General features: G+C 42.4%; 1 protein-coding gene, 1 long non-coding RNA gene and 1 pseudogene across 3 annotated transcripts; 1 reads left to right on the forward strand and 2 right to left on the reverse strand.

Annotated features, from left to right (window-relative positions):
• Nucleotides 1-14,980: 14,980 nt before the first annotated feature.
• On the reverse strand, nt 14,981-160,986 carry USP28 (ubiquitin specific peptidase 28). 2 transcript variants are annotated; one of them, XM_073603101.1, is made up of 26 exons: nt 160,842-160,986; nt 129,132-129,209; nt 121,775-121,895; nt 113,211-113,316; nt 109,312-109,474; nt 100,207-100,293; nt 98,324-98,461; nt 94,906-94,979; nt 88,391-88,467; nt 86,057-86,205; nt 85,748-85,875; nt 82,551-82,646; nt 75,826-76,002; nt 70,787-70,998; nt 67,663-67,733; nt 58,450-58,678; nt 55,768-55,953; nt 48,921-49,060; nt 46,827-46,994; nt 45,576-45,671; nt 32,637-32,815; nt 31,411-31,489; nt 30,545-30,624; nt 28,922-29,045; nt 28,310-28,505; nt 14,981-19,477 (listed from the first exon to the last, which is right to left on the reverse strand). In XM_073603101.1, exons 1-26 carry the CDS (start codon nt 160,938-160,940, stop codon nt 19,302-19,304), a joined length of 3,429 nt encoding a protein of 1,142 aa, XP_073459202.1. In that variant the 5' UTR covers nt 160,941-160,986; the 3' UTR covers nt 14,981-19,301. The 2 variants fall into 2 exon arrangements, with proteins under 2 accessions (XP_073459202.1, XP_073459201.1); XM_073603100.1 differs by lacking the exons at nt 45,576-45,671; nt 46,827-46,994.
• LOC141111505 (U2 spliceosomal RNA) lies at nt 38,250-38,354 on the reverse strand (annotated as a pseudogene).
• Nucleotides 160,987-188,454: 27,468 nt separating the features above from the next.
• LOC141110100 (uncharacterized) lies at nt 188,455-228,941 on the forward strand. Its single transcript, XR_012236241.1, has 2 exons — nt 188,455-188,498; nt 228,208-228,941. It is a non-coding gene; the product is annotated as an uncharacterized lncRNA (long non-coding RNA).
• Nucleotides 228,942-280,134: the final 51,193 nt, after the last annotated feature.

Consider the following 280,134-nt stretch of genomic DNA (forward strand, 5'->3'; position numbering starts at 1 on the left):
TACAAAGTCCTCTCTCAGAAATGCAATGTTCAATGATCCTTCAATTAACCCACATTTCTTCAATATCCTCCAAAACTGCAGAGGTGGACTACAAAATGTTGACAAGGTGGCACTATAACCCTGTGGTGCTTTACAACGTCTTTCTGTCCATATCAGTGCTATGTTGGCAAGGATGTGGAGAACAGGCGACACATGCTCACATCTGGAGATTCTGCCCACGCATCCGCGCTATTGGTCTACTATATTTTATTGGATCAAAGAGATTTAGGGCTATGCAGTCCCAAATGACCCATGGGTGATACTGTTTAATTGTACAGGCAAATCAGTAGGACTGTATAAAAATTAGAGTTACGTACCGGTAACGTCTTTTCCAGTAGTCTTTCAGGACAGCCACCATGAGAGATAGTCTCCTCCTCTTCCTCTAGGAAACACTGCGCCAGCCCATAAATTCTTACTTCCCCCTGCCAGACCTCAGTATATTCCAAGATTACCTCCGGTCAGCTGGGGAGACACAAGAACACATTAATAACATACTATCCCATATCATTATCATGCTGCATTCTGGTCTTTTATAAGACACCCAAAAATCTCGGGTGGGTAACTAGGGCTGTCCTGAAAGACTACTGGAAAAGACGTTACCAGTACGTAACTCTAATTTTCCCCCTTCGTCTTTTAGGACAGCCACCATGAGAGGATGAACGAGCACTTACCAGTTAGGGTGGGACTACAGCTTGCAATACCTTTCGCCCAAAGGCTTACTCACTAGCCGACACCAGGTCCACTCTGTAGTGCTTTACGAAAGTGGAATAGCTGGACCATGTTGCAGCCCTGCATATTTGCTCTGGCGTTGCTCCAGCCTTTTCTGCCTGAGAAGCTGCCATAGCTCTGGTAGAGTGTGCCCTTATACCCATTGGGATTTCTTTCCCTGCTAATGTATAGGCCTGGCCAATGGTTACTCTGAGCCATCTGGCAATAGTGCGTCGAGACGCTTTGCATCCTTTTCTGGCCCCAGAAAACAAAACAAATAAAGAGTCTGACTTTCTAAACCTCTTGGTCAGCTCTAGATACTTAAGGATACATCTCCTTACGTCCAAAGAATGAAATTTTAATTCCCTTTCCCCCGAGGGGTTGGGACAAAATGAGGGTAGAACTACCTCCTGACTTCTGTGGAAACCAGAAGCCACCTTAGGTAAAAATGCTGGATCAGTCTTGAAGATGATCCGATCTGAAAAAATAACGCAAAAAGGAGGTCTAACTGATAAGGCCTCAATCTCACTGACTCTCCTGGCAGTAGTCACTGCTACCAAAAAAACAGTTTTTAACGTAAGATCCTTTAGTAGACATTCCTCTAAAGGTTCAAAAGGGGGTTCCCGTCAGGCCCTGTAACACTAAAGATAGGTCCCACTTGGGAAAGGGAGGGCCCTGAACCGGTCTTTGTCTAGACAGAGCCTTAAAGAATCTGACCACCCAAGGGTTGGTGGCCAGATGCTTTTCTAAATAAGCACTGAGTGCTGACACCTGACCTTTAAGGGTACTTATGGATAAACCCCTATCTGCCCCGCACTGAAGGAATTCCAACACCGTTGTTGGACTGTGTACCGCAAAGGAGCCTTCTGCACACCATTTATTGAAACGTACCCAGACCTTTTTATAAATCTGGCGTGTTTCCTTTTTCCTGCTGTTGAGGAGGGTGGAGATTAATTTCTCAGAAAAACCTCTAGCTCTTAGCATACCCTCCTCAGTAGCCAGGCCGCTAACTGCCATTGGTGAACCTGTGGACAGAGGACTGGGCCCTGTGAGAGGAGATCCTCTCGAGGTGGCAGGAATAAGGGAGGTTCGACCGCTAGCTGCTTGAGTACTGAGAACCAAGCCCTCTTTGGCCAATGTGGTGCTACTAGAATCAGGGACGTGTTTTCCATCTGGAACTTCCTGAGAACTGCCGGTAATAACGCTGGGGGCGGGAAGGCATAGCAGATTCTGAAATGCCAGTTCTGGATCAATGCGTCGACCCCTCGCGCTCCCTCCCCTCTGTTTAGGGAGAAAAAACAAGGGGCTTTCGCGTTGCTTCTTGACGCGAACAGATCTACTTCTGGAGGACCCCATTTCTCTTAAATGAGATTGAAAACCTCCTGGTTGAGGATCCAATCGCCCTCTCTCAGTTTGGTTCGGCTGAGAAAATCTGCTATCACATTCTTTTCTCCTCTCAGGAAGACTGCTGAGAGTGAGAGAGTGTGAGTCTCGGCCCAGTTCAGAATGCCTGATGCTAAGGCCGACAGGACTCCGCTTCTTGTGCCGCCCTGTTTGTTTACATAGGCCACGGCGGACGAGTTGTCCGACCGCACCTGCACATGGTGGCCCTGTAGCTCCTCTTTGAAGAACCTGAGTGCTAGCCCGATTGCCCTCAGCTCCTTCCAATTGGACGACCTTCTTAGTTCGTCGCCCTCCTAGGTGCCCTGTGCTAAAAGGGAACCCAGATGCGCCCCCCAACCCTTGCCGCTTGCGTCTGTGGTTACCACCTGAGAAACTGGGATGAACCACAGACGACCCTGCGACAAGTTTGAGACCCTCCTCCACCACCAGAGGGATCTCTTTACTTGGGGTGGAACCTGTACCAAGGTGTCCAGATCTTTCTGACTGTGATCCCACACCCTTAGGACAAAGGACTGTAAGGGACGAAAGTGCAGACCTGCCCATTGCACTGCTGGGAGGGTAGCGGTTAATAGTCCTAGGACCGACATCAGAATTCTTATGGAGACCTGACTGCTGCACTGGAGAACAGCCACTGCCCTGTCCAGTTTTTGTACTCTTTCTGCTGGAAGAAACACTCTCAGTAGCGTTGAGTCCAACAGATAGCCTAAGTTCCTTAATGCGCTGAGAAGGAATCAAACTGGATTTCTCCAAGTTCATTAGCCACCCTAGACCTGTAAGAACCCTCTTTGTTAGTTCTAGATCTCTTACTAACTGCAGTGGACACGCTGCAAATAGGAGCAGGTCGTCCAGGTATGCTATCACTGATATACCCTGGAGCCGAAGAAAAGCCATCACCTCCGCCAAGACCTGAAAATGCGGGGCGAGGAGGATAGCCCCGAAAGGCAGCGCCTGAAACTGTAGATGTACCGTTGTTCCACCTACATCTACCGCTAGCCGAAGAAACCTCTGCGAGGCTTCTGTTATAGGAACGTGTAAATACGCGTCCTTTAGGTCCAGAGATACCATAAAGCAGTTGCGGGGCAACAGGGCTCTGACTGTGAAAATTGTTTCCATACGGAATCTCCTGTATGTCACTGACCTGTTCAGGGGCTTTAGATTCAGAATCAGTCTGAATTTCCCTGTGGGTTTCTTCACTACGAAAATGTGTGAATAGAAACCCTCTCCCTCCTCGGCCTTTGGAACTCTGAGAACCACATTTTGATCTACCAGATCTCTTAATGCTTCCAACAGAGCCTCGGCTTTTGCCGTACACCTGGGTAGGTGCGTGACAAGAAATCTCCGTGGAGGAGGATTTGTGAATTCGATATGGTACCCCCTTCTTATAATCCCTAGGATAAAGCGATTGGGGGATATTGCCTCCCACTGTGGGAGGAAGGCCCCCAGTCTTCCCCCCACCCTGGTTGGGGAGTCATTGACTTTTACGGGGCTGTTCAGGAGGGCGAAAAATCGCCCCTCCCCTGCCCTTGCCTTTCTGACCCCAAAATTTCTTTTGCCCTTCCGGCTTTGGAGTTTCTTTACGCTTTTGCGGACGAAACCCCTTCTTTGTATGTGCAGGATTTTTCCGCTTAACCGGGAAGGATTTCTTCCTGTCTGCTGTGCGGTCCAAGACGGTCTCTAACCCTGGGCCAAAGAGAAGGTCTCCCGTTAACGGTATGCCGCACAATTTGACTTTAGAGGCGCTATCGCCCGGCCAAGTTTTTAGCCAGAGGGCTCTCCTGGCCGAATTGGCCAGAGCCGCTGATCTGGCCGACATACGTACTGACTCTGCCGAGGCATCAGCTATGTAGGCGATACCTCGCAGAATCGTAGGGAAAGAAGACAGAATGGTTTCTTTTGCCGTTCCAGCTTCAATATGCTCTTAAATCTTAGAGAGCCAGTGCTCCAGATTGCGAGCCACCACTGTGACAGCCAACTCAGGTTTTAAGTTACCAATTGTTGAATCCCAAGTCTTTTTGAGGAGAGAGTCTATTCTCTTATCCATGACATCCACCAGGGCCCCCATGTCCTCAAATGCCAGGTCTGTGTGTCTGGAAACCTGGGAGAAGGCGGCATCTAACTTGGGATTTTTATTCCAGATAGATGTAGGATCATCCGAGAACGGAAATCTCCTCTTTAAGGATCTAGAAAAAAAGGGTTTCCTTTCGGGATCCTGCCACTCCTTTTTAATAGTTTCAACCAGTACCTCATGTACTGGAAAAACTTTCCTCCTTTGTTCCCCCAAGCCTTTGTACATTTGGTCATGAAGGGTCAGGGGTTTCCTGTCCTCCTGAATACCGAGGGTTGTATAAATAGCCCCTAAGAGGTCCTCTACCTCTTCCAGGGATAATTTATATCTGGAGGATTTCCTGGACTCCCCGTCCTGGTCCTCCCCCTCAGAACCATCCTGGGAATCGGAGGAGGAACTGTCTGGTTGTCTTTGTTCCACTCCGGAGGGCCCTGGAGCTTCCTCTGCCCTAACTGAAGTTGCAGGTTGGGCAGGAGCAGAGCCCTGAGCCTGAGGCGGGGTTGTATCCTGGGGAGCTGGACTAATGGGAGGCTGAAACCTTTCAAATAAGGCTTTAAATGAAGAAAAGGTGGACGAAAGCTCCTTAACCGAGGCTGCAAGTCCTGACTCCTGTTCAGAGTCCCTCTCCTTAACAAGGGAGTCAATGCACTCCCTACACAAGACCTTTGTCCATGCTTCCCCTAATGTGTCTTTGCAAGAGGCACACCTCTTCTTAGAGCTATGTGTAGACCTAGACTTCTCTGTAGCTTTCTGAAATACATGAAAGAAAAAAACATTTTGTCACTTTTTTTTTTTTTTTTTTTAAAAAACAAGGATACAACCCTGGGAGTGCACTAGACCCTCCTTAATATGTGGGGATCTGAGCCTCCCTCCCCCTGACCACCCAGGGTGTCTGCCCCCCCATGACAGGAACTATACATGGAGGGACAATCCTAGATAAAGAGTACTCTTCCCCAGGGCACTCTTACCTTAGGAAGGCTGGAGGTAGTGTCCGTTGGCTGAGCATCTGCTTCCGACATGACTTTGCAGGTGGTTGCTACTACCGAGTCCTACGCTGCCTGTGCGCGTCCCAGACTCGTCTCCAGCCTGTGCCTGGCTTCCCTATCAGCGCCGCGACCCGGAACCGGAAGCCGCGGGTCAAAGACAAGCATTCGCCCTTCCGCCGGAAATGACGTCGCCCGTCGTCCGGCCCGCCTAGTTCCAAAAAGAAAAAAAGAGAGCGGTCTGTATAGTACACAGGAAAGGCGAACGCCTGCATGCTGCAGCCCTGTGGCCGCGATAGGGAGCCCCCACAGCCTGAAGCCGCGCTCGGCTAGGAAGTGGTGGCAACAGAACGAGGGGTAAGTCCCCCCTCAAGCCCCTATGAAGCCCCTGCTTCCATTATAGGCTCCAAAAAAATAAAAACAGCCATAGTCACCCTGACTGAGTGGCCAGGTTCCTTGCACAGTGTCTCCCCACCGGAGGAAACACTAATACAGAGGTCTGGCAGGGGGAAGTAAGAATTTATGGGCTGGCGCAGTGTTTCCTAGAGGAAGAGGAGGAGACTATCTCTCATGGTGGCTGTCCTGAAAGACGAAGGGGGAAAAATCCATAACACCCCACCTCTTGAATGTGATCAAGGTGCTTATTCCAAGATTTTGGAAACAACAGATCATCCCTACATTACGCCAATGGCTAATGGAGATAAGTCACAAATACCATATGGACGATATCATTTACTCCCTTAGAAATAAATCCAAACTATCCAAGAAGATATGGTCCTGTTGGTTTGCCTTTAAATTTTCTGCCACATATGCGGAAATCATATCTCAAACGGTGTAAGCTGACGACTAGTTAATTACTGTACAAGTTGGTGTCTTACTGAGGCAGGGTAACCTTCCCCCCTCCTTCCCCCTCTCATCTACCTCACTTTTTCTTAATATCTCTTCCTACTTCCGCTTTCTGTTATATACAGTTTTCTATATTGCTATCCTCATAATGTGGTACGTTATGCCCGTATATGGCAATTGTTTTCGCATTTTGTACTCTACCAAACCAATGAGTAGCGCTGGCCTATGTTTAATGACTGGCCATTAGTTTCCATTGTCGCCAAGTATACACATACTGCTCCCTCGTGTTATTTCTAATCAATGTAGAGATCTGTGTTTATGGAATTTGCCTACTGGGGAAACGTACCCGTATTTCATTGTAAACGGTTTCATATCTTTCAATAAAAATGTATTATACAAAAAAAATAATCACAACAGAAACTACCCAAATTACCCTGATCAAAAGTTTACATACCCTGGTGATTTTGGCCTGATAACATGCACACAGGTTGACACAAAGGCGTTTGAATGGCTATTAAAGGTAACCATCCTCACCTGTGATCTGTTTGCTTGTAATTAGTGTGTGTGTGTATATATATATAAAAGGTCAGTGAGTTTCTGGACTCCTGACAGACCCTTTCATCCAGTATCTTTCATCCAGTGCTGCACTGATGTTTCTGGATTCTGAGTCATGGGGAAAGCAAAAGAATTGTCAAAGGATCTGCGGGAAAGGGTAGTTGAACTGTATAAAACAGGAAAGGGATATAAATAGATATCCAAGGAATTGAGAATGTCAATCAGCTGTGTTCAAACTCTAATCGAGAAGTGGAAAATGAGGGGTTCTGTTGAAACCAAACCACGGTCAGGTAGACCAACTACAATTTCATCCATAACTGCCAGGAAAATTGTTCGGGATGGAAAGAAAAACCCACAAATAACTTCAGGTGAAATACAGGACTCTCAGAAAACATGTGGTGTGGATGTTTCAAGATGCACAATAAGGAGGCATTTGAAGAAAGATGGGCTGCATGGTCGAGTTGCCAGAAGTAAGCCATTACTACGCAAATGCCACAAAGTATCCCGCTTACAATACGCCAAACAGCACAGAGACAAGCCTCAAACCTTCTGGCACAAAGTCATTTGGAGTGATGAGACCAAAATTGATCTTTTTGGCCACAACCATAAACGCTCAATTTGGAGAGGAGTCAACAAGGCCTATGATGAAAGGTACACCGTTCCTACTGTGAAACACAGAGGTGGATCGCTGATGTTTTGGGGATGTGTGAGCTACAAAGGCACAGGAAATTTGGTTAAAATTGATGGCAAGATGAATGCAGTATGTTATCAAAAAATACTGGAGGAACATTTGCATTCATCAGCCAGGAAGCTGCGCATGGGACGTACTTGGACATTTCAACATGACAATGATCCAAAACACAAGGCCAAGTCGACCTGTCATTGGCTACAGCAGAAAAAAGTGAAGGTTTCCATCACTCTGGGGAGATCTCAAATGCGCAGTTCATGCAAGACAGCCCAAGAATTTACAGGAACTGGAGGCTTTTTGCCAAGAGGAATGGACAGCTTTACCATCTGAAGAGATAAAGAGCCTCATCCACAAATACCACAAAAGACTTCAAGTTGTCATTGATGCTAAAGGGGGACATACACGGTATTAAGAATTGGGGTATGTAAACTTTTGATCAGGGTCATTTGGGAAGTTTCTGTTGTGATTATGATTTAAAAAGAGAAAACACAGTTGATTGATAATAAATGGCTTCAGCCAAACACTAACCATGAGTGAAAGAAATGTTTTGTGTTATCATTCATATTCTCTATAAAATGGCCAAGAAATCATAAATTCTGCCAGGGTATGTAAACTTATGAGCACAACTGTATGTAGAGTATGAGCGGGGTAATCTGAACTTGGGAGTTACACTATTGAATGCTGAATTAAGTACAGTGTTTATGGGCCTGTGGTATCAGGGGACAGAAGAGGTCTGACATAAGAAAGGGTCATACCTCTGCTCTCCTCTTGCCTGGAATTATAGAGCCCAATTTAAGCAGTGGTGACCAATCTGTTATAGGATCTACTATTTTGGGATCTGTCACTTGTTAAAGTGTTTGCCTCTGCTCTCGGGGGTTACTCGTCTTGAGGAGCCCCCTGAAAGCAGCCACACAATACCATTGAGTTCTATTGCTCCTGATTTCAGTCCTTATTACATGGTGAGTTTACTGGAGATATACTGTATTTGCCAATTGTTCAGAAATACTGCTGTTGTTGTTCCCATTCTAAAAAAAAGTCTCAGTTAAAGACTATTTCTGTGTTTTACTATAGCGTGTGTCTTTTATTGGTGGTGTTTGCACTAACATTATTGCCAGGTGTGCCAGAGGGGCTGAGACTGTTCTTGGTGTTGAGAGGCAGAGTACAGAACCAAATATACTTAAGTGGCTCCTCCGGGGGTAGCGCTACACATGTTCCACCCTAAATAAGGGTGGAACATGTAACATGTTGCAAAAGGTACACTTATCTTTAAAAAAAAGGGCACATGTGTCTTTTCCCCTTTATAAGTTGGGATCAGCTATCATGGTAAACAGCAAACAAAAGAACTAATAGTGCTCTCTGCTAAACCATACTCACAGTGTAGTTAAAACACCTCAAAAGGAGCTCTGCCCTACGTGTTACACTGATATTCCAACTTCTTTAAAGTGGTCCAGAACTCAATGAATTAATCATTTAAATAAACTCCCCATCAGCCTGCCCAGAGAAATGAAACTGCAATCCATGCTGCTGTCTCTATGACAGCATTTATACAAAAATGGGCTGTGCAGTAGATTACTATAGAACAGAGAGGCTAGGCTGCTGGAGATCAAAAGCACACTAGTGATCTGGGACACATTATAAATCTATATAAAATCTAGAAAAGTCTATAAATTCTGGCCCCCTTAAAGGTTAAGTCAAACATAGACATAACATGTAGGGCAAAGCTCCTTTTGAGGCATTAGGACAGAGCAGAGGAGAGAGGTTCCCCCTAGCCACAGCTTCGATCCATCTGAGCACCTGAGTTGTCAGTCGGCTACAGCAAAGAGCGGTGAGCCGCAGGAATCAAACTCGCTCTGTATAACGACATTTCTGTGTTACATAATTACATAGTTGGTAAGGTTAAATAAAGACAGCAGTCCATCCAGTTCCACCTTTGTAGGTGTGTGTGTGTGTGTGTGTGTGTGTGTGTGTGTGTGTGTGTGTGGAGAAAGAAAAAGAAAAAAAATGTCCCATATTCCCGTATATATTGTTTTTGCTAAGATACCCATCCAAGAGTTTTTTAAAACTATCCATACTTCCTGCCGACACCACCGATTGTGGAAGAGAGTTCCACATCCTCACCGCCCTGACAGTGAAAAACCCCCTATGCAGCTTTAGGTTAAACCGCTTCTCTTCCAGTCTCATCGTGTGGCCCGTGTCCTCTTACAATCCCTGGGACTGAAAAGTTTCCTACTTACGTTGGGATCACCGTTGAGATATTTGTATATCGCCATCATATCTCCTCTCAAGCGTCTCTTCTCCAGGGAGAATAATTTTAGCGCTTGTAGTCATTCTCCATAATTGAGGTCCTCCAGCCCCCATATTAATTTAGTTGCCCTTTTCTGGACTCTCTCCAGCTCCAGCACGTCCCTTCTGAGGACTGGTGACCAGAACTGGACGGAATACTCCAGATGCGGCCGAACCATATTTTTTTTAAAGTGGCAGAATAATTAATTTATCTCTGGAATAAATTCCGTTTTTAATGCATGCTAAAATTCTTTTGGCTTTGGTAGCCGCAGCTTGACACTGCATGCTATTGTTCAGTCTGTCATCTACTAGGACCCCTAGATCCTTCTCCATCCTGGAAGCTCTTAGGGCAGTGATGGCGAACCTTGGCACCCCAGATGTTTTGGAACTACATTTCCCATGATGATCATGCACTCTGCAGTGTAGTTGAGCATCATAGGAAATGTAGTTCCCAAACATCTGGGGTGCCAAGATTTTCCATCACTGTCCTAGGGGTTTCCCCCTAAGGAGTAACTAGCATTTATATTTTTAGCCCTAAATGCATTACTTTACATTTTTCAATGTTAAACTTCATTTGCCATACTGAAGCCCACTCCATTAATTTATTCAGGTCCTCTTGCAAGTATTCTATATCCTGCTGTGTTGTTATTGCCCTGCATATTTTTGTGTCGTCAGCAAACACTGAGATTGAGCTATTTATTCCATCCTCTATATCATTTATAAATAAATTAAACAGAATTGGTCCCAGGACAGAGCCCTGGGGTACCCCACTAACCACTTCAGACCATTCTGAGTACACAGTATTTATCACAACCCTTTGGACATGACCCCATAGCCAGTTATAAATCCAAAAATAAACTTCCGCTTGTAGATTAAGCATTTGTGGGGGACTACATCAAATCCTTTTGCAAAATCTAGGTACACCACATCCACTGTCACAGTCAAACCAAGTTTCTGTTATCCCCATGAAGTCCACATCTTCCTCGTGTAATAGCAGCTCCAGTTCCTCCATTATACTGGTTAGGCTCCTGGCATCTGTGAACATTCCCCTGAGTTTAGTATTGTGCATATTTTTTTCCCATATGATTTCTCAGGCTCTGTTTTTGATTAGGTAACTCATTAACCCCGGAATGTTATGGATATGTTATCACCCTAATCTCCTGCTGCCTCTCTGGTGTGGCTTGAGGCACAGGTAGTATTTCAGAGAAAACCACCTTGGAGGTCCTTTTCCTCAGTCTATTCTCTAAATCCCTGAAATCATCTTTAGGACTCTCCACCTTCCTAACACTTTGTCATTGTCAATCAACGGGTCCGGCGGCCGCAATGGCCGTCGGCCACCTGCAAACATTTGTAGGAGAGGCAGAACAGCGATCTGCAAATGTAAACAGGACAGACTGTCGTTCTGTCAAAGAGGAAGATAGAGATCTGTGATACCTGCTAATCAGGAACACAGATGTCTCTCTTCCCCCAGACAGTCCATCCCCCACACAGTTAGAAAGCATTACCTAGGAGCACACTAAAGCACACAAAATTAGATTTTTTACATATTTTTATTGGATATGTATTATAGCAGAAAGTAAAAAATAGTTTTTTTTTCAAAATTGTCGGTCTTTTTTGTTTGTAGCACAAAAAATAAAAACCGCAGAGGTGATCAAATACCACCAAAAGTAAGCTCTATTTGTGATAAAAAAGGAGGACATCAATTATATTTGGGTACAGCATCGCATGACCGAGCAATTGTCAGTTAAACTAGCACAGTGCCATATCGCAAATAATGGCCTGGTCATTAAGGGCGTAAAAGCTTCCGAGGCTGAAGTGGTTAAAAGGGGAAAAGGCGCACGTGACTTTTTTTTTTTTTTTTTTTTAAAGGTCCTTATTGGAAGGGGAGTATACATCTGCAGCCTTTTAGTGGTGGAATTTATCTTCTTTCAAACCGTAGGATTCACCAAACATTGATTGAAGATCTCTGTTTGAGACACTGATGCACATATGACTGAACTTTAATTTCTTTTGTTTTTTTTTGGTTTATCACAGAAAGCTTTCATTGAGCATATCTTTCTTTTGGGTGGCTATAAAGTCACTATAACTTGTGATATATTTTGTAGACTAAACACCACAGCTAAACACCATTATCCCCTAAGGTAGTCATGAGACTCTGACGCAATGCGTTGGGAGGAGCCTATGATGTCACACCACATACCGGAAGTCTATCGGCTGCCATTTTCTGTAAGCCAATTCCTATACACTTGCTTGTATCCAGATATGCAACAGTATAGTGCATCAAAAAAGTTGAGTTTTTACCTTTTTGGGTTTTATTTTATTAAAAATTATTTTATATATATATATATATATATATATATATATAGGAAGAGCGCTATATGTATTATCCTTCTTTGAGCTTTCCATACATTTACACTGGGGGATCCCAGAGGATGGAGATGGATTGAAGTATACATGTAGGAGTGGAGGTGTACAGCATTCCTGGCATACCTGACCTGGGTTAAAGCGAAAGCACGTTACACCTGATGTTCATTGGGTCTAACTAGGTGAGAGCATGGGCTCATTGGTGACAGGTTTTACATGAGAAGTATTAAATTGACACATACATATATCCACAGAAAGAATACAGTAAATTTTCATCATAAGCAGCTGGAAAACTAACAGACACATTATTTGATATACATTTGGATGGATTTTTATTTGTCTTATATAAATATTTTTGGACGTACATGATCGATGCCCCTCTATAAACATGAATTTTGGAAGAAGGTTTTTAAATTGAGATTTGCACTGATATTGAAGATGTATGTTTTGTATTAACTTTTAATTTTTGCATTTAGTAATTGTCATATAGCACATCACTGCTGAATATATTACTACTTGTTGATCACGTAGGAACAGAGTGTCTGCAGCAGTATTTGAGTGATTAATCACATATACACTATAACCACTATAGTTTTTGGGAGTTTGTCACTGTGACAGAGGCTTTTGGAGGGGACTAGGGGCTAGACTTCTACCCACTGATTGTGGCCCATGGAGGAAACTGGGGATTTGGTCTGCTTCTCACAGTCAGAGCATGGTGAAGAGCTCACTTCAGTCATTGATCCCATGAAGAGAGCAGATCATTCACTAATGATAGACAACAACGTGATGAACGCCAAGAGCTAGGCTTGGATTAATTCACTGAATAAAAATACAATAAAGCTTCCTTTGTGGAGTGGATGGAAAGGTGTAATATTAATCTTGTACAGGTTAATGGCTTGGAGAAGCCCCTTCACTTGGGACAGAAATATTTATCAATATCCCTCAAGAAACCTAAGATAAATTAATTCCACTTTTTCAGACTGCTAAAAAATTGTGAGTTTTGTCTTTTCTGGTGGACAGATTACACAAGTTAAAGCCAAACACCTGAAGACAGCACGTGTGATGTACTTTGTGTATTCAGAGTTGTAAACTGTTGCTGGACTGTCTGGGATCCCGGATTAATCAGTGCATTGTCTGGGTGGGCACCAAGTCACCTAGGCATGTCTAGGTGGCTAGCTAGCTTACTGTTTAATTAGATCACTGTTAGCTGTTCCTTAGATGTGCTAATGAGACTATTGTTTACAGTTTGCATTGTTAGGGTAATGTGATCAGGCTCTTACCTGATTTTGTGTGCTGTATATTCTGTGTGAATTTACAATAAAAGGAGTTCCAGTTTGCACCTAAGCTAGTGTTGCCTAGTTCTTGGGCGCTCAGCTATAATACCTGGTTCCAGACTGGAGGAAGCTATATCTTGGCAGAAGCACCCAGAATGGGTGCAGGCATTCTGTTACGAAGCAGCAATTTGTTTGCAGTCAAACTCATGCTACTTCATTAGGTTGGCATTTGATGCTACAAATCACTCAACTTTCTGTAGCTTAGCCATAGGGACAATTGTTGCAGGTGAACTGGTCACTGCAAAAACTCAATCCCTAAGCAATTTAGCAAATTGGTGATTCCATAAATAACAAATGTTATACAGAAAAAATCTTTAAAAAAAAAAAAAAGCCATTTGACATGGCACCTAGGTATAAAAGTGTTCCTGATGATACTGGTTATGGAGAAATGCGTTCGGCAGGGCCACACCCGTGATGCCATGCCACATGCCAGGAGTGAGTACCGGCGGTATCAGCTCCACATTGTATCCGATTATAACACTTACACCTGAAGCCTGATATGAGTGCATTTGCTTGCTTACGTTAAAAACAAAAAAAAAAAAGTTGCCATACATACTGCACCATGAAAGTTCCTTTTATATTTTAACCCTTTTTTACACAGCATGTACTGTATATCCAGGAGTGGAGAGATAGCTGTTTCTAAGGAGACCAGAGTAGCAGTGGCTGCAGAGCAGCAAAGTGTTGAATGATCCCTGTTTGGGATCTGGTAAGGGGCTTAATCACTATTTCTGGTGGAGCGGTCCTATGGTACATATTTCATCTGTTGATACTTCTCTTTCCATATCGCCACCCTGAAGCCAACTATTGCTTAGGGGCTTTACCTTTTGAATTTTGGAAGTTGTTTTTCACCTTTTGGGACTTTTCCACTTACATGTTTGGTTATTGCAGGACTGTTTGCATGATATAATGAAATTAATTAGAATTTAATGTATTTTTGTAAGGAATTAGTTGCCATTTTATTAATTTATGAATTGTCGAGTATTTAATGGTTTGTACTTCTGACTCAATCATTTAAAGGAATGTTTTTAATAAAAGTAGCAGTGATTGATTTTGGTGTAGTGGTGTAGCTTACAACATATAAAGCTATTATGTGTTCCACCGATGTAGTGATCGAAAGTTACTCCTAGGGATTAATCACTTGCCATTTCAGTAGCATGAAAGAGCTACTAAAAATTACCTGTAAAGACCTAGCCTTAGCTCTATGCACTGCAGATTGAATAATTTCAAGTTGTATCACAAACTAATTTCACTCTCATAAAACAACATTTTTACAAGATTTGACGGTGTCTGTGGAACTTGTGCCCAGGTCAGCCAAATGGGCATTTGTGAGTACAAGTACTGATTTTGGTTGGACAAGAAGACCTGACTCACAGTTGGCGTTCTGGTTCATCCCAAAAGGTGTCCAGTAGGGCTTTTTGAAGGCCACTTGCGTTCAGCCACACTAAACTCCTCAAACCATGTCTTTATGGAGCTGACTTTGTGTACAGAGACACAGTTATAATGAAACAGAAATTAGCCCTCCCCAAACTTTTGCCACAAAGTTGGTAGCACACAATTGTCTAAAATCTCTATGGTACCCTTCACTGGAGACACCTAAACTCAAAAATATTGAGGAGGAGTGTCCACTCCATTTTGGTCATATAGTGTAAAAGCCCGTATCATATAGACCACATGTCAATCTGTCTTTTAACACAGCACACAAAGAAAAAAGTGACATATAAAAACATAAATATTTTATTGCACAAAAAAACACATTTATAAGATTGAACATATTATCAATTGTAACAATGTCACACAGCTCAATTGTCACCCGTATTTGGCGTTAGAAAGGAAGAGCTCGATAAAACTGACACGTGTGCATTTTAAGCTGTTGACAATAGGTTTTGGCACAGCCGGTATCAACATTGGCAAAAATACATGGGCATTTTTAAGGCACAGCAATAGTGGTTTAGAGATTACATGTAAAATAAACCCACGTCTCTAAAAACAGAAATGGAAGTAATTACAAGGGAATAAGGAGTAATTAAAAAAAAAAAAAAAAAAAAAAAAAAAAAAAGGGGGTTCTAGTTTTTTCCATTCCCAATAATGGATGAACATTGTTTAAATGCCAGTCTAAAATTTCCCTGATATGCTCTTGTTCTCAGTTTCCAAAATAGGAGAGCCAAGAGCCATTACTTGCCAAATCCCAATGGTGTTTGGCTTCTTAAAATGGTCTTTCCCTTCACGCGCTCTTTCCTGCTGAAATGGAATCATGCAGCTGCTTGTCTGATTGTTGAGAAAAGCCCACACCCACAGGCTAAAAATTCTCCATTACCCAGTTAGCTTCTGTCACTTGCTTGGCAAGAGATATGGATGTTAGAATTTTTTTAAAACAGAGCAATCTAAAAAGGTGCATTGGCTTGATTGCTCTCTTTATCTGTGGAAGGCTGAGATGTTTTGCTTTTTAGCTTTACAGCAAAGAAATGTTTTGGCAGTTCAAAATGAGAGGTGTACGCTATTTGTATAGGGGTTCATTCACACCAGATGCATTGGCACCTTTTTTTCCCCAACACGTGACAACGCAAGAACCTGTGAAAACTAAGCTATGTGTATTGGAGAAGTTCACCCAGGTGTGCTGCATTGGCATGTGCTGATCTGCAGTGGAAATTAAATAAAGGCCTACTTTTTTCCAATGCAAAGCAACGCAATGGCAGTAAACGCACATACAAAACAGCAGGCCACCACAAGTTTGGTTGGCCTGCCATTGACCCTTGTACCAGGAAACAAGGCGAAAGTGTTCTGGAAGTTGCTAGAGAAGGGGTGCTAGAAATGGGTGATGGACAGGAGAATTAACCATGGTTGGCAGACAGTGGCACTCTGGTGCATGACAACCTAGAGCTGTAGGGCACCAAGAATTGCTTTTACATGGAAAGCCAAAGAAAGGGCCAGAGATCTGGGAGGAAAAACTTGCCTAGCTATATTCAGACTGGCAGAACATGGACAAGAAACAGAAAACGGCCACTGGTGAGTAGATGTTGCAACACTCGCTGTGGTTTAGGGAACAGCTGCCTATATTCTACTAACCCAAATGGCAAAAATAAGATCAAAAATACAACTTGGGATAAATATTTTTAATTAACAATAGATGTGGATCATATATGCAAAATACCCCATTCACATCTAGCTTTTGGAAGTTATCCCCCTTGCTCACTCACCTCTAGGCACTAATCGGCAGCTCTCCGTGGCCTGCAGTAAAGTCTCCTGAGGTGAACCCTCTTGAATTTATCCCAATGTGTAAGTCAAACACAGCAGATTATTATTAAGACCTTTGTGAACAATTAGAATGCTCATCTGGCCTAATAAATATCTGTGGTTTAGCTTTATTTTATTTTTTAAAATTTGAATAGAACTGTCACTGTTTGGTTTGAACGTGTGTAAATGGAACGTGAATAGTGATGGGCATACTCACCTGTGTTCTGTTCGCTTGGACATTCAGCAAAACCAGCCAGGTGGTTTGATGTCCAGCTGTCTCCTAGCAAACAATGACACTGTCCAATTGCATAGTGTAGTTGGTTTCTAGGCGAGAGGTGGACCCGCAGTGTCAGTGGTTGTGAAGGTGCACATGCAAGTGTCCTTTAGTAACGAAGATACGGTGGGACCATATTGGGAAGGGTGGCAGATATTGGCAAGCGTATTGCCAGAGGGAACACTGAACATGGTTACCTGGTCACTGAGCATGCATGTTTCTATCAGGACCTTGCATGGCCACTATCATCTCATCTCTAAAAAGATCAAGCAATACATTCTTTCAATTATATGTTGGAGCTATATGTCCACAATCTTGCTGGTAAAACAAAACCTAAGGTCATTCCACCAGAGAGACGAAGAAAAACTAGCCACGACCATGGTTAGGTAGAAAAAAAAATAAAAAAAAAAAAGGTGGTGCACAAAAAAACTTCTAGAAAAAAGTGTAACCACCAAACATTCAGTGAATCACACAGTCTTCCTGTAATTTATGTCCTGCATTTGAAGGTCAGGATTCAGGTTTTTCAGGAGATGGTAAAAGCAAGCAAAAATAGAAGAGAACACAACACACACACACAAACCCTAAACATCGAATGACATGTGCTACACCTAAATACAATAGCAATTACAATAATCACCTTGCCTTTCAAGTGACCTCCTGGTATATTAAAAAAAAAAATTGCCTCAATAAAAACACAGGTCACGGTACAGAATCCAGAACTGACCCTTCTTTTCTCTTTAGGTCCAGAGTAGCTTGACCCCAAAATCCACATCTCTGCCAACCCCATCTTCCTAGAATGTCAATGACCATTGTGATGATTAAGCCAGTAAGAGGAGACAGTGCTCAAAAATGCACAAGTTTCTGCACAGAAATTCAACTTGGCAAAGAAAAACCCCTACAAGCAGGATGTGACCTCACAGAAAATGCTGAAAATGTTAGTGAAAGTTTAATTTAATAATAATAAAAAAAAAATATGGCTGCATCAATCCACATATGTTTACCTGCGCTCAATGCACAAGTTGTGGTGTGAATGGACCCTAAACGTTCATACCAAGATTTTCAGTATGGATTTATTTAATATATATTACAAGGGAAACTTGATTGATTTTTTTAACACTTGATCTATGGATAACGACCCCGTGGAGTTGATTTAATTTGATTTAAAGAGGTTTCTAATATGCACGCGCAGCACAAACCACCTACGAGTACCACTCAGACTTCAAGTAGAAGTATATGCGAACCATAAAGCTACTGAAACTGAACTGGTATGGACCTCTGCCTGAAAACGTGGAGTGCTGCTCCGTGACGTATGAACTTTAGGCAAGAACGCATTATTAGTCCCCGAGCATGAATCTGTCAAGCTCTGCCTTAAAATTTTAAGGCCATGATATGTCTGCATGTCAAAGTTGAATGCATCTGTTATACAGCCATCTTTTCATTTGTAAAATTATGGCTTTATTGATTTTAAGAAGAACTCTGTATAAGATATTTTAGGTGAAATGGGATGAGATCTACAGCCAAATGCTACGGCACAAACCTTTTACAAGATTCCAGGTGTGAAAATACATCCTCTGAATCCAGCTCAGAGGAAGTTCACCTAAGTACAGTAATAATACATAGAGGCTCATGTTTGCCTAACATGATACAGGGATGCTGAAAGCTGTCCAAGTCCCAATACAGTCTTATGGCCCATTGTAAGGGGAAATAGGGAAGCTGCCCATACAATACTAATGGTGCTGGGATGTAGGGAGCTGCTCATGTTTAATACAGCCCTATGCCTGAGGTGCTGGAAGCTTCCTCTATCCAATATAGCCATATGTACACTGCCTGCATTCAATGAATCTCCACCACAGACCAGCTGTAAATATTATCACTGCTTTCTTATGCCAACAGTGATCCCTGCGCTTTCTGCTTCCATATTTCTCTATGCATTTCAAACAGACAATCTTCTAAATGATACATAGCACAGGCATGGAGATTTGGGAAAGGAGAGTGTGGGTAATGCGTGATGATGAAAGTTCCAATACACCAAAAATACTTTGAGTTCTCCTTAAAATACATAAAATGATGGCATGTATAACATTGCATAAGAATAAAATAAATATAGTAAACTCATTGCAGTCAAATCAAACACAATGAAAAAGTAAAATCACATACAAAGAAAAGTAGCATACACATAAAACAATACACAGAATTGTCACTACATAGGTCCTTCTGGGTCTAGGGGAAGCATTCAAAGCTGGACACCAACAATTCCATCTCCAGTGTGTACTTATCGTGGTTACTCGTCTACACAAACCACAACGCAGTCCAGACAGCTCTAACAGCCCAGTGTTAACGTCTTAACCTAGGTCCTTCTCTCCAATCATTAACCTGCATGAGGAATCAGTAGCTTCTTCTTGTTCATATGGCTTTGAAAAAACAGAAATACTTAAAACTCTGCTGTGTTGGACTCGGAGGAGGTGAATTCGTCTATCAGTCTGTAGTGGTTCATATTTGGTGATCTAGAAAGAAAACCTCATTGATTCTATTTCACCCCAACTGTTGAAGTTCCATGAATGGACTCCATTATGGCTGTGAAACGATTGCACAGATCATATGGGGAGTGAGGCCGGATTTTGGGGGGCTCCTTTAATGAAATGTCTTCGCTAGAACAGTCCAAGAGTCTTGGGAGAAACTGGCCGAGTTTCAGCTGTAAATTTTCTGTAAAACAGAGAGGGAATGCATTTACAAATTTATAGATGGAAAGTTATTATTATTTAAGCTATTATTAAACACATCATTAATCCCAGCAATTTATTTTATAGATCTTTTTTCCAATATACTTGGCCAGTTTTCTAAATCAATAACACAGCAGAGTCAAGGCTCCTATTGAACTATGTAGCTTTTCTTGTGCATACAGTTTGTTTTATTTGAAAAGCATGGTAACAGGTCCATAAATCCCAACTAAAACCTCAGTGAAAAAGCAGAAAATGCTAAGTGCTTAAAAAGAGTAAGTAAACTCAACATTTAAAATTCCTAGTATGTGGCTGCTGTACCATGTACGAAAAAGTATTCTGTTCTGTTTGTATTGCTTCCTTTGTGTGAAATCTCTGGTGTTTCTGCCAGCCTCTCTGTTTTCCTATTAAAAACTGACCACACTAAGCAGGAGAACACACCGTGGTCAGTACTGTAGCTGTTCTGGGAACTCAGCCTGCTCTCTAGCACACAGGAACAGAGCTGAGGCTGTCAATTACAGGCTGTGCCCTCCAGTCCCCATTGTTTTCTTGGCGTCGGGAAAACTCGTCAGAAGAGACTCATACAGATAGCAGCGGAACGAGGCAGGGGACAGAAATTACAGTTAATGCCCTTGATTGAGACAAGTACACACTATACAGAATAGAAAATTGTTGACATGACTCAGAATGTGGCACCACATCCAAATATGAATACAGAGAGAAAGAACCAGAGGTGTATATGGACTTTAAATTGGAAGCCACCAGTAGACCCAAATGAAAGACAGCACTCAATAGCATAAACATTTTAATTTATTATATAATCATATTAAAACCATTATGTGCAAACAAGTATTCCAATGTATATACATGGTATTATCCCAACTGAATGTGTCCTATATAAATCACGAGAGAACCTGTGGGTACACCCATATATATGATGGACTCTGTGATGGGTCTATAGAGAAGGTCCTACAAATTAGGGCCCCGCAGAAAATCAGGGTACCAAGGGATCGCTACGTGTTTCATTTTGCAGCTTCCTCAGGAACTCCTATTGGTAATAAGAAATACAATATACATTACAATATGCCAATACATATTCAAAGGTAATTCATACACCAACATCAAAAATGAAGTATATTGTATCGGTTACTCATGGGACAGAATATATATTGTCCCATGAGTAACAGATACAATATACTTCATTTTTGATGTTGGTGTATGAATTACCTTTGAATATGTATACTGTACATGTATTGGCATATTGTAATGTACATTGTATTTCTTAGTACCAATAGGATCTCCTGAGGAAGCAGCAAAGCGAAACACGTAGCGATCTCTGGGTACCCCGATTTCCTGCGGGGCACAGATACGTAGGACCTTCTCTTTAGACTCACCACAGAGTCCATATCTATGTGTATACCCCAGCTTCTCTTGTGTTATAAAGGACACATTAATTTGGGACTATACCATGTATATTACATTGGAATACTTGTTTTCTAGGTTTGTTTTTACATAATGGTTTTAATATGATTATATAATACATTTTAATATTCCATTGAGTGCCCTCTTTCATTTGGGTCGACTGGTGGCCTCCAATTTAAAGTCCATATCCACCTCTGGTTCTCTCTGTACACACTATACAGGAATATGCTTTGTTCATATTGCATGTCTGAGGTTTACAACCACTTTAACAAAACTCTGTCCTCGGCCCTTTTGGACACCTTTTGGGATTAAATGGAATGCTGGCTGCAAGCCACCATCAGGACCTGGAAAACCTTCCCAGAAGAGTAGAGGATATCACAGTTGCAGGGGAGGGCAACTCTTTAAGAATGCCAATGTAGTTGAAATGGGATATCAAAAAAGTTAAGCAAGGTGCAATGGTCAGGTGCTCACAAACTTCAGGTCATAGGGTGCTCTTTTCTTTGCCGTCTGTGACCTGGTTTGAAAGCTACCATCATTTCTTGTGACATGGACTTAACATAAAGCATTGGAAATCTCCATACAGAAATCACAGAGAAAAATATAAACCTGTTGGCGAACTAACCTTTCTCCACTCTATCCTAAATCAGAAAAGAAAAAAAAAAAAAAGAAGTGCTTTGGGCTTTAATAGTATCCATAGCCAGTTTCTGGCAGTTACTGAATGTATTTACTACCTCTCATTTCATAGCCATTTTCATTTTTCCAAATAAGTAATTTTGCTCTTGCTGTTCGCTCTTACAAAAGCTTTACAAATCACTATTAAAAGATGAGAAGTGAAGAAAATTCATTGTTAAGCAATAATCATGCTGTTCTACCTGTGCGTCTCATGTAGGGATGCTGTGAATGTGCCTGGCATCGTACCACAATAAAATACATATGAATTCTTCACTGTCTAATAAGTACTGCTCAGTGCTAATTTGTATCCTACCCAGCGTGCCTGAGACTCTTATGTCTGGAATTCATTGCCGGCAGAGACAGATTTCTGACAGCCCATTAATCTCGCTTCGCACGAGCTTGGAGGGACAATGTGTATTCTAATGTGCCATAAACTGAAATCGTTATGCTTTAATCTTCCTTAGGAAAAGAGGAGTGGGGGCCGTCAGTCAATAAATATGCAGGGATGTTAAAAGTGACACGGGTTATTACTGCGTCAACTGCTCGTGCAATTCCAAAAAAAAAAAAAAAAAAAAAAAAAAAAAGGGGGGGGGGTGGATGTCGGAGGGGGATGAAGCTGCGTGAAAGTCAAATAAGCAAAAGGTCAAAGTTGGGATTCTGCAGCTTTGTTATTCCCTGTGCTGTTTGACAGAAATCACAACTCAAAGCTGTACAGAAATACAGTACAGTGCAATGCTGGAAACATCCCTGTTATTACGCTTTTAAAGGGCCGCCATATACAACATTACATAATGCTCAGAAACTGGCTGATGTACAAGTGTTAATAACAGAGACCAGGGAGGGAGTCAAGGAAAACGCTGCTCACTTCCTGTCCAGTAATCCCATATTAGGAAACCATAAGATGTCACTATCGTTTCTGATGGTGACTGATAACGGTTTAGGCTTTACAGCAAACCAATATATCAGTGCCACGGATCTCAATTTCTCTAGAAATGTAGTTACTTTTATAGGACATAGGAATAGCACAGTCTAAAAGTAACCTCAAAAAAAGCCAAAAAGGCTGAAACAGCTGAATGAGGTTTGGAATCAGTGGCGGCCCATCCATTAGAGGCGCACAGGCGCCACCCCCCATTCATGTGTACACCCCCCTAAGCTACATTCAGGGAGCTGGATGCATGGATTTCAATTGGGGTGGGGTTTTCTAGCACGTGATTAGAGCCAGAGGCTTTAATAGGCTTCAGAATAGGGTGGGCTCGGGAGGCAGAGCGCTGCGCTCGGAGCCCACCCAGTTGTGTGAGAATAGCGAATGAATATTCGCTATTCTCACACTGATCTTCCTCCAGGCCAATCAGGAAGCGGGTCGTGAGACCCGTCACCCGATTGGCTGAAAGGACAAGCAATCCTACTGGACGCGGAGGAGGAGGAATGAGACACACGGCGGAAGCCACTATGATCCAGGAGGAGGAGGAGACGCCCGCCCGCTGCCCATCACAGCGCTGCCCACCCGGAACCTAGTCGGGGTAAATGCTGAGTGAAAAAAAAAAAAAACACCATCCGCCACTGTTTGGAATGAACATGCTATATTGTTAGGTGTTAAGTTAGGTGTTAGTGTGAGTCTGTGCCAGTAGATCAGCAGATCTGGATGCAAAGTTGGCCCAAGGTCACAGAGATTATCTACAAGACTCCACCCACCATCCCAAAATATGGACCAATCTCATTTTTTGCATTAGGGTTATATTAAGGACTTCCAACATGCCACATTTAAATAGAAAAAGGGGAGGTCGGAAAAGGGTATATACCCCTTCTGCCACCACACATTTATGGACTTTATTTGCACATCATGAGATACTCAATTAAAATTGAACAGGTTTATCACAATTCAAATAAAACCCATACATAAACCACCTAAAATACCAGGAACAGAAACAGAATCCCCAAAAATTAAAACAATTCTCTTATACACATGTAGCATTAATTATAAGTGGACCGTGTCATAACAAAATCGTCCAAATCCAGATGTCAATGCATTTCATGACGGAATTGCTTCATCAAGACCAATGGGTATGAAGATACTGTAGTAGCCGGGTAAATAAACAAGCCATCATAAACAATTATTAAATGTTACAAAATTTAAATCTATTCCTCTTAGTTGTGAATAATACTTATGCTTACATCGCGTTATGACCGTACACAGTGCACCGCCTAAACAGAGACATCACCTACTTATAAGTGGTACATACATCATAAAACCAAAAGTATTGTGACGCCTGTCTTTACACTCACATGAACCTCAATATCATCCCATTCTTAGTCTGTAGGGTTCAATATTGACTTGGCCCACCCTTGCAGCTATAACAGTTTCAACTCTTCTAGGAAGGCTGTCCACAAGGTTTAGGAGTGTGTCTATGGGAATATTTGACCATTCTTCCAGAAGTGCATTTGTGAGGTCAGGCACTGATGTTGGACAAGAGGGCCTGGCTCACAGTCTCCACTCTAATTCATCCCAAAGTTTTTCTATCAGGTTGAGGTCAGGACTCTGTGCAGGCCAGTCAAGTTCCTCCACCCCAAACTCCCTCATCCATGTCTTTATGGACCTTGCTTTGTGCACTGGTCCAAATCATTTGGTGGAGGGGGGATTATGGTGTGGGGTTGTTTTTCAGGGGTTGGGCTTAGTGCTTCGCTCCAGTGAAGGGAACTCTTCAGGTGTTAGCATACCAAGACATTTTGGACAATTTCATGCTCTCAACTTTGTGGGAACAGTTTAGGGATGGCCCCTTCGTGTTCCAACATGACTGCGCACCAGTGCATATATTGTTTTTCTGTTCCCAGTATTTTAGGCTGTTTGTGTGGTTTTATGTGAATCATAATAAACTTGTTAAATTTTAATTGAGTATCTTGTGGTGTGTCAAAGTCCGTATATACCCTTTTCAGCTTCCCTCTTTTTTCTATTTTTTGGATAAGTAATGGAAGTAAGACACCATCTGTTTTAACAAAAAAGCTATGCTGTGGTTTGCACCGATTTAATTGAGGACTCTATGGTTCCTTTTAGACCATCTCACCATAACCTGTCTGGGCATACACAGAAATGTGAATGGTGTCTATAATGTCATTTTCACAGGGCTCTTTCAATAGCTGCCAATGGGATTAGTTATGCAGTTCCTTTTGGCAACTGTATCTGAACTATAGGTGGATCCTTTGCACATTACCTAGCAACTCATACAGTCCATACAACTTCAATGTCATGGATTTTACATAAATTGTGTTAAACTGACACTGCTTGTTTTGGACAGCACAAAAGATAAAATTGACTTGGTAGTGCATGCACATTTCATAAGACCCAAGTCTTTCACCAATGCAGACAGTTAAGCTGGCCGTACCCACCTAGATTTCACTTGGTGGGCTGAATGAGAGAAATCATTTGATTCTTCTCCCCCCCACCCCATACAAGCCAAACAGCATGGAGGAACTCCCCTGCCAGCTATTGTATTCTGAAAGCCAGCACTTCAGACAGTGACTTCAGCTGATTGGATGCACTTGTTGTTCAGCTACCAATATTCCCTCAATTCTTCAATCGACATTTGCTGAGCTGAGCAGTTATAGCAGGGCAACCCACTGTTAAAATTACGTCCAACAGCACAGTGGCTAAGTGGTTAGGTTGTCAGTTCGAATCCCAACCACAGCACTACCTGCTTGGAGTCTGTATGTTCTCCCTGTTCCTGCGTGAGTTTCCTCCAGGTTCTCCTGTTCCCTCCCACATTCCAAAGACATGCTGGTAGGTTAATTAGATTCTGTCTAATCCAATTAACCTACCAGCGTTATTATGTGTATGCATGAAAGCAAGTTAGGGACCTTAGATTGTAAGCTCCCTGAGGAAAGGGACTGATTATTATATGATTATACAGGACTTATATAGCGCCAACAATTTGGGCAGCTCTTCAAAACATGAGGGCAGACAGTAGTTGTTAGAGCTTACAATCTAAAAGATGTGAACGTGCAATATACATAGGTAAAACGCTGCATAAATTGATGGTGCTATACAAGTACCTGTAATAAATAAATAAAAAATAAATCCACTGGAACTGGCTGAAATTCTATCAGTGGATGGCCAGTTTTAGTTTCCATGCAGATGGGGTTACACATGAGTAGAGAACTAGAAGCACTAGGAATGCGGTGGAGGTATACATTCTTTAAGATGTGGGACAAAATGTTATCCATGTCTGGGTAGCAGACTAATATGTAAAGGCAGAACTAAATTCTCACTTTTAAAACCACAAAGAGCTAGAGATTTTTTATTAGCCCAAGAGACATGCGGAGAAGAGAAAAAAAAAAAAAAAAAAAAAAACTTTCCCTGAACACCTAGCAGTTTTGCTTTTTGTGGCACATGCACTGCACAGTGTACATCTTAGCATGCCGATAATACAGCTAGGTGATGGGGAAGCTGCAGCTTTCAAGCGAGAATATACATCATCATTGGCTGTCCAATGGCCGAAGAGGAGCAAAGCGGGACTCGTAAAAAGCAGTGGATTCATTGGTGCCATCGGATGGATAAGCAATAGGATCCTGGAGCTGTCACCACTGGGGAGTGGGCATACTAATGCCCCGTACACACGGGCGGATTTCCCGACGGAAAATGTTCAATGGGAGCTTTTTGTTGGAAATTCCGACTGTGCGTAGGCTCCATCGGACATTTTCCATTGGAATTTCCGTCGCACAAAATTTGAGATCTGGTTCTCAAATTTTCCAACGTCAAAATCCGTTGTCAGAAATTCCGATCGTGTGTACACAATTCCGACGCACAAAGTTCCACGCATGCTCGGAATCAAGCAGAAGAGCCGCACTGGCTATTGAACTTCATTTTTCTCGGCTCGCCGTACGTGTTGTACGTCACCGCGTTCTTGACGTTTGCAATTTCTGACCAACTTTGTGTGACCGTGTGTATGGAAGACAAGTTTGAGCCAACATCCGTCGGAAAAAATCCTTGAATTTTGTTGTCGGAATGTCCGATCATGTGTACGGGGCATAAGAGCTAAGTGTGCTACATTGTGCAAGTAGCTTTGCCTTCTTGAACATTATGAGAGTCTGCTTCCCCATGGAATTTAGTTTTGCTTCACGGACATCTTGGATCATGAAAATTGGAGCTAACTAAACTAAACCAAGCAACCCGCATTGGAAAATTATGACATCATGATGGTTGGAGATTGCATGCTTCCTCCCACCTCCTATGCATTCCTACTGGCCTATCATTAAGATGGACAGACTCAATGGCCCATACAAATTTCAGAGGGTAGAAAAAAAAAATCAATCTTCGCTACCAAAAAGTGACAAAGCTTTATCTGCCAAAATGGCAAGGCACTGGTCATAACAGCAAGATTTGGAGGCTGTTTCCACTATGTGTTGGTATCTTTGGATGGCAGTCCTTTATACTCAACAGATTTTTTTTCTTTTTTTGTATAGTGAAAGTGTCACTTTAATCAATAAAACTACTGGTTACATAGGGGTTGAGATAGGAAATGTTTAATTTTAACCCTTCTGTCACTGGGTTTGTTTTGTGACCAGACAGATCCTGGTTAGAAGGTTTAAACCAGTCTGCATTTTTTTCCCTACTACAAAGTGCTTGGCTTGGTATGATAAAGCAGTGTTAAGACATTACTACTTTATCGGGTAATCACTGAAAATAGTCTGTGATCATCAGATAGTAATTAATGTATTCAGTTTAGAGCCACATTGCTGTGACCATGGTAGTTGCAAACACCCTGGTCAGAGAAAATGTACAAAACACATCCCCTTGCGTGCCCCTGCAGCAGTGCCTGCTTCCATGACTTTATATACCCACGAGGTTATAGCTAGGTACATGCATAGTAACGGCACTTACTACACTTAATCCAAGATGTAAATCTACTGCTAATAGATTTTAGGGGATTAATGACTAAAGACTGGCGAAAGGGAATATGGAACTGGTTCCCATAACAACCAGATTCCATTTTTTTATCTAACATGGATTAAAGAATAAAATACCATGACTGACAGGTTGCTGTTGGCACTTTCAGACTAAAGCTGGATATAGATGGTTCAAAGCTTGGCTGGTTCAAACTAACTGGCCATGATTCAAACCATGTATGGGCAGGCTGAATGTACCCAAGTCAATCGATCAACTAGGGTACAACCAGCCTGACAAATTTTACATGAGATTATTAGAAGAGGCTGTTATAGCCGCTAGCAATAATCACAGTCTTATCCCAGCAGGGACAGCTTCCCCAGTGCCTCTGCCGGCTGAACACAACGGCTCGGTGGGAGGGATTCCCCTGTCAACACTGTTTGTGCTGATGGGGGAATTGAGTGAATTTCTTTCCTGCAGCCAATCAGTCTATGGCTGACCTTACTTTTGCTTTTTCAGACAATACACTGTGGGAAACCTTTTTACTACAATAAACAAATGGTGATAGATTAGTAAAGCAACAACATGCACAAATCAGAGATGTTGATCAGTCTCATTACAATAAAATCTGATCAGTTGGGATGAGCTTATTCCTATTGTTGAACTAAAGGGAAAGCTAAAATAAAAAACGGTTCCTTAAACTAGACATGTCTCCACGTGATTCTCCAAAAACACGTTCATCTTACGCTGCTTACCACAATAAGGCTGTTGGTGTATTTTACACTTTTAAGCTTGGAACTCTGCCAGTGTCATTAGGGCACAATCTCTGTAAAAAGCTGCCTGACTCACCATTTATATCCTGACCAAGGTATGAGCACCAACGACTCCTCATGTCTTCAATGGCCTCCAGATCTTCCTCTGAGATCTTGTTGTCAGCGATGAGGTGCATGCATGGGATGATTAGATCGTTCATTATGCTGATCCCTTCAGACACCTGCTCTTCTACCTGAGTTTCAAACATTTTGGCAGCCATATCGTTTAGTTCCTGTGAAAAAGGGAAAACATGGATTGGCATAAGCAAGACCACAATTTATGAATTTGTAATAGTGAATAACCACTCGGCTCCATTTCACATTTCAGCTATAGGCTTATGAATTCATCAACAACTTTGCTATTACTTATGATATGGAAATATGCATAAATAAAGTGAATTTTCTGAACTCTGAAATTTTACTGGAAAACATTAGCAGTATGCAGAAGGACTGTGCTTGCTGCTTGGAATCACTATTACATTTAAGCTACCATGTACTTGGGCTCATATGTTTCAGTACGTAGTCCAACAATGTTTCTGCAAAGAAAGCTGGTGATTTATTTGTAAACCTCCTGTACAGCTAAGCCCTTAAGCTACCAAGACACAGAAATATAAATACAGATACACAGATATCCAGAAAGAATACATACCAGAAGACATTTCCTCCTGTACAGCTCAATGAGCTTCCCATCTACTCCACGGTTTGCTCCAATACTCGACAAAGCGCTGTTACTTTGATAAGCATGCACAAGGTAGGTGAGGGCCTCCTGGCATCTAACAAAAGAAAAGAGTCACAGAAAATAATATGTATTATTTTGGATCAGTTACAGGACAAAAATGCATGTGCGTTAACAAAAGGGGTATTTGGTTATCTATTTGGGGCAGCACAGTTGTTAAGTGGTTAGCACTTCCACATGCCAGCACTAGGGTTGTGAGTTTGATTCCCAACCGTGGCACTACCTACCTGGAGTTTGGCTGTTCTTCCTGTGCCTGCGTGGGTTTTCTTCAGGTGCTCCGGTTTCTTCCCACTCTCCGAAGACATGCTGTTAGGTTAATTGGCTTCTGTCTAAATTGGCCCCAATATATGTACATTTGACTGAGTTAGGGATCTTCGATTGTAAGCTCCTTGAGGGCAGGGACTGATGTGAATGTATAATATATATGTAAAGCGCTGTGTAAGTTGTTGGTGCTAATTGAGTTCTAGAAAACCAAAAACTGAGCTTCGCACTGGAAAATATGTGTAAAACAATAAATGTGCACCTCAGAGCAAAAAGGAAAAGAGCAGCACTCACAGGATACCCCAAATACTCAGATATCAAACCAATATAAATGCTTAATATGTTGCGCTGTTAATTACATGTAAACCATACAAAATTATACAAATAGTCCTCAAATATTAAGTAGTAAAACTTGTGAATACAACCACTTGTGACATCCAATGTTAAAAAAAGTCTCCTTCACCAACCACTCTAATACCATCACCAATAAAACTTGCTGGTAATGATTAAGCACAAGTACGTGACCACAGTTTGGTGTCTTTGGTGTTATCTTTGTGAAACAAAATAAAAGGCAATCTGAAGTTCTGGATGTGCAGCCATTTCTTTCTTCTTTCCAAGTTTTCCACGGAGGCGGGCCGGGGCTAGCACTCTGCAAGATACGCTAATCAGCCTTATCTTTATACACCTGGAGCAGCTGTTCTTTTTCTTGTAATAAAGCTTGCTTACCAGAGCCCAAGACCCCCCATTACAGAAGTCCAACACTGCTTGCAATATAACCATCAAATCTCATGGCTCAATATAATCATCAATTCTCATGGATTCTCAAAACAATCATCCAGCAGTATGCAGATGGATCTCAGACAAGAGGAAGAAGAGGAGACCTAATGGTGTAGTATATTATATTCTCACAGGAGTAGAAGTAGTAACATAAATCACAAACAGCTTTGCTGGATCACGCCAGTGTAATGACGTCATCACTAGGTACTGCGTTGACGCGTTTTGTTCCACAGAACTTTCTTTGGCATGGTCCGGCAAAGCTGTTTTCTGTTATTACTTCTACTCCTGTGAGAATATGACATACATTTTATTAAAGTGGTCTTAATATACTATACTATGAGGTCACCTCCTCTCCTTACTCTTGTCTAGGATCAATCTGCATACTGCTGAATGATCCATTACCCTACATGCTGGGACAGCGCAACACATTAAAAAGGTGCAACATAAGTACCTAAAAAAAGAAATTAAAAAAATAATAATTTAAAAACAGCTACTTACTTCCCCTTCTGGTACAGCTCTAGTCCTGTTAGAAGATAGACGGACACCTTACGAAACTGGCTGTAATCTTCGTGCCACTTCTGTACAAAAGGAAGACAGACTATTAAATTTCACACGAGACTTCACATATTGAGAGCTGAAGCTTTGTACGCAAAGACCACTGAGCTCAAGTACATAAGAACCCTAACTTGCTGACATTTAGTTGCTAAAGCGCTGTGTATTATAAATAATTGCTGCCTGCATTTTTTTCTTTTTATAAAAGCACAGTTTCCCCCTTTTTATTATCCTTTGTATCTCTGCGCTGCTCAGTTCCTGCAGCCACTTTCTGTCTACATACATTGACTCCAGTGATGGCTGCATGGCATTTTTCACAGATGAATTCTTGATGACAACAGTGGATCCCACCTCTATGAAGGAGTTCAAAAAAACACTTGTAGTCTCCATAAGAAGCCCTGCCTGGCATGGAAGGGGCCTGATCTTTCTTAGCTACAGTTTTACTTTACTTTTCCCGTCTCCAGCAAAGTGAAAGCGGAAGCAGCACACTGATAATCTCATCTGTCAGTCTGCTGTGTCCCATCAGTATGTCACTTGCACTACAGTATACCCAATTGGCTCCCTGTGCTGCTTCTCCCACCCAGTGTGAGCTCTGCAGTACAGAAGTCTACCAGAGGCTAATAAGCCAAATTCAGGTACTGCACTGCTTTCAATAAAAAAAATAAATGTAATGTATTAATCATTACAGAGGCGCATTCATTTGTGTTTAATATCTGCTCAGGGTTTCATAAATCAACTGCAATAGGTATACATGGCACACACAAATCAACAAAAGAAGAAAGCAATAAAGACAATATGCATAAAAACTTAACCTGGTACAGTTTCATATCCATGTCACTTGGACCAATCTCTTTTAGCTTCGCTTGAGCTACCTTCATAATGCTTATGGATCTGAAAAAGGAAATCAAGAGATTAATAAACAATGAATTGAAATAATTTATTACTTATTGTTGTGGCTTTTTGACACAGAAAGGGCTTTATGTTACAGGACCTATATGCAAAGTGCATATAGGTCATGTATTGTATCAACTGGAAGTGATGTCAGGTCATCACTTCGGGATTACCACCGCAGAGAGCTGATCAAAGCCAATCCGGGCTTTGTTCGCAGGCATCATCCCTGTTTAAACACTCGAAGGCTAGCTGGTCTGGAAGTGGATATATCAGGCATTTGGCTAAAAAAAAAAAAAAAATCCACTTACAAGGTCACATTAGATTGCCCCAGGAGCAAAGCATTGCCTGTGCTACTGCACACGGACCTAAATACTACAGAGGCCATCAAAGTCATAAGGAGGGCTGTAAAGAGAAAACATATTGGTCCCGTTGACAGAACCCATACCTCGGAGAATTTTTTCGAATCCTTTATTTAAAAGACAGACCAGACCCCATTTAACTTTGTAGCACAGATTAACGGGCATGGTGGAATGCTGAATCTATGAAAATCTAAAGCCGACCAACCGACCATAGATGCAGGGACCAGCCGAGAGTCCAACCATCTATGGGCAGGCCAATTGTACCCAAGTCAATCCATCAATCAGCTTATGTACAGCCAGCATGTTGGATTGCCACCATGTGATTGCCAGCCGGCTATAGTCGCTAGTAATAATCATTGTGTTCTCCCAGCAGGGAAGGCTCCTCGTGTTCCCCCACCAGGAAAACACAATAGCTCCGCGGGAGGAATTCCCTCATCAACACTGACTGCGTTGATGGGGGAAACCATTTTCTTTAATGCAACCCATGGTTGCAGGAAAGAAATCTGCATCATCTATGTGGCTTGCCATAGAGTAATGTCTAAATGAAAACAGACATAAGTGAGGAGTCATCCAAACAAAAAAGACAAATGTATAATGGCTGGGCAATAGTTGAAGGCAGCCCAAACTATATATGCATTTATGTGAGGGGGGCCATTTGTAGATTGTCACTGGAAAGCATCTATAAATCGGAAAGTAACCATTGTAAAGCAAGACATATTAGCACTTCAACAACGGAAGCATAAAAAAAAAAAAAAAAAAAAAAAAAAGTCTAGACTTGTTCTACTCACCGCTCGTCATAGCTGAGATTCTTATCTGCAAACTGTTCCAGCAATGTGCGCTCAATCACACGTTGTGGGGCCTTATTCTGAAAGAAGTAGACCAGCACATGCTGCAAGCGAGGGTCACTGGATGGAGAGGGCTGCTCCTCGGCAAGTTTGCAGAGTCGGGAATATTCTTCATGGAATGCCTGCAAAGAACTCCAGCTGTTAAAAGAGCTTCTTAATACCATTCAAATGTAAATGCATTTTAGTCACTGGATATCTAGCTTTAAGTGTATGGAAGCTGCTATTGGGTCACAGTGCGGTTGCTGAATTTGCATATTTTAACATCTAATAAAATTCTACAGAATCAAATGGCACCAAAACTGTATTAAAAGCCTAAAATCTATATATTAATTTGCAACATCTCAAACATAAAAACCAGGCACACACATCTGTGTTATGTGATTTATATATCACAACAGGAGAAAGAGATGTAATATAGCGAGCAGCATGTGTACCAAGAATAGCTTTACAAATAAGATCATGCTTCATAGCCCGAGATTATATAAGGTTAGATCTCCAAGTATCACACAGCACTCATTACTATATGCACAATAACCAATCTGAAAGGAAATGTGATCCCTAAATAAATGACATTTAGTTTGCTAGAACCCCAGGTATTAAAGTGGTTGTAAACCTCAGACATGAAAAACGAACAAAGCATATCCCTCTATAGTGTGCACTTGTCTCAACCCAGACTCCAAGAAAAAAAAAGTGACAGGGGAGGGACCTACAGCTGATTGGCTCTGTTTCTGTGCACTGTATTACTGGGGTGTGTCCTTTCCCTTCAATCAGCTCTCAGAGCTCCCCTCACTGAGCAGTGTGTAATTTCAGCTCTCCACCCCATTTTCTGACAGCTCAGACAAATTTTATGAATTCTGGACTATGAAAGATGTAGAGAAGAGAAGACAGCAGATAAACAGGTACAACTTGGGTAGAAGGATTTGTTTAATATCTGTTATCACGTGAGGCCAGTCACTTCACTGGGTAAATGTAAGGGCTTGCAACCACTTTAATGAAGTGTGGGATAGCAAAAGACAAACATTTATATCTCGCCTACATCTACAGTGCCTCGAAAAAGTATTCATACCCCTTGAAATTTTCCACATTTTGTCATGTTCCTAAAAAAAAAACAAATGTATTTTATTGGGATTTTATGTGATAGACCAACACAAAGTGGCACAAAATTGTAAAGTGGAAGGAAAATGATTAATGGTTTTCAAAATGTTTTACAAATAAATATGTGAAAAGTGTGGCGTGCATTTGTATTTGTATTCAAGTATTGTCAATACTTTGTAGAACCACCTTTCGCTGCAATTACAGCTGTAAGTCTTTTTGGGCATGTCTTTGCCAGCTTTGCACATCTAGAGAATGACATTTTTGCCCATTCTTTGCAAAATAGCTCAAGCTCTGTCAAATTGGATGGAGAGTGTCTGTGAATAGCAATTTTCAAGTCTTGCCACAGATTCTCAATTGGATTTAGGTCTGGACTTTGACTGGGCCATTCCAACACATGAATATGCTTTGTGTCTAAACCAGTGATGGCGAACCTTGGCACCCCAGATGTTTTGGAACTACATTTCCCATGATGCCCATGCACTCTGCAGTGTAGTGGAGCATCATGGGAAATGTAGTTCCAAAACATCTGGGGTGCCAAGGTTCGCCATCACTGGTCTAAACCATTCCATTGTAGCTCTGGCTGTATGTTTAGGGTTGTTTTCCTGTTGGAAGGTGAACCTCCGTCCCAGTCTCAAGTCTTTTGCAGACTAACAGGTTTTCTTCTAAGATTGCCCTGTGTTTGACTCCATCCATCTTCTCATCAACTTTAACCAGCTTCCCTGTCCCTGCTGAAGGAAAGCATCCCCACAACATGATGCTTCCACCCCCATGTTTCACGGTGTGTTCAGGGTGATGTGCAGTGTTAGTTTTCTGCCACACAATGCGTTTTGCTTTTAGGCCAAAAAGTAAAATTTTGGTCCCATTCAACCAGAGAACCTTCTACCATGTTTGCTGTGTCCCCCACATTGCTTCTCACAAATTGAACGCATCGCTTTTTTTTGAACAATGGCTTTCTTCTTGCCACTGTTCCATAAAGGCCAGATTTGTGGAGTACACGACTAAGGCTGGGTTCACATATGAGCATGCAGCAGCTCACAGCAGGAGTCCGGTGCGTCCTCGTTCACCGTTTCAGGTCCAATTTCAGCCCGAATTTTTGGCTGAATTCGGACAAAAAAGTCGCACAGGGCTCCTGTGCAAATCACACCGGAACTGCTGTGGAGACATGAGAGCCGGTCACAATCTCCTACTGTGTAAACCCAGCCTTATAGTTGTCCTTTGGACAGATTCTCCCACCTGAGCTGTGGATCTCTGCAGCTCCTCCAGAGTTACCATGGGCCTCTTGGCTGCTTCTCTGATTAATGCTCTCCTTGCCCGGTCTGTCAGTTTAGGTGGACGGGCCATGTCTTGGTAGGTTTGCAGTTGTGCCATACTCTTTCCATTTTCAGATGGTGGATTGAACAGTGCTCCGTGAAATGTTCAAAACTTTGGGATATATTTTTTTTAATAACCTAACCCTTCTTTAAAAGTATCCACAACTTTATCCTTGACCTGTCTGGTGTATTCCCTGGCCTTCATGATGCTGTTTGTTCACTAAGGCTGGCCATACACTATACAATTTTCTTGTTTAATTTTCTTTAATTTACCTTCAACTTTGTAGTGCAAGGGCCTGCCTGACTGCATACACATTGAAAGTGTTTAGGTTTGACCTCATATTATATGGTTTTGGTAAATCTTAAGGAAAATTTAATAAGAAAATTGTATAATGTATGGCCAGCTTAAGGTTTTCTAACAAACCTCTGAGGGCTTCACAGAACAGCTGTATTTATACGGAGAATAAATTACACACAGGTGGACTCTATCTACTAGTTAGGTGACATCTGAAGGCAATTGGTTCCAGTAGATTTTAGTCAGGGGTATCAGAGTAAAGGGGGATGAATACAAATGCACGCCACACTTTTCAGATATTTGTAAAACATTTTGAAAACCATTTATCATTTTCCTTCCACTTCACAATTATGTGCCACTCTGTGTTGGTCCATCACATAAAATCCCAATAAAATACATTTATGTTTTTGGTTGTAACATGACAAAACATGGAAAATTTCAAGGGGTATGAATACTTTTTCAAGGCACTGTATATGGCTGCAGCATCAGTCTGATGCCGCAGCTGTCCCTGCTCAGTGAAAACTAAGAACTGAGCAATCAGCAGGCACGTGATCACTCAGTCCTCACTGAGACGAGAGAGCGGTGACTGTTAGTCACCAGCCCTCTGCTCTGACCCTCCAGTGCTCACTGGAGCAGAGTTGAAGAGGAGGCAGGAGCGGCTGATTCAGGCTCTCAGCAGTGCACTGAGAGGCTGAGCCAGCTGCCTGTCAGGCTTCTGGATGGATCCTGACATTATTGCCAGGATCCCTACAGAGCCTGGACTGGCTCTAATGTCAGCTGACAGCAAGCTTTAGCCCATTGACAGCTGAATCTGGGTCACAGGAGTTCAGAAATAAGTGCACTCCTGTGACCCCAAAAAAAGAAGTTTGGCCAAAAAAGCTCTGACCATACTTCTCTTTAAAAGGACTGGCATTTTTTTTTTTTTTTTAAATACTTGTCTTCAACTTTGTTGCATCCCAGTGCATCCACTTCCTGTCTACATGCATGTATTTCAGTGATCTCTCCATGAATGGGTTTTCCAATGGTGACAACAGTGGACCATGCCTGTATAACATGTTGGAACGGCCACATGCCTTCATCAGAAAACCATATCACAGGGTGACAATGCAGGAGACAGGAACAGAGGGTTGTCAAATAGTAAATAAAATGGTGAAAAGAAACCTGGAAGCTGATTGGTTCCTTTGAAGAGCTGCACCAGATTTTGCACCATGCAGTTTTAGTAAATAACCCCCCCCCCAAGTGTTTGAACAAGGACATTTATGATAGGCACATCATTTAGTACTTTTAATGAAAGCAGCAGACTTCTCAATCTTAAAAACCACTGTAGAAATGCAATTACCACCTTAAAGCTCAAATGAGATTTTCGAGATTGGGTTTATTAAAAACTAATTTTAAGTTGAACGCCGGCATTGAAAAATCAAGTCATAGTTTGAAAGCTCTCAGTTTAGTTCCTGTTGATGAAATATTAAACTGGATGCTCTCCATTTACATTAAAGGTGTTTTGTACTAAACAGAAGATTAAAAAGAAACTGGAGCATATACAATATATTTGTAATTAGAACGGGGACTTTCAGTGCTATGAGTGCAAAGAACTCATTAGTATACAAGTATGTCTTCTGATTAAATCTTTTGCTTTGCTAAACTTTCATTTTACTTTAGAATTATTTGGTTAATATCGGTATCGGTTTGCTTTCCTTAAAGTGGAGCTACACTGCAAATGGAGCACCAAAATCCCTTTTTTTTTTTGAAAGCCTATGGCGTGCAAAACACACCCAAAAACTTCACCCGGTGCATAAAAAATGTGCACACACATAAAGAGTGCTCACAAAAAAGTGCAACGGGTACACAAGACGTGCCAATTCCCTGATCCCCCGGGGCGTTAGGCTCCTGCGAAGACAAAGGTACTTACAATGGTCTATCTGGCCGAAACCAGACAGACCCCATTCTCTGGAGGGCCTGCAGAAACAGGACCCACCCAAGTACTAGGTGGGGCTCCCCCGAAGGGAGACCCCATGAGAGAGGGCGAACTAAGCCAAAAGGCCATGTCCACCCCTTCCCAAGACTTTCAGGGCTGGCCCGAGGACCCGCATCCTTACTCGTCACACAGTGGGACAAACGTGACAAAAACAAGACGTGAGACTACACAGGTTTCAATCAAAAATAAATAAAAAGTGGGGGAAGGGATAGTGGAGAGGAGAGTGAAAAGAAGTGGCCATTGTGTAACACAATGACCAGGCCCTCCGGCCAGGAATAAAAAATTCCTCTGGTCCTAGCCAAAAGGCCCGGCCCAAGAGGCAGGTGCAAAAAAAGCTGTGTTATGGTGCAGTGACCGTGGTGCCCAAAATCAATGTGACTCCCACTCACAGTGATCTTAAGGCACCCCTGGACTGCCACTCCAGGGGCACTACTCCATAGGCTTTCAAGACCTACCCTGGCCCACAGCCTAGACCACGACAGCCCCCACCGCAGACAGGAAAGGCATGAGGTTCAGGAAGCTTGGTGAGAGTCCCTGCCCCGTAGGCTCCACCGCACTCCCATCACCCCTTCCAGTTTCACATTCGGGTAAATGGATACTAGCCACTCCCCCCTTCCGTACAAAAGGGGAGTAAGCGTTCTCCTACCCAAATAACTGTCAGCAGCTAACTACCCAAATAACTGTCAGCAGCTAGAGCTACCACAATCCAGGCCAGAAGGCCAGGGACCCGACCCTTCAGCCAGACCAAAATGCAGCACCCATCCCCACCAGGAGCACCCTTCCAGACGGCTCAGACTCAACCATTGGCCGGTCCCAAGTATACTTTCGGGCAACACGGCGTAGTCCCTGCTGAGTATCGCCTTTCCAGGTACTATGACACCATTGGATTTGCTGGCCCTCCCCAACGAGAGTGACACAGCGCCTCCTCTGGAAACTGATAAGAACAGATACTACACTTGATCTTAGCCAAAAGGCCGAGAAGCACCAAAATCACTATTTAATTTGATTTTAATATTCAAAGCAAACTCACCCTTCCATGGTTTTCTGCAGCTAAGCACGCCCTCCTACCTGCCTTCCTAAGTTAGGGGCAGAGGGATTCCAGGAAGTAAAACCTCAGGAAATAAGAAACCCCTGTTCTTAACGCATATTGTTAGACAGGTCAATTTGGTTGGTCGCTGGTTGGTTGGCAAGTTTGAGCTAGGATATCGCCTTGTATTTGATATACATCGCCCTGCCAGTGCTCCTTGCTGCAATAGACCAGTTAAAGGTGGTGGAAGTGGACACTTGTTTGTATTTTTATTATATTGGTCAAACAACGCACTGACATCTGTGCTGGGTGTTCAGTGTGCCCCTGTACCTTTAAGGAGGGGTGGGCTCCTTCCAGGCCACCTGTCCTCACATGCATAAAAATGCATGTGCTCCAATCGTGAAGATCCAGAAGTCAGGGACTACAGAAAACAGGGTGACTTGACTGGGCCTGTAGATTACACATGTATTTGCAAATGTGCGCAGGCTTAAAGTGGATGTAAACCCGAAATTTTTTTTTTGATATTATACTGTAGAGTATAAGATTTCCTATCATTTGAGCCCAGTCTTGCCACACAGAGTTAATCCATCTCTGAGCAATCCTCTTTTATTGTTCAGTGAGATAAAACTTGACAAACTGAGAAAAACTTTGTCAAATCCTCCCCCTTGCTGTGAGTGACAGCCTAAGACATGCAGTATTTTTTAATTCCCTCCCCCACTCCTTTCTTCAGCAGCTCTGCAAGGATTGGCTGTTCCACACCTCACCATGATTTGGCATGCTGAAGTCATGTGGTTACTTTCCTGTCTTTTCACTGGATGTTAGAGATCATAGCAGAAGTTCAGTGTAAGAAATACACAGGAGAAAATACATATTGACAAGGGAAGTGTAGAGGTGGGCCGAGAGTCTACTGACTTCACGACTCCACCCACCGAGCTCCAGACAACAGACCCGCCCACAGAATCTGCAGTTTTTCGGGTCTAATAACAGACAGAGGGGAGACATTTGACAGGTAAAGATACATGCAGGAGACATGTATATCCTTATAGATAACCCCTATGGCAGTAGTTTAGAAAGGATGACATTGGGTTTACATCCACTTTAACCCCTGTTCTTAGCGTATTTTTTCGGTCTCTGGCTGGTTGGTAAGTTTGAGCTTGGAAATCGCCTTGTATTTGTTTGAAACACATGAATCATCTGCCCTTACTCAAGATGGCCATGTCCGGAAATGCTAAGGGGGGGTGGTCTTTCAAAGTAATTTCTCAGCAAAATAACACATGAAGACATGGATGGATGGATGGATGGATGGATGGGGGAAGTTTGCCTTGAAAATAAAAAGCGAATTAAAATAGTAGTTTTGGCTTGTGGTGCTCAGATGTAATGTCGTTCCACTTTAATCGTATACTATTCTAGTGACCGTATGTTTTGTAGTGAAGGTGGCTTCAGCATATGGTATGATCTGTAATGAAACAGTTAAAGCGGTTATATACCCTCAGCAAAACAAACAAAAAAAAAAAAAAAACAACCCTGTAAGGCAAAGGCATAATGAGCTAGTATGCACCGCATACTAGCTCATTATGAAATACTTACCTTAGAACGAGGTCCCCATATCGCAGGCCAGTCCACGCCGAGGGAGCTGACATTTTGCCCTTGGCGTGTCTTTCGGGTTCGCAGATCCGGCTATGTGAGTGGCCAGAGCCGCGATGACGTCATTCCCGCGCAAGCGTCTTCTTCCCGGCAAGGTCCAGCAGCGTCTGCCGGACCTTCAGCAGGGCACTCACAGCGCATGCACCGCTGACGCCAGCGGCTGCATACAAAGTGAAATATCTCCTAAACCATACAGGTTTAGGAGATATTAATTTTACCTACAGGTAAGTCTTATTATAGGCTTACCTGTAGGTAAAAAAATTTTAAAAAGTGAGTATACAACCACTTTAAACTCGGTGACTAAGATGAAGAAATAGCATGATACTAGAATGAAAACGCTACTGTGTAGGCGGACGGAGAATAAAAATGTAAAAACAAAAAAAGAAGGCAAAGAAGTAAAAAGATGAAACGATAAAAGCAAGAAACCAGGGGAGATCGGAACAGTCATATTCAGCCAGTCCAGCTTAAGAAAGAAAAAAAAAAAAAAAAAAAAGATACAAAAGATACACTGAATACACTCAAAATCTCCCCATCATTTTCTATCTTGCTTTGCCAACATGGAAAGAATCAGCCTGGATGGTAGAGGTAAAACTGCCTTGTGACACACAAATGAACTTTAATGTCATCCCAGTCTTAGTCTATAGGGTTCAATATTGAGTTGGCCCACCCTTTGCAGCTATAACAGCTTCAACCCGGCTGTCCACAAGGTTTAGGAGTGTGTCTATGGGAATGTTTGATCATTCATCCAGAAGCACATTTGTGAGGTCAGGCACCGATGTTGGACGAGAAGGCCTAGCTCACAGTCTACCCGCTAATTCATCCCAAAGGTGTTCTATTGGGTTGAGGTCAGGACTCTGTGCAGGCCAGTCAAGTTCCTCCATCCCAAACTCTCTCATCTGTTTTTATCCAAATAAAACAGCAAGCAGGTTTCCAGAAAATATACAGAGAACAGGAGCCGAAACAAATCGCACACACAATAAAAACTTACATTTAAATGGGAGTCACACAGTTAAACAATTACTTTTGTAAATCAGTATTTTCAAGTTATCTCAATAAAATGCTGCTCACTGCTACTGACGGAAGGTGTACAGTGAGCAAAAACCGGATCCAAGGACTGCAGTCTCTCTAGCTTCAAGGTGTAGCTACTTAATTACCAAGACAGGGGAATGAATATGTCTGTTTGAAAACGGATTTTGAGCCTCAAAGTGAAAGCTTCTTTGAAAAAAAGCTATAGACATCATCTGCTACCTTTTCAGGGCTGAAAACCAATTTACGTCAAGCGCGGGATGATTCTGCATGGCACAGCCTAAAATTATCTTGTTGGAACCCAAGCAGCTCTCTGCATATGCATGTGGTGACAAAAATAGATGTTCCACAAGCTCCAAAACAAATTTGCATGTTTTTGCAGATGGAACAATAGTGGCGCTGACAGTGCTTTTCACAGAACAAGAGCAGCTAAAAATTCCAAGCAAATGTAAACGCTTAAAGGTGGCAGAAAGCCCACACATGTGCCAGCGCACAAAACCAAGCTTTTTTTTTACCACCCCATGTATGCTGAACGGCTTACAAACTGGCCCCCTCTGAATGCCTGAGCAAGGCCCGGCTTCTGCTGTCAGAGATAGGCTTTTCAAGGTGGCTTTGCATCTGTTACCATATTATGCCAAGGAGCCTTTGTGTAACTTTGCTTTAAATGGCAATATATTTTTATACATTTTCAGTTAAAAAAAAAATTGTCACTTGAAATAAAAAAAAAAAAAAAAAAAATCTACTTACTGGTTAAGAGATACAGAACTATAAAATATAATTCAAGTGTTCTTTAACCTCCTGCTAATAATTTCAAGATAGCCTCTGATTTCCATTTAAAAGAAAAGCATGGGGTTTAAAAAAAAAAAAAAAAACCTACATTCTCACCTAGGTGGATGCAGGATCGATCTGATGCTGCGTCTGTCCCCCGCCGGCTCTAAGACCGAGAACTGAGCGATCAAAGACCATTGATTGCCCAGTTCTCAGTCTTTAGCGAGACTGTCAGTCATTGGCTCTCTGCTCCTCCAACGCTCACTGGAGTGCCGTGCTGTGGATGGGGTGGGTGCGACAGGCTCAGGCCCTCAGTGGAGAGCCTGAGCCAGCTGCCAGTCAGACATCTGGGTGGATTGCGACATTAAAGTCGGGATCTCTCCAGAGTCTGAACTGGCTGGGAGTGACATCAGCAGACAGTGGACTTTAGCCCGCCGGTAGCTGAAAATGGGTCACAAGAGTTCAGAACAAAGTGCACTCCTGTGACCTACAGGAGAAATATGGCCAAAAAAGATCTTCGGTCCTACTTCTCCTTTACCATTAGAGATTAAAGTGTTACTAAACCCAGGACCCTGCATTCACTGTATCTGGTTTCCCATAGAACATGGAAATGCAATTGTTTTAGTAAATATAAACTGATAAATACATCAGAGCAGTCTTGTGACTTCTATCAGTGTCTGGATAAAGCTTCTAGGATAATTTTTCATTCTCCTATGATTGTCCTACGAGGCTGCAGGATCCCTGACCATCTGTCTGGACAGTGCTGATCACATGCACTCTCCTCCCCAAAAAAAAAAAAAAAAAAAAAAAAGGTTTTAGCAATACACAAACTGAGCATGTGAAGTTTTTCCCCTAGCATCTGTACTATCAGGAGATAGAGTAGGGGACTCTGGAAGAAGGGGAGGATCAGAGAAGTCAGGATCAAACAGCCTTTTTTACACAATGCAGAGGATGAACTCCTTAGGTTGCATGCTTTAAGGGCACTAGAAAAGGTACTGTATCTTGATTTTAGTAGCAACTTCACTACAAAATTCCTTGTTGCTGTTAAAGCTGAATTTCAGGTATGGATTTTTTTTTTTTTTTACAGTGGTCTAGCTTTGACCAATGAAAGCATGCATGTGCAATATCTGGCCGATCCCTGGGGAAGCTGGCAATCCCTGTAGTAAGCACTCCTTCTACAGTATCTGCCGCTAGCTTCTGGGTTTCATGCCGGTATATATATATGCTAATTATTTCAATGACCGTGAATAGACTAAAGTGATACTAAACACACATTGTTTATTTTACATTGTCCCTTCTAAGTGCTTACTCCAATTCCATGAGAGAGGTCTTTGCCTTTCTGATCCGTACCCTGGTTATCCACTGCGAGGACCCACCTGGCGACCCCCGGAGATCCACGCAGAGTCCAGCATGGACGGTTCGAGTGTCGGGACATCCTTCCTTATGCCCTGGGTGGCACACTGCTCATCTGATTCCCTGTCGCTAACAAGGGAATCCACAGGATCTGGTAAGAGTTTTCTACAGACCACCCTTCCCATGATTTCTTCATCTGGTTGATGTGTTTTTTCTCTGCGGATCTAACCTTCTGCCAACTATCAGAACACCACCTCTGGATTATATCCATATTTTTGTAGTGGGACATTACATTTGTCACCTATTCACTTATCCATTGACTTTCCATTCACCAATACTTTGATTGAAGCACAATTGAGGAACATTCTTTGTACTTTGATCACACACACATTTATTATGCGCTACATTTTTTCTATCATGTATGTATCGTCTTCGTCACATTGTATGTAGCTGCCCCCCCCCCCCCCCCCTTTTGTTTATTTTGTTAGCGCAGTGTTTTTCCATACACCTTTACGGTGTCATGCCCCTCCAGCCTGTGTCCTAGAATAAGAGGGAGGTGAAGCCTCCATTAATCTACATGTAATATCCCACCCCCATTGTGTTTAGCTTGTTCGTGGGCATGGAGGAGGAGAGAAGGAGTAAGCTGTCATTTACCACTGTGTATTACACCTACATATGTGACTCTATAGTCACATGGGCTGCTCAGATGTGATAGGGAGAAAATACTCAGCATAGAAACTCACTGAAAACTGAGCATGTGCAGAGCTGCCATCACAGCTGCAAAATCTCTAGCCGAATTAGGGCCATGAACAGATGAGACAGAAAACGTATCTCATATTGACTGAGTATGAACAGCATGTAATACACCATTTATTAAAAGTTTTTTATGATGTGGGTTTAGTGACACTAATTATAACCTGCTATGTCCTTCACATCTGTACACTGGACAACAAATTGAACTCGACTTTCCAAAAAAAAATTCTAAGGTAATACCATCTTTTTGGTACCTGCAAGTACATGTATTAGTCTAAAAGTTGCGCCTCCTAAAAAGCCATCTGGTCCTCCATATTAGGCCCTCAACCGTTCCTATGTTGAGACTGAACCTTATACTTTTTTGATGCTATGCGCATCCCTCATCACTGAAATATTAAATGGCAGAACCTCAGTGGGCAGTAGAAGCCCTGGCAATTGTTCGCTAAGTAACAGGTGCAGCTTGGAAGATGTGGGCAGAAGTTAAGACCACATAGTGTAAGATCCAACAGGCTCCATAGGTGATAGATCTGACAACCAACACAAGGGCTTGCGGGCAACACAAGCTGCCAGTAATTCAGAACAAAAAATGTTTTAAGCCATGCCATGTTCGCCTTAATAGTACTCATATATCAGTGTTTTCCAACCTCAGTCCTCAAATATCCCCCAACAGGTCATGTATGTTTTCTTCACCTTGCACAGGTGTTCTAAATTAATGTCAATGGTATGGTATTTAAAGAAGATCTGCACTCTGCTCACATAATTTGTAATAAAACATCTTTGCCATTCTAAGCTTCACTCCAACCACTTTGCATATTTTATATATACTGTGATTCTGCAGAAATCTCCCTCCACTGGCTGCATCCATTTTAACTGTGGGCAGCTGAAGCTACTGCCTGTTCACTTACTGGATTTACACAGAGGCACACCTCCAGCTCTGCAGCTATCATTGGCCCTCTTATGACTCATCCCCCAACCCTTCCTGGCAAACTCTCAGGAGAGTGAGAGAGATCTGTGCATGATGTCATAAGCCTAGGCTAATGAACAGACAAGAAACAGGAAGTGGGCTGTAAAAGGTATTTACTGGCAGAAAAAAAATGTTTTACTATCCAAAGTTAAAACAACAAGGGCAGAAGATTTAATAAATGGAAAGTTGAAAAGATGTCTGAAGGTCCGCTTTAAGACAACTATTTCATCTAAGGGTAATTTTGAAGCCATGACTTGTAGGCACTTGAGGACTGAAATTGGGAACCACTACCCTAGATCATTAAAGAACAAATGCTATAGATGGCACATTTGTGATTATTAATACTACGATTCTACATCAGTAACATTTTGAATTCTAAGTATTTATCATTTTGTAAGAAAAATTGAATATAGTATCTTCCAGGCTTTGAAGCATCACGGGCCATCCTAAGACCCTTATGCATATACAGACCGCCAACCACTTGGTTAGATACACCAATTCAACCACAAGATGTCCCTTCAAATTATTAGTTAAAAACTATGCACTCTTCAAACATGGGCTTAACTAACAGATGTTAGGTTCACTTTCTTTAACAACAGCACACACGTTAGAATGCACAGCAAAATCTGGAAAGGGATTAGTCTTCTGAGTGTTAGGACAATTTAAAAATACCTTAACAAGCCCTGCTTCTGGCCCATCACGATCAAAGATCTGGCGGGCTTTGAGTATTGCCAGGATAACACCTTGCATGGCAGGACACAGCATCGTCTAACACGAATGAATGAGAATAAAACACACCAATCAGAAGATATAAAATAAAGCAGACCATGACTAAGCCACTGAGCAGACAGGCTCGCACAATAGGATTTTTTTTTTTTTAAAGATTCTACAAAATAAATACAAATTATATATGTATAACATCAAAAAAGAGCCCTAACTTTCATCCCATTAGGTCGAGCCTTGCGCCCATCATCTCCCAAGCCTCACAATTGGTCATTAGGACTGTCCTCCAAAAACAGGGCTCAATAGCAAGGAGGAGGAAGCATTCTGGTGTGAAGTCGGTATTTGCATAACAGCATCCTGAGATTTGGGACTTCCGCAGAAGTCTAAACATTTCAACAAACTGATGTACTCTTCTCTTCTGCTGCAGTTTTACCGAGTGACCACCTTGAGATCAAAGATTAAGCCCCAGTTCCTGTTGAAATCTGTCCCTGGGCTGCTACAATTGCCTTTACATAGTACCCTAGTATCGCATAGGCAGAGGCTTTACAGATATGATAGACTGCATATGCTATGCTACAATACTCTGCTGCCTGCATGCATGAAAAAATGGCCTCCACACATGAAAATATATGACCTTGGTGGTAAGGACACAATGTCTCCTGCGCCTAAGTCTGATAACCTGGAACAGGTGTAAAAGATGAAAACACGTTGCTGGGGAATGCTAAAAGCCTTGCTGCCCTCAAAAAAAACAAAAAAAAACAAAAGAGGGCGCACCAGCCTAGTGCATTATCCCACCGCATTGTTTTTAAGATCAAAAAGAACAATACTCACAAACATGTGAATTTAAATCGCTCATCTATAGCCCAGTGGTCCTAGACTTTCAACACTCCAGAGTGCAGAAGACCTCAATGGGATCCTGAACTCTGGAGTGTGTTAAATCTAGGACTATAGATGAGTAGCTCGATGAGCGATTAGAATTCACGTTTGTGAGTATTATTCTTGTTGATCATAAATAAATGTGGTGCGGTAATGCACTAGGCTGGTGCACCCTCTTTTGTTTTTTTGTAATGACCTTGGTGTGCCCTGGCCCCATGACTACCCTTATTTAACAAACATTTCATACCCCAGCCAATTTAAAGGTGTAGCCTGGAACCACAACAACTCAAGCATTAGTGGGGTTGGGGCAGATAAGCTCTGTACCTCCTCATTATATCCATCAGCATCAGATCTAACGAGTATCTTCCCCACACTGGGAATCTCCACCTCGGACAGTTGGGAGCTGGGCTGCTGTTCCTTCTCCACTGACTTATCAGGGGGGCTGGGTTCAGACTGACTGGCCTCCTCTGGCTCTGGTTGAAATGGCTGTGGCTTCAGCAAAGGAAAGCAAGAAAAGGACAGGTAGGAAAGACGGTGAAGTAACTCGAAGAAATGTACACAAAGTATTATATGACCAGACTGCTGAGCTACAGCTCAATGTACCCATGCAAGGGCTTGCCAACAGTACCAAACATTAAATAAATGTGGGTGTGGCAAAGGGTTATACCAGGACGCACAGGAAGAAGAAGAAAGGACCAAAAGGGAGAAATAAAACTTGTCCTCATAATAAGGGACATTTCCCTTTACTTTCAGTCAATTTTATAGATGTCAGAACAATAAGTGAAAGAAAAAATTTGCCAACGGGACACAGATGGCAATAAAAACAAATTCTCATTTGTGTTCCCACTGGAGAGATTTCTTCTTGCCTCCTGTCTAGGTGACAGATGTAATCTTAGTGGGAAGTTCTAACCTTTTCCCACCCTATCCACTGGTTGGAGTTGCACCATTTTATGTTAAACAATGTACTGGAATAGATGTCAAAAATATCTACTAGGGAATTAGTAATTCATTTTGCATAGTCACTAAGCACAGAATGCACATGTTGAACAATAGCTTACTCTGGACATGTAATAAATAACAGTGCAAATTCTAATAATCTGCCACATCAGGAATTCAATTCACTTTGTGATATATTGAGCCACTATTAGTGTATACAAAGACTTTCTTCCCATGGTTCCTTGCATCATGATGATGGCACCGTCCTCTAGGTATTCCCTACAGTGCAATGAAAGTCATTTCTGCCTTACTATGCTCACCCACTTATGGTGACATTAATACTGTTGTCTATTTAAGTGTAACTAAAAGTCAAAACTTGTTTTTTTTTTTTTTCATTTTGGATAGAGTGGAGTGGGGTTAGAACACCTGTCAGTTTTTGTTGCTTTCTTTGTCCCTGTTATGGAGATTCACTGCATTTGTTCGGTTTACCATTATCACTAAAAGAAAAAGAAAATCCCAAATTTTAGAGGGGAAATGTTCCAATGTGGTTACCATTTCTGGTGACCTGGGGGTTCCCAAGAAATAGCCTTAGAGAGGTATAGTCAAAGCTTGTTTGGCTGTACTCCCCTGTGGATCACAGAGGGGTAGGTCATTCTGCACTCCTGTGACCTGTATTCAGCAGACAACGGGCTGAAGCCCTCTGTCAGATGACATCACAGAGCCGTCCCAGGCTCGGGAAGGATTGCGACCATATGGTCAGGATCCTCCCACATGCCTGGACCAGCACCCGGCTCAGCCCCTCAGCGAGCAGCCTACTCCCGCCTCCCTCACAGCCCAGCTCTCCAGTGAGCGAGAGAGGGGGCAGAGCAGAGAGCCGGTGACTAACAGTCATGGCTCTCTGTGAGAACTGATCGGTGGTGTTAGATTGCTCGGTTCTTCGTGTTCGAGCCGGTGGGGGACCGATGCTGCATCCACCAAGGTAATTACGATTCAACAAAAATAAAAAATTCCCATACATCTCCTAATTTGCAGGAACTTCTTCATCTCACTTTCTGTTTGGCTATGAGACAGGAAGTAAAACAAAATCTTCACAGAGGGACACAGATGGCGAAAAAAAAAAAAATACCTGAAAGGCATTATTAACCCTCCCTTGCTCTATTCAAAATAAAAAAAAAAAAGTTTTGCTTATAGTTCTAGTTTAGGATCCAATAGTATAAAAGCATTCTGGGTCTGGCTCCTATGTTTCCTGGAAGTGATGTAGGCAGAAAAGATCATTGTCTCCAATGGACTAGCAGTGTATTAAGAGAGTCGCAGGGCTATGAATCATGAAATTAGGTAGGAGAACTACCAATCCTACCTTCTAATGAAAGCAGAATTATTATTAGCATCGGATGTTCTCTGAAAAGTTAATACTCTAAACTGATAAAAGACCACAGCAACAATAAATGAGAGAAATCATAAATATATAATAAAATGTGTCACCTCCTTCAGTGCAGCCTCCACACCATTTCTTTCATATGCCTCAGCTGTTTTAGTAATAGCAAGAGCAGTCTGTTCTTTGGCAATCATTGCATGTTCAGAGGATAAAGACCTTGTAGAATCCTCACTAGCCAAAGGGGAGCCTGCAAAATGGAAGACCCACATCACATAAAAGACATACAAGTATTTCTCTTTATATCTTTAACCCTAAAAACTCCTGAGTGTACATAGCTGTATCAAACAGACCCTTGTAATGTGGAGGATTGTAACTTATTTTGTATGGTTATTGCACTCTCATATAAACAAAAATAAATAAATAAATAAAAAGGAACCAATGGTTTTACATGAAATATATGGTCACATTCTTTTTATAACCTCAGCATTATAATATCAATATAAAACAATTGTTTATTTCACAATCCAATATCAGCTTACATGAAAAATCTCCTTTCATGTTTGTTAGTTCTGCCTGTCTGCTGGTCATCTCTTTCCACAACCTCCTGGATTCCATGTACATTTTGCAGCTTCTTGTCTGCGGTTTTCTTTCAATTCCTAGAAAAGGTTTCCACCATAAACAAGACCTAGCGCCCTGTCGCTAACATCCCTAGGATATAGAAATAGCACAAAGTATCCCCCCATTAGAGACAGGACTTTGTAGGCGACATGAACACCAAATAGAATTTAAAAAGATACATTTTATTTCTTTTGTAATAAAATGTATCTTTTTAAATTTAATTTGGTGTTCACGTCGCCTCCAAAACCCCGTCTCTAATGGGGGATACTTTGTGCTATTTCTTTCAATTTTTAAGGACTACATATCCCATAGTACCTCACTGCCTCCAGGCAGAGATTTCCCGTACTGCCTCTGCCTCCTAAAAGTCCTCTCAGCACCTCTGTAGTTCAGAAGGCAGGCTCTGAACTGTGTGACATAGCAGTGTCTACTCACAGGCCATAGTGAATACATGTCACAGAATTCAAGAACTATAATGTGTGGGGATGTTCACAAAGTAGGTTTAAGGGGCTGTAAACCCTCTTTTTTTCTTTTTAAATAAAAACAACAAACATGCCTATACTTATCTGCTCTGTGCAATCCATTGACACAGACAGCGGGACTCAGCCCTGCCCCCCACTCCTGTTGTCACTGGTTTTATTGACAGCAGCGGGAGCCAATAGCTCCCACTGCAATCAATCTGTCCAATGAGGAGGAAGACAGCGGCTGGAGCTGATGCGCTCTTGCACATCACTGGTTTGGATCGGACTCGGGTAAAAGGGGGGGGGGGGGGGAAGAGGCATTCTACCTTGAGGTTTTACAACCACTTCACAAACTTCAAGGTTGTTTAAATTAATAGGAGTAGGCTAGAAATAGCTGAAATACAATGTGGAAATGAAAATAGGATTTTACCACAAGCAGTACATGGCAATCTGAAAGTTGAAAGATTTTATTACTACTACAGGTACTTTTACAGCGCCAACAATTTACGCAGTAGACTATATGTATATATATGTATGTATGCGTGTATATATATATATATATATATATATATATATATATATAATATAAACATTTTTCAGTTCGAATCCCAAACACAGCACTACCTGCCTGGAGTTTGCATGCTCTCCCTGTGCCTGTGTGGGTTTCCTCCATGTACTACGATTCCTTCCACACTCCAAAGACATGTTGGTAGATTAATTGGCTCCTGTCCAAACTGGCCCTCGTATGTGTATGTATGAATGTGAGTTAGGGACCTTAGATTGTAAGCTCCTTGAGGGCAGGGACTGATGTGAATGTACATGTAGCACTAACTCTCGGTGGAGCTGCTGGTTTAAGTGGGCTGTTACCTTCACTCTCGATACCTGTTTCACTGACACCGGGTCTAGGGTTCCGTTGAGTTTACCTCTGGATGATATAAGCACCAACACTTGAGTACGTTTTCAATGCTTTATTGAACCAAGTAACGAAGGAAGTAGCAGGAAACAGGAGGAAAACTGCAGGGAAGCTCAAATACCTTTCTTTAGGTTTCTTTAGGACATCCTTTAAAGTTGAATACTGTAATTGAATGCAATCCCCTTTTTTGGGACACGATCTTTGCTCGCCTGGATAGGCCTCTCTCACTTGCCTAGCAGCCAGTACGTAGCACGAACAAAAGTCTCTGCCACAGACTTGCTTGAAATAAACCCGTACGATCCTCTGCCACAGGATGTATTGGTTCACGATGAATGTCAGACACAGTACTTGAACCTTTAAGCCAACCCGGCAGTACAATGCAAAAAGGCTACTTCAGAATACGTCCTCCAACCAAGTCACCAGGCCCCTCTCCAGACCAGCACTCTGCATGATCCTTCCATGACGGGTCCTCCCCTGGGATCTTCTCGGTTGTCCAGCTTCTTCACTCGGGATAGACAGCTCAGGACCCTTCCTCGGCTGCTGTGGAAGGCCCCAGACAGGCTTCTGGGCCCACCCACGCGGGCCTCCGGAACGGAGGACCACGAGGTGGTACTCTAACACATACCTGTCGGCTAGGAGGGCCAGCAGGTGGCTGAAAACGAACCCCTAAACATGGCGTCTGTCCCATAAATACCCGCTCCCAGAATGCAATTCGGAGGACCACCTCCACCGAGTTGTCTCCAGGACAGAGGAGCACTCATACGCTTTAACACGTTGCTTTTCCAACACCCACCGATGGTGACAACGACACCCACCGGCACAATGTGGAACTGCATGCAACGTCAGCCAAGCTGGAACAGAGGCAAATCTAACTTCCTATAACGAGCAATTCACTAAATTTACCTATCAGATGGTAGATCATAAATCTACTACATACAATTTATACACTATACTGAAATTTAATGGCATCCCATTCTTAGTTCGTAGGGTTCAACATTGAGTTGGACCACCCTCTGCAGCTATAACAGCTTCAACTCTTCTGGGAAGGCTGTAAACAAAGGTTTAGGAGTGTCAATGGGAATGTTTGACTATTCTTCCAAAAGCGCATTTGTGAGGTCAGGCATTGATGCGGACGAGAAGGCCTGGCTTGCAGTCTCCGCTATAATTCATCCCAAAAGGTGTTTTATCGGGTTGAGGTCAGAACACTGTGCAGGCCAGTCAAGTTCCTCCACCCCATTCATGTCTTTTTGGACCTTGCTTTGTGCACTGGTGGGCAGACATGTTGGAAGGAACAGGAAGGAACCATCCCCAAACTGTTCCCAGCTGGGAGCATGAAATTGTCCAAAATGTTTTGGTATGCTGATGCCTTAAGAGTTGCTTTACTGGAAGAAAGGGGCCAAGCCTAACCTCTGAAAAACAATCCCACACCATAATCACCCTTCCACCAAGTGATTTGGACCAGTGCACAAAGCAATGTCCAGCAAGACATGGATGAGAGAGTTTGGGGTGGAGGAACTTGACTGGCCTGCAAGAAGTCCTGACCTCAACCCGAGCCTGACTGCGAGCCAGGCCTTCTGTCCAACATCAGTGCCTGTTCTCACAAATGCGCTTGTGGACAGCCTTCCCAGAAGAGTTGAAGCTGTTGTAGCTGCAAATGGTGGGCCAACTCAATAAGGAACCCTACGGACTAAGACTGGGATGCCATTAAAATTCATGTGCGTGTAAAGGGAGGCATCCCAATACTTTTGCAACATCTCCCTGCCCCTTTGGTCTCATCCGAAGACACTCTACCATTTGGGCTCAAGTTTCACCGACACAATGTAATGATTTCTGCAGATTAGGTTACACAAGACATCACAAAGCAGTTAGTTTAGAACAGGGGTAGGCAACCTTTTCAGCACAGCGTGCCGAAAAAGGTTTTCAAAGAAATTGAGCGTTCCGATGTTATAACAAGAAAAAAAAGTCAACTTCACACTCAATCATGAAAAGGATTTTTTAAAAAGTAAATGCTGTAAACTACTAGTAGTGAGAAATTAACATCCTGCACTCTCACGCCTCAGATCAGCCTCAATTCATGCACCTTTACACCTCAGATCACTTTCCCTTCTGCTCATCTGCCCCACCACTGTAACACCCTGCTCATCTGCCCCATCACTGTACCACCCTGCTCATCTGCCCCACCAATGTACCCCCTTTCTCATCTGCCCCACCAATGTAACCCCTTTCTGCACATCTGCTCCACCGCCGTACCCCCATGCTCTTCTGTCTCACCGCTGAACCATCTTCTCATCTGTCCCAACACTGAACTTATCTGTTCATCTGCCCCACCACTGTAAACCCTTTTCTAACCTTCCCCATCACTGTACCCCCTGCTCTTCTACCCCACCCCTGTACATCCTGCACATCTGTCCCACAACTGTACCCCCTGCTCATGTTTTCCACTGATGTACCTCCTTTCTCCTCTGCACATGTGCCCCATTGCCGTAACCCCCTGCTCATTTGTCCCACCAATGTACCTCCTTTCTCCTTTGACCCAACACTGAACCCCCCTGCTCATCTGGCCCAACACTGAAACCCCCCCCTCATCTGCCCCATCACTGTAACCCCCTGCTCATCTGCCCCATCACTGTAACCCCCTGCTCATCTGCCCCATCACTGTACCCCGCTGCTTTTCTGTCCCACCGCTGAACACCCTTCTCATCCCCCCTACCATTGTTCCCCAGGTGCTCTTCTGTCCCACCACTGTAACGCCCCTGCTCATCTGCCCCATCAATGTACCCCCTTTTCTCATTTGCCCCACCACTGTACCTCCCTGCACATCTGCTCCACCGCCGTATCCCCATGCTCTTCTGTCTCACTACTGAATCACCTTCTCATCTGTCCTAACACTGAACCCATCTGCTCATCTGTCCCACCACTGTAAACCTCCTGGAAACAGGGACCACCCCTCTAGCAGAACTGCACCCAATCTCTTACCCATTACAAAAGCTGACGATCACAGCAAAGTTAGAGAACCAAACAATGTTTCCCATCTTTTACAATGTGTGGGGACAGAGTGCGTCCCCCTCAGTGCAGGTGCGGCGTAGGGAACTCTGAAATTGGAATGCATTAGTGTCTCACTGACATTTTCATGCGCTGCTCTGCTGAAGGGGAGGGAGTCGAGTGCCGGCAAAAAAGCTGTGTGTGCCGCTTGCGGCACCAGTCCCAGGGGTTGCCTAGCTACAGTTTAGAAGATTGGAGACTTGCATGCGGGAGTGGGGGCGATAACAAGAAATGTGGAGCCAGACTGATAGAGTCTTCATAAGAGGCAAGCCTAGGAATTGCTGCTGCAATAAAGAAAAAGAAATACCCCATAGTAATTTTCTTAGCAGAATCCCAGAGGTGAAAGGATGCCCCTTCTAAAACCGCACAGTTGACAATTTTGTCTCTTAAAGCAGAACTTTACTCATAACTTAAAAGAAATACCGTTCTTTAGCAAGGAACATACATTCAACAATAAGAATTATGCTACCAAAATTAGCATGTGCTGTAAATTGCCTTCAGCAATACTTGCGTTTCTTCTTGCTGGAGTCTGACATTTTTCTGAAGCCTATAGCCCCTGAGCAGCAGAGTAGAACAGCATCTAGTGGCTCTGATTTTTGGCACAATGCCAAAAATGAAGAGTAACTGAGCATGTGTAAAGCAGGGAGAGACTGGATTTAAAACAATATAGGCACTTATTTTTCCACTTTGAGGGAACACAGTTAACATATTTCCTAAATAGCACCAGAAATTCACAGACTAAAATGTCACTTCTTGCTTGGAGCTGCTCAAATAAATATATATATATTTTCATGTTTAAAATGACTAAAACATTTTTTCCACAAAAACCTTTATGAACACTTCTTTCCTAAATAAAGATCCTCTATTCACATCTATTCATTTTAGATGCACCATGGGAGCAACGTGTAGGAAAATATCCAAACTGCTACATTTTTGGCACGATTTCCAGCAAAATGTGCATTACTATGGGATGAATGGTAATGTGGACAATATCCCCCTAAGATATGCAGCACACCAATTGTCATAGGTGTAAATGGAGCCAAAAAAAATGTACAACTTTCTGTAAACCACATGTTCCTGTAAACACCTATTACTCTGAATCTTCAGCAAGATAACAGGCATTGCTCTAAATACATTTCCCAGCTGACATTCAGATTAAGAATATCCTGGACACAGCAAGACACTTACTGATACTGCTTGCTGTGTAGGCTTAAATATCCAGCAATCTCCATTAAAACTGTTATACTGAAAGACTTGCAGGGGAGGCAAATAAGCAGGGCTAAACATATGCCGCACACCAATACTGTCTAGCTGTGAGCAGGGCAGAGTTATGAAGAAGGGAGAGGAGTGCTTTAAAGGTGTTGTAAAGGCTGAAGGTTTTATACCTTCATGAATTCATTCATGAAGGTAAAAATACCTTCTGTGTGCAGCAGCCCCCCCAAATGCTTTCCTGAGCCCCATTTCGATCCATGGATGTGTATGAGAGCAGCAGCTCTCCCAAGTCTCTTCTTCCTCATTGGCTGAGATGGCAAGTAGGAGCCATAGGCTTCCGCTACTGTCAATCATAGACAGTGAGCCAACGAGAAGGGAGCTTGGCAAGGTCCAGCCATGCTCCATGTGTGAATAGACATAGAGCAGTGGCTCGAGAGCAAGCCTGCTCGGGTGCAGCTATAGCAAGCTGCTTATTATGGGGGCACTCGGCAGGAGGGAGGGGCCAGGAGCACCGGCAGGGGACCCGAGAAGAGGAGGATCGGGGCTGCTCTGTGCAAAACCACTGCACAGAGCATATCTAACAAATTAATTTAAGAAAAAAAAAAAAAAAAAACACTGTCTTTAAGTCTGAGGTCTACATTAAAAAAAAAACAAAAAAAAAAAATGCATAGGATGCTGCTAAAGCACAATTAACCTTAACTTTCAAATTACCGTTGCAAGGGGAAGAGGCCTCTTCTTCTGAGGTTACAACAGGTTCCATCTGGGGCATTTTGCAGGAGTGAGCTTCTTCCCATTCTTCCACTTCATGTTCAAACCCTCGGTTGTCCGCTCTGACGTATTGCACAAAGTGAAGTGGGAGAGTGCCGATTCTATCCTCCAGCTGTCCAGTTTCAGAGTCTGTGCAACAATCAATTATAAAATTACTCCTAAAAGTCACACTTTATATTGCAGCTAATTATGGCAAGTGCTTTTCAGTTTAGTGTCACCCTGTAAAAGCAACAAGCGAAGAGCAGGGTTGACATTCCTGGAGTTGTTTTGTAGCATGGAACGTGATTTGGCATTGCTGGAAGATTGAACTGCACTTTCCAGCTTTGACCAATGTTTCTAAATGCAAACTAATGCACCTATGGAAAAAGAATCCTCGGAGTACAATATTAGGGGTACTGCGTTGGTACCTGTGGAGCCTCTGGATTTTATGCAGGCTGTATTCATCTTTCAATTTAACTGAGCAGCTCATTTTTTGTTCAAAATGTATGTAAACATTTTCAATATTTTTAAATCTGCAGCTTTCAATACACCACCACCTGGTGATCCTGCCATGAAGCTCTGACACTTCCGGTCATAGGGAGACCACACTGTCCTGTAACCGTACCTCTCCATTGTCACCCTGTCACAAACTTCCCATGGAGGCTACAGGTGGCCACTTCAACATACACTATGCAGACATGGGTCCACTGCTGTCACCTCATGAGATTACCAGCACTGACATAACAGCACAAAGAATGATAAAAAAATTAAAAACAATTATTGTATTTAAAAGAGTGAATTCTTTACGATATGCAACTTCAAAAGTTAAAATTCACAGGCTCAACAAATAATTCCAGGCATGGCTACATTATACATAGGTATATTGTTACAGGCAGAGAAACACTTTATTAATTCAAAATCAGACCATAAAAGCAGCTTGATGGTACAAAATAACACACTGGGGAGAGAGAGAGAGACAGGTAACACACGTTTAACACATGCTGTGCTTCTACCAGACTGTATTTTTCATTTGTGCATGTACCACGGCGCGCTGGACTAGCACCCCTTCTGTGTTTGGAAAGTGGATGGTAATTGCCGGCTTGCCTTGAACAGCAGTAGAAGTTGATGTTATTTTGGTACAGCTTGGACCAATGTAACTATGTACATACCATACCTGGCCAATACCTGGAAGCTGGAAATCACTGAAGTAAACTCTACTACTTCAGTGATCTCCACCTTCTTCCAAGTCCCACACCCAGCTGCTGCCCTGCTGCTTGATAAACACAAGAAATTGGCCACTCGGCACAGGTGCCATTCAGAGAACTGAATTAATGCAAAGCATTCTCCGGAGGTGAGGAGGAAAGGCGAGATGGTGATGTCACATCGGGGACGCTGTTAGAAATAATGGGGCTCCGTACAGCGTACCCGATGGACCCTCCTTACCCCCTCGCATTAAAAAGCAAAATGAAAATCATTATTAGTGGTCCCAAACATTCCGTCATACATAAATAAACAAAATTCCATCTTCAAGCCAAATTCTCCCCAAACAATTATGCACATATTCCACTAACTCCCCGTTCCAGCCCCCCCCCCCCCACTCCGTAATCAAAATGTGTGTGTACAGTCCAATGCAATCTACAGTAAGAGTGATCCTGTCTCATATGCACCTCCTCCTGGCTCTTTCCTCTTTGCCTCTTCTTCTCTCACTGCTTCAGTTTTTAGGCTGCCATCTCCTTGCCCTGGTCCTGTGGGTGGGTGGGTGGGGATGGGGGAAGGAGCTCAGCAACCGTTGGCCAGGTACATCCACCGGCCAGCCTGGGGGGCAGAACTGAAATCTGGGTGAACTCAACCCACCCTAGCACACCCTAAATCCAGCCATTTGTGTCTCTCAGCTTTCAGTTGCTGGGTGAAAGGGCATTGTTCTGTCATACTTCGTTCTCTGCTCCACCGATCCTCCTGCTGTCCGCCCCCCCTCTCTCCGAGTACCTGGGCCCCCTACAGGAGGACCGGTGGACCCTCCCTATCAGCGACCCTGCGTCACACTCTTCTCCTTGTCCAATCAGAGAATGCTTTGCACTCTTTCAGAAAATGCAAGGCAAGGAATGCTGAGCAGCCAACCTCCTGTATTCACAATGCATCAGGCCAGCCGCTCGGCATGGAGCCCGGAAGCAAATGGAGATCACGGGAGTAGCAGTGTCTTCTTCAATCATTTCTAAGGGGATTCGGCCAGTAAGGTATATACATAGGTACATGGGTCCAAGCTGGATCTTTGTAACTATGTATAACATAGCCATGCTTGGAAATATTCTTTAAATCTACTCTAGTCCCAGACCCATCATCAGTCTTGGACAGACGTCAAGGTGCTGTATACAGGCTGAGCTTGGAATGTAGGAACTTTGAAGATCATCAAAGTTAAGTGAAAAAAGACCTAAATATCTTGCACTTTAGTAGTATTTACAGTTACAGTTTTCAGCATTTACCTAGTTGCTGATGATGTGCAAAGCTTAGTATTATATAGCAGCCAGTCAAAAATAATTACATATTCTAGGGTCTATAGTAAAGAGAAAGCAGACTGGCTTTCATGAATTGCTATACTTGCAAACTATTAAGGACCTCAGGATCTGTATTTTTTCCAGAGTTTCTTACCTGCAATCAAGTATGGCAGCTTATTATTGATGTACATGAGACAGTAAGCGCTAGCATTTTTCATGCCGCCAAAAGAGTCCCTCTGCAGCTCTTCCCAGGTGGCCTCAGTCACAGAGATATCATTGTACTTGAGCCAGCATTTTCTGGTATGGCTGTATATATAAGCCCAGTAGTGGCCTGCATTAGCCTGGCCTTCGTGAACTAGCACCGCATGGAGTCTGTATGGAACCTGAAACCGAGATAAAAGAAAATCCCTCAACACCTTGCCACATTTCTCAAACCAATAAAAAAAAAAAAAAAATTAAAAAAAAAAAAATTAAATAAAAAAAATTAAATAAAAGAAGAAGGTTTTCAGTTAGGTACAGTATACCACCAACCCTCGTGCTTGCTAACCACTTAACCATTTTAGCTTCATACAGGGAAGAAATCATCATTTCTCATTTAAAATTAAATTGCCACTCCAGTTTTCTTCTAAGTTGATGTTTAGGCATGGACTATTTTGCATAGTTACTTGGTTCCAGCTTGGACTAATGTAAGTATATAAGTGTCTTATGTGGCCGATCCCAGAGAAAGCTTGAAATCACTGTAGTATGAACAGCAGTGATCACCATTAGCCTCTGAATTCCATGCCAAGCAGCTGCCCTAAAGCATAATGAACACAAGAACTCAAATCGATCAGCATGGGCACCATTCAAAAAAACACTTTGCATTTCCTCAATGATTGCAAAGCATTCTCCAATTGTAAGAGGTGGGGCGGTGACATCAGGATCTCAACCTCGTCCAGTCAAAAAAAATCTACATTCACTGAGAAAATGTAAAGTGTTCTCAGAATGACATCCATGTGGAGCAAGCGACCTGCTGTGTTCACTTAGCAGCAGGGCAGCCACATATTACGGTACCTGGAAGATAGTGCCAATCACCGTAGAGGCGGTAGAGCTGTACGATTAAAATCATTAAAAAAAAAAAAAAATCTCGATTCAACCCCCCTCACGATCTTAATCTGTCAATTTCCACAATACATGTAAACAGTGCAGAGCAGTTCTCCTGCTCACAGCTGTCTTAAAAAAAAAAAAAAAAAAAAAGCAGTGGCTGAGAGAGAAAAAGAAACATTGTATTTGTCTGTACTTTTAGCGATTAAAGGGATGACCTTCAAGTCTGTAAATGAGGTCAGTTTAAAGTGGTTGTTAAGCCACTCGAACATCTTAAGGCTCCAGGCACACTGGACTTAAAAAAACGTAGATTCTACAGGCGTTTGACGTTTTTTTCTCCTGCCTCTAGAAGCACTACTATTGTATTCGCACATTATAACTTCTAAAGGCGTTTTCTGTCAAGGACGTTCAGAGCCAGGAAAAAAAACCTTTCTCCATCGCGTTTTCTGGAGATGTTTAGGAGCTGTAAAAACGTCAGTCTCTCCTAAACTCCTCTTATCTCTTCTGAACGTCAAGTTTCAACGTTTTTTAGTAAAAATGCAATGCAGTGTGAAATGCATTCTGGGAGTAAAACTTTTGCAGAGGGGTGTGTAGTGCAAAAAACGCCTATAAACTAAAATGCTTAAACTCTCATAGACTCACCTAAACTTTGTACAATATGCTTTCTATTTGTGTTTTTTATGCCACGTTTTTTAAGCTAAAGACGTTAACGTTTCTTCTGCTCCTAGTGTGCATGGAGCCTTATACTATCAGCACTGTCTCCCTATCCTGTGTGTGTGATTTAAAAAAAAAATACAGTATATACCCTTCAATGACCGGCCGCTGACGTCAGTCGGGAGGGGAGGAGGAGAGAGCCGGCCACGTGAGCGCTGCTCTGAAATGAGGTATATACTGCACTTTTTTTTAATAAAAACACACACAGGATTAGGGGACAGCGATGATAGTATAAATAAGTAGATGTTATTCCAGCAGCAGGAGGGGAAGGGGGGGGGGGGAACGACACTGTCACACGCTGACAGGCAAGGAAGGGAGGAGGAGAGGATGACAGAAGGGAGCTGTGGATGACAGAGGTACATAAACTGAAAACGGAGTCGGGGCCCAGCAGCCATGATATACCGTTGTCAGTTTACAGAGAGGAAGGCATAGCTAGGCATTTCAGGTGATAGAAAGCAGTGGTGCTCAATAATTTTGGGGGGGGCAGCACAAAATAACACCGGAACCCATCCCCCCGCGGGAGACAGGGACAGTGTGGGTCACACTGCAACTGGGCCCGCCACACACCCCTGTAATATCATCACACACTGGACACACAAAAAGCTGTAGCTAGCGGACATGTTGTTTGGAAATCTTACGTCAGCCATGACAGTCTTGGCTAGCAGTTACACATTGCAGTAGAAATCTGAACCCCCTCCCTTCTCCATTATTTCCAGGAATTCATAGGCTTAACGCAGAACACTTCAAAGGAGTTGTTACCTCAACATAGAGGAAGCAAAACCCGAAAACAGCAATGTAGGCCTGGCAGGATGTCCAGGCCTATCGTAAAACTATAACCAAATCCTTAAAGTAGATGTAAATCCAAAATTTTTCTTTTAAATTAAGGCTTACACCTTGTACAGTATAGGATTTCATGTCATCTGTGCCCAGTCTTGCTGCCATGACAGGATCCATTTTTTATTTTATTTTTTGAGTAACAAATGCTTTAATCACTTAAAAGACTGAGCCTTTTTCTGACACTTGTTGCTTGCAAGTTAAAAATCAGTATTTTTTGCTGGAAAATTACTTCGAACCTCCAAATATATATATATATATATAATATAGAGAGAGATATCTCTCTCTCTCTCTCTCTCTCTCTCTCTCTCTCTCTCTCTCTCTCTCTCTCTCTCTCTCTCTCTCTCTCTCTCTCTCTCTCTCTCTCTCTCTCTCTCTCTCTCTCTCTCTCTCTCTCTCTCTCTCTCTCTCTATATATATATATATATATATATATATATATATATATATATATATATATATATATATCTCGCGCGCTCTCTAGATAGATAGATAGAGATATATATATATATATATATATATCTCTATCTATCTATCTACACACACACATACACACACATACACACACATATATATATATATATATATATATATATATATATATATTTTAGCAGAGACCCTAGAGAATAAAATGACAGTCAATGAAATATTTTATGTCACACTGTATTCACGCAGCGGCCTTTGAAATGCAATTTTTTGGGAAAAAAATAAACTTCAATGGATTAAAAAAAAACAAACAGTAAAGTTAACCCAATTTTTTTGTATAATGTGAAAGATGAGTCGAGAATCGTGATCTTTATTCTAAGCAAAACAATTGTGATTCTCATTTTATCCAGAATCGTGCAGCTCCTGGCGTGTGCTATTGCGGCTACTCTCCAGTCCATCGAGACTGCTGCACCATTCTACCAGCCCTGTGTGCAATATACAGTGTTTTTAGATGCAAGTGTTTTCAGAATAAATTGCGGTTTATGCTTGACATACACTGATCTGGCGCCCTCCTTTATTGTTTACATGTCTTGAGGGGACCCCATGCCCATCGAGGAGCTGCCGGTGACTGCACATCTTTTCTCCTATCAAGCTTTCCACCCTCCTGCAAAAGTCTTCTATGGATTTTAAACGACTATTTGTCTGTCAGTGGAGCGCTGACTCACCTGCTAATTTAGTGAGCGTATTGTGTCCCCCCCAACTGGAATGCCAATTCAGTCACAATGAAGCAGTGGACGTTGCATCATCATTTGTTTGCTTACGACAGCTTTGTTCGAAGTGGTGAGTTTATCACAGTAATGCAGCAGCTATTTTGTCAAGAATTTAAAGTGGAGTGTTCCACTCAAAAGTGGAACTTCCGCTTATGCGTCTCCTCCCCCCTCCAGTGCCACATTTGGCACCTTTCGGGGGTGGGGGGACAGTTACCGTTTTTTGATCCCCTCCTCCTTTCTCCACTGCCAGACCAATTAGAAGGCACAGTGCACTTTGTGTATGAGCAGTAGGGAACCGGCTGTGAAGCCGAAAGGCTTCACTGCTGGGTTCCCTTAGAAGGAATGGCGGCAACTGCACCCGACAGTCAATCCGAACATTGGCTGGGGTGGCGACATCGTGGGCTCCCTGGACAGGTAAATGTCCATATATTAAAAGTCAGCAGCTGCAGTATTTGTAGCTGATGACTTTTAATTTTTTCATGGGGGGGGCTGAACCTCCTCTTTAATGTTGATCAACATGAAGCTCATTTTCATTTGAATGGAACAGTAAATAATCAGAACCTTCATTACTGGGCTCCTGAAAATCCTAGGAACACTCAAAAAAAGACCTTTCCACTCTGCGCGTGTTACAGTGTGGTGTGCGGTAACAGGAAAATGGCATAACAGTGACTATTAACTCTGAACATTACAGTGACATGCTGCACAACTTCATATGACCATAACTGTAAAGACGACGAATAAACATGAGAAATGTTTATTTTCAGAAGGATGGTGCCACAAAGCATACTGCAAATGCACCAATGGAAGTTCTTTGAAAAATCTTCCCTGGGCGCCTCATTTCATATTTCTGCGATGTGCCATGACCCCCAAGGTCTCCTGACTTGTCATGTGATTTCTTCCTATGGGGGTACCTGAAGAGCCATGTGTACACTCACAAACCTCATAATTTGAATGAATTGAAGGATGCAATTCAACAAGAAGTGCTCATGATTGAACAACAGCTGTTGGCACGAGTGATAGACAATTTCAAGCAAAGTTTTGAAAGCTGCATTCAAGAGGAAGGTCGTCATTTAATGACATTTTTCATAACTGAATAAGTAACTCAGACGGCATATCTTGACCTCTGTTTTTGTAAAAATAAATCTATGGCGTACTGTTTATTTCAAAACCATCCGACTCCTCTCGGTCACCCTTTACCACATGTAAGTTTTTTGAACAGGCAGGGTGTCCATGGCAATATCACAGGGAAAAGCCACGGTTCTAAAAAATAACAAAACCCAAACCCCCCCCCCCCCCCCCAAAAAAAAAAAAAAAAAAAACCACACTGCTGTGCACCTGAAGTTTGCCAAACTGTAGCGCTACTGATGATGGAACAAGTTGAATTGTTCAGGAACAATACTCAGCACCATGTGTGCCGCAAAAAGTACACAGCTTACCAACATCAAAACATCAACCCAACAGTGAAGTATGGTGGAGGGAACATCATGATTTGGCTTCGCTACCTCAGGGCCTGGACCACTTGCCATCATTGAGGGGAAAATGAATTTTTATGTAGGAGTGCAAACATTCTTATTAGAAAGGTGAAGAGTGTGAGGTCACCACCACACCTCATCTAACCAGAGAACGCTTTGCCTGCACTCAGAGGATGCAAAGCCTGGGTTCACACTGATGCGGTGCAGGAAATGGCATGCGATTTGGACAGGAATTGCTCCACATTCCTGTTCAAATCGCAAGCGATTCTTTGCATGCGATTTGAGTCCATTCATTTTGTATGGGCTCCATTCGCACCACAAAAGGTATCGGTACCTGGTATCAGTGCAACCCTAGCCTGAACAATATCAATGCAGGTATTAATTATTCACAGTTATACAACATCTTTTGCAACAGTGGTCCTTTAACCAGGGAGACACAATAGGCATAAAGAACGCAGATATGGGAGTGGTTCTGCCATGTTACTAGTGAGTCAGCAGCAGTCGAAAAAATATGAGGGGTGTCTAAGAAGCCAATGAAAAGGAATGTTAAATTGAACCTTTGGAATGTTTTATTTCAGGGCGCACAAGCACACAAACATATTAGCAGATGACTCCACTGACTCAGATTTAGCCTTAGTACATCAACACAAACTCCGTTGTTATGCAGGGAAAATTCTCAGCTGTTGACACAAAGCTGGACTTCATTCACACATTACCCTGAAGCCACCCCACCTCTTGAGCTCCTTGGTCAATCAGATGGAGCATGACACAGGATATTTAAGCTCCCGGACACCAGATTTTAAAGCTGATGTCAGATTGCACACTCACAGCTTGCTATTCTTGGAAGATGAAGCACATGGAACACTATATCACACAGAATACCAACAACTGTGTGCGCTGCCTGGTGAGCTACAATAAAAACAGGTACAAAAGTGCCCCAAACTATTAATAGTATGCATCTATAGTGATGTCTACTATTTCAGAGAAGGCTCCAGTGCAGAAATTGCTGGGCAAGTAAGGCAGGATTAAACATAAATTTTCCATGAATTTCTGGGATTCCCTAAGAGACGTGGACAGTCAAAGGAAAATCAGAGCGGACCTTTTGCCGGAGACTGAATTAGGATAAGCAGCATTGTTGGTGATAAATGGATAAAGAGTTAATGATTATGAATGCTACAATAGATAAATAGTGGATAATTGCAGACAATGGCAATTTCAAATGGACGACAACAGTAAATGTGACGTCATCAGCCCACCCCTCCAACTCAGCCAATCAGAGGAAGCTTGGTATTCATTGAGAGAATACAAAGCTGCCTATGAATGGCTTAGCACAGGAAGAAAGGTCTAGTTTCACACCAGGAAAACACTGGTATACTGTATGTAAACTCAGCTAAATACAGCTTATACAGCACGCCAGTGGGTGCACATATTAGAGCAGGAAATAGTTTGGCTTGGCCCAAACAATTTAAAGTGAGTGTAATCCTGGACCTAGGTGGATGCAGCATCGATCCGATACTGCATCTCTCCCCCGCCGCCTCTGCATTGAGAACTGGACAATCAAACACTACTAATCGTTCAGTTCTCCCCTCTGCTCTGAACAGAGAACCAGTGACTCAGTCACCAGCTCTCTGTTCTGGCCTTCCAGCGTTCACTGGTGCACTGGGCTGGAGAGGGGGCGGGAGCGGCTAGCTCAGGCTCTCAGCGGGTCACACTGAGAGACGGAGCAAGCTGCTAGTCCAGGCAACTGGGTGGATTCCAAACATAAAGTGGGGATCAATCCAGCTCCTGGACCGGCTGAGTGACTTTGGCCCACTGTCTGCTGGAAATGGGTAACAGGCTTGCAAAGTCAACTGCACTTTTGTTATCCATAGGAGATGTAGGGCCAAAAAAGCTTTGGCCATACTTTACTCATTTAAAGCTGGATTTCAAAAACAAACCAAAAAAAAAAAAAACCCCAAAAACCCTCAACTGACACAGCTAAGATTTCCCTTTAAAAAAATGACTAAGTGCATTGAAAGCACTATTCAGTAGCTTAGCTTGCACTCACACCTGAGCAGTGTTTATTCCTAGTGATTTTAAACCTTTTCCAGCAATTTTACAGGCTTTGTGGGAGTGTTTTGCATGTGTATCAAGCTTCAGGTGTTTGTTTCCTGCGCTGGGAAAAGGAAAGGGCAGTTATAATACAGGAAATTTTTCAGGCATGAAAACTCATGTGTTGCATATGAAAAATGCTGGAAAAGGGGTTAAATGTGGCATCAGCCTCTTGCAATCTCCTCCACATCTGAGCTTAGACTTTGAGAGGAATCAGCAGCACAAGGAACAAATCAATTGTGCTTCAGCGCTACCATGGAACATGCTGGTATGAGGTGGCAAGAGAGATGAGCTCATCAGTCTGTTGCTTCTCCTTTACCCACTAGTCTCAGGTTGAGGAGAGGAAAAGACCTGACTGTTTAAGGCCTTGTTTACACATCACGGCGCAGCAAAAATTACCCCCATTGTTGGGGTAACTACTGCCCGCTGAACATGATCCAATCAACTGCATGGGGGCATCCCTCAACTGTGTGCGATTCACAGGGTTGTGGCATGCTAGTGGGGGGGTTCAGGGGGTTAAAGCAGACAGTGAGGAGGCAATAACGCCTCCTCACCACCTGCCAAATGTAGATCACTCTTCAGAGGGCAACACTGGTGTAAATGAGGCCTTACCTAACTGTAGCAGAGAAAACAATTAGGTTTTCAGGCTTTCTATGCCATGTGGCAGGGCTGTGTATGGATCTCAGGAAAGAAAATCCTTTGGAAGGAAAAAACAGCTACCATATGCATTGTTACTTATGTTCCTGGTACAGACAAATGTAGCACCCTCTAGTGTGTGCTAGGATTGTTGGTGTAGGGAAATTTAGTTTAGCTCAGGGCTAGGCCTGAGCTGTAAATCTGGGTAAGCGTTCAGTGATTCAGGGCTGGGTGACTCATCCTAGCAGGCTATCTGGCGCCTCCCCCTGTTTTCTGGGACACTGGAGACTGTTCTAGACCTAGTGAGTGGAGGTCAGGGAGCAGCTGTTTGGAATACTTTATGAGGACCTCGGCCAATCCCCAGTAAAGGGCTGGCAGGGGGCAGGCCACCTCATAAATAGGCATTAGTCATGCCAGCAGCGAGTCGGGTGGAAGATGGAGGTGGAGATGGAGTGCTGAGGAGGCTGTCAGTGGCCCTCAAGGGTGCCCCCTAGTCTGGGAGGGTGACCACAGGCCGGGGCTCAGGTGATGGGAAGATCCTGCCAAAACACATGGAGGAAACCCTTCCTGGAGGTACGGGAGCAAGGAGAGGGGACAGCAGGAGCAGGTTAGCACATCTGGGAGATCTCCCGAGAGTCAGCTGGGTGGGTTGATGTGTGTCAGTCTGGAGGACTGTGGTGGAGAAGTTAGCCTGAAAGGCTAGTAAAGGGGCAGCTGCAGTCAGGTAAGGTAAGATGGTGGTGCCCAAAGAGGTGGTGCTGGGATCCGTAGCCACAGAAGGAATGTAAGCTGGACAATGAACTTTTGCTACATAACCGTAGGGCCTTAGGTTCCTGCCTGTAATGGGCTACTGCTTTTAATTTGACTGAGTAACTGTCAGATCTTCACACCAGCTGGGTTCTACAAGTGTGTGCTGGAGGAAGAAGTGGAGCTGTATATAGAGACTGTATATAGGAGGAGTGTCTCTGAAGTTCTGCTAAAGTTAAGTGGGCATTCCATAACCTCCCATCCCTACCCAAGTTATTAACCCTCAAACCACAAAAACAAAGTCATGGACTGTTCCCTGTCTCCTGAATGCCTGTGAAGGTTCAATGTGCCTGGCTGTGCAGAAAGGGGGACCCCAGTTTAATTGCGGCTCCTTAGGGGGTGTGCTAAACGAATATAGGACTGAATACATCCCAAAGAACAAATATACATTGTATTTTGGGATGTTCAAATATGTGGTGATACAAAATAAGGCAAAATTCACATCTTAAAAAGGAAAAATGAATTGACAGTATTAAAAAAAAACAAAAAAAAAAAAAAAAAAAAAACACATGCATGGACAAACGCGATCTTTACCTGCATTAGGTCTGGCTCGTTGTAGATGTCATCAATCATTGCTGTTAAGTTGGCAATAGAAACCTTTAAGTCTGAGGAAATAGGCAGATGACAATTTAATGTCTATTCTAAGGTGGACATGTATTTATTTAATTAAAGAAGATATTTAGACAGCCCAAACAATTTACACAGCATTTTATGTACTGTACAATCACACCAGTCCCTTCCCTCAAGGAGCTTGCAATCTAAGGTCCCCATCACACATGCACATATACACGCACATACTAGGGCCAATTTTTTAAACAAGAGCCAATTAACCTAACGGCACGGTTTTAGAGTGTGGGAAGAAACTGGAGTATCCAGAGGAAACCCACACAAGCACAAGGAGAACATGCAAACTCCATGCAGATAGTGCCCTGGCTGGGATTTTAACAAAAGGACCCACTAAACTGCAGAGCTGCCCATGAGCTTAGCTTCCATTATTTTATGGGCTATTAGATTGAGCCAAATTATGTACGTAACAGAGAAGCATGTTTTTCTACTTTCACTGAGGAAGTGTCTATACTTCTACATTTACCTAGAAGGAATCTGAGACACGTCTGGCACATTTTATTGGTTAGATGCCTAAAAATGACACAACCAGCCATTTAAAAGACCTTTATATCAGATAGTTTAACATACCCATCGAGTTTAACACTGACCATACATGTAATGATAAACAGCTGATTAAACATTAATCCTTGGTTTCAAAGGATCATTTGCCTTAATTCTATTGATGAGCTCAACAAGGGAAACGATTGGTTTAGTCAAATTTCACTGAAATTTTACCTGGGCCTACCGGTCTTTCACTATGAAAGTTGTTCAGTGACCAAACAGCACAATTGATTTCTGAGAGACAATTCTTATACCGAACAATCAGTTTATAACAGGGATATGCAAATAGCGGACCTCCAGCTTTTGCAAAACTACAAGTCCCATCATGCCTCTGCCTCTTGGTGTCATGCTTGTGGCTATCAGAGTCTTGCTATGCCTCATGGGACTTGTAGTTCTGCAACAGCTGGAGGTCCGCTAATTGCTTATCCCTGGTTTATAAGGTGCATGACCAGATGAAAGCAAAGCTTAAACCGTCGATTTAACGGTTTCCCAAAGACATGCCATGAATAATAACTGTCACGGTGACTTGAGCTCTCAACAGAACTGTCAAGCCATCAAAAGATCCAATCCAGTTAAAGTGGAGTTCCACCCACTTTTACAACTCTTCAGCATCCCTCACTAAACTGTGCACTGTAAACAAATTGGATATTTTTTAATTTTTTTCTCAGCACCTACTGTATATCTGCTGTATTCATTTTTCACTTCCTCCTCCCTGGCCGCGGCCCATCGCATCATTTCCTGTTTGCAATGCATTCTGGGAAGGGGCGGCAACTTCCTCTGAAACTGCCGTTGCTATGGAAACCTGACCTGAAACCTATTACACTGCTTGTGCTGCACTGAGCATGTGCGAGATCTGCAAGGATGAGATCCAGGAAGAAATACAGTCTGGCTTCAGATGCCCACACTTAAGATGGCCACGGCCTGCTGTAAGTTTATAAAATAACAAACTACTGCTATAAACTAACAAAACAGAGCTTAGTTTACAGACTAACTTTACTAGAATACATTAAGTCTGTGTATTATAGGGGTATTTTTATTTAAAAAATATAATTTCGGCCGGAACACCACTTTAAATCTGCTAATGCACCGAATACTTCTCTCTCCCCAGATTGACAGTGCTACTGTCCAAATGTGTCCCCGTTGCTCCACAATCCAGTGTGGAGACACCATAAGACAAAGTGTTACTGTCTGAATCATTAGGTGAAAAAAGGAAAAATAAAAAAAGGCTAAAAAAAGAAATGTATGCAGCCACCACAGTAAAAGATAGGCAAATTGTAATATACAGCATTTTTGTTTTTGGGTTTAATACTGCTTTAATATATAGAAACCGCAAGATCCACCCCCCTCTCGCTTTCCTCTTTTACCCCATTATCCTAAACCTTTGCCCTTCTTACCCCCACCTCTTTACCCTCCTCTTCTTTCCTTTTATTTCCGTTTCCTTGCTATTCTTAGAGCCGTTGCACACTGGGGCGGTTTGCAGGCGCTATTGCGCTAATAATAGCGCCTGCAAACCGCCCCGAAAGTGCCGCTGCTGTCATCCCAGTGTGAAAGCCCCGAGGGCTTGCACACTAGAGCGATGCGCTGGCAGGACGGTAAAAAAAGTCCTGCCAGCAGCATCTTCGGAGCGGTGAAGGAGCGGTGTGTATACCGCTCCTTTACCGCTCCTGCCCATTGAAATCAATGGGACGGCGCGGCTATACCGCCAGCAATGCGCCTCTGCAGAGGCGCTTTGCGGTGGTATTTAACCCTTTCTCGGCCGCTAGCGGGGGGTAAAACCACCCCGCTAGCGGCTGCATACCGACGGTAAAACGCCGCTAATAATAGCGGCGTTTTACCGCCGACGCCGCCCCCCGCCCCAGTGTGCAAGGGCTCTTAGTCCTCATCTTGTTGTTCAATAGCCATCATGGTCAATGGACCTTTTTATGTATAGATATGCTACTGTAATATTTACATTTTCCATCATCAGCACACTTATGCCGGTCGTCCACCCCCCCCCCTAATTTTTATATGTATACTAACCTTATGCCGCGCATTATAGAATTTCCAGCAGTTTATTTTTATATTTACCCGCCTTATACTTATGAACTTTGTTCTACGAATGTCATTTCTATGTACCCCGATGGCCGTTTTTGTATTCTATTGTAATTGGTCCCCTAATGATACAATACTACCATTTTTTTTGTACTTTGTTCTTACCCAAATAAATAAATTGAACAAGAGAAAACACAAAATCCAACAACACAGTTGATATTTTCTCTGTAAAAGGAGATTTTTTTTAACCTTGCTACCACAAATTTAATCTGAAGCATGGTGGAATTCCAATGATAATCAACTGATCAATCATTAAATTTACCCCAGACTTCAGAGTTTTACTAGTGTCCTATTCTTTCAGACTGTATGTATCTATTCAACATTTCTTTAATCTGTTCCTTTATTTTTCCCTCTTTGACCCAAGCATGTACACAAGCTAACAAATCGTGTCCCACCTGACCTTCAATGTCTTGCTCCACTTCAGCTCTCCACCTCTGCAAGCACAATTCCACAGAGTGTAGTTCTTCCTTGGTGGCTGAATGGGGAGCTGGGCCTTCAATAGATCCCAGGCAACTTTCATCGAAAGATTGTACAGAAGATGATTCATGCTCCAGGATAGGAAGGCGTGCTTCATCATCGCCCAGGTGCTCACTGTGTCCATTTGGTAAAAGACTAAAACAGAGAAAATGATCAAGATTACTCAAAAGATTTGACAGTTATATTGGAAATCCTCTAAAGACACTCTACATGTGTTCTGCTGAATACGCTTTTTACTCAGTTATTTCCTTTTTTGATTATATGCTGAATTAAGGACTTCAGTTTAATGGTTCAGGCTAGGTTCTGTGGATTGCGGGTGCAATGTTTTAAAGTGGTTGTAAAGCCTCAAGGTTTTTCACCTCAATGCATTCCATGCATTGAGGTGAAAAACCTTCTGTGCTACAGCTACCCCCAGAGACCCTCTTTTCTTACCTCAGCCTGATCCGATCCAGTGATGTGCACGAGTGCAGCGGCTCCAGCTGCTGTCTCTCTCCTCATTGGACAAATTGATAGCAGCAGGAGCCATTGGCTCCCACTGCTGTGTCAATCAAATCCAGTGACACTGGAGTGGGGGGGGGGGCCACTCTGTGTCAATGGATGCAGCAGCGGGACTCGGGAGTGAGCCCGCATGGGTGCTCCCAGGGAAAGCGGCTTTCCGTGGGGCCAGCTGATTAAGAGGAGGGGTCTGGAGTGCCGGAAGAGGAGAATCAGGGCTGCTCTGTGCAAAACGATTGCACAGAATAGGAAAGTATAGGCATGTTTGTTATTAATACAAAAAAGACAAAAAAAAAAAAAAAAAAAAAAAAAAGCAAAACAAAAGGTTTACAAAAAAATAATAAATGCACATTTTTTTTACCTGCAAAAAAAAATGTGACTTTCTTTTGTAAAAAAAAAAAAAAAAAAAAAAAAAAAAAAAAGGTGAAACCTCTTTAAAGTCTATGATCCATACATAGTCTGATCACTCGAAGTCCCAGAATATCGATCGGCAGTCAGGATTTCTCCAGTGTCCAACGACCCTGAGCAGGACCCAGTCCCAGGACACCTCCCCACCCAGACAGACTGGCATTGGTGGTGACCACTGTCCAATACAAGGGGAGAAAGTATGTGCTTGCTGAAATCTCGGAGAGCAAAGCCATCAGACCAGGGACCCCGGTTTTCTGGCTCAGCCAAATCCGATAGCCCAGAGACCTCGGGCACGTTACGCCAGGATCTCACTTAAGAGTTTGTATGGAACTGCGCAAATGGAACCGCCTCGAAGGTAGATACAATCAGGCCCAACACCCACCTGCAGGACCGCAGGGAGGCCCACCTGTGAGACAACAGCAGTTGAAACGCAGCATGCAACTTCTGGAGTTTGTCCAGAGGAAGAAACACTCTAGCCAGAGATGAAACCAGAGTCAGGCCCAGATAGTCCAATTTTTTGGAAGGCGCCAGAGCAGACTTCAAGTAGTATAGAAGCCAACTGAAAACTGACATCTGCATAGCGAGCTATGCCACCCCTCAGGGTAGCCGATGACTCTGCTCGCAGAAGATTGTCCAAGCAAGCCCAGGACAGCAATCCCCCGCTTACGTAACTGTGCCAGAACTGGGGCCACCAACACTTTTGCGAGTACGCGAGGGGAGGAGGTGAGACCAAAAGTCAACACCGCAAGCTGAAAATGCTCTTTTCCCACAGTAAAATGGAGGAAGTGTTGGGCACATATTGGAGTGTGTAAATAAGCATCCGTGATGTCGACAGAAGCCCTAAAGTCCCCATGATGAAGGGACGCCACCACCGTGCGGATGGACTCTATTTTGTACCCACTGGAACTGGGACAAGCACACCCTGCAGCAACAGGGCTTGCACAGCCCCAAGGAGAACTGCCAACAGTCCGGTGACAGACGCCAATTGGAAGGAGAAAACCCTTTTCGGGGTTCAAGGCCAGAACACTAGGACAAAGGTGAGGGCATGCCTTCATGCTTAAGGGGCCTTGTCCGTGGGTCTAGGGAGCCCCGCTCTCGGCTCACCAGACCAGGTCTATTGCGTGCCGAGAAGAAGGACCGCATCCGCTACGAGGCCCTTTTTCCTCATTTTAGACTGTGGAAGACATTTACACTTCCCTCCTGTGAGATTCGTAACAATGTCATCCAGGGTAGCCCCAAACAGACCTTGAAATGGTAACCCAGTCAGAGCCTTTTTAGAAGCCCAGCCTGCAGACCAAACACTTAAGCCCCAATACATTTCTAAGCACCACTGCAGAAACAGAGAGCTTAGCAACCAAGGGAACCGCATCCAAGAGGCAAACAAGATATTTGGGGGGCACACCCTAAAAGATGCATTAAAGATGGTGCAGCCATAAGACCATACAACAGAACAAAATATTACAGCGCACCCATGCAATAAAGACATTTACCTCCAGCAAGGCTAATTTAAAACACCTAGACATTTTCAAAAAACACGGGGTACTTTGTCGCAGTAAGTGGGCTTAAGCACCATATAGCAATATGGTGTGACCAAATCCCCATATTTTTTGATAATGTTTTTTGAAAATGTGCTGGAGGTAAATGTCTTTTTTACATGTGTGCGCTGTAATATTTTGTTCAGCATCCAAGAGGCATCACATACAAACTTCAGCCCCCAGAACAGCTGGTCCACCAACTCAGCGAAAGCAGAAGGAATCTGCTCCCCCCCTCCAGGTATGTCAGCCGGATCCTTAAAAGCCAGGGACTTCTCTACCAGAATCATGGTCGTCTTGCCCAACCTAGAGACAGGGGGATCCACTACTGGTGGAACAGTCCACTCTTTAAGGAGGGACCCCACAAAGGGGTACCTCACAGCGAAGCGTCTTTGGAACCATGAAGGGACGATTTGGACACTCCCAGTCTTTATGAACAAATATTCCAAAATAGGAGGGATACTTTTGCCGTGCAAAACAGTTTATGGGTGCCAAGAGGACCGGCACCTCCACCGCAGCCACAGCTGCATCCTCCATCTTTAAAGTTTCCCGCACAGATGTAATAAGGGAGACAACCAGCACCTTCTTGTGCGCCACTGCAGTTGTGGAGGAACAACCTCACTGACTGACAGAATAGGGAGTGTGGCCACCAACCCCGCAAGGTGGGCCACATCCACGACGGCAGTGCCAGACTTAGGATCAGTCGAGACAGATGAGGCAGGGGAGGGCGCCATTTACTAGCCTATATGCCCAAGCGCCACCTGTGAAAACGCAAAGAACACAGGAGGGCCGCCGACCGAGACCTCCGCCACCTTAGGCCCTGCAGAGGGGGGTCACCGAGGTCCCACACAGGGGACGTCGACCGAGGCCCCGCACCAGGGGCTCTGACCCAAGCTCCTCACAAGGAGCACTGGCCAAGACCCCGAACTGGGGTGCCTACTGATACCCCACACAGGGGGCACCATTGGACCCCTTACAGGGGCTCTGGCTGAGACCCCGCACAGGGGGCACCTACAGATACCACGCACCCGAACTGGGGTGCCTGATACCCCACACAGGGGGGCACTGGCTGAGACCCCGCACAAGGGGTGCCTATGGAAACCCCGCACAGGGGGCACCACTGAACCTCTCACAGGGGTTCCGGCCGAGACCCCACACAGGGGGCGCCTACAGATGCCCCGCACAAAGGACACCACTGGGCCCTTCATAGGGGGCATTGGCTGAGGTCCCTCACGGGGGGGGGGCATCCACCAAGGCCCCTCACAGGGGGAGCCAACGGAGGGCCCACTTAACCCCCTCAAAAGGGGGTCGCCCTCAGAGCCCCCACAGCGCCGTCCCTCTGGAAGAAGGCGTCCGGCGTGGATGTGCGGACTAGTAGGCCACAAAAGCCGTGGCCTAAATTTTCGTCCGCCGGCCACGAGTGCACAAGTGGTGGTGGTGGGGGTGGGGGGGGGGGGGGTGGGGGGCGAGGACTGGACCAGGCTAGCTGAGTAAGGAGGGCGGATGCCCGCAACGGAAAGCGGCGACCTCCACCATCTGCTCTAGGGGCGCCCTGCACGTCGCCCAGTCAGTAGGCCGCGGCCTAAATTTTCGGCCACCCACCACAAGTGCTCGGTAGGCCGCGGCCTAAAATTAGTGGAGAGACGTTGCAGGGGGCGCGGATCTGCGGATGCCTGGTCACCCACCCAACCATCAGGTGCCAAGGTGTACCCCCTATTGTGACAAGCCTGGAGGGGAGGGGGGGTGGACAGAGTTTCCGAAGCAGCTAAGCCAGAGGCCTGTGCCTCACCCGGGGAAGGGGGGTGTGTGGCGGAGAACCCCAGAGGGACCAACCACCCCAGGGAGTACCCGCGCCCCACACCACTCCAAGGAAGGAGAGGAGGAGGCGCCTTACTTACCTCTCCAGCGAGTGCGCGGGTAATGCTCCCAGACAGATCCTCCTCGCCACCGAAATGGGGAGGCTGTCAGCCATGAGGAACGCTGTGACACAGGCCGAGACCGGTATGACTAGGCAGAAAAGAAAAAACCCGAAGGCCTATAGCAGAAAAGGGGGTGTATATCACCCAGGACTGCCCATAGGCATAGCAAAGTCTTTTTTCTGCCTAGTGTCCTACTTCTGTAGGGGGCGATATAACCCTATGGTTCTGAATAATGGAGCGCTGTGTAGGTCAATGAAAGAATAAGAAAAATGTTTTCCAAGAAAAGGATCCGTTAGTAACCTTAAAAGACTTTGTAAAAAACAGAAGTTACCTCCTATGACATTGTTCTAGCATACAATTGTGCAGCATGCTTAACGGCTTAGTAAAAAAAAATTACTGCATTTTTAACACTCTAACTTTAATCTTGGCCTATTAAAGAGCACAGTAAAATAAAAACATAAAACAAACTAGAAAACAAATGAAGATAAGGTTTTGTAATCCGCTGCAAATAGCATCAAGTAAATGGCTTTTGGCTGTGCAGCACTCATTTACAAGGTTAGCTAGAACATCTATTTTATAGGTTTGCATCTTACAATAAATGAAATTACCCATTTTCTTGTGGTTGAGAATCAGGAGAAGTAGTGTCATCTGCTGGAGTCTCGGCGCTCCGTGTCAAATCCACAGCATGGCTTCTTGCAGCAGATTTAGCGTGAGCAAACTCCAGCACATATCGAAGCATATCAGGCAGAGGACAACGGTTGGTGCCAGAGCCATACTTCAGGTATCTGTCCATTAGAGACGAATGTTAAATTCTATAGATAACTAGGTTATTCTTTTACATAGTCAAGTTGCTAACAGGTAAAACCTAACTGACATGCAATATGGGAGACATTGTGTAACTATTCTGCAGTAAATGCAAAATCTGCACAAATCTGATTTTCAGTTCTGGGTGGATGGTGGTAGGGTAAATAAAGGTAAATAACCCCCCTGTGTTCTTATGTCTCTCAGGGAGTCCAGTAAAGAGGTTGCTCAGGCAGATGACCTGCAATCATTGTAGATAGAGCACATCATAGCAAAGGAGTCTTACTTTTACTGCTGTGTTCTCCCCACCTAAAATTCACTTTTTGGTTGTGAAGGTAGAAGGTTTTTAATCTTAATGCATTCTATGCATTAAGATCAAAAGCCTTCTGTGTGCAGCAGCCCCCCTCATCCTCCATCTAGATCTATCAATGTTGCAGAAAAGACTCAGCTGTTCAAGGCTCCCCTCCTCATTGGTTGACACAGCAACGCAGCACCATTGGCTCCCACTGCGGTCAATCAAAGTCAGTAAGCCAATGAGGAGATAAAGGGGGTGGAGCCAGGCCATGGCTCTGTCTCTAAATGAACATCTGGAGCTGCAGCTCAGCTCAGGCGCCCCCAAAGCAAGCTGCTTGCTGTGGGGTCACTCAACAGGAGGGAGGGGCCAGGAGCCCCAAAGAGAGACCCAAGAAGAGGAAGATCTTGGCTGCTCTGTGCAAAACCAGTGCACAGAGCAGGTAAGTAGAACAAGTTTATTTTTAACAAAAAAAAAAAAACACGAGAATTTAGTATTACTTTAAAGTGATACTATACATTGCTTCTTTTATTTCTGTATGTGGAAGACAGCACATTATTAAAAAAAATAAAAAAATAGCTTGGTACCCTTTTCCTATGTGTACAAGCAGGAGGAGCTTCTAGTCCTCTGCTGCTGGTCACGTTAAAATAAAAAAAAAAAAAAAAAAAAAATCAAGTGCTTCATGTACATGTGGTGGTTTTTGAGAACATCTGAACAGAAGGGCTGTCATGCATTGACGTATATGTGTTCTGGAATATGTTTTCGATATCTGTAAAATTGTACTTTTTGTGCATATGGCAAAAAAATTCCTTTAAAGATAAATACATAAATAAATTAAAAAACAGCCTTTGAAGGATGGAGAAAAAAAAAAAAAATTACCAATAAACGGTTTTAAATTGGCATCCAAATATATATCAAATCATTATTTTGTGGAAAAAACATGGTGTGGGCGGATTTATGCCAGTCACAGGCTGTCACACCCCTCCAGCCTGTGTCTTAGAAAAAGAGGGAGGTAAAGCCACTATTAATCTACATGTAATATCCCACCCCCCCATTGTGGTTAGTGGAGAAGAAATAAAGTGACCGCACACTGGAACGAGAAGTTTGCGTGACAGGAATTTTTATTGTCGCATGGCAGACAGATGATACATGACCAAAGTTAACATTTCACACAGATATACCATGCTTGTTGGGTTGTGAACAAGCAAGGTATATCCATGTGAAATGTTAACTTTGGTCCTGTATCATCTGTCTGTCATGCAACAAGAAAGATTCCTGTCAAGCAAACTTCTCGTTCCAGTGTGCAGCTACTTTAATTCTTTTACACAATCCAGTTACTGTGGTGAGCATCTCATTGGCCTGAGCGCTGCATGCTTTGTGTTGTGGACTGTGGATATCCCCATTGTGTTTAGCTGGTTAGTGGGCATGGAGGAGGGAGTGGGCAGTCATTTGCGACTGTGTACACACCCACATGTGTGACTCTATACATGGGCTGCTCAATGTAATAGGGAGGAAATGCTCAGCATAGAACCTCACTAAAAACTGAGCATGTGCAGAGCTGCCAACACAGATGCAAAATCCCTAGCTGAATTGGGGACATGAACAGAAGGGGGAAATAAAGAGCAGCAGGATCAACCATTTTTTTTGCAGAATACAGAAAATGAATCTCATAGTGACCGAGTGCGTATGAACAGCATGTAACACAGCATTTATTGATAGTTTTTTAAGTGTGTTTAGTGACACTTTAAAGTGATCGCCTACTTTTTCTGCTGCAGCTATGGCAAAGTATATTGGCACATGACGTTGGGGCAGGGGGGAGGGCAAGCGTAAATGCTCCCTGCAAGCTCTAATACCTGGTATTTCATTTCAGCTGTCATGGAGGAAAAAGCGGTAGAGGAAGAATTGTGGTGGGTTAGGTGGTGAGCTTGAACCTGCCACTTTGTGGCTCTTGTTGAAGTAAAAGAAAAAAAAAAAAAAAGGGGGATTCGTCTGCAAGAAGAACCTCTAAAGTTGGAGCAGAATTAAAAACTATAGCAGGGCAGGTGTGCATGTGGGAGAGATTAAAGATGGCCACCTGAGCCTGGAGCTCCGCACCTCCCCAGACCAATGGCGCACTACAGTGCCCTCCAGCACCACCCAGGACCGCACACAGCGAGGGGATCGTTCCCCCAAAAGGCCGAACACCCCCGGATGATTAAACTGGCCGTTAGGCGAGATCCGGGGCTGCATTTTGAAGCCTCCACCCGGGACGGGTGTACCAAGATTGCCACTGCAGCAACACAGTCTCATTATCCCAGCATGGAAGGAGCCCCAGAACACAGGCAAGTACCCACCCCAGCCACGTTGAACTACACCCAAGTCATCCATGGGAGCAGCCGGCAAGCCCTGACACCCTCACCCACTTCTACAGAATCCCTCATTGGCCGTTCACTCAGTGATCATGCTTCCTCCCCTGCGGGGCCTACTGCACCTTACTTCACTGACTTTCCCACTCCAGGATCATAGCTTTAATGCAGCTGATCTGTACCACAAATTATCAGCTCTCCTGGAAAGGGTATTGGTGACTACAGCTGCCAATCACAGGGGAGATAAAAATCTGATCTACAAAACATAGGCTCACAGATGGAAGCAATTGAAAACAAACTGGATCAGACCGCGGCGGTATCTAACCAAAACTCTGACCTGATCCAAACCCTCCATAACAAATGGACACTGCCTTATCGCGCATAGATGACCTAGAAAACAGATCCAGAAGGTACAATTTCAGGATCAGGGGCCTACCAGAGACAATCACAGATGTCAGGGCGGCAACCCAAGATCCCCACTGGTGGGTTAGCATGTTGGCTCCCCACCTCACCATTCCCCCCCATTACACCTGTCCATGCCCATTATAAACCTATATAGGGAGTGCCATCACCCCATTATTTATTTTTAGTTGCAAGATCTAATAAAAATCCTGATACCGAAAATCCCGCAACACCGTCTGGAGCTGGACAGAGCCCTGGGACCTCCCAGGAAGGATGTCTCCCCCAGAGACATCATAGCCAAACCTCACTATTACGTAGTAAAAGAGGCGGTCATGAAGCAAGCCTGCACCATGCCCCAGGTGACATGCCAAGGCCAACCAGTGCAGATTTTTTGCGGATCTATCACCTTCCAACATCCAACACAGGCGAACCCTGAAATCATTACTGTCTGCTCTAGCCCAGAAGATCATCAAATACAAATGGTCTTTCCCTTTTGCGGTGAAGTTCTCCTAAAAAGGCCAAAACCAGGCCTTCTCCAACTTCCCAACAGGAGGAAAACTCCTACTGAGCCTAAAAATAATCTCCCAAGAATCGGATATGGAAACGCCCTCCTCCACTTCAGGATCCACCAAGAGACCACCACCCACAAGTCCATTGACCCCCCTCTGGAACAAGACGAAGACGAACAAGACGAAGGCACAAAGATCTATGAACAATGGCCCCCCTTCTCTGAAGAGAAGTATGGGTTTCCTTTTTTTTTGCTTACATCTATATTCTATGTGAGCTGCTGATATCTAAAAATCTTTCCAGCCCTCTCAGAAGTGCCCCCATTCTGTTAAAATCGAGCTAAATATCTGTGGGAGGGTCTACAGACTTTCACACCGACAATAGTCTCGCTCTGGAGTCTGGATCCACCCACTTTCCTGTCATTTTACTTGCTTGATAACGGCTCTCTGCTTGTTTCCGAGACTTCACAAAGTGTAGTTGCCCCCCCCCCTCCCCCTCCTCTGTAGCCTGTTCCGATGGTCAGAAGAATAGGCAGAGATATCAGCACTTCAGTGACTAAGGTAGGAGAAGTCACTGATAGTAATCTGTAGGAGGACATTTACATAAACAGCACTATCTACCAGAGTGAAAACAATATATTTTTAAAGCAGAATATGGATGTGACAGCACACAGGCATTCCATGCACTACTGGTATAGTAAAATGAAAGAAAATTAGAGCTAACATTGTGAATGAATCATTTTATTGACTATCTGGATTTTTATATGAGACAATGAAACCTTCCAGTCACATTTACTTGTATTTTCATACTGAAGCACAGAGCTCCTCAGACATGGACAGAGCTTTGCTCCCCCATAATTGGTGTATTACCTAGTACCCCTATAGTAATAATGTTTCCTTCATTGTAAATAGAGTATTATAGGATCACAAGCCGTACAGCGACATCGCTGAACATGCACGGTTCATCGGATGCCTTATCTGATGGGAGGCATTATTCGACAGGCCAACTACAGTTGGCTACCAATGAGGAGATGGAGGTGGAGCGAGAGCTGCTTGGCAGAGGGAAATGGGGTGACATAGAAAGGACACAGCGCTGCTAATAATCTGTTACCATGGCGCTGTACGGACTGTGATGGTGCTGTATGGCATGTACTGCGAAGAGGTGAGTCACCTTTCTCTGTGTGTGTCTGCAGTCCTTTACCTACCCTACACGGGGGGGCACAGCCGTGTACGCTGGCCTATACCTACCTTCATGGGGGGCACAGCCAGGTACAGAGGAGAGGAGAGTCAGGTACAGAGGAGAGCCATGTACAGAGGAGGGCACTGCTTAAATGGCTGTGCCCTCCTGTGTATATAGGTAGGTATAGGCCTGTGTGCATGGCTCTTCTCACCTCTGTACGTGGCTCTCCTCTCCCCCTGGCTGTGCTCTCTTCTGTACATGGCAGTGCACCTGGCCTCCTGCCCATTCATAGAAGCCTTTGTAGTATGTGAACATGTTGACAAAATAAGAGGGCTTCCCTAAGCAGCAGGGGTGAGAGGCGGGTATAGCAGCTCAGTGAGCCTTTTCCCTCTCTCATAGACCTGAGTGTCTCCAGTATAAATCCCAGCAGAGCAATAAACCTTTCTGATATAAATAAGAGAGAGAAGCCCAGGAGATGTCATGCACCACCTTGGACTTAACTCATACACCGTGTCTTCACTTTTTACAAAGTGGCTGAATTCCTGGAATCCAGCTTTAAAAAAGTGTCCCTAAACCCACATCATAAAAAATATCAATAAATGGTGTATTGCATGCTGTTCATACTTACTCTGTCATCATGAGATTCCTTTTCTGTATTCTGCAAAAAAACTGGTTGATCCTGCTGCTCTATATCTCCACCTTCTGTTCATCTCCCCAAATCAGCTAGGGCTTTTGTAGCTGTTGTGGCAGCTCTGCACATGCTCAGTTTTCAGTGTGTTTCTATGGTGAGCATTTCCTCCTTATCATATCTGAACAGCCCATGTGACAATAGTCACACTTGTGGGCGTATACACAGTAACAAATGACAGCCTCCTCCCTGGGATAGTGCATGGAGATTAATGGTGGCTTCACCTCCCTCTTACTCCAAGACACAGGCTGGAGGAGCATGACACAGACTGAGTGGCAGAAATCTGCCCACACCAGGTTATTTCCAAAAATAATAAAAATTTGATTTCAAATATATATTTCTATGCCAATTTAAAACAGTTTATTGATATTTATTTTTACTCCGTATTTCAAAAGGCTGTTTTTTTTTTTTTTTTATTTATAGATTTTTATTTTGAACATGTGAACAGTAGCAGAGGACTAGAAGCTCCTCCTACTTATGTTTCCCAGCAGACAGGTTGGGAAAGATCTGGGTCATGTGACAGCTGCATATCACATAGGAAAAATGTACTTAGATGTTTTCGTTTTGTATTAAAATAATTACAGTGCCATCATCCACATACAGAAAAAAAAGGGACAATGTAAATTAAACAATGTGTGTTTCGTATCACTTTAACAAAGTGGCTACATTCCTGGAATGCAGCTTTAAGGATTAAAGGTATTTACAAATCTATATATTTAAAAAAAAAAAAAAAGGTTTGGCGTTAACTTATAAAAGTTCACTTTTAGGTTAGAAATCCCCATCACACCCTCGGGAACTGTACCACAGAGGATTAAACAGACTACTACCTGTGTGTAGGGGATACTCCACCTCCCCCATCTTTGACTCAGTGCAGACAACCTGCTCTACCGAAGGATTACGAGCCCCAGAAATAGTAAATACTTCACCAGCCCTGAGCAGACGCATCACAGATTTCTACTACACTTTTTTTTTTTTTTTTTCAGTGCAGAACATAGATAGGGTGCAGTAATGTTCTTTTAAACACTTCTGCATTACCCATGAGATCTTTAAAGGACAAAACCTTTCAGTGGGCTCTTTAACCATGTTTAGCGCAGGAAATAGTTATTAACCTTGCTTTACCTTTCCAGTTTCTGATGGAGGCAGTCGATGTGCCTGTTCAGTTTCCTGACATCCCTCCGCTTCTTCCTAATGAGCTCTTTGTTTCTGTACAGGTACCTGTAAATAAAAGGCTCAATTACTTCACATCCCCAGACACTCAGTGTGAACTCAATGGAAAGAACTACTACCTTACCATATGTATAGTAACAGAAAAAATGACATATTGAAGGAATATTACATTTCAACTCAATATAAAAAATAAGTGAACCTGTAAGTAAACACACAACAGTAGAAGAGGCAGACACGTTATTTATCTCTGTCAGTGCTTAGGTTTCTTTTTTAGGATCTACTGCAGGGGTCTCCAATCTTTCTCAACAAAAGGCCAGTTTACAGTCCTTGAGGCTTTAGGGAGGGCCAAACTGTGGCCAGTAGGTTTAGAAAATGCCTGGCGTTATTGAGCGTAAACAGTGCCCCATCAACGGCATCTCTGAGAGGACTGGTGCCCCGTCACCGGCGTCTATGGGAGGAACGGTGCCCCTTCATAGGTGTCCATGGGAGGAATGGTGCCCCATCATCTATGTAGTGGATGGCATGGTGCCCCAAGGGCCAGATAAAGGCAAAGGGCCACATCTGGCCTGCGGTTTGAAGACCACCGGCCTAGGGGAAAGTCAGAGAACTACCTACCTTATTCCTCAGTTTCACAGCAGCCAGTGCTTTTCTTGCTGCTGCCCTGCAATGTGGGCAGGCTCTCGACAACATCACATACAAGACAGGACTCAGCAGTGTATGTGATGTTGGCAAGAGTGACAATGACCTGACCGGAGAAGAAGAGGAGCAGGGACTGGTTTTCATTATCAGAACCGACAGTAGGAAAGCTTGCTGGGCCATGGATTAGGGTCTGTAATTCCTACTATTATCCCCTTAGAATAAACAAGGATTTGATTCTGCACATAAGGGGTAGGCACGCACCTTTAATATATTTTGGAGCCTTTGAGTTTTAGTGCTGTGTCAGCTGCAGCCCATTCCCTCACCTCTGGGTTGTTCTCTACACCCCTGACAGCCATAATAGAAGAAGGGATGGGCGAATGATATTTGATAGACACGACTATTACCACATACTTGTTCTGGGCCACTGACTCCAGCTGGAGCTAGAAAGCTTGCATGACAGCCAAATGACTAGCATTTGTCTTATGAAAAGTAAGCAATTGCAGTCTTCATATTTCTCAGGAAGGGTTTCCTTTATTCAGAACATTAGTAAAGTGGTACCAAAATTTCTGGAAACCCAACCTTATTAGAAACGTTATAGTAACAGATAATCACAAGATGCGGGCACACAATTTGAATAGGGTGGGGAAAAGCTAGAAAACCCAGGTAATTGTATTGCTTATCAAAAATTCAGGAAAACAAACACCAGACAAGTATTTAAGTCCAGAAAAAATTTATTGTTCTTAGGATTTTTTCAAAAGTCAAGATGTTTCATTGGTTCTAAGGGAACCCGTTCATCAGGGCTACATTATATAGGGAGCGCTGAGAGCTGAAATAAACCAAAAAATTATACCAATCCTCCCAACCCTCTGTAGCACAGTGTAAAATCTAATTCACATTATAATTTTTCAAACTGTATCACTTGCATGGTCTACATTGCTAATGACAATGTAGATCCTGGATAGGATAGAATGATTAAAAGAGAAGGGATTTTTTTTTTCCCAGGATCATACTTACCTAGGTGGATGCAGGTTCAGTCCGATGCTGCATCTGTGCCCCGGCGCCTCTAACACTAAGAAACGAGCGATCGAACACTGCCGATGGCTCGGTTCTCACAGCTCCATGAGCAGAGAGTTGTAGACTGTCAATCAGCAGCACTCCGCTCTGCTCCCTCCTTGCTCACTGGAGAGCTGAGCTGTGGAGGGGCGGGGAGCAGCCGTCTCAGGCTCTCAGGGGCTCAGGGGCTTGCTGAGATGGGTGTCAGTCCAGGCACCTGGCGGATCCAGACTTCCATTGTCAGGATGACGAGATGCCTGGACTGATTTCTGTGACATCAGCAGAAAGCAGACTTTAGGTCACAGGAGTGCAAAACAAATTGCACTCCTGTGATTCAAAGGAGAAGCCCAGCCAAACGAGCTTTGGCTGGGCTTCTCCTTTAACAGCTTCCCACCCGGCCTATAGTCATATGATGTCCTTTAGAACAAGCCGCTCGTGCACACAGTGATCGGTGGTGTGGTGTGTCGCTCGGACGCACCGCATCTCCGATCACGGTAAAGAGCCTATGACAGACTTTTTACCATGTGATCAGCTGCGTACAATCACAGCTGATCACAGTGTAAATAGGAAGTGCCGGTTATCGGCATTCCTCTACTCATGCTAACAGCGCATGAGGAGAGCTGATAAGTGACTTTCCCGACAAAGGGCATCTGCACTGATAATCAGTACATTGATCAGTGCAGTCCCATCAGCGATGTCTGCTAGTGCCCATCAGTGGCGCCAATCAGTGCCCATAAAGACTGCCCAGCAGTGCCACCTATCAGTGCCCAAAAAGGCTGCCCAGCAGTGCCACCTATCAGTGCTCATAAAGGCTGCCCAGCAGTGCCACTTATCAGTGCCCATCAGTGCTGCATATTAGTGCCACCTGATCAGTGCAGCCTCACCAGCGCACATCATTAGAGAAAAATTACTTATTTACAAAATTATGTAACAGAAACAAAGAAAAACTTTTTTTTTTAATTCAAATTTTTGGTCTTTTTTCGTTTGTTTAGCAAAAAATAAACTCAGTGATTAAATACCACTAAAAGAAAGTTCTATCGGTCTCTGAAAAATGATAAAAATTTAGTTTGGGTACAGTATTGCATGACCACACAATTGTCATTCAAAGTGCAACAGCGCTGAAAATTGGTTTGGGCAGGAAGGGGGTGAAAGTGCCCGGTATTGAAAAAAAAAATCACGTAGGCTGCTTTGGATGGTAAGACAGCTACTCCAGAAATGCTAAATAGTCAAGTGACATTATTATTCACTACACTAGGTTGAATTACAAGCATCTCTCCAAGTATGTGGTTATACAGAAAATACAATGCAGTCATACACACGCGAAAAAGGTCAGAATTGTTTTTCCATTTGTAGTATATAGTAATACACTATTTTAGACAATAAACTCTGTGGCAGTCACAGTCATAAGAATTCTATATTAACAAAGTGGCCCACGTCAAATATTAGATATGCCTTACCTGTCCATATAAATAATCTCGGGGAATTCAAGTTTATTATGGATCTTTTCTGGTTGACCCAAAGACTGATTATACTCAAACCGAGAAAGTTCAAAGGTTAGCACCGGGGGAAGTTTTGTAAACCAGCGCTGAAAAGAGAAAAAATAAAAATAAATAGAAACTCAAAAAAAAAAAAATGAAAAATATACAGAGAAAATAAAAACTTAACATTGCTCACTAACAAACAATGCATCGTGTCACCCAATGATCTTGAAGAAGACAGGAAAAAAAATGAATCGTGTATGGCTGATAGAGCAAGACAATACTAACCTCTTGCCTGTATTGCACTGCTTGCCCAGTCCGTGAGAGTTCCAGATCTTTCTCCAACATTGCTGCCTCCAGGCACTCGTTTAGGTTGTTGAAGCCGTTTACCTGCAAGGGGTATTGCCCAAAGGTCTCAATATTGGAGAATGCTTTATCTGTTAAGAAAAATAAAAAACATTTTGTTGATCTAACAAATATGCAGCTTTACACATATATACAGTTGCCCCATGTTCTAATGTTTGACCGTCCAAATGAAACTGCAGTCACAAAACATTTTCATGCAAATGTAAAGCCAAAACTTGACATTTGTTTGACACACGTGGGGTCAGAGGGGGCAGGGTCACCCGTTTACATCACCGGCTGGCACCGCCCTCAGTTATATAAGAGCTGTGACAGAGAAGACGCATCAGTCGGCAGGAGCCTCCCATGGAGGCGGATCAGTTGCGGCTTTTCTTTCTCTTTTTTGGTCCGTCGGCCGCATGATAGAAGATGAATGGACATTTTTATTTTTTAATAAAGGACTTGTCCCAGGCTGTCCCTTGTCTTTTTTACCATTTTTGACACTTTTTTAGTACTCCATTACCAATTCACACAGGGGGGTGTGATCTGGGGGTCCCCTTGTTAATGGGGGCTTCCAGATTCTGATAAACCCCCCGCCTGCATACCCCCACAACCACCGGGCAAAAGTTGTAGAAATGAGGCCCTTGTCCCCATCAACATGGGGACAAGGTGCTTTGGGGTCAGACCCCAAAGCACCCTCCCCATGTTGAGGGCATGTGACCCGGTACGGTGCGCTCTCTGGCCCTCCTCTTTTCCTGCGGCCTGCCAGGTTGCATGCTCAGATAAGAGTATGGTATAGATTTTAGGGGGACCCCACGCAATGTTTTTTTTTATAATTTTGGTTCGGGGTTCCCCTTAATATTCATACCAGACCCAAAGGGCCTGGTAATGGACTGGGGGGGATCCCATGCTCTTTTTTTCAATGAGTTTGAACTATATTGTCGAGACCTGACAATTCATTAGTCGCGATCAGTTTTACATTTTTCCTTTAGAAATGTCATTTTGCTGTGGGACTGTTCTAAACACGGCAAAAATGCGCCATTATACAGGCATACTATAGACACCCCCACAGGCAGGATATTTAAAGGAATATTTCATTTTTATTGTTTCACTTTAAGCATTAAAAAAAAAAATCACTGCTCCCGAAAAAATGGCAGTAAAAAAAAAAAAAAAAAATTGCATTGATCCATGTCCCCTGGGGCAGGACCCAGGTCCCCAAACACTTTTTATGACAATAACTTGCATATAAGCTAGGGTTGCACCGATACTAGTATCAATATCGGTGCCGATTCCGAGTATTTGCACAAGTATCGGTACTCGTGCAAACACCAATACCTGAAACCAATACTTTCAGGCTCGGTTCTTTGAGCTGTCAGTGGGTCTCCCCTGTGTTAAAGAAGTCAGATAATTGGAGCTGTCAAAAAAAAAAGAAAAAAAAAAAAAGCAGCCATGTTTACTACCAACATTGCTCAGCCATGAAACACTAAAATAAAAAAGAAACATTGTTATTTTTTGTATATTTCTGATTCTTCATCTGCAGATCAAAGGGATGAACAAATGTTCCTCTGTTTAACCCCTTAATAACCCTTAATTTACTCTAATCAGCCTTAATTAACTCCCTATGCTCCTCCATTTAATTATTTTCCTGCTTTTTTGCTTTTGTTCACGTCTATTTTATAAACGATAAACAATTAAAACTTTTTGTTTGCGTTGTTAGTGCATATTTTTACACATATATTAACATATATTTACACATTTCACATTGAAAAAGCGCTAAATTAGAAAAAAAATAATTATTTTTTCATTTGTAAATAACTCTTCAAAGCTTTGTACCATTGCTGACAGCTGAAGTTAAAACAAAACAGTTGCGGTAGGTATCGGTAATTGGTATCGGCGAGTACTGAAAAAAAAAAGTATCAGTACTCATTGTAAAAAAAAATGGTATCGGTGCATCCCTAATATAAGCCTTTAAGATTAACACTTGTTTATTCATGTTCGTGTCCCATAGACTTTAATGGTGTTTGTGTGTTCTGACAAATTTTTTGCCTGTTCACATGTTCTGCTGCGAACCGAACTAGAAGGTGTTTGGCTCTTCCCTAGTTATAACCCCCAATCAGGTTTTTTTTTTTTTTTTTTTTAACATCTTTTTCATCTTGCGTCAGGCAATGTATGAATATAGCACACGTATGGTAAAAATATAGCTCACTGCTCTGTAATAAGAATGTCCACTGTATTCATTCTCACACTGCCCAATTACTGCGAGCAATATGGAGAACATACCTTCCAGATATCCCTCATTAAGAAATGTACCATAGAACAGCTGCACCATTGGGTTTTCAGTCTTATCTCTTGAACACCTAAAGTACAAAATCAAATATATTAAAAAAACTGATTTATAAAAGTTTTTTTCATTTGTCAGTGTCACATTTCCAATTACTTTGTGATAAGTGGAAGAAAAAAAAAAAAAAAAAAAAGAAGGTCCCAGTAATAAAATTGAAACTAAAATCAGAGAAGGGCACAGAATAGGCTTTTCTGACTAATAAATAGTACATTTGGGCATGTTGTGATATTTGCTTTTGGGCAGAGTTTACTTAGGTTTAAAGTGTTACTAAATCCACAACAGTTAAAATCGGTCTGTATATGCAGTAAAGCATGCATGTTATACTCACTGTGTAACCTAAGGGGTTAATCCTCTGCATTGTGTAAAAAGGCTGTTTGATCCTGTCTTCTCTGATCATCTCCTCCTTCCACCGTCCCCTAATAATATCCTGATAACAGAGTCTAATAGAGTCACCCTGCACATGCTCAGTTTGGTGTGTATTGCTAGAGGAGGATTTTTTTTTTCTTGGGGAGGCTGCATGTGATCAGCACAGGGCCAATCAGCACTGTCCAGACAGAGGGTCAGGGGTCCTGTAGTCTCATAGGACAATCATGGGAGAATGAAAAAGCCTCTTACAAGCTTTAACCAGACGCTGATAGAAGTCACAAGACTGCTCTAACTAATGAGAACAAGTATTTAGCAGTTTATATTAACTAAAATAATGACATTTTTATGTTTCCTCTGTGTACTGTGGGAGACCAGATACAGTGAATGCAGGGTCCTGGGTTTAGTAACACTTTAAGGCCCACTTTAAACAAATATGACTTCTCCTATAATGTTCAATGTGTTCATTTACCTAAAAATGTATGTGGGTAAACAGACTCTGAATCTGGCCGTTGCATTTTGCCAAGTCTGTTTCTTTCTCTAATACCAAAGAGAGTAATTGCCCCTTCATTTTCTTTGTGTGTCTGGCTGAACTCCAAAGATCGTCATATATACAGTAGTACTAGGATCAATAATCAGATTGTTGCACCAATCACAAGTGCCATGCTGTGCCCAATGTTGGTTGCTCAGTAAGTGCCGGCTCACACTGGAATCGCACAGGAATCACACAAGAATGTGGATCACATTGCTGTGCGATTCCATGCAATGCAATTTTCAGACCACTTATTTGAATGGGGTGAAATTGCACCAAAAGTAGTGCATGCACTACTTTTAAAAGTACACTGCAACCAGATCACATGGTACTGGGGTACCATGCGATCCAGTACAGGCAAACGCACAGCATTTGTTACCTGGTGTTTGTGGTATCAATAAGATTACATGGACACCTGTAGCAGATAGAACACACAGTGTGTTTTGGATACAGTGCAGGAAACATGGGTTTCCTGTAATGCCTTCTGGTGTGAACGAGCCTTAAAAAGGAGAACTAAACCCAAGGACAAAAATATACTATATTACAGTTTATAGTCCATGGATGTGGTGGCTGCATTCGTTTTGTTTTTTTTTTGTCAGGCCAAGAACATTTTCACCAAATACTGAAAATTCTTGTTTATCTTGCCTAAAATGAAGTGCCCTTGTCACTTCCCGTGATCTACACCAAAGGATAACTTCCTTCCTGGCTATTATCTGTAAACAAATACCCTGCTCCCCATGTAATGGAGATGAAGGGATACAGGCATGTTTGCAGTCCATATCAGAAGAGCAGCCTTGTATTGTTTTCAATGAATACAAGGCTTTCATTGATTGGACAAGGTAGAAAGCATATTATCATTATCCATACTCTCCACTTCTTCCAATCTGAGAATGCCTCTCACTCATTCCAAAAAAAATAAAAACACAAAAGTGCTCTATGAATGGCAGCAGTGCCAAGATGGCGACTGACTGATCAGTTAACATCAATAAGAGCAATTATTAAGGCCTAAGTTATTATTAGTTAAATTGCTCTTATTGATGTTAACTGATCAGTCAGTCATCACCTCTGTTAGATATTTGTGTGGATTTTAGTTATTTATTAGTAAGCGCCACATTACCTCTACCTATCTATTAGTGGGAATGCTTTAGCAGTCCCACCATTGTTATTTGATTTTATTTATTTTTATCATTTCTTTATTATTCTGTACGTTTTTTGGCTCTGCGTAACTTCTGCATACTTTCAGCTATTAAAACCATTCAACTATTAAAATGTCCGTCTCTTTCAGCTGATGATGGGACTTTTTCAACTTTTTTTCTACTATTTATACTTTTTAAAATATTAAGCTTTTTAACACTTTTTTTTTAACATTGAAGTTAATGGGAGCATGCTTCAGATCCTTAAAATCTTCTTCCGCTCCCAAAAGTTTCAGCTCCTTCATACTTTCACCTACAGATGCCAAACAAACGTTTTTGTGAAAAAGCTTTTTGTTTAGAGGTCATTTCAGGAAATTTTAGCCATTAATCAGAGTGTACTGTGTTGCTTTTGTTGCCATGGTTACCAAAGCTTCTGTTATACACAGGGGGGGGAGGTGGCTGGAGCATCTCAGCTCTGATTACAGAGCCCGGGGGAGGGGACAGACACACTATGTACTGATTTATAATAGAGGAATATGATGGGGCAATTATGATGGGGCAATTATGATGGGGCAGTTTTGATGGGGGCAATATGATGGGGCAGTTTTGATGGTGGCAATATGATGGGGCAGTTTTGATGGGGACAGTTTTGATGGGGACAGTTTTGATGGGGACAGTTTTGATGGGGACAGTTTTGATGGGGACAGTTTTGATGGGGACAGTTTTGATGGCAATATAATGTGGGCAGTTTTGATGGTGGCAATATGATGGGGCAGTTTTGATGGGGACAATTTTGATGGGGACAATTTTGATGGGGCGATTCTGATGGGGCGATTCTGATGGGGCAGCATGATGGGGGCAGTTTTGCTGGGGGCCGTTTTAGCAATTCAGCTATTCAGCATTCCCACGCATTTTCCCCAGGAAATGCATTTTCTAGTTTATTAGTGGGACTGCTTTAGCAGTCCCACTGCTTCAGATCCTTAAAATCTTATTCCGCTCCCAAAAGTTTCAGCTCCTTCATACTTACCAAAGCTTCTGTTATACACAGGGGGGGAGGTGGCTGGAGCATCTCAGCTCTGATTACAGAGCCCAGGGGAGGGGACAGACACACCATGTACTGATTTATAATAGAGGAATATGATGGGGCAGTTTTGATGGTGGCAATATGATGGGGCAGTTTTGATGGTGGCAATATGATGGGGCAGTTTTGATGGGGCAATTTTAATGGGGCAGTTTTAATGGGGCAGTTTTAATGGGGCAGTTTTGATGGTGGCAATATGATGGGGGCAGTTTTGATGGTGGCAATATGATGGGGGCAGTTTTGATGGTGGCAATATGATGGGGGCAGTTTTGATGGTGGCAATATGATGGGGGCAGTTTTGATGGTGGCAATCTGATGGGGCAGTTTTGATGGGGCAGTTTTGATGGGGCAATTCTGATGGTGGCAATTCTGATGGTGGCAATTCTGATGGTGGCAATTCTGATGGTGGCAATTCTGATGGTGGCAATTCTGATGGGGCAGTTTTGATGGTGGCAATTCTGATGGGGCAGTTTTGATGGTGGCAATATGATGGGGCAGTTTTGATGGTGGCAATATGATGGGGCAGTTTTGATGGGGCAATTCTGATGGGGCAATTCTGATGGGGCAATTCTGATGGGGCAATTCTGATGGGGCAATTCTGATGGGGCAATTCTGATGGGGCAATTCTGATAGTGGCAATTCTGATGGTGGCAATTCTGATGGTGGCAATTCTGATGGTGGCAATTCTGATGGTGGCAATTCTGATGGTGGCAATTCTGATGGGGCAGTTTTGATGGGGACAATTTTGATGGGGGCCATTTTAGCAAATCAGTTATTCAGCATTCCCACGCATTTTCCCCAGGAAATGCTTTTTTTAGTTATATATGTTTTTAGTGTGATTACTATTTTATGTTGGCAGCTACTTTTATTAGGTTTAGATTATATTATCCTGTTGGTTTGCACATTAGCACTCCCCCTCTTTTTTAGTGCCAAGATGGTGGTGGTCGGTGTGCAGAGGGGGACCCAGAAGATCACATCTATCACTGCAGTAGCACCAACTACTAAAATGATTCTCAAGTGGCCCATCAAATATGACATATTCATACTTATTGTTCGAAGCTGGAATAGACAGTTCCTGGAGTTCAGCTTTAAAGTGGTTTTAAACCAGACATGAAATAAGAACAAAGCATATGCCTCTAAAACCGTGTACTTGTGTACACGTGTTATTTCTGTCTGCTGCCTGTTTCCTTTGCTATCAGCATGAATCACTACTGTCCAGTTTTTCTGACACCAAGAGGAAAATGGTGACAGAGGCGGGACCTCTAGCTGATTGACAGCCTCCTCAGCTCTATTCCTGTGTGCAGGGGGGTGTGTCTCTTCCCTCCAATCAGCAATCAGAGCTCTCCTCACTGATGTAACTTCAGTTTCCCTGTCTCCTGCTTTTCAGAGCCGAAAGATCCTGTGTAAATACTGGACTTTGAACGGACGCAGGAAAAAGACGGCGTAGATAAACCGGTACAACTTACAGTATGTATGATGATTTGCTTCATCTGTATCACCTGAGGCCAGTAATTTCACTGGGTATATGTAAGGATTACAACCACTTTAACCACTTGCCAACCGTCCGCCGCAGTTACACTGCGGCAGAATGGCACAGGCAGGTGGTGAATCGCCGTTGAGGTATGTCGGTACCATAGATGGCCACTAGGGGGGCGCGTGCGCGCCCATGGAGCCGATGCAAGTGCCCAGCAGTCGTTACCACCGCTGGGCTCCCACGATCGCTCGGGGCACACGGAGAACCGGGAGCTGTGTGTGCAAACACACAGTTTCCGGTTCTCTGAGGGGAGAACTGACACTGCCTCTATTTATACAGAGTATGAACAGGCGATCTATTGGTTTCCCTGCACAGTCCACATCCCCCTTCAGTTAGAACACTTCCTAGGACACACATTAACCCCTTCACCGCCCCCTAGTGTTAACCCCTTTTCACTGCCAGTGACATTTTTACAGTAATCAATGCATTTTTAATCGCACTGATCGCTGTATTAATGCTAATGGTCCCAAAAATGTGTCAGTCTGACACACAGCAACTCTGATGGTGGTATGGAGCCTCTGACAGAGGCTTCTTACCACGTGATCAGCTGTGACCAATCAGGAGAGCCGGTAAAACGGCTCTCCTCGGTTTATGCCGACAGGGAGAGCCGATCAATGGCTCTTCCTTTTAGAGGGGGGGGTTTGTGCTGATAATCAGTACATTTATTATCAGCACAGCCTCCATCAAAAGGTGCCCATCAGCTGCCAATCAGTGCCCAACACCTGCCAGCCTGTCCCTATTAAAAAAAAAAAAAAAAAAAAAAAACACCTGTCAGTGCCAATCAGTGCCCCAAAGTGCCCCATCAGTAATGCCCGTCAGTGCCCCAAATCAGGTTTTTTTTTTTTTTAAATTGTCGGGCTTTTTTCGTTTATAGCGCAAAAATCAAAAACTGCAGAGGTGATCAAATACCACCAGAAGAAAGCTCTATTTGTGGGAAGTAAATAATAAAAATTCAGCTTGGGTACAGTGTTGCAAGACTGCGCAATTGTTAAAGAGGAAGTAAGCTTTGAATTCTGTACTGCGCTTTTCATGTACTGTGATATGAAAAAGTATTTACAATCATTGCACAGTCTAATGTATGCAAAAATGCTTCTTACTTATTTTAATAGTATGTATTAAATTTGTTCTCCAGAATATTGAATATTGTTTTCTGTCTCCCTTGTGGACGTCATTTCCACCCTACCTTGTTTCCCCTGCTGAAATCTCACGCATGCGCGATCGTGTGTTATCCAAGCCTCTTTCCCGGCTGTCAGTAATGTTGTAATCTGCAGATGATTGCTGCTATAGGAGTCTCTGGGATGCCCTGGTATACTCCCTGTGTGATGTCACACATTCACAAGGGGAGAACAGGAAGCTGGGAATGAATGCCCAGTCTCACAAGTCTTCTAAGCTGTGCCGCAGACAGTTGAACTCTCATACACGGCATGCTGTTGATGGGAAGACAACACAGAGCCTGCTGTGAATCAGAGGGCGGGAAGCGCATGTGCCGATGACCTAATCGAACATTGTGGGACAGATTACAAGAAGAAGTAGGGACACTTTAACAGGCAGCGGTCAATAGCTTTATTATGAGGATTGCAATGTGCTGGAGTTCGGATGGAGAGTTTACAACCACTTTAAGTCCAGGTGTATGCATGTCCTAAGTCATTGATTCCCTGACCCAACCCTGAGTCTTTCATACCCCACTGCAAACCCAAGAGAAGCACGGTGTCCACAAAAAGATTTTAATAACCCAATTCTGTGGTCATCCTCTCGTGACAGCTGATGTGAATAATAAAACAATTTCAATTATGACATATAAAAGAACTTACTCTCTGCAGACAGCTAGTTGGAAAGCATCCTCTAGCCAATCCAGCAGCTTGTGTGTAAACTCGCAGACATCTTGCTAGCAAGCAGAAATGCAGAATTAGTGTCAAGAACATTAAAACTTGTGGCATTAGAACACTCAACTAAATGCATTCATTTATTTTTCCATCAAGAACAACTGTGAAGTCAAAAGTATTTATTGTCATGTGACACAGATCTCCCAACTGCTGACTCAGAGTTCTCATAGGACGTTAGGAGAAAAACAGATGTCCCCAGGCAGCCTGGAATAACACCATTAAACTCACATGCCTGAGCAAGAGTGCACAATGCTACTGTGAAAGCGGTTTGAGTAACATTGCATTACCAAAGGAAGAAGAAAGAATCTAGGGAAAATCCAAGTACTTTCTAAGTGCCGTCAGTAGACCTAATATACAATAAGACGTCAGTGTTTAGTTCTGGTGTTGTATGAACAGTCCATATCATCGGCGCTAGAGCTACCGCAAAAGTCTACAGCTGGGTTTTCACATGAACCACTCAGAGACCAATAATGGCAACTTTCTGCATAGTTTAGTTTTACCACTAAAGATAATGGTGTGAAGGAGGGGCGGAAGGATGAACAAGGTCATTAAAGTGAACCTCTGGGAACCATAAAACTGGTAGACCTATGATCAGATGTTTGACAACATTAAAGGCATGCATGCCAAGTAATGTACATGAGTAAAGCTGGGTATAACATAGTAAAGCTTTGAAATAATGAATTTTCTTTCTTATTCTTAGGAAAATTCCTACAAAAATTCTCTTACCATTCGAATGTTGATCAAAAAAATGTTGTTTGCTTTTAACATTTGGTTTTGGAATAAATGAACTTTACTGAATAAAAACCACATTCACTGTTCAAACCTCAAAAGAAATTCAAACAATTGAGAAAAATTTCCATCCCGCTTCTTCAAATTTTTCCATCATTGCAATCGAAAACAAAGGTCAATTTAACCCCCACTAATGATTAGAAAAATGAACAAATGTTCAGATGACAAAAAATGTCAAATGAAATTCCAGCAGTGTACACCCAGCTTAACGCTTCCAGGTATTTATCATCTCTCGCGGAGATCACAGCACTTTCCATAGCAATGCTTTCATCTGCTTTTCTCTCTATTGGTTCGTATCTTTTTCCTAGACAGAGCTGACACTCAGATGACAGAATTGTAAATCAGATCTCTCCAAACTGCAACCCTTTGCTAACCTTTATCTGGCCTTTGGAGAACTGTTCTTCCAACTGACACCAACAATGGGGCACAATTCCTCCCACAAACACCAACGATGGGACATTATTCTTCCCCATGATGCCAACAATGGGGCACTATTCCTCCCACTGACACCAATAATAGGGGAACTATTCCTCCAACTAATACCAACGACGAGCAACTATTCCCTTCCACTTATACCAATGATGGAGCACTGTTCCTCCCACAAATACCAATGACCGGGCACTAATCCTCCCACTAATACCAATGATGGGACACTATTCCTCCCACTGACACCAATGATGGGGCACTATTCCTTCAACTAATACCAATGACGAGGGACTATTCATCCCACTGATACCAACAACAGGGCACTATTCCTCCCATTAATACCAACGGGGCACTAGTCCTCCCACTAATACAAATGACCGGGCACTATTCCTCCCACTAACACAGATGACGGGTGACTATTCCTCCCACTAATACCAATGAAAGGACTCTATTCGTCACCCTGATGCCAATGATGGGGCACTATTCCTCCCACTAACGCCAACGATGGGGCACTATTCCTCCCTCTAATAGGAGACACTATTCCTGCCACTGACACCAAAATGGGGGACTATTCCTCCCACTAAAAGCAACAATGGGACATCATTCTTCCCCCTAATGCCAATGATGGGGCACTGATACCAACAATGGGGCACTATTCCTCCCACTAATACCAACGATGGGGTACTATTCCTCCCACTAATACAGATGACTATTCATCCCATTAATACCAATGATGGGGCACTATTCCTCCCACTGACACCAATGATGGGGCACTATTCAACCAACTAATACCAACGACGAGTGACTTTTCCTCCCACTAATACCAATGATGGGGCACTATTCCTCCCACTGATAGGAGACACTATTCCTGATACTGACACCAGGCACTATTCCTCCCACTAACGGCATCAATGGGACACTATTCTTCCCCCTAATGCCAATGATGGGGCACTATTCCTCCCTCTAATAGGAGACACTATTCCTGCCACTGCCACCAAAAATGGGGCATTATTCCTCCCACTAACAGCAACAATGGGACACCATTCTTCCCCCTAATGCCAATGATGGGGCACTATTTCTCCTATTGACACCAACAATGGGGCACTATTCCTCCTATAGATAGCAATGATGGGGCACTATTCCTCCTATCGATAACAATGATGGGGCACTATTACCCCGACTGATAACAATGATGGAGCACTATTCCTCCTATTGATACCAATGATGGAACACTATTCCTTCCACTGATACCAATTATAGGGTACTCTCACTGACCAAGGATGCTATGTAATGTATTTACTCTCACTGTCCACCAAGCCTGAGGCATTGTTTCTTCCCACTAAATCTGGGACATTTTCTATCCCCACTGGCCACAATCCACCCCACCTAAAGTAAACTGACCCTTTGTTTAGAAAGTTTGGAGAGGCCTGTTGTAAATCCTTGTGACTGTGCAGCCTCTCACCTTATGCATTAAGGATCTATAAAGATGAAGTGTTGCAGCGAGTTCAGGATTTCTTTTGATTGAGCAGTTTTTAATGGTTTCTAAAACAAAATCTTCTTTTTGAGTTCAGGTTCATTTAAAATTATAAAAGGAACAGATCTTTGATGGTTTAAACTAACCTATCAGCAATTAGAACATTCCTCCTGCTTGGCTATTTGTTTCTCCATCATACCTGCACCAGTCCCTTTCCCACAATGACTGCAAATGAGTGCAAATTCTAGCAAAAAAGGTTGCTCAGATACTGTGCATTGTATGGTGGGATTAAGGAATGCTTACTCTTCACTGAAAGAACACGGAAACACTGGTCAGTGCTTCGGGCACCACTGGAGGAGCAAATACCAAGGCAGGTTGTATATGTCACAACATCATACTGTCATAATTGAGTCGATTTACTTAATAAACTGGAGAGTGCAAAATCTGGTGTGGCTGTCCATGGTAGCCAATCAGCTTCTAACTTCAGCTTGTTCAATTAACCTTTAGCAGAAAAAAAAAAAGAAAAAATTGCAAACTGATTGTTTTATGTGCAGAGCTACAACAGATTTTGCACGCTCCAGTTTTAGAAAATCAATCCCACTGTTTACTGGAAAAGAAACTGCAGAGCATCTAAAGCAAAAACTGACTATTCTTTACCTGTTGTGCTTCTTCAGACAGAAAAGCATCTTTCAACAGTTCAACAGCAGCAGAAGGATCAACAAACTTTCTGTTGGATCCAACCATGAGAGCAAACAAGCACTGAAGTTCTTGCATAAAAGCAATGTTCCTCTTCTCCTGAAAAACATGCAACATTCAATCTAAGGGTTAGACATAACCAACAACGAATGCTGTGACCACAAATATTCAATACAGAAAAAAAAAACAGCCCCATTCTACATACTTTTTAATGTCTGCATGCACAATCTAATGGTAGCCATACATGTAAAAATCTAATCGAACAATTCTTCACAAAATAAGATAATGTGATTGCAAGTATCATAACAGATGTGGTGGGACTGCATTGGATGGCTATTCCAGCGCAGTCCCACTTCCGGACAAGGTAAAATACCTTACCTCTTTATGTGCCCAGTTCACAACACTGCATTGTGAGCAGTGAAAAAAGTACAGTAGTCTGTACTTTTTATTTATTTTTTCTTCAATTCACTGCCTCACACCGCACTGTGGCCAGTTAAGCTTTACGAGCTGTCTGTGTGACATTTCACGAAAGTTAATTAAAAAAAAAAAAAATGCACTGTGTTGATCCCACTAGACTGCACCTCAGCCACTGGTTGTAACGCAGTAGCCGGTGTGTGGCCCCCGTTCAAATCTGGCGATCTTAGACAGTGGGCAACATTAAATGCATCGCAGGATCACCGAATCACACTGCAATAGAGGCAAAATGCACCATAAGTGTTCAGGGGCCATTCATTTTTAATGGTTTCTCAAACACTGTGCCGTTTTGCTGTGACTTTTCGTCTCCCAAAAGAAGCTCCTGCTGCTTTTTGGGCGGACAAGGTTTGCCGCGATTAAAAATGAAATGGTCATATAGCGCTAAGCCCACTTATGCGACAAAGTACCCCGAATTAGTGGGTCCTACTCTAGTAATAGAATGGAAGATCCTTTGTCTCAACCATGGGAGCTGAACACCACCAGTGTATAGGATGTATCCCCTTCAGTTCTCCCAAATAGAGGAGTTCAGCTCCCATGGTTGAGACAAAGGATCTTCCATTCTATTACTAGGGTAGGACCCACTAATTCGGGGTACTTTGTCGCAGTAAATGGGCTTAGCACTATATGACCATATAGTGTGACCAAACCCCTGTATTTTTTTAATATGTTCAGGTGTTTTTAACTAGCCCTGCAGGAAATGTCATTCTTGTATGTGTGTGCTGTAAAATATTTTGTACTGTTTGTAGGTCTTATAGCAGCACCATCTTGAATTTAAAACGCATTGTATGGTGTGCCCCCCAAATATGTTCTTGTAATTAAATAGCACCCAAACACGTTTGGTGCATTTTTACAGTAGGGAAAATCGTGGTGATTCTGCTCACGATTCCAAATCACAGGATTTGAACGGGGCCTGAATGTATCCTGAATCTATTATTGAAAACACACATAGTGCTTCATCAATTGATTTTGAACAAAAGCGGACTGATTTTCATTGAAAGGATTCTGAATGGCCTGAATAGATCGTAGAAAAGTAGATCGATCAATAAATGTATGGCGCTTTGAATGACCTTTTTATGTGATTCTGGTTATTTAAACAACTGCTCATTTTATTAATTTGCCTGGAGTAGGATAGATTATTTATCCTCATCTGTGTACCCCTAGACTAAATGAGCATTTATGCTTTCACAATGCGAAGTGGCCCCACTGCAAGGGCTGCTTTTGTCACATTTCTGAAGGTCAGCTTTAACCATTCAGATGCAGTGTTTTGCAACCTACTAATGGAACATCAATAGTAAACTTCTCCCACTTCTCCCTAAAGACAAAACGGTCTCTTTTTGTGGTTTATAATACCTCACAAATCAAGTACTTACACTTCTGCTCTGACATCTCTCCAGCATGCTTTGGGAAATACTGTAACTATGGACCAATCTTCGAAACTCAGGCAGGTGGAAGAGAGACTGAAAGGAATGGGAAAAAAAGGTAATTATGATTAAAAGAAAAAAAAAAAAAAAAAAAAAAAGGAAGGGGGAAGAAGAACCACCAAGGATCTCAACTTTAAAATTGAAATATCCCCGTTTTCATTTCAGATCTATTTTCTTCAGATTCAGCAAAGGAAAGAAACATAAGCAGGGATGATAATTAACAACTCAGCAAGAGAATGGAAAATGTAAAGCTGAACTCCATGCAAATACACACATATACAGTATAAGGAAACAGTTTTACATGACATGCTATTTGCATTTATGTCCATTCAGTCCTGAGATTTTATACAGCCCAGCCACATAACACATCCATGCTGATGACACCTCAGTCCCAAGACTGGTGAAAGGGCCAACCAGAAAAAAAATTACGAAAAAAAAAGAAAACCCATCTACTCTAATACCTGGAGGTGTTCCTGGAGCCTCACAGAAGAGTCTTCCAGAATCTACTGACCCTCCCTGGGCCAACCAAGCATGGAGCAAAATAAATGCATCATAGAAGCAGGACCTACTGTATACCCAGGCAAATGATGTACCTTGAAGGCCTCAAAGTATACACTACCCCTGGAAGGGAGCACCTGCAGCAGGAACCCAGTCTGTTTCGTATGCAGACAACCCAGAAAGGAAGCCCTCTATCAAGGATTTTTACCGATCACGCAGGAGATGAGGAGCACCTAGGTGCACAAACATCTCCCTTCGGTGTGGAGATTACCAGATGAAGAGAGCTAGATTCCAATGTACTGTCTTTTGAGGAAATATTGAAGCTGGGAGGTAGTAGTCAGTGTCCTCCAGTGTAGGCATCAGGCTACTTGTCACAGCAAGACTCCCATTCCTTCCTGTCCTGAAGGCTAAGGCACTGCAACACCTAGATGATTGCCCAACCCAGGAAGCTGAAGTAAGGTCCACTGAGGAGGGGAAAATTATTCTGTTTTAAATAGCCAGAGTAAAAAAAGATGGGTTACACCAGGCACTACCTGGTCTATAGAATAATATGGTCATCTCGCTCACAGCCCAAGCTCATAGCAATAGCGAGGAGGGCAAGAAAGACCATCAGCCAACGAGAGGAGGAAGAATATCCAGACAAGGGGTTCCTCAACACACTCCTAACAGAGGGGAAGGGATGAACTCCGTGACTGTCGATAAAGGATCCAATGGCACACAGGGCAAGAGGTCCAAGGTTGCATTCATTTGTACAGTAGCACAAGGGAGATAGTGAGGAGAAACTGAAGGAGGTGCTAAATACAAGGGGTTAGTCTGTGGGCTAAAAGGGGAATCATCTGCACTCAAATGCCAGAGAGACAAACTACCCAAGACCCCTCAGAATGCAAAATCACCCCCACTTTTAGGGTTTAGCTGCTGCCTGCAGGCTAAGGGTGAGTCAGCCTCTAAAGGCTTGTGAAGTAGATGACCCCTCTGCAGACCTCCTATGTTAAGGCAGGAGTACACTCTGGCTGCCCGTAGCATTGCCAATCAGTATCAAAAGCAGGGCCAAAAAGACAATGTTATTGAAGGTTCATTGAGTCAGATACTCCTTGGAGAGAGCATCAATGTCCCAACTAATCAGAATGCCCTGCACATCTACACAGGCACCAAAACCATACGAGACAAGTTTAAATGCTTGCAAAAAGCCATCAGGACAGAAACCACAAGGCTCCAGACATTTGCTCCATCAGATCCAGGGGCCTACCCCGGCAGTGGAGAGAGCCTTTTTGAGGGGGATCAACCCATTATGACAGATTAAAGCGAAGATTTTTTTCTGATACCCAGTAACCCCCCCCAACTGCAACACTGGGGGAGTGTGAGTTGGGTTCATCTGTAGCAGAAGGACTAACCAGGTCACTGTAGGCAGAAAGTGAAAACAGACCAGAGACTGGAGATCCACATGGTGCTTCACAAGTAGGAGCAGCAGCAGGGTGGGTCTCTAAGCTGAATGGCAGTAAAGGGCTTATAATGCATGTGACGCTCCACCCAGCGCATGACATCAGGGCTCAGGCAGTCTTTACAATGGCAAAATTGGTGATGGCGGGAATTTGTTCCTCGTCGTTTACACCAGTGTACCCAATGGTGAGGTAGCTCCCAATATTTTAGCCTTAAAGTGATACTAAACACACTCTGTTTAATTTACATTGTCCCTTCTATTTCTGTATGGGGATGATGGCACTGTATTTTAATAATTAAAAAAAAAAAAAAGTATCATGTACCATTTTCCTAATCAATACCCAGCTGTCACATTAGCCAGATCTTTCCCAGCCTGTCTGCAGGGAAACATAAGCAGGAGGAGCTTCTAGGCATTTGGAATATAGGAGTAAAAATAAAGATTAACAAACCGTTTTAAATCTATATTAAATATATATATATATCTCAAATCTTTATTTTTTTTGGCAATAACATGATGTGGGCAGATTTCTGCCAGTCACCACAGAATGTGTGACGCCCCTCCAGACTGTCTTAGAATAAAAGGGAAGTGAAGCCTTCATCAATCTGCATGTAACATCCCACCCCCATTGTGTTTAGCTGGTTAGTAGGCATTGAGGAGGGGGGAGGGAGTGGGCAGTCATTTACCACTGTGTATACATCCACATGTGTGACTTTATAGTCACATGGGCTGCTCAGATGTAATAGGGAGGAAATGCTCAGCATAGAAACTGAGCTGGAAAAACGGAGCATGTGCAGAGCTGCCAACACTGCTCTGCAGAATCCCTAGACGAATTTGGGGCATGGACAGGAGGGGGAGATAGAGAACAGCAGGATCAACCAGGTTTTTTGCAGAATACAAAAAAATAAATAAAAAAAACCTCATAGTGAACGGCATGTAATACAGCATTTGACCGTTTTTATAATGTGCGTTTAGTAATACTTTTAAAGTGGTTGTAAAGTCAGAAGGTTTTTTATTCTATGCATTAAGATAAAACCCTTCCGTGTGCAGCAGCCTCCCTCAGCCCCCTAATACTTACTTGAGCCCCCTCTAGATCCAGCCATGTCCACGATCCCCTCTTTATTGGCTGAGAAACAGCAGTGGCACCATTGGCTCCCGCTGCTGTCAAAGTCAGATAGCCAATAAGGAGAGAGGTGGTGGGCCGAACCACAGCTCCGTGTCTGAATGGTAACACAAAGCTGTGCCTCGGCTCTGGTGCCCGCATAGCAAGCTGCCTGCTGTGGGGGGGGACTCATAGGGAGGGAGCGGCCAGGAGAGCCGAAAAGGGACCTAAGAAGAGGAGGATCCGGGCTGCCTTGTGCAAATCCAACAGCACAGAGCAGGTAAGTATAACTTTTTTTTTCAATAAAAATAACAAACAAGGAGGAGACATCACAATCACTTTAAAGTTTAAAGCTCCATGTACACATTTTTTCTGCTCCTAGAAGCCAATGGTGTTATCCTATGTGTCCATGCACACTACTTTATGCCAGAAGCATTTTTTTCAAACTTGAGCGTTTAGCAGAAAAAAAAAAATGTTTGGTTTTGTATAGTTTTTTTGCAAGCGTTTTCTGGCAGAAAAAAAAAAGCGCTAAACGCTCCCAACAGCTTTTCTTTTTCTTCGTGTACAGTGAAAACATTAATAAAAAGCTAATGCCCCTAAAAGCAAGTGGAGAGGGATTAGAACTTATGTAAGGTTTTCATTGCTTTCTGTGTCCCCATTAGGGAGATTTATCACCTAAAGTGAAAGACAATGCCCCTTTTTTTTGGGTTCCCTGCAGAACAGTAAGAGAGGAAATCTCCCAGGATTCTCACACTTGAGGGATTTCCTATCACTTCTTGTTTTAGCCATGGGACAAGCAAAGAGAAATCTTTCCACTTGGACACTGATGGCAAAAAAAAAAAAAAAAAAACCTCCCTTACCCTATCCTAAATGAAAAAAATGTCTTTAGTTCTACTTTAACAGCCTTACTCACAAAGTGTACAAAGATAAGTCAGACCTGGGGCTGAGCCACAGCCCTGAACATGATAAGTGTTGTGTACCTAAGACACACATTACACTCAGGTCTGAAAAGTGCTACAACAGAGCCCGGGGTCACATTCCGGCTGAAGGTCACATTCCGTGCACATCAAGTACAGCGGAATCCAGGTACAGCCTCCAAAGCTAGGCTGAGGAAACGCTAATCTGGATAGTTGCTATATAGAGACCAACTCAAGCAGTACAGCAGCAAGAAATCTTGACTGAAGTCAGAGGGAAAAAAAAAAAAAAAAAAAAAAACACACAAAACAGAAATGCTAGCAAAAAGTAGACCAAATTTTCTCAGAGATGAAGAAAGTGTTCAACTATATTGAACACTAGCAAAGCAATGAGGCATGATGGGTAGAAGAGGGTTTATATGAGGACTGCTAACTAAGTGCAGCATTACAAAGAAGAAAAAAGGAGAGCGCAAACGCCAAGTGCATTACCTTCAACACCGTGTTCAATTTAGAACCAAGGAAGGGGACTTGTCTCCTGAAACGCATCAGCTTTCCAACTGCGGATATTGGGTATCCACCATGCTGGAATTGTGATTTGAATGGATTTTATATCTTCTCATGTTTGTATGTTTTTTGGCTTTTTAGTAAATTGAACACGGTGTTGACGGTAATGCACTAGGTGTTTGCGCCCTCTTTTTTCTTCTTTGTAGTGTTTTGGAGTTTTCCCGCTCAAGGAGAGCAGCATCGCTTGAAATATTGCCACACTATTGGATGTGAAACATAGTGAGCGCAGAGGTTTGACTGTGGTTTTAAGTGCAGCATTAGTAAACGTTAATGGTTAAAAGCAATTGGCAACTCACATTAAAATATGTAAAGTGTGCTCATCACAAATGTATGCCAACAGGACTCTCATGCCCGGGGGGAGACAGTGATGTGCCTTAGTCCATGACCGTCAGTTGTGTACAGAGCCACACCAGGAAGTATAGGAAATCTGGGTTGGAACACGGAAGCAAATGTAACGTTGCATAAAGTGGGGGGGGGGGGGACCTGCAGCTGGGGGGGTGGGGTGGTAACACATTTCAGAACATTCTTGCTCCATGCTTTGAAAAGGCTGCACTTAGTTGGCACTCCCTGTCATTTTCTACTTACATTAGAGATTTTTTTCCTATCTCCTGGTGGAGCAGCCTCCTATATAATGCACTGATCTATTATCATGTACTTTTAACTGATGATTTCTAAATTGTTTATTTTGGTATAACACCCCTTTTGATTACTTGGGGCTGAATTATCTTCCTGTTTGCGATAATATAATATAAATATATAAAAATTATTTTTTTTTCCTTTATATGGGGGACTGGCTTATGACTGGCTTATATGTAGTTTCTTTTCAGTACTGCTCAATCTGATGCACAGTCACATAAGACTTGATACCCCATCAGTAGCTTACCCCAAGTAATGTATGGTGCTATACTTTTTTCTTTGGATTCAACGGACATTGCATGCGTTTTTGGCCCGCAGGCACGCTCTGCAGTTTTATTCATCAATGTTGCAGCATGGTTTTTAATTTTGGTTTAGTGTAGTGAGACGGACTGTGTTTAGATACATTGTTTATCTTACCTATATTTGGAATTTTTTGTATATGTTAATACCCCCCCCCACCCCCACCCTTAATAAAGCCTTTTTGCATTTTTGTACCATAAGCCGTTGTTGACCATTCCCTTTTTTGCTTTCTGGGGACTCCCTTGTCCCCTCTTTCTGTTTTTGATAAATATATATTATATTATATTATATTATATTATATTATATTATATTATATTATATTATATTATATATATATATATATATATATATATATATATTTTTTTTTTTTTTCCTTTATATGGGGGCTGATGAGTAGGCACATCTGTGTGAAACGCGTCCACTGAGCATCTTTTTTGGATTGACGTTTGTCATGTTCGTTTGATTCTATGGACTTTCAATAAATTCTTTTGATTTTACTTCCCGATGTGCCGCCATTGTTCTTTGTTTCCATTGGATTCCCCTGGCTGCGGACCAGGCAGCCACCCGGATCTCTTCAGCAGCTCATCAGATCCTCACAGGCGGCTTTGAGCGTTGTGTTCCCAGTTCTTTTTCTCATTACGATTTTTCTGTTTGGTAGTGTCCAAACTTCCTATAGGAAGCAATATAACCCAACTGTTCCTGAATTCTTGTGTCCCTCAATGGATGTGAAAAATAAAATTTATTGATTTACTAATGAGCCCAGACATGAATTCATTTGTGTCTTTTATATCTGCCTGGAGTTCAGCTTTAACTATTAGGTCTTTAACTATAACATGCGATGCACGCATCAGAGTTCACTCGCTGATCAGGCTTTAAGTAAACCTCACCATTTTAAATAAAGAAAACAAGTGTTAGCTTTAATTGGTAGTTTAGGTTTCCACATTATCACAGCTCTGAAAGGAGCTCTGTGGCATACTCAGCTGGGAACCAATCAAAGGGAAGAGGTTATTTCTATCTGTGAGTCATACTAATAAACAGCAAGAAACAGCAGCCCGTATTTCTCTCTATGGCTTATTCTCATCACACACACCCAGGAATCCTAGTAAAATGCTTGATTTTAATTGAGTGCCACTAACACCAACCAACCAGCTGAAGTCAGGCTCTCAAATTAAAAAGGAAACTGGAAAGCTCAGTGCCAATCCCGAGTCATTCAGCACCCACACGCACGCTGGCGCTCGCTCTGTATTCCATTTTGCAATCAAGTAGTGTAAACACAATTGAACAGTCAGAACCGGCCTTGTGTGTTAAAAATCCAATCTCAGAGGGATTAGAAAAATAGCGCTGAACCTAAACTTTAAATGTTCGCTGCTTTTCTTCACTTAATGTCCTGCTCCAACAAAGTAACATAATTAGCAATTAACAGAGTCATACATTTTTAAGGGATCTGTAATGGTTTCAGAACTGTAGACAAGGAGCTGATCTCTTAACAATCAAAGCCATCACACAGCGGAAGGCAGCTGCAGAGATGGTAATGTGATAATACACTACCATATCCATTACAAAACTGATTTATTTCTAAAAGCAAAATCTCAAATATTTCCAGTATTACAAAAAACACAAATTTAGTCCAGTGATTGTAATTTATTCAAAAAAATGTTAAAATCATTTTAAATACTGCTCAAAAATAACCTAGAACAATTTGTATATTAAAATGTCTATTTGTCTGCATGCCAGAAACAACAACAGAGGGGTCTGGTTGAAAGGCTTTCCTAAAAGGACAACTGTACCTTTGGTACCATTGTCATTTAAATACTTGCCTCCAATCTATGGAGTGCTGCTGACCCAGACTAGCACCTACCTTGGCACCTGTTTCAGTCATTCTGCTGCTCTGCCCATACCCTCTTCTTCTGCATGTGCTCCTGGGTCCCATTCACTTCTTTGGGGATAGCGCCACTGGTGGCCACCAAGTAATGCTCCCCAAAGGAATGAATTAGGCTGCCGCATGCATGTGCGTAAAGAAGAGTAGAGACGTTTTACGCAGAAAGTCTGTGCGACTTTGGGCAACCCTGTCGCCATATTGAAGTATAGGGGTCTAAGTACAGGGATTGCAAATTGTGACCCACCCCATGTGGCTCCCCTGTACATCTGGATAGGAGGGGTGGCAGGGGCAGCACAGAGGAACCAATCCCCTCCATTTTTCTCCTGCAGCTGCTTCACCTCCTCTCCCTCCCACAGGCATTCAGCGGCTGCAGGAGGAACATGGAGGGGAATGGTTCCTCGATATGCCACCCCGCCTATCCAGCTTCTTTATTCTGCCCCCAAGTCCCTGGGCTCTCTGCCGCCCCACCCCTCCATCACCCGCAGCTCTGCTGGGGTCCCCGCTGCCCTCTCCAGACAGTTGCTGCGGGGGATACTGTCAGGATGGAAAGTGGTTAGGGGGGCCAGTAAACATGTCATTTACTGGGGGTCCCTTTATGGGTTTCTTGCACCAGGGCCCTAAAAGTTCTAGTTACACCTCCGATTCAAGACCTATTTTTCCTGCTGCCCACGTTGTCGAACTTCACTCTGATGTTATGAAATATTCTAACAAAAACTTCCAAAGTGCTGATCTACTTGGTCGCCCACCGCTCGCACTGGTTACTTCTGCTGACCCCCCCCCATCACTTCTGCATCCTGTAAAAGGTTAGAGATTGACAGGATGACAATTTTCAGTGGAGTTCAGTAGTGGGGGCAGCAGAAAAGGCAGCCATTTATACATTTATAGACTTCTTTTGCAGGCATGCCATCATTTAAAGCCTTGACTACTCAGGAGGAATTCCAGACAAAGGTACATTTTGCATGTTACTGCTCGTGCAATTACCATTTCTAAAATGTTTCCTAAAGTATAGCAAAACCTTCGCTTTTAGAGTGCAGTTCCATTTTAACAGGTGTTTGTTCAATTACTGTCTAAAGTTCAGTTTTAACTATAGACAACAATTTTTGTTCACATTTCCTTTTTATTTTTCTTAAATAAACTAGCTCCCTCGGAGAAGTAGCACCTGCATTAAGATAAAAAAATCTAACACATTTTGTTAGAACAAGCCTTAAACACAAATACATTAATTAAGCTCTGATATTACTTTTAATATACCTAACACTTGGCTTTTAGATGAGTTCACTTATGCTTTAGCCCCGGTTCACATTGGGGCGATTTGACATGTCAAATCGCATGCCAAATCTGCGGCTATTGACGGCAATGGCACCGGCTGACTTTGCAGCGCCGCACCGATTCCCAAAAAAAGTTCCTGTACTACTTTTGGCGACTTTGGAGGGCGGATTTGTATAGACATCTGTGCATGAACCCGCACAGATGTCTCTGAAAACGATCCCAAAGTCGGACTGACATGTATGAAATCGTGAAAGTTCAGCTGAACTCGCACGATTCTTGACTGTGCCAAAGCAACATAAAAGTGCAGAATATACAAAAATAAAAAAAAAAAAAAAAAAAGAATACAATTTGTAATTATTTCTGTAACCTGCCAAGATTATGAAGACCTGCATAGAAAATCAATTCATGCCATCTCCAAGCTATACTTGTATTTTTAGTATTATGTTCTAGAGCGTACCTGAATTACTGCACTAAACCAGCAGGTGTTTCCAATGTTCTTTAACCCAACAGGCCAGTCACCATTCCTTCTCAGATCATTGGGGTCAGGTGAATTCACCCAGACGTCGGAGCGTTTTCTTTTGGCACGGGTCTTATTTTCAGCACAAAGGCAGTCAGGGCATCTGAACACAAATTATAATAGCCATCAGTTCATGAAATAAGTGAGTTTTCCTTCTCCATGTCTTTTATTTACAGAACATTAATATGAACCCTAATAGGTTCACACCAAACAAAACCTGGCATACATTCTACTCCTTCCTCACTCTATCCAAAAAGAAAAAAAAAAAAAAAAAAAAAACACGAAAAAAATACTGTTTCGTAAATGGGCTGCTGAAGTTATATATAAATTAATCCATTCCAATCTCATCAGCCTATGAATTAGTCCTTAAAAATGAAATTTAAAATTTTAACAGTTCATTTGAGCCAAGCTGGCCCAAAACTATTTCCATTACACACTGATGCGGTTGCTGTGTGTGGTGCAATATACTGTACCACCATTAGCTACACACAGTAGGCGGCACTGTGCTTTCCATCTGCTGTCGTAAGTAGAGTCGGGCTGATGTTTTCCCCATAATTCAGGAGGACTTGTATTTTTATCAATGAATACAAGACTCCTATTGATTAGAGGAGGTGGAAATCATGTAATCATACGCTCGCCTCTCCACCACAGTCAGAGGAAGTTTACTACTCATTTTTTTTAAAATGCAAGGCTATTCCTGTATGGCGGGAAGAAGGTCAAGCTGACCTTTTAGTTCTGGCAGCAAACTGGAAGTCACCCATACTGCTGGGGAACACAGCGCCGCTTACTGTATGTAGCTAATGCACTCCACTACATTACAGCGCACTTAATTTAAACTGCCTAAATCTTTGGACTGACTGATCATTTAATATTTAGTTTTTACTGAAGGTATGGTCAGTTTGCAATTTGTCCCTTTTCAGCATATTAAAAAAAAAAAAAAAAAATATATATATATATATATATATATATATATATACATACATACACACACACACACACACATATATATCTATAATGGAATACTTTTGATCTCATTTCCTATGTTTTTTACTTTAATCCTTTGAATTTTTTTCATTATATATATATATATATATATATATATATCTTTTTATTTTGGAGACGAACAGTGCCCTCTTCCAGTATTGTTTTTAAGTCCCCATGCACACAGGATGTTTTCGATCCGACTTGGTGCGTGGTGCGAATTCCGTGGTGCGAACTGTGCTCTGATGAGGATCTTGAAGGGGAACCCCGTGCCAAAATGAAAAAAAAGAAAAAAAAAAACACACAACAGCATAAGGTTCCCCCCCCCAAGATCCGTACCAGGTCTTTTGAGTCTGGTATGGATCTTGAAAGGGACCCACACCTCAAAATAAAAAACAAAAAAACAAAAAAAACGGTGTGGTTCTTCTGCCTTCGCTGTCTTCTTCCTCCAGACGTCTTCTCCCGATGCTAGCTCCCGCTGCTAGCTCCGGCGTCTGCCACTACTTATATAGCTATGGGGCATGGCCATCCAGTGACATTGTCCGGAAACTCTGCCGCGTGACGTCACTGCCCCATTATGCCCCGGGCGGTGATGTCACAAGGTGGCAGGGTCTCCGGAAGACATAAGCGGATGGCCACGCCTCATGGGTATTTAAGTAATGGCAACACGTCAGAGCTAGCGTTGGGAGAAGACATCGCAAGGAAGAACCGGAGGGTGGAGAACCAGAGGAAGATGACAGCAGAGGGAGAAGAACCGGAGGAAGAAGACAGACACCGGAGCTACTTTAATAAAGGACTTTGTCAAAAACATGTGTACAGTTATTTATTTTTGATATTTTTTGGGGTGAACGAGTAGGGGTATAATGTACCCCATACTCATTCATAGGATGGGGCTCAGATTCCAATAAGCCCTCTGCTCACAGACCCCCACAACCACCTCCCAGGGTTGTGAGTAAGAGGCCCTAGTCCCCATCAACATGGGGACAAGGTGCTTTGGGGTGGGGGGGCCCCACTAGCCCCAAAGAACCCCCCCCATGTTGAGGGTGTGTGGCCTGGTATGGTCCAGGATAGGGGGGGGCGCTTGCTCAACCTCCCCCCTTTTTCCTAACCTGCCAGGCTGCATGCCGGATAAGGGTCTGGTACGGTCTTGGGGGGGTTCAGCCAACGCCGTTTTTTTCCCCATTTAGGCATGGGGTTCCCTTTAAAGACTCATACCAGACTCAAAGAGCCTGGTATGGATCTTGGGGGGGACCCCATGCCATTTTTTTTTTTTTTTAATTTAGGCGTGGGGTTTATCTTTAAGATCCTCAGAGCACAAGTCGCACCTCATCATGATCTGACTCGGATGCAACTTCTATTCAAATCAGTGGGCTGAAAGTTGGTTCCCATAGGGAACCACTGATTTTGAATAGAGGCAGAGAAACGCAGCTAAAAGCTAACCTGGCTAAGCGCGCAATAACGCCAATGTGAAAAGCTACTAAAAGCATGTTTGTACAGCCACATTTTCCTGGCATTAGTAGTGGCTTTGCAGCTCGTTTTTTCTAACGCCCTGTGTGCATGAGGCCTAAAAAGTGTATTTAATTCAATAAAATAAAAAAATACAAAAATTACAAAACAAAAATTGTCAACAAAATGATGCTTTCGTACAAGCATTGCAAAAGGTATTTCCAACTGAAATTCAAGCTTTAAAAAGAGATTTGTATTTTGACCTCTATACCACAGAAAAACTGAATAAAATGAAAGTAGGAAAATGCAAAGAGAATATAATAATATATATATATATATATATATATATATATATATATATTTATTTATTTATATTTATTATGTATGAAACAGTAAAATAAAAAAACTGAAAACGGTAAAAAAAAAAAGCGAAGAGCAGAGACAGGAAAGTGTAATTGGTGATAGTGGTACCAGGTGGAGTTAAATGGTAAATAATTGTTTGAAAACAATACTAAACTTTGTTTTCTACATCAGTGTCTTTTCAGCAACAATTCTATACAAAAAAGAAAAACAAAAAAAAACACCAGATCAGCTACATTTAGCTTTGACAATAGCCACAAGTTGTTACAGTACATATTACAGTATTTGTTTACTTTCTAAGAAAGAATCGAAGAACAGCTGTTTCTGCTACCAGAGCCGAAATACAAAAAGCTGGGCCTCAGCTGTCAAAATGATGGCAGGTGCCATCACTCCAGGACATTCCCAGGCCCTTTGGTGTACTTTTATTTTATATATATAAATATATATATATATATATATATATATATATATATATATATATATATATATATATATATATATATATATATATATATTACACATATACATACACATATATACACACACACACCCCTCTCTATCTATGCAATGCCTGCTTGGTGGTAAATCTTTTCTTCCTTAAAACACAATGTCACTTGGAAGCTGCCATAATGAAGACAGAGGTGAAAGGCCGAATGCTAATAAACATTTTACAGATATTCCACAATTTTCCCACTGTATTGTAAATGTTTGGATTGCTTGCTGCTGTCCCTCCACACCGAAATTATATGGTCTAGAAGGGGGGTCTCCAAACTTTCTAAACAAAGGGCCAGTCTCCTGTCCTTTAGACTTTAGGGGGCCAGACAGTGGACATTGGTAGTAGAAAATGTCTTCAGAAGGAAGAATTGTGCCCCATCATTGGTCTCAGTGGGAAGAATTGTGCCCCATTGTGTTTGTCACTGGGGAGGAATTGTGCCTCATCATTGATAAACATTGGGCCCCATTGTTGGTGTCATTGCTAGAAATTGTGCTCCATCGTTAGTGGCATCTTTGGGACTAAAATGTGTTGCTTGCTAAATTCTCAACACACATACCTGTCAATTGACTCGTTCCTCTCTACCTGGTGGATTGTAGATTCCTGCAGGCTGAGGGCTATGGCTGTCTGAAGCTCGTCTTTATCATTCATGAACCTGACCACAGCTGAAAAATAAAAATAAATGGTAACACCTCATAGGCAGGGTTTAAGTCATTTTATAACCGTATGACTTATATGTACCATAAACAGGACTGCTACATGAACTCCATCTCTGGGGGGATTCAACTAAGATTTGCAAAATGTGGTAATACTTCCACTTTAAAAAGGACAATTGAAAAAATGTGTTATATTTCAGTAAAATTTAGAGGATTTTCAGTCTAGTATTGCTACTCTCAGTGGGAAAGGGGGAGGCTTCAATCATTTGGGTTAGATGGCTTCTTTTGAGCTAATGCTATTTGGTCTGCAATACTCTTATACAAAGTATGAAAGTTAAAACTTCAGCAGATCGCCTCAGAGGAAGCCACGCGACAAGTGACGCAACGCGTTGGGTGGAGCAAGTGACATCACTTTCGCTGTCTCCAGTACACAGAAGACAGTGAGGGGGTGATCTGCCAAGGTTTTAATTTTCATGCTCTGTACAAGAGAGATTTTATGGGAGTGTGCATTAAAGTGGATGTACAATGGGAGATTTTTCCTCTTATTGGGACTTTGAGGGGCAGGAGTCTCAAAACAATGTCTCAAAAGTATTATAAACAGTAATTTTATTTATCAAAAGGTTTTAAAAGACATAGCAAATTGGTCAAAAAAGAAAAAGAAAAAAAGATGGATGCCAAAATTTAGATAATGATATTACAACAATTGCACATAACAGTATTTTAAAGATACATATCACCCCACAAAAAACTGTTTCAGCAAGACTGTACAGTAAAGCCCGATGCGTTTCGAGGTTTTATGCGTGTTGAGACCTCTTCTTCAGGGGCTGATGGTGAGGTATATTGTCTGTCCAAGGACATATTTATAAAACAAAAAAAGGAAAAAAGCAAAAGAAGGAAAAATAAGGTAAACAACATCATATAGTACAGGCATAAAAGCATATTTACATAACATAAATATCATAATGTAGTACACAAAAGTATGTTCTAACCGTGTTGTTCCTTAATCAGCATCAAATATCATCCAGTTTAAAAAGTAGAAGGGACGTAGTGGTTTACCGGTAGGGTCCAGAACTACAAGCCACTGCTTTCACCAAAGGACCAATGGCATCCACAAACCAGGACACGACACAAAGGGCGTCCTACCCACCAGCCTATGACGCTGTAATTGTTGGTGATTATAACCTATTGTTGTCCGCTAAGAAAAGAAAATAGAAACAATATAAAAAAATATATATATCCCATGCAAGAGGGGGAAAAAAACAGCGTTGTATCATATTGGACACATTGCTGCTGAAGAAACCAATTAATAGGGCTAGATATGGGTATTTTATATACATACCTCTCAGTGTGCATAGGGTAAATTGCCCCTATGCCGGCTGGATTGAAGGTATCTCATACGGCACTGTCTGGTCTATAGTACCGGGAGATGCACCAATAAAGCTCATGCAAATGGTAGCTACAATAGATAAGAAAAAGATGAATAATGAATATGAGCTTTAAAGTACCATTAGGTTAAAATAAAGAACACAGCAAGAGCAGAGAATGGAGATAACTGAAGTCTGCATGTGGACAATCATCCAAAAGCATATATCAGTGTATTATGCTCTGCATGTGAATACAGACTGAACTACAAACGAAAGTTTGTTGTCCATATAGTCTATAGGGGAGAGCTAAATGGCTTACCTCAGAGAGCTTGAAATGGCTGCACGTCCAGTCCGACACCCACCTCATCATAGAGACAGGCGTCTTCACGTGCAGCCTTAACAGTACTGCTCATTAAGAGCAGACATCTCACAGCTGATTGAAGAACAAGCGTCATCGCTGGTGGGAGGGGCCGCCCTCTGAGTCCCCGGTGCGCAGGCCTACCCCCACACATTAGTGCCGCCCAGGAGAGGAAAGCATCACATCCTAGGATGGATAGACTCATGCTGGGAGGGAGATGACGTCCGTGTCAGGTGCCCGTGGCGCGCTGGTCGCCATGGTGATGGGATAAACATATCCCGACCAACGGCGATCATGGGAACGGAGGCCAGGCACTGCCAAATCGGAACAAAATGGCATTCCTGGCCCCCGTGCGCCGAGTGGGGTGTCCGGATGCAGACCACATGATCCCTTAGATCCGCATAAGCCTGAAGTCCAGGGTCATAGCGGCACCAATATATGCTGCCAAGACTCAGCACAGGGGGAGAAGCACAAATGGAGTTAAGTGCTAACACAGAAGCACATATGACAATGGGAAAACGTAGAGACAGAAGGGGACATAGGTTAAATAATAGTGATAACCTCTACATAGAAGGAGGGGTGCGTAATCACTAAAACATTGCATCATCCTATGCCTAACTCCACTGAATATCTCACCCTAGTCTAGGGGTGTTGGTTAAAATCTGTCAAAAAATAAATCGAGAGAGAAAAAAAAAAAAAAAAAAAAAAGGATTTGAAGGGCCTCTAAATCGCATACGGTACATATGACAATACTGAATCGCACCGACTAGTGGTTTTACCAGAAATGGGGGGTGCTCGCCCCGGGGGTGTGCCATTCGGATCCCCCCCAAGGTGAAACCCTCCAAAAAGGATCTGAAGGAAATGGCATCGTTGAGACCAGGTGCCTTCGTGGCCTGGTGGCGATAAATCCACTTCTGTTCCTTTTGCAGTAAGGTTTTATTCCAATCCCCCCCACGTAGCCCTGGGTGAACACAATCCAGAATCAAGAATGACACTTTGGGAAAAATACCCACGTGGAAAATGGAAACATGTCTACCCAGCGGTAACCTGGGATTGCATGACTTCATTGCAGCTATGTGGCGATATGCTCGCTGCCAGAACTCTTGATTTGTCTTGCCCACATAATAACATGCGCAGTCGCACATTAATAAATATACCACACCGATTGTTTTGCAATTTGCAATGTCTCTATGTCTCTATGTTTTCCCATTGCCATATGTGCTTCTGTGTTAGCACTTAGCTCCATTTGTGCTTCTCCCCCTGTGCTTGGCAGCATATATGGAGTCTTGGTGCCACTATGACCCTGGACTTCAGGCTTATGCGGATCCAAGGGATCATGTGGTCTGCATCCGGACACCCCACTCGGCGCACGGGGGCCAGGAATGCCATTTTGTTCCGATTTGGCAGTGCCTGGCCTCCGTTCCCATGATCGCTGTTGGTCGGGATATGTTTATCCCGTCACCATGGCGACCAGCGCCCCGCGGGCCCCTGAGGCGGACGTCAGCTCCCTCCCAGCATGAGTCTATCCGTCCTAGGATGTGATGCTTTCCTCTCCTGGGCGGCACTAATGTGTGGGGGTAGGCCTGCGCACTGGGGACTCGGAGGGCGGCCCCTCCCACCAGCGATGACGCTTGTTCTTCAATCAGCTGTGAAATGTCTGCTCTTAATGAGCAGTACTATTAAGGCTGCACGTGAAGACGCCTGTCTCTATGATGAGGTGGGTGTCGGACTGGACGTGCAGCCATTTCAAGCTCTCTGAGGTAAGCCATTTAGCTCTCCCCTATAGACTATATGGACAACAAACTTTTGTTCGTAGTTCAGTCTGTATTCACATGCAGAGCATAATACACTGATATATGCTTTTGGACGATTGTCCACATGCAGACTTCAGTTATCTCCATTCTCTGCTCTTGCTGTGTTCTTTATTTTAACCTAATGGTACTTTAAAGCTCATATTCATTATTCATCTTTTTCTTTGCTATTGTAGCTACCATTTGCATGAGCTTTATTGGTGCATCTCCCGGTACTATAGACCAGACAGTGCCGTATGAGATACCTTCAATCCAGCCGGCATAGGGGCAATTTACCCTATGCACACTGAGAGGTATGTATATAAAATACCCATATCTAGCCCTATTAATTAATTTCTTCAGCAGCAATGTGTCCAATATGATACAACGCTGTTTTTTCCCCCCTCTTGCACGGGATAGATATTTTTTTTATATTGTTTCTATTTTCTTTTCTTAGCGGACAACAATAGGTTATAATCACCAACAATTACAGCGTCATAGGCTGGTGGGTAGGACGCCCTTTGTGTCGTGTCCTGGTTTGTGGATGCCATAGGTCCTTTGGTGAAAGCAGTGGCTTGTAGTTCTGGACCCTACCGGTAAACCACTACGTCCCTTCTACTTTTTAAACTGGATGCTATTTGATGCTGATTAAGGAACAACACGGTTAGAACATACTTTTGTGTACTACATTATGATATTTATGTTATGTAAATATGCTTTTATGCCTGTACTATATGATGTTGTTTACCTTATTTTTCCTTCTTTTGCTTTTTTCCTTTTTTTGTTTTATAAATATGTCCTCGGACAGACAATATACCTCACCATCAGCCCCTGAAGAAGAGGTCTCAACACGCATAAAACCTCAAAACGCGTCGGGCTTTACTATACAGTCTTGCTGAAACAGTTTTTTGTGGGGTGATATGTATCTTTAAAATACTGTTATGTGCAATTGTTGTAATATCATTATCTAAATTTTGGCATCCATCTTTTTTCTTTTTCTGACCAATTTGCTATTTCTTTTAAAACCTTTTGATAAATAAAATTACTGTTTATAATACTTTTGAGACATTGTTTTGAGACTCCTGCACCTCAAAGTCCCAATAAGAGGAAAAAGCTCCCATTGTGTATCTATTCAGGGATGTGGGCAAGCTGTCTCTTTCCACTAAGTCCCTGTCACCATTGCATATTTATTAAAGTGGATGTAAACCTGGTGATATTTGAGCTGGGTGTTTTGTTATCCCTCTCCAAAGCACATGTCCCGTAGCTGTCTCTTGCTCCATTCTACTGTTAACTTCTGAGACGTTCTCTGAGATAGGGATCTCTGAGGGAGCTTGAAGTTTGTGTCTGGGAAGAAGCTATAAATAGATTAGCACAAATCTGAACCATTCACAGGCAAGCTCTGCATGTGTGGGGAGGGGGTGTGTGCCTTTCCTCCAATCAGCTGTCTCACAGTGTATAGCAAGAATCCACACCCACAAGTGAATCAGGAAAAGAAAATTCTAACAGGACATGCACTTTCTAAACAGTATATAAAGACAGCAGATATACATGTAAAACTTATGTAGGGAGATTTGCTTCATCCCTGTATATCATCTGAGGCTGTTCACTTCACTGGGTATATGTGAGGGTTTACATCCACTTTAAAAAGTTCTATAAAATACATATTGTGCTATGAGCATATATATATATATATATATATGCAACTGAGCAGAGTTGGATCTGTGAAAGCCCTATAAAAAGGAGACAGTACACTGGAAGCTTTAATCGATTGGATGGATGCCAAGCCTGCAGAGTCTAAATATCACAAAGGTGCATACCTACCTTTAATAGGTGTTTCCATGAGGTGAGCGAGCACGTCACCCACAGGTGATCGGTGGTGGAAAGAGGAAAAATTTCCACCATGGATGATCACTGCAGCACCAGTTTATTTATGTTTTAATGTGGACATTATTTGTGAATAATCACTATAATATTTTTATTATTTTTAAGTGTTTATAAGTTGATTTTTGGGACTTTTCACTAATAACAAACCTCATGGTATTTTAGGATGGTTTGATTTCACCAAAAAGGATTTATATTGTTTTGGTGGATTTATATTGTTTTGGTGCATTTTTTTTCACCCAAAAGGGGTGTGTTATTCACATATTTTGAACAGCGCACTATGTTTAATTATGTTTAACTGCTGGAATAGCTTAGTGCCGGCTCGATGGCACTTTCAAATGTGAGTGTACACTTTGTATTTTTGTGATAATAAATGAGTTTTAAACGCACTGCGCAATGATCGTTGTCCATATATTTTGCATGAGGAATACCAAAGCTCAGGCATAGCAGGTGTGAAACAATACAAAAGGTGGAGTGGTTATCCCTATTAATGAACCGAAGGCTTATTATACAAGAAGTATCTGGTGAGTGGCCGATCTAAACGGTGGTGGTGTGTCACAAAAGTCACAATGAATCACAGATGATACACAGCGGCACCTAAAGGGCTGAAAACACAGCATTTATTAATGAATTTGCACTTTGGCACATGGACTTTATGTTAATCCTTTTTTTATGTCATTAATTTTTATTTATATATTGGTGAATATTGGTGATTCATAAATATGTCCTGATAGTGGGGGGATATATAAGTGGAACACACATATAATTTTAGGGGGGCATGAAGGAGTTTGTATTAATTTATTAATTGTACAATTGTTGATTATTAATAGGAAAGTGATGTACAAACATGAGTGGTGTATGGTAAAAGAGTAGCGCACTCACACACACAGATTATGTTTAATTATCTTTAATTATAAGAAGACAGAGTACACATAAGAGGTGCTGGCAGCTGGTCATTTATTTTGTTTAGTTAATTTATTATTATTTGCATGGTGGTAAAATAGCAGTGCATACGTTTATTACAACGTCACCCATAGGCTCACTGTGGGTCATCCATTGTTGGTGCTTCCTACTTTCCCCTAAAGCTGCTGCTGGAAGCTGGTCACGTGACTGAACCAGGCTGAGAATAGGTAATTATACTGCTCTTTCTTCCACATGTCGGTTAGTATAGGTCAGTGATGGCCAACCTTGGCACTACATTTCCCATGATGCTCAACTACACTGCAGAGTGCATGAGCATCATGGAAAATGTAGTTCCAAAACATCTGGGGTGCCAAGGTTTACCATCACTGGTATAGGTGTTAGAAAGGGGTGGGATAAGCTTTAAAATTAGTGGGCTTTAGCCCGAAATTCTTCTTTAACTCAAAAAAAAGTACCATCTACTGCTCTCAATATCATGCAAAGCTCCAAATTCTTTTTTTGTTTTGCTGTGACCTGATTTCCTGTTAGAGGGTGGCCACGTTCATTCTCCATGGTCCCATTGTATGTAGGAACGTAGCCACTCTATCTTGCTTGCTCCCGAGATGGAGTATGGGATTTGTAGTGTGCATAGAGCAGTGTACATGACAGCAACTAATGCGCAACACTCATTCTAAACAGAAAGTGGGGGGGGATTTTGGAGCTCATGGAGGACATTACAAGGGGGCAGAAAAACACAATTAAAAACAATTCTGTGAAAAAGAGTTTACAGGGCCATTAAAGAGGAGTTCCACCCAGGAGCTCCATTAAAAAAAAAAAAAAAAATTAAAAGTCAGCAGCTACAAATACTGCAGCTGCTGACTTTTAATTGGACACTTACCTGTCCCAGGGTCCAGCGATGCGGGGGATTGAAGCCCCTCTCGTACCCCCCCTACGCTCGTCGGCATTTCAACTGTGGTCGCCGGGCTGTGGCTTCACAGCCTGGCACCCACTGCGCATGCGCGAGCGGCGCCGCGCGCCGTGATTGGCCGCTCAATCACCTGGGACCTGTAATGGGTCCCAGATGATTGACAGGAGGGAGGGAGCAGAGCCGAGCCCTTCCTGTGCCTGGGGGGAAGTGATGTCACCAGCCCAGGCAAAGGAAGAGGCAGACTACGAGGGACCACCTAGCAACAGGCATTTAGAGGTAAGTAAAAAAAAATAATATTCAAATGTTTTGGTTTTTTTTTACAATTTTTCAGGTATTTTTGTTTTTTTGGGTGGAACCCCACTTTAAGTAGTGAATGTTTTGGAAGATCTTTACTCATTAAATGCAGCATTACTTTATATTTCTTTTAAAAACTAATGTAAGTACCTGGACTATACTTGGTATCTGCATCTTGAAATCCCCTATATAGCAGCCCTCAGACTAGGAGAGGGAGGGAAGGACTGGGAGTTGCAAGCAAATTTATTGATGTGGAACATACTGATAGGAGGACAGAGCAGAGTGTGCAGAGTGTTCTGGAAATTTTATAGATCGTTAATAACTACTGTAGTAGGAAACGGACACAATCAGAATCTTTCCAAATAACAGCTCTCTTTATTTGGTGCAATTAAAGTTATTTTTTACACATATGATTAGGTAGGTATCACATTAATATTACAATTGTACTTTTAATGCTAACAAGGAGTGTAACACAGGCTGGCTAATTCTACTCAGAACTCGAAAGAATGTAACATGTAATGAAAACATTATTAGACACCAGACCCAACAATGCAGACAAGCTGAAAGACTCTTTCAAAGCAACCTGCCTCCATTGCGCATTGATGCAGCAATTTATGCAAAAGTAGCTCCGGCCAAGTATTGGGTGCATACTATGCTGTACATGGACATACTTCTCACTATGCCAACATTTTTCTGTTAAAAATATTTTATTTTTATTGGTCTTATGTAATATTCGGATTTTTTGAGATACTGAATTTTGGGTTTTCACTAGCTGTAAGCCCTAATCTTTTATTTTTAAAAGAAAGAAATGCTTGAAATCGCCTTTTCAAATTGAATTACTGAAATAAGTAAACTTTTTGGTGATATTCTAATTTCATGAGATGCACCTGTATTTGGCTGTTTGCCTAGAGTTTAAGTTCCAATAAGGAGGGTAAGGAGGCTTGTCACTTACCAGATTTTGTCTGGTTGACCGTGGCACCACCTTCAGATGGTTCATCAGGGTTTTCCTCTGGCTCTTTGGCACATTCATCAGTTAGAAAACTTACAGCCTGAGTTATATCATTATTACTAGCCTGAATAAAGGAGCAGAGAAAGTAAAAAGTTACATTTATATTCTCTGGGTAAAAACACATTTTAAGGTTGAAAAGTGTAATGCTAAGGCCTTATGTGACTTACCATCTACTATATTATGGGAATGGATACCTACCTGAAGCAACAATGCTAAAGCAGGACAGATGTTTTGTTCCATTTTAGAACACGTTTTGGTAAATTTCAGGCTATTCCTATCTATGCTTACCACTTCCCGGACATGCTATAGCCAGGAGACGGCAATAGCACGGTTGTCCAGTTCTAGGAGGGTGTCTATTGATGTCCTCCGAGAGCCCTGCCCCCCTGCACGCCCTTTGATAACCAGCTCTCCTGTGAAAGGGCACATATACACTGGTAATCAGGTCACTGATCGCCAGTGCCCCGGTCATCGGGGCCGTCCCGCCAGTGCCCCGGTCATCGGGGCCGTCCCGCCAGTGCCCCGGTCATCGGGGCCGTCCCGCCAGTGCTGCCTCGTCAGTGCCCCGATTATCAGGGCCGTCCAGTCAGTGCTGCCTCGTCAGTGCCCCGATTATCAGGGCCGTCCAGTCAGTGCTGCCTCGTCAGTGCCCCGATTATCAGGGCCGTCCAGTCAGTGCTGCCTCGTCAGTGCCCCGATTATCAGGGCCGTCCCGCCAGTGCTGCCTCGTCAGTGCCCCGATTATCAGGGCCGTCCAGTCAGTGCTGCCTCGTCAGTGCCCCGATTATCAGGGCCGTCCAGTCAGTGCTGCCTCGTCAGTGCCCCGATTATCAGGGCCGTCCTGTCAGTGCCCTTCAGTGCTGCCTCATCAGCGCACATCAACGAAGAAAAAAAAATGACTTATTCACAAAACTTTATAACAGAACCATAATAAACGTTTATTTTTTTCCAGTCGTTTTTCATTTGTTTAGCTAAAAAGAAATAACCCCAGTGGTGGTTAAATAGTAACAAAAAACAGCTGTCTCAAAAAAATGATAAAAATGTCATATGGGCACAGTGCTGCATGACTGCGCAATTGTCAAAGTACGACAGCACTATAGGCTAAAAAATGGCCTGGGCAGGCAGGGGGTGAAAGCGCCCAGTAGGCAAGTGGTTAAACCTGCACCCAACTTCTAACTCCTATTCCTACTATCCTGTAGAAGGAAGATGCTTATACTTAGCTATGCTGAGGGCGCTCCAGTCCGGGCACATGATCTTCCCAGCAACCGGCTTCAGGGGAGAGGAGGGAACGCCGACAATGGAATGCCTGGCCGGGGACGTCACCCATTGGCTTGCATCTGTTGTCGCTCTCCCTCCTCTCCCCTGAAGCTGCTGGGCGCTGATCATGTGACCAGACTGGAGTGCCCTCAGAATAGGTAAGTATACATATATATAGTAGAATAGGATTTAGAAGGGGGTTGGTGCAGGTTTAAGCTTAGGCCTGGAATTCCACTTTAACAAATCAGTCTGTCTTTATCTTCTAACCGTTCAAAACAATTGGTTATAGCAAGCACTCATAACAAAACTGAAAAGAGTGGCCACTACAAGGAGGCCATTTACAGTCATGTGAAAAAGTAAGTACCCCAAGGAAACTGTTGACATTTTCAACAGATTTGAACAGGCAGACATTAGATCTTTATTCAAACAGTGCCTACCGATAAAGGAGAAGATATATACTTAAAAAAAAAAAAAATAATAATAATATGACAAATAAAATGGACATGGTGTATTCACCATGTGGCTCAGCCCGGCTCAGGATTTGACTGACAGCAGCGGGAGCCAAATGGCAGCCTGTAAGAGCGGGGAGGAGGGGGGAGAGCTGCTACAGATGGGCACAGCGCTGGGGCTCAGGTAAGTATAACGGGGAGGGAGCAATACTTTTACCTAAACATTTTTTACCTTAATGCAAGGAATGTATTAAGATAAAAAACTAAAATTAAAAAAAAGTTTGGACTTTACAACCACTTTAACCACTTGCCGACCAGCCGCCGTCATACTGCGGGAGGTTGGCTCGTTCCCGCAAATTGCTGTAGCTGTACATCAGTCCCTTTAACAGCTATAGCAGACGGGAGCCCGATGCACGGGTGGAGGACCCGATGCGCATGGCCGGCGATTGCCATAAAAATGCCATAAATCTATTCCCTATTTTGTAGGCGTTATAAGTTTTGCGCAAACCAAGCAATATACGCTTATTGTGATTTTTTTTTTACCAAAAATATGTAGAAGAATATATTGGCCTAAACTGATGAATACATTTGATTTTTTTGGGGCAGGATATTATAGGAAAAAGGTAGAAAAATATTGGGCTTTTTTCAAAATTGACGCTTTTTTGTTTAACCACTTGCTTACTGGGCACTTAAACCCCGCTCCTGCCCAGACCAATTTTCAGCTTTCAGCGCTGACGCACTTTGAATGACAATTGCGCGGTCATACAACACTGTACCCAAATGAAATTTTTATCATTTTTTTCCCACAAATAGAGCTTTCTTTTGGTGGTATTTAATCACAGCTGGGGTTTTTATTTTTTGCTAAACAAACAAAAAAAGATGGAAATTTTTGAAAAAAAAAAAAAAATCATGTTTAATAGTTTATTATAAAATTTTGCAAACAGGTAATTTTTCTCCTTCATTGATATGCGCTGATGAGGCGGCACTGGTGGGCACTGATAGGCTGCACTGATGGGGACAGATAAGGCGGTACTGATGGGCATGATGGATGGCACTGATTGATGGCACTGTGGGCACTGATGGGTGACGCTGGTGGGCACTGGTAGGCGGCACTGCTGCTTATTGCTGTGTCACAGAAGATCGCCGTGATCGGGACTGATGTCCCGATCACGGCCACCGGTGATCGGGTTTTTTTTTCCTCCTCACGCTGTCAGCGCGAGGAGAAAAAATAGCCGATTACCATCTCTGTTTACATCACATGATCGGCTGACAGCTGATCATGTGGTAAGGGGTCGGGACTGACCCCTTACTCTGATCAGGCGAGTCTCATAGACTTGCTGATCACCGAGCGCGCCGCACGCGCCCTGCTGGGGGCGCGCAGGCCGCTCGTGCACGGGACGACATCAATAGACGTCGTCCCGGCAATGTAGATCCGCGCTGTTGCCGTCATTTGGCAATGGCCCGGATATGAAGTGGTTAAAGCGCAAAAAATAAAAAAACACAGAGGTGATCAAATACCACCAAAAGAAAGCTCTATTTGTGGGAAAAAAAGGACGTCAGTTTTGTTTGAATACAGTGTCGCATGACTGAGCAATTGTCCGTTAAAGCGATGCAGTGCCGAATCGCAAAAAATGACCTGGTCATTAAGGGGGCAAATCCTTCCGGTCCTTAAGTGGTTAAACACACCCCTACAATTACCATCAGATTAAATCCATAGGAGCCAGGTGTTCCAGATTAGGTACCAATGATTAGAACCTCCTAGGGACTTTACAGCTGAAAAGTGTCTTCTTTAAGCTTCATATCGACTTAGACTGTACTGTGATGTTACAGGTTTGCCATTTTGCTTTTGGCAATAAAACTTTTCTTGGAAAAAAAAAAAAAAAAAAAAAACCTTCATACCTACAGTCTGGCACTCTTTCTATGGACTAGGGATGAGCTCAGGTGTGTTTGAATCCAAAACAGTTGGTGTCAAACTGCATGCGTCTACAGTCAGAAATAGATTGCACCAACATAACCTGCATGGGAAGTATGCTAGGAAAAAGCCTTTGCTGTTCAAAAAAAAAATTACAGCAAGACTACAGATTGTCATTGAAAATACAGGCAAAGATGATGCCTTCTTGAATAATGTGCAGTGGACTGATGAATCAAAGTTACAGTAGACATGTTTGGCTCAAAAGCAATACAGAATTTCAGAAAAAAAAGCTCATACCAACTGTGAAGCATGTTGGTTAAAAACATTATGGTTTGTTGTTGCTTTTGCTGCTTCAGTGATTGGGCAGCTTGCAATCACTGAGTCAAAACGTCCAAGAGTTGAAGTTGTTTCTGCTAAAGTGGGCAAAGGCAGCATATGAGGCAAAAAGTGTACTTCCTATTCCATGGTACACCATTACATCTATTGAGATTTTTGTTAAACAAATTATTGCAAAGGCAAAATTTCCCAATGTTTTTATTCACATAGTTCCCCTTTATCTAGACGTAAATGTTTGAAAGAAGATTTACCTACTCAAATGTGTTAAGTGTCAGCAATTTTCATTGGGTGTACTTTTTTTTTTTTCTAACAAAACCAAAGCAAAGCAGTTACACGCCTGCTGGATCTCTGTCAAAACTCTGTATTTTTCCTTCTCCTGCTTGTCTCTTTACACACATCAGTAAGACCCGGGAACGTGCTGGATAGTCTTCAGATCATCAATAAAATATTCTACTTAAAGAGGATCTTCACTGCATCTGAGCACCAAAAATACTATTTAATTCATTTTTATTATGCAAAGCAAACTCCCCCATCCGTTCATAGCTCCATGCTTTATTTTGTTGAGAAATCATTTTGCTAAACACCCCTCTAGCATTTCTGGCTTTAGCTATCTTGAGTAAAGGCAAATTATTCATGTAGCATTTGCTTCCTGGAATCCTTCTGCCCTTAGCTCAAGCATGCATGCAGGAGGAGTGTGCTAAGCTTAGAAAACCCCTCCTGAAGATACATTACATAATTTGCCTAGGCAAGAAACCAGGAAGCAACTGAAGAAAGGTAAAATAAAAAAATAAAAAAGTTTAACAATATTATATACTTTCCTATCCATTTATTAGCAGAATGAGGAGTGAAGCTCCACTTTAAAGAAACCAACCAGGGATCCATTTAATATTGCCATTTGCCTTAGCTATGGGTATTGCTATTTGCCTTAGCTAGAGTAAAGCACTCATGATTTCACATCCCTCTTCACCAACAAAACCCAAGATCATATTTTCTCACTTGCCAGTTCAGGAGTAAAAGAGTTAATCACTTAAGTGGAAACCTATCACACAAACCGAAAATGCAGTTTAACCCCTTCCCATCCTGGTGTCCCCTTTAAAAGTTCTTAATGCCCAGGTGGGTGGGAAGGATCAGGATCATGTGATTGGCCGCCACAGGGGTCACATGATCAAAAGCTAGTCCCACCAGCTACAGATGTTTTCTCGGGGCATAGAGCCATTTTCAGCAGCTCGGTCTTTGTACTGGGAGTGTGCGAGGAGCGCGCTCCCGGTACATAAACATTGCCTTCCCAGCGACACACATAGTATGTGCGGTGTGTGGGCCTTCAAGTGGATCTTCACACTCTGTCAACATTGACCATTAATAATCCTTATGCTGCTAGCATTAGTAAATAGATTGGAAGGTATATTATATTTACTTGCCTTTTTTTTTTAATTTCTTCAGTTACATTATTATCATTATTATTATAACAATACAGGATTTATATTGCACATCACTTTACAAGTGTAGGGTAAACCGTACAATTACAATACAATTGAATACAGCAGGAATCAGAGGGCCCTGCTCATTAGAGCTTACAATCTAAAAGGGAGGGTCGAGTGATGGAAAAAGGTAATAACTGTGGGGGATGAGCAGATGGAGAAAATAAAAGTACAGTTGTTAGGTGGAAGAAGGATAGGCTTCTCTTAAAAGCTAAGTTCACTTTTTATTTTTTTTTCTAAATTCCAGCTCCCTTATATACCTATATATTATTCATGTACTTTTTTTTTTTTCAAAAATTTTTTTTTTTTTTTTTTAAATAAAAAAAAATATATATATATTTTTTTTAAATTACTAGCCAATCACTCTATATCCAATCAGGCAGGCCCTTGCACTATAGAATTGATGGCAAATCTAAAGGAGATTGCTCCGTGTAGGGCGGGCCCATTCTGGTGTGTGCGCTGCCCTATGTGTGATGAGTGAAAATGCTCCAAAACACCTCCCCACCTCGCAAAAAAACACATGTGGGAAGTCGAGTTCCTGTTATGCAGAGATGTGAACGGGGCAGTGTTTCTGTCCACTCCCTCCTACGTACTTGTATAAAAATGGCCATACACTAAGCAATCTGATTGTATATTTAGTGAGAAGGGTGATCACTGATTGATTGCATTTCATTTAAAAAACGTGCAGCTGAGAATGGGAGGGTGGATGATGCAGGGGGTGTGCTAATGAGGTCAGCTGGTCAACTCCTTCCTGTGTCATGACCTAAAGTCTGTAAGGACGTAATACAGAAGCAATAGATACGTTTGTAATCATGGATGGAGGACAGCAAGGTATGTGTCTGTAGATTTTATGGAAAGCTTTGATATTTTTGAAAAAAAAATACATGAATGCTATATTGGTATATAGGGGAGCTGGTATAAAAAAGGGTGAACTTAGCCTTTAAGAGAAACGTTTTCAGGGATCACCTATAAGTGGCTAGAGTATGAGATAGTCGGACAGATTAGGGTAGGGAATTCAAAAGGATGTGATCGGTTCGGGAGAAGTTCTGGAGGTGAGCATGGGAGGAGGTGACGAGGTAACTTCCTGGATTCCATGTCTAGGCAAATGATGTCATACATCCCAGGAGACTTTATAGGATGAGGGGTTTTCATAGCCAAGCACAGCTTCCTGCCTGCAAGCCTAAGCTAAGGGCAGATGGATTCCAGAAAGTGCTAAATTAATTATATGCCCTTACTTAAGATGGCCACTGCCAGAAATCCTAGGGGCAGTTTTTTTGCAAAGTGATTTCTCAGCAAAATAAAGCATGCAGACATGGATGGATGGGGGAGTTTGGTTTGATATTAAAAGTGAATTAGATAAATGTTTTGATTTGTGGTGCTCAGATGCGATGTAGTTCCGCTTTAAGCTGCTTTTATTTGCCTCGCGGTCGCATCTAAAATGGCAAGAAACTGCTTCTTTAGTTGCTCTTGCAATCACATCTTATAGGGGAGGAAAGCAGCCCAGATGTCCCATGTACATATACCACGTCTGAACATTATGGGTCACAGACTTTTTGTACAATGCTGCGTCTTTATGAAATAATCCCCAAATATTCCCAATTCATTCTATTAAGGCCTTTTTCATACTTGCGATTTTTGACGTGACTTGAAGCAATGCCTGTGTAATCTTGAGGTCTATGGACCTCAAATCGCATCAAAGTCAGACCAAAGTAGTGCAGGGACCACTTTGAAGTCACACAGATATGAATGGCACTCATTGGAAATCATAGGGTATGACTTGTCATGCGACTTTTCAGTCCCAAGTCGCACAAGTGTGAAAGGGGCCTAAAAACATATTTGTCTCCCATACATGAAATGCCCAACTCGCTAACCTTAAGTGCTTCATTCAGAATAGCTGGATCTTGGATCCCGGTTATCTCTCTCAGTTGATTAACCAGCATTTGAGAGTCCTGAAAATGAAACAGAAATCAGTGTTAAAAAAAAAACAAAAAAAACAAACACACACCACATGTCGATGATCACTGCTATTACTAGTATAAAAAAAATAAACAAAAAAAACAAAAAAATTCCAGTATATATCCCAAAGTTTGTAAACACTAAGTTTTGCGCAAACCAATCAACATGCGCTTATTGGGATTTTCTTTACCAAAAAGGTATAGAAGGAGACATATTGGCTTAATTTTTTTTTTATTGTACATGTTTTATAGCAGAATGTAAAAAATATTGTTTTTTGGCGGTCGTTTTGTTTATAGCGCATATAATAAAAAATGCAGCGGTGATCAAAGAAATCTCTATTTGTGGGGTGGGGATGACAAATTGCATTTGTGTACACCATGCAATTGTCAGTTAAAGTAACGCAGTGCTGTATCGCACAAAATGGCCTGGTCATTAAGGGAGGTAAATCTTCCAGAAGTCAAGTGGTTAGGTAACAAAGGGAGATACAGAATACAAACAAATCTTCACAGCGTGGGTCACGCGTGATCGTCATAGCGCTCTCCTTGACCAGAGCTTGTAGACCAACATGACATGCCAAATGCAGCATTTACTGAATACAAGATTCTTAGCTAATCTGGTAAAAAGCATTCCTGGTTCCTGTTCTCCGGGATAAAATTTAGATCATCCAGAAATATCCAAACAAGTACAAACAACACTATAAAACATTGTCTGAACACAATGTGCACGGATTTCTAAAAGGGTCACAACTTAGAGCTGGATGGGTGCCCTGTAGCAAAAAATCACATTCAAACTTTAAAGCTGAACAGACCCCTAAATACACAGATAAAAAAAAAAAAAAAAAATACACACACACATACATATATATATACATACATATACACATACACATACTGTTTTACCACCCAAATAATTTGTTCCTGTCCATACAGTTCTAAAATTTACAAGCACCACCTCCCTAAAATGGGTTACTGCAGGTTGGGATGTTTGCAGTATACATTTAAGGCTGGGTCATGTGAAAAAGGTACTTCATTTTTTTTCTTTTTAGTAAAATACAGAAATAGAAGGGATAATTTAAATGAAACAGTGTGTTTAGTAGCATGTTAAAGCTGCATCTTAAAACTTTTTTTTTTTTTCATCTTGGATAGAGTAAGGGAGGGTTATAACCCGTCAGGATTTGTTTTTCTCCATCTGTGTCCCATTTCGGAGATTTCCCTTCACTTCCTGTCCCACAGCCAAACAGGAAGTGAGAGGAAATCCCTGCAAATTAAGGGAATTACTTGGGGATCCCCCAGATCACCAGAACTAGTGTCCCCATTTTTCCCCTCATGTTCCCCAGAATTCCCCTCTATTACTTTTCTGGGGACAACCCCAGAAAATCTCCTTAACCACTTCAATACAGGGCATTTTCACCCCCTTCCTGCCCAGGCCAATTTTCACCGCTGTTACATTTTGAATGACAATTGCGCGGTCATGCAACACTGTACCCAAATGAACAAAAGAAGAGTGACAAGTTTGAAAAAAAAAAAAAAAAATACAAAACTTTTTACTTTTCGCTATAATAAATATCCCAATTAAAGGAAAAAAAAAAATCGCAATAAGCGTAAATTGATTGGTGTGCGCAAAAGTTATAGCTTCTACAAAATAGGGGATAGATTTATGGTGTTTTTATTATTTTTACATTTTTTTTTTTTTTTTTTACTAGTAAATGGCAGCAATCTGCAATTTTTATCATGACTGTGACACTGTGGCGGACACATCGGACACTTTTGACACTATTTTGGGATCATTCACATTTATACAGCGATCAGTGCTATAAAAATGCACCGATTACTGTATAAAGGAAAGATAAGGGAAGGAAAAAGATGGAAGCCAACCAGGACTAGGGGAACTCCGTCTCCCCCATTTGGGGTATCCTTGCGAGCATTGGTGTGCTGTCTTTGGGACACACAACATACCTGCTACCCCCTCCTTGGAGCACAGATACAGCCTTTCTAAATCTACCTCCTATGTGCGAGACTGATGGGATTCATTCCTCATTCTACATCTCATGAATTGAGCCATTTAGGCACGGCTGAATAAATACCCTTGGCCTGACGTTTACATCTACTGGTGTGCATGTCTATCAGACTTGAACATATATCTGTAAGTACATATGCCTATATAGGATTTTTCTTATCTATATATACCTTTTTGCAAATTATACATGTGTTATATTACCACTGTGCCCTAACCAATTGTTTTTTGGAGAAATACTTTTTTACAATGCTGACATAATACGCTCCCTTTCTCCCCCCTCTCTTCCCCTTCCTTGAAATAGAATACTGAAAAGTTTGCTACTTTATTAACCTTGAAGAAGGATATATAAATGTCAAAAGCATTTCCTTTTGGCTTCCGAAACATGTCGGTGATATAAGTCTAGCAACTTTCTCCATTGAGATGTATTATTGTTTTTATCTTTTTTGTATTTTCATTGTTATATTTATTCATTTGTAATAAAGTGAACATTTTTTACGTAATTGAGGTGTATCCCTATTTTTCTATTCCTCTGTGTCCGCACTATCCTTGGGGCTCATTCTCTTTTGTTTGATTACTGTATAAATGTCACTGGCAGGGAAGGGGTTAACACTAGGGGCGATCAAGGGGTTAAATGTGTTACCTAGGGAGTGATTCTAACTGTAGGGGGAGGGAGACTCATAAGGGGAGGAGACCGATCAGTGTTCCTCTGTACTGGGAACACACAATCGGTCTCCTCTCCCGACAGGACATGTTTGCATACACAGATCCACGTCCCAGCTCTGTTACCGGCAATTGCGGGTGCCCGGCAAACATCGTGGCCGCCGGGCACGTGCCCCGGCTCCCGAGTGATGTGACGGCGCGCGCCCTCTAGAAGACCGGGAAGCCCAGGATCCCTCCTGCGGACATCATTTGACTATGGGCGGGGTAGGAAGTGGTTAATGGGGGCACAGACAACAATAAAAACTGACAAGCATTCGAATTGCTCTCCACTCTATCCAAAAGAGCGAAAAAAGGTTTTGCCTTTAGTTATACTTTACAGGTTTTTTTTTAGACTTTTCCACGGGAAGCACATTTTGCCTGGTGACATACAGTATGGTTTCCTTATTGACATTTACCTGGTTCTCCTGGCTCCACATATTCCTTTAGGACAGTGAACCAATCTACCACAGTGATGGGCTAATAGGAAAGTGTGAGGAGTTGTCCCCCCAACCCCCATACACTTTCCCAAGCTCCAACACTACCTGGAGGTGTTATAGAACTGCCCATCAAGCGACCAGAGATTCTGCTGGAACAAAAGGCTATTAAAGCCTGCTGCAATTTTTTTTGGAACAGTCTCCTTAAATGTTTAACCAAAGGCCGACTGTGTTTAACGCTGAACCTCACTAAAGAGCTATTTTGCATACTTAGCTTAGCCCAATGTAGCTATGCAAGTATACATATGTGATACCTGATCGGTCTCTGTGGAAGTCATAAATTGCTGTAGCAGCCTGAGATCCTACAGTGATAGACACCATCTCCTGGGTGCTGTGCCAAGCAGCTGGTCTTCTCTATAGCAACCACAGAAGGTCCTTTGCTTGGCACAGACGGCATTTAGAGAACACCTCGTATTTTTTTTCAGTGATTACAAAGTTTCTCTGACTGGATGAGGTGGAGAGTAGGGGTCCCTATCTACAGCTTCCCACAGAGGCCAATCAGGCATTGCATATGCATATTTAAATTGGGCCAAGCTGACCTAATTAAGTCATCCCTGGAAACCAGCTTTAAAACACATGAGTATAATCCAAGTCAGCGTATGCATAGCAATTCATTTACGGTATTTCCAGAATTTTAAACATCACACTGTCCAATCCCGCATGTTCATTCAGAGTGGAGAAAGAAGCTTCTAGCTCAGAAGGTATACTATAGCTAGGTAGATCACCTGTTCACCCATCAATAGTGCACATTGCATTGGCAATCTTCATTTCTGCCATCCACAGATATAATCACCAGGACTGGCCACGCTGAGCATCAATAATCATGTCTATGGGATCTACCAAGCGCTATCCGTTGGCTCCTGAAATCTATATAAAAATGTAGAACAAAAAGGCAAAAGTTTGTTTCCATTTTGGATAGAGTAAGGGAGTTTTGGGGAGTCTCGAGTCCCATTGGGGAAATTTCACTTTACTTTCTGCCCCACAGTCAAAACAAGAAGTGAGAAGAAATCTGTCCAAAATGAGAAAATCTAGTCATCATCCGGGTCACCAGAACTAGTGTGCTCGTTGGAAAAGTCCCCCTCAAATCCTGTTCTAGCGATTTCTCACTTACGCACTCAGTGAGAATGACAAACATGACAAATAGAGAGGATGAATCTCCCTGAGGTTCGGGGACAAACTACAGTTTTTTTTTTTTTCGTGCAATCCAGTGGGTTGCATGAAAATAATCCTGACAGCTCTAGTCGAAGCCACTGTACTTACCATGTGAGGTCAGTCCAGCTGTCTCCCATGCTGAGCTGTTGTGTTCAGACAGGGGGACTGACCACGCAACCCCCCCATTGGCTGAGAGTGCTGATCAGGAGTCGGTCGGCTACTGGTTTTCCCAGCAAGCACGTCCAACAGCAGCCGGTCAGACTGACTGACTTACACACAGGCCAAACAACAGCCGTTTTTTTTTTTTTTTTTCCCCCACCGGCCGTGTGTACAGGGCTTAACGGGGGCACAGACGACAATAAAACCTGACAGGTGTTCCTTCTCCCCCTAGCCAAGACTTTTAAAAAACTGCCATTATGCCAATGTGTGTTCTATGCATGTTTTTATGCATTTTTCTTATTTTCTAAAGGAATCACAGCGCATGAAAAACAAACAAAACAAAAAAAAATAACTAATTTTTACCAACAAAGCACAAAAATGCAAATGGCCTCATTGAATTGAATGTATTTTTATGACACAGATTTTTGTGGGTACCAAAAATAAAGTAAACCTGTCATGTGCGTATACAAAGCAACAAAATCCACAGCTACGTAGCAAGCCCTTTCGAATGCCTTGTCTAACATGTCACGTTGCCTGCCTTAATACTCTGCAGTAGCCTCCATAACTCCTAAACTTGCACGCATTAGGCAAACATGAATGGTCCCTCACCCAACCTAAAATGGAATGGTTACTCTCTGATAAACCTTTGGCCAAGCAGCAACTTTCAAGAAACTAGCACTTGAATAAGAACCTTGAAGATCCGGAATATAACAGAATAGATGGGCAGAAACACCAAAGAAGTGAAACTGCAGGACATCTGTTACATAGATAAGAAGTCACTTTTTCTGGTACGATTACATGACAAAAGGCCTTTAATAGTGTCCAAAAATATTTAAAGTTTCTTACTTTCCACTCCACTTCAAATCTCCACATTACGGGGCGTGGCCTGGACGGGCATGTGAGCGGACGCACTGCACGGAGCTCCCGCCACTGATCCTTATAATATCCTGAACCCGCCACCGATCCGAACCCAGAACTGACCCATCAGTACGCCGCGACCCTACAGGACACATCACAACATTCCCAGAAGGTGCCAGAGGTCCAGAATGACCAGAAAAGGGGAGAAAGAAGCAGCAGCAGCGGCGGCCATGGAAGGCCAAGATGGCGCCGGCTCACCTTTACCACAGCGTGCGGCCCGCAGCACAGACAGGGCGCAGGATCCGAGCGGTAAGACGGCAAAATCTGGTAAACAATGGGGGAAAGAGCAGCCCAGGGACATGGTATACTATGCCCAAAAGATGCAGGGACAGAGCGGTGCTTCCCCCCTGAATCAGCAGTCAATGGCAATGGACACTGAGGGACATGAAGGCGCCATGGCGCTGGATGATACGCTGCCATTAGAGGGCTCCCTGATCCTTAATACTGAAGGCCCTGACCCCGTGCTTGATGAGGGACAGCAGCCCACGCTAAGTGATATTCTGCGGGCGGTACAGTGCTGCACAGCGTCTGTAAACGGACTGAAAGCACAATTTGGGAGCCTTACTGAGACTGTTTCACTATTGCGCCATGACATTCAAAAGATCAGGGAGAGGACCACAGCTGTGGAGGGAAGGATCAGCGAGGTGGAGGATATACTACCCCCCCTCACTAGAGATACTAGAAGTGCATTACAGCAAGTGGCTCAGGCCAATGCCAAAAATGACGACATCGAGAACCGTCTCAGGAGGAATAATGTACGCATAGTGGGGCTCCCAGAGAAGGTGGAGGGGAGGGACCCCACAGCATTTACAGAAATGTGGTTACAAGACATATTCGGCAAAGATGTTTTTACCGCGCTTTTTGCGGTGGAGCGAGCTCACCGTACACCATTGAGACCCCTCCCCCCAGGCAATCCACCTAGATCAATGCTGGCCAGACTTCTGAACTATAAGGACAGAGAAATAATACTTCGATTGGCCAGGGAGAAGGGAGCAGTGCACTATAATGGAACCAAAATCTCCTTTTACCCTGACTTCTCGTCAGAGGTACAGCGCAAAAGGGCCAAATTTGCAGAAGTAAAGAAAAGATTGCAGAAGATCCAAGTCGCATACGCCATGTTATACCCGGCTAAGTTACGTATTACGGCAAGAGGTCAGTCCACATTCTTTGAATCTGCAGCCGAAGCATCCGCCTGGCTGGACCGCAACGAACAGGATCTAAGGAGGAGGAGAGAAGCTGATATGGGAGACTGACTCACACAACGCGAAGCTGGAGAATTGGTCAGTCATTAGACGTTTTATAGTCTACAACATAGTTTGCGGGACAATATCATTAATCTATAAAGTTAACGCGAGACAAGAGCTTTGTTTAAAAGAAAAATACCAAGAAAAGTCAAAAGTCAAGGTGGGACAGTTGTACCCACAGGAAACTCTTTCTTTTTGAACACTCAAGTTTCGGCCCAGTTGCAGGGGCCAGTTAAAATGTGCCCGGTTGGCACCAGTTTGAAGCACAACTCAAGGTGCACAGTCGGAACGGGGGAATCCCCCCCTGACCACTGTGGGAACACTGCTCACACCCACAGGGCGAGATCTACACCGTGGAGCACACTGCTACAGAGGAGAGGGACACTTTTGCATACGAAGACACCACGCACTTTTTTCCACAGATGCCTCGGATCGTCATCGCAAAACAACGCTGAATGCTGTACCGGGACAGTCTGGGTCATCGAGACATGCATTGATACTTTACGGCCAGAAGATGAGGCGAAGAAACAGGTTCACCCAGGACTTTTCAATCTACAATATCAATCATGGCAAACACCCCAGTTGTGACATGGAACGTCCGAGGTGTCCTTGATCCCTTGAAACGTACCATGATAAGCACATGTCTGAAAAAATTTCACCCAGCAATAGTGGGCCTCCAGGAGACTCACCTAACGAAGGAAACAGTCAGTTTTCTGCAGTATTCCTGGGTGGGCAAGGCCTACCATTCTACTCACACTGCATTTTCTCGCGGGGTGAGTGTTTTGGTACATAAATCCTTGGCTTACCAGGAATTAGATGCTGTGATTGATTCCACGGGTAGATTTGTGTTTTTGCATTGCAGGTTGTATACCTTGACATTGATATTGGTGTTTGTGTACGTACCTCCTCCGTTCTCCAGGGAAATTTTACAGCTCCTCTTGACTTACCTGGTTGACAAACCTGATGTCCCAATAATGATCATGGGTGACTTTAATGGCTACTTAGATCCCAGACTAGACAGACACCCCCCGGCACAGCCACCATCGGGAAACAGGGGCACTATTCTGAGTAGACTACTGATAGAGGTGGGTTGGATAGACTTATGGAGAGCTAAATACCCTAACACAAAACAATTTTCCTGCTTCTCCAAAACCCATGGGTCACTTTCCCGTATTGACCTGTGTGTGGGGTCCCCCCAACTCCTAAGTGTGATACACAAGGTAGAATACTTACCCCGAGGGGTCTCGGACCACTCTCCTCTAGTCGCTTATCTTGTTGCTAGACCGGCGACCACACTGCCTAGAGCACCGTGGAAGCTGAACGCTTTTTGGCTAAAGCTCTTCACCTCTCACGACAGAGTAGCAAAACAGATAGAACAATACTTTCTAGACAACCGAAGACAAACTGATCTTTTAGTAAGATGGGATGCCTTTAAAGCATGCCTGAGAGGCACATTTATAGCTGAAATTGCTGACGTAAAACACAATTCCGCAACCGTACTGATACAGGTGGAAGACCGGGTGAAGCAATTGGAGCTCGCTTTTATTTTAGACTCATCAGAGTCCGCGAGGGAGGCATGGATATCGGCCCAGGAGTCCCTGGATCGGTTGAGGTCCTCCGCCGCGGAACGTAAACGGTTCTTTACTAAACAAGCTTTTTACGAAGAGGGTGAAAAAACTGGTAGGTTGTTGGCCAGGATAGCCAGATCTCAACAGTCGTCCCCCGCTATAGGAGCGATACGTAGCTCCTCGGGACGTCTGGTGAATGATCCGGAGAAAATTATAGAGGAGCTAGCATATTTCTACGCAGAGTTATATAAACCGTGTGACAACTATACAGACGAAGAACTGCAGACATACATGAGCACTATAACGCTTCCAGCTCTGACCCACCAGGCTAGGGGGGAGCTGGAGGCACCAATTTCGCTGGATGAACTGAGGGAGGCGGCTGCCTCTTTCCCTATATGCAAGGCCCCCGGGGACGACGGGCTCCCCATGGAGGTGTACACCCAATATGGCGAAACAATCCTACCTAAACTGCTCGAAGTATTAAACGCATCCTTTAAATTGGGAAGGCTACCAATCACTATGACTAGAGCTAACATTATATTATTGTTAAAAATGGGTAAGGACCCCTTAGACCCGGGCTCCTATAGGCCTATATCGCTCCTTCAGAGCGACATTAAAATACTAGCAAAAGTACTGGCCATGCGGGTTAATAAGATTGTTAGAACAATAGTTCACTTAGATCAAGCGGGATTTATGCCTCGAACATCTACGGCAACCAACCTTAGACGCCTATACCTAAACATGCAGACCCCCTCGGAGTCTATGGGCTGTAGAGCCTTGCTGTCTCTTGACGCCAATAAGGCATTTGACAGCGTGTGCTGGAGATATTTGTGGGCGGTTCTGGCCAAGTTTGGGTTTGGGCCCAGGTTCATCGGGTGGGTTAGGCTGCTGTATGATACACCCCGGGCGGCTATACGTGTGGCGGATCGAATGTCCCATGCCTTTGGGCTGGGCAGGGGGACCAGACAGGGATGTCCTCTGTCCCCCCTGCTCTTCGCACTGGCTATAGAGCCCCTGGCGGCACAGGTGAGAGACTGCCCACAGATCAAAGGTTTTCAATATGGTGAATTGCATGAAAAAATCATGCTCTACGCCGATGACATGCTTTTGTTTTTGGAAGACGCAGAGGGATCCCTGGAACAGGCAATGTCACTTATAACTGAATTTGGTCGCTATTCAGGCCTCACTATCAACTGGACTAAATCTGCCTTAATGTTTATAGACGGTTCCCCGACAACCAACATGAGACCCCCGACCCAGATACCGGTGGTTTCTACATTTAAATATTTGGGTATACACATCTCGCCTACACTTACAGACTTTTGTAGTCTAAATGTCTACCCCCTGCTGTCACGGTTTAGAGACAAGATAAATATTTGGAATAAACTTAGGATGTCCCTGGCAGGAAAAGTAAATCTCATAAAAATGATTCTGATGCCACAATTTCTATACATGCTACACAACACGCCTGTAGTTATCACGCTGAAGATATTCAGAGTGGTTAACTCCTTATTCCGGCTGTTGCTGTGGCATACCAAGCCCCCCAGAATCAAGCTGGAACAGCTGCAGCGCTCTAAGGAGAGGGGGGGCCTAGCCCTACCCAACCCATGGATATACTATCTAGCGGCGCAGCTGCAGCAACTTATAGGCGCTATGGCCCCTCGCCCACTGGGCTCATCGGCTAAACTTATGCTGGTGGGCACAGGGGCGGAGTCAATACCTGGGGGACTGGAGGCCCACCTTTTCCAAAAACCCAATAAACAAATGCCTACATATACACTGCTGCAGAAAGTATGGAACAAAGCTAAACAACTACAAAACGTTTTGGGCTTTACTAAGTATAGCCCGATATGGGAAAATAAAACATATGTTGAGCTGGCCAAGATCCAACAAGGGCACAGATGGCGCTGCAAGGGTATCACACATCTGCACCAGATTTTCAGTAATGGAACATTATTATCCTTTAAAGATCTACAAGAAAAATACTCACTGCCTGCCAATATGCTGTTTTACTATCTACAACTGAAGCATGCAATTAAAGCACAAGGGGATGCAACTGACTGGTCCCAATCCCCCACACCGGTTTTTCATATATTGCAGGAGGCATTGGAGACTAAGGGCATGATTTCACAATGCTATAACATGTTATTAGCGTCACTGTTAGAGGGGTATCCCACAAAGGCGGCTGCTCAGTGGGAGGCGGACTTAGGCCCCCTATCAGGGGAGGTATGGGAAGAAGCTCTGCAAGCAGTTAACTCCTGCTCACTAAACGTGGCGCAGAAGGTATCCCAACTTTACATCTTGTTGAGAGTACATTATACACCTGTTAAGCTGTACAGGATGGGCAGGGCGCCTGACCCATTGTGTGGCAGATGCAGGGCGGCGTCTGGGGACTTGATTCACCTCCTCTGGCGGTGCCCCAAACTCCATAGGTACTGGACGGAGGTCCTGGCTACACTAAATCAGGTGTTCCAGGTCACTGTCCCATTAGATCCATTATGTTGCTTACTGGGAGTTCTGGAGGGGGTGATTACGGAGGAGGTGACGAGAGTCGCTTTTGCACGGGCGCTATTTCAGGCTAGAAAGGTAATACTGATGGGATGGAAGTCTGCTGCGCCGCCTAGTAGCAAAACATGGATACTAAATATGGGAAAAACGCTTATAATGGAAAAATATATTTACCAGCACAGGGGCAGTCCTGGAAAGTTTGACAGATTGTGGGACCCATGGCTGGATGTGCCAGGTATAAGCCCCACGGAATTGGTACAGATGAGGTTGCTGAGGGGTGTTTAAAGATACGATAGATAGACACCGTGAGTGAGTATTGGAGAGCGGAGGAGGAGGGTATGGGGACAATGGAGAATATGTTTTTGATTTGATTAGATGGAGCACAGAGTCTGAATGCTGAAAGATCCAAAATGCAAACTATGACACCTTATCGATGGATATGTTAATATGTGGGAAAAAGAAATGCTGATTACGGTGCAAATATCAATGTAATGTAATATATGTTTTTTCATATGAGCAATAAAAACTTTTATGATTTAAAAAAAAAAAAAAAATCTCCACATTACAAAATGAATTTTTTTATGAATAGTTCCACTTTGTTGACTATTCAGAAACGCTTCATCCTACCAGACAATTATCAGATGCCTAATGGGGACGGCTGAGCAGACAGAATGGCTTTCGAGGATGGCAGTGGATGTCAGAGACTGGAAAAGTCCTGAGCTGTTCTATGCACTGGGACATATAAGGAGGCAAGGGAATGTAAATGAGCTTGATGAGCTATTTTAAGGCCAGTTACACATGCCATTTGAGTTTGTCATTCACTCCTTTACAATGATGTGCCAGCCACTCGTCACTGAGAACCAGCAAAGCCTGGGCTACTAGAACACTGATGATGGGAAGCGTATTACTAGAATTTGGTACCTGTTAAAGGAATGCAATTCATCAGCATAGAATATCCTTCACAGAATGTCAATGTTAAACCAAAAATGGAAAGAGCTTTGAAATGAGCTGTTCAAATCTCCATATCCACTTGTCTGCTTTATTTGGAAAATGCAAATTAGCAATTCATCAGCACTCTGTTTCGCAAACCAATGGGCTTAGTCAACAATGCAGTGCAAAGAGCAATGTTGGTTAACCAGATTCACTTTACTCAAGTCGGATTGGTTGTTTTCCATTGATTGTTAGGGATGCTGCGCTTGATCTTTGAACTTGAATATCTGTTAGATTTGCGTTAGTCTTCCTCAAATGAACATTTTTCTTCTTCTTCTGTGTGTGTGTCCCATACATCTGCATTTTCTAGCATATTCTAGTACTGCTGGAAATACCAAAGCCCCCTAACCCAAACTCAGCTCTACAGACGCATCCTCAGCTCAACTTGATGCTTGGTACCGGCTTCTTCATGGCTCATCTCCACCTTAGGAATGTGCATGAACAAAAGCAAAAAGTGCCACACTCCAAACTTTTGGACGTTGTATATGTTACTGCCACACCTGGGGCTAGAAAAACTGATAAGAGCTTATTAGGGTGTACTCACAAAGAGTGTACTGTACATACCCTGCCCAAGCATGTTGGACCCCCAAAGGCTAGCTTGTTTGATTAGTGTGACTGCTCCGTACTATGCCTTGGCCCACTTGAAAGCGGTACACAGTGCAGGTGGACAGCAGCACAGTACACATGTGTGATCGCTAATGGTCCCCAAGCAAAGAACTCTTATGGATTACTAATTACAGAAGAAGGTAGCAGGGAGGCGATGACGTAAGCGTGCTCAGACCCGGAACATTGTAAACGCAAAACAGCAGAGGAGTGGGGACAATCACTCAGGCATGGTACAAGGCAACTTCGCCTAGTTTTGATTACACCATTAGATTCTTGGAATAAGCTTTTATCACATGGAATGCACTAGGCTGGGTTCACATATATGTGGTGCGCGAGACCGCATGGGATTTGGATAAGAATCGCACCATTTGTAGGTCTCAAATCACACCATATCCGCTCAAAAAAGGTGCAGGACCCTTTTTTTTCTGCACTGGAATCAGATTGCATGGGTGTTCACACCTATGTGATCCGATTCTGTCAATCTCATGACTCTTTTTGCGAACCGTTGTGGGGTGTCATTAAATTAACTTGACACCCTCTGTGGTTCGCATGAACGCTGTGTAGTTTCAATGCAGCACAGGATTCGTTGCGTTTCCCGCACAGCATATATGCGAGCAGAGCCTTGGAGGGGAGGATCCTGGGTCATGTCTCTAGCACCAGGTGCAGCAATCTGAACTCATTTGTATTCAACATATTTCTTCATCAACTTATCCCCACACAGGTATTACCTTTTGGACCAATTGCCCCTCCTTATTGCGTTGTAAGCGCTCATGTTCAGGGCTCTACTAACCCTCTTGCCTTGGATTATATTGTAACTGTACGGTCTTCCTCTATATCATAAAGAGCTGTGCAAACTGTTTGTGCTATATCAATCCTGAATAATAATGAGGATGGTGGACCACAAAATATACATGTTCTCCATTCCCAACTTGTCAGTACTGCTGGAAATACCAAAGCCCCCTAACCCAAGCTCAACTCTACAGTGTCCCTGTGTCTATGTCCTTGGTATTGATCCACTTAAAACTGGAGAGTGCAAAATCTGGTGCAGCTATACATGGTAGCCAATCAGCTTATTCAATTAAACTTTAACAAAAAACCTGGAAGCTCATTGGTTTCTATGTAGAGCTGCAACCCCACTGCGCCTTATATCTGCAGTGTGTTGTGCTCTGGGAAACCTCAATCCATTCAACCCCAGACTCAAACTTCCCAAGCAAATGCCATTCTCCACCAGATCCGGATAAGCAGCAGAATGTCCTTGAAATTATTAATCTCCCCTTCCTGGCAGAATGTCACAGAACTGCTTGGTGATTATACAGGATTTCTAGAGCACCAACAGTTTACACAGCGCTTTACAATATAAGGGCAAACAGTGCAGTTACAATACAATTTCCTGGACTTCCACTTCCCGCTAACAGTGAGAACCTGACTTGTGGCATTTATGCTGGTGATACATTGTTAGGACATTGTACAAGGCATTGTATTCCGTCAGTGGCACCGGCTGCTGTCAGAATACACTGATTAGTGGCTGCAGTTGATTGGCTTCTGCAGCCTCTGATCATCTGAAAATTTTCTAACACATACCTTAAACAGAAGCCAATTAAATAATCAACTTCTCTTGATCGGGAGAGACCAAACACTGATTGCAATTCAGTCATTCCCTGCTGGACAGGGATGAATTTTGATCAGTGAATGGCCGGTTTTATTCAACAAACCTTAAAATGTGTAATTAAATCAAATACATTGCTTCACATTTTGTTGTAATAGTAAAACTTTCATTTACATTTCCCACTTTTATGTACATCATTCATGAAGCCAGACATAGATGGATCATATCTTGGCCAGTTCAGCAGGGACCGCCAAGATTCGATCCATGTATGGGGGGGCTGCAGTGATGGCCCGCCCACAGGGGGCACAGGGGCACCGCTCCCCCAAAGCTACTCATCATAAAAAAGAAAAAAAAAGGCCCTTTAAATGTGTGCAGGGCGCAGGACACAGCTATGGGAAGCATGACGTGTTTGCAATCATGTGATTGCGAAGAAGCTCTATTGGCACTGGGCTATGTGCCTCTATTGAATGTAATGCATGGAATGTATTAAAGGAGAAGTTCACTTTTAGAAAAAAAATAATGCACATTTTTTTTGCAGATAAAAAAATTTGCATTTATTATTAAACAAAAAGGTATTACACAGTGCATTCCAATGGGCAAATAAATGTAGAAGAGCATAGGTTAAACCTGAGTGGCTAAATCGTAATGTAAAAAGTCTCATTAAAGAGAAAAAAAAATGTCCTTTAAAAATATAAAGCATAGGGGTCACTGTCAGCATTCCAACACTACAAGGAATGCAATAAGTAGTACAAGAATGAAATCAGGGAGGTAAAAAAAAAAAAAAAAGGGACTACAAGAGACACAGAGGAGAGTAAAGAAAATCCCAAGAATTTTTTTAGATATAATAATATAAATGTAAAAAAAAGCGAGATTAGAGCACATTGTTCACATACAAGGCTATGAAGGGAGGATGACAAATGACGCAAAAAGTTTATAAATAGTCTTCTGCTCCACAATTCAATGTGTTTAGTGAAAAGATGATACTCCAACTTTTCCCACATGCAAATTCAAAAAAACTGTGATGCAGCTGAAATAATCCACAATGGAAAGTGTCACCGCTGTGCTCTATATGTGAGAAATTGTGCGCTTGCTGAATCAAATGATCCCACCAAGAGATCATATGCATGTGAATGGAAGCGCCTCTGAAGACAAGTGTTCAGCCAGCTCCAGGGAATGTATCCAGGCTTATGGTGCTCCTTAATCAGATCATGTGGTTGTAAAAGATAATGGAAGTTGCTTATTAATGCGTGTAAAGCTAGTTTATGTAATAAAAATTGCACTTACATCAAGGACAATGAATTGGAGAGACACTGAATAAAATCTTGCATGGCCACCAATGTGGTCCATGATAGTTGACGTCACTTTGCTAGCTCCAATCCAAAAAGAGTTTGCAGCTAGCAAAGTGACGTCAACTAGCATGGACCGCATTGAAGGCAGACGTGCAAAATTTTATTTCAGGTCGCTCTAATTCATTTGATTCGGTAAGTGGCCAATCTTTCATTTATAGAGCACAGCGGTGACATACTTTCCATTGTGAATTATTTTGGCTGCACCACAGTTTGTTGAATTTGCATGTGGGAAAATTTGGAGTATCATCTTTTCACTAAACACATTGAATTGTGGAACACTGGACTATTTATGAACTTTTTGCACCATTTATGATTTGCCATTTTTTGTGAACAGATCATGGCTATTTAACCAAAAAATTATTTTTGATGCCATACACCGTTCTAGGCAACAAGAGTTTCACTTATCTAGTGACACTTTGCCATTTGAACATTCACTATTGTTTGATTTTGCTTGTTGCATCGGTTACCTAATTATTTTTAGGATAATACCCCAGTAAAAAACAGCACATCTTATTTTACAACATTTTCCTCCGCACTATTCAAGGAGTGTTTGATTGCAGCAGTTTTTTGATTTCACCTATTTGCAGCTGAGTGCACCTTTTTGTTTGTTTAGATGAAGGGGGGATGGTTACAGATGATACCGAGAAGACAACTGTACTAATTGCTTTCTTCCTCTCAGGAAAAGGAGGGATATACCGACCACGACAGTATTGTTAGTAACACATCACAGGCCATACCCTTGTGGCCAACAGAGGCCAGAGTCAAGAAAAGACTAAATAAACTTAAAGAGGAACTGCAGTCTGCTCACGTAATTTGTAATAAAAACATCTTTGCCATTCTGAAGCTTCCTTCCAACCACTTTGCATATTATTTTATATATACTGTGATGCAGTACTTGTCAAATACAGACATCCAAACCTGCAAAAACTAATTTAAGGGAGGCGACGCCCCCCCCCCCCCCCCTGAACCATAGCAGACCGCATGCCCTCAACATGGGGGGGTGGGTGCACCTTGTTCCCATGTTGAGGACAAGGGCCTCTTCTCGACAACCCTGGTCATTGGTTTCGGGGTCTGCGGGCAGGGAGCTTATCGCAATCTGGAAGCCCCCTTTAAACAAGAGGGCCCCCAGGTTCCGGCCCTCCACCCTATGTGAATGAGTATGGGGTACATTACACCCCTACCCATTCACAAAAAAAAAAAAAAAAAGTGTCAAAAATAAAACACATTATACATGTTTTTAAAGTTAATTATTAAGGCAGCCCCGGAGTCTCTTCCGATGTCTTCTCCCTCCTCCGCTGATGTATTCTGTCTCTGCCAGTTCTTCTCCGCTATCTTCTCACTCTTTTGCCGGGTATTCTCCCGATGTTGACTCGACGCTCTCTCCCGATCTAATGCTGAGTGCGTGGTGTGCCACTATTTATACTGACATGGGGCGGGGTCATCCGGAGGCCCCACCCTTTATGACATCACTGCCCCATCATGTCACGGGCAGTGCCGTCATATGGGGATGACCTCACCCGGTGACCCCGCCCCATGCCTATATAAGTAGGGGCACACCGCACACCCGGCATTAGAGCGGAAGAGAGCGTTGAGTCAACATGAGAAGAAGAACAGAGGGAGAAGACAGCTGAGAAGACCCAGCAAAAGAGTGAGATGATAGGGGAGAAGACCTGGCAGAAGACAGCGGAGAGAGCGAGAAGAACCAGAGAGGGCTAGAAGACCCGGAGAGGGGAGAAGAACCGTCAGAGGCAGAATACATCAGCGGAGGAGACAGAGGAGCCGGAGAGGGAAGAAGAGATCAGCAGAGATGCCAGAGCTGCCTCAATAAATTATTTAAAAAACCTGTGTACTGTTATTTTTGACACTATTTTTTAGGTGAATGGGTAGGGGTACAATGTACCTGATACTTTTTCACATAGGTTGGGGGGCTGGGATCCCCCCTTGTTAAAAGGGGCTTCCAGATTCTGATAAGCCCGTCGCCCGCAGACCCCAACAACCAACGGCTAGGGCTGTCAGGAAGAGGCCCTTGTCCCATCAACATGGGCGCAAGGTGCTTTGGGTTGGGGGGGGCGCAGGGCCCCCTGCCCCAAAGCACCCACTCCCCCACGTTGAGGGCATGCAGCCTGGTACAGTTCAGGAGGGGGGGGGGGGCTTACTCGTCCCCACCCCCTTTCCTGACCTGCATGCTCGGATAAGGGTCTGGTATGGATTCTGGGGGGGACCCCACAATTTTTCGACATGAGGGCTCCCCTTAAAATCCATAACAGACCGAAAGACCTGATATGCTCTTGGAGGGGGATTCCAATGCCTTTTTTTTTTACATTTGGCGTGGAGTTCCCCTTTAAGATCAGAGCACAAGCCGCATGCAAAGTTGGATCAGTTAAGACAGCAATCCAACTTTGATCCAACTTCAGTGATATTCAGTGGGCTGAAGTAGGATTAAAGCCGGACCAAAGTAGTGCAGGGAGAATTTTCAAAGTCGGACTGACTTGTGTCAGACCAGTTAAGACGGCTCTCATAGGAAAACATTGCTTTTCACACATCATGCAACATGAGCTCCCAATGCCGGAGTGTTTGTTGTACCCGTGTGAACCCGGCCTTACCCTCACTTCTTGCCCTGCTGACATTTTACAGGACAGGAAATTAAAGGATAACGAATTGAAGAGGGGAAAAGAGGGACTTTTAAGGTGCCAAAAATCCAGATTGTCCCAAAATATAAAACTATATAAAAATTTTATAAACAATTAAAAGAAGAGTAATAAAATTTATCACAGACATGAATTTCATACAACAATGCAGCCACTGTAGAGCCGAAGTGGCTGCATTGTTCTATGAAATGCATGTCTAGGTGATACATTTTATTACCCTTTTAAATGTGTTATAAAATAAAATTGACATATTTTAAATTTTGTAATAATCTGGATTTTTGGCACCTTAAAAAGTCCTGCTTTTTCCCCTCTCCAAATTGTCTTTCAATTGAGATGCAGTGCCTTTTTTTGGCCCTTCACCTCCCAAACCCCAAATCGAAAGGATAATCTCCATGATGAAGATACGACATTTCCCTTGTATCGACACGCGTAGGGGAGGGTACTGGACGGCACAGGAGACAGCTGGTGTGTCTTATGGAGTAGTAGCATACGATCTCATCCACGGCTTGGCGATATTAAAGGCATGTTATAGAGCAGTGCACTAATGCATCAGACCCATGTGAGTACCCTATAATAGGGCTTTATTTGTAGAAAATAAAATCTTTTAAAACGGTATCACACTATGGAGTTTCTTTTTGATATTTATATGTGAGGAGGCTACAACTCTGAGCAGTGTTTGGACCTTGCAACCTGACCTGGAATGCGTTTTTGATGATTCAAAAAGCGTGTATTGTCCAAACTTAATTGCGAGGTCACACGCTCGGAGGTGAGCAGCCATTACCTTGGGGTGGGGAGCACCTGAGTGTAATCAGTGCTGCAGATCGCTAAATTCACAGTCACCTATCAAGTCACATTTATTATCTTTGTATTAAGGACACTGAAAACTGATCCTGGGTATCACGGACTTATATGCACTTGAGCACTTTATGGATCACTTTTGTATCAATATTTATATTTTATGAAATGTGTGTATACTCACACTATATGATGTGGAAAGCTGTATGACGACATCAGTCGTTTATATATTATTATATCCTTGGATTTGATTTTATAGGCACATCACTTTAGTTAACAATTTTGATCTTTAGGTTTTTACTGCAGGTTCAGCAGATCATTAAGGGGATAGCGCAGCACATGATTTATCTAATTATCTAAAGGATAACAAAATTCACTATTTAAAAGCCTTGTATGAGTTTATTGAGATCTCCAACATACAGACTGTCCCACCTAGTTCATGGAAGCCCCAATGTGTGTCACTCCATCCGGCGCTGAATCATAGGGTGAGGATCACAAGCCGAGAACTACCCCTATATCAGGGATCAATTAACCACTTGCCGACTGCCTATCTAGGAATTTACGTCATTACTTTGATGTCAAGATGGCCACTGCTCATCTTTATGCCCTTGGAGGACCGGAACGACATCATGGCGTCACTTACAGTTCTCGGGCCATGTAACTTTATTTTTTTGGTTTTCTCTTTCTTAAAGCAAAAGATTTTTTTTTTCCTTTTTTTTCCCCCTTTTGCTTTTAAGGGTAAAGGAGAGATTTGTGGTCTTTTAGACTGTAGCTGTCTGCAAAAGGACCTGTCATGCTGCATTGCTATAGCAAGGTATGATTACATTCCTTGCGACAGCAATAAAGGTGATCACATTTTTTTTTTTTAAAGGGAAAGTATAAAAAAATAAAAATAAAAAATAATACGTCAAGTGCCCCCGTCCCCGCACACAGTAGTGAACACATACGTAGAGAGATGAGGGCGCCTCCAAGTCCAGTATTAAAAAGATTTCATTTAGAGCACAAGGGGTTAAAACAATAAGGCATGCAATGTGGAGTCTTCATACGAGTTCCTAGTTCTTCCTCTGTCTACAAGTAGAGAGTGGAGAGAGCTGTCCAGCAGATGTCAGAATACTTCGATGACGTGCAGGAGCGAGGAGACAGAGGCGGCCTGGGTTCCGGATTCACTCTGGAACACAAAAGGCCGATGGCGTCAGTTGAGGGCGGTAACGCATTTTGAAACATGTGTGGCTCCTTCGTCAAGCCTACGCCCATGTTTTGACAAGTGGACTTATGAGAGGTGAGGGGGAGGAGTATGGGGTGGAGTAATGGCTTGGTTGATGAGTGACTGATGGTAGTTGGGTTGTATTGTTGGAGACATGCTGTGAGTAGGGCTGGGGGAAAAAAAATCGATTTGAATCTTGAATCGAGTTGAGAGGTCAAATCGATTTTTTAGATTTTTTTTTTCACCAGGACCGAAACCACGCCAGTCCTGAGGAGCTGCAGGCAGGAGTTTAGGCGAGGCCAAGGCTTTGCCTAAAAACTGGCCTTGTGCTAGCCTCAGGGCCCTTCATATGTTACACCAACAAGGTTTTGCAATAGCTTTTTGCCTATAGGGTCGGCAGTGTAATGATTTTCTTAGCAAAGGACTCCCTGTCATCATAGCTGCTATTACATAGTATAGAGGTCAGCCTAAACCGATTTAAATATGTGTGGCCATAGTCCCACTCCAGTTGCAATCCCATTTCTTTTTTTTTTTTTTTTTTTTTTTTTTTAAGTTTTCAATACAGTGTGGAAGTGTAGTATTGCCTTTTTTTTTTAAATCAGTTTCTGTTGGAAGTATAGATTACCCCTCACTTCCTGCCACTGTGACACAGCACAGAAAATGAGGGAATCAGTTGACCTCAAAATCAATAAAAGCCTGTCAGGGGTTCTAAACCTTTCCTGTAATATAATATGTTTTGTTGCTGCCTCTGTTTCCAGTGGAGAGATTACTAGTCACTCTGCCCTTTTGTCACAACAATGGAATGAGGAAAAATCTACATACTGCGGGGCAGAGACAGCAAAAAAAAAAAAAAAAAAAAAAAAAAAAAAAAAAACTTGACTGAAGTTGTATTTTTTTTTTTTTAGTTTGACCGAAGCAATCTGTAGTCAAACTAAAATTCCCTTTATCATTAGTGCCCCCTAGTACGGTGCCATATCGTACCTTTATCATTAGTGCCCCCCTAGTTGCGGTGCCATATCATACCTTTCATTAGGTACATACAGGGATATGTAATGTAATACTGACACATAATCACACACATAGGTTGGACTTGATGGACGTGTGTCTTTTTTCAACCTCACCTACTATGTAACTATTAGTGCCCCCTATTTGCGGTGCCATATCATACCTTCATCATTAGGGCCCTCTAGTTTTGGTGCCATAAGGGCTTTTAGAAATACCCCAGTCCGCGAGGCCGGACGCCGCAGACTAGGCCGAAGCCGCGGCCTCACCTAAAAACTCCTGCCTGCAGCTCCTCAGGACCGGCGCGGTGCCCATCAAAAAAAAAAAAAAAAAAAAAAAAAAAAACACACCACACACTTGATTCGAATCGTGACTAGAGTTTCGCAGATTTTTTTTTTTTTGGAGAAAATCGCCCAGCTCTAGCTGTGAGTGCAGCCTAAGTGGCGATATGAATTGAGAAAAAAAAAAGTGAGAAAAGATTGGTGGTAATAAAAAGATTGTGATCAGGGTATAAAAGCACACAGTATAGTTTATATATATATATATATATATATATATATATATATATATATATATTATACACATACATATATACACACACACAAACTTCTTAAAGGGCCAGGTAAAGAGAGGTGGGTAAGAGCCTATAGTAAAAGATGATGGTATGTACTAGGCTCTGGGATTCCATTAGGGTGTCATGATGCTGGTGGGTCCAGCAGTGGTGTAAGATAGATGCCAAATTAGAATGGAAACGTTGGTAGTAACTTAATTCTTTATGTGTAACGTTGGTATTTATGGTGGTATGTTGTATGCCAAGTCACTGTTAGCTGTGTGACTTATGCATAGTCTTATGTAGGGAGTTGGTTCTCTGGTTGAGGCACGTCAGAGGGGATAATAGTGGCAAGTTCAGCTTGTATAGGATGGTGTAATAGTTTATAGTATATAGTGTTTATTTCTAGTTTTTCGCTGATACCTTGTGGTGAGAGTATGTCTAGGGCAGTGATGGGGAACCTTGGCACCCCAGATTATTTGGAACTACATTTCCCATGATTCTCATGCACTCTGCAGTGTATTTGAGCATCATGGGAAATGTAGTTCCAAAACATCTTGGGTGCCAAGGTTCGCCATCACTTTCCTAGGGCATATATCCAGTAGGTTTCCTTTTGGCAGAGGCACTGGAATCTCTCTGTCTCAGAGAAACCAGCGGGGATGGATTCAATGATCCACACTTTTAAGCCATAGGTGGATATTTGGTGATATTCTGTGAAGTGTAGTGAACGTATAGTTAGGTCACGCCCACATATGTAAACTATGTTTGCACCACGAATGTGTAAGCGAGAGCAATAATTCTAGCACTAAACTTCCTCTGTAACGCTAAACTGATAACCTGTAGACATGTTTAAAGCGTCGCCTATGGAGATTTTTATGTACCGTAGTTTGGCGCCATTCCATGAGCGTGCACAATTTTAAAGCATGGCATGTAGGGGTGCGTATCCTCACTGGTCTCACGATTCGATTATGATTATCCTGTCGACAATTCGATGTGCAGGGGTAAAAACTTAACCAAAAAATTCAAGCAGTCAGATAAACTCAATTTTTCGTCAGAGGCAGGAGATATGGCTGGGGTCAGAGGCAGGAGATATGGCTGGGGTCAGAGGCAGGAGATATGGCTGGGGTCAGAGGCAGGAGATATGGCTGGGGTCAGAGGCAGGAGATATGGCTGGGGTCAGAGGCAGGAGATATGGCTGGGGTCAGAGGCAGAGGGGTGGTGGAATCAGGAAGAGGGGTGGTGGAATCAGTGGCTGAGGGATAATGGTAGTGGGGGATGGGATCAGTGACAATAGCACTCACCTGCTCTCAGTGGCAGTCAATTCCCCCTCCTCCATGCTGCTCAGTGTGTCTTCTCCCTTCCGGTACCTCCAGTGAAGCCTCTTGATGTCGGGTCTCCTTGAGCTCCTCCCCCCTGTACTGTACAGGCTGTCAGCTCATCAGCCGACTTTCTGCTTAAGTGAAGGGGACTTTATCCACCATGCAGGCTCTGCCTGTTTCTCCCGGGGAGGCAGAGCACCGCACCGAGTGATGGATGACGTCACTAGCCATCGAATCGGCGAATTGCAGCATCTTGAATGTCTAAATCGCGATGCACTGATGCTGCGATTATATTCAACACCCCTAAGGACATGTCAGGTATCTATTTACTCGGCGTAACATCATGTTTCTTATAATACAATTGGGGTATCTATTATGTTTTTTTTTTTTTTTTTTTTTTTTTTTATTAAAGTGGAGTTCCACCCAAAAATGGAACTTCCACTTTTTGGATTCCTCCCCCCCTCCGGTGTCACATTTGGCACCTTTCAGGGGGGAGGAGAGAGCAGATACCTGTCTAATACAGGTATTTGCTCCCATTTCCTGGCATAGATCACCGCGGCGCTTGCGGTGACCTACGCCATTTCCAGCACCTACACTCTCCTCCACCACTGTATTCTGTGAGACACAGAACACAGCAGGGACCCGAGAGGCCGCGCAGCGCGACTCGCGCATGCTCAGTAGGGAACCAGGAAGTGAAGCCACACGGCTTCACTTTCTTATTCCCTTAACGAGGATGGCGGCGGCAGCACCCGAGAGCTGAAGGACGGATCGGCTTTGGCTGCCAACATCGCAGGCTCCCTGGACAGGTAAGTGTCCATATATTAAAAGTCAGCAGCTGCAGCATTTGTAGCTGCTTGCTTTTAATATTTTTTTTTCAACGGACCTCCGCTTTAAAGTGTATTTTCAAAAAAAAAAAAAAACTGCATTTGAAAAAGCGCAGTGTGCAAAAACCATGTGACAAAAAAATTGCAACGACCGCCATTTTATTCTCTAGGGTCTGTGACAATATATAAAATGTTTGGGGGTTCAAAGTAATTTTCTAGCAAAGAATACAGATTTTTACTTGTAAACAACAAATGTCAGAAAAGGGCCTGGTCCTTAAGTAGTTAACTCAGAGGTCGGCTCATGAGGTCAGACACTTCACTGATACACAGCTATACAAATCTCACACTCACCACTTCACAAAGATACATTGTTATCTAATGTTTTAGAATATCCCAACTGTTCACAAAAAAATACATTGGATCAAATAAATGTTATTATGATAAAGGTGAAGGCAATTCTTGTATTTGTATCCGAGTGTCAGGGAAAACTACATTCCTAAGCTCCATAGTTACATCAAACAATAGAAAGCCGTCCTTCCACCAGTCTCACTACTATTGCAATCATTATGTTTGTTGTTTTAATAAACAGAAAAAAAAAAAAAAAAAAAACACAATATGATCAACATAGTCAGTTTATTTAGGATCATCTGAAATGTTCACTCCAATACCGAGACGGGACAGGGGACCTTCTAGCAGTACATATTTCATCTAAAGCAACCATAGAGGATTCCATTTTCTTTCCTTCCACCACGGCTGGGCGAAACTAAGTTACCTTACGTCGCTTCGCCTTTTGGCCACTAGGGGGGCGTGTGCCTGCAGCGTGTTCACGGACCTGATGCGAGTACCCAGCGGGCGCGATGACTGCCGGCCTCCCACGATCACCTGTGACAGAGCAAGAAGTGGGATCTGTGTGTGTAAACACACAGATCCCGGTTCTCTCAGGGGAGAGGAGACAGATCATGTGTTCATACCAAGTATGAACACCAATCTCTCCTCCTAGACAGTCCTATCCCCCCTACAGTTAGAACACACCTAGGGAACACAGTTAACCCCTTCCCTGCCAGTGACATTTATATAGTAATCAGTGCATTTTTATAGCACTGATCTCTGTAAAATTGTCAATGGTCCCAAAAATTTATCAAGTGTCCGATGTGTCCACTGCAATATCGCAGATCTCCACTATATATATATATATATATATATATATATATATTTATTAAAAATGCCATAAATCTATCCCCTATTTGTAGACGCTAATTTTTGCGCAAACCAATCAATATACGTTTACTGCATTTTTGTTTACCAAAAATATGTAAAAGAATACATTTCGGCCTAAACTGAGAAAAAAATAAATTTTTGATAATAAATGTGGGATATTTATTATAGCAAAAAGTAAAAAAGATATTGGGGGGTTATTTACGAAAGGCAAATCCACTTTGCACTACAAGTGCAGTCGCTGTAGATCTGAGGGAGCCATGCAAGGAAAAAAAAACAAAAAAAAAACAGCATTTTAGCTTGCATATGATTGGATGATAAAATCAGCAGAGCTCCCCCCCCCCCCCCCATTTCAGATCTACCCCTCAGATTTTCAGCAACTGCACTTTCAATGCACTTGTAGTGCAAAGTAGGATTTGCCTTTCGTAAATAACCCCCATTGTGGTTTTTTTTTTTTTGTTTTTTCAAATGTGTTGCTCTTCTTTTGTTTATAGCGCAAAAAATAAAAACCGCATTATTGCGATTTTTTTTAACCAAAAATACTAAGAATACATATTGGCCTAAACTGAGGAAGAAATTTGTTTTTTTATATTTTTTGGGGGATATTTATTATAGCAAAAATTTAAAAATATTGCGTTTTTTTTCAAAATTGTTCCTATTTTTTTTGTTTATAGCGCAAAAAATAAAAACTGCAGAGGTGATCAAATGCCACCAAAAGAAAGCTCTATATGTGGGGGAAAAAAGGACGTCAATTTTGTTTGGGTGCAGCATCGCACAACCGTGCAATTGTCACTTAAAGCGATGCAGTGCCGTATCACAAAAAATGACCTGGTCATTGAGCAGCCAAATCTTCCGTGGCTGAAGTGGTTAACACACAAACCTCTGCGCAGAGAACCGTGGCACAATTAATTTTAAATGACACCATAATGCACCTAGCCAGCTTTCTACAACACCTAGTAGCATACCACAAACACAAACAGGGACATCTATGTGTTGTGGTGAGCGGCACTGAAGGCTACGTTTTCTTTCATGTCTTGAAGTAAACTGCATTTAGCCCAGGTTCACATTGAGCTGCGGGAATGAAGCTGTGCGAGTTCAGCTGAACTCGCACGATTTTACTCCCGCATGTCAGTCCCGATTTCGGCGGCGATTTCACAGACATCTGTGCGGGTTTCTGCACAGATGTCATTGGAAATTGCACCCCGAAAATCGCAAAAAGTAGTACAGAAACTACTTTTAGAAATTGGTGTGGTGACGCACCGATTAGGACGGTGCCATTGCTGGCAATTGCCGCCGATTTGACATGTCAAATCGCACCAATGTGAACCAGGACTAAAGCATAAAAAAAAAAAAAAGTGCCCGAGACACGGAAAGTACGCTTACGTACGCCCATGTGAATGAGGCCTAACTTTTTCCACACACCTTGGAAAAAAAGTTTAAAAGCCGATTGACTGTTCTCATTGAGACACTTTGTATAAAAAGCTGGATAACTCTGTTTACAACATCCATTTAGAAATCATATTGGTTGCTCTGGTCCGTGCACTGTTCATACATAAGCCCCATAACCCTTTGAAATAATAATAATTAAAAAAAAAAAAAAAAAAAAATTGTACCTCAGCCTTAGCTCTAACACACACACACACACACACACTATATAATCCAATTACCTCAGGCAACTCATTTCATTGTGTAATTAAACTGTTATTGCAGTAATCACTGCCAACGAGGAAACCACCCAATCCCACCAGGTACAACATCTACACAAGACTTCCAAATGTCTTTATATATCTCCACAGCTCTGGGTTTACCTTTTATTTATACAAATGTCAGAAAGTCTCTTAGAGGAGACAGCAATCCTGGAGGAAGAGAACACCAGAGGATCCCAACACCAATGAAGGCCTCATTCACATGAGCACTGAGGCCTGTACAGCGTCATGGAGGCCTTTGTTTCCATGTCTGGAGCTGCATGCTGCCAGCCTATGTAAGACCCTTTTTACACTGCGGCAGTTTTCAGGCGTTTTAGCGCTAGAAAAATAGCGCCTGAAAACTGCCTCCAATTTCTGCCCCAAATGTGAAAGCCCAAGTGCTTTCACACTGGGGTGGTGCGCTTATGCGACATTAGAAAAGGTCCTGTAAGCAGCATCCTTGCAGTGGTTTGGGAGTGCTGTATGCAACGCTCTCAAAACATCCTGCCCATTGAAATGAATGTACAGCGCTTCAGAAGCGACGCAACACGGGCACATTTAACCCCTTCTTCGTCCAATAGTGAGGGGTTAAACGCTGACCTACTAGCATCCAAAAAACAGTGCCTAAAACAAGGGGCGCTTTAGTGCTAACACTCGAGCAGCCCCAATGTGAAAGTAGCCTTAGTGAATGGAGACACAGCGGCTGTATGGACACAACCGCACATCAACTCTGAAAGGCGTGCCAGGTTTGGTGTCCGCGTTTGGGGCCGTAAACCCGCTCCTGCATGCTTGTCAAATTTAGAAATGTGTGGCTGTTTCCGTACAGCTGCTGACTCTTAATTCGCTAATTGGAACCGCATGCATGTGGCTCCAGACGTGTAAACAAATACCTCATTCACACAGTATGGAGCTCAGTGTCCATGTGAATGAAGCCTTCCTGTGCGTTGGGGTCTTCTGGTGTTCACTTCCCTCTTGGAGAAATTTGCTCTGACAATTGTAAAAATAGGAGGACACAGTGATCCTAGAGTGAGGAAAACAGAAGAGGGTCCCGACACAGGGCAAGGCTTCATTCACATGGACACTGAGGTCCATACAGTGTGAATGAGGTGTTTGTTTACATGTCTACAGCCTATGTTAGTGAATGGGGATGCAGCAGCTGTGGACACTAGTGCTAGTGATGCACCGAAATTTCAGCCGCCGAAAATTATCAGCTGAAAATAGGGGTTTTAGCGTTGTGCCTAAAGAAAAGGAAAAAAAGTGCCGATAAAGGCAGCCGTAAACGCCCGCAATTTTGCCTTGCTTATGGTGTTTTTCATAGGTATGCAACTCAAAAAATATGCAACACAGGTGCATTTTTGATGAGTTTTTGCTTCATTTTTAATGCATTTCAATGGGGAGGTGAGTGAGTTCAACAAAATCTCGGGCAGGAAAGCTTGTTCTCACTACACGAAAAAGTGTGCATGGAGTTAAATGAAATCTAGACATCAGCTCTAAAACCCGCAGAACATTAAACCACTTTTAGCAACATAAAATAAAAAAAGATGGTAATTACATTTTTTTTTGACACACTATTTGCACACCTTTTTATCAAATCTATAATTTACTGTAAAAAAAAAAAAAAATAAAAAAAAAAACCACACTAAAAATAAATTCTCTCACACAAAACACTATTTATTCCCCAAATTTTTGTACAAAATAAAAGATATGGTAGTGTTCAATAGGAAGATGGCAAGGCACAAAATGAGAAAAAAAATATATGATATTCAAAATTATTAATAGGGGACATTTACCACTCATCAATTTAGATGAAAATGAAATGTAAATGAAAGACCTAGATGTACTGCTCTCAATCTGGTGTGCTCGGCAATATAATCGCTTGCCAACCGCATAACATACTTATATGGATTGTAAGCTCTAAGGAGCAGGGCCCTCTGATTCCTACTGTATTAAAGTGTATTGTATTTGTACTCTCTACCCTCAAGTTGTAAAGCGCTACGTAAACTGTTGGCGCTATATAAATCCTGAATAATAATAATATGGCAAGCAAAAAAAAAAAAGAAAGTGACCCACTTATACCCAAACATAGCAGAGACATGCCACCATGTATATGAATATTACGAGAAAAAAGAAGGAATGGATATGGGACTTTACATGAGGCACGTTTCTGTTGATAACGTATGAAATACCTAGGTATAAACTGATTGAGTGTCATAATCCCTAAAGTTAGGTTAGTTTTTTAGATAGTTTTCTCCAAGCCACCGGTAAATCCCATTTTGAGAGCTGCTGGGTCATCCTATAGGTAATGTATAAAACTGCCAGATTTTGCTCTCCTCTCTTAGAGAGTATAAGAAACCTTTTGATACTCTATTCATCCATTTATTTAGCCCTGTAGCTTGATTCATGCATCCTACTCCTAACGATTGCCTGTAAATGCCATGAAACGGGTCGAGTCTTCACTCAAGCTTGCCCATAATCCAGAATTTTGTTTGCCTATACCATGCATTGCGTGTACTTATGTTAATTATATGTATTTGATTCATGCATTTATCAGGGCTCAAAATTTCAAGTCCTGAGCTACTAGCCAGGCCTCAAGGGTTACTCGCCACCAGTTGCCCCGCCCCTAATTCCACCCCTAAACACGCCCTCATAAATTATCTCATGAAATTACACTTAAATGTTTTATGCAGAATTAAGGTATAAAAATAAATATTAACAACAACTTTATCCATGCCCAAAAATGCAGCCTGCCCGTGTCCACCAATGCAGGCTGCCCCCACCAGTGCAGCCTACCTGTGCAGGGGAAGAGAGGAGAGGCGCTGCCTGGTTTATCAGAGCGCCGGCAACATAACAGCTTTCATTTCAATAGCTGTGTGTTCCCCGCCGTGCGCCGTCATATACAGCCCCTCCTCTTTGTCCAGGCACTTTGATAGACAGATCACACGTCCCAGGATTAGATGGGTGTTCTGTCTATCAAAGTGCCCAGACAAAGAGGAGGAGCTGTATATGACAGCACACGGCGGGGAACACACAGCTATTGAAATGAAAGCTGTTACGTTTCCCGGCGCTTTGATAAACCAGGCGGTGGCTCTCCTCTCTCTTCCCCTACGATCGCTGGGAGAATGGCTCCCATACAACCCAGGCTACCGGCGGTGCTCGCCCCCCTCCGCTACCATGCAGCCCACACTCACCAGCCCTAAAAATGTGAGCAGGTGAGTGGAATTTGAGGGCTGCGTTTATTATATTCATTGTTATTGCTTTTACCAATCATGTCTATCTATCATTGATAATATGTTATTATATTTATTATGGTTTCTTCGTTTACCCTATGCATTGTATATTATTTAGACTATGCATTATATATCATTAATTAATCAAAATTATTATTGAATTCATTATGGATCGATGGACTCCCCTTTGGGTATGGCGGCACTCAATCAATTTATAACTAGGTATTTCATAAATTATCCTCAACAGAAACATGCCTCATGTAAAGTCCCATATCCATGCCTTCTTTTTTCTCACATACTTATATGGCAGAAGAAGCGGCTCTCCCACACCAGATCACGTACCTGGAATGTGATCCGGCACCTCCGAGTAGGGTGCATGCACCGCGGCGGCTGTGATTAGACACAGTACACACCGATCAGCAGGTGCCGGCCAATAGATGTCCACTGACACCCGCTGATCAGCGAAGAGAGAGGCTGGACAGAGGTTTGCCTATGTAAACAAGGCAGAGCTCTGTCCTGACATGGGGAAGTGATGGAACTGAAGTGAACATCCATCACTTCCCTTAATAAAAGCAGCAGATTAAAGTAGATCAGTTTTATTGCCAGGAAGTGAGTGAATATCTCCCCATGTGAGGGATATGCCCACTTAGACAGTTGTCCATGAAACAAGTATACCCATGGAAGAGTTCCTCACTATTCATGTTCTGGTGGCAGTTCAAATTTACCCACATTTTGAATATCGCTGACAATGATGATCTGCACAATCAAAGAGAGGAATATTTTCCCAACAGGAAGACGTTGGCAGTCGGGGCGTGAGATCCTGGAGACGTTGGTGGTCGGGGTTGTAGGGCCCATTGATCACATTTCATATACATGTTCTGGTGGAAATTCAAAATTTACCCATACTAAACATTGGTGACAATAGTGATCAGGACAATTAGAGAAGAATATCTTCTAACAGGAAGACGCTGGCAGTCGGGGCGCGAGATCCTGGAAACGTTGGCGGTCGAGGGCCCTGGAAACGTCGAGGGTGTGGGGTTCTGGAGATCACATTTCATATTCATGTTCTGGTGGCAGTTCAGATTTACCCACACTTTGAATATCGGTGATAATGATGATCAGGAAAATGAAAAAGGAATATCTTCCCAGCAAGAAGACGTTGGCATTCGGGGTGTGGGATCCTGGAGACGCTGGTGGTCGGGGTTCCTGGAGATCACAGTCATTGGGGTGTAGGGCCCTGGAGATCACAGCAGGCTGTGTGGCCCCTGGAGATCACATCGGGGCCCCTGGAGATCAATCACAGCAGACTGTGAGGCCCCTGGAGATCACAGCAGGCTGTGGGGCCCCTGGAGAGGACAGTGGGGCCCCTGGAGATCAATCACAGCAGGCTGTGGGGCCCCTGGAGATCACAGTAGACTGTGGGGCCCCTGGAGAGGACAGTGGGGCCCCTGGTGATCACAGCAGGCTGTGGGGCCCCTGGTGATCACAGCAGGCTGTGGGGCCCCTGGTGATCACAGCAGGATGTGGGGCCCCTGGAGAGGACAGTGGGGCCCCTGGAGAGGACAGCAGGCCCTGGTTCCTGAAGACAGGCAGTTTATAAATAAAGTGCAGATGGAGGACAGGAAAAGTTTCCATTGTCCCGGGCCTGAGCTGTCCCTGTGCGGGGTGGGTGCCCGGCAGTGTCAGGGGGTGATCGGGGTACACAGCGATGGGTGATCGGGGTACACAGCGATGGGTGATCGGGGTACACAGCGATGGGTGATCGGGGTACACAGCGATTGGCTCTGCCGCACTTCCTCTCCCCTATAACTTCCCCCAACCCATTTCCTTGCTCCCCTCCCCCTCACCGTGCTGTGCGGACTCCTCTCGCCGTCCTCATCCGGTTGCCGGGTCGGTGCCATGTTATTGCCGGTCGTGACACCTCGTGCTCGGGACTCCCCGGACATCTCCGGAGCGCGTCCCAGCGACACGCCCACCCCGCCAGGACAGAACACCCCCCTATACGAGCGGCCCCGCCCACCTCCATTCATTTGTCCCCCGGACCGATCTCTGGCCGGGATCTCGTGACGTCACCGGCGTGCATTGCTCGGTGGAAGAACCATCCATAGTGATACATAGATCTCCTCTGCCCTGTTCTGTGATATAATGGAGCTTATTTATTAAAAGCGTCCTTGTCAGAACTTTTCCTCCTGTCAATAACAACCAATCAGATTCTCACTTATTTCTTGTGGAGTTGAAAGTAAAAGAAGAAGTCTGATTGGTTGATCTGGGCACTGAGGACTGTTATGTTCATCCAATGGTCAGCCTGACTTTTCCTGCTTCTTCTATTTATGGTGGAGATCTTAGAGTACCTCAGGATTTTTATTTGGATTAAAAACATTACACTAAATTTGCTCCTATTATGAAGCCTCATGTACATAAACGCACAAAAACGCCACCTAAACGCACGCCTATGTGCGGAACTTTACTCTAAAAGTCTAGAATACAGGAATCTTCTAGTCTGTCCAATGAGTTTACAGGCATACACTTCTAAACGCCATACGCATGTAAACGCATGTGAATAAATCCAGGATTAGAGGTATTTTTCTGGCACAATAAAGTCATTCGCCTGTGTACATGAGGCCTAAGGCTTCCTTTACACATACAAACACACAACTGTGCCCCCTTAGGCCCCATTCATACCTGCGTGTTCACAGAAACGCACCAAAACACGCATTTGGGAACAGTGTTACATGACCGCGCAATTGTCATTCAAAGTGTGACCGCGCTGAAAGATTGAAAATTGGCCTGGGCAGGAAGGGGGTGAACGTGCCCAGTAGGCAAGGGGTTAATATAGAAATATATGCAAAATTTTTTTTTTTTTCCATTCTGAATAGAGTAAGACCCCTTCTACACTGGAGGCGTTTTTCAGGCACGTTTGGGCTAAAAATAGCTCCTGTAAAGCTTCTGAAAAACGCCTCCCCTGCAGTCCCTGTGTGGGAGCCCCGAGGAGCGTTAGAAAAAGTCCTGCAAGCAGCATCTTTGGGGCGGTGGAGGAGCGCTGTATACAGTCCTCCTAAAACGCCCCTGCCCATTGAAATGAATGGGCAGCACTGGTGAAGTGTCTGGAAAGCGCTTTCGGCAGCGCTGCTTTTCACGTGCTATTAACCCTTTCTTCGGCCACTAGCGGGGGTTAAAAGCACCCTGCTAGCAGCTGAAAAGCGACGCTAAAATGATGGTGAAGTGTGAAAGGGGGTCTAATGGAGGGTTATAACCCCAGTCAGCTTATATTTGCCGTGTCTCATTGAGGAGATTTCTCTTCACTTCCTGTTCATAGATAAAACAGGAAGTGTGAGGAAATCCCTGCAAATGAAGGGAATCACTTGGGGGTCCCCCAGGTCATCAGAACTAGTGTCCCCATTGGAAAATTTCCCCTCTATTACTTTTCTGAAGGCAACCGAAAATGTGGGGTTTTCATTTCATTTTCAATGATAATAGTAAATAGGACAAATAGAGAGAGCGAATCTTACTAATGGGGGCACAGACAACAATAAAAACCTAATAGGTATTCTAATACCTCCCCACCCTATCCAAAACCAAAAAAAAAAAAAAAAGTTTTCCTTTAGTTATACTTAAAGTAAATACAAAGTATCTTTATAAATGTCAAATATTGGAAGAAAATAGTATCAAAAATCGTACACACACACACATATATATATATATATATATATATATATATATATATATATATATATATATATATATATATATATATATATATATATATATATATATACCCTTCTTCCACCAATAAAAAAGACAACATTGTAGAAGAAGGGTATTTATATAGGTGTGTGATGTTTTTATATTATTTCTATTCAATATTTGATATTTATAAAGATATTTTGTATTTACCTAATTGAATTTAGTTGTTTTTTATACACCACGTGTCCTGTAAACATGTATAAAAGACAATTAGCGCCACTACCTAAAGTGTTATGTGCTATAAATAAACTATAACGTTTACCAATTAGTACTTCACAGCTGCTGTACACTTCCAGTGAATTCACCTCACCATATAACATTTAGGCCCTTTTCACACTGGGGCGGTGGGTGCGTCGGCAGTAAAGTGCCGCTATTTTTAGCGGCGCTTTACCGTCAATTTCGCGGCACTATTCGGCCGCTAACAGGGCACTTTTACCCCCCCCGCTAGCGGCCAAGAAAGTGTTAAAACCAGCCGCGAAAGGGTTAAGGCCACCTGCAAAGCGCTGCTGCAGCAGCGCTTTGCTGGCGGTATAGCCAGGCTGCCCATTGATTTCAATGGTTTTGCAGGCGCTATTTTTATTTATTCCATGCCAAATCCATGCCACATCTGTGCCATATCAGTGCTCATCCATTACACATCTGTTCACATCCATGCCACATCAGTGATCATCTGTTCACATCCATGCCACATCAGTGATCTTCTGTTCACATCCATGCCACATCAGTGATCATCTGTTCACATCCATGCCACATCAGTGATCATCTGTTCACATCCATGCCACATCAGTGATCATCTGTGCTGCATCTATGAATGAATGAATGAATGATTTGTAAAACAATGCAAATGCAAACTGAATCGCCTCAAGGCGCTAAATGCGTTTTGTGTTGACAGCTTCTTAAAAGAGGAAAGTCTTGAGTTTTTTCCTGAAGGCCAGATGGTTTTCTTCCATGCGGATGTGAGTCGGAAGAGTATTCCATAGCCGAGGTCCCTGGACTGCGAATCTGCGTTCTCCCCTTGCTTTGTAGAGGTATTTGGGAAGGAGGAGGAGGTTTTGGTTAGATGATCGCAGATTGCGATTGGGTGTGTAGTGTTTTATTTTCTCTTGGAGGTATTGAGGGGCGTTACCTTGTATGCATTTATGGGTGAGGCAGAGGGTCTTGAATGTGATCCGATTCTTTACCGTTAGCGAATGTAGGCTCCTCAGGGATGGGGAGATGGACTCCCAGGGTTTTTTTTCCGGTTAGCAGTCTTGCTGCAGCGTTTTGAATGGCCTGTATGCGCGCAAGCTGATATTGGGGTAATCCTATGTAGAGTGAGTTTTGAGAATTGATGATTGTTCCAACTACTGCTGCTTTGTCCTCTTCTGGGATGAAGGGGATGAGTCTGTGTAGCAGGCGGAGGAGATGGTGAGATCCGCTAACTACTGATCCTATTTGGGCATCCATTGTCATTTCTGAGTTAAAGATAACTCTGAGACTCTTGGCTTTGGTGCTCGGAGAGATGGCCTGTCCAAAGATGGTGGGAGGTGTCCATGGAGTCTTGGTTTTGGGATTTTGGTTAGTGTGTAGGAAGAGAAGTTCTGTTTTTGACCAGTTGAGTTTGCCACATCAGTGATCATCCGTTCCACATCCATGCAACACCAGTGCTCATCCATGCCACATCAGTGTTCATCCGTGCCACATCTATGCCACATCAGTGCTCATCTGTGTCACATCAGTGATCATCTGTGCCATATCCATGCCACATCAATTCTCATCCATGCCACATCAGTTTTCATTCGTGCCACATAAATGCCACATCCATGCCACATCAGTGCTCATCCATGCCACATCAGTTCTCATCCGTGCCACATCCATGCCACATCAGTGCTCATTCGTGCCACATCCATGGCACTACAGTGCCCATTAAGCATGTGCATTTCGTTTCGTTCCGAATCGGAATTTGGACGAATTTTTCATTATTCGGAAATTCGGATGCATCCGAATTTCCGAATTACAAAAGTAAAGAATTTAAACGAATCCGAAAAAAAAACAAACAAATTCAAAAACATATTCGAATCGAATTCGAAAACATATTCGAATTAGAAAAAAATAGAAAACGTTTTTTTACAATAAGATAGAATATAAAATAATAAAGCCATATATATATATATATATATATATATATATATATATATATATATATATATATATATATATTTATATTTATTTATTTATTTATTTTTATTATTCTCTTCTATTGTTTTTTTATGCTTTTCTTTTCTATTATTTTCTATTCTATAATAGTCTTTCAATTCAAATTCAAATTCATTCTATACGAAATTCGAATTTCGGAACATGGCTTCTGAAGTTTGAATTTCGTATAGAATGAATTCGAATTTGAATAGAAAAGATTAGAACAGAAAATATTTTTTTTTTTCTATGCTGGTCTATTGTTTTTCTATTCTTTTCTATTATTTTCTATTTTATTCTAATCTTTTCTATTTGAATGCGAATTAATTCTATACGAAATTTGAATTTCTGAAAATGGTTATACCGAAACAGAATAAAATAGAATTCTAATAGAAAAGACTAGAACAGAAAAACAATAGAACAGAATAGAAATTTTTTTTTTATATTATATATATATAAAACCATCTTCCGAAATTGGAATTTGGTACAGAATGAATTCAAATAGAAAAGATTAGAATAGAACAGAAAATAATATAAAAGAATAGCATAGAAAAACAATAGAACATGTTAGGTTCAACTTTTAAATAAGTTGCTTATAGTTTATATTGCTTTGCCAAATTATTGCTTCATATAGGAATTAAGACACAGAGTCAGGTATGTCTGTATCAAAGTTCTGAGCATCCCCAAAAAAGGACTGCTCCCTTTACTTCTTTTATAGGCAGTTCCAAAAGCAGTAATCTTATCGGCATTACCAAATGAGGTTAAGGTACAAAGAGTTTCTCATCAGCGAACATGTAATGATTATTCAGCAGTTCCAAATTCCATCTAGATACAGATTGATAGAACAATTGATACGTACACAGGTAAGAAAGGAGCACAAACAATTTAAATAGAACAATTGATACGTACACAGGTAAGAAAGGAGCACAAACAATTTAAATAGAACAATTGATACGTACACAGGTAAGAAAAAACAGAAACAATTAAAGTGGAACTCTAAGTCATTATTTCAACCCTATCAATTTCCCCCTTTGACATCATCCTCTCCTTCCCCCTGGGTCCTCATGAATAAGTTCTAGTCAGTTTTTCCCCAGAGTCCTTTCCCTGACCGCGAGTTGTCAGAGGGGTAGAACCCATCCCCCTAGGTATTACCAACATCTTAAAATTCAAGAAGAGGAGTTTTATAGGAGTAGGGTGATGTCAATACACACTTATCAGTATACCCTGTCTATTCTCCTAATTTTCCTATTTATTTTCCTGTATACACATATATTCGTGATTGTAAGTGATATTAATATTAGAATAATAATTACCATTGGACTTAACAACCAGTGAAAGGTATTGGTTGCTGTAGAAGACATTCCACTAAATATATCCCACCAATGTGGTGCAGTATCCTGTTGTATCTGTGAGGAAAGATGTACTAGTCTACCTTTGTCAATAATAATTTGCTACTTTAGGATCATCTATAGCCCATTCGAAAGTTGTTGTTTCCTCTACTTCAAGTACATTAATACCAGGAGTCCATGCATATATTTGTAAAACAACAATCTTCAACAAAAAATCTGTAAGTAGATATTTCATCATGTTGTTTTCTCGGGTTGTTTCTTGCAATGTGATGCGTGTATCCAGGTAGGTTTTCCTTCCAGCTTTACTGAGGTGGCTGTGGTCAAGAGTACTTGGTAAGGACCTTCAAACCTGGGTTCCAATGTCTTTCTGGTGTGTTTCTTCACATATACATAATCCCCTGGTAGCAGAGTATGTGTACCTGTTATTGAATTAGGGTCTGGAAGAGAAGAATACACACTTTTGTGGATCTTAGTTAGACGTTGTTGTAATTGTATCACATATGCAGTCAAACTATCACATTGCAATTGCATACTCTGTGGAAAGTATAAACCCAATCTAGGTGCATTCCCAAAAAGTATCTCATATGGGGATAATCCTGTCCTTCCTGTTGGAGTGTACCTTATAGAGAACAAAGCCAAAGGCAGGCATTCTGGCCAAGGCTTGTTTAACTCTTGCATGGCTTTTTGTATTTTTAACTTTATTGTCCCATTTACTCTCTCCACTGATCCTGAACTCTGTGGGTGGTAAGGGGTGTGAAAACTTTGTTGAACCCCTAACATGGTCATCACATTCTGCATGATTTCTCCTGTAAAGTGTGTCCCCCTATCTGATTCTATGGTTTCAGGAAGACCAAACCTAGGTATTAACTCAGTGATCAGTTTCTTAGCTGTGGCTTTAGCTGTAGCCGATTTTACTGGATAACTTTCGGGCCAACCTGAGAATAAATCGATACACATGAGGACAAATTCAAAAGGGCCGCTCTTAGGCATTTGTATGTAATCAATTTGCAGTCTCTGGAAGGGGTATTGGGCCCGGACCTGGTGTTTTCGTGGGGTTTTTACTCTCTGTCCTGGGTTATTCAGGAGACAGATTTGGCAGGCTGCACAGTAGTTTCTTGCAGTGCTACTGAATCCAGGGGCGAGCCATCCTTGGTTCACAATCCTATACATGGAATTGGAACTGACGTGTGTGGGTAGGTGAACTGCCGCTGCCATTTCTGGGTACAGAGAGGCAGGCAGGCATATTTTGCCTCCTTCCCTCCATACATTGTCAAGGTCTGGTGCTGCTCCCATCCTGACCCACTTATCTTTCTCGCTCTCCCCTGCTTGCTCCTGTAATTTACTCAGCTGCTGCCATGTTGGTTCTGGGATACTCACCTCTACCGCTGCTAAAGGTCTCAGGGCTTCCTTCCCCTAGAGCTGCCTGTTTTGCAGTCAAATCTGCAAATGCATTTCCTTTTGCCTCAATTGTTTTTGCGCTCATGTGTGCCGCTATCTTCATAATCGCTACTCGTTTAACCTTTTGAAGATTGTTCAGGACTCTCTTAATCCCTTCTCCATGTTTTACAGGTGTACCTGCTGCTGTCAGATAACCTCTAGCCCTCCATTTGTGGCCATAATCGTGCGCTACACCATAAGCCTAGGCAGAGTCAGTGTAAATATTCCCTTCTCGTTCTTTTAAGTATTCTAGGGCTTGTTCTAAAGCTTTTAATTCTGCTTCCTGTGCTGACATGTGGGCTGGTAAGGCCTGTGCTTCAATTACCTGCGTATCAGTCACTACAGCATACCCTGTGTGATATTTACCCTTGTCATCAGCAAACCTACTACCATCTATATACAAGGTGTACTCAGCGTTTAAAATTGGTGTATCTGTAACGTGTGGGAATCCCATTGTCTCCTGTTCCATGAGCTGAAAACAATCGTGTTCATCTACTTGTTTAAACAAAAGAGTGTCAGTGTCCTTATTTCTTTTCTCACTAGTACTATTAGTACTATTATTCCCCCTTGCCAAATCTGGTGACTGAAGAGGCAAAAAGGTAGCCAAATTTAAGGTTGTACAGCGCTGAAAAGTGACATTTGGAGGTAAGAGTAAAGTACACTGTAATCTTAATTGCCTAGCCATTGAAATGTGTTTGGGCTGTACCTGAGACAAGATTGCATGTATGTCATGTGTGGTATGCACTACGACTGGATTGTCTAGAACAATCTCTGATGACTTATCTATGATAATTGACACTGCAGCTACCGCCCGTACACAAGACGGTGAACCTCTAGATACTGGATCTAATGCTGCTGAAAAGTAAGCGACTGGTCTTTGTTTTACATGTGCCTGTGTCAGAACACCTGTGGCGTGTCCAGTGATCTCAGCAATGTACAGATTAAATATCTTGGTGTAATCTGGTATACCAATAGCCGGGGCAGAAATCAACAACTTTTTCAAAGTGATAAACGACTCATAAGCTACTTCTGTAAGCACATACGGTACAATTTTCAAACAATCGTATAATGGCTGCATCAAAGCGCTAGCATGTGGTATCCACTGTCTACAATATGACACGATACCTAAAAACATACGCAATTGTTTGAAATTCCGTGGGGGTAACATTCCCTTTATCACTTGAACCCTCTCCTCAGTGAGATGTCTCGTACCCTGTGATATACAATGTCCCAAAAAGATAACTTTTTCCTGACACACTTGTAACTTTTTCTTATTAACCTTGCAACCTTTTTCTGCCAAAAATCGCAACAAATTAAGGGTGGTGGCCAAACAAGTTTCCTTGTCAGGGCAGCATAACAATAAATCATCCACATATTGTAACAATACACAGGAATCTGGTGGTACCCATTCTCCCAACACCGTTTGCAATGCTTGCGAATACAAGGTAGGTGAATGCGCCATACCCTGAGGTAGGCGTGTCCAGGTTAGTTGCCGATTTTTTATTGAAAATGCGAACCAAAGTTGGCATTCTTCAGCAAGCGGGACGGAAAAGAAAGCATTCGCTAAATCTATAACCGTAAAGTACATACTGGTTGATGGTATTTGTTACAGTAATGTATGTGGATTGGGTACTAAAGGTGTCATCGGGGCTAGTATTTTGTTGACCGCTCTAAGGTCTTGGACCATTCTATACTTAACCGGACTACCGGCTACTGATTTCTTTTTAACCGGGTACAAGGGAGTGTTTGCCGGTGATTTTACCTCTTTTAGAACTCCACTTTTTAAGAAGGATTGGACCTGCATTTCTATGGCCATCTCTTGGGGTGCACTAAGTGGATACTGCTTTTGTTGGGGAAGCACTGCTCCTGGAATCAGCTGTAGGGTAACCGGAGGTATGGGCAAAAGTCCAACATCAGCTGGATGTTTTTCCCATAGTTCTCCTGGAAGGGACGACAAAATCTGATCTAAGTCTGAAGGAGGTGTGCCGGACAATTCCGATTCCTCCTCTAGGTATTGTATCAGGTTACACATCTCCATGTGTTCTTGATTATCCCCTATAGCTAAGGTGACAGTGCCATCTGGGTGATAGGTAATGTTAGCTCCTATTTTCTGCAAAATGTCAGCTCCTAACAAATTAGTGGGGGCTCCTCTGGATACCAGAAAGCGTGAAAGGAACATGTGGTTTCCTACTTTAACTTTCAGAGGTTTTGTAAGCGGGGCGTCGGCTAAAATGCCATCATATCCAGTTATTAGTAAAGTGTCAGGTGATTTTTGGCCAGGGAGTAGTTCAGAGTCAGAAAGTAACGAGCGTGAAGCTCCTGTATCGACTAAACAAGAGATTTTCTTATTACCAACCGTTATATTTGTCTTAAGCATTGTTGTTTTGGATTTTTCTAAAACCGGGGTGAGTCATGCTCATGGACCATCTCCCTGCTGCCTGATATGACTTTTTTTGTTGTCCCTGGGCTGGTTCCTTCTCTGATTAACTGGAGAATCAACACCTTCCTCTCCTTCATCCCTTATTCTTTTCTTACAGTTGCGTCTGATGTGACCAATCTTGTTACAGTAGTGACAGGTAAGGGGTTTGCGAAAGGAACCTCTACCTTGCTCTTGGGGACCCCCGAGTGCGTTGATAGCATGAGATTTCCTCCCTTTGGTTTCTGCTAAGTCCGCCTCTATGCCTTGCGCTTTTTGTAACAACGTCCCTCTATCTCTAGTTGCCCTCCACTCTGGTGTGCAGGCTTTCAGTCTCTCACTTATCTGTGGAATTAATCCCTCCATAAATTGTCTATTGAAGGCTCGGATTGTGACTGGCAGGGCCAAGTCCAATCCCTCATCTGCCATCATACTTTCCATAGATAAGTAAAATTCCGATACAGTCTGTCCTGGCATTTGCTTCATGGGTGATATGGACCCCCTCTCCTGTTGTTTTGCCTGACAAAAAGCTTCTAATCTAGCAATAAAAGGGGCCCTTGAGTCTATATGTCTGACATGTCCTGTCTCTAAATTGCCATCCCCATCAACTTGTCCTGCAGGTCTGTGTGGACCTATTTCTGTCATAAACTGGTTAAACAGGGTCAGAGTCATTTTGTGTCTGCATAGATCCTCCCCATCCTGCCAGGTCGCTTCATGTGTATTCATTAACTGTGTCACAAATCTACAAAAAGCAGCTGGCTTTGCTACCGGGTCTGGGGCGCTCTGTATTAATGCCATAAGGGTGTCTGCCGACCATGGTGCCCAAGTCCTTATTTGCATTCTACGAGTGACAGTAGGCGGGGCATTTGGATGGGCTGCTTGTCCAAATTCTGGATTGTTTACCTGAACAATGCGTGTATCAGTGCGTACGGGAGCTACAGTTTCTGGATGAGGTTTTTGTGCCCCACAATGCACACATTCTACTGCCCATTCTGGGTTTTGTGCTCCACAATCCTGACAAACCCATCCTCTCCCCTCAAGTACCGGATATATCTTGTGTGGTTTGCGTTCTACGTCAGTGTATGGGGGTGGGATGGCTGAGCTGGGAGCCTCGACATTTTTTGTTCTTCTATCTTTCATATCCCAACCATCACAATCTGGATTATACTTCCACCCCTCTTCTTTCGCTCTATTTGAGACCTTAATTAAGCATTGAACCTGACGCATCCATTGCTTCTCTAACACATCTCCTTGTCTGTCCCTTTTTATTTCACTCCATACATCCGGGTCTAAGCCCGCTGCTCCTTTCACCTTAAATTTACGAAGGACATCCTTTAAGTCCTGTGCTTCGGTTTTCCCATAAATGTTCTTAATTATCTGTGGCACCGTATAGTGCGCCACAATTCCCTGATGGGGTTTTGTGTTCCTCTGGCCCATTCTAACAGTCCTGCCTAGGTAGCGTGTGGGACACTTAGTGTACAATATAATGCGGCTACAACATATACAAGAATGAATAATTACTTTATATGCTAGCCCAATAGCAAACCAGCTAAGTTACACTAGTTCCTCGTTGCCTTCCTCCTAGGGTGCTAGAATTCTAGAAACCTCTCCGGAATGAGATTTCTGAAACCGAATTACTTTATATGCTAGCCCAATAATAAATAATTACTTTATATGCTAGCCCAATAACAAACCAGAATGCGGCTACAACATATACAAAAATGCGGCTACAACATATACAAGCATTCCTTTAAGTGGCCAGGTATCCGACTAGATCTCGGGACTTTGTTGAGACCTTATTCCCTCCCCGTATCTGGGAATCCCTCTCATACACTCTTATCCCTGCTTTATGGAGCAGACAGGGCTTATACTCTCAACCCGTCTATGGTTTATGAGTTAGATGTGAGGTTAAGCATAAGCGTCAGACCCCCAAGCTCACAAGCCCTCAGGTTCCCAATCGTGTGAGGTAAGGCGCATTCCGTTGCTTAGTTCGGCAATCCCCTTCTAACTCATACCATCCTTGACAAGGCTCATTCACTTTCTCAACAAGACAGACAAGACAGACAAGACAGACAAAACAAACAAATAATTCCAGCAATATAAACTAAAATATCCAGTAATTCTAGACTCACCACTACAGAGGCTGGTGTTTTAAAACCAGGAGAACCGTAACTGACAGAACGGATAGGCACAAATCAGGGGAGCACAGAATATAAGAAAAATAAAGCTTTTTCTTACCTGCGCAGGTTTTTTTTTTTTGATCTGTGGTTCCCGGAATGCCTGTCTTTTTGTTCCGTCAGCGTAGCTCAACCACCTCTTGTAGTATCATCGGTGAGTCCCTGTTCCGAGCGCCAAAATGTTAGGTTCAACTTTTAAACAAGTTGCTTAAGTTTATATTGCTTTGCCAAATTATTGCTTCTCTAAGAATAATGACACGGAGTCAGGTATGTCTGTATCACAGTTCTGAGCATCCCCAAAAAAGGACTGCTCCCTTTACTTCTTTTATAGGCAGTTCCAAAAGCAGTAATCTTATCGGCATTACCAAATGAGGTTAAGGTACAAAGAGTTTCTCATCAGCGAACATGTAATGATTATTCAGCAGTTCCAAATTCCATCTAGATACAGATTGATAGAACAATTGATACGTACACAGGTAAGAAAGGAGCACAAACAATTTAAATAGAACAATTGATACGTACACAGGTAAGAAAGGAGCACAAACAATTTAAATAGAACAATTGATACGTACACAGGTAAGAAAAAACAGAAACAATTAAAGTGGAACTCTAAGTCATTATTTCAACCCTATCAAACAGAATAGAAAAAAATATAAAATATTCTATTCTAATCGAATTCATTCTGTACCAAATTCCAATTTCGGAAGATGGTTTTTTATATATAGATTCTGTTCTACTGTTCTATTGTTTTTCTATTCTATTCTTTTCTATTAGAATTTGATTTCATTCTATTTCTATATAACCATTTTCCGAAATTCGAATTTTGAATGAATTTGAATTTGAATAGAAAAGATTAGAATAGAGTAGAAAGAATAGACTAGAAAAACAATAGAACAGAATAGAATAAGATATAATATATATATTATATTTTATTCTGTTCTGTTCTATTGTTTTTCTAATCTATTCTTTTCTATTATTTTCTATTCAAATTCAAATTCATTCTATACGAAATTCTAATTTTAGAAGCCATCTTCCGAAATTCGAATTTCGCATAGAATTAATTCAGATTCGAATAGAAAAGTTTAGAATAGAATAGAAAAGAATAGCATAGAAAAACAATGGAACAGAATAGAAAAAAAATATAATATATATATAACCATCTTCCGAAATTGGAATTTGGTACAGAATGAATTTGAATTTGAATAGAAAAGATTAGAATACAATATATTATATTTTTTTCTATTCTGTTCTATTGTTTTTCTATGCTATTCTTTTATATTTTCTATTCTATCCTAATCTTTTCTATTGGAATTCGATTTCATTCTATACAAATTTCAAATTTCGCAAAATGGTTATATATAGTTTACTTTTTCAAATTCAGTTAATGTTTTTTTCGAATGTGGTAGAATTTTTTTGAATTTGACAGTTTTTTTCGAATGTGGTAGAATTTTTTCGAATTTGATAGTTTTTTTCGAATACGGTCGAATTTTCTCAAATGCGGTCGAACTTTTTCGAATTCGAATACGAAACGAAACAAATTCCGAAAACGAATGTAACGAATGCAACGAATTTAACTAAACGAATTTAGTTAAATAACGGATCGAAACGAAACTAAACTAAACAAATTTTTTCATCCTGCACATGTCTGTCAGTCCCTCACAAAAGTGTAATAAGTAGACAAATTAGATTTAAAATGTATGTCCCTAGCACACCTGATGGTGCTCCCTGCATGTTGGGCTTCTGTATGTGGCTAGGCTGTGTAAAAGTCTCACACATGTGGTATTGCCATACTCAGGAGGAGTAGCAGAATGTATTTTAGGGTGTCATTTGTGGTATGCATATGCTGTGTGAGAGAAATAACCTGTCAACTGCTTGCCGACCAGCCGCCATCATAGTGCAACAGGTTGGCACGGCTGCGCGAATTGCCGTAAGTGTACATTGGCCGCTTTAAGAGCGATGAGATGCTGGAGCCGATGCTTGTGGCTGGTGGCCGCAATGTCCGCGGGCCACCCGCGATCGCTCCTCAGAGAGCCAGAACAGTGATCTGTCAATGTAAACAGACAGATCCCCGTTCTGACAGGGGAGTAGAGAGAGATCTGCTGTTCCTAGTGATCAGGAACAGTGATCTCTCTCCTCCTCTAGTCAGTACACTGCTCCCACAGTTAGAAACACCTCCCTAGGGAACACTTAACCCCTTGGTCACCCCCTAGTGTTAACCCCTTCCCTGCCAGTGACATTTATACAGTAATAAGTGGCCATTTTTAGCTCTGATCGCTGTATAAATGTCACTAGTCCCAAAAGTGTCAAAAGTGTCCGATCTGTCCGCCACAATGTTGCAGTCCCGCTTAAAATCGCAGATCGCTACTATTACTAGTAAAAAATAAATAAATAATAAATATGCCATAAATCTATTCCCTATTTTGTAGACGCAATAACTTTTGCGCAAACCAACCAATATACGCTTATTGCGATTTTTTTTTTACCAAAAATATGTAGAAGAATATATATTGGCCTAAACTGATGAAGACATTTGTTTTTTTTTTTTTGGATATTTATTATAGCAAAAAGTAAAAAATATTGTTTTGTTTTTTTTTCAAAATTGTCGCTCTTTTTTTGTTTATAGCACAAAAAATAAAAACCACAGAGGTGATCAAACACCACCAGAAGAAAGCTCTATTTGTGGGAAAAAAAGGACATAAATTTTGTTTGGGCACAACATTGCACGACCACGCAATTGTCAGTTAAAGCGATGCAGTGCTGTATCGCAATCAAATGGCCTGGTCATTAAGGGGCAAATCCTTCCAGTCCTTAAGTTGTTAAAGTGACAATTTTGTGAAAAAAAAAAAGAAAAAAAAATCTTAATTTTGCAAAGAATTGTGGGGAAAAATATTACAACTGCAAAATACTCACCATGCCTCTTACTAAATAACCTGGACTGTCTACTTTCTAAAAATGGGTCATTTGGGGGGTATTTGTACTTTCCTGGCTGGTTAGTGTCTCAGGAAATTAGGCTGTCATTAGACCAAATAATTTACACTGGTTTGGGTTATTTTTACCAAAGATATGTAGCAGTAAAAATTTTGGCCAAAATGTATGAAGAAAAATTACTAATTTGCAGAATTTTATAACAGAAACAAAGAAAATGCATTTTTTTTACAAAATTTTTGGTCTTTTTTCATTTACAGCGCAAAAAATTAAAAACCCAGTGGTGATCAAATGCCACCAAAAGAAAGCTCTATTTGTGTGAAAAAAAGGACAACAATTTCATATGGGTGCAGTGTTACATGACTGAGTAATTGTCATTCAAAATGTGAGAGCGCCGAAAGCTGAAACTTGGTCTGGTTAGGAAGGAGGTTTAAGTGCCCAGTGGGCAAGTGGTTAATGAAAGATCTCTGAGATTTTAAGTAAAGTGTTAAATTATTGCAAGTTCTCTCAGCTGAAGGCAATCAAATCCTGGAACACAATTCAAGTAATACTGTACTTCTCAATGCAGTTCTCAAACAAGAGAAATATGCATATCTGCCACTAGGGGCACTGGGGCTCCAGTTTAGTTTGCTTGTGGGCTCCATCTTGTACCCCCTACAGTTGGTTGATTGTTGGGATACAGCAGATGATAGTTTCTGTCCTCTCAGTCCTTACCGTATATACTCGAGTATAAGTCGATCTGAGTATAAGTCGAGGCCCCTAATTTACCACAAAAAACTGGGAAAAACTTATTGACCCGAGTATAAGATGAGGGTGAGAAATGCAGCAGCTACTGCAAGTGGAAAAAAAGGGTCAACAATGCCCATCTGCAGCTGCATGCCTCCCCGTGTCCTGTGCAGCCTACCTGTATCCTGTGCATGTGTCCTGTACATGTGTATGTGTTCTGTGCATGTGTCCTGTACATGTGTATGTGTCCTGTGCATGTGTCCTGTACATGTGTCCTGTACATGTGTATGTGTCCTGTACATGTGTCCTGTACATGTGTATGTGTCCCTGTGTCCTGTGTCCTGTACATGTGTATGTGTCCCCATGTCCTGTACATGTGTCCTGTACATGTGTATGTGTCCCTGTGTCCTGTACATGTGTATGTGTCCCTGTGTCCTGTGCATGTGTCCCTGTGTCCTGTGTCCTGTGCATGTGTCCTGCGTCCTGTACATGTGTCCTGTACATGTGTATGTGTCCTGTGTGCATGTGTCCTGTGTCCCTGTGCAGCCTACCTGTGTCCTGTGCAACCTCCCTGTGGCGATCTCCATCCTCCCTGTGGCGATCTCCATCTTCCGATCGGCGTGTTATAATACACTTCGGCGGCCATTCCACTGTTCAAAAGCCGCGTCTCCTCCTCGTCTGTGATAGGCAGAACACTCAGCAGTCAGCGGTCAGCCTATCATGGACATTCTCTCATTCTCATACCACGGACGAGGATGAGAGAATGTCCGTGATAGGCTGTACACTGACTGCTGAGAAATGGAGTGTTCAGCCTATCACAGACGAGCAGGAGGCGCGGCTTTTGAAAGCTGGAATAGCCTCTGAACTTTATCATCACACGCCGGCCACTGTCTGCCTGCATGACACGCTGATCATGTAGGCAGACGATGGTGACTCAAGTATAAGTCGAGGGGGGCACTTTCAGCCTCAAAAAAAGGGCTGAAAATTTCGACTTATACTCGAGTATATACGGTAATTGACAGGTAAGAGGGTACATTTGTCTGACAAATTAGTTTACATTTTTAACCTTAAAATGATTCCCATTAATCTTCTCTAGCAATCACAGCATAATGTTTACCTATAGTCTGGTCAGTAAATTGTTTTCTCTTTTCCTCCTCTCAGTAAAATGGTGAGACCAACATCTAGAGTTTGGAAACATTTCCACTGCAGAGAGCAAATCTGCAATTTGCAAAGTTTGTGAGAAGAAATATTCTTTTCCAAATGCTACAAAGATAACAAAACACATCCTGGCATACCCGAGGTGCCCTTAAGATATTAAATATACATTATGGAATGAAATGATGAGGACCTTAATGGAAGTGCGAGTAGCTTTTCCCTCCAGAGTTCTCATTCCAGAATCACGCTTTCTGCTGCTTCTGGATCATCACAAAGTGTTTCTTCACCAGCAGTATCTTCAAGCAAGGAAGTGCTGCAAACCACGGCCTTCCAAAAATACACAATCTCTTTATTTGCAGAGAAAATTACACCTGAAAATCAGGAGAATATTGTTTGAGCTCTTCATAGAGCAATATATGCTTCTGGATCAACATTGCCAATAACTGAGAATGCATATTGGCAGGATTCATTATTGCGAAGGAAAGGGTGGGGGGGGGGGGGGGGGGGGTAGGTGAAATGTTCTTAACATATGCAGTCCTTCTTATTCCATTTGTAATAAACAATAATTTTAAACAATAAAAAGCAACTTTAGTTTATTTACTGAATAAGCTGTACTTTTATTTCAAGCATAATACTTTTATATGCACTGCATTTCACCTTCCCAGCGTAACAAAATGACTTTCAATTTGTAAAACTACTCCAAACTGAATTAAAAAAAAAAAATCCTAAAATTTCAATTTTTCCCAGAAAAAAAAATTTTTTCCCTATGGATTAAAAATTTCTGGAAATTGTACATCTCTAATTGAAGCAGTGTGCAGAGCCGCTGATAAGCCAGTACAACTGGCCCTGTTGTATGGGGCCCGGCCAGCAGGGGGGCCCGGCAATCAGAGAATTAAAGAATGCAGAATAAAAATTTAAAAAAGTCCTTCTTCAGCCAGCACCCCCCAACCCCCCCCCCCCCCCACCTCCCCTCTGCTCCGACTTATCTGAGGGTTTTTCTACTTTCTGATTACCACTGTATTGATGTTCTTGTGGGTGTGTGGGAGGGACTATTTTCTCTATTTCGGATGTATGTCACTTCCGCGCCTGCTCCGCATGCTGGCTCAAGTCCCAGCCTGCATATTCCCTTCCCTGGCGGAGTGATTCATCCCCCTCCACTCACGGCAGTGGCAGACATATATGAGACACAGAAGTAGTCATTGCGACTGGGCCCTATGCTGCAGGGGACCCTTGTGCCCCCCCCTCCCCTCATGCCTGAATTGTTAGAGAGCTGGCTGCCCGATACTTAGCTGGTGTGTAAATCGGCAGTGCAGGAGCTCGATGTCACTGTTTACATTGAAAGTGAAAGTGAGGGAGAAGTGTCTTGCAGTGTGTGCTCTCTGCCTCCCCCTACAGCGCAGTACCCGGCATGGAGAGTGAAGCTATAGTACTGCTGTTGCTGCCAATTTTTTAAAAAGCAATCTATATGTTTGTATGCATGTGTTCAAAATCAGGAGGCAGAGAAGAAGAGGCATAACTGACTATAGTGGGTGGTAAATTCTCACAGTAGCCCTCAGGAAAGGAGACCATAGACCCTTCAAATGCACAGATTATGGATTTATAGTAGAAGTGAGGGGCCTATTCTGTCGAGAAAGCATGGCCAGAAATGTGTTTTTTGTCCCCCTGTTCCCAAAAAAAAAAGTTGCCTGCTGCTATGTAAATCTAGCCTCATGCCATGTGCCATGTGTAACTGCAGGTCCCCCCCTTAGCAGACAGCTACCATTTAAAGTGGAGTTCCACCCACTTTTACAACTCTTCAGCATCCCTCACTAAACCGTGCACTGTAAACGAATTGGATATTTTAAAAATGTTTTTCTCAGCACCTACTGTATATCTGCTGTATTCATTTTTCACTTCCTCCTCCCTGGCCGTGGCCCATCGCATCATTTCCTGTTTGCAATGCCTTCTGGGAAGGGGCGGCAACTTCCTCTGACACTGCCATTGCTATGGAAACCTGACCTGAAACCTATTACACTGCTTGTGCTGCATTGAGCATGTGCGAGATCTGCAAGGATGAGATCCAGGAAGAAATACAGTCTGGCTTCAGATGCCCACACTTAAGATGGCCACGGCCTGCTGTAAGTTTATAAAATTACAAACTACTGCTATAAACTAACAAAACAGACCTTAGTTTACAGACTAACTTTACTAGAATACATTAAGCTTGTGTATTATAGGGGTATATTTATTTAAAAAGTATAATTTCGGCCGGAACACCACTTTAAGAGGTGTGTCTGTGTGTGTGTGCATACATGTGTGTTTACATGCGTGTGTGTGTGTATACACACGTTACTTTTAAATCTGACACCCTTTTTCTGTACAATCAGAACTAATTTTTTTAGTTCATCATACCAATGAGAAAATACTATTCCTCTGAAAAGCAGTTCAGGCTCAGATCACTTTTCAGAGGCAGTTGACAGGCAGTGAAGAGGCAATATATTTTGCCATGAAAGGTAAAATGTTGAGAAATACTCATCTAGAGGAACCGATCTCTCCAATTTCCTCCTGCAGCCACTGAAAGCCTGGAAGGGGCTAGGGGTGGGGCTGAAGGAGGGACCAGGAGCAGGATCAGGGGTGGGGCTGAAGGGGGCCCCATCAGGTAGGCTGTACAGGGCCCCATGATTTCTATCAGCGGCCCTGGCAGTGTGTACTCGGTGGTCGGTGTGGGGCAGGAAATGCTCAGCTCAACGATCTATCCCGTGGCTGGCTGTGCAAACAAAAACTGAGTAAAACTCAAGCAGTTGCTCAGAGAAAACATTTGTTTACCTCAGAAAATATTCCTGTCTGGATACTTTAGACACCAATTCCACTTTTGCTTCAGCTTTCTTTGCTTTACTGGTTGCATATCAGCAATGTTCTTTGTTATCAGGGAGTAGGTGGTGGAGACTTACAAGGTCTATTTTTGTAGACCCCCATGCACTGCACTGTATTAGCAGATAAAGCCTCTCACAACATCCTGCCAAGTTATATGTTGGATTTGCAAGGCATGGATTTTTAAAGGACATCATTTCAGGCACAGAGGCTTTCTCCAGCAAACTTTTACTGTACATCTCAGAGGGACATTTCTAGTGTTCACTCTCTACAGCTACAGCAATCATCTGCACCACCTCCTGACCTTCCTGTCCAAGGTGCCTCTATTCTTTTAGGCCTCATGCACAGTGGGCGTTTATCAAGCTCTTCTGAAAACCTTTCTCTTGGCAGGAGAAATAGAAAATTGAGTACTGTCAGTGATACTTTTTCTTACTATTTGCACTAACATACAATTTTTCAGGACAAGCTTTCGGGGTATGTCCCCTTCTTCAAGGTCCAAGCAGTACTGATTCACACATTTTTAAGCAGAATGTAAAAGAAAAAAAAGGAGAGAAAAAAAAAAAAAGCGGAAAAACAAACACATACAAATCAAAGGTAATAAAGATAGCAGCAGAGTTAGTGAGATAAGACAGAGGGAGAGCTATAGACTGGAGGAGGGGGGGGGGGATACTGGTCACAAAGGGGGTTGTAAAACTTTAGCATAGTGTGTAAGGAAACCAATATCTAAACAGGAGAAAAGCAGTGTAAAAACCGTGCCTGAATCTGCGTTTTGTAAATATATTTAGGAGCGTTTAGGCACGTCAAGCATTTTGGTGTTCATTCTGGTCATTGGAATGAATGAACGCTCAAGCAGTAAACGCGTCTAATGTTTAGGCGCATTTAGGTGTGTTTACACACATTTAGGTGTATTGGACAGTTTTTCTGCCGAAATGCTCCTCTCCTGACCATGCAAGTGATCTTTTTTTATTCTGCCTTTTAACTCTTTCGCTGCCAGGTCCATACGCCCTACTGACAGCAGGGGGTTTTACAAACATTGTGTGTAAGTCTGACAAGTAGACTCCTGCCTGTCAGATGGAAGCGATCAGGCGGCTGTGGTGCCGCCCGATTGCTTCCACACACCCCGTCCCCCAGTAACAGCACCCCCCTGCTGCCCCTATCCCCGTTATGTATCTCAGGCTCCGCTTGCCCATCTGAGGGCCCAGGACTAACATAGCTGGTGCCAGACTCATGTCCCCTCTCATCCCCTCCTTGTTGCTGACCCGGTTGGACTGGCCAGCATACCCAGAAAATAATGTATTGCAAAGTGAACTGCATTCCATTCAGTGGAGCACAGAGGAGACATTCAGGGTCTTTTAGACCCTGGATGTCTCATTAAAGAGAACCTGTCATCAACAAATAATCACATGGGGACTTTTTGTCCCCTATGTGATGAAAAAAAAAAAAAAGATAAGTAAAAAACTTGTTTTTTAAATTGTAAAAAATGAGTTACACCCAAGCAAAAAATTCCCCCTCAAAATTATAGGCATGTATAAATGTAAATGCACAACTCAGGGGCTTCTACACTTGAAAACGTTGATTGCGATACACGTTACATATCGCTGCACATGTCGGATTGAAAGCAATATTTCTTGCACCAGACCTCTTCTGTAACACTAAACTGATGAGGAAAATGAAGGGTCTATAATTTTTTTATCATAGCGCAGGTGTATTTTAAATGATAGACAGGATATCAACCAAAAATCCCAAAAAAACATATGATACAAATGTTATAAATTCACTTGCAGTTCAGTGAGTAAAATAAGTATTTGATCCCCAAGCAAAACAAGACGTAGTACTTGGTGGAGAAACCCTTGTTGGCAAGCACAAGAGGTAAGAAGTAGTTGGTGACCAGGTTTGCACACATCTCAGAAGAGATTTTGGTCCACTCTTCTTTACAGATCTTCTCCAAATCCTTAAGGTTTCTTGGCTGTCGCTTGGCAACTCGCAGTTTCAGCTCCCTCCATAAATTTGCTATAGGATTAAGGTCTAGAGACTGGCTAGGCCACTCCATGACCTCAATGTGCTTTTTCTTGAGCCACTCCTTTGATGCCTTGGCAGTATGTTTTTGGTTATTGTCATGCTGAAAGATCCATCCACGACCCATCTTCAGTGTTCTGGCTGAGGGAAGAAGGTTCTCATCCAAGATTTTACAATACATGGTCCTGCCCATTGGCCCCTCATAGCAGCAAAGTCGGCCTGTACCTTTAGCAGAAAAACAGCCCCAAAGCATAATGTTTACACCTCCGTGCTTGACTGTAGGTATTCTTAGGATCATAGTCAACATTTTTCTTCCTCCAAACACGGCCAGTTGAGTTAATGCCAAAGAGCTAAATTTTGGTCTCATCTGACCACATAACTTTCTCCCAATCCTTCTCTGAGTCATTTAGTTGTTCATTGGCAAGCTTCAGACTGCCCTGTACATGTGCCTTCTTGAGGAGGGGGACCTTGGAGGGATCTGCAGGATTTCAATCCATGGCGGCGTATTGTGTTGCCAATAGTTTGTTTGGTGACTATGGTCCCAACTACCTTGAGATCATTCACAAGTTCCTCCCGTGTAGTTCTGGGCTGATCCCTCACTTTTCTCATGATCATCCTTACCCCATGAGGCAAAATCTTGCATGGAGCTCCAGACTGAGGGCAATTGATGGTTATTTTGTATTTCTTCCATTTGCAAATAATCGCTCCAACATTTGTCTCCTTCTCACCAACTTCTTACATCAAGCTTCTTGAAGATGGTCTTGTAGCCCATTCTAGCCTGGTGCAGGTCTACAATCTTGTCCCTGATGTCCTTTGACAGCTCTTTGGTCTTGGTCATGATGGTAAGGTTTGATGATTGGAAGAAAGAGATTCTGTGGACAGTTGTCTTTTATACACATAACGAGGTGAGAACCTTCCTAAATTGACAGGACTAATCTGTACCACATGAGCACATACTGTAGCCAGTCTGTGGGAGTCAGAATTATTGTTGGTTGGTAGGGGATCAAACGCTTATTTTACTCACTGAACTGCAACTCAATTTATAACATTTGTATTGTGTGTTTTTACTGGATTTTTGGTTGATATTCTGTCTCTATCATTTAAAATACACCTATGATAACAATTATAGACCCTTAATTAATCTGTAAGTGGGCAAACTTACAAAATCTATAGGGGATCAAATAATGATTTTTGCCACTGTATAGGGGACTTTTAAAGCATTGTATAATATAGGGTACTGAAGTTTGTCACCATTTCACGGGCGCACGCAGATTTAAGGTTTGACATGTTGGGTATCTATTTATTCAGTGCAACCTCATCTTTTATATTTTACCAAAATATTGGATAATTTATCGCAGTTGTGTGCCCTTAAATTAACTTTAGTGTATATTTTGCATTTACTAGACCTTTGCGGTAATGTCATGTGAAATAAAAATTGGAACTACCACCTGTCAGTTTATTATTTTCTGTCTGTGACCCATTGGGGAGATTTCCCTACACTTTTTGTCTCTGAAATACAACAGGATGCAAAAGAAAATCACTACAAAGTTGGAGGAATTTCCCTTATAGAAAGATGTCACCTAAACAGGTGTCCCCGTTTTAAGATTTATCCTCAGCTGTTCACAGGACAATTGTAAAAATTTAGCTTTTCCATCAGTTTTTGTCTCAATGGCAAAGGTCACAAGGTCCAGGAGAAATAAGGAGGGTGAATTAACCCAGCAGAGATACAGACAGCAATAGAAATATAAAAGGGGTTTTATGCCCTTTTTACTCTAAAACTAAATAAAATTGTCTCTATATACTAGACCAACCTTTCTCAACCAGGATTCCATGAAACCCTTGGGTTCCTCCAAAAATTGCTAGATGTTCATTGAGCGATAAACTTTTTCTGCCTCTCAGATAAGTAACCACTTACACCAATGATCTTTATAGCTATGTGATAAACAAAGACTCACCCAAGCTCTACCACACAAGGAAGAGATAGTGAGCTGAGTACTGGTGCACAGGCTGGAATGTCCCATAAACCTAAAATAAACAAAAAAGCCAGCAACAGGAATGCTTCTTCTTATATTCCTTTATTGAGCACAAACAGCAGGGCTACATCTGAAATATTGAAGCCTTTTCGGCCGAAACCTTCCTCATAGCATACAGAATAACAATAAAATCAAGTTTATATAGGATATTACAACATGCCTCTAACTAGTAGGGGCAATGCATCCTGGTTAAAATCAATCTAAAATCAATTAAAAACATGTGAGGTTGGCTGAACCAGAGGAGAAGAAGAGGGGGGATGGAAAAAGAGAAACACAAATGGTGGAATAAAAGAAACATTAACCATTCCAATTCCAGTTTCTATTATTTTAGAAATAAATTGACATCCATTTGGTTATTCATTCCACTGGGAAGTCGGGTATCTAATTTAGGGATCCACCATACCTCCCGCTGAAGCAAGATACGATGTGTGTAACCCCCTCTTATAGATCTTTTTACCTGTTCTAAACCACAAAAAGAGAACGAATCCAGGTTGCCACCATGAACCCTTCTAAAGTTCTTGGACATGTTTGAAATGCTTTTGTAATTGCTATTGAGAGTGTCATTATAATGTTCTGACTAGGGATGAGCCGAACACCCCTCCCCCTCCCCCCCCATTCGGTTTGCACCAGAGCATGCAAAGAGACAAAAAATTTGTGCGAACATTCGAACACCATTAAAATCTATGGGACACGAACGTGAAAAATCAAAAGTGCTCATTTTAAAGGCTTATATGCAAGTGTTTGGGGACCTGGGGGATAATGCCCCAGGGGACATGTATCAATGCAAAAAAAAAGTTTTTGAAACGGCTGTTTTTTCAGGACAGGAGCAGTGATTTTAAGAATGCTTAAAGTGAAACAATAAAGATTAAATATTCCTTTAAATATCGTGCCTGGGGGGTCCCCTTAGTCTGCCTGTAAAGTAGCGCATTTTCCCATTGCTTGCGGCTGTAATGCATTGCCAGATCCTGGGAATATACATAAAAAATCATTTAAAAAAACAGCGTGGGTTTCCCCCCCAGTCCATATCAGGCCCTTCGGGTCTGGTATGGATATTAAGGCCAAAATTCTTTCAAAAAAATGGCGTGGGGGTCCCCCCAAAATCCACACCAGTCCCTTTTGGGGGGGAACCCATGGCGTTTTTTTCTTAATTCTGTCATAGGGCTCCCCTTAACCACTTCAATATACTATATTATATATTGTACACTGCACTATATGCCCTGCACTGTATTATATATACTACACTGAGTGCACTATATACTCTGAACTGCAGTATATATACTATACAGACTGCACTATATACTAGGGCTGGGAGATTTTCTCAAAAAAAAAAAAATCTGCGATTTTTTTAAAAAAAAAACTTGAATTACTATTCGAATCAAGTTTTTGTTTTTTTGGACACCAGGCCGGTCCTGAGGAGCTGCGGGCAGGAGTTTTTAGGCGAGGCCGCGGCTTCGGCCTAGTCCACGGCGTCTGGCCTCATGGACTAGGCCGAAGCCGCGGCCTCGTCTAAAAACTCCTGGCCACAGCTCCTCAGGACCGGCGCGGTGAAAAAAAAAATATCAAAGAAAATCAATTTGCTTAAATTTTGAATCGATTTGACCTCTCAACTCGATTCAAAATTTAAAATGATTTTTTCCCCAGCCCTACTATATACTATGCTGAAAAATTGGGCCTTAGGTGTTGGCGGTGGCAGAACATGGTAACCCCTCACAGTTACTCTTGTTGGGCGCAGGGACAGTCCCTGCTGTTAAATTTTATTTCAAAAATTGTAATTACATGCCCCTGTTAAACAGGGGCAGAAACATTGGGCCTTAGGTGTTGGTGGTGCCAGAACACTGTAACCCCTCACAAATAAATAAATTAAATATTATTTCAGAGGCTGCTTGCCCTCTTTTAGTGGTCTGTGAGCGTCTGCCTCTCCTTGGAGGCCTTCTGGGCATGATGGGTGATGGGTTCTTTTTTTAACAGCGCACCACACTGTATTATATACTGTGTACACCGCCTGAACTGTATTAGAAACTGTACACCACCAAATGCACTGTATATATATATATATATATATATATATAGATAGATAGATAGATAGATAGATAGATAGATAGATAGATAGATAGATATAGATAGATATGTATAGATAGATATATCTATATCTATCTATCTATCTATCTATCTAGATATCTATCTAGATATACTGTATATATATATAGATATATATATATATATCTATATATATATATATATATATATAGATATATATATATACACACTAGTCTGACTGTATATATATATATATATATATATATATATATATATATATATATGTATATCAAATACACTGCCTATACTGACTGAATATAGAGTTTACACTGTATATATAGGCTACGCTGAATGCAGAGTATATATATATTGTAACGTTCGGGGAACCAGCTAGATCAGAGGACACAGGCTTTTCAGTCAAAAGGAGGTTTATTAAACTTAAATAGCTTCACAGCAGCACAAACAAAAGAGAGAGATTTCAGTCTCACCGACTTGCAGAGTTCAGAACTGCTATCGAAGTTAAACAGTCCTTGGTTTTTGTCGCAGGTAACTTCCCCTGCCAGGAGGCTTCCAGGCAGGACACTGCCGTTCACTTTTATCACTGTACACAAAACCACCATCCACCATCCACAGTCTCCTCTACACTCCTCCACACCGACCTACAACTTCCTGTCTTGTTTTAAACCCACTTCCTTTGACAGGTGAGTTAACCCATTTTGTTCCCTTAAAGGGACCACAGTCCAAACATAGGGGAAATATAGCGTCCTTCCAGGACCCAGCCATGGCGTCCTGTACAATATATATATATATATATATATATATATATATATATATATATATATATATATATCAAATACACTGCCATTAACTAACTAACCTGCTTGCCAAATCTAGCTCAATCTCTCTATCTCCGTCCACTATAACACACTATACGGGCACTGTGTAAGTAGCCTTATATAGTGTGGGGCGTGGACTTAGTCCCCCTGAACTATGGTTGGCCAAAGGCACCCTGCCTTTGGCCATTCATGGCTCTCCCTGAGGAGCATGCTGTGATTGACCAAAGCATGCAGGTCAGGTGTATGCTTTGGCCAGTCATCATACAGCAATACACTGCGGTCTTGCAGTGCATTATGGGGCACTCAAATTTGCTGTGAACGCCCCATAAAATTTGCTGTTCGGCGAACACCCAATGTTCGAGTCGAACTTACGGCCCTAGTTCTGGCACTGTAACACGCAGATTGCGGATAGTACATCCCACATACTGCATCTGTTAAGTGCTTTATAGCTATCTTTGAGGGGAGGATTCTTTCCACTGACCACATTTGTAAAGAACATTTTTCTCATTAACCATCATGCTAATGCAATGCAATTTGTAGATATAGTAAGTATTATCATGAGATCCTTGAAACCAAAAAGTTATTTCAAGAGTTCCTCAATGCTAAAAAGATTGAGAAAGGCTGTACTAGACAATAAGAAGGGTGCATGCTATGGGATAATTAAATAATTCCTTTAGACAATATGTAACATAACCAGGGCAATAGACATGTTGGGGCCCATGTTCATTTATTACCTACTCACAACAGATAATACTTTTCTCCCTATAAATGATTGGCATTCCAAGAGGTGAATGGAAAGGGGATGGGCAATTATCAAAGCATGTGCTTTCTGCATCAGTACTCATTCAGCACCATGTCTGCAAAGCCAGAATCAAGACTTTTTTTATTTGGAATGGTGACCTGATACCTTAGCCAGCTCTTTGGCATTTTGCCTGATTTAGAATAACACCATGTTTGCAGCTCCAGAATAGTTACACAGTTTAAGAATTGGACTATGTTGTTGAAGGTTCAGATCCAAGTGGCCAATATTACCATTCAGGGCAGCATTCTGTTATGACAAGGCCAGCATCAGGTTTAGTTATTACACTAGTGGCCTTTGCTGTTTACACATAAGATATGATGTGTAATGTTCCAACTGGCAATGGTCAATCAAGTGTCAACAGTGGAAAGTAAACACCAATCCAGTTGTACTTTAAATCACAGAAAGGGAAAATGCACCTCATGTTTTTCCTCCCACACATCAAACTCCCAGGGAGGAGGATCAACTTTTGCTTTATACAAAGAGGAGAATAAGGGGGTCCAAAGGTGGGAACCCCACTTTTTTATAACATGGCACCAATTGTGGCACCAATTGTTCCAATTGCAATGATATCAGTGTCTTTGTTACATGGAGTCACTCTGTTAACTTGGCATGAGTCTAGTCTCTCATGAATGTCAATATAAAATATATAAATGTAGCAACAAGGAGCTTGCATAACAGCGTTGTTGAAACCAGACACATTGTTTTGGCAGATAATGAGTTTTAGATAATGTTTAGTGAACTCCAGAAAAAGTGCAACCCAAACAAAAAATGAGGTGACCTTGTAAATTCAATCTTCAGTACTAAAGACTGATGTGACATCTCCCTTCAGGTGAGGCAGAAAAAAAAAAGATCGAATTCGAGGGTCGTAGCTCAGCGACCTGGGGTCACAGAGACCCCAGAATCCGGGGGGGGGGGGGGGTGTAGGTAGCTAAAGTCCTACCCCACCACTGGTCATTTTGGGGCTCCTATCATCTATGGTTCCGGAGATACGGGGCTCCTTGCGCAGCCTGTCAGAAGCTACATACAGAGCAGCCAGTTTAAATACAAGCTGGCACACTCTGTTTCCAGACTGAGATGATAAGCCCACAGTGCCTCTTCTCACATCTTGTCAGAGACACTGAGCTCAATGGACAGCTTGGAGTCTTGGACCAATGGTAAAGTACCATTGGCCCAGGCTGTCCAATAAACATGCTGCAGTGGAGGTACGCCTCTCACTGCAGTGTCATAGAAGGAGGCATGTGTCTAAAAGACACATGCTCCCTTCCAGACCAGCCCTCTTAACTACAAGGAAAAAGCATGGATTTATGTGTATAAGATTTACCCATAATCCCATGTTTTTCTCACACAGTTAAGAGGGAGAATGAGAATCTGCTGCTGCTGAAAAGGTACATGCGAAATCATATATTTTTATGCTATATCTCTCCTACATGTAAAAAATCATCATTTTTTTGCTAGAAAACTACTCAGAACCCCCAAACATTATATATATATATTGTTTTAGCAGACACCCTAGGGAATAAAATGGCGGTCATTGAAACTTTTTATGTTACACTGTATTTGCGCAGCCCGATTTTTTCCTATAATGTGAAAGATGATGTTACGCCGAGTAAATAGATACCTAACATGTCATGCTTTACAATTGCGCACACGTGGAATGGCGCCAAACTTACCTTAAAAATCTCCATAGGTGACGCTTTAAAATTTTCTACAGGTTACATGTTTAGAGTTACAGAGGAGCTTTAGTGCTAGAATTATTTCTCTCGCTCTAACGTTTGCGGCGTATGTAACCTGTGTGTATCTGGCTCTGATATTAGCCAGTGCCTCACCAGCCACTGATCTCACCACACGTACGTGCTTGGAAGGACACCTAGCATTCCAGCGACTCCCATTCTTTTATTTTCACCTGATGACCCTGCCAGTGATAGACATACTGACCTAGGGTTACAGGCCTCATTCAATGTACTGTATCTATGAGGGAGCTGTGTTTTCACTTGAGGGCAAGTTTACAGAACACCTCTCCTCTTCTCCATTACATGGGGGGGGGGGGGGGGGGTCCTGTAATCCACAGAGAAAACTGGGAACAATGCTAATTGATATAGGCAGCACAGTAGTTAGCACTTCCACCTAGCAGCACCAGTGTTGTTTGTTTGAATCCCAAACATGACACTACCTACATGGTGTTTGCATGTACTGTATACCATGTGCCTGTGTAAATATCCTTCAGGTATTCTAGATTCCACCCACACACTAAACAGATGCTGGTAGGTAATTGGCTCCTGTCTAAATTGGCCCCATTATGTGTAAATATGCAATGTGAGTTAGGGACCTTAAATAAGTAAGCTCTTTGAGGGCAGGGACTGATGTGAATGTACAATATACTGTATATGTAAAGCACTGTGTATATTGATGTAGCGTCAGTTAAGACAATGAACAGTCATTTGCACAGCTTTGTTACATTTATTTCAGCATACAACTTGGCTGGGAGAAAGAACGATATGAGATGCCCATAGTATTTAGCACAATATCAGAAGTTATTCAGTGGCCTTGGCCTTGCAAACTTGAACGCACACCTTGCACCCCCAGTCTCCTTCCTTTGAATAACTTCTCTGCAGACTGTTCTTTTCTTGTACAAATCCTTCAATGAAAAACTACTGACTTTCTATTTCTTCACTTCCTTTGGGACAAGAAAGAATCACTCTGAATAATTCCTCCTTGCAGACTATGATGGTATTGCCTATGCGAACTCAAAGAGCCAGAAGCCTACACAGCCTCTCCCCGATGGCCCAGAGAATCAGACAGCCACACAGTCTTTTGGAAGGCATTACCATTATGCTTAACCAGACCAGAGATACACGGTACCTCTCCACGACGGCCTGACACATGGTAATGGGCGGATTACTGCTCTCAGCCAGTCCATGACTATCAATGCTGCCTTCCCCGGCCACAGCATTCTGCACTACTCTTGGATAGCTTCTCCTCTTTTGTTTCTCTCGCACTGACCTTTCTTTAAAAGGATAGTTCTGTGTCCCCGGTCACAGAATACTGCTCTACTCTCCGCCGCTTTACTGCTACTTCCTCCATACTGATCTTGTCCAGCATACAAGTCCTGTGTTCCCCGGTCACAGCAACTCGATACCTTTTCAGAGCCGAAGATCTTTATCTAGGACTCCCCCTTAGTGGTTCCTCCATCCCTTCTCCGCGCTCGGCGCATCCCCACGTGGGGACGCCTGGAATAGCAACTCAGTACTCCATTCTGTCTGTTCCTGCTTTCTAGAACTCCCCCCTGGCAGCATGTGACCTCAGTTAATATGGGAGGCCTGCCTCCTGCCAATACCAAAGGGTAATTGGTCAGAGCTCCTCACATGAGCTGCCTGCCACTCAAACCTCAGATCCAACCTCTCTTACAGAACAATCCTTCTGAAAGCAGGGGAGGCACTTCTGAATCAGAGCACAGGTGGCCACACCCACCACTACACCAAACACTCCCAGTCCCAAATCAAAACCCTGAGCTATAGAAAAATACTAGTCTACCACCTACCTTCAGGTAGAGGGTGCTATATTTATATACAGCAAAAGTTTGCATACCCTGACAGAAATTGTGAAATTTTGGCATTGATATTGAAAATGCCAATTTTTTTTTTCTTTTTAAGGATAGTGATCATATGAAGCCATTTATTATCACATAGTTTGGCTCCCTTTTAAATCATAATGATATTAGAAATCACCCAAATGGCCCTGTTGAAAAGTTTCCATCCCCTGGAATGTTTGGCCTTGATACAGACACACAAGGTGACACACACACACAGGTAAAAATGTCAGTTAAAGGTTAATTTCCCTCATATGTGGCTTTTTAAAATTAAATAGTGTCTATGTATAGTCAAGAAGTTTGTTAGCTCTCACATGGTTGCACTGAGCTGGCTAGATACTGAGCCATGGGGATCAGAAAAGAAATGTCAAAAGACCTGTGTAACAAGGTATGGGAAGTACTGCACTGTCAGTACTGTTCAATCACCTATTAGGAAGTGGAAAAAAGGGGATCTCTTACCAAGCCAAAGTCAGGTAGACCAAGAAAGACTGCAGCCTCAACTGCCAGAAGCATTGTTTGAGATACAAAGGAAAACCCACAGGTAACCACAGGAGAAATACAGGCTGCTCTGAAAAAAGACGGTGTGGTTGTTTCAAGGAGCACAATACAGCGATACTTGAACATGGTCGAGTAGCCAGAAAGAAGCCTTTACTGCACCAATGTCAAGCCCGTCACAACACCTTGACAGACACCCCTTACATCTTTTGGCACACTGTAATCTGGAGTGATGAGATCAAAATAGAGCTTTATGGTCACAACCATAAGCACTAGGTCTAAAGCAACAAGAATACCATCCCTATTGTAAAGTATGGTGGTGGTTCACTGATGTTTTGGGGTGTGTGAGCTCTAAAGGCATGGGTAATCTTGTGAAAATTGATGGCAAGATGAATGCAGCATGTTATCAGAAAATACCAGCAGACAATTTACATTCTTCTGCACGAAAGTTGTGCATGACGCTCTTGGACATTCCAGCGCAACAATGACCATGAACACAACACCAAGTTGATCTTCCAGTGGTTACAACAGAAAAAGGTGAAGGTTCTGGCGTGGCGATCACAGTCTCCTGACCTTAATATCATCAAGGCACTCTGGAGAGGTCTCAAACATGCCATTCATTCAAGACAATCAAAGACTTTGCATGACCCGGAGGCATTTTGCCAAGATGATTGGGCATCTATACCACCTGCAAGAATTCAGGGCCTCAGACAACTATTACAAAAAAAACAACTGCACGCTGTTGTTGATGCTAAAGGGGGCAATACACAGTATTAGGAACAAAGGGGATGCAGACTTTTGAACAGGGGTCATTTCATTTGTTTACTTGTTGCCATGTATTGTTTTATGATTGTGCCATTCTGTTATGACCTACAGTTGAAAATGAATCCCATAAGAAATGTTTTCTTTAACCACTTCAGCCCCGGAAGGATTTACCCCCTTCCTGACCAGAGCACTTTTTACAATTTGGCACTGCGTCGCTTTAACTGCTAATTGCGCGGTCATGCAATGCTGTAACCAAACTAAATTTGTGTCCTTTTCTTCCCACAAATAGAGCTTTCTTTTGATGGTATTTGATCACCTCTGCCGTTTTTTATTTTTTGAGCTATACACGGAAAAAGACCGAAAATTTTGGAAAAAAATGATATTTTCTACTTTTTGTTCTAAAAAAAATCCAATAAACTCAATTTTAGTCATACATTTAGGCCAAAATGTATTTGGCCACATGTCTTTGGTAAAAAAAATGTCAATAAGTGTATCTTTATTGGTTTGCGCGAAAGTTATAGCGCCTACAAACTAGGGTACATTTTCTGGAATTTACACAGCCTTTAATTTATGACTGCCTATGTCGTTTCTTGAGGTGCTAAAATGGCAGGGCAGTACAAAACCCCCACAAATGACCCCATTTTGGAAAGTAGACACCCCAAGGAAATTGCTGAGAGGCATGTTGAGCCCATTGAATATTCATTTTTTTTGTCCCAAGTGATTGAATAATGACAAAAAAAAAAAAAAAAAATTACAAAAAGTTGTCACTAAATGATATATTGCTCACACAGGCCATGGGCATATGTGGAATTACACCCCAAAATACATTTAGCTGCTTCTCCTGAGTATGGGGATACCACATGTGTGGGACTTTTTGGGAGCCTAGCCGCATACGGAGCCCCGAAAACCAATCACTGCCTTCAGGATTTCTAAGGGCGTACATTTTTGATTTTACTCCTCACTACCTATCACAGTTTTGAAGGCCATAAAATGCCCAGATGGCACAACCCCCCCCCAAATGACCCCATTTTGGAAAGTAGACACCCCAAGCTATTTGCTGAGAGGCATGTTGAGTCCATGGAATATTTTATATTTTGACACAAGTTGCGGGAAAGTAACAATTTATTTATTTATTTATTTATTTTTTTGCACAAAGTTGTCACTAAATGATATATTGCTCACACAGGTCATGGGCATATGTGGAATTGCACCCCAAAATACATTCTGCTGCTTCTCTTGAGTACGGGGATACCACATGTGTGGGACTTTTTAGGAGCCTAGCCGCGTACGGGACCCCGAAAACCAATCACCGCCTTCAGGATTTCTAAGGGTGTACATTTTTGATTTCACTCTTCACTGCCTATCACAGTTTCGGAGGTCATGGAATGCCCAGGTGGCACAAACCCCCCCCAAATGACCCCATTTTGGAAAGTAGACACCCCAAGCTATTTGCTGAGAGGCATGGTGAGTATTTTGCAGCTCTCGTTTGTTTTTGAAAATGAAGAAAGACAAAAAAAAAAATTTTTTTTTTCTTTTTTTAATTTTCAAAACTTTGTGACAAAAAGTGAGGTCTGCAAAATACTCACTATACCGCTCAGCAAATAGCTTTGGGTGTCTACTTTCCAAAATGGGGTCATTTGGGGGGGTTTTGTGCCACCTGGGCATTCCATGGCCTCCGAGACTGTGATAGGCAGTGAAGAGTGAAATCAAAAATTTACGCCCTTAGAAAGCCTGAAGGCGGTGCTTGGTTTTCGGGGTCCCATACGCGGCTAGGCTCCCAAAAAGTCTCACACATGTGGTATCCCCGTACCCAGGAGAAGCAACAGAATGTATTTTGGGGTGTAATTTCACATATTCCCATGGCATGTTTGAGCAATATATCATTTAGTGACAACTTTGTGCAAAAAAAAAAAAAAAAATTTGTCTCTTTCCCGCAACTTGTGTCACAATATAAAATATTCCATGGACTCGACATGCCTCTCAGCAAATAGCTTGGGGTGTCTACTTTCCAAAATGGGGTCATTTGGGGGGGGTTTTAACTGTCCTGGCATTTTATGCACAACATTTAGAAGCTTATGCCACACATCACCCACTCTTCTAACCACTTGAAGACAAAGCCCTTTCTGACACTTTTTGATTACATGAAAAAATTATTTTTTTTGCAAGAAAATTACTTTGAACCCCCACACATTATATATTTTTTTAAAGCAAATGCCCTACAGATTAAAATGGTGGGTGTTTAATTTTTTTTTTTCACACAGTATTTGCGCAGCGATTTTTCAAACGCATTTTTTGGGGAAAAAACACACTTTTTTACATTTTAATGCACTAAAACACACTATATTGCCCAAATGTTTAATGAAATAAAAAAGATGATCTTAGGCCGAGTACATGGATACCAAACATGACATGCTTTACAACTGCGCACAAACGTGCAGTGACAACAAAATAAATACATTTTTAAAAGCCTTTAAAAGCCTTTACAGGTTACCACTTTAGATTTACAGAGGAGGTCTACTGCTAAAATGACTGCCCTCGATCTGACCGTCGTGGTGATACCTCACATGCATGGTGCAATTGCTGTTTACATTTGACGCCAGACCGACGCTTGCGGTCACCTTAGCGTGAGAGCAGGGGGGACAGGGGTGCTTTTTTTTTTTTTTTCTTTATTATTTTTTGCTTTTTTATCTTATTTTAAAACTGTTCCTTTCATTTTTTTTTTTTTATCATTTTTATTGTTATCTCAGGGAATGTAAATATCCCCTATGATAGCAATAGGTAGTGACAGGTACTCTTTTTTGAAAAAATTGGGGTCTATTAGACCCTAGATTTCTCCTCTGCCCTCAAAGCATCTGACCACACCAAGATCGGTGTGATAAAATGCTTCCCCAATTTCCCAATGGCGCTATTTACATCCGGCGAAATCTAAGTCATAAAATGCTCGTAGCTTCCGGTTTCTTAGGCCATAGAGATGTTTGGAGCCACTCTGGTCTCTGATCAGCTCTATGGTCAGCTGGCTGAATCACCGGCTGCATTCTCAGGTTCCCTGTTGAGACAGGAGAGCCAGAGAAAAACACGGAAGACGGTGGGGGGGGGGCATTCTCTCCCACTGCTTGTAAAAGCAGTCTAGAGGCTAATTAGCCACTAGGATTGCTTTTACATGAAAGCCGACCGCTGGCTGAAAAGAATGATACCAAGATGATACCTAAACCTGCAAGCATCATTCTGGTATAACCACTCAAAGTCGTGAATGGTGTACCTGAAGACAAAAAAATGGTTAACAATAAAGCACAGTAAACGGTAAAGTATAAAAAATTGCATACCTGAAAAGCAAACATGATAAAACATAATAACAATAAAACATTGCAGAATAGAATACAGTAAAAAAGAGCAGAACAATAGAGAGAATAGAGAGAGAGAGAATAGAGAGAGAACAATAAAACGACAACTATTATTTTTTATTTTATATTTTTGTTTGTTTTTTTTTTTTTTTTTTTTACACTTTTTTTGTAACTGTAACTTTTATAACTGTAACCGGTTCCAGGTTCGGGTCTCTCAAAATGCGATGGCATCTTGGGAGACCCTGTGAAAGTGTGTCCTAGTCTGTGCAATGCTGTACCCTACGCTAATATTCAACTAGTGAATGGTAGCGTTCAAAACATTCACCAATGCAAAGACCAGGATTGACAGGAGGGACAATAATAGCAGGTGTCACGCCTATATCCGCGTTTGCTGCAGACACAACATCTTTTTTGGGGGGGTTCGTTGGGTAGGGGTACTCGGGAGGACATAAAAATGCCTCTCATGCAGCCGACTGCATTTGGTTGGGGATGTGAATGGGGGAGTACGGGCGCTGCAGAAGTGGTGGGTTCCCAATTAGGATTGGCGAATGCAGCAGGAAGGGCATTATGGTCACGACGGGCCTGTGTTTGTCTTTTTGGTGGCAGCGGGACACTATTTGTGCTTGCCACCTCACCAGCTTGAACTGCACTTATGAGACTCGCCACGTCACCAAGTGTTACTGCAGTGCTGGTTTGACTACGACCGGGGTGTACTAGGCCGCTGGCGCTTGCCAGTTCACCAAAACGCTACCAAAAAAACTGTTAACGATCGCAGGGATCAGGCCTGACTCTGCGAACGCTGCAGTTATGCGTTTAGTGTTTTGTAAGTGACAGTGATCGATCGATACTGCACTTGGGTGGGCTGGGCTGGGCCGGGCGGAGGGGCAAAACGCAGGTGCTAGCAGGTATCTGGGCTGATCCCACTAACACTGCGTTTTTGGGGACCCTAAACTGCTGGGGACGCCAGTATAGATCTGATCGGATCAGATCAGATATTGATCAGTTCAGATACTATACTACTAAGGGAGGTGTACGGTGCGTGCGTGGGTGTTAGCGCTACTGGCACTAACCTGACGCTGCCTGGGGCTGGTGCTTGCCAGTTCACCAAAACGCTACCAAAAAAACTGTTAGCGATCGCAGGGATCAGGCCTGACTCTGCGAACGCTGCAGTTATGCGTTTAGTGTTTTGTAAGTGACAGTGATCGATCGATACTGCACTTGGGTGGGCTGGGCTGGGCCGGGCGGAGGGGCAAAACGCTGGTGCTAGCAGGTATCTGGGCTGATCCCGCTAACACTGCGTTTTTGGGAACCCTAAACTGCTGGGGACGCTAGTATAGATCTGAACGGATCAGATATTGATCCGATCAGATACTATACCACTAAGGGAGGCGTATGCTGCGTGCGTGGGTGTTAGCGGTACTGGCGCTAATCTGACGCTGCCTGGGGCGACGCATATCACCGCAGGGCGATCAGGGGGCTAAACCTTTATTCGGTAATAAACGGCGGGTGCCCTGACACTATAAAAAATAAACGAACTAACCAGCGTCACCCGTAACGGTTATACGGTGATCAGTGGTGAAAGGGTTAACTAGGGGGCAATCAAGGGGTTAAAACATTTATTAGATAGTATATGGGGGTCCCTGTCGCTATAAAACGCTGATGGCGAACCTAAATATTTACGTCCCTAACTAGCGTCACCAGCGACACTAATACAGCGATCAGAAAAATGATCGCTTAGCGACACTGGTGACGGGGGGTGATCAAGGGGTTAAAACTTTATTAGGGGGGGTTAGGGGGGTATCCTAGACCTAAAGGGGGCCTAACACTCACTGCCCTAACACTGTAAGGCTCGGTTCACACTGGGGCGACTTGGGATCCGACTTGTACGTCCTCAAGTCGCCCCAAGTCGCTCCAGAAATAGTTTCAATGGGAGTTAACGCTAGCGTCTTAATAGACACTACTGAAGTCGCTCCGACTTCAGAGCGTACTCCCTGTACTACTTTGATCCGACTTTGATCCGACTTCAGCCTATTGACTATCATTGAAGTCGGATCGCCGTCTCGCATGATCCGACTTTGGCATGCGACTTGTGCTCAAATGATCTTGAGGGGAACTCCGCGCCAAATTTTAAATAAAAATCCGGCATGGGTTCCCCCTCCAGGGGCATACCAGGCCCTTGGGTCTGGTATGGACCTTGAGGAGAACCCCCTACGCCGAAAAAACGGCGTGGGGGGTCCCCCCCAATCCATACCAGACCCTTATCCGAGCACGCAGCCCGGCCGGACAGGAATGGGGGTGGGGACGAGCGAGCGCCCCCCCCCCTCCTGAACCGTACCAGGCCGCATGCCCTCAACATGGGGGGTTTGGTGCCTTGGGGGAGGGGGGCGTGCTGCGGCCCCCCCACCCCAAAGCACCTTGTCCCCATGTTGATGAGGACAAGGGCCTCTTCCCGACAACCCTGGCCGTTGGTTGTCGGGGTCTGCGGGCGGGGGGCTTATCGGAATCTGGGAGCCCCCTTTAATAAGGGGGCCCCCAGATCCCGGCCCCCCACCCTATGTGAATAGGTATGGGGTACATGGTACCCCTACCCATTCACCTAGGGAAAAAAGCGTCAATAAAAAACACAGTACACAGGTATTTAAAATAATTTATTAGGCAGCTCCGGGATCTTCTTCCGACTCCGGGGGTCTCTCCGGCGTCTTCTCCCGGTGTCCGCATCTTCTGCCGGCTCCACCGCTATCTTCTGGCGCTCTTTTGCCAGCGGTGGTCCGGACCTCTGGATCATCTTCTTCCCTCTTCTCTTCCAGAGATGTTGACACGACGCTCTCCCCAGCCAGAATGGTTTCTGTGCGCTCTGCAAGGGACTTATATAGGCGGTGACCCCGCCCCCTTATGCCGTCACAGTCCCTGGGCATGCTGGGTCTGTGACGTTTTAGGAGGCGTGGTCACCGGGTGATGACCACGCCCCCTTATGACGGCACAGCCCCAGCATGCCCTGGGACAGTGACCTCATAAGGGGGCGGGGTCACCGCCTATATAAGTCCGTTGCGGAGCGTTCAGAGACCATTCCAGCTGGAGAGAGCATCGTGTCAACATCTCTGGAAGAAAAGAAGAAGGCAGAAGTCCGGACCACCGCTAGCAATTGAGCTGCAGAAGATAGTGGAGGAGCCGGCAGAAGATGCGGACACCGGGAGGAGACAGCGGAGAGACCCCCGAAGTCGGAAGGGGACCCCCGAAGTCGGAAGAAGATCCCGGAGCTGCCTAATAAATTATTTTAAAAAACCTGTGTACTGTTTGTTTTATTGACGCTTTTTTCCCATAGGTGAATGGGTAGGGGTACCATGTACCCCATACTCATTCACATAGGGTGGGGGGCCGGGATCTGGGGGCCCCCTTATTAAAGGGGGCTCCCAGATTCCGATAAGCCCCCGCCCGTGACCCCGACAACCAACGGCCAGGGTTGTCGGGAAGAGGCCCTTGTCCTCATCAACATGGGGACAAGGTGCTTTGGGGTGGGGGGGCCGCAGCGCGCCCCCCTCCCCCAAGGCACCAACCCCCCCATGTTGAGGGCATGCGGCCTGGTACGGTTCAGGAGGGGGGGGGCGCTCGCTCGTCCCCACCCCCATTCCTGTCCGGCCGGGCTGCGTGCTCAGATAAGGGTCTGGTATGGATTGGGGGGACCCCCCACGCCGTCCTTTCGGCGTAGGGGGGTTCCCCTCAAGATCCATACCGGACCCAAGGGCCTGGTATGCCCCTGGGGGGGGGAACCCATGCCGGATTTTTTTTAAAATTTGGCGCGGAGTTCCCCCTAAAGATTCATACCAAACACAGTGGCGGGGATCCAAGTCGGATCCCCGTTCATTGAAAGTCGGATCCACAAGTCGGATTGAAGTCGCGTTGCAAAGTCGCGTTGAAGTCGTGTTGCCCCTGTGTGAATCGAGCCTAACTGTCACAAACTGACACCAATACAGTAATCAGAAAAAAAAAAAAAAAAAAAAACCTGCTTGGTGTCAGTTTGTGACAGGGGGGGGGGTGATTGGGGGGGGATCGGGGGGCAATCGGGGTTTTTTGTGTGCCTGGCATGTTCTACTGTGTGTGTAGTGTGTTGGTGCACTCACATTACAGTCTTCTCTCCTCGGCCCGGAACGGAAAATACCGAGCCGAGGAGAGATGACATCATTTCCTCTGCCTCTGTGTACAATACAGAGGCAGGGAAATGACCCCATTGGCTGGGAGCGATCGCGAGGGGGGGGCCACGAATGGATGGCCTCCCCCTCACCACCGATCGCCGGGGGAGATTTGCCGACCGCCGCAGGCACCAGGGGGGGGGGGTCCGATCGAACCCCCCACCCGCGGGCAGGCAAGGACGTACCTGTAAGTCCTTTTGCCTGCCCGTGCCATTCTGCCGACGTATATAGTCGTGCGGCGGTCGGCAAGTGGTTAAACATGGTGCATACTGTATATTACCAGTTTACTAAGGGTATGCAAACTTTTGAGCACAACTGTATATACTTCTAATAAATAAATAATGACACAGTCAGAGAGTATAGAAAGTTTCACAAGATTGGAAAGATTAACCCCTAGGCAGCGATTATGCACAAATATGCGTCCTCTCGAGGGGTGGGCCTTGGCACAGGGCGGCTGCATATTTGCATATCAATTTACACAAGCCCTGCCCACTCCTGATACGGTTACCGGCGGGAAGTGGAAAGCTCCCGATCGCAAGAAGCTTTCCGATCATGTGATCACCATGACAACCAATCACGGCGGTCACATGATCATAAACCCCGCCCCACCTCCCAACATCTGAAATCTCTTAAACGGCCAGGAGGTGCCAGCGTAAAGGTGTTAACAGGTATGTTTTTGCATTCATCAAACACATATAAGAAACAATCCAGCTTTACATTTAACAAAGCAAAACAGAGCAAATAAGTGAAGCTAATTGTTAGAGTTTACATACACTTTAAAATAGAAGACTTGCATGTGATATCCAGATTTCACTCTCAGAACAATGGGATATTAAAGTACCTTCAGCAAGGGCAAACGATGCCAAGGTACTTCGACCCTAAATATTCATCCACAAAGTCAATGAGATATAGACATACATACTGTACATTATGTAAGACTAATAGCCATTTCTCATGTACATAATGCTTTGTGAGGCATCTAATATTCCACATAACACTTATAAAACACTAATCAGAATTTTTTGTGGCCTAGAACTCATTAAAACTACTCTATGCCAGAATGCTCTTTATATGCATTGTCCCGGAAAAAGCTATTCATAGTAAATAAAGGCCGCGTAATTACATTTGAAATATGTTAACTATCTAGAGTTACAGACTGACAGGCAGCAGAAAGTGGATCTTACAACATTAATGTAAATTAGCAATGATTTTGCACTGCCCTCTAACGCAGGTAGTCATTGTGTGCACAGCTATATCAGATTTATGTCACACAATCTGTTAATTTCATAGGAGACAAAGGAGTCTAATACTATAAAAGTGTTACTTATGTTCATTCAACCCATTCAGTGCCAGCAGTAGCAGTGAAGCATGGCCAACTGATCTGTTTTCCCAGAGTGCTATGCTGATTCCAGATGCAGAAGGACACATAGAAAAAATTAGCCAACCCATTAATAAAGAGCTATTATTACTGCCTTAACCTCCTAAGAAGTACAGCATAAAATAAAACCATGAACCATCTTCATTAAAGGTCCATTAAACACAAGTAACATGTTGGTTTAGATAAAACAGTTTTAATAATACTAAGTTACAAAATTTCAGGATATTATTATAACTGAAAGTATAAAAATGAAGGTGAAATAGCGGAGAGAGTTTTTCTAGGCTGCCTAGCTTTGTGGGTGTTGATTTCATCTGGAAGATTTTTTTTGGTGAAGGTTTCATGGGCACAATTAACACCCAAAGACCAATTTTTCAGCACCTGTTTGATAGGTGCATATCATTAAAATTTTTGCCAATTCTTGATTTCATCAAGGGTATCTCTATAGAGTTACAGCGTGAAGGCGCCACAGCCACCCAAAGACCAAATTTTCAGCAACTGTTTAACAGGGGCATATCATTGCAATTTTTGACAGCAAGGCCACTTCTTGCTTTCATCAAGAGTACCTCTATAGGGTTACGGTGTGAAGGCGCCACCGACAACCAAAGCCCAATTTTTCTGCATCTGTTACTTCTATCCAAAGTTTGTGGAAGAGACACCAGAATTTATCCCCAAAATCTCTAATCTTGTTCCCAGTGCATTACATTGTGGCCTCATCATACAGACTGGCACCCCAACCTATTGCTTACAAAATAAAGAAAGCTTGCAGGGAAAGTGTCATCTTTTTGACCTTACGCTTTTTACAAACTTTTTTTTCATTGACACATGTTCCCCAGGGCAGTACCCAGACCCCCATAACCATTGTATGCCAAATTATTTGCATATAAGCCTTCAAAATGTGCACTTTTGATTATTCCAGTTGAGTCCCATAGACTTCAATGGGGTTCTTCATTTGGTTCCAAACTTTCGCGATGTTCGAAAAGTTCTGGTGCAAACCGAACAGGGGGTCGTTCAGCCCATCCCTACTCCAGACTCTGGGACCTTGAATTCCAAATGAAATGCAAACTTTACTTTGATCCGAAAAGAGGACTTTGGACCACTGAGCAACAGCCCAGTCCCTTTTCACCTCGCAACAATTATAGCCTATATCCTGGATACGTCTGTGTGTGGTGGCTCTTGAAGCACTGACACCAGCCATAGTCTGCTGCCCTCTCCCATGGTGGCCTCCTGTGGACTCACTCTCCCAGGCCTAGTGGACGGAAAGGAGGTGGTGTTGGAATCCTCCTATCCCCTCAAAGGTTCTTCATCCACCCCCCTCTCTGTCCCTCTCCTCATTTGAAGCTCACTGTATTTGTCTATTTTCTCCAGTTTCGTTGAAAATTGCTGTGATCTATCGGCCTCCTGGACCGGTATCAAGCTTCCTTGACGACTTCTCTGCCTGGCTACCTTACTTTCTCTCTTCTGAAATCCCAACACTCATTCTTGGTGACTTCTGCATCCCTGTTAATCTTAGCACTCCCGCTACTTCTAAATTTCTGAACCTAACCTCATCTTTTGACCTGAAACAATGGGCAAACGCTTCTACTCACTCTATTGGCAACTGCCTTGACCTCTTATTCTCCTACCTATGCACTCCACGACCTCTCCAACATTCCTTTCCCTCTCTCTGATCACCACCTTATTAGTTTCACTCTCTCCTTGTCTTCCTCCTCTTTGCCTTCCAACTACCAAACAATTACCCGTAGAAACCTTCGTCATCTTAACCCTTCTCTTCTTTTTTCTGCTACAGATTGTCTCTTTGCCAAAATCTAATCCTTGTCCTTCCCCAACCTGGCCATTTCTATCTACAACAGTTCACTGTCATCCACCCTGGATACCTTGCCCCCCTCACTATGCACAGAATCAGGCCCCGACCACTACAATCCTAGCATACAGACATTACCAAAAGCCTCAAAAAACAGAGCTGTGCTCTTGAGCGTCTGTGGCGTAAGACAAAGTCGCAGCAAGATTTCAGCCAATATAAATCTGCCCTCCAAAAATACCATCCCTTTCTCCACGCTGCCAAACAGACTTACTTTATCACTCTTATTAACACCCTCTCACGCAGTCCCCGTCAACTCTTTTCTACCTTTAATGCTTTACTTTGACCGCCATTACCTCCATCCACTAACATACTCAATGCCCAGGAGATTGCTAATCACTTCAAAAATAAGATTGAGACAATTTGTCTCGATATTTCCTCCACTCTACAGATATCTCACTCACTCTTTGTCCTGTACAATCAAAACTCTTGTTTAACCCAACTACTACAGAGGTCAATAAACTTTTTTCTAACGCCCACTCAACCTCCTGCCCGCTGGACCCCGTTCCTTCTCAAATACTACGGTCACCCTCTGACTCTATCCTACACTCTTTAACTCATATCTTCAACCTCTCCCTCTCTACTGGCATTTTCCCCATCCCTCTGAAACAAGCACTAGTCACTCCCATACCAAAAAAGGCCTCACTGGACCCCAACAATCTTAACAACCTAAGGCCCATCTCCTTACTCCCTTTTGCCTCCAAACTCCTTGAACGTTTAGTCTACAACTGACTGAGCAGCCATCTCATTAAGAATAACATTCTTGATCCTCTTCAGTTTGGATTTTGTCCACAGCACTCCACAGAAACTGCTCTCCTAAAACTCTTTTCCCAAATATTTTATTGAGAATAATACAGTACAAGTTATCATACAATGAGTTTGTAAGAAAACAAGGTGTACAAATATGGAAAACAAGGCTTCTCAATAGCTATACAGAAAGTATATATTTTCGTTTAATTATACAACTCAAAGTGTAATTTAAAAAAATATGTCTCTAATTAAGACAAACATGTAAAATATTCTACAAATTATTAAATCTAAAGTATACAATATGGTTTCAAGACTCAGGTTTGGATGAGTCATGGCATCCTATAAATTGAAATGATGGCTATCCTCAGGATAGTAGGGGAAAATATATTTTCAATCCAGGGCCAAGATCCATCCATGTGGCTTGGTTATTCCTGGGAAGAATTTATGTGAGGTAGGAATGTATCCTCAGGTAAATATAAGTGAGTGAAAAAGACTAGGTGGTGTTCAATCCATGGGAGCCATAATGATTCAAACTTGGATAATGTATCTAATAAGATTGCCTCTATCTTGGCATGAATCATTGCCTGTGTTACTCGATGTTTGACTGATACCATGCATAACGTGGTTGATTTCCAGGCTTTTGCAATGGTTTGTTTTGCAGCTGTGGTTATTAGGAGTAGGAGTTTGAATTAGCGGCGTGTTATGACTTGCGGTTTATTAATCAGGATCACTACAGTTGGGTCAGGCAGTATAGTGGTTTTGAACATGGTAGAGAGAATGTTGAATATTTCGGACCAAAAACACGAACTTTGGGACAATCCCACCAGATGTGTAGATGCGTACCCAGGTCAGTACAGCCTCGGAAGCATTTAGCGGGGTATTGGGGGAAGAATTTTGATATCCTAGAAGGTACCGGGTATCATGTGGTAAGCACCTTGTAATTGGTCTCTAAAGCTACTATATTTGGTGTGGCCGATTTAGTAGCCCGGCAGATTTGAGCCCAATTTAGTGTATTTCGTTGGAGGTTTAGATCAGTTTCCCATTTAGTTGTGTAGGATGGGGGGGAGAGGTTGTGTGTGATAACAGTTGGGCATACAAATCTGAGATGAGTCCATGTCTATGTGGGTCCGATTTGCAAGCTTGTTCAAAGGTTGTGAAGCTTGGGGTAGATGAGTCTAGGGGAGCGTTTTGGATTAGAAATTGTTTTATTTGTAAGTATCTGAAGGTTCCTTTCTGAGGTAGAGCGTGTTTTTCATGCAGTCTAGAAAAAGATGTGATAGTAATGGATTTGTAAAAATGATGGGAACGTATTAGTTCTGCATTTGACCATGCGGTGAAGGAGGATGGAGAAGTCCAGGTTGGGTAGAAGGAAGGGTTATTGAGGAAGAAGAAGAGGGGATTATGTTTAGATTGAAGACCAAAACGAGTTCTTAGCCCATCACAAATTGAGAGGCTATGTTTAGTAACAGGGTTGGTAATAGTCCGGCGTTGTGCTGGCGGAAGCCAAAGAAGATTTGCTGTGGATAAAGGGTCACGATCCACTGATTCAATTGCAACCCAAAGGGGAATTTCTTTAGTGGCATGATATTTGGGTAATTGGGAACACTTAACCCTCCGCGGGTGCGGGGAGTCTATAGGCTAGGTTGTGGAAGACGGGGTCTAAGTTTTCCCCAAATGAATTGGGAAGCTTTTCTCTGTAGGATTCATAGAAAATATGCTGGAACCTGTACCAGGAGTACTCTAAAAAAGATATAAAATCTTAGGTAGTATTGACATTTTGATTACAGCAATTCTACCCATCCATGCTAATGGGAGGGAAGACCAGGTTTTCATTAGGGTCGTGAGTTGATTTAGCATGGATGGGTAATTTGCCACATATAGATTTGTTGGATTCGCTGTAAATGTGATTCCAAGATATGTAATTTGTGTTGTTGACCAAGTGAATGGGAGGGATTCTTGTAATTGTGTCTGTAATTCAGGTATAGAAATGTTTAAGGCTTTGGACTTATGAGGGTTTATTTTGAGTCCGGATATTGATACAAATTTGGTTAGGGTGTCAGTGAAATTTGGAGCTGAAATTAGGGAAGAGGTGAGGAACATCGTCTGCAAACATACATTATTTGTGTTGATGACTTTCTAATTTAAGGAATTTAATATTCGTGTTGGAGCGTATGAGCTGTGCAAGGGGTTCAATTGCCAAAGCAAACAGGAGAGTGGAAAAGGGGCATCCCTGCCTGGTTCCTCTTTCAATGACGAAGGGGTCAGAACGGTATCCAGAGTATGAGACATATGCTTTTGGGTTTTGATACATAGAGGAGATCCAACGCAGAAAATGTGTTCCAAATCCCCACCGGCATAGGATGGAGTTAAGATAAAGCCAACAAAGAGTCAAATACCTTTTGTATGTCAATGCAGAGGAAGCAGGCAGGTATGCTGCGGGTTCATGCTGTATGGACTAAAAGGATAGCGGGGCAGATGTTATCACCTGCTTGTCTAGAAGGAATAAACCCAGTCTGATCTTTGTGAATCAGGGAGCCTATAATTGGGTTAAGTCTGTTAGAAAGAATTTTTGCCAATATCTTGATGTCTAAATTAAGTATGGAGATTGATCTATAATTGGACCAGGAAATGTCATCAGTATTCGGTTTAGGAATGATGGCGGTGGATGCTAAGAGGGATTCAGTACGGAAGGAATGGTTTGAGAGGAGGGAGTTAAAGGCTTATACAATAATAGGGGATAGTATAGCTGTAAACTTTTATAGTATGTTGCTGAAAAGGAGAAAGAAATAAAACTGCGCTATTTTAGAAAAAATGCAAAAGCTAAAGCAGCTACATAAAAATGTGACTACACTTAGTAAACTCGGGGTGAATGTGAATGTAGCGCTAATGAAAGCTGTGTAAAACAGCTAAATTTCAAAAAATTGTATAAAATGTGATGTTGAAAAAACATATGATTAAACACGTGAATCGAAAAAATATCAAAACACTGGTGAAAATAATATCTCAAACAGAAAATGATGGTATCCATAAACAGTTCATCAAATGAAGGATAACCAAGTGTAAACAACTAAGAAAAGTGTCCCGACAAATAATGTCAAAAGACTACAGATTTATAGGGAAATCAGAAAGTCCATCAGCTGGTAAGCATCTTCTAGTGAACAATCAAAATACATCAATGCAATTTTGTCAGCAGTTGTCACAAAGCAGGAAACAAGGTGGATACTCTTACCGGAGCATGTGGATCTGGAAGTTAGCGACATCAGATCAAACAAGCATGGAAGGAAGCAGCACGAGGTATCCTAGAAGAATCGAAGGAACGCTGGAGCCAATTCAGGTATCCACAGACAGCAGCATCTGTCCAATAGGCTGGTCACGGATGGAACAATCCTTAGGCCATAAATGGTCGGATCAATGGAACACACAAGTTCATGGTAGAAACATGTATGGAAAGAAAAAATTGGGGGGCTCCAGATAGTGTAGATCAAAAACAACTCTGGTTTTATTTGCATAAAAGCAGCATACAGCAGCAATAAAATGTGATCACAAGGACAAAGATAAAATAAAGCAATGTGGGGAGCAAAGAAGCAAGGCCCTACGCGTTTCGTCCCAAACGGACTTCTACAGGGGCATCAAACAGCTCCCCCACATCGCTACATATATATATATATATACTATAAATAATAATGACCAATCAGACAAGAATGAGTTGGCTGGTTGGTTGGAGTAGGCCAGCCAATGGGGCGGTGAACACATAAGCCTCCAGTAGGCGAGCCTATCACATAGGGAAATGTTATATTCATATACTAATAGTAAACCACAGAAGGGCTGAAAAGCCTGCGAAATTCAGCTGAGACGGGCATCCAATCACAATCAGAGGCCACAATGCAGCTAAATCGCTGGCCCAATCAAAGATGGGATGTCCGTCTGAGCAGCGGAAGTGAGTTGTCACCAAAAGTTGTAGCCACGCTGAAAGGGGAATAACTCCCGAATCGGATGCAACGAGTGACATAGGATGCTCTCCACAAGGAACCAGGGAGCGTTCGCGCCTGAAGCGAGGCTAGAACCGCAAGTCACGTGTGTGACGTGTACCATGTGACCTGCTAGGTGTAGCACGTGACCATATGCATACAGCCATCAACAAAACATATTGCGTCACTCCGTTATTCTAGAGGAAGCCAGTGTCAGCAATGATGTAGGTGCATAGGAGGGAAAGGCAGACATCAATATCGGAACAGAGAAAATGCAAACGGAATTGCAAACCAATCTGACAAGTGGGGACAATATCTATCAAAATGTGGACAGCCAGAGCGGTATTAAAATTGGGCTAAATAACCTCTCAGCGGATAATTGTGATAGATAAACATTGATAGGAAAGTGATGAATCTGAAAAATGTAATAATTACAAAAGTAAAAGAAAAAAAAAAAATATATATATATATATATATATATATATATATATATATATATATATATATATATATATATATATATATATATATATATATATATATAAATATAATTAACAGAATAAATAGAAAAAAAATTATATCTAAGCCTTATTAATAAATGAATTGATGTCCCACTCAACGTCCAAACGGTGAGTAGGTCTTGAGCCTGTATATCCAATAGGTCTCAAGTCGAGATACTCCACAGGTGCAAGATTCACCCCTCCAATGGGGGACAAACTTGTCGATAATGACAAATTTTGTACCCGTGGGATCACGGTCATGATGGTCAAGGTAATGGCGTGGAACAGTATGGTTGGTTTTACCATTTTTTTATATTGGTTAAATGTTAATTCACACGAACTGTAAATGTTCGTGTGGTACCTCCTATGTATTGTTTATTGCAAGGACAGGTAAGTTAATAAACTACGAATTTGGTGGTACACGTAGTAAAATGCTCCATAGGGTAGGTGCATAGAGTGACAGAAGGTTGAAAAGTGTCACTCTTGCATCTGCCACAAACGTTGTGTAAGCAGACATTACATCTGCGACACGGTAAATATCTCTTACATTGTTGGAAGAAAGGGGTATTGGTATGCTTGGGGAGTCAATCACATTAGGTGCGATCTGTCCCTGGATGGAGAGAATTCCTCTGAATACAACACCAGCCTTGTCTGGAATGACGGGACCTAGTAATTTATCACATTGAAGAATTGACCAATGTTTTTGAATGATGTGTTTAATTTGTCTAGATTGAACTGAGTAAGTGGTAGTGAAAGACCATTTAAACCTATCATTCATATCTTTTGTGGAAAATGGCCTAAATAAAGAGTTCCTATCTACCTTGGAAACTCTTTCGATTTCGAGATCCAAAGTATTGGGTGAATAACCCTTTTCAACTAATCGATTTTTCAAAATGTTGGACTGGCTGAAGAAGTCCTCCAACTGAGTGCAATTTCTCCTCAAACGAAGGAATTGGCTGCGAGGAACTGACTTCAGCCATTGTGGATGATGACAACTATTGACTGGAATGTATGAATTCCAGTCGGTAGGTTTAAATGGGTAATAAACTCAAAATGGCTTTCCACAACTCTGATCTCAAGGTCAAGGAATTGGATGGAAGTATAACTGGCCTCATAGCTGAGGCGAATGCCTCTATTATTAGAATTGAGAAAAGTCATAAATTCGTCAAACGATTCACGATCGCCATTCCACAGGAGAAGAATGTCGTCTATGTATCTAGCCCACAGGACCAATTCAGGTCTATTGAGAGCATAGACGACATCCTCCTCCCATTTGGCCATGAATAAATTGGCCAAACGGGGGGCAAATTTTTCCCCCATAGCTACTCCCCTGGTCTCTAAATAAAATTTATCCTGAAACCAAAAATAGTTGTGTTGTGTGGCAAATCTGAGGAGTTGCATGATAAAGTTCAGTTGAATTAGGGACAAGGTGGTATTGTGCCCTAAATAGTATTCTACCGCACTGAGATCTAAATCATGTGGAATACACATGTACAGAGAGGCCACGTCCGCTGTGACGAGGAACATGCCCTCTCTGTACTCGGTGGACTCCAATAGTCGAATGGTGGCACCAGTGTCCTTCAGATAGGAGGGCATTGAGCAAACCACCGGCTGGAGATGGAAGTCCACGTATTTGCCAATTCGGGAGGTCACTGAGTCGATCCCGCTGACGATTGGACGCCCAGGGGGATTGACCGGATCCTTATGCACCTTTGGAAGCTAATATATAGTAGGGATCCTAGGAACAAGTGGTATAAGGAAACTCCATTCTTTTTTGTCAAGGATGCCAAGGGAAGAACCCTCATTAATTAATTGGGTAAGGGACCGTTTGTATTTGACAGTTGGGTCAGAATGAACGAACATATAGGTGCTAGAGTCACCCAAAATTTTGTTCATCCTAGAGACATAGTCATCCTTATTGCTCCCTTTGCATCTTTGCTCCCCACATTGCTTTATTTTATCTTTGTCCTTGTGATCACATTGTATTGCTGCTGTATGCTGCTTTTATGCAAATAAAACCAGAGTTGTTTTTGATCTACACTATCTGGAGCCCCCCCTTTTTTCTTTCCATACATGTTTCTACCATGAACTTGTGTGTTCTTTTGAACCGACCATTTATGGCCCAAGGATTGTTCCATCCGTGACCAGCCTATCGGACAGATGCTGCCATCTGTGGATACCTGAATTGGCTCCAGCGTTCCTATCGATTCTTCTAGGATACCTCGTGCTGCTTCCTTCCATGCTAGTTTGATCTGGTGTCGCTGACATCCAGATCCACATGCTCCGGTAAGAGTATCCGCCTTGTTTACTGTTTTGTGACAACTGCTGACAACAATTTCATTGATGTTTTCTGATTGTTCATTAGAAGATGCTTACCAGCTGATGGACTTTCGGGTTTCCCTATAAATCTGCTGTCTTTGGACATTATTTGTTGGGACACTTTTCTTAGTTGTTTACACTTGGTTATCCTTCATTTGATGGACTGTTTATGGATACCATCATTTTCTGTTTGAGATACTATGTTGCTGAAAAGCCACCAGGGCCTGGGTGTTCGTGTGTTTTTAATGTCTTTATTGCTGTGCGGACTTCAAAGTCTGAGATAGGTCTATCGAGGGTTTCTTTTTGAGCAACTGAGAGGGAGGGGAGTTGAATGGAGGAGAGAAGGGTATCAAATTTTGTTTGGTCAAATTTATGAGTATTCTGGTACAAGTTAGCGAGTCTTCTGCGGAATACATGGAGGATTTTTTGAGGTTTACTGAAATAAGTGTCTTTAGAAAGTTGAAGTCTAATTGGTTTGGGGGTATAGTTTGCTTTACGTAGGGCTAAGGCCAAGAATGTAGTCGGCTTATTGGCTTTCATATATAAAGTGTGTGTGGATTTTCGGAGAATCTTTTCAGCCGAGTCCGTTAGGAATAGATCAAGTTCCAATCGAGCTTTATCGTAAATTTGTTTATTTAGCGGAGAGGGTACATTTTGAAAATTCTCTGAAGCTTTATAGAAAGCTTCATCTATTTGCTTATGGCGTTGTTTCTTTAATTTACCATGGTATGATGCTTGGCTAATACAAATCCCTCTGATGGATGGTTTAAGGGCTTCCCATAGTGTCAGAGGATCTGTAACAGTGGGATTATTGTTTGTAAGATAGTCTTGTATAGCGTTTTCTATGTCTTGTCTATATTTAGGATTGGTTAGTAAACTATCATTTATATACCAAGTTCGGAAATGAAGTCGTGGGACCAGTGAGGAGAAGGTTGTCATGACAGCATTATGGTCTGACCAGGAACATGGTATGATTAGAGAATTGAGGATGAGGGGTGAGGTACTAATGCTGACAAGAAGGTGGTCTATATGAGAACATGTTTGCGAGGATGAGAATAATGTGTGTATTGTCTCCTTGTAGGGTTTTGTTCACGCCATGTATCGAGGACTCAGAGGAAGTGTTGGTTGAGGAGTTGTTGGTAGGAGAGGCGCTGGACATTTGTGGGAATTGGGGATTTATCTAAAATCAGATATATTACTTCATTAGAGTCGCCACATATCATGAGTGTACCATTTTTATGTGTATCCACTATTCAGAACAAGTGGAAGAGGAATGACAATGGGTTTTTTTGGGGGGCATAGTATGAAACAATCGTAACTTCGTTGCCTAGTAAGAGACCAGAAAGTAGTAGGTAACTTCCCTCAGGATCTTTGGTCTCTTTATAGAGAATGAACATTGTGGTGTGGTGGAAAGCAATTAAAATGCCTCTCTGTCAGTCATTTACCCATAGAAACTGTGGGGTATGTTTGGGATATGCAATTTTAAGGTTTCGGTATCTGTTCAAACGGGATAACGAAAAGTATAATTGTAACTGTGACTGCTTTATGTTATGGATGTATTTAAGTGTTGCCTTACCTGTACACTAAAAAAATTTAATTTATATTTGCAAAAAAAAAAACGCCTCTCTGTTTGGTGGAGGCTGAGGCTGTATAAACCTGGGGATATTGTCGGCTGAAAAATTTTGGGGAGGATTGTGAAGAGAAATGTGTTTCCTGTAGGCATACCACATGTGCTTTGAGTGTGGAAAAGGAGTGGAAAGCCTTGGTTCTTTTTGAAGGGGAATTGAGTCCCTGTACATTGAGTGTTAAAATATTTAAAGTCATCACTATGTAGTGTATATAGGATAGTCTTGTGGCTAATCGCTTTAAAGTGGAGATCCGCTGAAAAAAAATATTAAAAGCCAGCAGCTACAAATACTGCAGCTGCTGACTTTTAATATATGGACACTTACCTGTCCAGGGAGTCCGCGATGTCAGCAGCCGAAGCCGATCCGTCCTTCGACTCTGCGCTGCGCGTCCTCTCTGGTCCCTGCTGTGTTCTGTGTCTCACAGAATACAGCGGTGGAAGAGAGTGTAGGCGCCGGAAGTGGCGTAGCTCCACAAGCGCCACGGTGATCTATGCCAGGAAGTGGGAGAAAATACCTGTATTAGACAGGTATCTGCTCCCTCCTCCCCCCTGAAAGGTGCTAAATGTGACACCAGAAGGGGGGAGGAATCCAAAAAGTGGAAGTTCCATTTTTGGGTGGAACTCCACTTTAATGTTAGTAACTGGAGAGGCTAGGGGGTAAGGGAGATTGGACAAGTGTGGGAAAGAGGACTGTGGATCATATCAGTTAGGAACTGGGGAGTGCAAATGATATCTGATAGCAGAAATGGGTATGAGAAGATCTGGTAAAAAGAAGAAAGGTGGCTCTGATGTGGAACGAGTATCCAGGGGGTGGTGAGGAATCACCATCCAATGGATACCGTAGGTCCAAAGAGTATCTGATCAACAATGTCGGGTACTCGAGGATCAAATGGGAGGCACAGTGAGTTTTCTCCAGGACTAAGACAGCCATTTCTAAGTCAATATAACTATACAACAAACAAGTCACTAATATTACAATAGTCAGTATATAGAAAACTGGTAAGGTATTAGATAAGAAAAGAACAAAGCGTAACAGCAATATCTCTGAAACCAAACCAGTACATACATTCATGTTTGCAGCACAAATCAGCACAGATGCAGTGCAAATGAATGCTATCTTTGTTTTTAAATTTGAATAACATTGGGTGCAAAGTGGGCGGGGCTTGGTGTTACATAATCTGATTTTGAATTCCAATATCTCAAAAACTGAACCTGCTGAAACATTCATTTTTGTGGCACAAAATAGTTTTTAAGCTTAACAGCTGGCGGTCCCTCACCCTGCATCTTGGTTGCATTCTGCTGCATGCAGTAAGCACAAACTTTGCGTGTGCACAAGTGAGTTGTCTCAATAGGTGTATCCAATGGACGTAGGTCCATTATTATAAATGTATTAATCTGCAAATAAAATAAACATTTTGGATGGTATGTTAAGCAACATTTAAAGCATGTGAACGATAATTTGTTCAATGTTCACTCTTACCTTTCAATGGCATTGCATGGCTTTGTAGGGACGTTCTTGCCACTGGTGCTCTTTTGTCCTGATGGGCCTCAAACGCATGGGAACTGCCTTGTGTAGGCTTTCAAAGTTCCAACAGACGTCAAACTCTTTAAAATATACAGCATCAAAACTCATGCGGTTGCACGTTTGGCAAACATATGTGTCCCGCAATTTCAGTCAAATGAAAAGATAATTTTTTTAAGTAAATGTAACTCAATTAGAATATGGAAATGCACATACCTTAAAAGTTGTGTCGAAATTACTCAATAATATACATTATTTTTGTAAATGTAAAAGGTGTGTTTTAAGAACTAATTAAAATTAAGTAAGGTACTTAAAATATCAAAGTAAATTAATTAACATTTATTTTTATGTTGAAAATTAAAAGCCAACAGAATCATTTTTATCAGTGTGGGGAGATCTCTAACGCGCAGTTCATGCAAGACAGCCCAAGAATTTACAGGAACTGGAGGCTTTTTGCCCAGAGGATTGGGCAGCTTTACCATCTGAGAAGATAAAGAGTTTCATCCACAAATACCACAAAAGACTTCAAGCTGTCATTGATGTTAAAGGGGGCAATACACGGTATTAAGAACTGGGGTATGTAAACTTTTGATCAGGGTCATTTGTGTAGTTTCTGTTATCATGATTTAAAAAGAGTAAACACGGTTGACTAATAATAAATGGCTTTAGCCAAACACTAAGCATGAGTGAAAGAAAAGTTTTTATGTAATCATTCATATTCTCTGAAAAATGGCCAAAAAAATCATAAATTCTGCCAGTAAACGTATGAGCACAACTGTATATATATATATGCCTTTACATTCATTGTAAAATTTGGCCGTGTGTATAGAGCATTAGGCTGCAGAGAAAGCAGTATAGTCAGTGTTTATCTGGCGCTCCAGATGGAGTAATCTTTAGGGGTATAGTCTGTGGCTGTAATAGCTGGATGGTGATGTATCCAAAGAAAGGGGTATTAATGTTCAAAAAGAAAGGCAGCCATCCTTCAGAGTGTGTCCATAACTTTGAAAGACATGTAAGGAAAGTACGGGTAAGTACTTTAAATAAGTACTTACCCGTCCTGGGTGCCCGCGATGTCGGTTCACTGCCAGTTTCCTACTGCGCATGCGCGAGCGGCGCGGCGCTCCGTTCTGTAAATGGCCCGTGGTGTTCTGGGAACACACACAGTTCCCAGAAGACAACGGGGCCGCTCACCAAGGAGAAGAACTCACCGCGGAATAGGAAGAGGCAGATTAGGAAGACTGCCTAGCAACAAGGGTTTAGGTAAGTTTAATTTTTTGTTTTTTCCAATTTTTTTTTTTTTTTTTTATTTTAGGATTTTTGGTGATTTTTTTTTTCAGGGTGGCCCTCCACTTTAATTAATTTTTTGTCAATCCAAGACTGTTAGCCCTGCTTCACCTAGCCCCTTGCTATAATTTATTGTTTACTGATTAGTCTGCTGGAAGTTTCAGTTCCACAGCCACACCCACATGCTCTCCATTGTGTATATATAACTGTCCACCTCTAGAGCGCAGCAGGCCAATAGAAGGAGCAGTCAGCTCTGAGTGCGTAGCCTTTCATCACTGCAGCCCTGATTGACAAGATTCCAGCCCTGCCTAGGTCCAATCAGATGCCAGTGACATCAGTTCCTGTTCCACAGTCCATGCTGGTCTGTGTGGAGCTGCTTGGTTCCTTTGCTCCTGGAGAAACACTGTGATCCATTCCAGCCAGCTGCTCAATCCTTTCCAGCTATCTGGAACAGCGGTGGGACCCACAGAGCCATGTGGAATGCCAGGACTGCACTTTACTTTGATGAGCATGCATCTTCTATCATCTTGTAAGTGTTTTTAATCTTATCCTATTTGTCAGGGAAGTCGTCTGTGGAGTACAGCTGCTGTGGAGTGCGCAGGTGCCAACAATGAATACACGGAATAGCTGCGGACGCATCAGTGAACGAACGCTCCTGCCTGCTGTTTGTACCTTATCTGCCTGTATGCTGCCTAAACCTGCCTGTGACCCGACTACGCTCCTGCCTGCTGTTTGTACCTGATCTGCCTGTCTGTTGCCAAAGACCTGCCTGTGAACCGACTATGCTCCTGCCTGCTACCAGCCAAGTCTGGCTTCCCACCTGTGTGTTCCTGGCAACTACCTACACAGACTTCAGGACTGATCCTATGCACTCTTACTCCGCCGTGCTCCAGCGCCAGCTGTCCCACTACCAGGGGCCCTTGAGCCGGAGCTGTACGGGAGGCCTTCATCTACACGTCAGGTTCAACCAACAGGTATGTGACACTATTAACGTCATCATTTTAATACTACACTCAGGTCAGCACCTCCAGCTCCCTGTTTTTTCCTTAGGCTGCAGAGAAAGGATTGGGGATCTACTGTATGTCCTCAATTCTTTCCCAAAAGTGAGCTATCAGGGGTCTCTTTAGACCCCTGATAGCTCACCAAGCCTCCCCCGGTATGAAAAAAATTTGTCCAAAATAATAAAAAAAATATTTAAAAATGACTCATTCACATGGGTTCTCTGGCCCATACAGTGTGAATGAGTGATTTGTTTGTGTAGCTGGAGCCTCCTGTTACTCAATGATCTCCAAACTATGGCCTAACGGCCGGATGCAGTCCTTTGCTTGCCTTTATCCAGTCCTTGGGGAACTTTTCCTCCCACTGATGCAAAACACTATTCCTCTGAAGGACACCAACAATGGGGTATAATTCCAAACAGGGCACTATTTCTCACAAGGACACCAACAATGAGGCACTTTTTCTCCCACTGACACCAATGATGGGACACTATTCCTCCCACTGACACCAACAATGAGGCACTAATCTTCCGCTGATACCAACGATGGGGCACTATTCCTCCCACTGACACCAATAATGAAGCGTTAATCCTCCCTCTGATACCAATGATGGGGCACTATTCCTCCCACTGACACAAAAGATGGGGCAATATTTCTCCCCCTAATGTCAAACATGCACTGTTTACTCCCACTGTCGCCAAGACAATGTCTACTCCCAATGGCCACAGTCCGGTCCCCCTCAAGTCTAAGAGTCCTTTCACACTGGGGCGCGGGCTGCATTAACGTTAAAGCGCCGTTAGTTTCAGTGCTTTTGGCTGCTTTTAACCCCGCTAGCGACCGAGGAAAGGGTTAAAGCCACCCGCAAAGCGCAGCTGCCAAAGCGCTTTGCAGGCACTTCGGCAGCGCTGCCCATTGATTTCAATGACAGGGGAGGATTAGGAGAGGTGTATACACCGCTCCCGCACCACCCCAGAGATGCTGCTTACAGGACTTTTTTTTTCAGTTCTGCAAGGGCACCGCCCCAGTATGAAAGCACGCGGGCTTTCACATTGGAGAGGCTTGAGAGGCGCTTTTCAAGCTGTATTTTTAGCTCTAAAACTCCTGAAAAGCACCTTCAGTCTGAAAGGGGTCTAAAGGACAGTAAACCAACCCTTTGTTTAGAAAGTTTGGAGACCCCTGCTCTATGGCGATGCACTGGCTGTACGAATACAGCTGCAAGTCCTAATTTGACACATGTGCACTGTGACACTGTGTTTGGGGACATAGACCTGCACCAACATGCCTGTCAAATTCAGTACCTGCGACCATGTTCATACAACATCTGCGTCCCCATAGCGTAACATAGGCTGCATGCACACAGCTTTAGCCACATAACAAAAAAAAAAATGCTGATTCACACTGTACAAGCCAAAGTGCCCATGCAAATAAGCCCCAAAACCTCATTCACACACAAAGCTAAATTTAATCAATTAATACAGTTTTATATTTTAGGTTTATCAGGAATTTTGTAAGTTATGTTGTGTTTGTGTCCACTAATACAGTAATGATTTTAGTGTATTGTTATCGAAAATATTGTTTTGATATTTTCAGGAAGGGGGGTGGAGGGCCTGTCGGGTAGACTGTATAGGGCCCCGTGATTTCTAACAGCAGCCCTGCGTGGAGGCACAGAAGTAAGAAGAGCCAGCTTTGGGAAGACAACTCTGAACTCCAGCCACTGGTAACTATCTGATTTTTAAAAGTCAGTAGTTGCAGTATTAGGTGAAGTTCCTCTTTACTTGCAATTTCAAGGAATAAAGGGGGTTGAGAAGTTAGGCATTACTTAGAAATTAGCTAGGTGGTTTTAATATATATTTGACCTTGCATGTGAAATCGCCCAAGTACTGTATTACTTCCCGCATACTGAGTTAGCATTGATTGAATGTGCTCAGCTTTGCCTCCATTACTTGTTAATCATCGAACCATACTAGACTGACTTAATTATAACTGATCGGAGTATACTTTTCACCTTAATTTGTATTTATTTCTAGTTATGTTGCATTATATACAGTTAAATTGTTAGTCCCACAAGGGTTCTCATGTGAAATGAAAGAGGATGTAACTGTGAGTAATGAAAAAAGTTTACCACTTACTTAACTCTTAAGGACTCTAGGTGAGCTCTCCGAGGCAATAATCACATTTGAATATTACAAATTAAATTAGTGTGTTTTTTTTTTTGGCCATCACACATTTTTAGGCAGCAATAAAGATTACATTTATATTAAAGAGGAACTCCAGTCTCCCCCCAAAAACTTAAAAGTCAGCTACAAATACTGTAGCTGCTGACTTTTACTATAAGGACACTTACCTGTCCAGGGATCCAGCGTTGTCCTCACCCAAGCCGGTTCTTCAATCGGTTACAGGTTCAGACTCCGGTATCCTAACTAAACCGGCAGTGGAGCCTTATGGGTTCACATTCAGCTTCCTGCTGCACTTTGTGAATGGTCCCGCAGTCTCGTGGGACATGTGATGTGTCCCAGAAGGCTGCGGGGGAAGAAGGGTCTTAACTTCTGCTTGAATCGCTGTGGCAATGCGATCGGAAGTGGGAGGGGGTACCTGTCAAAACCAAGTGCCCGCTCCCACCCCCAAAGTGCCAATTGCAAAAGAGTATGTGCGGGGATGTTACCTTGCTTCCACTTTAAGCCCAGATAGCATGGATAACTTGCCACAAATTTGTGGCAGTGTTGAATTGTAAGACTTGAATTGTTAACTTGCTGCACATTTTCACTGGCAAGTTGTACATTTGCAGAGCACTTGAAGCACAAGTTCTAGTTGACACTTTTCCAATTTGTAGCACATTTGCATGGCGAGTCTCTAGCAAGAGCAAAGTTGCAGTGGTGAGTCTACAGCAAGAGCTCTGCAAGTCTACAACATGACAATTCATCCACAGTGACCCCATGTGGTGGGATGACTATTGCACAACATAACTGAACCAGAACTTGCAGCAGACTTGCAGAATGTTTGCAAAGAAAGTTGATCTGGAGTCATGCAATGCGGACTTGCTGCAATTGTGCAACAAACTTGTGAATCCTGGCAAGTCTAGCAACAGTTTAGCAAGTCATTTTCAAACTTTCAGCACAATTGCTTGCTATCTGGGAGAAGGCAGGTAGTATTGCCCTGCAAATTTGAGGGTTTCATCATGTGTGATGTATAGTTTGTATGCTCGCTTCATGATGCTTCAGTTTGAAAATTAGTGGGAAATGATTTTAACATATCAGGACAGACAAAAAAGTCAATTTCATGATGGATGAACGAATGTGCCTGGATCTGATTCGTATTGAAATTGTTGAACCCAACATGAAGTCCAAAAATTGTAAACCGAACGCTAATTCTATGCAGGGTGAATCTTGCTAGTCAATACTGACCATTTTCAAGGCAAATAGGCAAGGGATCTCAAAAAAGGCACATGGAGCAGGAGACTGCCATGGGGTACATTTACCATTTAAACAAATTACAAAAACATTGTTCAGCAGAGAAAGTATCCAATTAAAAGAAAAACACCAGTCCTTTAAATTACATGCTATTTTAGGAGCCACAACAGATCTAAAAGCTATAGGAAAGTGTATTATAAATAAATAAAGTTAAAGCCTCCATTTTTCAACATATCAAAAAGCGAAAAGGAAAAATGGTTTACAAACCTCAATATCATTCAGATCAATAGAAGTGGGTTAGAAATAATTGAAATTCATTATAGAAAGGAATGTGTGACCTTACATTTTGACCATAGATATGCTTAAGTGTTAAAGCTTATGGACATGAGCTGCCCATCTTTCCTTCCTTTTAAGTCACACATATTAGAGAGGAAGTTTAAAGAGGTTTTGGGGAGCTGTTTTTTTTTTCACCTCCAAAAGTAGTGAATCATGCAGAAAGTAGGTAAATGGCTGACAAACCAAAGACAAAAAGGGTTAACAGAGGTCAGGAACTGAGCTGGAATTGATGGATATACTCAAAAAGGTTGCTGCCCATTTATTCCAAAGATTAAAACAGTACTAATTTGAATGACAATGTTACCACAAGGCTGTAAGGCTGGCTCAGGCACTGATGGATCACTAGGACCGACCAGGACAACCAACCAAGGGACACCGACCATGGAAAGCCACAAGGACACGTCAACTGCAGTGTGTGGTGTGTAGAGCCAGACCCGCCGTCAAGGGAAGATGGTGTCACTGACACTGGCGATGGGAATAGAGCCAAGCAGCTGACTGTGTTCAGGGGAAAAGCTCCGTGGTGAGTGTCGAAGGAAGGGGGCCTCACCGAAGACAAGCCTGAACTGAGGTGTTGGAGAAGGAACCAGTTGCGGCCAACGTGGAGCAGGGCGTCTGTTTCACATGTTTCACATGCTTGCGTGCTTTGTCAAGTCCTTAACTTGACAAGGACTTGAAAAAGGGGGGCTCTGGGGGGCAGCTGCACCACAGAAGGTTTTTCACCTTAATGCATTAAGGTGAAAAACCATGAGACTTTACGACTCCTTTAAACATTGAGCCATTTCTGCCTCTCAGATAAACTACCACTGGCATCGATTAACTTTTTTTAGCTCTCTGTAAGTGTGGAATTTTTCCCATGGGCCACAAATGTAAGGTGTATTCTTCTTTTTAACCATCATACTAATATTCCATGAGCTGTAAATATTTTAATTATTAACAAGGGTTCCCTGAGACTGGAGAGTTATTGCAAGGTTTCCTCCACATTAAAAAGATTTAGAAAGTCTGCTAGTGCATCTAACACTCCCCTCCCCGCAGGCTGACAATGCTGTTGTCCAAAGGTGCCCCTGTGCTTATTTATCCAGAGTGGGGGCACTCTAATACAGGAGGTGTGTTACTGGTCAGATTAGCAAGTGAAAACGGAGAACAAAAAGCCTAAAAAAGAAGACTAATGCAGCCACCACATCTATTGATTGGTAAGCTGTAATATATATTACATTTTTGGTTTGGGGTTTATTACTGCTTCAACCACTTGCCTACTGAGCACTTATACCCCCTACCTGCCCAGGCCTATTTTCAGCTTTCAGTGCAGTTGTAATTTGAATGACAATTGCACGGCCATGCAACACTGTACCCATATGAAATTTTTATCAACTTTTTTTCACACAAATAGGGCTTGCTTTTGGTTGTATTTGATCACCACTGAGTTTTTATTTTTTGCTAAACAAAGAAAAAAGACAGAAAATTTTGAAAAACAAAACATTTTTTGATAGGTGGCACTGATGGACACTGACAGGTGGCACTTATGGGCACTGATAGGTGGCACTGGTGGGCACTAATGGGCTCTGATAGGCAGCACTGAAGGGTACTGATAGGCAACACTGATAGATGGCACTGATGATCACCGATAGTCGGAACTGATGGGCACTGATAGGTGGCATTGATGGGGAGGAACTGATTTGCAGCACTGATAGGCACTGATTGACAACACTGGTGGACACTGTTTGGCAGCACTGGTGGGCACTGTTGGGACTACACTACTAACCCGTTTATGAGCTCTCTTCTCCTCTTCTCACTCTGTCAGTGTGAGGAAACAAAACCCGATAACCAGCTTGTGTTTACTGTGCTCAGCTGTCATAGGACAGCTGATCATGTTGTAAAGTGCCGCTGTGATTGTCCCTTTACCCCGATCTGTGATCAGCTGAGTCCGAAGGTGCAATCATGGGAGGACATTCATGTACGCCCTCCCGGCAAAGTAAGCCCATGCTATAGCTGTCTTTCGGCTATAGCACAGGTAGAAAGTAGTTAACCCATCTATACTGGACATCCTTCCTATAGCCGAAATACTTCTCTGATGCTCCTATCCAGGACTCAGTCTCACCTCTCCCTGGCAAATCCTCCAGTCAGGTAGTGCAGGCTTCAGGCCCCAGTCTTGGACTTATCTCCCCTAGTTATTTGTCCTCCTCAGGCAGCAGGCCTGTGAGTTCAGAAAGAACAGCCCACATCACCGTGTCCTCACCAGACAGAGCCCAGGAGGCAAGAGAATTTTTATGTCTTTTCCTACATGCACCATTGGCAATAAACCTCCTAGTGGTTGGCCAGGTAGGCAAATACTCATTACTCAGGTTATTGGATCATCTTCAACTATTGTAAGGGACTTTCCCAGTAGCTAATAGAAGGAATCAATAACTTCAACTTAGGGGAAAACCAACAGAAAGCAGAACTATCAATGCAGCTCAGGCAGCCCAGGCAGCTCAGGCTGGCTACAGCCCGGCAGGATTAGATTGAGAATAGGGACATATGGATAGTGATATAGTTTTCTTGAAATTTTATTTTCATATTATTATACAGGATTTACAGCAGCGCTTTACAACATGAGGGCAGACAGTAGAGTAATGCCGCGTACACACGATCGCACATTCCAACAACGAAATCCATGGGATTTTTTCTGACGGATGTTGGCTCAAACTTGTCTTGCATACACACGGTCACACAATGTTGTCGGAAATTACAAGCGTCAAGAACGCGGTGATGTACAACAATAGCCAGTGCGCCACCCTTTGGGCTCCTTCTGCTAATCTCGTCTTAGTAGAAGTTTGGAGAGGGACGATTTGCGCTTTTCAGACTCATGCTTTTCCGATCATTACTACTCTTCGGTTTGTGCTTGTGGGTTCGTATTTATATTACGTATTTGATTTTCAGTGCGTTCATGTCAGTACGTTTCTGATTTGCAGCTCCCACCTTTCTGTTTTTCAGTGCTTTCTGTTAGTTCATTCTGACCAGCCGACCATTTTGAAGCCATGAGGACCCTCACCCTGGATCAGAGGGTTTATAACTACTGTCTGGCTAGAGCCAGAAGAGTGGTGGAGAATGCTTTTGGGATAATGGGCAGCCGGTTTCGCCTATTCCTCATGGCAATCAACATGGCGGTATATAAACTTAACCATATAATCCTTGCATGCTGCATTCTCCACAACTATTTAAGGAGAAATTCAATGAACTATGTGGCCTCAGTTGGACCTGAGGCCGGACTTCAACAAGAAACCCTGACCCTGCTTGAAGCTGGCCGTCCTGGCTTGCCCCCCCAAAGCGCCCGCAAAGTAAGACAGAAGTATGTTGAGTACTTTGCGGGTAGGGGGGCCATTGATATGCCAGAAACTGTTTAAGAAACATTTTATCAAAAGATTTTTTACTTAAACTGAAAGAAGATTTCCTTTGATTTACTTCATGGGATTCTTTTAGCCTACTCCTAGGTTCATTAATGGGCTTTTCTTTTTGGCCATTTTCTTCAATAGTGCAAACGTAATTTATTTGATACATGAGGTGACAATCTGTTCTTCAGCGAACTATTATTATGTTGTGGGTCTGCTACACACACACCTTGCTTTTGTTGTTAATGTATGTAATGCATTACTGAGAAAAATATTCATCATTTTCAGCACCATGAATGAATTTTGTTGAGTCACGAAAATGGCGTGATTGTGGCAAGTTATAAAGCATGGTGGGATTTATTTACTAAAGGAAAATCCACTTTGCACTCCAAGTGCACTGAAAAACTGCACATGAAACTGCACTGAAAGTGCACTTGTAGTGCAAGATGGATTTCCCTTTATTAAATAACCCCCATTTCCATATAAACACCAACTTAGTCCAAAAAATGATATTGAGCAGTGAAAGAAGAAGCCACACATTGTTGAGTACAAAATGTTTACTCTGTGCACATTCACATGTACGTTAGAAAAGGGTTTTTGAAACAACCAACATATTTTAGTAAGAACATTTTTTTTTTTTTTGGACAGTACAAATAGCCTTTTTTGTGTTAAAACAGGCATGTTTAAAACCATAAAACAATACACAACTCAGGAACTTCCAAAGTTCAACGTTGACAAAGTAAAGGCAATATCAGACATTAGTATGTCCAAACTGTGTTGATATTTCCTTCATCAGATGGGGTGATGTCACCCCTGTGAAAGCCAAATTATTGAAGATGCATACAAATTGACAGTCAAAATGGGGATTTCCCTCCTGATACCATGCCTAATGTCAACATGTGCTAGCTCCCATCATGGGGGATCAATGGACATGTTTCGGGGGTACAACCCCTTCCTCTCAGCTACCATAGTTGCGAGGAAGGGGTTGCACCACCAAAACGCGTACCGTGATGGCAGATAGCACATGTTGACACACTGTGTACATCTTCAAAATTTGGCTTTCAAAATTTTGGAGAAAAGTTAGAAAAAGATAAACAATTTTAGAAATGTCGGTGTGTTTTTGATTCTGCCTAAAACATTAATGATGTTTTTGATTCTTTTTTCCACATCATTAACGTCTTCCTTGATCTTCTGTAAATCACAATTGCACACCATGATCTCCCCGATGAAGACGTGTGCACTTGCACTTGTGAAATGAGAATCTTCTTCCACAACATCCACATCACCTAAAATTAAAAAAAAAAAACACACCATGTATTATAAATATGCAGGCATCCATCTATTACCTGAAGCTGTGGTCTCAGACACTCAGCTGTTGTGGTCAGTATTTCACCCACTCCATAAACCTCTCCTTCCTCCACATCCTCTGGTTGTTGTTTTTGGATTTTCCCTTCTTTAGTAGGTGGGGGGTCCCTGGTGACCTCAGACATCCTGAGTCTTTTCTCCCCTATGTGAATAAAATAAAGGTATACTTAGCACACAGATATTTGATGCAAGAAATAGGAATATGAAACATTGTTTGGAAGTGTCATACAATTGTCTGTTTTGGCAGAGTTCAAAGCTGAACACATGATTTTTTTCACCTTCTTCAAGCTGGAATACTTACCTTTTTGGGAAAAGTTTCACAAATGGAGACACCCCTAGTACCCACTGGAGCACCTGTGTGGGACACCCTAAAAAGTTTGTTCTGGTGTCCCACACTAGTGCTCCTGCGTCCAGATGTGTAAACAGCTGCTGAGTGTCCTCTCCTTACACTGAATCAAGTTTACATTTCATTCTAGTTACAAACCCATCTAGACAACAATGTACTAAACTTCTTTTAAGACAAATAGGCATGACCAAATGTAGTTAACCTGCATCTTCCAAAAACATTGTATTAGTGGGCGAACGAACAATGTTTACTACAAACGATTACTGTGCCCACGACCCTGAAACTTGCCATTTTATACTGTACAACAGTAAAGAAAAGCACGTGTAGCAGCACGAATGTAAAAAGAAGAATAGGAACACACAACAAAATACTTACTTTTTTGCAGCACTCTCTTGATTCTTCTGCACTGATCCTGCTCCCTCAATTTGAGGTCTGACCATTGTTTCCTCAGTTGATCCTTGGATCGCCGTACCCCAAAATTCTTCTGCAGACTTTTCACAACTTTAGTCATGATCTTGGCCTTTCTCATATTTGGGTTTGGGTAAGGTCCATGCTTCCCATCATAGTCGGCCCTCTTCAAGATGTACACCGTCTTCACCATCTCAATAAAGGCCATATTTTTTGAAGCCTTCAATATCCTCCGGAATTGGGACGTTTGTGGCTCTGGGCTTTTCTCGTCGTTGCTGCTACTCTCAGGCACCTGCTCTGTCTCCGCCATGTGCTCTCCCACTGCACTGAAAGACAAGGGGCGGGGAATAGACTAGAAAGAACGTCTGGGGCGGGCGGAGTTTCAGGCATGCGCAGTGTATATAAAGCATAACACGCGTGCGTCGTACGTACGATCTGTGAGAGGAGGAAGGTGTTTAAACTAAGGTACAATTTTAACTTGGTGCATCGGTGGCCTGTACTGCTTCTAGATTGAGGCCTATATTGGGACAAGATTAGGAGAGTTTAGCCCGACATTAGGGTTTGTCTTGTGTTGTGTCTTGCAGATAAAATGGATCTATTGAATGATCAGGACTTTATCCCCATATTCATTGATATGTACAGGGAGCTGCCCTGACTGTGGCAGGTAAACCACCACTTTCATAACAATAAAACAAAGAGGAAGGCAGCACTGGATCAATTGCTGGAATATGTGAAGCCAGCGATCCCCACGGCAGACATCCCCTATTTGAAGGCCCTAATTGGTGGCATGAGGAGCACATATAATAGGGACCGCAAGAAGGTCCAGGATTCCCAGAGATCAGGAGCTGCAGAAGATGACATTTATGTACCCAGGCTGTGGTACTATGACAGACTGCATTTTCTGGCAGGCCAGACTGAACCCAGGCCAACTTTCTCCAGTCTTCCTTCAAGGCTTCCTTCCACCTCAGCTGGGCCTTCTGATGTCCAACCTGGGTCTTCCAGCCAGGAAGATGTGGAGGAGCCCAGCTTGAGCCAGGTATAACATTGTTCAACAACCATGGATCAAGAGGTTAGCCCCTAGATCTATAGAGTGTACACCTTTGGACTTCTTATTTTATGGAACAACTGGCACAATCAAGGCCTATAGGAGGAGCATTACACCACATTTATTAAATGCAGCCAAAGTATTAATTCCAAGATTCTGGAAGCAGAATACCTGCCCAACATTAGAGGATTGGAAAAGGGAGGTCAACCGAACAATGGAAGTGGAAAGATGGATTCATGTAGTTAAAGACAAAAAAGGGGAATTTGAGGACATATGGGCAGGCTGGATACAGTGTGTACAGGGGATAGATTAAGAGGGAAATATGAAATGAGAAGGTGCAGGGAGCCAGGGCCATATAAATACCTTGGATTAGTTGCATAGGGGTTTAGCCAGGGAGGAAAAGGAAAGAATTGTTTTTTTTATTTATTTTTTTTTTATTTATTTATTTTTGTTTAGACTGCTGTCTCTCCCCCCCCCCCCCCCCCCTGTCCCTTTTACCCGTATAATGAGATGCCTGATTTGGTGAAAAGGGGGAGGGAGGTGGCAAGGTGAATTTTCTTGTGTTTTTTTTTTTTTTTTTTTTCTTATTGTTGTTTAATGTGCTGGTTTGTAAGCGCATGGTGTAGGGAACGTCACTAAGGAAGGGGATATGAAGAGTGAAACACACAATCAATGGGAATTATGCTAATCACCTAGGGTCTTTGTTTTTTTGTTTTTTTTTTTCTTTCCCTTTTTTTTTTTTTTTTTTTTTTATGGATGTTATATTTAATATGGCCGTTAGTGGCCTCTTACACAATAGGGGGTAACACATGAAGGTATTTTAGGATTAATTGGATCACTTTAAATAAATTACTTAATAGAAGTGAGGAACTAGGCCATGATTGGCCAATAAACATAATTATGGGATAATTAACAATAACCACAGGGTATGTACAGGTGTGGTGGGTTTTCTTTTTTCTTAGAAGTGAGGAACAATTACGGAATAACAATAATAAACACGGGGAATGTATGGACGGGGCTGGGGGTTTTCCCTTTTTTTTTTTTTTTGTTGGTATGTTTTAGGCTTGTTTTAATATGTTGGTTGTAGGGGGTGGGGGTGTCAATGTGGAATTGGATACACAGACCGATACGCACAAATATTGGGAATCTCATCAATCACAGGATATATTTGGTTGTCGAACATATGTTGGGGGAGGGAGGGGGTTGAGACAGGCAGCGGTTTTCTCATTCCCCTTTTTTTTTTTTTTTTGGGAGGGGATAGGGTCAGTTGTAAGAGAACGATGTTACCAATTGGTCTCTTATTAATGTTTAATATGTTAATCCTGCGTAATTATTGTAAAATATGAAATTAAGGATGGTTAATTGTGAATTGTGAAAAGTATAACAGAAAATAAAAAAATTTTGATTATAAAAAAAAAAAAAAAATAACATTGTTCAACATATTTCTAGTCAAATCCTTAATAATGTTAACTAGATATTATTATTTATCAGTAATTTCTGATTTTCCAAAGGGTTTTACATATCAATAGATAGTAGTGGCCACAAATGATTGGGACAAGAATGAAACATGCTGGGGTCAGAATGATAGTCTTTTCTATTTATTAACATTCAATTTGCAACACTCATGAGCTGAAAACTGTGTGATTGATGAACCAAAAACTAAAACTATGTCCCTTTTTCATACACAGGAAAGCCTCAGCCAGGCCATGGAAAGTGGCAGCCAGGAGGTGGCAGGGCCCAGTAGCCTGCCGGAATCCCAGGTCCCACCCCTCCGCCTTCCACAAAAAAGTGCCAGGAAGAAGAGGAGGCAGCACTTGGCTTATTTCTGAAGGCTACTGCGGCCCTCAGAAACCCCCCCAGTCTTCAAGAGGACTATGCCTACATGGCAGCCTGCAAAATGCTGGAAATGGAGGAGGGCCAACGCCTCTTCTGTGAGGAAGTTATGTTACAAGCCCTAAATAAGGGGTTGAGGGGAGAACTCACAAGACAAAGCCACGTTTGTGAGTTGAACCGTGGTCCTCCTCCTCCACCTCCTGCCACAACTACAACACAGCCACAGCCTGGAAGCAAGCCTGGAAGGAAGTGTGGAAGGAAGACAAGAGAGTGATGGCCTGGGTTCAGTCTGGTCTGACAAAAGATGCAGGCTGTTGTAAGACCACAGCCTGGGGACATATATATCATCTGCTGCTGTTCTTGATCTCTTGTAGTCCTGGACCAGATTGTGCTCACTATTATAATGACTCCTCAGGCCACCAATTTTGACTGTAAAATAATTGATGTGTGCCCTGGGGTAGAAAAGCTTATAATGGTGTTGTGGTAACTTGACACAAAACGAAAGAAAAAATTATGGAGATCACTATAAAAAAAAATGTAAAAAAAATAGGAGACCTGGATAAAAAAAATAAAATAAAAAAAAAAACAACACTATAACAATAACACTATTATAAAAAATTCCAAACATTATTATGGAGATCTGACGAAAAAAAAAATATTCCTGAGATCACGAGAAATAATAAAGAAGTCAGTTTGTGATAACTCTGTGTGAATATGAACAGCAAAACAACTTCATTATTCTAGCATTCTAAAGAAGAAGAGAATGCGCTGCGTTAAAAGATTTCAAAATTTGCAACGTGACAAATGTGCTATCTCCATTACGACCGCTAGTTTTACCAGACCGAGAGCTTCTGTCTCGTACTTGATTCTGAGCATGCGTGGAACTTTGTGCATCAGAATTGTGTACACCCAATCGGAATTTACGTGAACGGATTTTGTTGTTGGAAAATTTGAGATCCAGATCTCAAATTTTGTGTGTCAGAAATTCCTGTGGAAAATGTCCAATGGAGCCTACACACGGTCAAAATTTCCGACAAAAAGCTCCCATAGAGCATTTTCCGTTGGAAAATCCAACCGTGTGTACAGGGCATAACAATGCAATTCAATACAGGAGGAATCAGAGGGCCTTGCTCGTTAGAGCTTACAATCTAGAAGGGAGGGTCAAGTGAAACAAAAGGTGATAACTGTGGGGGATGAACTGATGGAGAAAATTAAAATACAGTTGTTAGGTGTGGGTAGGATAGGGTTCTCTGAAGAGGAGGGTTTTCAGGCATCGTCTAAAAGCTAATAGAGTAGGAGATAATCAGACAGGTTGGGGTAAGGAGTTCCATGGTATTGGTGAGGCTCTGGAAAAGTCCTGGAGGCGAGCGTGGGAGGAGGTGACAAGGCAGCTAGAGAGCAGGAGGTCTTGAGAGGAACAAAGAAAATGATTAGGCTGGTATTTTGAGACTAGGCTAGTGATGTAGTTGGGGGCTAAGTTGTGGATGGCTTGTATGTTGTTGTTAGTATTTTGAATTTAATCTGTTGGGTGAGCGGAAGCCAGTGGAGCGATTGACAGAGAGGAGTATTAAACACAGAGCGATTAGTAAGGTGGATGAGTCTGGCAGCAGCATTCATGATGGATTGAAAGGCGGTAGCCTATGTAGAGATAAGCCAATGAGAAGGGAGTTGCAGTAGTTGATGTGAGAGATGACCAGGGAGTGAATTAAGAGCTTTGTTGTGTCATTGGTTAGAAAGGGGCGTATTTTGGGGATGTTACGGAGGTTGAGGCGGCAAGATTTGGACAGTGATTGGACGTGGGGCTTAGAGGAGAGTTCAGAGTCTAGGACTACACCTAGGACCTTGGCATGCGGGGATGGGCTGATTGTGCCATCAATTTTCACAGAGAGATGAGGGGAAGGGGCACATGGTGGAGGAAAAATTATAAGTTCAGCTTTGGATAGATTGAGTTTGAGGAAATGGTGTGACATCCAGACTGATATCTGTTAGTAAATTAGTGATATGTGTGCAACACTAAAAATAAAATATACTGTATATTTGTATTTATAATATATATATATATATATATATATATATATATATATATATATATATATATACACTCACACACTATCTCACGAGTTATTTAACAGTGTAAATTTGCTGTCCCCTCAAAATAACTTAACACACAGCCATTAATGTCTAAACCGCTGGCAACAAAAGTGAGTACACCCCTAAGTAAAAATGTCCAAATTGGGCCCAAAGTGTCAATATTTTGTGTGGCCACCATTATTTTCCAGCACTGCCTTAACCCTCTTGGGCATGGAGTTCACCAGAGCTTCACAGGTTGCCACTGGAGTCCTCTTCCACTCCTCCATGACTGACCGTCTGGTGATTAAAGAGGTAAGTAATTTGAATTTTATTTGAAGTTTCAGCAATAAAAAGAGACCAATGGGTTTTGGGGGACTAAAGACTCCCCTTTCATCAGGGCTGCTAGCAAAAATAGTTGTGGGATGATCCTGTTGGCAGATTTGCTACCTCTGGACACAGCCAGCACTGAGGACTTCTAACAGTCCAGATCCATGTGCCAAAGGCACCCTCCAACAGGATCATCCCACAACTATTTTTGCTAGCAGCCCTGGTGAAGGAGGAGTCTTTAGTCTCCCAAAACGCATTGGCCTTTTTTAATTGCTGAAACTTCAAATAAAATACAAATTACTTACCTCTTTGATCACCGGGCGCTCCTTTATCCTCATTTCTTCTACATTACATGTGGAGTCAACCGTAAGGACGCACACACCCAGGTAGCAGCCCAAGCGCTAACAGGGCTCATCACCACCATTTTCCAAATTAGGCACAGACCTCTGGAAACTAATTCTTTCCTTCTGCCCACACCCTACCAATCTACAACAGTGACTGACTCAGTCCAGCGCAATCTACATCTATTCTTCTCAACTCTTCTGTTTGAGGATGCCCCACAGATGCTTACTAGGGTTTAGGTCTGGAGACATGCTTGGCCAGTCCATCACCTTTACCCTCAGCTTCTTTAGCAAAGCAGTGGTCGTCTTGGAGGTGTGTTTGGGGTCATTATCATGTTGGAATATTGCCTGCGGCCCAGTCTCCAAAGGGAGGTTCATAGTTCCCTCAATGAACTGTAGCTCCCCAGTGCTGGCACCATTCATGCAGCCCCAAACCATGACACTCCCATCACCATACTTGACTGTAGGCAAGACACACTTGTCTCTACTCCTCAACTGGTTGCAGCCATACAGGCTTGACACCATCTGAACCAAATAAGTTTATCTTGGTCTCATCAGACCACAGGACATGGTTCCACTTGGCTCTTGGGCTCACTCTGCCTCGACTTGAAGTTCCTTGCTGCACAGGCCTACTCCTATCCTTAACAGGATTCTCCAGCCCCCCCGGGTTTGCTCACTCTCCCTGAGACTTCAGGACTTCCTCCAGTCCCCTTGGACTTGCTAGCTGCCTTGGCTTTCACAGCCTCCCAGGCCCATGTAGCTGCCCTGACCTTCCCTCTGTGCTTCAGGCAAGAAGTCCCCCTCACCAGGGATGCAGTTTCAGACAGAGATAACCAGGTCTCCTGACAGGGCTCTGAATCCAAATGGCAGCAACTGCCCTGAGCTATGCTCAGATCTGGCTTATAAGGAGTGTGTGCACCTGGACACACGTAACTTGCAGAATTTCAGGAAAACCTGGACACAGGACTGAAGACTCCATCCCACCCAATACTCTTTAGAGCAGTGGTCATCAACCCTGTCCTCAGGGCCCACTAACAGGCCAGGTTTGCAGGATAACTGAAATACATCACAGGTGATATAATTTGCTGCTCAGTGATTGCTTTATTTCCTTGTCAAAAGAAGTTTATTGAGTATACAATGTTATAAAGATACATAAAGTAAGTTTACAAGGATCTATAAAGTAAGCTCATTGTTTTACAGTAGGGTTTATATAGATAAATATCATGAAATTTCAAATATTAAACATTGGGTTCACGTAAACCTAAATTAAAGATATATATAATTTCCTTAGTTACTTTTGTAGGTATTTAAATGATTTATACCTACTATACATATTGTTTACAAGTAGAGTGTATATAGGTCAAATAAATTCTGATAATGAGCTTTAATCTTAAGGTGGAGAAAAGGAAAGAGAAAGAAGAAAAAGGGTTGAAAGGTAGAGGTATGGTCCACAAGGTTGTCCCGCTCGTCAGTTTATTATTCTTTTTAGTTCTCTTTGAAGCCTTAGAATGGGTGTCTCTGTAAGTCATTTAATCTGTTACCATGGCAACAGGACAGAGTCATTGAAGTTTGACAGGAACTGTTGTTTTATCCAAGGATGCCAAAGTTTTTCAAATTTTGGAATTTGATTTTGATCGATGGCTACCATCTTAGCATGGGACATTGTATTATTCATTCTGTGAATTGTTTCTGCTAGTACCAATGTAGGAGATTTCCATGCCTTGGCCACTGTTTGTTTTGCAGCCGTTATTAGTTGGATCATAAGTTTGAATTGAGAGAGTGTTAACCATTCCGGTTTTAGATTAAGTACAGTTAAATATGGATCTGGTTGTATTATTTTTTTAAATATTTTAGATGCAATCACGAAGACTTCCTTCCAGAAGGTTTGGATTACTGGGCACGTCCACCATATGTGTAAATATGTGCCTTTCTGGGCATCCTCGAAAACAAAGAGTTGAGGTATTAGGTGAATATTTTGCCACTCTAGCGGGTACAAGGTACCAGCGAGTTAGGACTTTATAATTTGTCTCCAGTGCTAAGATGTTGGGTGAAGATGACTTAGATGTGAGCCATATGTTAGACCAGTCCGTGTCTTCTAAAGTTCGTCCCAGGTCCTCCTCCCACCTCTGAACGTAAGAGGGTCTATTAAGATTTGCTACTCCATATAATTGATTATAAAGTGATGAAATTGTACCTTTAGCAAATGGATCTTTTGTACAGATTGATTCAAAAATGGATAATTGGGATAATGGTGTATCCCCCTTTAGGAATGGTGTATAGAAATTTTTGATTTGGAGATATCTAAATATCTCAGAGTTTGGTAGATCATATTTTTCTCTAAGCGATGGGAATGAAAGGAATGATTTAGATGCTATGAAGTCATTTAGTGTCTGAATGCCTGATGTTGTCCAAGCTTTAAAAGAATTTGGGTAGATCCATGCCGGATAAAAGGCCGGATTTCTGATAAAAGAAAGGAGAGGATTGTGTGGAGATTGTAACTGATATTTGGTTTTTAGTTTATCCCAGAGAGATAAGAAGTGTTTAGTTATGGGATTATGAATTTTAAAGCGGTCTTTAGGATCAAGCCATAATAAATTTGATATTAATAGAGGGTCATTTTCTGAAGCCTCTATAAATACCCATAATGGGATTTCCTGTTTTGCATGGTATTTGGACAGACTGGCCAAATGTGCTGCTCTGTAGTAGTTAGTAAAATTAGGGTATCCCAGGCCTCCTTTATTTTTGGGAAGATGTAGTGTGTGTATAGGTATACGTGGTTTAGAAGAGCCCCATATAAACGAAGTTGCTCTTTTTTGTACTATTCTCAAAAAATAGGAAGGAATTGGAATAGGGAGGACTCTGAATAGATAAAGCAATTTGGGTAGAATAGTCATTTTGATTGCATTAATCTTCCCTATCCAGGATAAAGGAAGTTGCGACCATTGTTTTATTAGATTTGTGATCTGTCTTAATACAGGAGGATAATTGGTTGAGAATAAGTCAGAATGAGATGCTGTTAAATGAATTCCAAGATATGGGATTGATTTTTCTGCCCATGTGAATGGGAGTGCAGCCCTAGCCGGGATCAATTCCATGTTTGTGAGTGAAATATTAAGCACTAGGCATTTCTTAGGATTAATCATAAGGCCGGATAGGGCTGCAAATCCATCAAGAGCTGTTATTAAGTTAGGACCAGAGACCTGTGGTGATGATAGAAAAAGTAATATATCATCTGCAAATTTACATAATTTGTGTGTAATACCTCCTACTTCAATGCCAGTTATAGTTTGGTTTGTTCTGATGTATTGGGCCATGGGTTCGAGTATAAGGGCAAATAATAAGGGAGATAATGGGCATATTTTATATAGGCTTTGGGTTTATTATATAATGCTTTGATCCATGTTAAAAAGTGGGGTCCAAAACCCCATTTTTGTAATGAATATTGCATATATTGCCAGGATACTGTGTCAAATGCCCTCTTAATATCGAGAGATAGAAAACATAAAGGGATTTTCCGTTTTTTAGCAATATGTGCCAATAACACTGCCCTGCGTATATTATCGCCTGCCTGTCTATTTGGCATGAAGCCTACTTGATCTCTATGTATTAATTTTCCTATAATGCTATTGAGGCGTTTTGCTATTATTTTTGCTAATAATTTAATATCGAGGTTTAACAGAGAGATAGGCCGATAATTCACACAGGAATTATCATCAGAAAGAGGTTTTGGGATCATACAAACAATTGCCATTAGTGTTTCTTGCCGAAAAGAATGTCCATCTAGAAGTTTGTTAAAAGTTTCAGTGAGAATGGGAGAGAGTATTTCTGAGAATGTTTTATAGTATAAAGCCGAGTAGCCGTCTGGGCCTGGTCTTTTGTTAAGTTTTAGGTCTTTTATGGCGTTAGCAACTTCATCTATAGTTATAGGCTCATCCAAACTGCTTTTTTGATTCTGAGATAACTCAGGTAAGGTTATTTTTGAGAAGAAGGATTCAGCTTCTGTAGGATTAAATTCATTGTTTGTCTTGTATAAAGTTGCGAGATGTGAGTGAAATTTATGGACTATTTTAACTGGATTACAAGTGTAAACATTTTTTGATAATTTCAAACGTATTGGTTTGAAAGATTTGTTAGTTGAATTTAATGCCCGAGCCAAATATGTACCTGGTTTGTTTGTATTCATGTAGAAATTGTGTTTGGAGCGTTTGAGGGATTTATCAACTGACTCAGTGAGAAATAGATCGTATTCCAAACTAGATTTTTCCAGATGAGATTTTGTACTCTGAGATGGATTATCTTGAAATGATATGTAGGCTGCATTAAAATTGAGTTCTAGTTTTTTTGCTAGATTTTTGCGTTCCCGTTTAAATAGTGCCATTTGTCTTTGTATTGTACCACGCAAGACAGGCTTATGAGCTTCCCACAGTGTTATTGGGGAGATGTCTGTTGTATTATTAATTGATATGTATTCCTTTAAAGCTTGTTCAATGGCCATCTGATGTAGTGGGTGTTTGAGCATTATGTCCGGTAAGTACCACGTTGGGTCATGCGCTTTTGGTATGGCTGAGGCTATAGTAGTGTATACTGCATTATGGTCAGACCACGGAATCGGAATTATATCTGATGCAATAATTTCTGGTATCATTCCTATTGTTAGAAAAATATGATCTATTCTGGTGAAGGTTTGATGAGGGTGCGAGAAATAAGTGAATTTCTTTTTCATTGGGTTACTTTCTCTCCATGAATCTACCAGATTGTATTTGGAAAGAAGTTGAGAAAAAGGTAATCTAGAGGTTATTTTGGATGGTGTAAAAGGTGATTTATCTAGAAATGGGAGGAGGACCTGGTTCGAATCCCCACACATTATCACTGTTCCTATTTTGTGTGTATTAATCACTTGTAATATATGTGAGAGGAATGGTGTAGGTTGTTTGTTAGGAGCGTAGTAGGAAATCACCGTGATTGCTGTATCCATTATATAACCCATGAGTATCAGGTATCTACCTTCTGGGTCTTTAATTTCTGATGATAAGGTGAATGGTGTGGATCGGTGAAATGCAATTAGAGTTCCCCTTTGCTTGGTACAGGCAGAAGCCGTGTAAATTTGTTGATAAAAAGGAGAAATATATTTTGGAGTAGAATCTTTGGTGAAGTGTGTTTCTTGGAGGCATACTATGTGAGCCTTCTTGTTATGGAAAGTACGGAAGGCTTTGGTCCTTTTTTGAGGGACATTTATTCCCTGAACATTCAGGGAAAGTATATTCAGTGGTGCCATGGCAATAGATCAAATAGTTTTGACTTACTTTTTGTTATGCAGAGCTGACTGCGCAGATCAACCTGTGTGGACTGAAGAGATGAATAGATAGAAAAGAAACCAGTGAATTCTGGAGTAAAGAGTAAACAAAAAACATATGAGATTAGATGATACATTGTATAAATTATTTTTTGCAAGTAATCACAATTTACCCGTGAAAGAGAATAAATATCTCTCTCAGGGGAATAAGTGCCTTTGTCACACTCCCACATAATATGGTTGGGAGAATGAGGAGGGCTAATGGGGGTACACGGATCTTCCGCTTACAGGAGAGAAGTGCTATGTCAAAAGACATCAAAATGATGTTTCATTAATTGGAGTGCAGAATATAGTTTTTGTTGAAATTATTTATTCCAGGGTGGTTGTATATGGTTAGTCTTGCCCTAGGCTAAATAATTCAGTTAGAAAGGTACTGTTAATAACTTTGGTATCGATGAAGATAGTTTGAATTATTTTGGGATTTTAACCCTTTTAGAGTAAACAATTACATATTTTATTCATATGTAACTGTTTAGATATGTTAACTCATAAAATTGAGGTTGTATTGCTTCATATTAGAATAAACAAAAACATAATTCTAGGAACTAGTTAAGTAATAATATATTTGTTTTAAGAAAAGAAAGAAAAAGCTTCCATTACTTCTGGCTTATTGAACATATTTGTCCTAAAAAGTAATAAATCTATTGTTATTACCTGATAATATATAACTGAACAAGAATTTCCTTATTTCACTTATATATTCTAAGGCTATATGAATCAGAAGTAATAAGAAATATAACTGGAATGTAACATGATCCCACACAGTGTGTGACTATCAGAATGCAGTTACATTCAGTTATAAATACAGGTTTTTTATAGAGAACCATCTCTTAGTATAATAAATGAAGAGATATCAGGAATTAGGATGTCAGTCCATTGAATCTTCTTGGTCCATGGATGATGTGGCATAACGGCCTCTTTTGTGAGAATGATGATTCCCATTTTGTTCTGAAATTTTCTGGGTGCTGCCTGAAGGTGAAGATGATGCCATTCTTCTGCGTGTGGTAGTGTTGCTGCTTGTGGGTTCTGTCAGATTTAATTTTAAAAGGGTTTGTTGTAGTTCATCTGCTGATCTGCTTCTGTAAATTGTACCTTGGTAGTTAAATCTGACTGAAAAGGGGAAGCCCCATTGATACATAATGTTGTGGCGTTGCAGTTCCATTAGTTGGGGTTTCATGGATCGTCTTTTAGTAATAGTAATTTGGGATAGGTCAGCAAAAATTTGATAATTGTGTCCTTGAAAATTAAGTTCCTTTTTTTCTCTTGCAGCAATTAGTATTTGTTCTTTCGTTCTGTAATAATGAAATTTTGTGATTATATCACGTGGGGGTCCATCTTTCTTTTTGGCTGTGAGGGCTCTGTGTACTCTGTCCAGTTCTAAACGTTCAATAGGGATATCTGGCTTTAGTTCTTGTAATAGAGCAGTAATAGTAGATTGCAGGTCTGTCACAGTTTCAGGTATTCCCCTTATGCGCAAGTTTGAACGTCTGGCTCTATTTTCGTAATCTTCGAGCTTAGTTTGAAGTATTAAATTCTCTTTTTTTAATTGTTCCAATTCTGTTATATTTTCTTGGGTTGTAATTTCAATTTCATCCATTTTTATTTCTAAGGCTGCGGTGCGGTTTCCCAGCTCTCTTATTTCTTTGGTTAGGCTTTTTGTTATTTGGTCTGAGGTTTGTTTTAAAGCCTTATGAAGCATCTTTTCAAATTGTAATAATATTACTGGGGATACTGAGGAGGCTTGTGGAGAAGTTTGTGAGAGGATTTGTTCTGTATCTGACTCAAATGGAGAGTCTTGCTGTGACATTTTCTGTCTGTGAGAGCGCCCTGATGCTGTATATTGTGAGGTGACTGGAGCTGCTTCAGCTGCAGTGAGTGCCTGTGAGCTCTTTGTGAGGTGATTTTTATTTCTGCCACGGTTTCCTCCCAGTACCATATTTCCTGCCCAAACTTTCACAGTTTGTTCCCTGGGGCAAAAAGGTTCAAATGGATACCTTTTGAGCCTGCAGGCTCCGCTTTGTCCTTCTCTTCTCTCCTCAGCGGTGTGGAGCTCTAACAATGCATGTCTGCTCCGCTAGGCTCCGCCTCCTGCCCCCCCGTGATTGCTTTATTTCAGTCTGCATCTCCCCAAGGTAATACATAAAACCTGGCCTGTTAGTGGGCCCTGAGGACAGGGTTGATGACCACTGCTTTAGAACCTTCAAGGTCCCAGCCCTGATCCGGACTTACCAACTCCAGAGAAGACTTAAAATACAGTTTTCTCCGCTTACAACATATCTGCTGGCACTTCTCAAACTGACTCTTTGAGAGTTCTGTGTCCATTATAAATCCATTTTCTCAGAGACAGAAATTCTCACTAGATAGATAGATAGATAGATAGATAGATAGATAGATAGATAGATAGATAGATAGATAGATAGATAGATAGATAGATAGATAGATATTTAATTAATTGTTTTAATAGTTGTATTGTATTGTTCTTATCTGGGCAAAAAAGTTACTCAGAACATCTCTAAAATATTTATAAATCCCCCATGTTTTGTAACCAGCTGATCCTGCCAGAAATCTGGTGAGCTTCTCACTTCCTATTAGAGCAACCAACACTTCCTCTTCACTGAAATCTCAACAAGTATCATCATCAGCCCTGTCAGAGTTTTCCTCTATGGACTCTATGAACAGCCCCCACCTTTTGTCATCGAGCCAAGGAGAGGTTGAAGTGTTCTGTTGTCAAAGAAGGGCAGGGCTGATAACAATGTTTGGTGGTTTAGTGCAGCAGAGCTGTCAACTCAAACAGCAATTTAGGGGCTTGCTGGATTTTCTGGCAGATTAACAGTTAATTTTCTGTCCTTACAGAATTTTAAAGGGATAAACCATAGAGAAATGTACATGTCATGATGCTTTTTCTTTTCTTTTTTTTTTCATTTTGCTCATTCATATACTTTAAAAGATAAATGTTTTATATTAAAACCATCAGATTTTTAGTATTTTCTGTTTTCAGGTATTTGTTCAGAGTTTATTGACAGAATCACTTTAAACTCTGCCTATGAAAATTGTAGCAGGTACTTAAATTCATTTTAAATCTCTAAATTATCAGTAATAATCTACTCAGGGCTAAATCAAATCTCTGACGTTATGTGCAATGATTTTCTTCCCCGGTCAATATCAAGTTGTTTTCCTAGTCGCAGCTCAGATTGTGCACCTTGCTCACAATGTAGAGGCGTCTGCCCACTTCTATTGCTGCATTTAGCCTTGTTATAATCTGTTTACCATTACAATCTCTTCAAGTAATTGGGCCAGCTAAATTGATTGACTGTCTGTGATTCTCAGAAGACTGCTTTACATGGCTTGTCGGTGCTGACCTATTAGGCATAATAAAACTTTATCAGCAAAAATATATATAAATACAGTGGGGACGGAAAGTATTCAAACCCCCTTAAATTTTCACTCTTCGTTATATTGCAGCCATTTGCTAAAATCATTTATGTTCATTTTTTCCTCATTAATGTACACACAGCACCCCATATTGACAGAAAAACACAGAATTGTTGACATTTTTGCAGATTTATTAAAAAAGAAAAATTGAAATATCCCATGGTCTTAAGTATTCAGACCCTTTGCTCAGTATTTAGTAGAAGCACCCTTTTGATCCAATACAACCCTGAGTCTTTTTGAGAAACACGCAACAAGTTTTTCACACCTGGATTTGGGGATCCTCTGCCATTTCTCCTTACAGATCCTCTGCAGCTCTGTCAGGGTGGATGGTAAACGTTGGTGGACAGCCATTTTTAGGTCTCTCCAGAGATGCTCAGTTGGGTTTAAGTCAGGGCTCTGGCTGGGCCATTCAAGAACAGTCACGGAGTTGTTGTGAAGCCACTCCTTCGTTATTTTAGCTGTGTGCTTAGGGTCATTGTCTTGTTGGAAGGTAAACCTTCGGCCCAGTCTGAGGTCCTGAGCACTCTGGAGAAGGTTTTCGTCCAGGATATCCCTGTACTTGTCTGCATTCATCTTTCCCTCGATTGCAACCAGTCGTCCTGTCTCTGCAGCTGAAAAACACCCCCACAGCATGATGCTGCCACCACCATGCTTCACTGTTGGGACTGTATTGGACAGGTGATGAGCAGTGCCTGGTTTTCTCCACACATACCGTTTAGAATTAAGGCCAAAAAGTTCTTTCTTGGTCTCATCAGACCAGAGAATCTTATTTCTCACCATCTTGGAGTCCTTCAGGTGTTTTTTTAGAAAACTCCATGCTGGCTTTCATGTGTCTTGCACTGAAGAGAGGCTTCCGTCGGGCTACTCTGCCATAAAGGGGTTAAGAGAACTTGCAGTCCCAAGGAGACTGACAGACCATCAGTACAGGAACAGTAACTGTGCTCAGAAGTCCAGCCAAGGTTTAAGGGGCACTCCACTTATGCTAAAGGTCTGAGATGTGTGGCTTGTCGGGGCTCTCAGCAGAGATAAGACAGGAGCACTCAGTGGTGCACAGAGCTGGTTTAGCAGACCGCCAGTCATGCAGTCAAGTAGGACAAGAAGCCAGGATTGAAGACAGGTGCATGGCCAATGAAATATTCAGGGTCATCAACAGGCGGGCAGCCAGGTACCCAATCAAAGAGCAGAGCCAAAGTCAGGAACAGAGCCAGAGTCACAAACTGGCAATGAGTCAGAAGCAGAATTCAACATTAGGTCAGGAGCATGCCGGGTCAACAACAAGGAAAACACACAGGATGAACGCAGAACACAGGGGACAGCTGAAAGACCAGTCAGCACTTTAGCAAGGGCAGATGCATCCTTAAATAGGCCGACTGGTGCCAACATGCATACGCACTAGTGTACGCACGCGTATTCCCATGCGCCTTCATACGCGCATGTGAGCGAGAGTCCCTATTGTATGGGAAATGCTGCATGCATGCACATTCCTGCATGCCAGACTTCTCACAGGGATTCCCTGACACAGTCATTGTACTGCTCTCCAGCCCTTCAGCGAACAAACTGCCTCCTGCTGCTGCCAAATATTTCAAATTTTGACACCTGCTGCCATTTTTTTGCACCCCAGCTCCTATGTTTTTATGCAGAGTTGAGTCACTTAGCCTTGCTTCCATGTTCCATACATGAAAGAATCCCGGAAGTGACGTCATCGTGCCGGAAATGACAGGAGACGCAATGCAGGATATAAGAGGCTGTTGTTTCCTTTTTTTCACCATGTGGTTTTGGCACTTTTTTCCTTTGTTTAGCACCTAAGTTTGGTTCCCATTGATGTGGGTGACCACATGATCTTTCACCCCTCCCATATCTCTATGTAAATAAAGATGGATTGGAGGGAGTTAGGGTTCTGCTGCTGTTATTATATCCTTGATCCTGTTGAATAACCGAATAAGAGATTGTCGATCTATTGGGTAAGACCCTTTTCAGCCATCTTTTTCTAGCATCTCTGCATTTTTTCGTTTTTGACCACCTACATATTTTTATTAATAGTGCCTCTCCCCTTTGGGAGTATTTGTCCCTTGTTGATTGAATCCTTAATTACTGTGCTGGAAACAACTTGTGGATTATGGGAATCCTATGAGCTATTTATGGTAGCTTTTTTCCCCTTTTGCTTCTCATTTGGGTAAGATTTTTAGATATGTATTTTTTGTAAATTGGGATACATTTGGTTGTTCAGTTTGTCAATTTCTATATTACTCATTTTATATTTATATATATATATATATATATATATATATATATATATATATATATATATATATATATATATATATATATATATATATATATATATATATATTTTTTATATGTGAAGGAGGAACTCCTTGCGCTCCTTCTTTTTATCTACTGTAGGTATCTCCGACAACTTATGGACACGATATTTTAATTCTTGGCTGATTATTTTCATATTCTGTCAATTGACAATGTATTTTATGCTTGAGAATGTCTTCTGATATACTTATATTGCAGACTTGCCACCCATATCTGAAGATTTTCTTGAAATCGAAACATGTTGGACGGACATGTAACAACTGTTTAACAATTCTTTAAGGTTTGATTGGTTGTAAAATATATTCTGTGACATGTGTGTTGATTGGTGGTTTAAATATATCACTGACTAATTTTGGCCATCTATTTAATTAATGTTGTCTATCTATGGTTTTATAAAAGTTTGTTGTATGTACTTTGCTTAGTACACACTATTCGTTTTTTTTTTTTTGTTCCACCCAGCAGGGCTGAATGAACAAAAGCTGACATCTCAGGAGGAGCTGCTGTGCTAACTGTGCAATGTTAGTACAGCTACCTCCCCTGTTGTGTTATTGTGTTCTGACAGGGGGACGCCCCCCCCCCGCCAGAACACAACGGTTAGCCATTGGCTGAGAACGCTCACCGGGAGAGCTTACCTCTCACCTTTTTCGGTCATGACCCTTCGACAGAAGCCAGCCGAATAGCCGACTTCTGTTGGACCGCCCGCAGTACCAATGCCAGCCAGCATTCGGCTCGCATGTACGGGGCTTTAGGTAGCATGCTGTCATCTCGAGACATAGCTCCCAACTCAGCCATCAAGGGACAAGTGAGTAAATATCAGGACTGTCTGGGCAAATCAGAAACAGTTAGCAAGTATGGTAGAGGTTAGCAGGAGCATGACATGCAGAGGGGGCAGTGATTGCACACGCTTACTGCTTTTTTTCTTTCTTCCTCTAGTCCTTAGCAAAAGACTTCATATCTCTGCTCTGTAGAAACGAAAAGAAGGACACTCTGCCCTCACTCCCCAGCACTCAATATACAGACAAAGGTGTTTTTAGTCGCTGTCCTCCTTTCTTCTGCCCACAGGCTCCTATTGGAGGGAGGAGAGAGCAGACTGCTCTAGACATGTGCGATTAGTTTCATACGAATCGAAAATTTGTAAGAATTTCCGTAAATTCGTACATTCAGGAGGATCCGAAATATGAATTGCTATGCTTCTGAATTTTGCACGAAATACGAAATTTCATTTACGAATTTCGGATCCAAATTCCTAACGGACATTCGTAAATGTTACGAAAATTAATTCTAATACGAAACGGAACAGGACGAAACAAAACAAATTTGACGGCGCACATGTCTACTGCTCTTCCTGAAAGTCATGTCTCTGCCATTGCTTCTGTTAGTGAGGCAGCTGTAAAACAGAGCGGCCTCAGTGCGCCCCTCCCCTTTCATATAACACTGCGCCCAGGGCACTTGTCCCTTCTGCCCATCCTTTGTCCTAGCCCTGCTTTACAACAACTTTAGGAGGGGGAGAGCATATACAGTATATATATGTATGCATGTAACTAGGTGGATCCCACAAAAAAAAACAAATTAAACGAATCAATATGTAATATAAAGGGGGTAACAGCACAGTAGCATAAAACTTATGCCCGCCCAAGAGATCTTAAATGTGAAGCCCACAGTGGAGCTGAAATTAAATGTTTACTTATGTAGCTTACAATGACAGGGAGAATGAAAGCTTTAAAGTTCAACTCCAGGATCAAAGTTTTTCTGCTAGTAACATAGCACATCCTGTATAGGATTGGCTTGTCGGACATTCGGCTGATTGCATTATCCCGCACCTGCATGGGAGGATGGAGCCCTTTATATGCTCAGTGCTTCAGTTGTGCCACAGGTTTGAAGAAGTTGGGTGAAATGTGCAGCGCTTATGTGATCATATAAACCGTAACAAATAATATGAGTACAAAAAACGTGAATAATAAATGATGTGCTCAAAAATACTCCAAGCAGTCCTCTATTATTACATGTGATGTCTATAAACAGAGGAACTTGGACGTGTGATGTCCAAAAAAAAAAGTCAGTGACAAGCTTCAATCATGTGTGGTGATAATCCTCAACCACATGTGGATATAATATAGTGACAGTCTTTAACTTCAAATATGTAAGATGTAATAACAGTTGATAGTAGATTCACCACCAAAGACACCAGAAGCTGCTTACCAGAGGGATTGAACTCAAATAGGTGTACACCTAGTGAGTCAATCAAGCTTTGTGGTATAATATACCAAGGAGATCAGATGCTCTATCCAGATATGACCTCCGGATGGACTTCCGAACAGGTGTAAGGTATGGATGGACTCAGTAGATATAGGCAGTCAGCCCCGCCATTAAAAAAAAGAGGAAGGCATATAGCGTAACTGCGTATGGAAATTTTAATACAGGAAAAGCAAAGGAAATACACTCAAGTGTTTAGCAGTAAAATCAAGCGATTGTATAAAAGAAGACAGTGGTCTCAGCATATACTCCCGACGTGTTTCGACTTAGAAGTCATCATCTGGGGTGCTGGACCACTGTACTGGCTGAGTATTTATAGATACTGGTTATCCCCATAACACGTGGCAGCTCCGCCTTGGCAGCCTTTTTATGGTAAAATGGGAGGAGGATGTCGTCTATTCTGAACACAGGCCCTCATTGGTACTGTGGGCCAAATATAGAGACGACATCCTCCTCCTATGGGATGGCACCCCTGAATCCCTCAGGGATTTCTTTGTGTTTTTAAATGACAACGATCGGGGGATTTCATTGACATATGAATTTAGCTCAGGAATTGTATAGACATACAGTAGGTGACCGCGATATTGTGTCAATCTCGCCGCAGTTATCGGCAAGATTTGACACCAGCGAGCCCCGTCGCACGAGCCATCGGGAAAGGAAAACTTTTTTTTCCTTTTGTGATGAGCGACAGGCAGTGCTGACAGTTGTCTGGTATGAATCTTGAGGGGGAACGCCGCGCCAAATTTTAAATGAAAAAAACGGCGTGGGTTCCCCCCCAGGGGCATACCAGGCCCTTCAGTCTGGTATGGATTGTAAGGGGAACCCCCTACGCCGAAAAATCGGCGTGGGGGTCCCCTCAAAATCCATACCAGACCCTTATCCGAGCACGCAGCCCGGCCGGTCAGGAAAGGGGGTGGGGACGAGCAAGCGCCCCCCCCCTCCTGAGCCATACCAGGCCGCATGCCCTCAACATGGGGGGGGCGTGCCTTGGGGGGAGGGGGGCCCCTCCACCCCAAAGCATCTTGTCCCCATGTTGATGAGGACAAGGGCCTCTTCTCGACAACCCTGGCCATTGGTTGTCGGGGTCTGCAGGCGGAGGGCTTATCGGAATCCGGGAGCCCCCTTTAATAAGGGGGAACCCAGATCCCGGCCCCCCACCCTATGTGAATGAGTATGGGGTACATTGTACCCCTACCCATTCACCTAGGGAAAAAAGTGTCAATTAAAAAAAAAAAACACAGTACACAGGTTTTAAGAGTAATTTATTAGGCAGCTCCGGGGTCTTCTTCCGACTTCGGGGGGTCTTCTTCTGACTTCTCCTGGTGTTCCCCCTCTTCTCCCGGACCCCTCCGCTATCTTCTTCCAGCTCTTTTGCCAGCGGGGGCCCGGTCTGCTGCCGCTGTCTTGTCACCATTGTCTTGTCGCCGCTGTCTGTAATAATTTACAGGTTTGAAGAAGCACTGAGGTCAGTGTGAAATGCGTCACCTCCTGGGTTTGGGCACTCTGTCTTGTTGGCTGTCATTTCCTATTTTGGAATAAACAGGTTGGAACGTTCCTTTGGTGTGCAGCCTTTCTTTTCTTCCTATTGATCATCAGTGGCGAGCCGTGGCTTGCACCCCGTACATCCGGACTGCAGTGATTGCTCACCTGGAGTGGCATTTTCCTTCTTTGAACATCTGCAACCTTGCCAGAACATCGTACTTTTATTTAGCTGTTTAAAACCCTAAAGCAAACATTTATTATATTGCAGCTTACCAATTCTTAGGTGTGATATCTGTAATCATTTTTTTTTTCTCTCTTTCTTCTATTTTCATCTGGTGAACCAGCCAGCATGTCTGTTGTTTTTCAAAAGCTCAGCTTTGCCAGCTCTCCAGCAGAATGTATCAGTTTAAATGTATGAGGCAAACCACTTAACACTGGCAGGGGTGATTAAAACGATCAGCTTTTATTTATTCATGCAAAACCTTTATCACAAAAGGAAAGAAAAAGTTTGCTGTAACTGATTATAAAGTGTGAGCTGAAATTTGGCTTCAATTCGTGATTCTAAATCTGGTGAGATATCTACCCCCCCCCCCCCCCCGGGCCCCCTATACTCATTCCTCCAGTGTGGTGTCTCACTAATACAGAAGGTGTGTTACTGGCCAGATTACCAAGTGAAAAAGAAAGGGATAAAAGTCACATAAAAGAAAACTGATGCAGCCACCACATCTAATGATTGAAAAGCTGCAATATAATACAATTTTGGTTGTGAGTAAAAAAAAGAAAAAAGAAAAGCTAACTGTGTAATAAAAGATCAGTGTTAGCTTGTGCCACAAGACAATCTGGGCTTCTTCTTACCTTTAGCAAACTTCTCCAGGTAGGAAGAGAGAAGGTGCTACTAGATCACACTGAACAGATGGTGGACTATACATGTTTATGTTGAGAGATGGGGCAACTATGTACAGAGAACTATAGAAGGGGTGACGGTGTGGTGTCTATGACTTGGCATGGACCATGCTAGGCATCACGTAGTCTGAAAAAGAACCCCTACCATAGTAGCTGGATTGTGCATTTAGCTATAAATTGTGTGCACAAATGCAAGAAGATTGCCTGAGTGTTTTTTTTTTCCAGCTCAGTACTGTACAAGATATGCAGTTTTGTAACCTGTAGACATGTGCAGGATGAAAAAATGTGTTTTGTTTCGTTATTTAACTAAATTCGTTTAGTTAAATTCGCTACATTTGTTACATTAGTTTTTGGGATTCATTTCGCTTCGTATTCGAATTCGAAAGAATTTGACCGCATTCGAAAAAAAATCTACCGCATTCGAAAAAATATCTACCGCATTCGGAAAAAAATCTACGGCATTCGAAAAAAACTATCAAATTTGAAAAAAATTTACCGCATTCTACCGAAAAAATTCAACCGAATTTGAAAAAGTAAACTATATATAACCATTTTCGAATATAACCATTCGAATTTGAATTCATTCTATATGAAATTCGAATTTCGGAAGATGGCTTCAGAAGTTCAAATTTCGTATAGAATGAATTTGAATTAGAATAGAAAATAATAGAAAAGAATAGACTAGAAAAACAATGGAACAAAATAGAATAAAATATAATATATATTATATTTTATTCTATTCTGTTCTATTGTTTTTCTAGTTTATTCTTTTCTATTATTTTCTATTCCATTCTAATCTTTTCTATTCTAATTTGATTTCATTCTATACGAAATTCGAATTTTGGAAAATGGTTATATATAGTTTACTTTTTCGAATTTGGTCAAATTTTTTCGAATGCGGTAGAATTTTTTCAAATCTGATAGTTTTTTGTAATCTGGTAAATGTTTTCAAATTTGATCGACTTTTTTCGAATTCGGTCAAAATTTTTTTGAATTCAAAACTAATCTATTCTAATCTTTTCTATTCAAATTTGATTTCATTCTATAAGAAATTTGAATTTCGTATAGAATTAATTCAAATTCGAATAGAAAAGATTAGAATAGAATAGAAAAGAAGAGAAAAGAAAAAACAATAGAACAGAAGAGAATAAAATATAATATATATTATATTTTATTCTCTTCTGTTCTATTGTTTTTCTATTCTTTTCTATTTTAGTTTCCATTGTTTTGAATTATATTCCAATCTATTCTTGAATTCGAATTTATACTATTCGCAATTTGAATTTCAGAAGATGGTCATGTTCTATTTCATTACATTCTATTAAATTCTATTCTATTCTTTAATATTCTTTTATTTTTATTCTATTGCTTTATTGTTTTATATTCTATTTTCTATTTTTTCGAATTTGTTTTCAAACTCGATTCAAATTTGTTTTTGAATTTGATTCGATTTGAATTTTGTTTGCTTTTTTCGATTTGAATAATTATTTTGGATTCGTTTAAATTTGTTACTTTTGTAATTCGGAAATTTGGATGTATATGAATTTCTGAATAATGAAAAATTTGCCCGAATTTCGATTCGGAACAAAATGCAATGCACATGTCTAGTAACCTGCAAAGTCACAGTTTGGCTTCAAAGGACAACCAAAGTAAAGTTGTCCTTTTACTAAACAATGAATGTAGCAACAAGTATAGTGTTTGCTGAGAAAAGATATAAAATATGTGCACATGAAAAGTTAACACAGATCCAGTATCACATCATTAAAGCAGACCTTTCCTCTATTTCAGAAATCAAATCAGCACATATAGTAGCTCTGCATGATGATAATAAATCATCTGACATTCATTAGTTAGATCACTGGTCTCCAAACTGCGGCCCGGGGGCCGAATGTAGCCATTTGCTTGCTTTTATCTGGCTCTTGGGGCATTATTTCACCGACTGACACCAATGATGGAGCACCATTCCGCCTACTGACACCATCAATGAGGTACTATTCTTCTTATTGATAGACAATGGGGCACTATTCCTCCTATTAAAACCAATGATGTGGCACTGATGCCCAGGTATTTTCTACTCCCAGTAAACTGGCCCTCTGTTTAGAAAGTTTGGAGACCCCTGAGTTAGACAAGCATTTTTTGCATTCACTTAAAATTGGAGTTCCAGGCAGAGATCCCAAAAGCAAAAAGAGATACATTTATTCCGAATAAAAAGCATGCAATTATCTATAAGTATATGTTTGTAGATTGTGTGAAAAAAGTATCTGTAGTAACATATGGGACTTTTGAGGCACAACATTTTAGTAAATTTTGTAACATTTTATTTCATTTATTTTTCAAAAGAAATGAAATGAAATGTTACAAAATTGACTAAAACGTTGTCCCTCAAAAGTCCCATATGTTACTACAGATACTTTTTTGATACACCAGATTTAGGGATGTGGCATGCAAATTGAACTTTGATCGATACATGTTTGTAGATTGTTATTACTGAACATTTCCAAAGGTGCTTTTTCTGTCATTTTTATGATTGAGGGAAGTTCCTTTTTTTTAACTCTCATGCTGAGTTGATGTTAATCACAGATCTCTTTTGCTTCCTCCCATCTGTAAGTAGATTTATTGCCTTCAAAGCTTCTTCTGGGCATCCTGGCTAAAAACTGATATTAACCGGGTGTGCCTAACAAAGTCTTCCTGAACAAGAACTGGCAACTGACAGCACACAGACTCAGCACTCTGTGAATGCAAAATTAATAAGAAATGGTATCAGCTCATAGAAAATACCCCAAATGCATTTTGCCAATGTGGGGCTTAATCATAGAAGTCTTTCTGAAGCTGAAACAAATCCCAGAGTGTCTCCTAATCCAAAAAGAGAGAAAACAGTTGAGATCTGTAATTTTGAAAAAAAAAAAAGCCACATTTAGCCTGGGTTCACACTGTTGCGAATTGGATGTTGGGTTCTCCGCATCCACTTCGCATAGCAGGAGATTGTGAACGGCATTCTATGGAGTCGGTTCACATATGTCCGAAGCGGCTCCGGTGCGAATTGCACAGGAGTCCTGTGTGTCTTCTGGTCTATTTCAGGTCCGAATTCAGCCCAAAATTTGGGCTGAAATCGGACCTGAACCGGTGAATGGAGATGCACCGGACCCCCTGCTGTGAGCCACACAATGCTCTAGTATGAACCCAGCCTCAAAGAGGTTTATATTAGGGTTATAGAGTAATTGTGCATAGGAGCACCATCAATTATGTCATAGAAAATGTAAATAATAACATTCTTTATTTAAAGTGGATGTAAACCCAAAAATTTGTTGTTTTTTATGTCATAATGTAGAGTATAAGATTTCCTATCATTTGAGCCCAGTCTTGCCACACAGAGTTAATCCATCTCTGAGCAATCCTCTTTTATTGTTCAGTGAGATAAAACTTCACAAACAGAGAAAAACTTTGTCAAATCCTCCCCCTTGCTGTGAGTGACAGGTGATTTACATATCTCGTGCACTAGCCTAAGACATGCATTATTTTTTTAATTCCCTCCCCCACTCCTTTCTTCAGCAGCTCTGCAAGGATTGGATGTTCCACACCTCAGCATGATTTGGCATGCTGAAGTCATGTGGTTACTTTCCTGTCTTTTCATTGGATGTTAGAGATCATAGCAGAAGTTCAGTGTAAGAAATACACAGGAGAAAATGCATATTGACAAGGGGAGTGTAGAGGTGGGCGGGGAGTCTACTGACATCACGACTCCACCCACCGAGCTCCAGACAACAGACCCACCCACACAATCTGCAGTTTTTCAGCTCTCATAACAGACAGAGGGGAGACATTTGACAGGTAAAGATACATGCAGGAGGCATGTATATCCTTATAGATAACCACTATGGCAGTAGTTTAGAAAGGATGACATTGGGTTTACATCCACTTTAATCATTTATTTTTTTTATTGAATGCTAAATCACAGTGCTCAGCTCTTGCTTTCTGGGGAGTTGGAAGAGCTTACCTATTACACCAAAGCCTTAAATGTTATACTCCATAAAAAATTCATAGGATGTTCATAAATTAAAAGCTAATTACCAGAACTGCTGCCTCTTCCTTGATAAATTCTATCCACAGCAATGATCTGTTATAGTGCACTGACTATGCTGACATTTCTCCTGCTACCTATCCTTCATTTAGGCATATTTTATGTTAAAATGATGTCATCCTTCTCTTAAATGCCACTGCCGGGTGCAACAGAAAGAAGTTGCTGGGGGGGGGGCATCCAAATGTTTTTGTAGAGGTCCCTTGAATTGAAATTAGGCCCTGGGGTTTGTGTTCATTTAAGGCTCTGTTTCCACTACTGTGAGTTGTGCGACTTGACACATGTGAAGTCGCATGACAAATCAAAACCCATGTACTTCAATGACCCTGTTCTAATTGGTGCGACTCAAGTCACAGCGACTCTAAAAAAGGTTCTTGCACTACTTTGTTCCTACTTCGGTGCGACTTGTTCTCACATGGCTTTCACCGGTCGCATGACATCGCAACACAAATCGCATAGCAAAGTTGCAGTGTAAATCACGCAACTTTGGGGACGTAATAGTGGAAACATAGCCTTAAGGGTTAGGTTGGAGGGTTACTAAACCCAGAGCCCTGCATTCACTATATCTCGTCTCCCACAGTACGCAGAACATAGGAATGCAATTATTTTAGTAAATATAAACTGCTAAATCCCTTTTCTCATCAGCAGTATATAGCAGTCTTGTGACTTCTATCAGTGTCCAGCCAAGCACTGGTTAAAGCTTATATATATGTTAATAAATCCACACTTAGGTATAGGCTAGGCTGCGGTCTCCCCTAAGGTGCCCCAAAGAGGAGCTCCAATAATGTAAAATTTAAATGTGTAGGTTAGGGATAAATGGCACTGCCTATGACCTGAAAATTGATCTAATGAATCGCCCTTCACAGGTGATTGTGCATTTGAGTGAAATGTCAATCTAAGACATTGTTGTGTGCTCTCAAGCTCCACCTATTTGCAATTGATGGAACTTATTAAATCCTAGGTGAAATACCGTTAAACATTCATCAGTTAGCTAGTACGTGCATTACCACCAAGTTTACCAACATCTGCTATAAACATTTATATTCCTAAACCAAATAAAGTCCACCTTATACACAGGTTTATAGCCACACTTAAAGTGATCAGATGAAGTCCACCTTATGCAAAGGTTTGTGATCACACTAATGCCCCGTACACACGGTCGGATTTTCCGATGGAAAATGTGTGATAGGACCTTGTTGTCGGAAATTCCAACCTTGTGTAGGCTCCATCACACATTTTCCATAGGAATTTCCGACACACAAAGTTTGAGAGCTTGCTATAAAATTTTCCAACAACAAAATCCGATGTCGGAAATGCCGATCGTGTGTACACAAATCCGACACACAAAGTGCCACGCATGCTCAGAATAAATTAAGAAATGAAAGCTATTGGCTACTGCCTCGTTTATAGTCCCGACGTACGTGTTTTACGTCACCGCGTTTAGAGCGATCGGATTTTCCGACAACTTTGTGTGACCATGTGTATGCAAGACAAGTTTGAGCCAACATCTGTTGGAAAAAATCCATGGATTTTGTTGTCGGAATGTCCGATCAATGTCCGATCGTGTGTACTGGGCATTAGAGTGGAAAAAGTGTTTTAAGTGCTTCACCGAGCACTGCAAAAAACTGAAAATAATGGCAATAAAGAGTAAGCAGTCCAGTATAAAAGTCATAACATCATTTTTCTAGTGACTTGTGCAGTTTTCAAAGTAAGTGACTTGTGCTTGCACTTGATTCCAATCCAACATGTACCACGAGCCGAGAAAAATTATGTTCAATAGCCAGTGCGGCTTTTCTGCTTGATTCCGAGCATGCGTGGAACTTTGTGCGTCGGAATTGTGTACACATGACCGGAATTTACGACAACGGATTTTATTGTCAGAAAATCTGAGATCCAGATTTAAAATTTTGTGTGATGGAAATCCCAATGAAGCCTACACACGATCGGAATTTCCGACAACAAGCTCCCATCGAACATTTTCTGTAGGAAAATCTGACTGTGTGTACAGGGCATTAGTGTGATCACAAACCCTTGCATAAGGTGGACTTCATCTGATCACTTTGAGTGTGGCTATAAAACCCACATACTGGAGATGGCAAGGACATTCGATAACATATGTAACATGGGTACTGTTACATGTGATTAATTCTTTTAAAAAAGAAGAAGCCTGCTGCACACTCACCATATGCGATTTGCCCCTGTAGGGGTGCCAGGATCTGGTGAGTAGGGATCCAAAGGGGAAGCACAACAGTCACTTTGGCACAAGGATTGGAATCAAGTGCAAGCACAAGTCACTTACTTTGAAAACTGCACAAGTCACTAGAAAAATGATGTTATGACTTTTATACTGGACTGCTTACTCTTTATTGCCATTATTTTCAGTTTTTTGCAGTGCTCGGTGAAGCACTTAAAACACTTTTTCCACTCTAATGCCCAGTACACACGATCGGACATTGATCGGACATTCCGACAACAAAATCCATGGATTTTTTCCAACAGATGTTGGCTCAAACTTGTCTTGCATACACATGGTCACACAAAGTTGTCGGAAAATCCGATCGCTCTAAACGCGGTGACGTAAAACACGTACGTCGGGACTATAAACGAGGCAGTAGCCAATAGCTTTCATTTCTTAATTTATTCTGAGCATGCGTGGCACTTTGTGTGTCGGATTTGTGTACACACGATCGGCATTTCCGACATCGGATTTTGTTGTTGGAAAATTTTATAGCAAGCTCTCAAACTTTGTGTGTCGGAAATTCCTATGGAAAATGTGTGATGGAGCCTACACAAGGTTGGAATTTCCGACAACAAGGTCCTATCACACATTTTCCATCGGAAAATCCGACCGTGTGTACGGGGCATTAGTGTGATCACAAACCTTTGCATAAGGTGGACTTCATCTGATCACTTTGAGTGTGGCTATAAACCTGTGTATAAGGTGGACTTTATTTGGTTTAGGAATATAAATGTTTATAGCAGATGTTGGTAAACTTGGTGGTAATGCACGTACTAGCTAATTGATGAATGTTTAACGGTATTTCACCTAGGATTTAAAAGTTTAAAGTTCCATCAATTGTAAATAGGTGGAGCTTAAGAGCACACAACACTGTCTTAGATTGACATTTCATGCTAATGCACAATCACCTGTGAAGGGCGATTCACTAGATCAATGTTCAGTTCATAGGCAGCGCCATTAATCCCTAACCTACACATTTAAATTTTACTGGTTAAAGCTTGTAGAAGGAGTTTTCATTGTCCTCTGACTGTCCTATGAGGCTACACAACTCCTGACCCTCTGTCCGGACAGCGCTGATTTGCCCTGTGCTGATCACATGCACCCTTCCACAAAAATGAATAAAAAAAAAACTCTCTAGCAATACACACAAATCTGAGCATGTGCAGCTTGTCCCCAAGGCTCTGTACTATCAGCAGATGGATTGGGGACCGTGGAAGAAGGGGAGGATTACAGAAGACAGGATCAAACAGCCTTTTTACACAATGCGCAGGATAAACCCCTTAGGTTCCACAGTGATTATAACAAGCATGCTTTACTGCATATAGAGACTGATTTTACTGTTGTGGGTTTAGTAAAGCTGCGTACACACGAGCTGAATGTCCAACAGAAAAAGTCAGATGGAAGCTTTTCATCGTCCATTCTGATCGTGTGTATGCCTCATCTGACTTTTTTTTTCGAAAATTCTGACGGACCTAGAAATGGAACATGTTCTAAATATTTCCGACGGAACCAATTCCTATCAGGAAAACCGCTCATCTGTATGCTGTTCCGACATACCAAAAACAACGCATGCTCTGAAGCAAGTACGAGACGGAAGCTATTGGCTACTGGCTATTGCACTTCTTTTTTCTAGTCCCGTCGTATGTGTTGTACGTCACCGCGTTCTGGATGGTCGAACTTTGGTGTGACCATGTGTATGCAAGACCGCTTGAGCAGAAATCCGTCGGTGTGCCATTGGAGAAACCTTCAGAGTTTTCTTCCGACGGCAAAACCGGTCGTGTGTACGCGGCATAACACTTTAAATGATAGGAAAGGTTGAATGTTAGGGGTCCATTTTCAGGGCTTATGTATTGGTTACGTTTCAGTGTTAGGGGTGGGGTACGTGTTAAAAGTAAATTTTAGAGGATAGGGTGGGTGTTTAAAAAAACACTGCACCTGTTTTAATAAAAACAAATAAATAAATAAACCTTTAATACAAATATCTGTATACTCACCTGTTCCTTAGATATCCCTTAGATCTACCCTCTCTTGCAAAGCTATGTCGTCTGGCAGAATCTTCACATCCAACACCTTGATGGATGCTTTAGATGCTTACGCACTGGGGTTACAGCCAGAGCCGCAGAGCCATAGCTACAGGGACCAGTTAAATATGATGGTGAAGATAAATATGTTAGATAGGTGATGGTTGGGAACACAAATTGTGCTTACTGTGAAAGTCATATTAACTATTTTCACTAAAATCCCTGCAACCTAAAAAACTACATCAGGTTTTGGGGACCAGCAATAACATATCTCTTTGAACCAGTAGAAGACTGGAGGACACAAATGTGTTTGTATTGTAGGGTTTTTCTCTGCAAACAGAACTACAGCCAGCCTAGGGTAGCAAGTATTTAAAGCTTATAAATAGAGTTGCACCTCTAGTATCAGTATCGGTATCGATACCGAGTATTTGCATAAGTATCAGTACTCGTGCAAATGCACCGATACCTGAAACCGATACTTTCAGGCTCGGTTCTTTGAGCTGTCAGTGGATCTCTCCTGTTGACAGCTGAAGTGTTAAAGAAGTCCGGTAATTGGAGCTGTCAAAAAAAAAAAAGTTTATTAACAACATTGCTCAGCCGCTGAAACGCGAAAATAAAAAGAAACATTGTTTCGTTTTGTATCTTTTTGTTTCTTCATCTGCAGATCAAAGGGATGAACAAATGTTCCTCTGTTTAACCCCTTATTAACCCTTAATTTACTCTAATCAGCCTTAATTAACTCCCTAATCTCCTCCATTTAATTATTATTTTCCTGCTTTTTTTTGTTGTTTTTGTTTTTGTTTTCTATTTTATAAACGATAAACAATTAATACTTTTTTTTTGTTTGCTTTGTCAGGGAATATTTTTACACATATATTAACGTATATTTACATATTTCACATTGAAAAAGCGCAAAATAATTAAAAAAAAAATGTATTTAATTTGTAAATAACTTTTTAATGCTTTGTACCATTGCTGACAGCTGCAGAGAAAACAAAACATTTGCGGTAGGTATCAGTAATTGGTATCGGCGAGTACTAAAAAAAAGTATCGGTACTTGTACTCGTTGTAAAAAAAATGGTATCGGTGCATCCCTAGTCATTCAGAATGAAAAAGAAAAATAGCATACAGTACATTGATGCAATAAAATGCACAATAGGTATTGGCAATGATATGTAACTTATATAGTTAAAACTGCATAGTACAGAATCAATGATTGGCATTCTGCAAGCCTGCAGAAAGATAAAAGACTGGATAAATAGAGAGAACACTCTGTGTACACTGCAGCATTGAATTTTTGGAAATCTTACTAGAAATAGGCAGCTGGAGTAAAAAAGTGGTTTAACCAAAATATATGATGAGGAACAGATAATAAAATATAATATGTGTTAAATGATATCAGGTTAGGATTAAGTGTGGCTATCGGAAGGACAAAGCTAAGATGAATGATAGTTATGAGAAAGTGAATGTGTATATTTATGGATCATGGGTCCATTTTGTTGGAAAATCTATTAAATTTATGCTGGAAATAAACAGAAATTAAATAAATGTTAGTGATTACAATGCAAATGTTGTTCTACTGCATGCTTAAAGCGTAAGTCCACTTTTGTTGAGAAAAAAAACCATTTATGTACATTGCAAGGATTGTAACAACCTTTGTTGCAGATTCCTACCTTTTGTTATTCTGAAGAAATCCCTGTGTGTTTGTCTGTGCCTCTGTACTGAGTAGGTCTAATGGGAGTGGTTTCATAATTAACTGTCAGGTGTGGAGCTGCAGGGCACTAATGAGGAAATCTACTGAGCCTGCATCCCTTTAGACGTGTTCCTATTGAAAGTATCTCTCCAAAAATGACATTTTTGTTGCAGGGGATGCCTGAAATCTGACTTGTATCTTAAGCAGACTTCTGGGAAAATTGGTGAGCCAATCGCAGGAATATGATGTTTCTGGGGAGTGGCCATTACACACTCTGTGTACAGAACAACTCCAGGTAGTCATATTGCAATTTATTCTCAGAAAATGACAGTGGCTGCAGATTGAATAGGAAAGGTCATTTTTAATATTAAATACAATGTGATCAGTGTCTCAATGATATGTGCTATATTATTTTCTCTTTATTTGCTATTTTTTTTTCCCCACGAAAGTGGAGTTACTCTTTAAGTTGCTTCAAGTATACAACTAATATTAAGTAAAAATGTGTCTTCTGTGGCCATCTCTAATTTAGTCTTACTTTGTCAATGGGACCTAATTTTCCCTGACACTGACTAAGCTCTGCCAACTGTCCAGCAAGACAGAGCAATGGTAGTTGTTGGAGCTTTTTCCTGAAGATGTCAAATGGTGGGGTGTGCAATGCTATCTAGAAGCATCGGAGGTTTGCTTGAGCACAATGGCCCAGGATCTGGTTGTAGGGGTGGAACTGCAGGCTGCTGCAGATGTGTGTATAAATATACTTTTTACTGTCAGGACAGTAAACGATGAGAAATGTTTGCAACAAGGACACAGAAAAAAACATGTATATAAGCTGGGGAAGGTTTAGACCATCTGACAGTGTTTCTATTGTTGTCCATGTTAGAAGAGCAAAAGCATGTAATGTAAAGTTGTGAATAAACTGACAATACTGTATGCATTATACCTATCTATGCATCAGGTGGCGCTGTAGTATTATAGTGTATAGTTCGTGTTTTCTATGATATAACAAGATGTATTGTCTATCTCAGTGAATGTACTTGTATATTCCTGCTTCCTGTTCATGTTTCTCCATGCTGTAAGGCATGTGATATATTTCTCCATTAAAGTAAAGCCATATTACTGCATCCAAGAAGCTTTCAGCGCTTATTGCAATACTCTGCACAATAGTCTATACCTTCCCTTCCAAGACACAACCATACCCTCTTTTCCTCATTTGTGTTTTTTGGGGTCAGGAAGTAAGGAAAAATCCTTCTAATGGGACGAGAAACAGAAATAAAAAACATCAGAAATGTTAACTTCACCACTCTATCCAAAATGAAAAAATTAATGTATTTAGACTCTCATGTTCAATGCATTCTCCCATTTACTAACATTAGGTACTTGGAAAAAGCTAATGTTATTGTTTACCAGGTCATAAAGACATATGTTCCTTTGTTAGCTTTGAGGAACATTGATGTGTGATGATAATAGTGTGTTATGAAGTCCAAATTGTGTGGGAAGAATGAGAAAGTGGTATTGAACACAATGCCACAAGAGGGTCAAATTAAAATCTCTTATCTGTGCATAAATAGCAATGCCTAAGCCATCTTTAAAGTGGACGTAAACCCTCACATATACCCAGTGAAGTGAACAGCCTCAGATGATACACAGGGATGAAACAAATCTCCCTACATAAGTTTTACATGTATATCTGCTGTCTTCATCTTTATATATTCTTTAGAAAGTGAACATTATGTTAGAGCTTTTACTTCCTCTTTCAGCTGTGGGAGGGGAATCTGGGCATACACTGTGTGACAGCTGATTGGAGGAAAGGCCCACACCCCTCCTCCACATAGGAAGAGGAAGAAAGAAACATGCAGAGCTGTGCTGTGAATAGAGCAGCTCTCTGCTAATCTATTTATGGCACCCTCTCTGATACAAATTTTCAGCTGCTTTTATCTCCTGTGTGGGAGAACTTGCCAGAAGTTATCATGCTGATAACAGAGGAATGAAGCGGCAGAAACACAGGGAAATTAGGGCTTTGGAGAGAGATAAGTAAACACTACAGATATATGTTCCCAGGTCAAATTTAATGAATCGGGTTTACATCCAATTTAAGGTTCATTTGACAAACATCAGATCAGTTGGGCAGGCAAAATATGCAAAGAAATAATAAACCTCTGATGGCTAGGATCTTCAAAAGAATTCTGAAGAGCCCCCATCTTCAATGGTCTGATGTGCAGTTTAGGTAATGCACATCTGTGAGACTGGTTTTTTTTACCTATAACTAAACTCCACAAAGTTAAGTGTTCATATTCCATAACTAGTACAGCAATGGGGTTACATGTCTAAAAAGGGGTCACATTTTTGTAGGAGAAGATACCACTCAGATAAGAAAAACAACTATATTACAAGGACCAGAAGGCTAGTATGATATAATAGACTTACAGAGACATACATCAGACATACAGTATATCATGTTTAGTATCCAAGAAATCATAACATCATTCTGGTAATTAATATGCCGGTTTGGAAATTTTGAAATCATATGAAAATATAAATTTACTCTACTGGGCACAATAAAATGCTCAAGCACACCTACAGCACACCCCTCAGATCCTTTGATTGGGTTGGGTTAGCACAGCAACACCTTTCAAGGGGACAAAAAAAAAGCTGCAGCCTTAGCAACTGGGCTTAATCTTTAAAAGAGAAGTGAAGGATTTTATTTTTTTTTTTTAGCAGTTTTATACTTACCTAGATCTGTCCCCAGGCACCTCTGCCCTGAGAACCGATCGATCGAACACTGCAGATCACTCGGTTTTCATAGCTCTGTGAGCAGAGAGCTGTAGACTGTCAGTCACAGCTCTCTGCTCTTCTCCCTCCTTGCTCACTGGAGTGCTGGGCTGTGGAGGGGAGGGGGGGGGCCATCTCAGACTCTCAGTGGCTTGCTGAGAGGCTGAGTGGGGTGTCAGTCCAGGCACCTGGCGGATCCAGACTCCGTGGTCGGGATGTCGCGGTGCCTGGACTGACAATGGTGACATCAGCAAGAAGCGGACTTCAGCCCGCTTTCTGTTGAAAACGGGTCACAGGAGCGCAAAATAAACTGCACTCCTGTGATCCACAGGAGAAGTACAGCCAAACGAGCTTTGGCTATACGTCTCCTTTAAGTGATCTAAACTCTGCACTGTACTGTGACCAGGTAGACTCCCCTTCAAATTATCATTTGTGATGTGTGTGAACCTCACCTCCCTCTGCATTTCTCTTGTGGGTGCTTGGCTTGGGCATCTGCTGGAAGCCAGAGACAGGTGCTCCCTATCAAAGCAGCCATCTCCTTCATAGTTGAAATGTCAGGTGGCCATGCACCAAGGGGAAGGCCCTCTTTACAGAAAAATTGTAAAGAGGAACTTACACGCTGCCCACCCCCCCAGTTCCTACTGTACCTACCTCCAGGGATGCTGAGCTGTCAGTGCCCACGCAGCTGGTATAGCATTCTGGGGATTTAAAATACTCGCTCATTTCCCTTTTCTCTTTGCAGAACAGAGATGGATCAGAGTGATGCTGATTGGTCAGCCTGCAGTCACAGAGCATCATTCTGATCCATCCTGGAAGTGCAGCACAGAGAAGAGGGAGAACAGCAGGGAAATCAAATCCCTGGGCCACTGGACCGGCTGCGTGGGCACATTTTTCCTGTAAAGGTGAACTAACACTTTAAGTATATTTCACTTTTGAACCCTTTTATTTTACTGTTGCCTATGTCTCCTTTGTAATATCTTCTCTGTAAATATTTATTGCATCCTTTTTCTTAATCATTATAACATCCTTTGTTTTTCTAACCTATCTTTTATTTGGTATAGAATGAGTAAAGGTGATTTGGTGAATGCTCGTCAAGCAAGGTGGATTGAACATATGACAAATCAAAAAAGGAACTGATTTGTGATTTACATGGGGCAGCCAACCAGGCACAGCAGACTCTGCAGGAGCCCACAGAAGAAGGGGTTCTATCTGTCTCAGGTAAAGGTGGTTCATGTACAGCCCATGTGGGCTGAGGGTACAAGGCCTAAACCTAATGTAATGACTAACACAACCTCAAGTTCAAAATCTGAGCATGCCAGCACTAGATGGACTGTCTCTAACATTGACTTTTAGCTGGGAGCCATACAGCCAAATTAACAGTCATGGGCAGTGACATTACTACTTACCTGCCCTCCCTTGTAAAATAGTGTCATCAGTACTGCTTGCCCACCACTGAAACAAATTTTATGGCAAACTCGAACAGCTCAGGAACAGTTGACTAGAGCAGAAGAAGCCAGCATCACCTAGCCAATTAGTCAGCTCCTCTTTTTCTGTGCTCATAAGTTGAAAGCAAGGGGCAACACTAAGAACCTACAGCCTGACCTTTTGGGCAACTGAATTTTTACTGGCTTTTGAGACAATGGTGCCTGAGCTGATGGATGAAAATAACATTATCGCAGAGAAAGTCCTTACTCCATCCTTACTGGATGGAGCTGGAGGAACCTTGTGTACTTTGTACATGGGTTTGTATCAATTGAGGGGATGGAGAGTGTAATAAGAACACCTGGGGTCTCAGATATAATCTCCCAGCGGTGCTGGCACAAATCTGGGAACTCTGGTCTCATACTATGTGCCTTTTGATGCCTTTTGATGACATCAACGATTTATCAGCCAGACTCTATGGACACACCAAGGTACTGTACAAAGGTTGGAGGTGTTCCTAGAGAAGGAAACAGGAATGGAGTAACCACCTTGCATGCACAGTTATGTAATACATGTTAGTTTGATGCTGAAAATGTACTTGGTAGATCAGAATGACAATGTATTGCTGAAGTTACAGATCACTCATAGCGCTGCAAAGGCCACAAAGGCACAGTCCATTGCTCTGACCCAGTGGATTCAGCCTCTACTGAGACTCAGCTGTTGTCCATGTTTCCCATGGGACAGTTGGCTGGGACTTGTAGTGCCACTTTTAAGCAAGCACCAGCAACTTACCCAAGCCTAGAGAAGCTCAGAAGTCTGGCCTTCTGAGGAACAAAAGGTGTATTGGAACAATGGAAAGCTGTAAAAAGAGAAACTGTCTACAGAAGGCAGTGAGGCAGATAGTCAGCATATTGTAACCAACAAATTTTGGGGACACTTGTTGAAGGTGGTGTAAGAAATTCCCCAACCAGGTCACCTGGGAAATCATAGGACCAAGTCCTGAGTGATGCAGAATTTTTTCTGGCCTAAAATGGGTACAGATGGAGCCAGCTACTGTAGATACTGTGTTACCTGCCAGCGGCTTGGCAAGGGAGGAGGTGTTCACAATCTTTATCTGTAATTGATAAACCTTGGCACCCTGGTTGGAAAAGCTTTCCTATGAGAAATATACATCAGAAATATATCATGTTTGATATTGTCATGTACCTTGTGGCAGAGCCTGACATGTAGAGGGAGGCCTCTAGTACAGCCTCGGCTCTGAGACCACTGATGTTGCAACAGTGGCCACGAGAACATGGAGAAGTATGAGTGCCTGTAAGATGTTCCATTAGCCGTGGTACTAGGTAGCAGGTGCGTTGCCAGAGATATATTGGATCTCTGGAACAGCAGAGGGCAAAAAAGATAGCAGACCCAGGACTGGGCAGACAGCAGGCGGCAAGTGCTTGACAGGCAAGTGGAAGGTGCGGCAAGGTTGGTAGCATGTGAAGAAGACAAGAAAACTCCACAGCCCTAGTAATTTGAAGCTCTCATTTTATCATTGGAACTACAAAAGATTACTGAAAGTAACATTTTTGAGGACCAGTGACTCTTGCAACATTAGGATGGTTATTAAACCCAAAAACAAAAATTTATAAATTCTTAGATGTGGTAGCCGTAGTATCCTTTTTTAGACTTTTTTTCCTTTTACTTTCTCATTGTGATCTGGCCAGAAAATCTGTTATTCTTCCATATACCTGCAGTTAGGGATAGATGTTCAAGCCTGGACGCAGTCAGTTGCGTCTGAGCATAAACATCTGTCCCTGACCGCATGTAACCACTTTATGTACAGTTACATGTGAACAGCACTGGCAACTGTCAGTCTGTCTTGTCTGTTTACATGGGCTGAGTAGCTGCTGCTAGCCATATGCCCTGGTCATTCCAGCCACAAGAATCTGCCAACTCTTGCCCCTCAAATGACCATGTGAAAGAGGCTTTAACGTTCACAGGAGAAAAAAGTCTAATTTGTGACAGGTGGAAACCCTGGGACCCCAACATTTTAACAGTACCCATGCAAATGACATTGCTGGCTTGGAGACACCTCAACTCTGCCACGTCGAACTCCAAGATACCCATTCAAATTTAATTTCCTCTTCAAATTCTTGAGGCCATGATTCCCTCACTTTCGGTTAAACCCCTGCAAAGTCATGGCATTATTTATGCCAAGGATCTTTTTAAAGGCAACATCCCTTACTCCCTAGAGGAATTGGTACTAAAGTATCACTTACCCTCGCAGCATCAGTTCACGTGTGTGCGGCTACTTAATTTTATAGCCAAATATCCACCTCCGACAATTACTTGGCCTCCTAAAATCTGGGACCTTCTTACCCAGTCTAAGCACAAACTACAGGGGATCTCCCTCTTCTACAACACCCTCCAAGACAAACAACATTTTCATAAATCCGGCCCCATGTTAAAATGGGAATCTAACCTCCATGCCTCATTTTCCCCAGCACAATGGCCAGCTGCGTTCAACTCAATTGCTAGGGCATCCCATTGCACTAATTATTCTGAAGTGATGATTAAGATTACCAATAGATGGTACTACATGCCATTTAGATTAGCCAAAATCTTTCTAACTGCCTCCCCCATGTGCTGGTGTGAATTCGGGCAAGTAGGGAATCTCCTGCACAGTCTTTGGGGCTGTCCTGGCCTCACTAGCCTCTGCTCCCGTGTATTTCAACTAATTTCCTCCTGCACAGGTATATTAGCTAAACCACACCCTGCCATGGCCTTGCTAAATCTTGGTATTGATCATTACCCTGTATCCCAGCAGCCATATCCTGTTGGTGGCCTGCACACTTTTTCTCAAGAACTGGAATTCATACATCTCATCCAATCTCTCAGAGGTAGTGAATATGGTCAACTCTAATAATACTTTTGAACACCTCATTGCACTCAATGCCCTGAAATACACTGATTTCTCTAGCTCATGGAGCATATGGGTAAATAAATAAATACTCCAACTGCTCTCTGTAACTGCTGTTTGTAACCAATTGCTTAACCAACAAGGGTATATCCTCTTTCCTGTTTAGTTTTGGAACCTTGTAACTATTGACTGTGACCTATGTATCTTGTACTGTATATTATGTTTTGTATTGCTTTTATTGAATTTCCAGGAATTAAAGAAAAACAAATGTTTTAAAAAGTCTAATTGGAAATACTTACACAATTTCCTGTGATAAACATTACATGCCAAAGATTTATATACGTTTAGTATCTAGGGCAAAACTAGAGTTTTTAAGGCACCATGGCAAAATTGTGATGGGACCTTCCCATCATAGGAGCAGATCAAGGGGAACTTACTGTGTTTGATACATATGAACAATTACTGTGTTGCAAAATGTACAACAGCTATACAGAAAAGAGGGCCGAGTCTAGTCTCTGGTGTATGAGAGTAATGAGAATGAACTTTTAACATTCATTTTTCAGCTAACCGCTCTGTCTGCAGTAGCTCACCTATCTTTTTCAGCACCTTAGATCCCAGGGCCTTAAGGCCCGTACACATGATACAAAAATGGGAAGAAAAATTCATCCGGCAAACGATCTGCCGATTTTTGGATCGTTAGTATGGTGTTTTCGTCAGCCGATTCTGTCTTTCCGTCTGACAAAAGCTGGACGTGCAGACTATAAAATTGTTGTTGTACGTGAACTCAACATCCAATTTTTGATCAAGTAGTAGTTTTCGGACTAAAAAAAACGTAAGAGCAAGACTACGCATGCTCAGAAATGAAAAAACCCGTTCAAAACTAATCAACACATTACATCACTTCTGAAGTTGAATTCTGTCGTACGAGAATTTTCGTATGGTGAGTACCCTCTTCACTTTCGACACGAGACTAGCATGCAACAAAAAACGGACAAACAGTTGTCCTGAAAATCTGATTGTGTGTACAAGGCTTAAGGCCTCCTATATACGTCCATTTAGCCACATATACCAGACTCCAGCCTCAACAATCAGGGAATCCTTGCGGCTGTAATGACAGGTGCATGCAAGTAGCGGCAACCAGTCAGCCTGTACAAAGTACTTAAACACAGACAGCAACCATCACTGTTGTCATGTAGCCTCACAGCAAGTGGTTACCTGTTGTTAGGGATGGATACCCAAGACTGGATGCAGTCGTTTATTTATGACTTGAACACCCGCCCCTAACTGCAGGTAGCTTAGAGTCTGGTATGAATTTTTAGTCGGACCTCACTTTTATTTTTGTGTGAGGTATCTCCTAATATACATACAAGATTGAAACGGTCTGCTTTGCATTTTGGGGGTAGGGTTACCACCTTACCCCTTTAAACCTGAACACAAATTAATTACACAGGTTCTGAGGCTAATTTAATGCAGATAAGGCACCAAGTGAGTTTAATTACTATCTTTACCACTTAAGGATCGAGCCTCTTTCTGAGAATTGTTGTTTACAAGTTTAAAACAGTTTTTTTTGCTAGAAAATTACTTAGAACCCCAAACGTTATACATTTTTTTTCTAACACCCTAGAGAATAAAATGGCAGCTGTTGCAATACTTTCTGTCACACCATATCTGCGCAGCGGTCTTACCAGCGCACTTTTTTTTTGGAAAAAATACACTTTTTTGAATTAAAAAATAAGACATCAGTAAAGTTAGCCCAATTTTTTTTTTTATATTGTAAACGATAATGTTATGCTGAGTAAATGTTATGCTTCAAAATTGCGCCCGCTCGTGGAATGGCGACAAACTTTTCCCCCAAAAATCTCCATAGGCGATGGTTAAAAAATTCTATAGGTTGCATGTTTTAAGTGACAGAGGAGGTCTAGGGCTAGAATTATTTCTCTCGCTCTACCGATCGCGGCAATACCTCACATGTGTAGTTTGTACACCGTTTTCATATGCGGGCGCTACTCACATATGCGTTCACTTCTGCAGCTCATCGGGAGGGGGCGCGTTATTTTTACACTGTTCTTTTTTTAAAAAAAGTGTCACTTTTAATAAAAAAAAAAGCATGACAGGACCTCTTAAATATGAAATCTGGGGTCAAAAAGACCTCAGATCTCATATTTATACTAAAATGCAATAAAAAAAAAAATCCATGTCACACAACGGACAACATCCCAGCGCCTCCGCTGCTGCCGGAGGGCATCGGAGGGGGGGGGGGGACTGATCTGATAAAAGTGATCTTGCGGAAAATCAGCTGCAGAGACCACTTTTATCTTGAAGCGGACTGCCCACTGAAGAAGATGATACCGGGGTTATGGCAGCTAGTTGCTGCTATAACAACAATATTCCTCTTTAACGTAAAACTGCGGCGGGCGGTCCGTAGGTGGATAATCAGCCAGAGAACCTTTATAATTAATATATGTTTGGTTTTGAAGGGATGAGGTGGCAACGCTATTTGGGGGGGATCTACCCAATTGTTTTTATTTCTAAATCAAAGCCAGAAGGGAGTAATTTAAAACCATTTTTTATTTGTAATTGTGAGTGATTTAAGAAAATCACTGTTCACTGTTTTATTTAGTATTTAAGATTTATTCTCATTTGTTTTATAGCTCAAAACCTCTCCAAATTCTTTGGTGGTGTTCACTATTTCTACAAGGGACATATAGGGGGTGTACTTGCTTTTCCAATCACATGGAATGCAGTATTATGATTGCTGTTTACATTTTTCAGACCTGAGGTGAGATTTTGCTGTATTGTTTGACGAAGGTTTGCATAGCTAATATGAGTGGTGATGGAGGGCATATCATTGGTAATAAATAACTGATTTTAAAGTAGCCATGAGATAAACACTCATACATGAATCCAAACTTTGTCAAGCTCCTAAGATAAGTATAACCGGCAAACTTGGTCAAATGCCTTTTCTGCTTCCAAACCTAGAAGCAGAGAAGGCGTTCTGGTGTATTCCATGAATTGAATTGGGTTTATTGTTTTGTTGCTCCCATCAGAGGCCTGGCTCTCTTTTAGAAACCCCCACCTGGTATGCTTTAATGATATTTGGCTGTGACTCAGTTCAGCTTGATTACCTTGGCAAAGAATTTTACATCTGACTTTAGAAGAGAAATCAGCTTAAGGTTGGCTGGCTTTACGTGTCCTTTTCCAGGTTTGGGAAGTGTCACAATTGATGTTTGTAGAATTTCCTGCAGAAATGTTCCTTCAGTGGATACGTTGTTAAAATCTTTCCACATGAGGGCAGATAGGTCCTGTTTGTATGATTTGTAATTTCCATTACCTGTGTAAAGTGATCCTGGTCATGGGATTTCTGTGATTAAAAATATAAGATGGCCTTATTGATTTTGACTGTTTCTTCAACTATCAAACCAGTTTGGCTTTGATAGTTGGGACAAATCATCCATAGATTGTATGGGTAGCTTTATCCTATTTAGGAAGTCTTTTAAGGCATTTTGAATAGGTAATGCCTATCGGTATTATATTTTTGTTAAAGAAAATCTAGATTTCTGTAAACTACTATGCAAATTCATCCATTGTTGCTTGAGAGGTAGAAAATAGGAGGGATATTTTGTGGTGTTGTAGAAATAAAATACAGCACAGAAAGCACACTGTCTTCTAAGCACCTGGAGGTGTGGCTCAAAATTGGGTGTGGTCAATAAAGTGGATGTCGCTTCACAGCGTATGGTTTATAGCTTTGTACCTATGGTTGGGTTTATAGCTTTGCACCTTTTTGGGGGTACACGGAAAAGGGAGAAGTATATCACTGAATATTAAAACACACAAAATTCAATTTCATTTTTTCAAAATTAAACTCTTGCACAACATTTGCTTTTTTGCACACCAGACAGAAAACTAACAATCTTCTAAAGGCCCGTACACATGATACGAAAATCGGAAGTAAAATTTCGTCCGACGAACGATCTGCCGATTTTCGGATCGTTAGTTTGGTGCTTTCGACAGGCGATTTGATTTTTTGTCCGATAAAAGCTGTGCAGACTATAAAATTTTTGTCATACGATTTTCATTTAATCAGCACGGGTTTCATCTGAAAAAAATCGTAAGAGCAAGACTACACATGCTCAGAAATGAAAGAATACATACAAAACTATTCAACACATGACGTCACTTCTGAAGTTGTATTCTGTCTTTGAGAATTTTCGCATGGTGAGTAACCTCTTCATTTTTGACATGAGACTAGCATGCAACAAAAAACAGACGAACGGTCGTCCGAAAGTCTGATCGTGTGTACGAGGCTTAAGTCTATACTAGGCTTCCTCCACGGGGGCATACTTAAGCGTAAACCTTTGTTAAGGGCCATGTTTTCCCACATGGAATGCACAGGTGGTCCACATAAGTAGGCAGCCTCATTCATGCCAACTGAGGCACAGTGGCCGCATGGACACAGCCGCTGTTGCCAACCTTACAGTTGTCTACACTGTCTACGTTCGGGGACACGCACATTCTCCCACACAAATGTCACACTAGGAGCAGCAGCTGTGTCTGTGGTGACACTGCATCCCAATTGACAAGAATGGGGCTGCCTGTAAGCAGATGCACGAAACACCTGTGCATCTTGTGTATGCCAATATGGCCCTTATGCATGAGTGTACACTTTTATATGCTGGTGGGACCAAGGCTCTAAAGAAGAACTTTATTAAAACAGTGGGGGGTACATACCAAAAAATGAGTAAAAAAATCCCTGTTATTGCTGTGAGTGGGAATAAAAAAGTCCTATCATTGGTATCAGTGGGTACAAAAATAAGTTCTGTTATTGGTGCTAGTGGGAATAAAATAATTCCTATTGTTGGTCTCCATGAAGGTTAAAGAAGAATTCCAGGTATGGGTATTTTTACATAGTTGCAATGGTCCAGCTTGTACATATGCGACTATGCATGTACCATACCTGCGGGATTGCTCTAGAAGCTGAAAATCACTGTAGTAGACACTGCTATTGCAATGATTTTCACTAGCTTCCTTGTCCAGTGTTGAGCAGCTGCCCTTCTGCATTCTGAGCACAGAAGGTCAGCCGCTTGGCACAGGCACCATTCAGAGACCATTCTATATTTTTTTTCAATAATGCAAAGTGTTCTCTGAGTGGATGAGGTAGAGAGGTAGGACATTAGGTCTCCACCTCGTCCAATCAAAGAATGTTATGCATTCATTAAGAAAATTCAAAGCAGTCTCTGAATGGCACCCATGCCCAGTGGCTGACCTCCTGTGTTCACAATGCAGCAGGGCAGCTGCTTGGCACAGGATATTATTATTATTATTATACAGGATTTATATAGCGCCAACAGTTTGTGCAGCACTTTACAACAGTAGGGCAGACAGTACAGTAACAATAGGGGGGGTTTTCCGGCGCTCCGCAACATGTGATGTCTAAGGTAAATAGTAAAATGGTAGCTATAATAGCACATTAAAATAAGGCAGGTAAATTCTAGAATGAGGAGGCAGCCATCCTCAGAGGGTGTCCATTACCTCTGTTGATAATCAATGTTGAAAAAAGGAGGGGTGTGGAGGCGCCAACTGTGGTAGCTTGTTTATGCAAAAATAAAAGTTAGTGTAACAATTACACTTACTGGTTCGCAGGGTGGAGGTGTTTCTTTGAGATGGAAAGTGTCCTGGGATGTGCTGTTATCTTGTTTCCGGCTCCGATTTCATTCCTTCAGGCGTCTGGGTGTGGAGTCTGTACACAGGCTGAACCGCTGCATCCAGTGCATGGAAAGCTCCACGCTGACCACTCTGGAGTGCGGAAGAGGAAATGACGTCACTGATGCACGGCAAACGTCCAGGCTGGTGTTGGGGATGATGCAGGGATAGTACAGGCTACGCGCTCGGGGCTCAGTAGAAGGAGCTGTGAGCACCGAGCGCGTATCCTGTACTATCCCTGCATTATCAATAAAATCATGTAAAATAAATAATAAAAAAAAAAAAAAAAAATGTTTTAAACCCCCCCATCTCGACGAGCTTGCGTGCAGAAGCGAACGCATACGTGAGTAGCGCCCGCATATGAAAACGGTGGTCAAACCACACATGTGAGGTATCGTCGCAATCGTTAGAGCAAGTGCAATAATTCTAGCCCTAGACCTCCTCTGTAATGCAAAACATGCAACCTGTAGAATTTTTTAAACGTCGCCTTTGGAGATTTTTGAGGGTAAAAGTTTGACACCATTCCACAAGCGGGCGCAATTTTGAAGCGTGACATGTTGGGTATCAATTTACTCAGCGTAACATTATCTTTCACAATATAAAAAAAAAATTGGGCTAACGTTACTGTTGTCTTATTTTTTTTATTCAAAAAAGCGCGCTTGTAAGACCGCTGCGCAAATACGGTGTGAAAAAAAGTATTGCAATGACCGCCATTTTATTCTCTAGGGTGTTAGAAAAAAAACAATATATAATGTTTGGGGGTTCTAAGTAATTTTCTAGCAAAAAAAACTGTTTTAAATATGTAAACACCTAAATTCCAAAATGAGGCTGTTCCTTAAGTGGTTAAGCGTGGTACCATGATAGGTTGCCACCTGTGTAATAAGTCCATCCGTGAAATTTCCTTGCTACTAAATATTCCATGGTCAACTGTTAGTAGTATTATAACAACGTAGAGGCAAATGGAAACAACAGCAACTCAGCCACGAAGTGGTAGGCCATGCAAAATGACAGAGCAGGGTCAGTGCATGCTAAAGCTCACCGTTGCTGAGGACGTCATGTGACGAAGCGCGCACAACGGCATCACGCTCTGTCAGTCTGCTCTAGGGCATACGAGAGAGGAGGACGGTGCTTAGCAGCCTGGTGCTTTACACACCTCCACTGCACTGTTTATGCCTGATTGGAGGGACTGTTTTTCTATCTAGCTTGGTACTAATGCTGTCCTACCTAACTTGGTCAATAATATACAATAGTACCTGGACTTCTTTTACTTTGTTATTATTTTTTATTTTTTACTTTTTGTCATTTTGTTAATTTTAAAAATCATATAAATTTTTTTCTGTTTGATTTTTTAAGTTTTTAATTTTTTGTTAATTAATTTTGCTTCAGTCATACCCATTATGGCTATTTAACCCCGTACTGCGGGTATATGAAGTTTTAAATAAAGTATCAAACTTTATTACGCTATGGAAGCTCTCCTTTTTTATAATATTTGAGGGGAAGCAATACCTCCAAGGATTGGAAAGCATAGGAGACATCCAACACAAAACACAGCAGCAAGGCGACCCATCCCCCATTTCAGGTGGATTACCCCAGTGTGGATTTTGGTAGCTGACTATCTGACAGACGGAACAAGTGGAGTGACCCAGCAAATTATATCAAAAGCACCATACCCCTGGTGGGGTTCTGGGAGTTGGTGAGTAAGCAACCAAAGGGGGAGCACAAGAGTCACCAGACAAATTGTTGGAGCACACAAGTCACCTGTGGGAACCTGAATAAATTATATTAACAGCAATATATGGGACGTTTGCAATATATGTTGTAGTTTTAATTGTTGGACCTGCTATATTCTGGTTTGTTCTATGCAATACAATATAATGTTGTTCATACAATTAAATTAGGACAACACGATATCTATATACCATCATAGAGATATATGGTTATTAATAAATGCATAGTATGGTATGCAGCCTCTGGCTTCCTTCCCAAAGGCTGTATGACACAGTAAGCTGTGCGACACTTGGTAATTATCATAAATTTCCATAATATATGAGTAGTGGATTCATACTGATCGTAGGACCACCCATACTATAATAGGGGGTTCATACATATTGCACACCTAAGATCTATGAACATTAGTAGGGAGTGCTATACTTTAGGCTATCCCATAGTATAACCATTTTTAGGTAGCGCCAATATACCCAAACAATTTTACTTATAATATGCTAAAGCTCACAGTCCACAGAAGTCACCAACTGTTTGCAGAGTCAATAGCTACAGACCTCCCAACTTTGTGTGGCCTTCAGATTAGCACAACAACATTGGAATGGGAATGAGTTTCCATGGCCGAGCAGCTGTATCCAAGCCTTACATCACCAAGTGTAATGCAAAGTGTCGGATGCAGTGGTGTAAAGCACGCAGCCCCTGGACTCTAGAGCAGTGGAGAATTGTTCTCTTGAGTGACGAATCACGCTTCTCTGTCTGGCAATCCACTGGACATGTCTGTGTTTGGCAGTTGCAAGGAGAATGGTACTTGCCTGACTGCATTGTGCCAGGTGTAAAGTTTTAGTGGAGGGGGGATTATGGATGTTTTGCAGGGGTTGGTCTTGGCCCCTTAGTTCCAGTGAAGGGAACTCTTAAGGCATCAGCATACCAAGACATTTTGGACAATTTCATGCTTGTTTGGGGATGGCCCCTTCCTGTTCCAACATGACTGCGCACCAGTGCACAAAACAAAGTCTATAAAGACATGGATGAGCGAATTTGGGGTGGAGAAACTTGACTGACCTGCACAGAGTCCTGACCTCAACCTGAAAACCTTTGGGATGAATTAGAGTGTAGACTGCATGCCAGACCTTCTCATCCATCATCAGTGACCTCACAAATGCACTTCTGGAAGAATGGTCAAACATTCCCATAGACACACTCCTAAACCTTGTGGACGGCCTTCCCAGAAGAGTTGAAGCTGTTATAGCTGCAAAGGGTGCGCCAACTCACAATTGAATCCTATAGACTAAGTCTGGGAAGCCATTGAAGTTCATGTGGCTGTGAAGGCAGGCATTCAATACTTTTGGCAATATAGTGTATGTTGACAAGGTGAATTGGGGTGTCATAAAAAATGAATTAATGAACACACATAACACACTTAACAGTGGGCATGGGCCTTAACCACTTCAGCCCCGGAAGGAATTACCCCCTTCCTGACCAGAGCACTTTTTACAATTTGGCACTGCGTCGCTTTAACTGCTAATTGCGCGGTCATGCAATGCTGAACCCAAACGAAATTTGCATCCTTTTCTTCCCACAAATAGAGCTTTCTTTTGATGGTATTTGATCACCTCTGCATTTTTTATTTTTTGCGCTATACACGGAAAAAGAACGAAAATTTTGAAAAAAAATGATATTTTCTACTTTTTGTTATAAAAAAAATCCAATAAACTCAATTTTAGTCATACATTTAGGCCAAAATGTATTCGGCCACATGTCTTTGGTAAAAAAAATGTCAATAAGCGTATATTTATTGGTTTGCGCAAAAGTTATAGCGTCTACAAGCTAGGGTACATTTTCTGGAATTTACACAGATTTTAGTTTATGACTGCCTATGTCATTTCTTGAGGTGCTAAAATGGCAGGGCAGTACAAAACCCCCCCAAATGACCCCATTTTGGAAAGTAGACACCCCAAGGAAATTGCTGAGAGGCATGTTGAGCCCATTGAATATTAATTTATTTTGTCTCCAGTGATTGAATAATGACAAAAAAAAAAAAATTACAAAAAGTTGTCACTAAATGATATATTGCTCACACAGGCCATGGGCATATGTGGAATTGCACCCCAAATACATTTAGCTGCTTCTCCTGAGTATGGGGATACCACATGTGTGGGACTTTTTGGGAGCCTAGCCGTGTACGGGGCCCCGAAAACCAAGCACCGCCTTCAGGATTCCTAAGGGTGTATATTTTTGATTTCACTCCTCACTACCTATCACAGCTTTGAAGGCCATAAAATGCCAAGATGGCACAACCCCCCCCCAAATGACCCCATTTTGGAAAGTAGACACCCCAAGCTATTTGCTGAGAGGCATGTTGAGTCAATGGAATATTTTATATTTTGACACAAGTTGCGGGAAAGTTACACATTTTTTTTTTTTTGCACAAAGTTGTCACTAAATGATATATTGCTCAAACCAGGGGCGGATCCAGGGGGGGGGGGCAACAGGGCAATTGCCCCCCCCCCCCGAAATAGTCGCACTGACAATCTCCCATGTCATTGCTCCCTCTGCCCGCAGCCCGAGTCTCTCTCTCAAATCAGCCGATCAGCGGCACCGAGAGAGAGACCCGTCTAATGTAGTTACGGCCGCACTGACTGACTAGGAGGAGGGGTGGGTAGAGCCTCTTCCCTGCACTCATTGCTAACGCCGGGGCCGCCCGGCGTCTAGCAACGAGTGACGTCAGAGTCACGTCGGCAGTGGCGTTTCTGGGGTATGGCAGCCATGGGCGCCATGGGCGCCATGGGGGGGCGGCAAAAAGCCACCCCCGCACGAAAAAACCTTCACCCGTCCTCCCGCGGCCGCCTCCCGCAACCATGTAGCTTCCGGCGCCGTGGCCGGCCTGCAGGAGCACGGCGCCGGCACAGCAATTGTTTCTTGGCCTGGGGAGGCGAGTAACAGGCGCCTCCATTATGGATTACGGCCGATGACTGGCCAGACCGGATCCACGCGGCATCATCTTCTTCACGGAGGAGCGGGGAATGTGGCATGAGGAGAAGGAATGGTTGAGGGCAGGATGGAAAACCCCCAGAAGCAGCACCAAGGATAGCAGCGTTAGTTTTGGCTCCAGTGACTGGGCAGGCAGCAGGGAGATTACATTATCTCTCTGCTGCCTGACTCTGGGAGTCTGGGACACAGCAAGAGACAACCAAAACACCACCTTAGCAGGCAAGTGGCAATCTGCAAGGTGTTGCAGGTGACGTGGCAGGCAAGCGACAATCCACAAGGTGTGGCAGGCGACGTGGCAAGTGGCAATCCGCAAGGTGTGGCAGGTGACGTGGCAAGTGGCAATCCGCAAGGTGTGGCAGGTGATGTGGCAAGTGGCAATCTGCAAGGTGTGGCAGGTGACATGGCAAGTGGCAATCCGCAAGGTGTGGCAGGTGAAGTAGCAATCCGCAACCTGTGGCAGGTGACATGGCGAGTGGCAATCCGCAAGGTGTGGCAGGTGACGTGGCAGGCAAGCGACAATCCGCAAGGTGTGGCAGGCGACGTGGCAAGTGGCAATCCGCAAGGTGTGGCAGGTGTCGTGGCAAGTGGCAATCCGCAAGGTGTGGCAGGTGAAGTGGCAATCCGCAAGGTGTGGCAGGTGACGTGGCAATCCGCAAGGTGTGGCAGGTGACGTGGCAAGTGGCAATCTGCATCTGGTGGCAGGCAAGTGACAGTCCGCAACGTGTAGCAGGTAACGTGGCAAGTGACACACTCAGGTCTCCCACTGATTCTGCATTATGGTGAGTTGAACTATTTCATTTTATATTACAATGTAATTATAGAAAAAATGCGCTTCAATCATCCTGACACTGGTGCCGGGATGATTGAAGCGCAAACACCAGCCGTTTCCCCGATAAATTGCCCACAAAGAAAACGGATTTTCTGGCAGTGCCCCTCCCGAGACTAGACTCTGGATCCGCCCGTGGCTCAAACATGCCATGGGCATATGTGGAATTACACCCCAAAATACATTCTGCTGCTTCTCTTGAGTATGGGGATACCACATGTGTGGGACTTTTTGGGAGCCTAGCTGCATACGGGGCCCCGAAAACCAATCACCGCCTTCAGGATGTCTAAGGGCGTAAATTTTTGATTCACTCCTCACTACCTATCACAGTTTCGAAGGCCATAAAATCCCAAGATAGCACATACTCCCCCCAAATGACCCCATTTTGGAAAGTGGACACCCCAAGCTATTTGCTGAGAGGCATGGTGAGTATTTTGCAGCTCTCATTTGTTTTTGAAAATGAAGAAAGACAAGAAAAAACTTTTTTTTTTTCTTTTTTCAATTTTCAAAACTTTGTGACAAAAAGTGAGGTCTGCAAAATACTCACTATACCTCTCAGCAAATAGCTTAGGGTGTCTACTTTGCAAAATAGGGTCATTTGGGGGGGGGTTGTGCCACCTGGGCATTCCATGGCCTCCAAAACTGTGATAGGCAGTGAAGAGTGAAATAAAAAATGTACACCCTTAGAAAGCCTAAAGGCGGTGCTTGGTTTTCAGGGTCCCGTACGAGGCTAGGCTCCCAAAAAGTCTCACACATGTGGTATCCCCATACTCAGGAGAAGCAACAGAATGTATTTTGGGGTGTAATTTCACATATTCCCATGGCATGTTTGAGCAATATATCATTTAGTGACAACTTTGTGCAAAAAAAAAAAAAAAAAGTCTTTTTCCCACAACTTGTGTCACAATATAAAATATTCCATGGACTCGACATGCCTCTCAGCAAATAACTTGGGGTGTCTACTTTCCAAAATGGGGTCATTTGGGGGGGGGGGGTTGAACTGTCCTGGCATTTTATACACAACATTTAGAAGCTTATGTCACACATCACCCACTCTTCTAACCACTTGAAGACAAAGCCCTTTCTGACACTTTTTGTTTACATGAAAAATAAATTTTTTTTTGCAAGAAAATTACTTTAAACCCCCAAACATTACATATTTTTTTAAAGCAAATGCCCTACAGATTAAAATGGTGGGTGTTTCATTTTTTTTCACACAGTATTTGTGCAGCGATTTTTCAAACGCATTTTTTTGGGAAAAAACACACTTTTTTAAATGTTAATGCACTAAAACACACTATATTGCCCAAATGTTTGATGAAATAAAAAAGATGATCTTAGGCCGAGTACATGGATACCAAACATGACATGCTTTAAAATTGCGCACAAACGTGCAGTGGCAACAAAATAAATACATTTTTAAAAGCCTTTAAAAGCCTTTACAGCTTACCACTTTAGATTTACAGAGGAGGTCTACTGCTAAAATTACTGCCCTCGATCTGACCTTTGAGGTGATACTTCACATGCATGGTGCAATTGCTGTTTACATTTGACGCCAGACTGACGTTTGCGTTCGCCTTTGCGCGAGAGCAGGGGGGGACAGGGGTGCTTTTTTTTTTTTTCTTTATTATTTTTTTTCTTTTTTATCTTATTTTAAAACTGTTCCTTTCATTTTTTTTTTTTTTTTATCATTTTTATTGTTATCTCAGGGAATGTAAATATCCCCTATGATAGCGATAGGTAGTGACAGGTACTCTTTTTTTGAAAAAATTGGGGTCTATTAGACCTTAGATCTCTCCTCTGCCCTCAAAGCATCTGACCACACCAAGATCGGTGTTATAAAATGCTTTCCCAATTTCCCAATGGCGCTGTTTACATCCGGCGAAATCTAAGTCATGAAATGCTAGTAGCTTCCGGTTTCTTAGGCCATAGAGATGTTTGGAGCCATTCTGGTCTCTGATCAGCTCTATGGTCAGCTGGCTGAAACACCGGCTGCATTCTCAGGTTCCCTGTTGGGACAGGTGAGCCAGAGAAAAACATGGAAGACGGTGGGGGGGGGGCATTCCCTCCCACTGCTTGTAAAAGCAGTCTAGAGGCTAATTAGATACTAGGATTACTTTTACATGAAAGCCGACCGCTGGCTGAAAATAATGATGCCAAGATGATACCTAAACCTGCAGGCATCATTTTGGTATAACCACTCAAAGTCCAGCAACATACCAGTACGTTGCTGGTCCTTGTTGGGCATATATTGTAAACTTTTTTCATGCAGCCTGTGGGCTGAACGAAAAAAAGATATTGATCGGTGGGTATGCCCACCATTAGAATACCTCCCTTTATCCACCCACTTCTAATGATGGGCATACATGCACTGTTTATATATGCCGAAGCATGGGGGCATCCTCCCGCAAAAGGTAGGAGCAAATCGCTCCTCCACCCACTGTTGCCCCCACGCTTTGGCATATATGCTGAAGTATGTAACTGTGGTGGTGAAATCACCTCTGACAGTGCTGGAGTCACGGCTTTATGTATCGTGGGAGCAAACGCTGTTGCTGTCAAGATAAATAAATCCGCGCTGCAACTGAATGCCGTACCTGCTAAGCAAATGATGGTTAACAATAAAACAAAGTAACATTACAGTATAACAGTAATGCCGCGTACACACGGTCGGACTTTTCGTCTACAAAAGTCCAACGGACGCTGACGGACTAAAGCTGGCTGGTAATCCGATCGTGTGTGGGCTTCTCCGGACTTTCAACGGACTTTTTTAGCCTCAAATCCGACGGACTTTAGATTTGAAGCATGCTTCAAATCTTTACGTCGTAACTACGACGGACCCCGAAGTCCGCTCGTCTGTATGCTAGTCCGACGGACAAAAAAACGACGCATGCTCATAAGCAAAAACTAAACGGAAGCACTCGGTCTAGTAAAACTAGTGTTCGTATTGTAGGTAGCACATTCATCACGCTGCAAAATCTGTGATCGTTGAATGCAGCGCATTTTATTTCTTCTTTACGAAGGCTCTAAAGAACGAAGGTGTTTTGCTGTTCATAATCAGCGTTCTCCCAAACTGATTTCTGGATTCTTTTTCTCTTTGATCTCATGAATGATATAGGTTTGTAAAGTTACCACAAAGAACCCATTATTCTGTTTTTTTTTTATAGTGATTATTTTTTAGTTTTTAGATAAAGTTAACCCAAAGCACCGTTTTTGGTTATGTAAATTTTTTTATTTTCAAGACTTACCACTTGAACATTATTAACATTAGTAATGTATTTTTGGTGTGTTTTTTCCAAACTCAATGAGATTGTTGTCCCTTGTTAATTTAACATTGTGTGTAAAATCAATGATTTCAAAGAAAACACATAAAGTCTTTTGCTAAACTCAAAAAAAGATCCATTTATTCATGGTCAAAATAAAATAAAGAGGAAGTCAACGCTGGAAAAAGTCGGTGTACCAGAAAATTGGGATCTTGCGGAGTCCATATAAGAGGGAGCACAATCTGGTCCAAGAATCCCAGAGATCAACAGCACCAGCAGATGATCTAGATGTCCCCAGACTGTGGTCCTACAACAGCCTGCGTCTTCTGTCAGACCAGACTGAACCCAGGTCATCACTTTCTTCTCTTCCCTGCAGCCTTTCCTCCACGCTGCCCTGCAGCCTTCCCTGTAGCCTTCTTTTGAGGCTGTGGCTCTGGTGTTTCAGTTGTGGCAGGAGGAGGAGGAGGAGGAGGAGGAGGAGGAGGAGGGGGGGCTGCCTCATGTAGTTGGGTGTTTTGTGTTAGCGTGCCCTGCAGCCCCTTATGGATTGTTTCCCCAAATAGGCGCTCACAAATGAGGCGCTGCTCCCAATCCATCTGAAGAAGCCTGCTGGCTAAGTAGCAGCCATAGGATTCTTCCGCTTCGGGGGGGCTCCTTAAAAAACGGGTGGCCTCTTGCATGAGGCGCAGGGATGCGTCCTGTGTGACCATCCCCTTCCTGGCCCTTTTTTTGGGAAGGTGGAGGGGAGGCACTTGGGATTCGGTCAGGCTCCTACTGGGCCCAGCCACCTCACTTGGCCCAGCCACCTCACTTGGCCCAGCCACCTCACTGGGAGCAGCCACCTCACTGGGAGCAGCCACCTCCTGCCTGACACTGGGCCCAGCCTCCTCCAGGATGATGGTGAATCTGGCCTCCTCCAGGCTGTCCATGGGCCCGGTCTCCTCCTGCCTGCCACTTTCCCCACATTCCTCCTGGATGGACTCATCCTGTGTATAAAAAAAGGACAATAGTTTGAGTATATTTTTTTGGGTTCATCAATGACACACAGTTTGCTTCTCATGAATAGCAAATTCAATGTGAATACATCTCTTTAATAAAAGAGTCTAATCAGACACCCTAATTATTTCAAGCAGGTGCCAAACATATTTAGCCACTACTGTCAATTGATATGTATACACAATTTTGAGTGACAAATTATTTTAGACAATTATAACATCCAGTTAACATCATTAATATTAGTACAGTAAATATTTGTTAAAATAATTTACCTGACTCCAGATGGTCATATCTGGTTCATCCAGGATGGAAGACCCAGCTTGCTCCTCATCAGCCTCTGCTGGGGTGGAGGGAAGGGTGGAGGGAAGGGTGGAGGGAAGGGTTGAAAGTGATGGCCTGGCTTCATTCTGGTCATCCAGAAAACGGAGTTGATTGTAGTACCACAGCCTGGGTACATAAACATCATCTGCTGATGCTCCTGATCTCCTTGATTCCTGGATCTTCTTATGCTCCCTCTTATACATGTTCCTCAAGACCCCAATTTTCTTGAGCAATGTCTCCATTGTTGCTTCCGGGATGGTCGCCTGGACAAAGGACAGAAGTCTCTCCAGCGTTGACTTCCTCACATGCTTTGCATAATACTGAGGGTGTTTCACCTCCCACAAATTCCTCATCTCTCGATA

This window comes from Aquarana catesbeiana, linkage group LG10 (genome assembly GCF_042186555.1).
Source record: "Aquarana catesbeiana isolate 2022-GZ linkage group LG10, ASM4218655v1, whole genome shotgun sequence".
NCBI classification, from domain to species: Eukaryota; Metazoa; Chordata; class Amphibia; order Anura; family Ranidae; genus Aquarana; species Aquarana catesbeiana.

Excerpts from the sequence above, each read along its gene's own strand:
- USP28 (XM_073603101.1), bottom strand. The coding sequence starts at position 160,940 with ATGTCCGGGGAGTCCCGAGCACGAGGTGTCACGACCGGCAATAACATG. Across the intron at positions 88,468-94,905 it reads CAACTAGCTGTCTGCAGAGA|GTGTTCAAGAGATAAGACTG; the intron begins GTAAGTTCTTTT and ends TTTGTACTTTAG. Across the intron at positions 19,478-28,309 it reads CCTTGGTCAGGATATAAATG|AAAATTTACAGCTGAAACTC; the intron begins GTGAGTCAGGCA and ends TCTGTTTTACAG.